This window comes from Globicephala melas, chromosome 14 (assembly GCF_963455315.2).
Source record: "Globicephala melas chromosome 14, mGloMel1.2, whole genome shotgun sequence".
Taxonomy (NCBI): Eukaryota; Metazoa; Chordata; class Mammalia; order Artiodactyla; family Delphinidae; genus Globicephala; species Globicephala melas.
This window is the reverse complement of record NC_083327.1, coordinates 52,883,957-53,092,929: the sequence shown is the minus strand read 5'-3', so window position 1 is coordinate 53,092,929 and position 208,973 is coordinate 52,883,957. Positions and strand designations below refer to the sequence as shown.

The following is a 208,973-nucleotide window of genomic DNA, read 5'->3' as shown; positions in this document are numbered from 1 at the left end:
GATTAAATAGTGGTACATTCGTACATTCACACAGAAGAATATTAACCTCACACACAAATGAAATATAGCAGCAATAACAACTTGGAAGAATCTTAGAAACAATGTTGAAGGGAAAAGAAAAAAGCACATCTCTAACAAGTAAATGTATATATTGAACAGTATAATGACATTTTACATATATTAATCCATTTAATTCTAACATCTCTTTGAGGAAGGTAGTATTGCTTTCATTTTACAGATGAGGAACCTGAGGCACAGAGAGTTTAAGTATTGATAACTTGCTGATAAGTGGAGGTTCCAGGATCTAGTTGACATTTACTTTATGCTTACACAGTACCACACACTTGCCTAGATTATTATTTTATAAAAAATGCTCCACATAAAATGTCCTTGATTTTTCTGCCTGATTTAATCTTTCTTCCAAAACCAACACAATGAGTTAGAACTGGGGAATCCAGTTTATCATATGCCTTTGCACTCTTTCAACCTTATCACAAAAGTGCAGGCTCACTGGATAGTTTGATCTTCCTTGAATGGTCTTCTGAGCTATTTTCCAGATTTCACATGTGGAAACAGAATGTGACTCACTTTCAATGCCCTAAATTAGCCCTGAGGCCCTGGAACTTCCCTTCAGTCTATGCTTTTCAGAATGCCAGTAACCAAGAGATCTGAAAATGAAGGAATTCGTTTCCCAGGAAGCATCCACACACACCCCACCACCACCACCCTACCCCCCAGAAATCTCTTCCTCAGTCTTTACTTAATACCCCTAAGACCCAAAGGACAGAACTTGAGCAGCTAGAGGAAGGATCATTTCTTCCTGCCTCACAGTCTTAAGAATAATGCTTGTAAATTTGTGACTAAGCACTATATAGCAGGAAGGGGAGGAGAGCCAGGAATCCAGAACCTTTGTTTTATTCCCAAGTTCTGCTTAGCTGTGCAATGTTGGGCAAATTCAAATTCTCTGGAGTTCATTTCCTTTAGTTATGCACTTTGCTCAGACTTGACAAACATTTATCGAACGACTCCTAGGTGCCTTGCACCCTGCCAAGCACTGGGGCTATAGGGATGCGTAAGACCTCGTTAGCTACAGAGGACCTCCCAGCCATTAAAGAGCTGTCTTTCCAGAGTGGAAAAGTATGGATCTTGGTGCCTGAGGTGGTTAAGCAGAGTGTGGGTAGCCTTGTGGTGGAGATGTTGTAGAGACTACACAATGGTCAGCATACTGTTGTGGTTAAGAGCTCAGCTTTGGGGTCAGTCATAACTATAGATATCCTGGCTTTAACCCTCATGAACTCTGTGACTTCAGGCAAGTTACCTAACCTGAAGAATCAGTTTACTCATCTCTAACACAGAGATAATAATTAAACTATATTCGATTTGAGGATCAAATATGATAAATGCATATAAAAAGGAGGGTGAAAGTCATGATAAATAAATGTTACCTGTCTTCCTCATTCTCCTCTTCATATTATTATTGTTAATACATCATTTATTGCTCAGCAAGGTGTTGTTGCAGGGTTTGGAGATTTAGAAGTCGTCCATCAATCTTGCTCAGCTCTAGCTAACTCACTGGAGGATGGTACTTTAGATGGATATTCAGATCTTGTCCCAAGGCCTTTCCTGAAGATGTTGACATGTGTTAATGGGATGATTACAGGCCAGTGAAAAGTGAAGTTGACCTTGGAGGAGGTTCTTCTAAATGTTCTGAAGTATGAGGGATGGTGTAATTAAGCATAGAATAAGCAAGAGGATGCATTTTAGATAAAGTGAGGGTGTGTTAATACATTCTATTGGGAGAGGTTTAAATAAAGAGTGAAAATCATGCTGAATAAACTTGACTTGATCTAAAAAATTATGGTCCAGAAATTTTATCAGAAGTGAATGATGAATATGACTACAAAGAAATTGTAATTAACTTCTCATGTATTAAAAATGCATGTATTTCAAAAATATAAACTGAGCAAAATATTTGCTATATTTTGTCATGTTTATGACAAAGGGCTAATTTTGTGAGTATACTAAAGAAATCTTACAAATCAGTAAGATGAGGAATAACTCAATTGAAAAATGGATAAAGGACTCAGACAAAATATTCAGGAAAAAAGACACAAATCTGGCCAATGCATGTGGGAAGATGTTCAACATCATTCATGATTAGAATATGAAACTTAAGATAACATTCAGCAAAGATTAAAAAGAGATCAGTATAACCAATATTAGTGAGAGTGTGAGGTAACTAACTGGCATACTCATACACAGTTGGTGTAAACTAGTATAACTTTTAGGGAGGAGTAATTAATATTATCTTTTAATATAAAAAGTGCATATACTCTGACTCACTGCTAAAAGTTATCTTACAAATATACAAATTCATAATGCACAAAGTTCTATACACAAGGATGTTCACTAAGAATTATTTGTAATAGCCAGAAAAAATCCATTAGTGAAGAACTGTTTAAACAATGACAGATCCATGCAATGAATAATGAGGTAAGTCTACCTATATCGATAAAAAATGATGTTCATAGTATATTGTTAAATCAGAAAGACAAACTAAAGAACAGTGTGCATAGTATGCTTCTGTTTATATGAAGAAGATATAAATAAGGATATATGCGTAGAAATGCCCTAGAAGGAAACACAAGGAACTTTTGTGGTTGTTACCTCTGGGGTTATAGGGGAGGAAGTGTTTGTCTTTTACTGAATTCCCTCTGTACTGTTTGATCCATCAGCCTGTAGAGATTGTGGTTAAACCATGGACTGCTGTGGGGATTAAAGGCTGAATTGATTGGCTGAATTCCCATGTTTTCAAAATATGTCAAGGTAAGGAGGATTTTTTAGCTGCAGAGACATGAGAAGACATGCCTTATCATCAAAGTTCGTTGAATGTGAGTGTTTCTTGTAGGTGTTTCTTGTTTAGCATATTCCTCAGTGTAACCTCAGAGTTATATTAAGCTAGATCAAGGTGACTTTTTGTAACCCTAGAAGTGGAGTGGTTGATGAAATGATGGGCTCTTGTTGATAGGGAAATAGGACACCAAGATTATCTAATCGTCTCTTTTCTTATGCCTTTTGATCGCCCTTCATTCTAACAGGCTGATATTGAAAACTTTCTCCACAGGCAGGCAGGTTCTCTGGGTGTGCAGGGGGCCATTGGGCATCCCAGCTGGCAAGCTTAATAAGGAAGATTGGTCACTGAATAGAACTGTTTGAGGCATTTTGGGCAGTTCATTAATCCTTGATGATTCTGAAACTGGTTGCACAATTCTGCATAAGGAATACATTGTTTTTCCTTCCTGTGGTTCATTGTGATTGTGGATGGGTGCCTGGTGAGGGGTATGGCTCCTATAGGACTGCCATGGCAGTAGAATGTCCAGTATGGCAACACAACACATACTGATGGCCAAGGCAGGAAATGTTTATTTGAGACAAGGCCTGGGCACTGGGAGAGGTTTTTCGTTATTTTTCATTAAAGATGAGGATCAGTAATGCTATAGAGATCTAAGTTTTCAGTGTAATCAGGGAACTGAACCCTCTGGTCTTTTTGTTAGTTGATGACCTAAGCAGTGAGACACACTGTTACTTTAGGTGGTACCACGTTTTGTAAGGATCCATAATGGCAGGGACAAATCAAAGTACTGAGAACTAAAGGTTCTCTGTGGCGAGGGAGTAACAGTCTGAGTTCATTGCTGATGACATAACGATTTGGCCGTGCCAAATCTTGATCTCAAGCTGTGCTGTTCAATATGGCAGCCACTGGCCACATGTGGCTAAACTTAAATACTTTAATATTAAATAAAATTAGTAAAATTAAGTGAATTAAATAAAAAATTCAGCTCCTCAGTCATCCAAGTCACATTTCAAGTGTTCAACACCAGTATGGTAAGCTAGTGGCGACCGTAAAGGACAACACACATTCATGGAACAGTTCTATCAGAGTAGAATGTTCTGTTGAGCAGCACTGATGTAGAAAATAAATAGGTCTCCAAAGATATTCTATCAAAAAACACCATTTGGATGCTTGCTTGACCATACCAGGGAGTCTCTGGTTTTTATTCTGAACCACTAGAGATCTGAAGTAGAAGGGTGGAGGCAGTAGGATTTTAGATTTCGGTGTGAATTGTAAAGTCTCACTTTTTCAGTTAAGATACCTTTTGTTGGCAGATCACTATGGATAATGGTCATAGGCAAGGAGGTAGGAAGATGCGACGCTCTGAGGTTAGGGCTTACCCTGAATGATGAGTGAGTGACCTGATTGGGCAGAAGGAAGTAGTCAAAGATACTTTTAATACTTGAACAAAGGGCCAGTACAGCTGTTTAGTTTCTGGAACTTCCTTTGGTTTCTGACCTCCGTACCTTTCTTTATCTGATTATATTGGTAAAAATAGGTTAGGCATCCTAAGAAGAACATGAATCTCAGCTTCCCTTTCTGGTTTAAGAGATTCTTAATGCCTTCCTCAAAAGGAAAGTACTTCTTTCATTAGTCCTGTTTCATATGCCTCTAAAACTTTAAAAGGATTTAAGGAAAGGGAAATCAAATGAAGGCCAATACTACTTCTCACACTAGTTCAGGGTGTCCCTGGTGGCTTGTAGCATATCTAAATCATTTTCAACAGAGTCTGGCGAGACATTTGGTTGCCCCCTCCCATCCACATCTTTTGAAGTAGACTCATGAACTGAGGAATTGGCAAGGAATGAACACTGTTTGAGGTCTTCATCTTTAGGGGCTAGGAGACAGGATGTCAAAGAAAATCAGAGGGTAAGGTAAGGTGTCTCTCATGGAAGTTAGAAAGTAGGTCAAGAGAGAGATGTTAAAAAGAAAGTCACTATTCAAAGAACAGCTAGGATTAAGAACAGAGAAACTGCTAGACAGAGCCAAGAGTTTTCTCTAGTAACTGTAACAGGAGCAGTTTTCATGAACTGATGAAAGAATAGGAGAGTGGCTACAGGGAACAAAGAGGGAATTTCCAAGGCAGCAATAAAAACATGAGCACTGGACCTTATTTATTTAGTCTTGGATACTTCATCATCCTCTCATTCAAGTAAAAGCTCTAGCATGCAATAAATACTTGTTGAATGAATCCTCAGGAAAGAAAGTCACACTGAATGCATAAATTCCTTTATTGAAAATATTGGGCTAGCACTGCATTACATATATTCAGTATCCATAAATGAAGGGCCACACATTTCTGATTGGACAATACTGTTTTAAATAGAGAACACAGCATCTGAATATGCTCTCACAAGTATAATATCATGGACTAAACTAGGTATGAGTGAACTATATGCAAAATGACCATTTCGTTAATAGCATATGGTTGCAAATGGCATAAATGGTAAACGTGATCATCATGAGACATTCCTGGTATCTCATACCAACACATAATTTGACAAGCAGATTAAGGTTAAACTGCCAGTAAGTTGTTAATCAAGAGTTCTCAATAGGAGAACTTGGGTGAAAGTGCACCCAGGCTATAGACTTAAGATTTTATAGCGTTCATTTAAACTTGCGTGGAATGTGGGTGGAGTAAAATAACTGTTGATCTGACAGGAGGCCACTTGGCAATTTGTTTGTTCTCTTTTATAAATAGTCTAAAATAAGAGAATAAGCTAAAGGAAATATTCTGCCAGCTTAAGGCCAACATTCTAAGAACTGTTTACTTCTTTAAAATGCAGGTATATAAACACTACTTTTTATTAATTTTTCCTTCTAAGATCACTGGGTATGTATCTTATGACAGACCACTTTCTCAGCTTTGGCTATCATTTGACATTTTTTTTCCATTAGCAGTCTTTGGCTTTCATAAACGTCTGACAGTCAATAATATTTGTTAAAATTTTAACAAGTCTTTATTATTAACTTTAATAAAAGAGTGTTTTATGATGTGAAAGTGAGTTGATATTAAAAAACAAGTTTTTACTTTTTATTCTAATTTTGGTATGAATGCATTTCTTTGCATTGATTTTTCTCAAAAAAAAGAGTCTAGAAATCAAGACAATTGGGATAATTTGCCCTTTTTTTCATTTGATATAAAATATACAGAAATTAAAACACTCAGTCTCATTTCAAACAGAGGCCTGTTCATTAATGTAAAAACTTGGGGAAAATTATGCAAAAAAATCCAATAAAAATACAATTTTTGTTATTAACACGTGATTTTATAAGAAGCAAAACATTTTCTTTTCAAAAGCAGGGTTTGTTCTAAATCTAGGATCATAAAGGTATACATTTCTGTAAATATCAACTTATGACTGAGAGAAATAGCTTATTTTTCTTTTACACAGTTGTGTTCAGAGTAAATAACTAAAAATGTACCTTTTTAATGACTAAATGGAAAGCTGGCCTACAACAGTCAAATCAATAAACATTGGTATTGAGTTTTAAAAAATTCAGAATTATGTGTATATATATATATATGTGTGTGTATACATATATATATTTGGACATTAAGCAGCACATACATATACATATCACCCTAAACAATCAGGGCAAAAAAAATTTAATATAAAACTATATAAATCAAATGGGTTTGTTGCCAAAACATAGCACAAAATGTATACATTTCTTTATTTCAAAATTTGACACATTAAAAGAAAAAACTGCCAACACATTTCAGACAATATACTAGAAATAATAAATAAAACAGTTTTTAAAAATCATATATTCCCTTTAAGTGCTGTGCACTCTGAGTTTTTCTAAATGAGACTAAACTTTTCCATGGCAAACAACAGTATGCTGTACATTTTGGTAATGAAAATTATATTGATAAATATACAAGGAATGTATATATTTCCACAGTATTTTCTTTTTCACAGTTAACAAAAATAAAAATTGCATTCAACTCACATCTATAAATATTCTGATTCCTCACTGTATGGATTTGAAGGAAGTGAGAGTATAAAGTCTTTCAACAATCTGGACTTCAGATTTCTTTCTTCATCGTCTGCCTTCCACATGTACCTTTCAGAATCTCTCTGCAATGTGATCACACGCTGAGATGAAGGCAGAAAGAAAGCACTATGATGGGATGAGGCAGTCTGGGCTGGGGCTTGCTCTTCCAGCCAGCTTTAGCAGGGCTGATTGAACCCAGTCTTTTTAATGTCGTATTTTAAGGCAGTCTGAATTTCACTCGAATGTCCATACCTCGAGATCCTGAACTATGAAGTCTTCCTTTTTGGAAAGAATATCATTATTAAAAGTGCTGCAGGAGTTGCTTCGTCCATGGTATAAATCAGCATCTAGCCATAAACCAAATCGTCCCCTGAAAAGGTTAATAAAATGGTGAAAACATTTCAATTTTATGTGCACACTTTCTGTCCTCCCTTGCCCCAACTTCTTTCTTTTATGCTGTACACAGACAAAACCCTAAACTGCTTATAAAACAAAAGGTACATTTCCTTTATTTCATTTAAATGACCCATCTTTCCTAAAAGACAGGTGGCAGTAGTCCCTCATTTAGACACATAAATAAGTCATTTTACCTTCAATTCTTAGTGTCATGTGTTAGACCACACTGTCCTAAATAATCGAAGCACATGGACTAGCTAAAATCACCTGACACCAAAGTTTCAGTTACCTGGGTCAAAACAGGCTCACTCAAGTCAGGTGGTAATTATATTAACAACAAAAACCTTACCCTCCACCACCAAGTTCCAAAGAACTTATGTCTCCATTGATAAAGTAAGAGTTTTCTCCACTCCACTTAAAGACCTTAGGACAGAAACACAAGACAGAGAACAGACATTTCAATCTGGAGAATTCACGAAGAGGGAGTAGCAGCATAGTACCTGTGTGTGTGCAAGGGCACTACCCATTGGCTGAGGAAGCTCCTGACGGCCAGACCTCTCCCACACCAGGATGAGATCTCCAAAGGGGTTATGATGTAGGAAAGACCTCTCAGACACATGTTGGCTCTGACTTGCAACCCCTCCCTGATATTAGACCATGCAAAAGAGCAGTTCCCAAGGCCTGGGGAGGGAATCTAAGCAGTTTCTGTGCTGCAGTCATGAAGTGCTGGCCAGGCTAGAGTGAGGCCAGATGAGGTTACCTCGAGTAACGGGATGGGACAGCTGCTGCTCCAACCACAGCCCCCCATCACCGACCCTCCTGACACCGTGACACCAGGAAGTTGGGTATTTCTTTCATCTAGGTACCTTGAAGTTAGGGCTAAACGTGTAGAGAAAAGTTTCGCCTGTGCCATAATAGTGATCACTGAACTTGAAAGGATGAGTTGCATATGCTCCAAAAATCTGTCAAAAGAAAACAGAAACCTTATCTACTTTCAACCATAAACCTCCCAAAAAAAAGACTTTCTGAAATATTTTAGCACAATCCTATTCTGAGATCTCATTATATCTCTTTCAGCAAAGATCATTACTAAATCAGAGTTCCTAAATAAAAAAGACCACCATCCAACAAATAAAATGTCCCCAATTCTCATTAGAACCCAAGTGGCTTAGAGAACTTATCTGTCAAAGGCCAACAATTGCTCCAGTTTTAAAACACTTCCGAAGTCCACTATAGAGACAAATTTCTTTTAGTGAATACAGAGGACATACTGGAAACATTAACAAGATGCATCTTGCACACAGAAATGAGTGGTTGAGAGAATGAAGGCATATCTCTGATGTGTTTTCTAAGTAAAATTGTGGCCAGAGGTTTCCCTGGAGAAAATAAATTTTTCTCTCCTTTGATTCGAAAAATGAGTTTTCAACATACTTATTAAAACTGCATCCTTAACGTGACTGATCCAGTATATCTTAGTTCAAAATGGCTTTTAAGAAAAAAGTAACAATTCCGTAATACTGTGGGCTTTAAAGGTGGGTTAGATGTATCTGAATCAATGATTTTTCTATTATTTCTTATTGGGGTTGGAAGGAGTAGTCTTTTCAGAACACGCATGTCCACTGCTTCAGCTTCCTATCCTCTGCTCAGATCCTGACCAGTGTGTGCAGGAGTGAGGACTGGCAAGAATATATATTCTGGAAATGTCCCTAGGTGATTCTGATATATTTTCTCCAAATCCCACTTGGGAAACAATGGTTTTTTTAAAAAATATTTATTTATTTGGTTGTGCTGGGTCTTAGTTGTGGCATGCGGGCTCCTTAGTTGCAGCTCGCTGGCTCCTTAGTTTTGGCATGTGAACTCTTAGTTGTGGCATGCATGTGGGATTTAGTTCCCTGACCAGGGATCGAACCCGGGCCCCTGGCATTGGGAGCGTGGAGTCTTAACCACTGCGCCACCAGGGAAGTCCCAAGAAACAATGCTTTAAATGGAGTCTACCTGAAAAATGTCTTATAAGTTTTCAAACTAATTTAAATTGGATTATCATCATCATGGAATCTCTTCTTTACCAAGTACACTCAGTTCCTAGCTCCTTGAAATACTAAAAATTAGGTAGAGTAGAAGTCTAGAATCTCTTTCTAACCCATGTTCTTCATACCAAAACCTGTCCCTAGAGCTGTTAACAACAAGGAAAAAACAGTAACAAATTTTCTTAGCAATCATGGAAATCTGTTTAAGCACTGGAGATATGATGATACTAAGAAATTACTGTTAATTTTTTAGGTATTATAGCATTATGGTTATGTAAGAAAATGTCCATTTTATTTTTTCTATTAATTAACTTAGGAAGAAATTGTAGAATAATGGTATTGTTGGGTCTATACCATCGAAAATTTTAACATGTTTGACAGTAATAGAACAAAGGAATCCAGGGGAATGAATGAAGATAGCCCAAAATGGTAAAAGGAAAGTTAATATGACAAAACCTATAAATGTATAATTGCTCTCCTTTCTTCTCTCAGCTTTCTTAGTAGATAAAAATTATACAAACAGCTATGTAACAGTTTATTGTTGAGTTTGTAATATATATCAACGTAATATAACAAAATTACCACAAAAAGTAGAAAGATGTCATAGAGCAATATAGGAGTAACATTTCTATATTTCACTGGAATTAAGTTAATATAGATCGGACTCTATTACCTGATGATTGTTCTATTATTTTCCACAATGCTTTGTGGTATAAATTACTCCACGGTCTCATTCAGTTAAATTTGGGCCCCTTTGCAGGGGTAGTTTCTGTGGCCAGTCTATGAAGTTCATCCTGACTCCAGGAAGGCTCTCCTTAGCTGTCTCTTTCCCCGGTTCTCTCTGGTAAACTAGATGGTCTACAGCTTAGTTTGCTGCCTTCATGGAACTACCAGCCTCCTCTTAGTTGTTTACCACCAAAATTTTCATTGTTCTCTAGAGTGTCCCTTGGCTTGACCTTCCCCATGTTCTTCTAAATAACATCAGTTCCTTTGGAGAGAGCTTCTGAGCTATATGTTTTATGGTCCGCCTCTTCCCCTGGAGCTGGGGGCTGGACAGTGGCCTGCTTTTCTCAAAGGTACAGTCCTGTTTTATGAGCAGGGTGCTGGGCAGGGGCAGCAGCCACTGGTCTTGGCTCCGCTCACCTGACATGGAACTTCTGCCCTATGTGCTGGAGCAAGGGCAATAGAGACCCCTGTATTCTCGGCCTGCCATGCAGAAGGTAGAGCAACTGTCCTCTGAGAAGGGGCTGGTCAGAGGAAGAGAGCCCTGAAATTTAGCCTCTGAAACAGAGATCTTGGGTAGGGGATAAGACATGCTGGGGACCTGCCCCTAGAGGAGGCATATCATAGTCTTTGCCTGGGAGCTGGCAGCTGAGGGATCCTCATCTTGTCCACACGTGCCCAGAAGGAAGCTTGTCTGAACAGGGGTTGGGGGAGGGAGCAGGCTGTGCCTTCAAATACCGCAGAATCTCACTATTATTACTGGGCTTCATTAGATTTTCTTAAATAAATGGTTCTTCACTTGCTGTATGCCCTTAGGGCAATTTCCAGAGACTTTAAATGATTGTTGTTTTTATAATTCCCACCAGTAATGATTGTTTCACTGGAGATTGATTCCGTAGAACTCCTCATGCCTGCCATTCTGCATGCGTAATGCTTTTATCTTAGAATTTTATATAATTCATTTCCAGATAAACTTACAGGTGTTGTTCTATCATGTTCCCAAGCACAGCAAGCCGCATCCTTGCCTTGGGGGTAGGTGGGGTGGGGAAAGCAGAGTTATGCCTTCAAATAACACAAATGCCTCCAGGGCACCAGATCCAGTAAGATTATACCTCTAGACAAACAGTGTAATCTTCAGGTATAGGCAGGCCTCCTTTACATATCTGCTGATAGGAAGCTGCGTAATACTGGGCATCATCAAAACCTGCTCTGTGAGGCCAACACATTCCCCAACAAGTTCTCTTTTGGTAAATTAATAGAACTAATCTATACCTACGGTGCAGGTACGGGCACGCGTGCGTGTGCGCGCGCGCGTGTGTGTGTGTGTGTGTGTGTGTGTGTGTGTGTGGTCTAAAACCATCTAGCCCTATCTCATCTAAAAAGTAGCACCTAACTTTGCAAACATTTCACTAAATCCCTAAGTAATTCCATTTTAAACCTTTGTTATTATTATTTAAATTTTTAACTTGACTCTCCCTACTGTTCAGCTTGGACTATGATTAAATAAAGTGTTCTCAATCAGTAAATAACAGTAGGAACAATGATAGTAACTAAACTATTCCTCACAACTCTTAATCTACTTACAGGAATGATCACCGTTGAGAAAGACAGTGCCCTTCTTTCTGCTAATTTTTCCCAAGACAAATTATGACAGCAAAAATCTGTTTCCCCTAAAATGATCCTAATTATATGGCTTCTCAGTAAGCTCCCCAATGCTTAATAGTGCCCCACATCTAACAGACAGTCATTATACATTTTCTGAATGGACGAATAAATAAATGGTTGTCAAGTAAACCCTGCTTCCAAATGCCAGGAAGAGAAAATAATGACACCTACAAGAAGTGTAAAGAAATTTCTTCTTGCTATAATATAGACCAAGTTGAAATGAATAAAGAGCAGACTTGAAAGATGCTTTCCTTTTGTGAAGCAGAAGTCGGCCTGGATGGTACATGAAAGAAACCTGGACAGATTCCACTCATACTCCAGGCTGACCGAGTGAAGAATTATTAGCTTAGGGGAGATGGGGGTAATATCTAGATTTCACCAGTGCCTCCAAGACCGACAGCAACGTGGGTGAAAGTGCACTAAGCAATGGTCCAGAGCATTTTCTCCTGTTTCGTAACAACTGGGCCCTTCAGGTACAACATACCATGGCCTTAACTGACTCTCCATCTCAGCAACTATGCGGGCAAGGTTGGTGGGCACTACTTCAGCTACCTGGAAGAAGTTCTGGTATGGCACTGGGACTGCTTTCTGCAGCTATGTCCAAATCTAGACTTGACTTTTCTTCCAGCTTCTCCAGTTTTAGGTTACAGAATATCATTATAGTATATATATATTACAGTATATATATTATATATAGAGTTTATATATATATATACTCCATGATGAGTACAGGAAAAAAATTCCTTAGAATGTGACTGTATTTGGAGATACGCTCCATTTTCTTTTTTAGAGATGCATTCTGAAGTATGTAGAGGTGAAATGACATAATAATTGGGATTTACTTCAAAATACTTCAGGGAAGAAAAGCCAACAAAGGAAAGAATGAAGTGTATGTGGCAAAGTCCTGCTAACTGTAGAATCTGAGTGATGAGAGGTCATTGTATTAGTCTCTCTACTGTTGTGTAGGTTTGAAAAGCTTCATTAAAAAAAATGTTCCTTGGGCTTCCCTGGTGGCGCAGTGGTTGAGAGTCCGCCTGCCGATGCAGGGGACACAGGTTCGTGCCCCGGTCTGGGAAGATCCCACATGCCGCGGAGCGGCTGGGCCTGTGGGCCATGGCCACTGAGGCTGCGCGTCCGGAGCCTGTGCTCCACAACAGGAGAGGCCACAACAGTGAGAGGCCCACGTACCACAAAAAAAAAAAAAAAATGTTCCTCTATAAGAGGAACAAGCCTCACCTGATTATCCATATCTTTGATGACCAATAGGACAGGACTGTCTAGTGATGCTGACTTCCGGTAGAGAGTTTTCAAGCTGGTCCCATGCTCTAATGTGCTGTATACGAGACTCCATGGATACCCCTGTACCCTTGCTGGAAGGCGTCGGGCCAGCTGTGAATCCAAAGATGAAGATGTAAATACACAGTCTGCCTACAAATCACTCATGAATTTGTAGCACAAAACCGATGCCTGTGGCTCAAACTCGATAATTACACTACTTCCATATCTCTCCCCTATACTGTAGCAAATATTTGCCACTATAAACCAAGAAGGGAAAATCATCCCTTGGCAGGGATGCTCCCCAGAGCACGCATTCCCTCTCAGGGATGATCCTGAAGGGTCACTATGCCACTATATATTTGAAGATACAGCACCTAGCTTGATAAAGAGGTATGAATTAGACACATGCTCTCTTGTTTACACTTCAACCTGACTTTCACCAAGCAGTTCATGTTTCTCGAATTGTTCTTTCTAAACCTTCAAAGGCTCAGAGCTGCTACTGACAGCTGTAAATTCCCACCAAAGTGAGAACAAGAAGACACGGGTGTTTTATGCTAGTAATCAGATGTAGTCTGTCCTCATTACACTTGTATCTTTCACTTACATTAATATTAAACTTGGCTGCCATAAATATCAATAATGCATATCTCTTCAAAAATACACACAAAGGAGGCTATATAAAATGTTCAAGTCCTCAAGAATGCTTGACATAGTTCTAGAATCAGCATGAACTCCATCCCTGTAACTGCTTGGTCAAGTCGCCTAGCTTTCCTGGGCCTTCGGAGATGGCATTTGTAAATTGAGGGACTTGAACTTGATGATTCTTTAAGGTGTCTGAAATTCAGGTTTCTAAGCTGACTGATGGGGGAAGCACAAGAGGTCCCTTACTAAAGTTCAAATACAAGCACGTAGTATTTCATAAAAACTCACATAAGAGATGTTCAGAAAATAGAAAGTAAACCAAAAAAAAGTACAGAAAAAGGAAAATTACTCCTAGTGGTAGGTGGTTTTCATAAAGCAAGTAAAGTGTACTTGCTATATGACTTTTACTGAGCTCAATAAATTGAAACCATCGGAACTCTGCGATAATCATTAGGATAAATTTGGATCCTTTTAAAATACATTAGGACTATAGTAGGACACTTTAAAAATTGTTTTGAAGACAAGAAATGGCTTTTTGTTCAGGTTCGGGGAATGGACGTAGGTGTCTGGCCAAGTCCTTGCACTCCCAAGAAGGTGGCAGGGATGCTGCCTTTCAGAAGCAGAGAAGGGCCCTGGTTAGGCTGCTGGTGTTTCTTCCTTTAAAGCTCGGCTCATGCTTCACCCCAAGTGAGAAGAGCAAATGCCAGGGGTGGGAAATGTGTTCTAAGGTTTGGAAGACACCCATCCTAAGTCCCCAGGAAGAACCCACCTGCTCGATGTGCATGTTCTCCAGAAGCGCACTGTGGGGCTGCAGGATCGGCAGGGCGGCCTCATCCTCATCTTCATAGTAGCTACATGTGCTCTTCCTGCGTTTTGCCTCCTCAACGGTGATGATCTGAAATGGAGAAGACATATAAACCAAGAAAAACGATATTTTTGCTTTTCTTTCACCTGCTATAAAGGACCTCAGGTACACAATTGCCTGTAACAGGTAGGGTTTTAGCAGCAGGACATAAGTTGAGCCAGCACTTTGGGGGAAATGGCTAATCACAATGTCAATTTCAGAGCAAATGGAGAATTAACACAGTACAGCTATAGCACTTAATATGTACAAATTAAAGTCACAAGTTTTCCAGTTTTACTATTGCTCAGTCATCAAGTAAGAATTATGTATAACTCCACAAGCGACTTATACCCTTGAAATGCCCTAAATTATTCTCCATTAGCCTGCATCTAAATTTGAATTGTTACGGGACTAACAGATATCATACTATGAGCAAGTCTTCTATAAATAGGGAAATGGGGACGATAAGGATAGTCCTTTAATCAAGAATCCTAATGTTTTCTCTCAAGGCTGATCATAGCAACCAACCCTGACAGAAATAGCAAATGATAACATCTAAGGAAAGCAACAATACAAAGAGACACAAAGCTTTAGTCTAAATTACAATTAGGTATGATTCTTTATGGAGAGTTGAGAAACCATCAAAATAATCTTTCCTTCAAGGCTGAGAACAGAAACATGATGTTGTACACAACATTTATTATTTCATCATAAATACACTTATAAACTACCAGGTTAAAAATCATTTTTCTTTTGCCTCTCCGAAAGTCTGGATAAATCACTAAATTACTTTGTAATTGAAGGATACAGACAGAAGGTAACTAATTCACCAAAATTCCTGAGTACAAATATTAATGACTTTTGCATCATAGAGAAAAAACATTTACATTACATTTAGTGAAGGTTGTCAGACAATGACTACTTAGTTGCCAAAATGCTGTCATCTGAGCTGGATTTACAGGTAAGGAAATTAGCCCTTAAATGTTACCATCTTCTCAAGGGGCATTTACTTAAAGAAAACACTGTTGAAGAATCACACATCCAGCATTTTAAATGTATTAAATAAAGCATATATTTTGGGGGAACTCTACATTTAACACAGGTACAAAGTGGGGCTGTGGAATGAAAAAATCAGTATGGAGTTTTGACTCCAAAGGGAAAGGGCAAACCACACCATCTCTCTCTCCAAAGTGAATAAAATACCTGCTCTGGCTGAAGTATTAGCACGATCCTTTCTAATTAGAAAGCATTTCAAAGCATCTTAGCGGCAGAGCTTGGAGGATTCACGGGCACATGATTAGCCCTCAGGACTCCAACATACCTTCACAAAAGGCTCTTGGTCCGGTCTGGCACAATAGAAAATCTGAATGTCCAGGGGCAATCTTCTCATCGTGAAGTAGTGTGAACTGCCTGCTTGCTCTCTAAAGAGGTGCAGGTTTTTTCTCTTATCTGCCTCCACACCACTGTTACTTACAGCCACACTGAGCTACAACTGTTTATGCAGTATCTCGTTTCCTGCATGATTGAGTTTCTGTTTCCCTTAGGAGACAGTTCAATATTTCTACAGGAACACACCCAAATTAGGATTTAGAGCAAACACACACTTCCTGTTAGGCATAGCTGTGAGGCTGTAAAAAGACACTTTCACCTTTGAAATGGTAGTTTCCTAACAGCACAACAAAACCGCATTGTTGTTTTTTTTCTTCTTCTCTGTCTTGTACTTTTCTTCCCAATTGTCCTCCAGCTGGCTGAGCTAGCTTTTCTAGCCCTGCCTTTTCAGATTTTTTTTTTTCTGCATTCTAAAGCGAAACCTTCATTTTAAAAGTTTATGTGTGTTCCCTGACATCAGTTTGAATCTCAAAGGAAATATGAAAAGGAGCCTTTACCAGAGGTAGGTTCATTACGCTTAGAACAATGGCGTTTCACTTCAATACCGTCATGTTTGTTAGGTATGAGAAACTTCAAAGAACTGAAAGAACATCCGGTTTATATGAGGCTGAGAAAAATGTTAGTTTAGATTCAGGTTTTCTAAAGAGCACCTTTTAACCTTTCAAAATATTAATCTTAATGACTAATAAGCATGATGAGTCCTCCTCTACTGCCCAGACCAGATATCAGCGGGTTGGAAAGAAACGTAGATTACCATTGGATCAATTTTCAGGGATCTTTCTGTGAGTTTTCCAGATCGAAAATGGCCTCTTGGTCTCCAGTACCCCTGGGAGATCGGGCGCCACTACATAGTTCATCCTGGGGGTCAGTTCTAATGAGGCTCTGGGAGATAACTGGTGACCAGTCTCAGGTCAGCCAGAACTTATTCTCAATGCAAGAGCCTGGACACAATCTAGGGCAGAATCACTTGGATTTTGTGCCAGTGAGACAGCATTCTTTTCAGTGCCTGACACTTCATGACAGCTAACATTTACTGAGTGCTTTCTATATGATGGCAAGTGCCAGGTGCTTTGCCAGGCATGTGGCACAAATAATTCCAGTATATCATTTATCAGCTTTTCAAATTAGCGAAAGCTTTAAGAAAGGGATAATAGAAATAGTACTTTCTGTCGCCAGAAGCACAATGAGAAGAAGGGTATTCCTCACATTTCTGGAAAATTGTCATTATATAAAAGATTAGGAGCCTTAAAAAAAAATCAATAGCCTTATACTAAGTAATATCACTTTCAGGAAATTAGGGGAACAGTCAGAGTTACAGATCATCTCATCCTTGTGAAAACCTTGAACCAACACGATTCCTAAAAGTGGGGAATTGTTAAATAAATTCTGATTGAGGTTTAAAATATTATATAACCATTAAAATGAGGCTTCAAAATCTTTAATATGATACAGTTCTCACAAGATGTCAGGTGAGAAAAGCCAGACACCAAACTATACATAGAACATTATCCCATTTTGCAAAAATACTCTCTCACCCTTACCACCTAGAAAACACCCTAAAATAGAAAAAAATGAGTCCAAAAAATGTACAAAAGTAATGTGTGGTTAGATACTATTTTCTAAATGTTCTGCATTGTGCTTTTCTGTAGTTTCCAAATTTCCTATAATAAAAGCAGGTGTTACTTTTATAAAATTAAGAAGTAAAGCTTATTTAAAGAGCTTGGGTATGGAGGATGGACTTAGTGGTTGGGTTGACTGGAGTTGCCCTAGAGTTTAAGTGAAGGATGCAGACAGCTGACTAGGGCAGTGGTCCCCACCCTACGTAAGATCAGAATCAACAAATTCTAACTAGAGATGACTGACTACATATGATGATGAAAGAGAAGAATCTGGGTTGATATCTAGGCTTCTAGCTTGGGGCACCACTAATTAAGATGGGAATACATGAGAAGAAGCAAGTTTTGGGGAAAGATGAAGAGACGTTTTGGACACGCTGAGGATCAGACACCTGTCAGGGGAGTGAAGGTTCCTCTTCCCCACCCACAGAGGAGAAGCAATGCCACCATGAAGCAATGCTATCACAGTGGCCTGGCCTTAAGGTAATGCTAGTAAGCAGAATTTGCTCCTGCATGGGAGGGAGCTTGGACAGCATTCTTCTCCTCATTGTACTTTTGACTTTCTCTTCCATGTGGCAAGAAATAGGGATAGGGGCTTCCCTGGTGGTGCAGTGGTTGAGAATCTGCCTGCTAATGCAGGGGACATGGGTTCGAGCCCTGGTTTGGGAGGATCCCACGTGCCACGGAGCAACTAGGCCCGTGAGCCACAACTACTGAGCCTGCGCATCTGGAGCCTGTGCTCCGCAACAAGAGAGCCCGCGATAGTGAGAGGCCCGTGCACTGCGATGAAGAGTGGCCCCCGCTTGCCACAACTAGAGAAAGCCCTCGCACAGAAACGAAGACCCAACACAGCAAAAATAAATAAATTAATTAATTAATAAACTCCTACCCCCAACATCTAAAAAAAAAAAGAAATAGGGATAACAGTCCAGTCACCTCTCTCTCCAGTTATCTTTTGTTTCCATGTCCCAAGTGTTAACAAGTACACTAGGAGCTCGCAACAAGCCAACCCATTTCTTCCTCCTTCTCCATCCCTTCTTCTTTTCTTCCTCTTCCACTACAGGTCTAGAGACACCTTCTAAAGGGATTTGCCCTCTCATTCTCCTCAGTGGCTCAGTCTGAGTGGCTCACTCAAGCCCACTCTACTCTAGATCTGGAAGCAGACCTTTCTCTCTCTGCATGCCCCTTTAGCTCCTTTTCCTCTGGTGCTGGTAGGTGTGGCCTCTTCTCCCACAGGAGTTGTCAAGAGCTGAGATTCAAGGTTGGGATTAGTGGAAAGATGCAGAATAGGCCTAAAAGCGGGCTGCTTCAGTTCAAGATATTCAGGCCTAGTCGGGAAAGGATTAAATCCCCAGTGAAATTTAAACCTTCTCTCTGGCCCTCCATATTGGGCAAGAGACCATAGCCTCACTAAGAAAATATACATTTCCTAGCTATGCTTCGTCTGTGCGCATATCTCATGGGGGTGGGGGCCTCTTGGGCACAGATGGTTAGGTGAGGAGGACGGGAATTGATATTCTCTGACGCCTTGGCCAGAATGCCAGTGTCACACCATCTCTGCCTCGTGGAGACCCAGTCATGCCTGTGGGGCATCTATGTGCTCTAGAACAGCAGCCTGGAAGAAAGGTGTGTGGAGGAGACAGAGGTGGGAGTCAGCAGCAGAAACCTTGAAAGCCGATGAGCTCGTCCAAGGAAGATGTAATAGATGAGAAGAAAAGAGAGCCAAGGACAAACTAGGGAACACCATGAGAAAAGGGACAAGCAAAGTATACTCAGAGAGACTGGCCAGAGACAGAAAAAGAGTTGATATGAAGAGCCAAGGGAGGGACAGCCTAATAGGCTTGAATATTTTTAATCAATGGTTTCAAACAAGAAGCTTATGAACTGTGGGAAGACAAACATGCAAACAAGTAAAGTGCTGAGCGATACACTACAGAGCTATGAGCAATGGGCTGTGGAAGGACAGGAGGAGTAACTCTGGCTGAAAGCATCACAGAAGTGACACATGAGCTGGACCTTGAAGGATGACGGGAGTCTGACATGGAAAGCTGTGTGTGTGCATGTACACATTCGGGCTGCGAGGGAGTGAATGAGAAAGGGACGAGTGAGGGCAAACACACATATGAAGGGACCTGGCATTCCAGAAGGAGTTAGACCCAAGGGGCAGGCCTCATCATCCTTCATCATCCCAGTCTGACAGAGTTCCAGCCTTGGAAGATCTGACTGCCCACTTGATGAATCTAAACCCAGGCTGGGAGTATTGCTGGAGAAAACCTGCCCTCACTGCAGCCTGGTGTCAGACCCCACCAGGGCTTTCAATACCAGACAGCCATCCTACTGCAGTTCTTCAGTTGGCTTTTTTCCTAGTCTCTATAGCTGCTACTTCAGACCTTCTCCGTATTCCTCTAAGTCTTCCCTCCTTCACTTCTAGGGGGTGCTCCCTCCTGCTGCAGAGAAATAATCAAATGAGCAATGGCAGAATTTACCGCCAGTGAGTCTACATTTTATATGCACACATCCTATTCTTTTCTGCCGCCCGACCACCTAAGACCGATTCTATCCCTACCCCCACATTCCCGGACAATTCTCGGGGATCCAGCCTCCCGCTTATTCCCTCTCCTATTCCCTTATCTTCTGTACCTTCTGTTCCACCGTTCCCGCTGACCTCATCCAAAACGTTACAGTGTCTCTCACGAGAGGGAAAACCTCCCCACCCTCACCTCTTCTTCCAGCCTTCCATCTCATTTTTATTCTCCAAAACCAAATTCGAGTGGTTTGCCCACCTTTACTAGCTCCACTTACTCACCCCCAATTCATTCATTGAACACTGGTAGCTACATTTTGAAGCTACCACTTTAATGAAACTGCTTTTTGTCAAAGTCACCAACTATTACCTCCTTGGTTTTAAATCCAAAAGACATAGCTTAGTTCTTACCTTCTGACTCCTCCGCAGCATTAGGCATTTTTGACCACTACTCCCCTCTTGAAACATTCTCTTCCCTTGGCTTCTAAGACATGACTTTTCTTGTTTTCCATGCCCTCCCCTGGCTGTTCCTTCTCAGTCACCTTTGTGGGCTCGACTATCTTTGGCCCCTTAGAGCTGGCATCCTGAAGGGTTCTGTTCTGAGTCCTGCTCCTTTGCCAATGGACACACTCTCCTAGGCTGACCTCACCTACACTCACAACTTCAACTTTGCTAATCACTTCCGAAAGTATATCTCCAGATCTTTTTCCTAAGTTTTATTCTCAGTTGTCTCTTGGACATTCCACAGACACCTCAAATTTAGATTAAAACCAGAACACAGAGCGTTTTCTGCCAAATCTAATCCTCTTGCTATGCTTCTTATCGCAGTGAAGGGCAGGTACCTCGATCCCTCCAGTTCCCATTCTAAAAACCAAGAGATCAATCTTGACATCTTCCATCTTCTGCACTGCAGCTCTTTCAGCAACTGTTCTCTCTCAACACTGATTCCTGCAAGAGACTCCTAATGGGTCTTCAAGCCTCAAGTGTTGTCCAACTCCATGAACATCTGCCAGCAAGAGCAAGCTCTCCAAAATGTGTATCTGTATTTACTTCTCCAGGCTCCAAACAGCTCCTACTGGTTGAAGCTGTTTGAGGACAGCTCAAACTGCTGCCTTCCTACTGCCCTTAGGAAAACAGCCAAACCAAACCTATGACGAACAGTTCATAGGTCCTTCGTGATCTGCCATTTCATTATCTCCAGCTTCATTTCTTGCCACTCCCTCAGCTTTGCACTCTTATGATCCAGCTACACTGAACTCTTATTAGTTCATCAAATGTCCCACACTCTCTGTTTCTCCCCTGGGTCATTCCTCTACATAGACCTTTCTCTCTGGCCAGAACATGTTCCGTGTTCCATGTCCCACTTTCACCCCAACTGCCTGTCCTCCCACTTCTGATCTCAGCTCAGATTACTCCTTCTGGGTCGCATTTCCTGATTCCCTAGCTCCATTCAGGTGCCTGGGTACATGCTCCCATAGCACGTGGCATTTCACCTACAACGGTAATTATCTCACTATATTGTAATGATTTATCTATACTCCTTGATCTCATCCACCGTGCCCCTAACATGAGAAGGGTGTGGTAAGTGCTCAAAAAAATTATGAACAGTTTTTTAGGTCAAATTAAGAAGCTTGACTTTCATCCTGTACGTAATGGGGACCCTGCAGCAGTTTCAAAAAAGAGAAGTGAAACTACTGGGTTGTAGGGGTGGAGATGAGGTCTTTCTGACACACATAACTAGCTTCAACACAGATGAATAAGGTTTTTTCCCCATGTGATTTCAAAGAGGCACAGGAAATCTGACTTCTTGCCAGCCAAGAGGTTACTGGAATTTTGACACAAGAACATTTTGTTTGTGGACTGGACTTTTTTTTTTTCTTTTTTTTTTTGCAGTACGCGGGCCTCTCACTGTTGTGGCCTCTCCCGTTGCGGAGCACAGGCTCCGGACGCGCAGGCTCAGCGGCCATGGCTCACGGGCCCAGCCGCTCCGCAGCATGTGGGATCTTCCCGGACCGGGGCACGAACCCGTGTCCCCTGCATCGGCAGGCAGACTCTCAACCACTGCGCCACCAGGGAAGCCCTGTGGACTGGACTTTAAGGGACAGTCTAGCCCTCTCTTGAGTCTCACCTCCCAGCTCTTGGTGGTCGGCTCACTGAAGAAGTTGTCAATCATATTCAGTTCTTCTTTTTCCACCACCACAAAGCCTTGCTCTTTGGCATCTTTCCCATAGACATCAGGAGACCACTGAACAAAGAACGTGTACAAGTGATCCACCCTGAAAAACATGTTCATCACAGGGGTTAACACCAAATCTACTTTCCTGGCAGGCACCAGTAGGAACTTGGGCATGTACAGCTATCTTTTTCCTGCTTGGCAAATCCATTTTGCTAATTGGGAAATCTCCCATGTTGAAGATAATCTCTGCTAATGCATTCCAACTTCAAAAATAAGTCAATAAATGGAAGCTAAACTCCACAGACACTGAAAAAATGTCTTTCAATCTGAGGCAAAGATCAAGAAATGGGACATAAACATAAAAAACACAATGAAATATTTACACCAAATGTATTTTCCTCATTGGGTCTTTGTTTATTGGACACCTGTATTCATGGGAAAAAAATTAATCTGAAGCTTTAGATGGGAACAAATATAAGCAATATTCCAATGGGTCTTATGTAGATTGAAGCATTATTATATCATAATTTTAATAAAATATCTTTAATAACTAGAAAATATCAGGGGTAGTATTAGCTGTTGTTTTAACGTTAGAAAGAGACAATTTTATTGATATCGGAATGCAGTTTGCTTCCAATATCTCTGTTCTCTTATACATATTTAACATCTGAAGCATCTCTCCAGACTTAATCAATAGAGAGGTGGCTAGTTCCTGAGCAGAGGGTGGGGCTTTTGGTCCCAGCACCTACAGTATCCCCCCACCCCCCGCCCATGTAGAACAGTCAAAAGCCCTCTGACCTTAGATTCTACACCTGCAACCATCACAGTGGGGGAGTGGAAGATAGATAGGATCAAATGATTCTTAAAGTCTTTTCTAATTACAAACTGGTAATTTCAATTTGAGCCTACTGTTTGGGACAATGCTAACTTATTGCTAAGCCTTTAAAAGTTATAATTGTAAAAATATTACAACACAATTGCTATAGATTGAATGTTTGTGTGCCCCTAAAATTTGCATGTTGAAATCTAATCCCCAGTGTGATGGTATTTGGATGTAGGACCTTTCAGAGGTGCTTAGGTTATGAGGCATGATTGGGATTAAAAGAGACCCCACCGAGCTGGCTAGCCCCCTGTGCCATGTGAGAACTCAGTGAAAAGACAGCCGTCTATGAACCAGTCAGCCCTCACAAGACACTGAATCTGCCAGCACCTTGACCCTGGACTTCCCAGCCTCTAGAACTGTCAAGAATAAACCTCTTCTCTATAAGCCACCCAGTCTATGGTATTCTGTTATAGCAACCTGAACAAACTAAGACCAATATTAATTAAAACAAAAAAGAAATGTCACTATAATTCTAATATTCCCATCGGTCACACTGTCTTTAGGCTTCTATAGTCCTATCTGTTCTTGAGCACATGTACACAGTTTTCTTTCCATTGTTATCAGGGCTAAGACATAATTGTTATATGTAACATAAAATAATGCATATTTGCCATGTTGCTAGTCCTTGTACTGACTTTTTAAATTTTTTATTTATTTATTTATTTATGGCTGAGTTGGGTCCTTGTTGCTGCGCGCAGGCTTTCTCTAGTTGCGCCCAGCATGGGCTACTCTTCGTTGTGGTGCGCGGGCATCTCACTGCAGTGGCTTTTGTTTCCGAGCATGGGCTCCAGGAGTACGGGCTTCAGTAGTTGTGGCACGCAGGCTCAGTAGTTGCGGCTCACGGGCTCTAGAGTGCAGGCTCAGTAGTTGTGGCGCACAAGCTTAGTTGCTCCACGGCATGTGGGATCTTCCCAGACCAGGGCTCAAACCCATGTCCCCTGCATTGGCAGGCAGATTCTTAACCACTGCACCACCAGGGAAGCCCCTTGTACTGACTTTTAATGCCTACATTTCATGAAAGTAATAAACCATAATTACCCAAATTCCTATGCCTTTGGGATATTTAGGTTTTTTCCATTTCTTTGATTATACAACGTTATGATGAACATCCTCATGAGCTATGCCTTTTGCCACCTTTTGAATTATTTCCTCAAGATTAGTTCCCAGAAAAGGGATTATTAGGCCAAAGGGCATGATTTTATAGCTTGTGATTCATCCTGCCAAACTGCTCTTGAAAGGCTGACTAGTATACTGTGACACGAGCATTGCAGTTTGCATCTAAGTCTCATAACAATCCTGCTTATCCTTCTTTTTCTAAATGAATTTAATATATATTTTAAGTTTTACCCGACTCACTTTGCATTTCTTTGAGTGGTAGTGGGTTGAACATTTTTTAAATGTTTTCTCCCTGGCTGCTTTCATGAATTGGCTCCTTGTGATTGTGGAGTCAATGTTTTTCTTTTCAATATGTGGGAGCCTTTATATAATGTAACATTAACCACTATCAAATGTACTTCTAAGCTGTTTTTTCCTTTTTATATTAATTATGCTTTTTCTTCCATAATATAGAATTAACAGTTTTCATATATTTTATACACACACACATCCTCTCAGTTCCGTTTCTCTTGAGATCCTTGACTAATACAATGGACTACTCTGAAAAACTATACAAGAAACTGATCAAAATGGTTATCTCTGGGGAATGGAATGAGGTAGGAGATATATTGCATTTATATACATATATATCTTTCCATAAATTATTTAAATTTTTGGACTAGGTAGTACATTTTATAATTGGAGAATTAAAATTATATTTCAAAAGGCAAATAATGAGAAATTTCCATCTCACTCATATCCCTGTCCATCACATTCTGGGTCCACCTTTTTCCGCTATAGTTGACCACTTTATTATTTCCTTGTGTGTTCTTGTAGTGTTATTTTTGTAGATAGAAATAAATACGAATATAGATTCTCTTTGTCTTTCATTTCTACAAAAGATAGTACTATCCTCTGTCTAGCTTTTTTCACTAAACAATATAGCCTGGATATCCTTCCACAACAGTATAGAGATGGCTTCCTCATTCTTTCTTTTATAGCTACACAGTACTTTACTGTGTGGATTTATCATAGTTTATGTAACCATCCTCTCCAGCTGGACACTTGGGTTGTTTCCAAGACTGTGCTTTTATAAACAATGCTATGATGAGTAACTTGGTATGTCATTTTTGCACGTGTACAGGTAGAGTTGTAGGACCTATTCCCAGAAGTGGGACTGTGTCATCAGAGGAGCAATTCACTTATGCTTTTTATATATAATACCATGTTGCCCTTTTTAGGGATGGAATCATTTTTTGCCCTCCTACCAGCAATATGTATACTCTTTTGAATCTCTGAACTATTATTAACATGTAGTATGACATTTCCTATTAAAAGTTAACTTAGAAAAAATCATGACTCCAGAAAGGTTTGAAAAATATATAATTCTAGTGCTTCCCTGGTGGCGCAGTGGTTAAGAATCCGCCTGCCCATGCAGAGGACACAGGTTTGAGCCCTGGTCCGGGAAGATCCCACGTGCTGCGAAGCAACTAAGCCCGCGCACTCCAACTACTGAAGCCCGTGCGCCTAGAGCCCACACTCTGCAACAAGAGAAGCCACTGCAACGAGAAGCACACACACCTCAACGAACAGTAGCCCCCGCTCGCCGCAACTAGAGAAAGCCCATGTGCAGCAACAAAGACCCAACACAGCCAAAAATAAATACATTAAAAAATATATATATATATAATTCTAACTCTTTTAGTTTGCTAACACCTAAAATTTAGTCCATCTTAACTGTATTTTAGAAAAAAGTTGAGAACCAAATATGCTTCACTCTAACTTTTGGAAAAGGACACATTTATTACATGCTTATCCACATCAAATAAAATGGCTTCCAAATATTTGTTGGCTAGCTTATTTGTGAGAAAGAGGAAAGCAGTCCCTGATACGTGGGAGCTAGCCTGCTCCTATCGGTCAGGCCCCAGTGTTGGGAGAAACTGGCCTGGCACTCACAGCTAGGCCCTGGTATTCTCCCGTTGAACATTAACAACTTCCCAAAACATCAATATCCGGCAAAGCCACTCTATCACCATGATGAATCAAGACAGAAATGAGACCACTGAGGCCTGACATCTAAACACAAACACTGTCCAACCACAAAAATGACCAAACATCTCTCTAATCTGGCTAATATAAATGACTGTGCTTCTTTACCAATTACGGCACTAGCCTCTCTAGTTTTTCCTCCTTCTACATAGGATTTATAATATACTCAATCACAGAATGACCTTTGCTTCCTGACAGCTTCCAGTCTAGAGCAAAGTCCCACTTCTTTAAGTTATCCCTCGAATCACCTAACGTAAACCTACATCCTACGACCCCTTTCAAGCACCCGTTTACTGAGATGGCCCTAGGTCCCATGCAGTGCATTCTCCCTCGTTGCAACAAGTCAACCCAACACATTCAATTTCAGGTGTGTCCCTGGTTGTCCCTGGCTGCAGCACATCGCTTCCTTCAATAATACTCCCTGTGTACCCACTATGTGCCAGTGACCCTGACATTGAGGAACTACCTTCTGGAACATTAGGGTTGGTGGAGATATAGGATATCATTTAATCCAGCTAACTCTCCTTAGATGTAAGAGAATGGGGGCTCTGACGTCTACTACCAGCATCACAGCCAGGACTAGATCGCCTGAGGTGGCAATCAGTGTTCTTTGAACCACACTACAAAGTCCTCCCCTTAACCCACATCGATTTCTGAATTGTTTCCCACTTAACTTCCTGGTTATGACACAAGACACATTTTTATCACTTTCTGAACCTACTTTCCATGAAGCACTGCTCATTTATCCTCTAACATTTTACTCTCAAAGGAGAAGTCACTGTACAAGCATAAACACTGAAAAAGCATCCCAAGAAATGCTGAAAGCTCATGCTGACATATACCCCTGTGTAAGACTGCAAGGGAATGAGGGATGAGGCACAGATTTGAAGATTTCATTTCTTCTTAGATATTATGAGAAAATATAAATTGTGAAAACTGCAGGTCAATAAAGATTTTAAGGTGAGATCCAATCTTAGCAATTGCCAGTCACTTCCCTTTTTGGTGACCAAGACATTGAGTTGCTTGGGGAAACCATTTGAGCAATCCTTTCTATTATGTAGATGCAAGGTGAGTAGGACTTATTATTCTGGAGGAAGTTATAATTGAACATTCCCTGCTTGAGGAAGATAACTCTTTCCTCCAACCCACTGGGTGGGTGGATGGGATGGAAGGTGGGTGAGAGGGGAAATCTGTATAAGAAGGAGGATTTCCTAAGAAGGAGGAATTGTGTGCCTAATACCTCTCTTTCAAAGTTCAAGATTATCAGAGCATCTCTGATGAATTAAGGTGGTCCTAATAGAGGTAAGACCTTAGGAAAGGATAATACCCCTTCTTCCACCCCATCCTTCTTGACGAGAAACTATTCAAGGGGGTGGGGAGAATGGCCTGGTCTAGACTCATGACCTGGGATCCACAAGATGCCATGGTTATCTTAGGAGTGGGTGAATGTGGGCATGGTGTGCTGCTGGGAAAACAGTGGGCATACTATGGAAGGAGATGGCTACATATGTCATACACATATGTGTGAGTTCCCAGGAGCTGTAACAAGTGAGGGGCTGGGGGAAGGTGAGTTTTGGCACAAAGTATTCTTGCCTGCCCTGTGCCTTTCTCTCTAGAAGAAATATGTCAACCCGGGGCAAGAATCTGGGATGACCAAGTAAAAGAGGTTTATTCCAAATCTCTTCTCTTGGGACTGCTGGATTTCCAGTGAGTGGTGAATCAAGCCTCTGGGATCGTCTGTTGCCAGAGTGAGTGGCCTATTTTGCAGCAAGGTCAAGAGCAGCCAGGGCCAGCACTGGGCTTGTTGAACTTACCACAAAAGGAAATATCTACAAAGGAGGAAAAAGGCATTCTCAAAATACCACAGAAAAGAGGGTAAAAGTCATAACAATTTTAATGTTAAACAGAGAAGCAACCTTCTGTTTTAAGCAATGCTGATGAAATATGTCAGCTACCTGAAAAGAAAAGACGTGATTCCCTGCCTTGAGGACCGCACACAGCACAACTCTAAGAGGCAAGTGTTACTATGCCCAGTTTAAAGATAAGGAAACTGAGGCTCAGAAGATTAATGTGCCCAAACACCCCATCTCTGGAAATGTTCCAGCTAGTCTAAGCTGACTGCCTCTTCTTTTGTGAATGCTAAACCCTAAGGGGGATGGTACATTTTTTGTACCTGTCCACAGACAGAGGTCTCATACTGTAGGTCAACTACTTCCTTGGCTTTGGGTTGTTGTTTTTTTTTGCGGTACGCGGGCATCTCACTGTTGGCCTCTCCCATTGCGGAGCACAGGCTCCGGACGCGCAGGCTCAGTGGCCATGGCTCACGGGCCCAGCCGCTCCGCGGCATGTGGGATCTTCCCGGACCGGGGCACAAACCCGTGTCCCCTGCATCAGCAGGCGGACTCCCAACCACTGCACCACCAGGGAAGCCCTTGGCTTTGGGTTTCATTAACGAAGCTTAAGTAAGTGTCAGATGCCCTGAGTGGCCCTTAGGTCACATGCGGCCCACTCCCCATTCCCGCTCCCCCACCTTGCACGCACAGGCGCACATCGCTGCCAGCACTGTGCTCCATGCTCGGGGAACATCGCGGGGTGGCCGCCTCACCTCAGCCACACTCCTGGGAATGGTTCTCCACTGGCTGCAACAGGCAGGGCAGCAGCCCTGGACAACCTCCCGCCTCTCTCAGGTGGTGGGCTTTATCTCTGCAGCCAACGAGGTTGCCCCAGCCTCGAGAAGCCTCAGGTGAGATGGCAAACCTCCAAAGTATGTTCTGCTATGGGGCAACCTGATGGGAAGTGCTCATGTCTCTTCTCTCAGACATCCAGGGCACTGGCATACGCCAGTTTCCCTCAACTACAGCCTCCCGCATAAAATCTCCTCCTTCTCTCATGTAGAGAGGGCCCTCACGCGATGCCTCTGAGGAAAAAGGCGTGAACAATTAAAATGGCCTGTTCCACAAGAGAAAATTAAAGTTCACTTGGAGCCAATCTTATTGCTTAATTCTTAGGTCCCTGGAGACCAAAGAGAAGAGGATGTGACTTCATCTTTTCTCCTTCTAGATTAGAGTGGCACTAAGTTTATTTAAGTTTATCTAACCTAATTCTTGGAATGGCTCTTTTTGGCTAACTTAACTGGATTTTCCTAGTGGTTAGTTACCAGAACTGAACCCTGCCCTCTGGAAACAGGCCTAAAGTTCTGAAAACTCCCCTCCTAGTGCCTCTGGGTTCACCTCGCCCACTCCTTCCTCCTGACTATACCAGTTCCACTCTCACCTTGACCCTCAGCCCTCCTCTTTCCCCAGCATTAGCCCCTCCTGGATTCACACACCCCCAGGCCAGTCTTTCCACCTTACCTGCACCGCCGCCCCCTGGAGGCGCACAGCTTTGATCCTTCTATTGCACTTGCCCTTCCAAACGCCTGCCCACAGAAACAAACATCATCTTTCTAACTGCTCTCTCGGGGTGATGCACGTTACTGAGTTTGCTTGTTGGCGCTTAATGGATCCATTACAAGTCAAGGGCACCTAACACTGGAGAAACCCTCCCTCGTGGGATTCTCTACTCCCCTCTAGCTCTCTTCCTTCACTGCTTCGCACAGCAGCTATTCCAGACCTCTACTTTCTCAAGCTCTCACCCCCGCTCTCCTACCCACCCACGCTGCCTAAACAGAGGACTCTCCGTTGCACCATTCTAGTAATGCACTCCCCTCTGCTCCCCTCTTAATGACCTTTCTCTTCAGAAGAAGGAACTACTCTCCCGTTTTAACCCTCCTCTCTGAACTTTCAACAGTCCTGCTCCTTAGTGGATTCCCTCCATTATTCCCACCCCACTTCTTCATCCCTTTATCTCCTTCATCTTTTTTTTTTTTTTTTTTTTTGCGGTAAGCGGGACTCTCCCTGTTGTGGCCTCTCCCATTGCGGAGCACAGGCTCTGGACGCGCAGGCCCAGCGGCCAAGGCTCACGGGCCCAGCCGCTCCGCAGCACGTGGGATCCTCCCAGACCAGGGCACGAACCCGTGTCCCCTGCATCGGCAGGCGGACTCTCAACCACTGCGCCACCAGGGAAGCCCTATCTCCTTCATCTTAATCCACAAATTTACTTGCACTTCCTTAAAAAATAAGCCTCAAGATTTTGTTTCTCCCTAAAACCTCCTTCCTACACCTCATCTTCCCTTCAGATTGTACTGTTAACATCTGGGTTATGCATTTTTTTCCAACTCCTTTTCATTCCTGATTTTATTAACCTTTTAGTATACGCCCTTTCTTAAACCTGCCTCAGACACTGTCTGGAAGGAGGCAGGGTTTTTAAATCTTATTTAAAAGATTATAATGCTTGATAATCTTATTATTTATTTTTATTATTATTATTTTAAGAAGAGTGATGACAAAGGTAATCCCAGTGGAGAATCATTTCACACTGGGGTCAGGGACAGCTTCCCAGGGGCCAAGGGCAAGCTGAGTTTTGTTTTTTGGGGTTTTTTTGGCTGCATTGGGTCTTTGTTGCTGCGCGGGGGCTTTCTCTAGTTGCGCTGAGTGGGGGCTACTCTTTGTTAAGGTGTTACAGGGCTCTAGGCACGTGGGCTTCAGTAGTTGTGGCATGTGGGCTCAGTAGTTGTGGCTCTTGGGCTCTAGAGCACAGGCTCAGTAGTTGTGGCGCATGGGGTTAGTTGTTCCGCGGCATGTGGGATCCTCCTGGCCCAAGGATTGAACCCGTGTCCCCTGCATTGGCAGGCAGATTGTTAACCACTGCACCACCAGGGAAGCCCCCAAGCTGAGTTTTGAAGGAGGAGAAAGAGCCAGTTACAGGAGGAAGAGAAGTGGCATTCTACTGGAGGGGATATGTGCAAAAAGACCTGGCATCTTAAGGGCAGGGTGATGCTGGAAGGAGGTCAAACTGGACATGGCAGAGGGAAAGAGGGGCAATACAATCATGTCACTGGTGGCTTCTGACAGAGGATTCTGTGATAGGGAAAAGCTGCTGAGATGCAGTGCCTGCCCAGAGTGATCCAGGCCCCGCCCTAGAGCGAGCAGGTTGAGAGAAATAAACAAAAATTCCTAACACAGTTCCAACAACACAGCCAGTGGGCATCTGAGCTGGGATGTCCATGTTGAACAGAAACTCATCAGGCAGGGGAAGAATTCCTGACAGGTAGAATGAAAGAGCAAGTTTTACTCTTTGCTAATGGAATGGCAGGAAAGGAAGAAAAAAAAAAAAAAACGCCAGAGGGGCCAGGTCACTGGGTCACAGAAAGTCCTGGGCATGAGATAAAATGCTTTGACCTTATCCTGAGGCCACTGTTTACCAAAGTGTAGCAGGGGCGGCTCCACTGACTTCAGAGGATACACAGAGGAACCCATTTTCATAGTTACGTATTTATTTAAAGAGTATTAGGAGGAAATGCAACTAGCATATTATATACTTCAGATTTCACAGCTATTACTGCTCAGGAAAAGCCTAAGTAAAAAAAAAAAAAGATTTGACCTAAATCCTTTGAAGACAACTATTAAGTAAACAGTAGTACAGATGGTTTGCAGATATGGGGACATTTGGAAAGGAAGTGAATGACCAAAGCTTGAGAAGCACCACTAGACAACACCCAGGGCTCCAGCAGGGAAGAAGCCTGGCCAGGTCTTTAGTTTAGAGAGATTGCTGTGGAGCCAAGGACGGAAGGTCAGGAAGAGATAGGACCGACTAGAAACAAAGGCTCTGTGGAGAAGGCGACAGCGGTGATCCAGCCATAAGATGATCAAGGCCAGAGCCCAGGCGAGGCAGTGGAGATGGGGAGAAGGCTGCCATCCACACTCCTGCAGGCACAAAAATAATCCCCACCCATCCAGAAACTGGTAATACCGAAACCCAGCACTCAAGCTTTGTTCAGGTTTTCTGTCTAACTACAAATGTGGACTTAATCAGATTTCTTCATAAGCCTCAAGGCTCCTTTAGAGATTCACCCCAAAGGAGACACCACATTCAAGCTACAAATCCCCATTCAGCAGATAAAGTTGTCATCTCTGAAGAAGGAATTCTTTGAAGGTAAGTGACAAAGGTCCTCAGAAGGCAGCAGGCTTACCTTAGAGGCAACAAAGCACTGCCAATTATAAGAAAGGAAGCAACAGCAGCAGTAACAACTAACTTTCATTTAGTGCATGGACAAGCTCATTTGTTTCTCACGATAACCTCAGGAGGCAGCTACCGTAATTATCGGTCCTATTTAAAGGTGGAAGAAACAGACGCTTACACCATTAACTAACTTGCCCAAGGCCACACAGTATGTTAGGGGCGGACCTGGTATTAACCTCAGGTCAGTTCGTGGTCCCAACCAACATGCTTCACCATTTCCTTTATGGTCAGTCCCTCTGTCCTGGTTTTACTATTTCATAAAAGCCCATCACTGACAAAGCTGTAGGGTTGAGGGATATAAAAACTGATGACAAATCTGAGTTGATGCTTGGAACAAAACATTATTCTAACTATTCACAGATTAGGGGTATGGGTTTTAGGTATGATTATAATCTATGCTATCAAACAAGACTACTAGTTATGGTGGGATTTTACTTACTGTTGCTTTTTTCCCTTTTTTTTTTAACATAATTGTGACGTAAAGTACAAAAAGCACACATTTCTAAGTTAAAGACCTGACCTCCCAAGTTGGTGCCACTTGTTATCAGCTGGAAGCTTAGAGAAAGGTCCTTAATCTCCCTGAGCTTCTAAAACGAAGATAAGAAAACCTAGCTCCTCATATAGGTATCTGGAGCATTAAATGTATAAGTTCATTCTACTTTCGAACAGATCTTTCAGAAAGTCCCTTCCATGTGATTCTCTAAAATCCTGCTACCACATAAACCAACAAACTTGACCAAAATGACCCAGAAGCAGTTAGGCACTCTTGTCTTATCAAAGGTCACCTGACCAGTAAGAAAAGAAATTGGGGCAATACACAGCAAGATATAACCCCTAAATCACTCACTTGATTTCAAAACTATAAGCAGGAACCACTAAATAACTTAATAACTATTTCATTAAAAATATACTTCAGAGTACATTATGGCACAGAGAATAGGAAATAAGATAAGGAAAGGGAAGAAGAGAGAAAATGTGACCTAGAGAGTACTGAACTATATACGTATGCAGTCCCACCATTCACTTGTATTGATTGTAAATTAAAGATATTTCAATGCACTTTGGCCTAAAACCTTCCCAGGCTCCTCCATTCTGAATACAGCCAGAGAAACCCAATAAGGCAAAGCACTCTTGACCACAGAGGTTGTTACTAGAAAACTATCACCTTTTAAAACCCACCCTCGGGCTTCTCTGGTGGCGCAGTGGTTGGGAGTCCGCCTGCCAATGCAGGGGACACGGGTTCGTGACCCGGTCCGGGAGGGTCCCACATGCCGCGGAGTGGCTGGGCCCGTGAGCCATGGCCGCTGAGCCTGCGCGTCCGGAGCCTGTGCTCCGCAACGGGAGAGGCCACAGCAGTGAGAGGCCTGCATGCCGCAAGAAAAAAAAAAAAACAACCCACCCTCAGTGGCCTGACCCAAGGTCCTTATATGAAAGGGGTCATTTTAGGGACTTCCCTGTCAGTCCAGTGGTTAAGACTCCATGCTTCCACTGCAGCGGGCATATGTTCGATCCCTGGTTGGGGAACTAAGATCCCGCATGCCACGTGGCGTGGTCCAAAAAAAAAAAAGAAAGGGGTTATTTTACTTGCTTGTAAGGCCCCTTCTGGAGCCAATATACTACAACTCCAGAGGAAATCAACGGTTAGTAATGCCCTGATGTAATGCCCATTCTTAAACGTTCTTTGTGTGTCTATGAAAAGAAAACATTATTTAAAAATCACCAACTAAATAAGCTTTGTTCTAGTTCACCAAAAATAATAGGAATCTTTTGAGAATCACTATCAAAAGTTATAGTTACAAAAAAGGATCACTCAAACATAAGTAAAAACTGGGACTTCCCTGGTGGCCCAGTTGTTAAGACTCTGCACTCTCAATGCAGAGGGCCTGGGTTCGATCCCTGGTCAGGGAACTAGATCCCGCATGCCTCAACTAAAGATCCTGCATGCAGCAACAAAGGTCCCGCGTGCTGCAACTAATACCTGGCGCAGCCAAATAAATAAATGTTTAAAAAGATAAGTAAAACCCAAAAGTTTATGTTAATATCAATGCTGGAGGCCTTCAGCTGGCAGCCTGTGGTGCTTTTTAGACTGCTCACCATTTTTTTTTTCTTAAATTAAACAGTGGCTAACACCGTAAAATCGGGGAGATTTGACACACATAATCCACAATTCCATTTCTTTTGAAACAGATGGGAAGATGTAGCAACACCAGGCTCACGTTCCCACATAACAGCATTAGGTTGGAGGTCGCGAGTTACCGAGCAGCTGATTCCCAGAGCAGTTAGTTAACACTGGCCCCTGAGCTTCCCTCCCTCCATCCTTCCATCTGGCCCCTGAAAATATTTAGGTTGCAATAATCACTGTTTCTGCATACTTACTCCCAAACGCTATGTGCAGCACCCATCGGCAGGGACTAATTATCCTGCAGTGGAAACAGGCGACAAGCTACTCTCCAGAGCCCTGGCGCTCACTCCTCCACCAGAAAGCACAGCCACGACAGTAGAGCACTCGCTTAAAAAGGGGGTTATTTCTTCATGTGCTTAGGTCTGACTGTAGAGTCACTGATTAACTCAAGGCATTTGCCAAAGCTGGTTAGTGAAGTTACTGAGGGGTGGCTGCCTAACAAGGTGCTTCTGGAAAATGATGATGAATTTCTAGAACTTTCAGTCAGTGAATCAAAGGTAAAATGACCAGGAAAAGAATGAGAGGAAGCAAGATCACTTCAAACCATTTTAAAGTATTAAAAAAAAAAAAAAGTGAGAATATTTATATAAGTAACTAATAATCCTATCACTTATATTTGTTCAGTAGTTTCCTCAAACTTAGAACTTGTGTTAAACACAAAGAGAGAAAGATAATTCCTTTAAGGAATTATTTTGGAGACCTTTTTGAATTTTGTCTTTATTAGTGACATTCTCACCTTAAAACATCATTATAAGACTACAGTAATGACATAAAAATCACCAGGTTTGTATTCTGAAACATACCTGGTTTGGCTAAGTATGGTCTAAGTTGTTCTAGAAAGTATAGTACTTTAAAGATTATTCAGCACTATGGTCTTCTTGTCACTGAGAGTTATTAAAGATTTCAATTTAGCTCTGATTCCATTAAAAGATAACTTTTTTTTTTTTTTTTTTTTTTTCCTGCGGTACGCGGGCCTCTCACTGTTGTGGCCTCTCCCGTTGCGGAGCCGGACGCGCAGGCTCAGCAGCCATGGCTCACGGGCACAGCCGCTCCGCAGCATGTGGGATCTTCCCGGACCGGGGCACGAACCCATGTCCCCTGCATCGGCAGGCGGACTCTCAACCACTGCGCCACCAGGGAAGCCCAAAAGATAACTTTTGATCAGAAAATCTAGCATTAACTACGGTTAAAGATTCCATGGTAGAAAACTAGGTCAGTCTGTGATTCCTTTAATTCACCCTTTTTTCTCTAAGGAAAATGTTAAGAGCATTTTGCTTAGTCTTCATGAGGGTCCTTAGGACTTGGCTATCTTCCCATTGTAAAGAGAGTTTAATAGGAGAATCAATTTTTTTAATGATTTTTTTAATGATTTTACTTCTTGTTAACAAAAGTAATACATGCTCACTAAATGCATGCAGATAGAATATTTAATGGCAGAGAAGGATACTCTTAAGTAAAAGCAGTTTACAAAAGAGTGTGTGTATATCTATACATACACAATTGTATATATATACACTATCATTACATTAATCCATGCATAGAAAAAGGCTGAAAGGCTACAAAAATAAAGATAAATTGTAGTTATCTTTGTGTAACAAAATTATAAACTTTTTGTTTTCTTTTTTATATTCTTCTAAATACTATATAAAGTATATGCATTATTTTAATTATAAGTGATAAGTTATTTAAGCATTTTTATCTATTAGACTATAGGCTAATTTATTCATGCACCCATCCAACTAACATTTTAGGAATATATTATATTCTAGACCTTATGCTGTTTCTAGGACACAGTGTCATAAGACTTGGTCCCTGCCCTCAGAAGGTTAAAGTCCAGGAGGAAAAAGCCACAAGTAGTCCACATTTGTAGAAGAATGTAGTAAGTGTTATGATAGAGGTGAAAGTACAGGGGAGCAGCATCTAAACCAGATGGGGGAAGTTCTTAGAGATGATATTTGAACTAATTTGTGCACTTAGGTGGGGTGGGTAGGGGGGTGGGCACCCAAGCAAGCAGCTAATAAGTCTGATTCATGTTTCTTAACACTGAAACACAGAAGGGTCACAATGGGAGCAAGAGATCCTAGAGATGTTAAATGGATAGAATAAGCTGGATGTGGTGACTGAGCAATGTGGGGAGATGACTGAGAAGCAAGATTATGCCCATGTTCTGGCTTTGGGGACTGAAAGGCTGGTGGTACCAGTTACTGTGATGGAGAAAACAGAAAGCAGGAGTTAGGGGGACAGTGGCAGGGACAAAGATGGAAATAAGGGGACTTCCCTGGTTAAGACCTCGCGCTTCCACTGCAGGGGGCGCCGGTTCGATCCCAGGTCGGGGAACTAAGATCCCGCGTGCCGCGGGTAAGACAGAAATCCTAAGGAAAAAGAACAAACCTTTTCTTAAAAAAAAATGGAAATGAGAAGCCCAGTTTAGAGCATGATCTGTTTTGAGTTTGTTTGATCCATGGATGATCCAAATATTGAAGTTTACTAGGTATATATGTGTTTGGGGCTCAGTAGAAAGTTCTAGACTAAAGATAGCTGAAAATGATTGGCACATAATAAAAAGAATTAGGTGCGGGCAATTGTATCTACAATGAGGAAGAGAAAGAGTCATTTAAAGGGTAACATTTAATGAAGAAACAAACTAGGAAGGGATGATAGAAGGAAAGAAGGTGTTAAAGAAATGAGGGATGGTCAATGGAGTCAAATGCTGCAAAACAAAGTCAAATAAGAACAAAGTAACACCCATTTGTTTACCACAAATGGGAGAATGCCTCGCAGATTCACAAATCCAAAGCAGCAGGATGCTCAGGGAAGGACCTGGGTACTTTGTATGTTTAAAGGCTTCTAGATGAGTTTATTACAAAGCTAAATTTGGCACCCGTTGATCTAAGCCATAAATTCTTTGTTAATGCCATATACTTTCATATCTGTGAAACAGAATACACTCCGCCACAGGCTTCAGTCCCCAACACGCCTCAGTCTAGAAACTGGGGATGACCACTCCTGTGAGGGGAAAAGGTGCCGGACTTCACTTCCTCTCCCCAGTGCATCAGTACCTGAGGGTTGTTCCCCTGTCAAGTGCAGGCTGGGAAAGGGCTGTAACTGTCAGTCTAGAGAGGGATCACTGCAGGGTGTATTGTTTGGGGAAACAAGGATTTACGCAGGTAGAGAAAAGAAGGGAACCACCCGAACTCGAGAATATAGTATTTTTAGAGGTGCCAAGCTAGAAAGGTCCTAGACTTACTGCGAAAAGCCCATAAAACGACTAATTCCAGTAAAACCCCAGATTCAGGCAGATCAAGAAAAAGCTAGAAAGGTAGGTCAGTCTGCAAAGAGCTTTTAAAAACAAACAAGGGGTTTAGACTTGAATCCTGAAGGCTTAAGATATTTTGGGGGCAATGTGACAAGATCAAAATATCTTTTTAGAAGATGTGGCCATAAGGTACAAAATAGATTTTAAGGGGGGGACTTCCCTAGTGGTCCAGTGGTTAAGAATCCACTTTCCAATGCAGGGGATGCGGATTCAATCCCTGGTCAGGGAACTAAGATCCCACAAGCCATGGAGCAACTAAGCCCACGCATCACAACTACTGAGCCCACGCACCACAACTAGAGAGAAGCCCGCACACCACAACGAAGATCCCATGTGCCGCAACTAAGATCTGATGCAGCCAAATAAATAAATATTTTTAAAAAAAATAGATTTTAAGGGAAGTAACTAGAGAAGTGGAAATTATAGTTTACGTATAAAGTGCTGTGTTCACAGTAATAGTCATATAAAATAAGGTACCTGGATCTTCAGAAGATGGAATATTATGTGGTTTTTTTGTTTGTTTGTCTGGTTTTGGTCAGATAACCACTGTAGCACATAAAAGTTCATTCTAATACTGAGCCAACGCTAGAACCAGCCTGAACTAAGTTAAGACATCGAGTATCAGAGAAAGGACATTTTAGTCAAGCTCTTTATTTCCATACAATGTACTGATTAGACTACTTCAGTTCAATTAATGAGCACCCATAGAGTATCACCCATAAAATACCAGTCACTTCCTCTCCCCATAACCGCTGAAATATATCTAGCCAGACGGAAGGCACTTGATCAAAGTCCGAGTTGAATAAATTTGAGGATACTGCAAATTTTCATTCCCTCACTAGCCAAGAAATGACTTAGACTGTATGAAGTACCCCTTTCCCACTCCCATTTCAGTGATTTGTTAGCCCAAAGAGTATAATCAATACAGTTTCGACTACTTGCTCTGGAAACTGGTTATGAGAATGGGATTTGAAATCAAAATGACTTGAGTATAAATCCTGGATTTGATGTTTGCCAGTTTGAACAAGATGTTGAAACTCAGTGTGTCCCAGTTTTTGTATTGGTAAAATGGGGAATAACGCCACATGGCTCACAGAACTATCATGAGTATTAAGTGAGATAACCCATGCAAAATAGCATCCAGAGTACCATGACCAGCTCAGAGTCGAGGAGGGTATCGAGTGCCCTGCCTGCCCTCTTGGCTCTCTGACTTAGAGCTGGGGAAATGGATAGTTCAGCTGGTGAGTTAGTTTCTTTGCTACTCCCCTTTGAGTTTCTAAGAGTGGCAATCCTACTTTAGAGGATGAAGATATCGTAAAAGCATCTTTGTGAAGGTAGGAGCTCAACCAGAATGATCTGATGCACTTTACAAAGTTGCAATTCAAGCACCAGAATTATATAAGGGTCCAAAGATGCTTAGACCCATAGTTTGAAAATGAATAAGATTTCAGATACACAGCACATCATGAAAAGCTCAGTACTCATGACTTGCAGAATTTATTCTAAATATTCCAAAACTAAGACAGAATAGTTTTTAAAGACAAAAGGAAAATACAAAGAAGAGCTGAAAGGTAGATCCTGACTAGGATCTGACATCAACCAGTCCCTCCTAACAATGTAAGATAGCTTTGACGGACAAAAGGTTACATAAAGGGTCTTTGTGTCTTTGGCTGCTACTTCTAGAAATGTGAAAAAGGGAAATAAATCTCAATTTGTATTTACTATAGTATAAAACCAACAAAGATTGGACTAAAATGGTCTCTAGATAGATAGATAGAGATATCCAAGTATCTCATAAAATTAAAATGTGATTAGCGAAAATTTTTTTAAAAAAATCAATTATATTCCATTATATCAGTACAAGGAAAAACAGTAAAGAGTAGAAAATAAAATTAAGAAATTCCTACAAAATCCTATTTAGAAAACAGTAACTATGAAACTCTAGATAGAGCTAAGGACTAGCAATGAAACATATTTAATATGAAATACTTATACTTACTTATCCATGGGATGAGCTTTCCGCTGAATATCTTTGGGGGAAATGCTGACCTAACGAAAAGGCACCCTTCCTAAAAATGGGGGCTTGAACACTTGGTTCTACTCTTTGAGGTAGGCAACCATGGAGAACCCTGGAGAGAGAATACACACACTTGCAGGAAGTACCTACTGCTCACGTATTGGATCTGAGAAATATGCATATGACATGGACAGCACGTTTTAAAAGGACAGACACCTGTGTGCTCACGGGTACATAACTTAAATTTTTAAGGATTAAAAAAAAAAATCCCAACCATTACAACGTGCTTGGGAACCTCAGTTATTCTTGACATTATGTAAGGAAATACCACGCTCTCTAAAACAGAAGCAACTGAACATATATGATGAGTTTACTCTCAATGTGGGCAGGCACAAAATGTTAATTATCCCACGTAGAACAAAGGGCTTGTTGATCTCAATTAGAAACAGATTAGAGAAACATGGTATTTTAGATAATTTTTAACAAATATACATTACAAAATAGAAATATCAAGGTATAAATTAATTTCTCATTAAAAGAGTCACACAGAATAAAAATCCTCAGGCCACTACTCACTTGACTCCGTAACAAATGTTATAGAACAAGTGTTCACTCAACTTTAAAATAAAACATTTAAAAAGCTACATTTTCTTCCTTTCTCTTCTACCAAATGGATAGAGAATCATACCACTTAGATTTCCCAGTATGTGGGGCAAAGGGCACTCATGCTGGTGCTGTATAAATTGCCACACACTTTCCTGTGCAACCTGTATTTAAACGCCTTACACGTACCCTTTGGTTTGGTAAGACAACCTGAAGAGTTTTACAAAGGTGTTTAATATAGCGTTGCTTATAATGGGAAAAAAACTGGAATAACCTTATATACAAAGCAGAAACATAATTAAATCAACCAGGAAACATAATGGGGGCTACTAATTATATTGTTCATATACATATAATAGTATAGTAGCACGTAATGTGGAAAATATGCATAACGTATTAAGTGGGGAAAAAACCAAATTGCAAAATAGATTCTACCTTCCTCTCCCCTCCTGCTTATCTGTATGTTCAAGTGTTGCTAAAACTATCTTAGCATAATTATTTTCAAGTTTAAACACATTTAAAAATACCCACGGGCTCTCTCTTTCCCCCTTCCCCTCTCTTATTAGTTTACTTATTACACAAATCACACTAACCAATTAATTCATCTTGGATTAAACATTTATACATGATTTGGTAAATTCTACATAATTCCCAGTTAACTCCATTTCCATCTTATTTATTTTAGAAGCTGGATATTATGAAATCAATTATTATGAAACACTTCAGAGATTGAGGCCATAAATAATTGAAAAAAGAAAACTTTTAATTTGAATAGGAATTATTGGTTCTTTCTAAGAAAGGAAATATCTCAGTGTTAAGAAAGGAAAAAAGACAATTGTATTTTTTATATAGAAGAGTATCCAAATGTTTAGAATACAATCTATATCATCTCTAGAAAGTGCGAGGAACTGTTTTCACAAGATCCTCAGGGTAGGTTCCCAGTCTTACTCATTTATAACTAGCCCAGTGCCTGCCCGGACGTACACACTCAGTAATTGTACAACTATGATCTAGTTACTTAACCCTCACCATGACCCGTTTTTCAAATTAGGAAATCATGTTTCAAATGGATAATGTATCTTACTCTAGGGCCCACAATTCCTAGGGATTCTCATTCATCTCAGTCCAATTTGGGGGCTCATTATTCCATTGGCCAGAGCAGGGCAACCCAAGGCGCCATACCTCTTCCAGGGCAGGACACGATTCTGTCTTCTTAGACATCAGATAGCTTCTGGCACAGGCTCGCACAGAGTAAAGGTGCAAAAAATAGATGCTTGTCAATAACAACCACCTTATTGCCTGTGGTACTTTATCAATTTAGGATTATCTTCCCGATAAAATATTCCTTTAGGAGCAATAGTGTTGGGGTTTTTTGTTGTTTTGTTTTCAAATTGAAGTATAACTTACAATATTATATTAGTTTCAGGTGTACAACATAGTGCTTTGGTGTTTTATACATTAGGAAAGGATCACCACAGGAAATCTAGTTACCATTTGTCACCATACAAAGTTATCTATTGTAGATTTCTGATTTGTGGTTACCATGGGATTCACGTATGTTGACCTATAAGTACACTTACTTGTTTTAAGCAGGTAATTATTTAAGTTCCAACACATTCTAAAAGATCTACATTTTTACCCCCCCATTCTGTGTTTTTGATGTCATATTTTACATCTTCATGTTTATCCCTTAACTGTTTATTGTAGTTATAGTTGACTTTACAATTTTTCATCTTTTAATCTTACCGGGACTTCCTTGGTGGCACAGTGGTTAAGAATCCGCCTGCCAATGCAGGGGACACAGGTTCGAACCCTGGTCCGGGAAGATCCCACATGCCGCGGAGCAACTAAGCCCGTGCGCCCCAATTACTGAAGCCTGCGTGCCTAGAGCCCGTGCTCTGCAACGAGAAGCCACTGCAATGAGAAGCCCGCGCACTGCAACGAAGAGTTGCCCCCGCTCATTGCAACTAGAGAAAGCCTGCGCACAGCAACAAAGATCCAATGCAGCCACAAATAAATGAATAAAATTTTTTAAAAAATCTTCGTACTGGCTTATTTCAGTGGTTGATCCACAGTCTTTACTATATATTTGTCTTTACTAGTGGGATTTTTCCTTTTCTATAAATTCTTCTTGTTGAAGCTTTTTCTTTTCCACTTAGAAAAGATCCTTTGACATTTGCTTTTAGAGTTGGTATAGTATTAATGAACTCCTTGCTTATCTGAGAAGTTCTTTATCTCTCCTATTCCGAATGACAATCTTGCCAAGTAGAGTACCCTCAGTTGTAGGTTTTTCTCTTTTAGCACTTAAAATTTATCATGCCACTCCCTTCTGGCTTGCAAAGTTTCTGCAGAGAAATCAGCTGATAGCCTTATGGGGATTACTTGTACATGACTCTTTTTCTCTTGCTGCCTTTAGAATTCTCTCTTTAAGTTTTGCCATTTTAATTACGATGTGTTGGTGTGGGGTCTCTTTGGGTTCATTTTGTTTGAGACTCTCTGTGCTTCCTGTATCTGGATATATGTTTCCTTCTTCAGGTTTGGGAAGTTTTCAGCCATAATTTTATCAAATACATTTTTGACCCTTTTCTCTCTCTTCTCCTTCTGGGACCCCTATAATGTGAATGTTAGTATGCCTGGTGTTGTCCCAAAGGTCCCTTAAACTGTTCTCGTTTTTTTCTTTTTGCTGTTCTGATTGCATGATTTCCACTATTCTATCTTCCAGATCACTCATGTGTTCTTCTGTACCACCTTGTCTGCTGTTAATTCCTTCTAGTATGTTTTTCATTTTAGTTATTGTAATTCTTCAGTTCTGACTGGTTTTTGTTTTCTAGTTCCTTGTTAAAATTCTCACTCTGTTCATCCATTCTTTTCCCTAGTTCAGTTAGCATTCTTATTACTAATGTTTTGAACTCTTTATCTGGTAAATTATTTATCTCTGTTTCATTAGTTGTTTTTTCAAGGGAGTTTTCTTGTTCTGCTGTTTGAAACAACTTTCTCTGTCTCTATGAAATTAGGTCAAACAGTTACCTATGCTGGTGTTGACGGGATGCCCTTGTGTGGAAGCATACCGACACAGTCTGCATGTGGCTTTGGTGGGAGAGCTAGATATGAAATGAGCACAGGTCATGTCTTTCCCCAGGGTGTGCTGGCAGCTCTTACCTTGGTGGGAGGTGGAGTTGGCGATGGAAGCAACAAACCCAGAGCCAGGTGTGAGCTGGGGCTTCTCCTGTGCTCAGTGGCTGACACTTCCTCACTGGGGGCAGGGGCAGGTCCCAAGGTGCTGAAGCAGAAGCACTGAGGTTCAGGTTTGAGCTGGTTCTGTTCCCTCTAAGTGTGTGCTCTCCCTGCTCCCAGCATCGGCACCTTTGCCCCAGAGGAGCAAGGGGCTGGAGCGGGCACCTGGAGTGGGCAGCCCCATTGTGCCAGTCAGCACTCCAGACCACACACAATCTGCTGGCTCCATGAGCACCAGGGAATGGCTCCTCTCTCTGCATTCAGAGGTAGTGCCAGGTCCAAGCTGGCTCCTTCCCCACAACTGTGCGCTCTCCTCGGCAAGAGCAGCCTTAGCCCTAGCGGGGAGCTGCATCAGAGAACAATAGGGGCCCAGACGTGCACTGAGGTGGTCATGGGAAACTGCCCATGGGAAACCAGTCAGCATCCTGGGCAGTTTCATCCTGAGCAGTTTCAGTCTGCTTCCTCCGCCTTGTTTCAGGAGAAAGCAAGTGTGTGCGCGCTCTTCAGGAGCAGAGTCTAAGTTCCCCGCAGCCCCCCTGCTATTCCCACTGGTCTTCAAACAAGCCAAGGGGTATCATCTTCCCTGTACTGGACCCCAGGGCAGGGGCACCCAATATGTGGTTCAAACCGCTCACTCCTCAGGGAGGATCTCCCAGCCCATGTAATCTCCTTCCTTTTCTGTGTCTCCTCCTAGAGGCACAGGTCCTGACCTGATCGTTTCTCTTCCCTTCCTGACTTTGTGTGGATCATTTTTACAGCCTTGGTTGTACAAGAGTCTTTCTCCCAGTTTCCAGTTTGTTTTCAGTGAGAATTGCTCTACTTGAAGATGTATTTTTGATGTGTTCATGGGGGAAGATGAGCTCAGTGTCTTCCTACTCCACCATCTTGATCTTTAAAATTACTACACTATTATTGACTATATTCCCTGTATTGTACATATATCCCAGGACTTATTTTATACTTGGAAGTTTGTACCTCTTAATCCCCTTCACTTATCTTGCCAATCCCCATGGCAACCATCCAGTTTGCTTTCTGTATCTGTGAGATGGTTTCTGTTTTGTTATGTTTGTTCATTTGAATTGTTTTTTAGATTCCATATAAGTGAAATCATACAGTATTTATCTTTCTCTGTCTTACTTATTACACTTAGCATAACACACTCTAGTTCCATCCATATTATTGCAAATGGCAAGATTTCATTCTTTTCTATTATGGCTGAGGGATATTCCATTGTGTTTCTTCCTTACCCATTCATCTATCGATGGACACTTAGATTGCTTCCATACCTTATTGTAAATAATGCTGCAGTGAACAATGGGATGCATACATCTTTTTGACTTAGTGTTGTTTTCTTCAGATATATACCGAGAAGTGGAATTGCTAGACTGTGTGGTAGTTCCTTCTTTAATTTTTGGCGGAACCTCCATACTGTTCTCCATAGTGGTTGTACCAATTTGCTTTCCCACCAACAGTGCATGAGACTTCCCTTTCTCCACATCCTCACCAACACTTGTTACTTCTTGTCTTTTTGATGACAGCCATTCTGACAGGTGTGAGGTAGTATCTAATCATGATTTAGAATTTATTTATTTATTTTTGGCTGTGTTGAGTCTTTGTTGCTACGCGCGGGCTTTCTCTAGTTGCGGTGAGCGGGCGTCTCATTGCGGTGGCTTCTCTTGTTGCAGAGCACGGGCTCTAGACGCTCGGGCTTCAGTAGTTGTGGCGCACAGGCTTAGTTGCTCCACAGCATGTGGGGTCTTCCCAGACCAGGGCTCAAACCCGTGTCCCCTGCATTGGCAGGCAGATTCTTAACCACTGCGCCACCGGAGAAGTCCTCTAATCATGATTTTGATTTGCATTTCCCTGATGATTAGCGATTTGAGCATCTTTTCATATGCCTGTTGGCCATTTGTATGTCTTCTTTGGGAAAATGTCTATTCAGATCCTTTGCCCACTTTTTTTTTTTTTTTTTTTTTTTTTGCGGTACGCGGGCCTCTCACTGTTGTGGCCTCTCCCGTTGCGGAGCACAGGCCCCAGACGCGCAGGCTCAGCGGCCATGGCTCACGGGCCCAGCCGCTCAGGCTCAGCGGCCATGGCTCACGGGCCCAGCCGCTCCGCGGCATGCAGGATCCTCCCGGACCGGGGCACGAACCCGTGTCCCCTGCACCGGCAGGCAGACTCTCAACCACTGCGCCACCAGGGAAGCCCCTCTGCCCACTTTTTAACTGAAATTTTTTTTGATACTGAGTTGTATGAGTTCTTTATGTTTGAGTCCTTCATGTGTTTTGGATATTAATCCCCTATCAGACATATAATTTGCAAATATCTTCTCCGTTTCAGTAGGTTGCTTTTTCATTTTGTTGATCATTTCCTTCACTGTGCAAAACCTTTTTAGTCTGATGTAGTCCTATTTGTTTATTTTTGCTTCTGTTGCCCTTGCCCAAGGAGACATATCCAAAACAATACTGCTGAGACCGATGTCAAAGAGCTTATTGCCTATGTTTTCTTCAACGAGTTTTATGGTTTCGGGGCTTACATTTATATCTTTAATCTATTTTATTTTTGTATGTGGTGTAAGAAAGTGGTCCAGTTTTCCCAGCGCCATTTATTGAAGAGACTGTCTTTGCCCCCATATTCTTGCCTCCTCTTTTGTAAATTAATTGACCATAAAAATGTGGGTTTATTTTGGTGCTCTCCATTCTGTTCCATTGATCTATGTATGTTTGGTGCCAGTATGCTTTGATTACTATAGCTTTGTATTATAGTTTGAAATCAGGGAGTATGATGCCTCCAGCTTTGCTCTTCTTTCTCAAGATTGCTTTGATTATTTGGGGGGTTTTGTGGTACCATACAAATTTTAGGATTATTTGTTCTATCTCTATGAAAAACACCATTGGAATTTTGATAGGTATTGCATTGAACCTGTGGTATGGACATTTTAACAATATTATTCCAATCCATGAGCATGGGATAGCTTTCCATTTATTTGTGTCTTCCTTGATTTCTTTCGTCAGTGTCTTATAGTTTTCAGCATTTAGGTCTTTTACCTCCTTGGTTAAATTTATTCCTAGGCATTTTATTCTCTTTGACACAATTGTAATTGGAATTATTCTCTTAATTTCTTTCTGATAATTCATTATTAGCATACAGAAACAACTGATTTTTGTATATTGATTTTTGTATTCTGAAACTTACTGAATCATTTATTAGTTCTAAGAGGTTTTTTTGTTGTTGTTGTTGGACTCTTTAGGGTTTTCTATATATGATATTGTGTTATCTACAAATAGTGACAGTTTTACTTCTTCCTTTCTGGATGACTTTTCTTTTTCTTGTCTGATTGCTGTAGTTAGGGCTTCCAATACTATGTTGAATAAAAGTGGCAAGAGTGGGTATCCCTGCCTTGTTCCTGATCTTAGAGGAAAAACTTTTCAGCTGAAGTGAGTCTTTTGTATGCAGCATATAGACAGGTCTTGTTTTATCTACTCAGCCACCCTGTGTCTCATGATTGAAACATTTACTGCATTTATATTTAAGTGATTATTGATAGGTGTGTACTTATTGCCATTTGGTTCATTGTTTTCTGGTTGTTTTTGTAGTTCTTCTGTCCCTTTCTTCTTCTCTTGGTCTCTGCCCTTGTGGTTCAGTAATTTTCTTTAATGTTATGTTTGGGTTCCTTTCACTCTATTTGCTTGTATCTATTGTAGGTTTTTGTTTATGGTTACCATGAGGTTCATACATATTGACATGTGTGTGTGTGTACATGTATATACATATATATACATATGCATACACACACATGTACATATACATGTGTGTATATATATATATAGTTTATTTTAAGCTGATAGTCATGTAAGTTCAAACATATCCCAAAAGCACTACATTTTTACCACTCCCCTCCATGTATTATGTTTTATGACATCCTATTTTACCTTTTATTTTGCGTATACCTTAACCATTTATTGTAGTTATAGTTGATTTTACTCCTTTTGTCTTTTAACCTTCACAGAAGCTTTTTAAGTGGTTAATCCACTGCCTTTACTATATATTTCCTTTTATCAGTAAGATTTTTTTCTTTCATATATATTTTTATTTCTAGTTATGGTCTTATCTTTTCCATTTAAAGAAGACCTTTTAACACTTCTTGTAAGACCTGTTAGTTCAGTAGTGATGAGCTCCTTTAGTTTTTGCTTGTTTGCTCTGTATCTCTCCTTCAATTCTGAATGATAAACTTGCCAGGTAGAGTATTCTTGATTTTAAGTATATTTCCTTTCTACACTTTAAATATATCCTGCCACACACCGTGGCCTGCAAAGTTTCTGTTGAAAAATCAGCTAGTATCTTATGGGGCTTCCCTTGTATGTGACTAGTTGTTTTTCTCTTGCTGTCTTCAAAATTCTCTTTAACTTCTGCCTTGTTAATTATGTCTTGGTATGTATCTCTTTGGGTTCATCTTGTTCGGGACTCTCTGTGATTCCTGGACTTGGATGTCTGTTTCTTTCCCCAGGTTAGGAAAGTTTTCAGCCATTATTTCTTCAGAAAAGTTTTCTGCCCCTTTCTCTCTTCTTTTTCTGGAACCCCTATTATGCAAATGTTAGTGCATTTGATATTGTCCCAGAGGTCCCTTAAACTACCTGCATTTAAAGTTTTTTCTTTTTGCTGTTCTTATTGGATAATTTCCACTATATTATGTCTTCCAGATCACTGATCCATTCTCTGTATCATCTAATCTGCTGTTGATTAGGAACAATAGAGAGGAATAGTGAAACATGTTTGTGAACTTATGTCAACAGGAAAACATTAAGGAGCTGCGGTGCATTGCATGAGCCAAAGAGACCTGCCCATGAGAGTACACTGTCACACAGAAGGTCTATGAGAGCATCTTATGACCTAGAAAGAAAGCCACTGCTAGGGCGACTTCACTCTGCTGCTGAAACTCCAATGATATGAAGACCCATTAAATAGAAAGGCAAGAAGAAATGCTCAGTTTGATGTAGCAAGGGAATCCAGAAGTTATCATCAGAGTGAGAAAAGCACTGCACGCCACTTCCTAGCTCCTTAAGGACTTTGTTGACCTTAAAGTCCTGAAGAATTTCATAAATTGGAAATAAAAATGAACTTTTATTTCTTGTGCACTTGGAGTTCTGGGTGGGAGCTAACTATAGAATTTCTTCATCTTTCCCTATCTTAAACTAAAATGTAGCTTTTCTTAAGGGTAGGTAGAGATGGAAATACATAAAGGAACAACAGAAAAAAAATTCCTAACATCTATACAAAAAATCATTAACATAGTGAGATAATGTCTCCCAGAAAAATCTTTGGTTAATTAATGATTAGCTTAAGAAAGAAAACTAAGAATGTCAGGTTATTTGTTAGCCAAAGACAAATAAATCATGGACACTATAAAACACAATGTAATAGAATTCAACAAGTGACCTACTTTAAAAAGCTCACAAAAACCACCTCTGTATGAGGTCAAAGAGAAGTACTGTTTCAGCATTACAGACTTATTCTGGGTTAAAGAATGACAGTAAAATAACTACATGTGTGAGACTGCAAAAAATTTACTCTAGAAGATTCCTTGGTATGCACAAGTCTCATTAAAGATAATAAAATTGAAAAATCCTAATGTCCTTATATTATAAACAGTACATTTCTCCAGAGAAAAAAACATATGATAGGTAGTTTTCCTGACGGATGAGGAATCCACATAACATAAATGTGGCTGAAAGTTTCAGTGCTTTGTTTTCCCCACCTTTAAAATCAGTTTGTCCATCTATGACATCTGATTCTAGAACACTGATTTTAATAGGATTTCAGAAATTTATTATTTAAAAATATTTCAACAGAAGAAATGTGAAAGACACATATTTTCTTTGTATCTCCTCAGTGTCCCTAGTTTAAAGTTTCGTGGAGATAGCATTGGGGCTGCAAGCACAGGACAGGAGTGTATTTTGTAAATAGGAAACAGATTATGTTTAACGTCTATGTAAACATGGGTCTGTGTCCAAGCCAGAAAAAATATTAACAAATTTGTTCATTAAAATCCTATTAATTATCTTCACATTAAACTATGATTTATTAATATCAGGCAACTCGATGAGAATTATCATTCTGGGTACTAATCAGCCAGAAGGTGTGCTCGTGCTTGAAATTTAATTTTGCTTTATTAAAAATTCATGCTTTGGAGTTCCCTTGTGGTCCAGTGGTTAAGACTCAGTGCTTTCACTGCTGTGGGCCCGGGTTCAATCCCTGGTTGGGGAACTAAGATCCCACAAGCCACACAGTGCAGCCAAATAAATAAATGAAATGACCTCTTCACTACTGAGATATCAGGAGGAAAGTTCATTAAAAAAAAAAAAAAATCATGCTTATGGAAGCTCAGTGAGTATTTGTTCTTGGTAGGTACGTTAGCCAAAAAGTATGCCTTGATGACTAGTTAGGAGAAGGAAAAATGTGTGAATTTAACAATTTTGGAAACTAATTGCAAGGCCTTTGTAAAGAAAGTATATTTTATTCTATTACATACAAAAGAAAAGCAATTTTTTCTAAAAATAATATTTCCTAAATATTTCTATTATAAAGATGTCTTCAGTGACCTACTGCTGAAGAATGTCTATGTCACTATCTCTGCTATCCTAGACTGTCACATCACCAATAAATTTTCTTCTTTGGCAATTTAAAAACACAAATCTCTTTAGAGGTATATAGCCCCTCGAGCGTACCCAGGTGATCTCATGTTACACTTCTCACGCTGCTGAGTCACAGATACTTTTCTCCATAAGGCGAAAGCAATCTTTAGTCCCCCCAGAATAACAGGCACTTTAAAATTACAATCATGCCTCTCTATTGCACTTGGGGTTTGGATCTGCTCCATCATATTCCTTTATTCCCAACAGAATAGCAATTGCAATTACTGGCACTTTAGAATATCTCAATCTTCCTTCATTTAAAATTCAACTGGGTAGAAAGTTTTGAAAGTGGTTCGGCACATAGTACCTAGGATGATCTCAAATTTGCTATATTGAAAACACCCGTTAGCAGAAAGCTACTGAAATAATATCCTTCTAGAAATTCTAAAATGTACAATTAAGAAAAACCTATTATTCAAGAATAAAATTATTTCAAGATTAAATTAAAAATCAAGATGCAATTAGAATCTACTTGACCAACAGATTTCCCATTCTAGCTCACACTCACCTCTCCCGAGGAACAGCAAACCAGTACTCTGGTTGCTTTCTTCGTTTGCCATACTGCTGGACCATGGCTGCAGTGTGAGTGGCAAAGGACTTTCTCATTGGTTTTCCCACTTTAATACACAGAAACATGGGTGGAGTCTTGCTTTTCTCTTCTTTTGAAGGAAGTATATCTGAATCACACATGAAAAAAATTTCCTCATTATTGACGATATTGGTGATAGTTGGCATAAACATCATACAACATCGTCATATTAGGACTAATTAAATTTTTCAGATCTTCTTTAGCACAAAAGGAAAAAGCTTTGGATGTTTCAGGTTTGTCTACACCACATGAGATGCTACAAACTAGGAATAAGGATAAAAACCAACACACAAAACAGCAAAGGGTGGAGAATTGTAACAACCCACAAGAATACATATTAATGAACGGTACTGAGGACCCAACCATACCATAACGCAATTCAGTTTAGAACTGAAATACCTTCAAAAACCTTTTAAAACTCCTTTAGATTTAGAAATTCAAAGTGAAAAAGGAAAGTTACCTGAAAGATGTAAAAAAGCGAACTACTTTTGAAATAGAATTCTATGTCATAGTTTAATGTTCAAAATAGATAGCATATATTGCTAATTTTTCCCAATTACAGTTGAGTCCTGAACAAAACAGGGTTTAGAGGCACTGACACCTGTGCAGTTAAAAATCTGTGTATAACTTTAGACTTGGCCCTCCATGGATTCAACCAACCATAGATGGCGTAGTACTGTATTTCGTATTTATTGAAAAAAATCTGTGTATAAGTGGACCTATGCAGTTCAAAACCTTCTAATGTAAAGATATATACCCTATTGAGAAAATGCTGTTCTCGAATAATTATACTACTTTTGCTATTGCATGTACAAGTTTTAGGAAGGCAGCTATACAGGCATACCTTGGAGATATTTGTGGGTTTGGTTCCATCACAATAAAGTGAATATCGCAATCTAGTAAGTAACACAAATTTTTTGGTTTCCCAGTGCATATAAAAGTTATGTTTATACTATACTGTAGTCTGTTAAGTGTGCAATAGCATTATGTCTAAAAAAGTACATCTTAAAGAATCCCTTATTGCTAAAAAATGCCAACCATCATCTGAGTCTTCAGTGAGCTATAGCAGTAATATCAAAGATACTGATCACAGATCACCATAATAATGAAATGAAGTCTGAAATCTTGCAAGAATTACCAAAATTACACAGAGACATGAAGTGGGCAAATACTGTTGGAAACAAGGTGCCCATAGACTTGCTTGACACAGGGTTGCCACAAGCTTCAATTTGTAAAAAAAAAAAAGAAAAAAAGAAAAAGAAATGCAATGTCTGTGAAGCACAATAAAACAAGATATGCCTATACAACAGAATATAAAGAAATTAAAAGTGGCTTACCTTCAATGGGTACCTGAATTCTCTTTAATAGCCATAACTGAATTTCAGATTTATTATCCATTTGTGCACCCTGGCAGCTGTTGTCCAGAGTAGGTTCCAAAGAGGAGTCTGGATCCACTTTATTCATATTTTCTTCTGTAGAAGAGCCTAGTTGCAATGGAAGGGGTGCTCTCTCTTTCACCCAGGTTTTATCGGCCTGTTCATTGCCCTCAATCGGGGGATCACCTGCCTGGGGAAGAGAACTACTAAGAGTGATGTCTATTCCCACTGGCTCAATACTTTTGCCATCACTTAATTCTGCCTTCTGCAAGTTATCAGGTAACTGTGACCCTTCTTTGTTCTTATTAAGGTAATATTCAATGAGTTTAACTTTATCTAGATCTTCATGTATGTTCAATGTGTTTTCCACCTGGCTTTCTGGGGAACCAGACTGCTTGTCCACCTCTGGCATTATATCTTGCTTCTCACAGGTTTCTAAATCTAGGGTCCCCTTCAATTCAGCATCACACTCTGTTTCTGAAAAGTTCAGGGCTGACTGCACCTGCATTTCCATAGTAGAACTGATTATTTGTGATTTAGTCTTCCTTAGCTCCGCTGGGTCAAGAGAAAGGCACTCCTTTGAGCTGTGTCTTTTGTCCATTCCACTATCATTTTGAGAAGAAAGTTCTTCCAAGTCAACGAAGTCGTCTTCTTCTCCTAAGAGAGAATTTTCTTTGGCTATAGATTCAAATGCAGCCTGAGTGTCAGAAAGTTCCTTGCTGACTTTAGCTACTGCGGCAGACCGTTTGATTGCCTCTGCAGAGAATTCCAGTTTCTTTAACTTGTCTGACACAGAGCTGTCTGAGGGTTTCTTTTCTGTGTGTTCTGTTGACTTCTCCAAAGGTCTTGTTGATTTGGAATCTGAAGTGATGGTTCTCTCTCCATTCTGCTGCCGTTTTTCTTTGTTGAGAGATTTGAACTTACTGAATGGGTTGATATCCTTTTCTGAAGCCAGGTCTTCCCATTCTCCAGGCCTGTACAGAGGACAAAGATCCTGAGGTAGGTCACTGTGGGGGGAAAAATGGTGGGTGCACATGGAATGTTAAAAACAAAAACCAAAACAAGATGGATGAAAGGCAAAAAACAAAACAAAACCCAGCCAAAAACCAAAACATAAATATACTACAACTTAAATTTATGTTTAAAGGACTTTAAAATAAGGAAATGAAATCCAGAAATTGACTTCAAAATGAAAAATAAAATCAACTATAAAAAGTGGCAAAATAAAGAACCATGAGAGTTGCTCGCATATCCTATTAGAAGCAAATGAATGGTATTTGAGGTCATTTATGAACATGGAGATGTCACCCACCAGATTTTTAATGATGAAATAATGTTTCTGATTTTCATGAAGGACAAAGGAGAGGGACTGTTTCAGTACTATGACTAAAATTCCTTAGATATTCAAGGCTTTTCCTTTTTTATAAAATAGTACATAAACCAACTACATTAATTCTGAATGGCTCATTGACTGAGTAGCTACTCATTTAACTGCTCTATAAAATGACTGACACTGAACCATAATTTTGGAAGATCTGATGCTTCCAATAAAAGACATCCTTATACTCCTGAAGGAGATGCAAGAGGATGATTTCCACTATTATTGTGTATATACAGCACCTGCTCCATTTTACAGTTTAAAATTTTATAGTTACCTGGGACACAGTCAATTGTTTCTCCTTAATAACAGATGCTTTACTACGCAGATTTGAGGTTTTATCAGTTACTCATTGCCATAAAGTAAAATTGATATTGTAATAAAATGAAAGAGTTAAGAAATTTATACTAATTATTATAAGTAAGAGCTCATTCAATTTACTTTTCTATAAAATTTTGAACTGGGACACAGTTAATTGTTCTTCCTTAATAACAGATGCTCTACTACCCAGATTTGATTTACACAGAAAACATTGATTAAACATGCTCTCCAAAGTTTAAAATAAATTGTCAAGAAACACTTTTTTAAATCTGTACTTCCGCTTACCCTAGTGTCGATAGTGGGTTAAAACACAGAGGTATAAAAACCCTATTTAAAAATAATATTTTTGGATTTCAGAAATAAATTTTCTAAAAAGGCTAGATCATATTCAGGTAATACTTTATTATTCTTGCTTTGAAATACTTATGACAATACTCAACAAAGTGCCAGGAAGTTCAAGTTACTGAACTTGAACTGTCTCCCCAAAGTTACCAAATAGATCACTTGCATGGAACACCCATGCTTTTTCCAATACAAAATAAAAGCCTATGTAATTGTCAGCCTCTGACAAATGCTTTAAAAAGCCTCTAATTCATAATTCATTACAATTCAATAATCATTCATCGAGCCCCTAAACATCACATGCTAAAAGACAATTGTAACAGTATCTCTGTTCTTCAGGAACCTGCACATACAAAAGTGTTCTGCTCAACGTGAGCATCTCAGATGTTAAAGATGCTTCAATTCTAGAGTCAAATAAGTTAGTGTAATGTAGTATAATTTCCATTTTCAGACCCAAAATTTAATTTGGCATATTTCAGGCCAAAGTAAGTCCTGTAACAAAGAAGCCCAGCTTTTCACATACTTAACTAGCAAATTAATAAGCAAAACCATCTTCCATGAACACCTAAGCCCCTTCCTCATCTCTTCCTTCTCTAGCTAGCTTGACCCCCACAAAGAATGCATTCGACTGCACTCTAATCAGCCTCCTATATTACCTTCTTGTCTATCCCTCCCTTCTTGTTCTACCTAATCCAAGCCGGGATTAATTCAGCCATCTCTTTTTCTGCATCACAACTGTCAAGCTCTGTCGGGGCAAAGTACATAGTGGTGTCAACTGGCTCTGCTGTTAATTAATGTTTTCTAGACTCAGCCAGAGACCTAATAATGACCAATAATCCTTTCGGTTGTTCTGTTCCTAGTCTCCATGGCAGCTGGAGTTACAAAATGTCTTACACAAAATATATAAAGCCTGAAGGTGAGGATGGAGAGATTTTACACACGCACATACACACACACACACACACACTCTCTCTCTTTTAAAAACTATTTGCACGTGGCAGCTAGATAATTTGCACTTCTTGTTTTACCATACAACTTTAAATAATGAAATTTAAACTACTTTAAACAATTGATGGAATTCTGAGGTCAATACCAAGTTCATTTCACACTGATTCCACTACCACATTCTATTTTGCTCATTGGTGCACATACTGTTCATTAGCCTAAGAAGTCTTTATACACCTGCATCCACGGTAGCAATCACTGTACAATTCTGAAATAATTTCAACACATTAGGAGCCAATTCTCAACTCCTCTCTCTCCCCCCATCTACAGCATTAGGCCCGGATCATGAAACACAATCTCACATTGAGAGAAATCTTTCTGTAAGAATGTACCTTCCCTATTATTAAAAGAATACTTAACATCCTAAGCTGAAGATGTGTAACAGTATTACTCCACTGAAGCCATCATTGGGCAAGAAATGCCCCTATCTGCCTGTGCATCCACTTCCAAACTTAACTGTATCTTTACCTACTCTTATCTTCTTTCCTCTTGTCACCTCATGTTCACACTTTCTTCCCAAAAGTGACTCTTTCACTCCCTCTCCTCCTTCTCATCTAAGATTCCAAGGTAGCTGGACACTCCTTCACATGGTTCTCATGGAATGCCGTGTGCACGTCTGTATCTACAGTGTTGTTCAATTACCACTTCTCTCCACCTGTCGCACCCAGTAAACTGCAGGACAGGGGCCGTGACCCACTTATCTTCATATCCTTGCCACACAAGAGACGTGCACTAAGATGCATCAGAAGCCTCATTCTGCGTGAATAAAAGATTCCCACAGAACAATGATTAGAGTTTCAGATATGAACTGAAGGTTCAAATAAACAGCCTATACTTATTAGGTACCAGGCTATTTTCTAAGAGTTTTGGTATATCAATGCTTTTAGATCTTGTAACAGCTCTGCAAGCAGAAGAATACTATTAATTCCATTTTACAGATGAGAAAACCGAGGCTCAAGATTCAGTCACTCGTGAAGGTCATGGAGCCATAAGTGGCAGAGCCAGGGAAACCCAGGCATCATCCTGCAGGACTGCCTGGTCTGCTACACTGCCTCCTAAACCTCTAGGCACTTCTGCCAGAACTTGGAAACTACCCAGTGACCATGCTCCAGTGGTTCCTTCAGTGGCTGGGCATGTAAGGGTCTAGTGGATCAGATGCTAAGGACTGTAGAAGTCCAGGGGAACCTGCTGGCATAAACCCCTAGGGACGCTGTGTCTGGGTTAGTTCCCTAGTTACCTTCCCTTCTTTTCCTGAGCCCAAGGGGCTAGCTTCCCTTTGTTCTGTTGGACCCACTGCTTTGCCTTTACCTTGCTATCACTGAGTTTCTAAAGTGTTTTACTGCTAGCACATACATAGTATACAGAAATAGGCACACTGACAAAATGACAGAAAGAGTCAGATTATCCCTACAAGTGAATCGATTCTCTGAGTTTTCTTAAACCCTTTCTTCATGGAGAGCTTCTTTAAATCAAAAACTTCAGTTTTAGAAGGCAAAAGTAATCAGGACTAAAGTAATATCCATCTACATTTAAGAGACAAAACAAACTACTATTACAGCCTTTGCACACCACTTAAGGTATTCTGGTTACAGGGGCAGTGCCTCTGCATGTCCACGCAAATCTCTCTCCACACAGGATTAAGGAAACACATGAGCTGGGAAGATACCTATCCTAGAATTTGAATGAGGAAGAATGTAACTCTGTTTACCAATTAAACCAAAGAGAAAATACTATTCTCTTATCGATAATCAGACAAATTCTTTCAGAGAAACTTCATTTATTCTTTCATAAATTAAGAACATGCATTGCTCTTCAGAAAAATAAGCCAAAGAAATACCATTATTACATGATTTTTTGATTTGAATGTTTCACTCTTCCTTATTGACCTTATCATTTCCATTTCCTCTCCTTTTTCTATTTTTTAAAATTTAGTGCACAAATATTCTACCTTCAAATTCACCTCTACACAATCTCTCACTCCTGCCAATGCCCTCACTTTTTAATTGCATTTAATTCTCCCAATACCCCTTTTTCTGGTAAACAAAGAAAGATCTCTTACGATGGCAAGGCATCTTTGATCTTCATGTGGGAGATGTCATTGTAGAGCGCGATGGAAACAACCTCTTCCATGGGGCAAATGAGGCCGTACTCCTCACACCCATTTTCAATGACCAGGGGATCGGACTTATGAGGGTCAAACATGATATTGTTAGGAGTAACGATCATGACACCTCCGACCACACCCTGAAGAAAAAGACAGTACAGAGTCGCTACAGGCAAGATGCAACCACCCTAGCAGCTTTAATGAACTTATGTTGCCATTCCATTGACCTTCTGAACCATGGTATCCTGCAGGGCAATTGCATCCCCTCTACAAGGGCTGGAAAAAACAGGCTGATGAAATACAACGTTGGGTGCGGTGTGCTGAGCAGAGAAACAGGCTTGCCTCGCTGTGGCAATCAGCTGAGCCTGGTTCTAGCATGGCTGCTGCAATAGTACAATTGTGGTAGGATCTTGGGTTTCACATGTATGTCTCAGATTCGCCAACGTCCTGTCTGTAAAATGAGAAGGGCTGTCCCAGGTACCTTCCAAATTGAGAACTGGGTACTCTACAATCCACTCAGCACATATTCACTACCTGTCCAGCAAGTGCCTGGTACTGTGCTAAGGGAGCGGCTGCACTTCTAATATTTTGCTCTAAGATGCTTAGAAAGCCCACATTCAGCAAAATCGGACACAAATAGGAGTATGAAATTTTTGCAGACAAAAGTGAATATATCCAAACTATGGAAAGCGAAAGCAAAGAACAGTAGCTTGGTGGGTACTTAAAGTCTGAAACTTGGTCAGTTTATATGGTAGACCCTGTTGGCCACAGGGATGTTATCAACCAGGGACAGCAGGATATAAATAACTCCCTTTAGGTAAGTTATTTTTTTTATTTATTTTTTTTTGCGGTACGCGGGTCTCTCACTGTTGTGGCCTCTCCCGTTGCGGAGCACAGGCTCCGGACGCGCAGGCTCAGCGGCCATGGCTCACGGGCCCAACAGCTCCGCGGCATGTGGGATCTTCCCAGACCGGGGCACGAACCCGTGTCCCCTGCATCGGCAGGTGGACTCTCAACCACTGCGCCACCAGGGAAGCCCTAGGTAAGTTATTTATTTTGATACTCTTAATGAGTTTAGCGATCACCTTGGCAAAAAGTTTTGCCTTTCAGCACTACTTAGTCTTGGTTGCAAAAGTTTCAAGTGCATATCAATAATGTATTTTCCTACCATTTGAACCTGGCATGAAGTCTCTACTATGAGCACAGGAATTCGCTTTATATCAATATTACCCCTTCTTCAGAGGCTCACAAAATGTCAGATTTGTTCTTTATACAAAACACCAACAACCAAAAAACTGAAACCAAGATGTAACAGACATTTTTCATACCAGAATTTCTAGCGGCAAACAGGTCGAGAACTTAACCATTTTCCAGGTTAGGTGTTTAGCTCTTCACATGAACTTTCTTTTAATTAGCATACCCTATGAGTTAAATTTTATTATTGTTCCTACTTTATAGATGAGGAAAAATGGAAGCTTAAGAAATTCAAATACTTTGCCCATCGTCTCAGAGCTAGTGGTGGTAGAGTTGGAATTTAAGTTCAGTGAGCCCGACTCCAGCATTTGCTCTTAAACACATTCTGTACTGTCTCTCTAACAATTTATGGGCTAAGAACTGAAATATAAGTAATAAACCCAAGGTCACAAAGAATTGCATTTCAACGTGATGACTGTTATTCCCTCAGTAAGTCAAATGTCAGGCATCCAAGAGGGGAAAACTAATGGACAGTTGTGAAATGTTAAAGCTGAAACTTCGGGTAAGATATTTTAAAATAGCCTGCCTTCAGTCTTTTGGAACTAGTTTAGTTTTCCATAGACTCCAAGAAAAGGAAACAAATGGCATAGCCATATACCTTTCCATCGGTGAAGTAGCGACAATTCATTTTTAAGAATTTTACCACGCCTGGCTCGTCCTCTTCAGAAGTGGATGATAAGACTCTCTCAATGGGTTTTAAGGCCTTTCTTGCTAAGTCAGCATCCTTTAGAAAGCAAAATTTTCCAAAATCAAATAGAAGCACTTTTTCAAAAGATTATTCATTTATTTGAATCAAGCCATCTACGTTCCCTGTAGGTAACCTGTTCCTATTTAACGTGAACATAAAAAAAGGCATATGTCTTTCAACCTTCAAAAGTATCACCCAAATCAAACTAAGATTTTTAAAAAGCACATATGTATGAACCCATAAAAATGCCTCATCAAGTGTCTTAAAAAATACCTTAAATGAAAGAATTTATATTGGACTCATGGTTCAAATTCTTTAGAAAAAGGAGTAAAGTAGTACAAATAAATTATTGGTCTCATTGAGAGTTTAACTTCATACTTCTACATAAATAAGACATGCATTTCTGCCTTTGAGACCTTAAATGTGAACAGGTTTCTTCTCTCAACTAATGACAAACTACTTAACCCCACCTCTTTGTCGAGGAAGGAGAGTTTCAGATGAACTCTTGTGAAAAATAACATGTAGAATTCTGCAATAACTCAAAACCATTGCTGAGAAATATGAACTTCAGTGCATGAATGAAATACATACAGGCAGTTTATCATATTCTGCATCTGATGATGAAGGAGAGACAGTAGCACCAGGACTGGATGATGATAACCTTAAGGTACTGGAAGCAAAGTTGGCATCTGGCACAAAAAGAACCTGAGAATGGGGAAGACAAGCTAGGTGAGTCCCAGGAATTGGGCAAACCACAAGGCAGTGTTTAGAGCAATTACTCTCTGTACAGTATCAGGCTGGGTGTGTGACTAAGACCTAGTTGGCTGTCACAGAACTCATGAGCTACTTGGGGCCTTCCAGACTAATCCATGAAACTATACTCAGCAATATGAATGTGTGCAGATGTGTGCAGTGCAAAGGGTACTGAACACACTGCAGGAGCTCACAGAGGGGAGAGGAAAGTGGGGAAGTATTCTGCAAAGGCCATATGAAGCAGGTGGGTCCAAGTGAAGCTTTGGACAATACATAGGATTTGGATAGGGAGGGAAGAGCCTTCCAGGGCAGGGTGCTAATAGTACAAGGGAATAGAGGAGAGAGTCACATGGCGTGCTTCTAAACGTAATTCCTGTGTCAGGAAGGAAGGGGACACATCTAGGCTTTCTAGGCAGGCCCTGAGTGCTAACGCAGTAAGGTCCTTATACGATAAACTGTACAAGATAGTATCAATGTACAAGATAGTATCAATAATCAATACTTTCTCTTCCATCACTGTTTAGGTTATCTAAAAAATAAAATAAAATAAAAACCCCTGAATTGTACTAAATAGCTTCCTTCTGTAAAGTATTCTGGCTCCCGAAATGTTATTGTGATTCTGTTATTCAACACTTTTTTCACGAGACATGGCTACATTCTGGCATTATATCAAAAACAGTCTTAAAGTGACCTCTAATGTTATAAAACATAATTCAGAGCAAATCATGTAACAGCTGTTTAACACTGTTATTCACTCTTTTCCATCCTTCCAGTCATCTCTCTATTTTAACTTTAGTTATTTTAAATCTCTCTTCAATCCAGAAAAAATGAGGCAACAACAAAAGACACATTAAGATAAAGGTGGGAAAATCACCATCAAGGAGAAATAAGATGAGGACTGATTATACTGAAACTGTGCTCCAAAATTACCAAACATTCATTGAGAAGTGGGCCATAAAACTGGCTCTAAGTTTCCAAATAACCAATGCAAAGAGATAGACATCATGAGTTAACAGAATTCAATGTTCATAAAATAAAAACAAACCAGTTTCTTAGAAGTACAAGTATTCTCCCATGAAGTCTCATTAAAAAAAAAAAGTGTCTCCCATGAAGTCTCATTAAAAAAAAAAGTGTCTCACAGTGAACTCTTTGTCCTTGATGACACATTGACAGTAAATACAATAAACAGTTTGGAGGACTGTTCTTTACAATTTCAAAATGGGTCAATGGAAAATGTCAGAAGTTTGGAGTTCCATAAAAGCAATTTACAGAAGGCTACAGCTCTTATGTATATCATATGTATCTAGGCTAGAGGGACGGACAGATGTCATTTCTTCCAAACAATTCTCCATTCATATTTTTTTTTGCACCTGAGCTCTTGACAGGCATTAGGCAACATAGAGTGAGATTCTATTGTCTGACACTCTAAATGTCAAATCAAAGGGATAATTCCTATGCATAAACAGTTCACTGCACTGTAGACAGAAGTAACAGTTGAACACAGGGAAGCTCAGTCAGAATACGTCTTACTTCAACATGGAAGTGAGTCTGGATCACTCTTCTCAATTCCTTATCTTTGCCAGAAAAAACATGAGTGGAGCTAGATGCTGGGACAACTAACAGCACATAACTGTTGAGTTATATGAGGGTTACACAGCACAGTAAAGGCTAGAAGGGACATCCGAGATAATGCAGCCCAACCCCTCATATTTCAGAGATAAGGAAACCAGGGTCAAAAAAGGAAGTGACTTAGCCAAGTCAAACAGTTACTAAAGGGTCAAAGGAAATGAAGCTTTGGGGCACCTATTTCTATATTTTTACCCTTAACTAGGCATATTAAAACAGTTCCTATACCTCCTATTAGCTGCTGGACCTTAATCCCGTTCACTTAGTAAACGAATAAGGAATCACCCTAAATTATTTTACTAAGTCCCAGTGACTACAGTCTTCAGCCTTGAATTAGTAAGCCTAGGTTCACTGCTATGGGTCAGTTACACATTATGCAGCAATACCCCAGATTATAAGAAACCCAATAAAAGTGCCTGAAATCTAATTTTCCCAGAGATAAAAATTTACTAATTTTTAAAAAGTTTTAACTCATATTTCCCCTCAATTACCTGGTATCAGCAATATAGTAATATCTCCTTTTGACAAGGACATAAATACCAAAAGCATGATAGTACAAACTGGCCAATTTATGGTCTGTTGGTTTCATTTGCTGCCCGTGAAAGAAACGCAAAGAATACCACCATTGCCTGAATGAAGTTATACTTAGAAGAAGCAGTATACATCCTGAATAAAAATGTCACTCTAATGTAGAGATGCAGGAACATGGTCTAGTAAGTCAATAATGGAACCGGAATGTGCTCATGGCAACCAAGTAGTTCTACAGATGGGACTGGAAACTTGGCCTCAACAAGGATCTGCCTATGACTGGGCCATTTACATTTATTGGCTAAGTGTAGTTTTCAAGTAGAAACATAAGAATATCTTATGCAGAAGGTATTTAAAAAATTGCTGGATTAACCGAGAATGGCAAAATTATATGACATGTCAATTTCATTTAGTTTAACAAAGTACTAAAAGCCTGGGAAAAAATGTGTGGCTTTTTTTTTTAAATTGAAATATCACTGATTTATAGTATTGCGTTAGTTTCAGGTGTACAGCAAAGTGATTCAGTTATATATATATTTTTCAGATTATATTCCACTATAGATTACTTCGAGATATTGAATATAGTTCCCTGTGCTATATGGTAAATCCTTGCCGCTTATCTATTTTATGTATAGTCGTTTGTATCTGTTAATCCCATACTCCTAATTTGTCTCTCTCTCTTTCCCTTTCTCCGTTGGTAACCATAAGTTTGTTTTCTACATCTGTTAGTCTATTTCTGTTTTGTATATAGACTCATTTGCATTATGTTTTAGATTTCATGTGTAGTGATATCATATAGTATTTGTCTTATTTCACCAAGTATAATATTCTCTAGGTCCATCCATGTTGCTGCAAATGGCGATATTTCATTCTTCTTTATGGCTGAGTAATATTCCACTGTGTGTATGGGCACTTGGGTTGTTGTTTCCATGTCTTGGCTATTGTAAATAGTGCTGCTATGAACACTGGTGCATGTATCTTTCTGAATTAGAGTTTTTGTTTTTTCTGGATATATACCCAGGGGAAGGACTGCTGGATTATACAGTAGCTCTGTTTTTTAAGGAACCTCCATACTGTTCTTCATAGTGGCTGCACCAATTTACATTCCCACCAAACAGTGTAGGAGGGTTCCCTTTTCTCCACACCCTCTCCAGCATTTATTATTGTAGACTTCTCAATGACAGCCATTCTGACCGGTGTGAGGTGATACCTCATTGCTGTTTTGATCTGCATTTCTCTAATAATTAGCAATGTTGAGCATCTTTTTGTGTGTCTGTAGGCTTTTCTTGATGGTCCTGCTGAATGTCTCCACCTTTGGCTGGATTCACTTCTTTTGTCATGGTATCAAATCAAGACCAAAATGACAAAAGTTTTGTCTAATTTAAAACAAAACAATGACCACAATGGACCCCAGGAGTGAACTAAACTGAAACTTGCAATTCTAAATTAAATATTCTAAGAATATCTGTATGAAATTCTACAGGGAAAAAAGTTACATTAATTTAACTTCTCTTGATGGAAACGTCTATAACACAAATGATAGTTTGCCAACTGTGTTAATCATTTGCAAAGCATTCATCTCTGAACAGTTCATAAGTACCAGGATGCTTTCAGAATTCTTGGATCTAAATGGAAGACTGAACCAATGCACATTATCATTGATGATAATCCTGTGACACTAAGAGTGAGTCATCAAAAATGGCAACAAAAATAAATGCAAAATCTCTAAAGCAAAATTCAACAAGAAGATCATTACCTGGCCTGGAACAATAGTATGTGTGAAAAGCTTATTCAGTTCCACTAGTTTATTGGGAGTGATGTTAAATTTCAGTGCTATGGAGTTTAGGGTGTCCTGGCTTCCAGCCTAGAATAATCAAACAAACAAGATTCAATACACAAAGCAAAAAGCAAACAAAACCTTCCTCTTGATAGTCAACATTAATCTATTTGTGATATGAGTGAATAAAAATGTAACACATACATCCAAATGTATTATGAAAAAAGAGAATACATTCTCAATTCTTAAAAGAAGTCTTAGATATTATTCATTTCTGGACTCCCTTATCTTCAAATTTCACTGTCCACTAACAGATTTCTAAACTTACTCTGGCACAACTTAGGTGTATGGAGTAGAGGGTGTATGAGGTATAATATAAAGCTAAGAAGAAAAGAAATATTACAGACAATACCACTCCTAGGGGTAACAGGACTACTTTTTCTCTTTGCATTTTTCTGTCTGTCTATTTGCCTGTTTCTTTACTGCACTTTAGGCTCCTGGACTGTGGCCTGTTAATGGCCTTTTTCCCCACAGTGCCTGACACATAGAAGGCACTTAAATATTTGATGAATGAAAAAAGTGAAAGGCAGGGAAATCTAAAATAACTTCGGATTAGCTACAAAAATTGTTCACTGACATTAAAAATGACAATTTCCCATGGTCAGCCAAATTAGTGTTATTCTCTAAATCTATAAAACTTGTGATATGTCTCAGGTGTACATGTTTCTTTCCTTCTCTAATAGAAGGGGAATAGGAATAAAAAGGGCAGTAAGAAGATGTGAAACTTCAGTGAAAAAGCTCCACCCAAAAAGAAGTCTGCTGCCTCTGGTAAGGTCAATATCCCAGGACAGACTCCCTGTCCAGGGTCACTGGATGGAACTTGTTAGCGGGAGGTCATTCTGGCGAGTGTCACTGAGAAGTTCCCAACTATAGCCCTGGGTCAACACTGGTGGCTGACCCTGTAAGCAGAACTGGCTCCACCAGGGGAGCCTCGAATTATAGGTGGAAATTTGAGGTGGCTGCAGGAGGTTGTGGACAGGGGCAAAGGTACACATGTAGAATTCAACTTACCACTCACTGCCCTTAAGTGTCAAAAACCTACCAACTAGGGCTTCCCTGGTGGCGCAGTGGTTGAGAGTCCGCCTGCCAATGCAGGGGACACGGGTTCATGCCCCGGCCCGGGAAGATCCCACATGCCGCGGAGCGGCTAGGCCCGTGAGCCATGGCCGCTGGGCCTGCGCGTCCGGAGCCTGTGCTCCGCAACGGGAGAGGCCACAACAGTGAGAGGCCCGCGTACCGCAAAAAAAACCAAAAACAACCCCACCAACTAGATGAACTGTCTCAGGCTAACCAAGTTCATAGTTACGGACTGCATTAAAATTACCTCAACGTATTTCTAGAACAAGACATAAATACGTATATTTTTAAAAAATTATTGAGAACTTAACCTATGCCCCTACCTTACCCTGAGCAAAATCACCTGTACTAAAGTGAAAAAACTTTTTTAAAATATATTTTTTTCAAATATTATACATTTACATAACATATTCAAATCTGGGGGGTTTCAGCGTTTAGCGTCAGTATAAGACACAGATTGATTATACAGACCAGAGCCAGACTGCTGGACCTGAATTCCAAATCTGCCACTTGCCAGCTGTGTGATCTTGGGTCACTTGTTTAACTTCTCTGTACCTCAGTTTCTTCATCCAAATTGAGATACATAATTGTAATTTCTAATTCAAGAGCATTTACTTCATGGCAAGTGATCAATAAATCGGCTTCATACTTTTACACAAACACTTGAAGATACTATGTATAGGGGTTTCAGGAAAGGAGAAACATTTTAACAATCTGCCGTTATTACACAAGGATAAGACATACATATGGAACCAAGTTACAGACCCTGGGAGGGATACTGGTATCAATACATGTTTGAAACTAAACAGAATGCTTGAACATCCACAGCTCTGGAGCAACGTAAGCAATCGGGTAAGGGGTTCCAGTCACGGTTCTCTAAACACGAAGTTATGGATCCCCTTTTATTTCCGACGACAAGTACACACAGTAACTTGCCAACTAAAACTAATCCCCATAACATAACTCAATCAGGTGGATAGATCTGAATTACTAACTTGATCACCTGTTTATATGAATTAATTTGGGGTTGATTTTTTTACTCTCACTGCATTATTTAGTACGTGCTATGTGAAGCATCTCCTAGCAAAGATACTTCTCATTTCCTTGGAGGGGCTCGTGAATCACACTGTAGGCTACACACGTGGCTTTAGAATTAATATTGTTATTCATGATAAATAATCCAACACTTCCTCAGTATCTTCTAGGAGGTAAGGAACTGTGCTAGGTGTTATGGGGATCAACAATATATTGCAAACAGCGGTAATGTGAGATATATAATCACCCCCAAATCCTTTCTGGAAAGGACCAAGCCTATAAACCATAGAAAGATGCCTAGGGATGTTCACAGAGCCCTGAGCATGAAATGCGGGTGCCAGAGCTCTTCAGTGTGATGCTACAGAAGCTTGGAGAGGATTCACCATTCCAGAAGAAACGGCAGGGAGGGACAGGCCTTGCTGCTTGCCTTATATAGAGCCTGGCACGGCACACAGATAATGAGTAGAAAAGAAATACACATGAGGAAAACACAGGGGCAATGGCAACAGCACTTAATTTCTTTCTAGAAGTCAGAGATCACTCTTCAGCAATGCTGGTTCAAAGTGAATTAAAACAGATCTATAACTGAGTGCCCACTTTACGCCAGGCCTAGGATAAGTAGACACAGCTCCTGGGCTCCAGGAGCTCATGGCGCAATGAGAGAGATGAGCACGTTAACGTGGAAGTGCAGTAACGGACACATACGCTGCATTATTCATGTGCTGATTCAACCATATGGAGGCCTATACCCTGCAAGCACCAGAAACAGAGTGCTGACCAAAGAGGAATCTAGTCTCTCTCTGTGGGTATATGAATTAAGGCACAATCTAGATATAACAATCACACGAGTGAATCAATAGTGTTAAACGGAGATAAACTATGTAAAGATTCCATGAGAGAGAAAAATGAAGGGATCTGGCCTAGACTTGCTGGATGGTCACGGAAAGGAAGATCGAACATGGTGAGTAATGGGAAGAAGATGTTAAGGCTAAGGTTCTGGTTTGTAGAAATGTACGGATGATGGAGCCACTGCTTCTTGAACAAAGACCAAGCACGGAGGTCTAAGTTAATGTCTGAGTAGACAGCTGAATCTTTGGTTTGGGAACTCAGAAAGCATGTCTGGGATGGAGACCTAAAATTGGTCGTCCTTGGCATAGCAAACGGTAATTCAAGTAACAGGTATACCCAGGGAAAAAATAAGGAAGGAAGAGAAATGACTAAGGGGAAGGATGTGTCAGGGAGAAACATTATGTAAATCTAGTGGTATTAACAAACTTTCATTCTACCTGTTTATACTTACAGTGTATTCCATAGTACCCTGGGGCTTCTGAACCACCATCTTCTTTTCTTTTTTATCATGTGTTTTGTTTTGATTGTCATCTGGAGAATAAAATGTTTATAAGTGAACGATTTCATTTTCAGAAATTGAGGATAGGGTAATCTACAGTATATTAAAACCCACTTTCGAATTGACTTTGAAAAAAAAAGATTAAAAGAAAAGTGGACTAAAGGTACAAATAGACCAAACTCATAAAAACATATTGTTCATCCATGTATACTTGAATAAATGATTAATGTTAACTGTGATCAAATAGTACAAATAACAATGAGGTTACGCTTTATAGTTATTCAGGTATTCGTTTAAATGATAATGTATAAAGACGAAGTTAAAGTAAAACTAGTACAGTCATGATATAAATGATGTACAATGATGTATAATGTAAATCAGTACAGCCCTTTCAGAAGGTGATTTGTCAATATGTAACAATAGCTATAAAAATGTTCATTCTTTGACTCAGTAATCTTTCCCTTATTTATCCTAAGGAAAAATTCAAAAGAAGAAAAATGCTATGCACAGCATATGGTACTGCAGTATTATTTATAATAATGAAAACTTGTAAAGACCTATATGTTCAACAACATATTAAGTTGGACCACAGAGTTTGCTATTTTTAAGGGTCAAACTGGTCAACCTGATAGTTTGGCAGCTACATATGATTCAACCTAATTGTTATGATTAAATGTATCAACCCAGACACTGAAAACCAGAGAGACATATAACAATGGATACAAATTAAGTGACAAAAAGTACCAAATTGAATTAACTATGAAAAGATGCTCTAACTTGTATGAGATCAGAAAAATGCAAATTAAGACGCAGCATCATTTTACATCTATTAACGTGGCAAAAATCAGAAAGCTGGATAATTCTAGTGTTGGCAAAGATGTGAACTGCTACTAGCGACGTAAACTGGTACAGCCATCCCAGCAAATTAAGCATACGTAGCCCATATGAGTCAGCAAACTAACCCACAGATATACATCCTCTCCCAGGAGATATCATGAAGTAACATGCTGGAGGGTATACAGAACAACAGTATCTGTGGCAGTGGCGAACAGGAGGGTCAGCAAAATATATCTAATTACTGCCTAGAATCCCAGAGCATAACAAGCCCAAGTATACACTGCAACATGTTTACATCGAGAGAAACAGAATGAGATGTACAGAATGGTATCATTATGTATATTTTAAAAAGCTGTCCACAAAACAACTACACACATTTTTCAAGGCCACATCCAGAAAATAGCCTATACACATTGGACACAATAGAATGGAGTGGAGCGGGGAGAGAAACGGGAGTGGGGAATGAGGATAAAAAGGAACTCGTGAATAAATAACGAAGGGCCCAGCTCTGACCAGTGATGACAAGCCATGCACTCTGAAGTGTGATTAACGCATCCCTCTCCATCTGAGGTCCTACAACTCCCCACACCCACATGCAAACCAACAATATCATTTCAACTACACAACAAATGTGGGTAAACTGGATGAGAGCTGGAAGGTAACACAGAAATATGAAAACAGTTCATTCACATGGGATTCACTGACTTTTAAGTATTTCTTTTACATTATTTTAAATTAAGAACCAAGAAAAAAAATAAAAGATGCTGCTATTAGTATCCTTTTCTAGTCATTTGTAGAACCAGAGACACCCTGAAAAATCCCTGTGCTGTAAAAAATGACCTCCCTTCTGTCAGGTGACCCCATCTAAATTAGTTCAGGAAGATGAGGCTGTACTGACTGTGGTTTTCAGATCTCCAAATTCTGCAGATCAGGAGATTCCACACAGCCTACTGAAAAACCCAATCACAGTATTTTACAACTCTTATCATCTACCTGGTGCTCATTCTTGTTAATATCTCAGCTCCACTCTGTCCCACACTCCTGCCCTTCTCTTTGTCACCACAAACAGCCGTCCCTTTAGTTCCTCGTGCTTTCAGCACAGTCTCTTCATGTCCTTCTGTAGGCGCTTCCTATTTCTAGAACCTAAGCTGCTGTTTCCCATCTGTGGCAGCTACAGCCCATGCCCTTCCATAGGCCGTGCATAGTCATCTCTGGTCCCAATGCGGGCACTGCTGTAAGCCACCATATCATGAGAGTTTCCGTACTGTTCAGCTGCCAAAGAAAGACAGGTGCTGGCTGAACCTTTCAGGATAAACTTAACTATGTGCACCTGAATTAGTACAAAACTTACTTTCCTTTGGCACGAGTGGGTAGGCCAGAAAAATGGCAATCACAGTAGTATTATTAAAAGAAACAAAAACCCGCCAGAGTCTAAGATTTTGAAATCCTTGAGGTAAAGACCGTAATGTACCCATCTTTGAGCATCCTGTGTTTTAATATGATATCCGTTATATAGGCTTGCATGAACTTTCCAATACAGATCAACGAGCCTGACAAGTTTGATGGTGGGCAACAGTCTCACTCATAGAGCATCACACCAGGAAAATCGTCGGAACCAATCAAAGCCACAACCCGAACACTAAGTTTTACAGCTGACTGAATACAGAAAGCAGAGGAGTAACTGGCACAGTCTAAGGACCCAAACGTCTTCATATCAGTAACGCCCAAGGAAAGGCTTCATATTACTTCCTAAATATTTTCTTGCAGTAAGTTTTCAAGATGGCCGGCGGCTTGTCTCAATAAGCGAAGTCCTGGATACCTTATCCAGATGGATTCTGCAGCACATGGTCCACAAGGCACTGGGGAGAGCGGGGAATAGACCCAAGCCTCCTTGGAAAGAGCTCCTTTGCTGTGCTTCAGGAGGGGACTCCACCTCCAGCACTTCAGGTGAGGACTCATGGCCATCCACAAGGATGGAATTCTCTCTCAATGACACCTGACACCTCTACTTGAAGCTTTAGGCCTCCTCAGGCCCTTTGCACCTATCCAAATTCGGAAACTCCCCCTGCTTACAAAAACCTGAAGCAAATGATGTAAAAGTATCTACTGCCAGAGGAGAAAACTGGCCAGGTGATCCTCAGAAGCTATTCAGAACAAAGCAACTATACCTCCTATTCGCCCCCCACTTCGAAAAGTTTCAGAGCCAGTTTTCCCACCCAGTAAGAATGTAACTGGGGCAAAATTGACCAAAACCCTAGAAGAATGAAACATAAGCCCTTTTGCCTAACCTGTCTCGTTTCTCATAAATCCTGGAGGGGCCCGAAACAGGGAACGGGGAGAACCTGTGTTGACCTCAGGTGGACCTGGTGCCCTGCCCACGGCCCTGCTTCTTCCTCCCTTCCCAGCCCACAGAAGGGCTGGGGTGTCCAGAAAACAAGGCTCTTGCCTCCTGCATCTGAGGAGATGCTAGATATGTTTACAGAAAGACTCTTCTCTCTCCATGTGTTGGGGCTAAAAGAAGGTGATGTTCAGGAGAATGTCCAGGGCCTGAAAAGGCATAAAGTCGGATGTAAAGGAATCCTTTCACTAGGTGATCTGTGAAGTCGTGGAGCTTACAACTGCCAAGAGAATATCTGAGGTTTGAGAACAGAACCTAAGGAAGGCTTAGATTTGGGAGGCAGGGGCCAAAAAGAAGTGTGGCTGATTGGCAGGTGGGGAGGATTGAAAAGATAGGAAAATGAATGTAATGTCACAAAGGCGTGGAAAAAAGTTAAAGGAAAGTTGTACTGATGCTGTCAAATGTTACCCTGAGGATGAGAGATGGAAACCTGGAAACAGGTGACTGGGAGGTCACAGAGGTCCTGAGATGAAAGTGGAGGGATCTCAAGACAGATGGTGTTAACCCTATCAGTAAAGTTATTTGCTAAAATGTAAGGAGGTGAAGACAGGACTGGGGCTTTAAGGGGTTGTGACATTTGGAAGAGTTATTGTGGCAAAGGTCAGGTTTTAATAAAGTGAATACTGAAAAAAGCAACAAGCAGCAGCAGTAAGGGTTCCCCCAGGGGTGGGTCTCAACATCAGGGTGACAGACCATGCAAGAAATCAGCCAATCCCCTGCTGTCACGGCCACCCATGGGGTTAGGACACGCAAGCAGGGCAGCAAGAGCTCGAGGAGTGGTAGGTGAGGGGCACCGAGACGGGGTTAGGAGAATGACATGACGTGTTAGCTTCCTATTGCTACTGTAAGACGTTACCACAAATCTCGTGGCTCCAAATAAAAAACAGACACAAACGTACTATCTTACAGTTCTGTACGTTCCAAGTCTGACATGGGTCTCACCGGGCAAAATTCACGGCGTCAGCAGGCAGTTCTTGCAGTTCTTTCCGGAGGCTATAGGGGAAGACCGGTTTCCTGGCCTGTTCACCTCAGAAGTAGCCCACGTTCCTCAACTCAAGGTCCCTCCCTCCATCTGCAAAGCCAGCAACACCAAGCCGTGTGCTCTCATGCTGCCGTTTCTCTAGCTCTCTTCTGCCACCCTCTTTCACTTTTCAGAATCCTCATGTTTATACCGGGCACCTGGATAATCCAGGATGCGCACCTCCTTCAGGTCAGCTGATTAGCAACCTTAATTCCATCTACAACCTTAATTCGCCTTTGCTGTGTAACCTGACAGGTTTTGGAAATTAGGACACGGATCCCTTTTGGGGAGGGTGGGAGGGCATGAGGGCATTATTCTGCCTACCACAGGTGGAGAACAGGTTTATGGGAAAAGATAAGAGGTTCAGATCCAAAGAGGGGATTTTTGAGGATTCAAGTAGTGATCTCAGGTGTGAATGTGAGTGTGCCGGGGAGAAGGGGGATAGGGAAAGGTGCGTGGAGGTGTTCAGGAATGCAGCTCTGGTTATATGTTTCAGTTCTGGAAAAATTCCAGCAAGAATGAGACAATATCAATGTCACTGAAACCAGAGCATCTGGCTCCTGGCACAGACCCCTGGGGACTGAGTGAAGTCAGGACAGTGGACATTATTATCCATTATTGTACATGAAAACAGAAACAAAGAGATACCTGTGAATTCCCTGGATCTTGATTCCATAAGCTCTACATAGATAGAGGAAGGATAGAAAAGTCAGTGTGTAGCTTTGTTTTTTCTATTATCAACTATCTGAACAAGCACAAACAGAATGTTGAAAATTATCAGGTTTTCAAATTATATCAGAACCAATTTTTCTCTGGCCTTACATCAACCGGGTGTGTGTGCCCCTTCTTCCCTTACTCCTCTTGAACAATCGGTTCTCTCCCTTCCTTCCAGCTCTATCATAAGACCATCTGAATAGGTACATGAAGCTGAAAGCACAGGACCCACTACACACTTGTCTGAAGAGGAAGGACAGTTTCCATGGCATCCAAAAGATGTGGATTCAGAGAGCAACAATTGTCTATGTCTCTCTAGATCTAAGAAAAGGGTACCCTGCTTTGTAAACAGGAAAATCTGTTTCCAATGACAGACATAGCCCTAAACTGGGAACAGATGTATTTGGTTATGGCAATCTGATGATATTAATCAAAGTCAGGTCATGTGCCATTTCCCTTATGTCACCCAACATTTTTCTGATTATTATTTGGTTTTGGGGTCAAAACAAGCTGGATTCACCGAACAACCCTCACAGCTGCGCAATGTTAAACAAGTCACTTGAAATCTTTGTGCCTCCGTTTCCTTATCTGTAAAATGGAGATCTCACAACGTTGTTCAAAAGATTAAATGAGATAATGGGCACAGTGTTTCTCTCAGAGCCTGGCACAAAGTACGTGTTTAACAAATGTAATTAATAATACTGCAGTCAACATAAGTAAACAGCAATTTGAACAGAGCAGGGTGTTAAAAGAATTATACCATAAGCAAAAGGTTTCATTCCAGAAATACAGGAGTGATATAGCATTAATGTGATAGATGATTATAAACTGCTTAAAGGAAAAAAAACATATCTGATCACTCTGATACATGTCAAAAATCATCTGATGAAATTAAACAGCCATTATTATATTTTTAAAAAGAATAAAATTTTTAAAAATCCAACTGTTAGAAAACTAAGAATAGGAGTGAATTTTCTTAACATGATGAAGAATGTTTAGTTACTCTTTGATATTAATGAGAAATATGCTTCTGAAAAAGCAATGAAACCCTAAAGTTTGTATATCAAAAGCAATTTCCCCATAAGAATGAAAACTAAATGACTTCATGACATCACTTCCAGGACTGCAGTGCCTGGTTAGTTACCTAAATACAGCCTGAACTAACACACTAGTGAGGCTGCCACCCCAGCCTTACAGAAGGTTCCAGGGTATGCAGTGGGAGGGATACCCACAGGCACTGCACAAGCTCCACCCATTCTTTTTACTCCTGTTGTTCTATGAAGACAAGTGCCTGAGAGCACTTCCAGCAAAGCTTTTAAGGCTTCTGGGCATAGTATCTCCCAGTCCACTAAATTACAACAAAGAGGCTAACCTAATGTGAGGCAAGGCTAAACCGCAAGTACTCATCAAGGTCATAAAAATAAACTCTGCAGCGGAGATGAAAGCAGAAACACTTCAAACATAAGGAGACAGCTTGGAAATCCTGAGGAGGAAGAGGGAACCCCTGCCCTTTATTGGAGGCCACCTTTTAGAGCCCTGAAAGGCAACATGTGTGCAGAATGGACTCCATGTGCCCACTTGTTCCCCAATGGTCTCTAGAATTAAGCACTATTCTAAACCCTCCTAAAGCAGGCCTGAGTAAACAGATGAATTCTTATAGCAGAAACCAAAAGCAAATATAAAAAGTAAAACACTAACCAAAATAGATACAGGAATTCCTACTATCATAGTTTATAGTCAACTTTGTTCTGGAATCTCTAGTCATAAAAAAGTTTTAAATACTGAAAAGAAAGAAATGAAAATTTGATTATTAGCAGATGAATTAATTATCTACCTCAAAAGCCAACATCATAAAAACATCCAGAAATCATAAAATTGTTCAGTAAGGTGACCAGATGTAGCAATCTTTTATACTTGTGATAAAAACTATTTGGAAAAGTTCCAGCATAATGGTATCAAACTAGAAAATATCTAAGAATAAATACAGCAAGACAATGGCAAAAGATATATAAAAAAAGTTTTAAAGGTTCTCTGAAGTATATAAATGGAAGCTTGAATACAGGGTGGTGCATATAATGTTCTTAAATAGGAAACATCATTCTTGTGAACATTTCACTTTCTCTTCAAATTAATTTTTAAATTATATGCGATTTAGGTCAAAAATTAAAAAACATTTTGGAGAAGGGAAACATGTCAAACTGTTAACCAGGCATAAATATATAAGACTAGAAACTAAATACATTAAGACTATCCAAAATTATTTTTGAAAGAGAAATACAGTTAAATACAGAAATACAGTTAAAATACAGTTGAATGAAAGAAGAAAATACCAATCACCCATTTTACCCCCATTCAGAGAGAAACAATGTTTGCATTCTGGTAAATATACTTCCAACAGCTCTCCTTCTTTTACACAAAGATGGAATTGTAGTCTATACACTATTGTCAACCTGCTTTTCTACTGTAACAATATTTTGTGAAAATTTCCCACGGCATTAACTGTTTTTCTTCATCATTAAAAAACGGTGGGAATTCCCTGGTGGTCCAGTGGTTAAGAATCTGCCTTTCAATGCAGGGGACGCGCTTTTGATCCCTCCTCGGGGAACTAAGATCCCACATGCCGTGTAGCAACTAAGCCTGCGCACTCCGGAGCCTGCATGCCACAACTAGAGAGCCCGCATGCTGCAACTAAGATTCGATGCAGCCAAATAAATAAATATTAATAAGTAAATAATTATGTTAAAAAAACACATTGAAAACAAAAAAAAGGCACATGGTATTCCATTTAAAGTTATTTATGTTATTTTAATTTTTCCACTATTTTAAACATGCAATGATAGTCACTGTGGTCAAATCCAGTACGCTCATGATCATTTCCTTAGGGTAAGCTTCTGCAAACAGAATTGTTGGGGAAAAGGGTGTGCAAAAGTAAAGCTCTTGATAAAAATGGCCAAACTGCCTTTCAAAAAGATCCGACCACATTCCTCCTATCAGTGTTTTTCCCTTGCACTCTCCCCAGTTCACTTCTAATTTGATTTTTCAAAATCACTAACCCTATTTAGTCTAATCTGTTGTCCTTCCCTTGGCCCCAACCACATTCGAGTGTTTCTCTAAAAGTGAGATTTCTCATAATACAAATGTGATATCACACGACGGACTGAGCAGGAAACAAGATTTGCAAGATGCAGACCACTATAGTCATAAGAGGACTAGACTTTCAGCTGGAACAAATACAGCAGGTTCTGTCAAACAGCTGCTTCACTTAGTGACTAGAATGGATTACAATATACTGTGTTAATGGGAGGGCTGGAGCTGTGAGGAAAAGGAAAGAGGTTCCCTTGAGCGAAACCCAGCCAGTTAGCAGGGCCTGGGGGGTGTGGGAATGGGGAGACGTTGGTCAGAGTACAAACATCCAGCGATAAGATGAATAGGTTCTGAGGATCTAATGAACAGCATGGTGATCACAGTTAAATACTGTATGCTATACTTAAAAGTTGTTAAGAGAGCACCTCTTAAATGTTCTTACCACATAAAAGAAATGGTAATTATGTGACCAGATGAAGGTGTTAGTGAATGCTAGGGTGCTAATCATTTTGCAATATATCTATGTATCAAATTAACACATTGTATACATTAACCTTACACAATTTTATGTCAATTATATCTCAGTAAAGCTGGAAAAAAGAATTATGATGCCTTTTTATATTCCTACTTACTGTCATGTTTACAATCATTATTATGTATTTTTAATTTTATGTTTTATTAGTTGCAATGCTGACCACCAATTCTTTTATAAAATGACTTTTTAAGGACTTCCCTGGTTAAGAATGAGCTTGCCAATGCAGGGGACATGGGTTCCATCCCTGGTCCGGGAGGATCCTACATGCCTTGGAGCAACTAAGCCCGTGCGCCACAACTACTGAAGTCCGCGCACTCTAGGGCCCACATGTCGCAACTACTGAGCCCACATGCTGCAACTACTGAAGCCCACACACCTAGAGCCTCAATCCACAAGAGAAGCCACTGCAATGAGAAGCCCTCGCACCGCAACGAAGAGTAGCCCCTGCTCACCACAACTAGAGAAAGGCCGCACGCAGCAAGAAGACCCAACACAGCCAAAAATAATAAATAAATAAATAAATAAATGACTTTTTCACTCTTGAGGACATTTTGACATGTGTCTCAGAAAAAAAATCACTCCCTCTCAGTAACTTTATTTTTAAAAAGGTATGATACAAAAGGTATGTTTCCTAAAACCTTAGTATGTCTGAGGATGTCCTGTTGTCTTTGAGTCTGAAAAACAACTTTTACTTCACAATTCTGAAGGAGATTTAATTCCCCTGGTGTTCACTGCTGTGGAGAAGTCTGTGCCTCTCTTCTCTGCTCCTTTGTAGGGAACATTTTGTTAAGTCTTTTGTGGTTTTTTTTCTTTTTGCCTGTTTGTTTTTTTGTTTGTTTTTACCATTTATCCATAACCTGTAAACATTTGCCACATTTAAGTGCAGAGTTTTCCCCTTAATTTTGCTTAAATATGATGAGCTGTTCTGATTTTAGAAGTCAGGTACGAGTTTCAGCTCATGAAAGCATTCTTCTTATCTTACACTATGTCTGATTACTGCTTCTATTCCCATTGTTCTGACCTCCTCACCAAGAACACCTTTGATTCCTAGGTCCTTCACTTACGCCTCCCACATCTGTCATCTTCTCTCAACGCCTGCATTCTTTCTGTGATGATCCTTTGCATTCTGGGGGCACTTGTCAGATTGGACCTGTTCACCACCTAGGCTTTCATGGTATGACTTCACTTTAAACATTAGTCTGACTTCCTTGATGGCCCCAAGAAGCACAAGCCTAATTATTTCCATCCTAATAATTTCGATTTATTTTATACCCAAGTCCCCGAAGTCTTTATACACTGCTTGATTAAAAAACTGAATAAGGTTCTTAATATCCTCTTTCCACATCAAAGTCCATTTTTTTGTTTGTTTGTTTTTGGTTTTGTTTTTTGCGGAACGCGGGCCTCTCACTGTTGCGGCCTCTCCCGTTGCGGAGCACAGGCTCTGGACGCGCAGGCTCAGCGGCCATGGCTCACGGGCCCAGCCGCTCCACGGCATGTGGGATCCTCCCGGACCGGGGCACGAACCTGCATCCCCTGCATCGGCAGGCGAACCCTCAACCACTGCGCCAGCAGGGAAGCCCCAAAGTCCATTTTAATCCTTTAATTTGAGCTCTAAAGCACTAGAATGATCATTACTTTTGAACAGAAGAGTCATGCTATTGTATGTTTGTGGTTTGACCTACTTTTATGTTTAGGAATTAATTTATCAGAATAGCACATCTTTGGCTTTCTGAACTTGCTAAGTGAAACAAAGATAAGCAACAGATAGGAAATCTTCACACATGTGGTTAAAAAATACCCTAAGGGCTTCCCTGGTGGCGCAGTGGTTGAGAGTCCGCCTGCCGGTGCAGGGGACACGGGTTCGTGCCCCGGTCCGGGAGGATCCCACATGCTGAGGAGCAGTTGGTACCGTGAGCCATGGCCGCTGGGCCTGCACGTCTGGAGCCTGTGCTCCGCAACGGCAGAGGCCACAACAGTGAGAGACCCACGTACCAAAAAAAAAAAAAAAATACCCTAAGAAAAAGTAATCTGTATGAGGAAAAGTGTCAGGGTTGCCATCATGAGAAGTAATTCAATAGTTGGTTACTTTCATCCTGTAGCAAACCCCAAAAATGTTTAACAAAGGAAAAGTGGAGAATTTCATTTATTTTACTCTTGTTAAGTTCCTTTTGAACTCAGGAGGGAAAACTATGATGTGAAATGATTTAGACGCTGCAGATTTATTATTGAAAAGCTAAATTCATTCCTTACACTGCAGAGGTTTTCTCTAAATAAATCTTTATTGCAATAACCACAAAACTGACCAAACTCTTACCTAAGTGCTTTCTGTTTGTTAAAATAACCTCCCAATTCTCTTACAATAACTACTTTACTACCCAGGATTCTTAGTATTAACCTTTTATATTAAAACACTACAAAAACATAGTGATATATTTAGTTCCAATTTAGGCTTGCCTCCTGTATTTATAAAATTTCTCTATCTCTTTCAGGTCTTACATCTATATATCTGTGTTTCAGTTAAAGAATTTCCCACTGAGACATTATCCACATTTGTAAAATTCCCATTCCTATATCCACTTCCACAGAAGCAAAGATGTGTACCATTCTAAGATTAAGGAATAATGTATTCCTTTAATGTAAGAGAATTTTGAGATATAATTCATGCAACTTAATATATTTTGATATTGTAATATGGACCAAACATCTTTTGAAACATATGTAAACATTCCTACTACTTGTGTCAAACTTAACTATAACTTAATAGCTAATTTTGAAAAATATATTAACATTGTTAAAATATAAAATTATAAAAATATATTGTTATCAAACAATTCCTTAAGGGTTTATATAAATAAATAGAATAAGTGAATAAGGAGCCCTATATATCAGTAAATACAAGTGCAAGCATAGAAGGGCTGAGTTCACTTATGTTAGAAGCTTTTGCATGGATGCTTACCGTGTGCCCCGTGCTACAATAGGTGCTAGACCTAGATTTATCTGATGCCATCTGCCTCGATGTAATTAGTCCACTTCCTTTCTCCTACTTCCCCTCTCAAAAACAAAACACTTTTGGAATTGGCACCATTTTGTTACAAGGCAATTCCAGTGACTCAGTCTTTCCATAACATCTTTTATCAGTATCTTAGCTGTAGTGTTCTCCGAAGTGGTAGGAGAGAGTAATGAATTACTACCCAAGGCTTACATGAGGCACAGATAAATCTAATTTAATAAGTAAAAAACATTATTTTGTCTAAATATGCTTCCTGAAATCAGGTAGGTAATGTTACAGATGTGGAAATAGATACCTACAGAAAGTAATCACTTTCTTTTATATTGATGATAGAACTTTGCTTTTGTCTAATGTTCTTTTTCTAAAGCCCTTGGGTTTGCTCTATTACATTATTCAGTTCTCTATAATTTTCTGATTAATATTAAAAATAAATTTAAACTGTGTAATGTGCAAGAACATAAAGAGAACAAAACTCCTTTGCAATTTCTGTACCCAGAGAAAACAATAATCAACATATTGTTGTAGATCCTTTCAGTCTGTTTTTCTATAAGTTATCATTTATCATCCATTAACTTTTTATTTATTTATTTATTTATTTTTGGCTGTGTTGGGTCTTTGTTGCTGTGCGCGGGCTTTCTCTAGCTGTGGCGAGCGGGGGTTACTCCTCTTTGCGGTGCATGGGGTTCTCATTGCAGTGGCTTCTCTTGTTGTGGAGCACGGGCTCTAGGTGTGCGGGCTTCAGTACTTGTGGCTCGCGGGCTCAGTAATTGTGTCTCGTGGGCTCTAGAGCGCAGACTCAGTAGTTGTGGTGCACGGGCTTAGTTGCTCCGAGGCATGTGGGATCTTCCTGGACCAGGGCTCGAACCCATGTCCCCGGCATTGGCAGGCGGATTCTTTACCACTGCACCACCAGGCAAGTCCCTCCATTAACTTTTTGTTTTGACTTTCTGTGCGTTCCCTGGATTACTTCTTTTACACATATTTACCTCACACCTTTAAGTAGCAATTTCCAGGCCTTTCACCTAAAATCCAGGTCCCTCTAGACAAATCCATTTGGTACCTCTAAAATACCTCCAAACACAAATTCATTATTTTCCTTCTTTCTTCTTGAGTTTTCCAGTTTGTCAGTTCTTGACGCTGTTCTTTTTCTCCCTCACACACTACATTGGTCACCAAATACTGCTGTTTCTATGAGCAAAATCTCTCCTTAGGGTGCTGTTTCTCTTCTGCCCCAGTCTCCAACCTGCCTTCAGGCTCACTTCCATCCATTGTCCTTAGATTTATCCTCTTAAAACAGACAGTTAATGGAGTTCCCCCAGCGGCTTCCCACTGATACAGGATAAAGTCCAAATCCTTAATGTGGCTGACAAGATCCTCCCATTTTAGCATCTCTCCTCCCCAGACTAGAGCCACCAAAAGAACTTGGACTAGAATTACTTTTGACTTGAGGTCTAATACTCCACCTAGTGGTATGGGACAACATTCTGGGATGGGAACCTAGGAAATATGCCACGTCAGCCCTATGAGATCAAGCAAACCTGCCAACACAGCTGTCTGTCAGCTAGAGTCAGATGCGAAAAGGGACAAGCAACCCTGGGACTCAATGGCCCACCTGGTAGTTTTCTATAAGCACTGGATCCTCCTAAGAAAATGCCTCAAACCTCCAAACCGTTGTTATCATTGCCATTCTTGAGAGAAAATGAAAAGCTACGATGGCATCTCTTTACTTAACTGTCACCAAATAAAATCACAGGATAATTCTGACTCAACTATTGTAATGTTGCCTACATCCTTCCAGAATTTTCATGAAACTCAAACGAATCACAGTATTCATTCATCTATGTACATGTCACCCACTCAATGCACATTTAAAGAGCACCTGTAATGCAGATACTACACAAAGCTAAAATACAGGGTCCAAGCCAAAGCAGCCTGTAAACAGGAGAGCAGATAAATAAATCCATGATGACATGCAGAAGGGAAGTCTAACCTGTCCAGGGACAGGGAGGGCTTCCTGGAAGAAAAGATGACTGAGGGGATTTGGTGAAGCCTAGTAAGAGTTAGTTAGGTAAAGAGCAGAGTGAAGGGTATTGTTTCACATTCAAAGTGTTACACATGCAACAGAGTGCAGCACGTTAAAAATCTATCCCAAAGCAGCATCTGCAGTTAGTGCAGCATCATGAAAAAAGAAATCTCAATGGATAGGACTCTATCAACCTCCTTCAGGGAAACCCTACAGAGCAAAATGTCTCCATTTAAAAATACTTCTTAAGGGCTTCCCTAGTGGCGCAGTGGTTGAGAGTCTGGCTGCCGATGTAGGGGACACGGGTTCGTGACCCGGTCCGGGAAGATCCCACATGCCGCAGAGCAGCTGGGCCCGTCAGCCATGGCCGCTGAGCCTGCGCGTCCAGAGCCTGTGCTCCGCAACGGGAGAGGCCACAGCAGAGAGAGGCCCGCGTACAGCAAAAAAAAAAAAAAAAAAAATACTTCTTAAGCAGCAGCATTTAAAGTAGCATGAGAAAAGATGGTATTTTAAACTGTACAACTGTAAAAACCACACATTTTCAAATGTCCAATGTGTACACTGTAAAAGATATGAAATGCAATTTTCCTTACTCCTCTTTCCCTTTTAGGGATAATTCTCAACACTTAAAATTTTAAGAGGAAGTTTATTAATCACACAGAAGTCTCTTTCTATAGGTTGACAGTTACAGCTTTTTATAAAATGCTGAATGGCTTCAGATTAAAAGCATCCATGAAGCTATGTAATATATGACATAATCACGGGAACCCACTGGAATACTACAAACCACAGGCTTTCCACCGCAGATACCTCATCTGCCTCTGTTGGAGCAATGTCAGCAAAACCTCATTTATAACCATCCCAATGGCAGCCCACCTTTATCTTTGATGAGCACTAGTAGAGAGTTATATTAACACAGAGGCGAGATCTGTCCCCCGATAACTTTGGCATCAACTGGGACCAAGTTTGGGACCCTGTGGACCAAGTGCCTGCCACCAGCCCAGGTTTCATATACTGGACTGCAGTTTGTTCTCAGAGACCTCAGTCTTCTGCCTCTGAGCCTAGCAATCTCAAGTACACTGTAACCCGTGTGCCACATCAAGTTTCATCTCCTGGTTCCTTTTCTTTGCACTCTTTTTATTTTTTTGGCTGCGCTGGGTCTTCGTTGCTGCGAGCGGGGGCTACTCTTCGTTGTGGTGCGCAACCTTCTCATTATGGTGGCTTCTCTTGTTGTGGAGCATGGGCTCTAGGTACACAGGCTTCAGTAGTTGTGGCCCATGGGCTCAGTAGTTGTGGCTTGTGGGCTCTAGAGCACAGGCTCAGTAGTTGTGGTGCATGGGCTTAGTTGCTCCGCGGCATGTGGGATCCTCCTGGACCAGGGTTTGAACCCACGTCCCCTGCACTGGCAGGCGGATTCTTAACCACTGCACCACCAGGGAAGTCCCTTTGCATTCTCTTTTGAACATACTCCAGGCCTGCATGTGATAGGAGCAGTAGGTATGAGATGGATGGTAAAGTAAAGCGGGATCATCACCTCCATCGTGCTAGACAAGCCACCTGTGCTAATGCAGCTGCAGATGCAATGACTATCCTCAGAAACTACATGATATTGTGGACTCATTTTAAGATTCCCCTCAGCTACAACTCTCAAGTCATCATCATCGTGGTCTTTTTTTTTTTTAACCAATGGATGCTAGGCCATTTCTCCTCCATTTCCTATTGCCTAGGAAACAGTGCAGGCATTTCTATCAAGATTTTTATGGACATGTCTATAAATATTAAGAAAAATATTCCTCATACAAGAAAAGTGACCATTCATTTAATAAATATTTATGAGCAGACACAATGTGCTAGACACTGTGTTAGATGTTGGGAACATAAAATTAAACAAGACACACCAACATTATTCAATTGTCATTCCCTTTAAACAAGATTATATATATATTTTATATATATATATATCTTTACAAAATATTTATATATATTTATATAAATATAAATTATTATATAATTGTCATTCCCTTTACACATTATATATTATATATATACACACACACACATAGTAGCTGCTCAATAAACTGTTACTATTATTATTATATATTATGACCAGTTACAAATTATTTTTTAAAAACTATTACAGATTTTTTAAATGAAAATACTGCAAAGTTGCCACCAATACTCACCAATACTATAATATCTCTTTAGTTCTGTACGCCTGATCTCCTTTAACTGATTACTTTTTCTCTTTTTTTTCTCATCAGTAATATATTCCTCTTCCACAGCAATGTTGCACATGTCTTGTTCTAAAATGACTGTACTAGCATCTTCTTTTCCAGAATGAGTCCTTGTAGCCATAGCTGAGGCTGTCTCTGCATTTTGTTTGGCTTGCTTTTTCTTTTTCAATCTAGGGATGAGAAAAAAAAAAAGGAAAAACATTGGAGAAATAATTTGCTAAGAGAAATCATATTAATTTCATGCTACTGGGCTTTGAGAAACTAATTAATTGATATTGAAAAGTCTTTATATTACTGTTAATTACACTTTCCTGTTATTATTTTTTCTTTTTTAATCACTTAAAAATTCTTATGTGGAGATCTGTGGCCTTTCCTCAATTTTATATCCTCCACACTTATGTCTCAAAAAAAATCACTGGGAAATGTTTTAGACCTGAGGAAATACTAGATTCTTCTATAGGCTATAAAATGTTGGGTATTTTTAATCAAGATATGCAGCTACCCTACTACAATGCCATGTTTAGTGTGTTACATTTTTTAAAAAGTGTTTCTGGTTTCAAGGGTACCTTTGGACTGATGGGCAAGCACATTTATAAAAACAAATCCTTTATAATTGGCTCACACACTGAGTAGAAAGGTTTGGCAAGGTATGAACTGGTTCAGGTCCGAGTAATTCCTTTCCTTTACACATGATAGTAGTAGTGAAGAAAGAGCTGCATTTCCTGAGATAGAAAATGCCACAATGACAACATATAGTTGTTATGATTACTAATATAATAGCTGACTGATACATTAGTTAACATATTTGATGTTTTCAATTCTTCATTCCTAAGTCAAAGACGTATAACAGAAGAAGTTTATAATAATTCACTGAAATCCAGTAACTCAAAATATTTTCCAGTTGATGTATCACTCTGGTTAACTGACGTGTCACTCTGTACTCACTAGTCCTTCGTAAGAATGTTTTTACTACCCCAGAATGTAAAGAATAAGGGCCTTGGCCTCTACTATGTGTGGCAGTCTGGTCATATATAAACATTTTTAAAATTAGGACCATTTTCCCCCTTCTATCTAGGCACAGTTGGCTTTCTCACACACATGTCTATTTCCTTTGCTCTCTTGAGCATCTATACAATTTGATGCTGGGCAATGGATGAAATGTTTTGGGAGAAAAAGGAGATAACTGTAGGATCAAACAGGGACTAAGGTTTGATTTTATGCTGATTTGCTCTGTAATGTTGGAAAAATTAACAGTCTAAAGAGGTCCCTCACTGAGGCTTAGCTATCTAATGGGGTCTTTTATTAGGATCAATTGAACAAATATGTATCAACAGTAAAATACAAACCAACAGAAACAGTAGAATATACCCAAATGCAATCATAGAACTATATAGAACATGAGAACTAAGCATGGTATAGTTCATGCTTAGTTCAAAAAGTTCATGTTATAGTTCAAAAACTCAGCTTTGGAGATAAAGGTACCATACCATGTTCTAACAAAACATTTCAACTAAGCTGTTATTCACTGAGCAGCCAAGTTCTTATATTTTCATTAGCTAATCAATGAGTATATGGCCTAGGAGAAAGGAGAGCTGGAAAAAAGTCATAAATGAATATATTGCCCATCTCTTAGCTTAGCTCTCTCTTTAGGTTTACTTGTTAAAAAAACAAATAAGAACACAAACTAAAAAAAATTGGAAATTCATAAAAAGGAATTATATCCAGAAAGCATGTTTTTATTTTCTATCGTCAGATTTTAAACTTTTTTTCCGGTAAAAGAGTAGGTGGCTCTTTGCAAAGGCGTGTCAGATAATGCTCCTAATAAAACAAGTTCTCTCTCGATCAAGATTTCTGTATGAGGCTGAAATTAATATGCAGTAACCTGGATATCACACAGAGATCAGCTCTTTGCTTCGGGAGGTCTATGCAAAGAACTGATCTCTGTATCCAGAAGGACATGCTGATCTTGTTCTGATATACTGGTTTAACAAAAACATGCTTGAGGTGAACATTATTGCCCACTTCCCAAAATGATTCCTTCCAGGGAGGAGAGAAAAGAGACTTCAAAAATTAGTTCTATGCAGACTGAGATATGTTGCTGCTTCTTAATCTCCTGAATTTTTCTACTGTAAGTTAATTTAAATGTCCTTATTTCACTGTTCCCACTATAATTAAATTCACTCAGATCTAGGGCACATGTTTTGATGAACAGCAGCACTGTCGGAGACATCTCATTAGAGGCTGATTTTCACACGCAGAAATAACAAAATGGGATACATTGTTTCACTCATCTTCCCCCCCTTTCCACACAGACCATTATTGTCAACCCATATAGCCAAACATAGTTGTTATTTCAGAAAGGAAAAAAAAAAAAGCTAGATAATAGCAATACCGAACTTGTTTAACAGAAGACAGAGTACAATTTAACACTTCAGTAATTTTACAATCAGCTACATCTTTTGTTTTGACTAGAGAACTCATGAGAATTTGTTTCTCTGGAGGTTATCAATATGAGGGGAACATTCTGATCTTGTAACTGGAAATCAGATGTGAGTTCTGGAAGCCCACTGTAAAATCCTTCCCCAAAGCATGGAAATACATTGTTAATACTTTTCTAAGGGGGGATAACTGCCAATCTGATAAATGTGGTATAGTTAATGCTCTTCAAACATTCCTTTTTAGGGCTTTTATCTTTTAAGCCTTCCTTTGTTTTTTGTTTTTTGTTTTTTGTTTTGCGGTACGCGGGCCTCTCACCGTCGTCGTCGTGTTCTTTGCGGAGCACAGGCTCCGTACGAGCAGGCTCAGCGGCCATGGCTCACGGGCCCAGCCGCTCCGTGGCATGTGGTATCCTCCCAGACCGGGGCACGAACCCGTGTCCCCTGCATCGGCAGGCGGACTCTCAACCACTGCGCCACCAGGGAAGCCCAAGCCTTCCCTTTTGTTCTTCGAATCAGTATCATTCTAAGACATTCTCACAAAAGGGTTTTATTACTAAATTAAGATAACTGGAAACAAAAAGTTACATAAGAAAATAAACTCCCTTTATTTCACCAAAGCTTTTTTAATGGCCCCAAATGTACACATTTATATGGTGGACTAAAAAAATTACCTGGGGCTTCCCTGGTGGCACAGTGGTTAAGAACCCACCTGCCAATGCAGGGGACATGGGTTCGAGCCCTGGTCCGGGAAGATCCCACATGCTGCGGAGCAACTAAGTCCGTGCACCACAACTACTGAGTCTGCGCTCTAGAGTCTGCGAGCCACAACTACTGAGCCCACGTGCCACAACTACTGAAGCCCGCACACCTAGAGGCCGTGCTCCACAACAAGAGAAGCCACCGCAGTGAGAAGCCTGCGCACCACAACGAAGAGTAGCCCCCGCTTGCCGCAACTAGAGAAAGCCCGCACAGAGCAACAAAGACCCAATGCAACCAAAATTAATTAATTAAAAAAAAAATTACCTGGCAAGTCATCTTAAACAGATGAGTGATTGAAAATGGTGAGACATATTTAACATTTGATTGCTGTGAATCCAAAAAAACCCCAAAAAACCAAAAAACTAAAAAACAATAAACCTTTTGTGATGCTCATTTCTTTTTAAAAAATAGATCACAATTTCATAAAACAAGTGTTTATTACACAATCTCCTCTCACTACTGTAACCAAGCCCTGTCAATTCTATTTCCTAAATCTCTCCCTCTCAAATACACCTCTTTTTCTTGGTCTCTGCTCCCATGGAATGATTTCAGGCTTTCATCATCTCTCTGACTGAACTATTTTTTTACAATATAATTTATTGTTCTTTGTTTTATTATGAAAATAATATGTGTTCATACTAGGAAATTTTGAAAATGCAGAAAAATAAAACTAACACTTAAATCAAATGAAATGCTAACACTAAGAGGCAATCACTGTTTGGGGGAGAAAATGTAAAGGGAGGGGCAATTACACTAGTCAGACCTTCCCCAAGAGCAGAAGAATGAGGCAGTGTGGCTCACCATCGTGATTCTGAGCTGCTTATACGTGCCTTTCCATAAAGGATATTAAAGGACTATATAAGATAAACAAGGACCTACTGTCTTGTACAGGGAACTATACTCAATATCTTGTAATAACCTATAATGGAAAAAATCTGGAAAAGAATATATAAGTATGTATGTACGTATAACTGAATCTGTTGTACACTTGAAACACAACATTGTAAATTAACAATACTCCAATTTAAAAAAAAGGAATACTAAAGGACTTATTTTGGAATCTCTTGGCTCTTTTTACATTAAAATTGTGTGCACTTGTAAGACATATGCACACCTCACTTTTTCCCCTACTCGTATCCTAATCCAGAGATAGCAGACTATAGAAATAAATAACGTGATACTGCTAAAGAAAGCATTCTTTAGTAGCTCAGTGAAAACTGTTTTCCTATGAAGCTTTTTCCTTTACTAAAGGAAATAAGTTTAGAGCACTGGCGGCCATCAAAGCCAAGGGGCTGGAGCAAGTTCCTTTCTTTGTCTCTGCAGAGGTCTTCCCTGTTGCTTGCTGACCGCCAGTGGAATGTAACAAAAAAAGGCACCAAATGCAGAGAGGAGGTTTTCATTAGCACTAGAGTGAAAGCTTCATGAGGGCAGGGATTTGTTTAGGTTCTGTTAATGCCATAGTCCCAGGGCCTGTGCATGGTACACATTAGCTATTCAATAAATACTTCTTGAAAAAATAAATAGATAAATGAGGTTACGTTCTGATTTGTTTGAGATCTCCTCTCCTACAAACATGCCATTTCACAGCTTTCTTTGATTAGCAACATGTTCTCAAAAATAAACTCTCATCTCCGTATCTAGATACTTAAAAAGAAAATATATTAGCCACATATAATTAAAAATATATTAAACTATAGACTTCTTTCATTAATATTAACTTAGTGGCTCTCTACGACTCTTAATTCCATAATTTGAGGTCCATGTGTTTCTATAAAAAGTGCCATAGACATAAACATCTAGCACAGCACTGTCTAATATGGTAGCCACTAACTAGTCACCTGTGGTTACTAAATGTAATAAAAATTAAATAAAAATTTTAAATTCAGTTCTTCAGTTACAAGAGTCATATTTTAAGAACTCAATAGACGCATGTGCTAGTGGGTACTGTATTGAACAACACAAGTATAGAACACTTGTGTCATCAGACAGTACTGGACAGTGCTGACCTAGAGCTGACTCAACAGAGAGCCCTATCAGCAAGAGACTAGAGGAAAGACTGAAGACAGAAATCGTTTCATATTTAAAGCTTACTGAGTATGTGCATAGAATACGTCTACAAGGGTATAACAAAAAATTTGTAAAGTGAGTTTCCAGCTAAAGAAAGGTAGTAGCTGTGGGGAAAGAGAGAGTAAGAAAAATTACTTTCTGCTTCTCTTTTATATATTTTGGATCTTAAACCATGTACAACATCTAGTCCCCCCCCCAAATTTTTTTAAGTATTTAGTCTTTGAAGTCTCCTTCCTACAATAATTTAACACATATATTGTCACATTTTTAAAATTGAGTTTTACTTTTTAAAAAAGATTATTACGAAAAGTTTGAAAGAGCTTTCTTCTAACAGCAACTACTATTGAGTTGACTAATGAACCAGGCACTGTGTTATGTACTTTATAAATATTATCCTATCCTCACAAAAGGCCAAGGAGGTAGGCAATCTTATCTTACAGATAAGAAATGGAAGGCTGAGAAAAATTAGGGCCACTTTGCAAGGTCACAGGGCTTGGTTAAGTTGTGGAACAGGAATTCACAATGGCCACAGGGCCTCCAGGATCTCTCCTAAAGGTGTTATGGCATATATATATTTTGACTTTAAAATAAAATCCACTGGACTTTGGAAATTCTCTGAACTATTTGAGCGAGAATGGTTTGGCAACCTGGTAGGCTTCAATGGAGAACATGCTCACAGGAAGGAAAGAGGTTCTGGGCTTGGCTGTCTGACAATCAGTTGTGACCTTCTTTGGAAATAAGATAAACTCTCCAGGACTTCTAAGGTAAACAAAAGCAAGAGGCTGACATGATTTTCAAGGTCCTGTCTGCTTCTAACAGTTGGCTGAGCTTAGGAAATGTGCTAAAGCTATTTTTGAGGTTAAAAAAAAAAAACCTTTTAAATCCAAACTAAATCTTCCTAAGAGTCTGCACTTTCCTGTGCTCCCTCACATCTGATTACATCTTCCACTGCAGAGCTTCCAGCCCTGGGAAAATCCAGAGGTTAAGAAAGAACACCCTTCATATACAAAGGATGTTTAAAAAAAAAAAAAAAGGCAAGAAGCTCTGCTCTACAATTTGAGCTAATATCTCCATGAAGAAAAGTAGAAAATGTCAAAACTGAGCAGCCATGGAGGCAATATAATCTTCTTTTTCTTTTATCGTTTTTTTTTTAAGTTTTTTCATCTTTTAATTTTCTTAAGCATACCCCTTGGTGTCTCATTTCATCCAGTTACAGGTAAAGAGGGGATGAGGGCTTCCCTGGTGGCGCAGTGGCTGAGAGTCCGCCTGCCGATGCAGGGGACACGGGTTCGTGCCCCGGTCCGGGAAGATCCCACATGCCGCTGAGCGGCTGGGCCCGTGAGCCATGGCCACTGAGCCTGCGCATCCGGAGCCTGTGCTCTGCCAACGGGAGAGGCCACAGCAGTGAGAGGCCCGTGTACCGCAAAAAAAAAAAAAAAAAAAAAAAAGAGGGGATGAGATTTGGTCTGTGGAACTCCAGAGAACATATTAACGAGCAAGAGGAAGTCACAAAAAAATAAACATTAGTTCAATATAACTTTCTAACAGAGCAATCCAATAGTGGGACTGGCTGTTTCACCAGAAAGGGAACTCCCCGTCACTGGAAGTATTCAAGCAGGTCAGGTCCAAGTTGTGACCTCCCAAACTGCATGTAATAGCCTTGCATATTTTTTATTGGAATATAATTGACATATTATATTAGCTTCAGGTGTACAACATAATGACTCAATATATGTATATATTATGAAATGACCACCATAATAAGTCTAGTTAACATCCATCACCACACATAGCCACAAATTTTTTTTTCTTGTGATAAGAACTTTTAAGATCTACTCTCTTAGTAACTTGCAAATATACAATACAGTATTATTAACTATAGTCACCATGCTGTACATTATATCCCCAGAACTTATTTTATAACTAGATATTTGTGTCTTTTGACCACCTTCACCCATTTCACCCACCCCCCAATACAGTCTTCTTTAATACAAATATTTCTCCTCAAAATTGCTTCTGTACGGAAATAAGAGTATTAACATAAAAGATGTAGATGTAATATTATTTCATTTAAAAAGTTATAGAACAGTATTATAGTATGACCCTATTTTTGTGAAATAAAACAAAAAATAAAAGAAAACTCTCCAAGACCAACAACTATTCCATTTAGCTATATATGTACATAGGTTTAGATATATAGGTATGGGAAAATGGTTGGTCAATGGGGAAAGAGAGAAGAGGGGTAACTTTTACTTTACACTTACGTAATTTGGTGTTGAATTTTTTTATACAGCAAGCATATATATTAATTTTGTAATTATAAGGCAAATACATTTTAAAAAACTAAGCATCTATAGCTATGACAACATTTTGCTAAATCTCATTCAGAGGTATATTCTTTTTTCTGAATCCAGCTATCACAGTAAATTGCTGCACTGCAACCCCAATCCCCTTCTTTATCAAGGCGGAGCTGGTCTGTGGCCCTCAGGGGACGTTCTCTTCGTTCTTGATCTTGGCTGTTCCACTGCAACCTTGTCGTTGTACTGTTCTGACCTTCAGAGTCTTGGCTGTTTTTTCCCGGTTGCCTAAACCAGACTCTTGCCATTTCCAGACTCAGGGGAATGGGTGTTGCCACCGAGTAAGTTCGGCCTGTGAGCCAGAAACATCTGTGTTTGAACCCTCATTCTTTATTAGGTATGCATCTTCAGGCAAGTTACTAAATCTCAACTCGGGTTCCTTATCTGTGAAAGGGAAACAACGGCCTCAGATGGGGTTTTCTGATGATTAAACTAAGTAGTACACGGACAGCTTACCTGTACTATTAAACTCAACCTGTGCCTGGCTCCCAGTAAGAGCTCAATAACCAGATGTTCCTACTTGGTTGTGCCACTGTTGTTGTCACTACTTGGGGATCTCTCAAGATCCAAGAAAACGAGGTAACATATAAAAAGAGTATAACACAACGAAGAAGATGTCTGAGAGATTCCAGACATTATTCTTCTCACTGTACATAAATATTAACTTTAGTTAACTGTGCTATGAATTTAGACACCAGCACAAAGCTATTTATTATTTCTAGGAGAACATCACTTCTGGTGTTCCATTTCATTTTGTGATTTCACAAATGGAAGGTCAGTTTTCCGTTTCCATTGCAAATTCCCAACTGGGATAAATGCCAAATAAAATCAAACTTCAAGCCGGGGGCGGGGGGGAATCATTGAAAAACAAAACGAAACAGAACACTCACCTAACGAAAATTCTCTCTTGGAATTATGATCAAATAAAACCAAAAAGTTCAGGAGTAATCCCTGGGAAGATATGTAGATGTACCTGATTCTAGTGCCACCCTTTGAAATGTGCATTCATTTTTTTCATTTAGTCTAATTTTGATCATGAAATCCCCCTCTCCCCCAGGAGAATTCATCAGTTCAAATGGAAAAACTCTGGTTCCATAGAACCAACACAGTTAGAAAATGAAATCCTTTGGCTTTGAGTTCACTAACCAGCAATACAGCCATCCAGATGAACACAGGTAACAGAATTTCCCTTGACCTCAAGAAACAACTGCGTTCCAATAAAGACTGCTAAACAGAATGCCAATCAGGGACACACCACAAAGTTTTCCCTTTTCTAGGATTTCTTTGTGCTATTATAACAGTGGTGGAATCAGCAGATCTGAGGGGACTCTGGTAATCAAAGTGCAGGTGCCAGGAGTGGACATAAACAAATTGTCACACTTTCAGAGAAGGCTTGGGGGGGGTGGCTTCATAAGGGACATTTCAGAGAAACTTACACGCTCCCCCCAGTACCAGGATGACAATGGTACGGCCACAAAATGGATGCCTACTGTGTAGAATGTTTGCCTTGTATTTACGAAACAAGACAGGCTTTTGTTGCATATATAGAGTGCCCGTGTGGGAGTCTGGTTCCCTTTTCCAAAAATCAGGATGCTGAGTCACAACCTGAAAAAGTTACATGGGAATCAATAGTGCGTACGGACAACAGCAATATATACCTCAGCCATAAACTGAGAAAGGGAACCAGAAAAGGGAACTTGCTCTGGGAGATAAGAGAATTGCATTCTGCTAAGAGTAATCGGCAAAGTCCTGTAAATATAATATAATATTTAAATATTAGGAATTTTACTGCTTATCAGTCAAGAATAAGCTGATAAACACAGCAATACAGAAATTAACCAAAATCTGCAAACAGAAATGTTAAGAAATGACTACGTATTTGGCAGTTTTTAAACTCCCTTTTGCTTTATAATGGTATTATGTATGTAGTTTATTTAACTTAATATCATCAAATCAACTAGCTGTATTAGCTTCCTATGGCTGCTGTCACAAATTACCACAAACTTGGTAGTTTAAAACAACACACACATATTCTCTTACAGTTCTGAAGGTCAGAAGTCCAAACTCAGTCACGGGGCCACACTACCTGCAGACACTCTTTCCTTGCCTTCTCCAGCTGCTAGAGTTGTATCCCTTGTGGCCCCTTCTCCCATCTTCAAAGCCAGCAGCACAGTTTCTCATTTCACTGTCACACATGCTTCTCTGCAGTCAAATCTCCCTCTGCCTCCTTCTTATATGAACACTGAGATTGCATTCAGAAGCCAAGCTGGATAATCCAGGATAATCTCCCCATCTCAAGAGCCTTAACTAATCTTATCTTCAAGGTCTTTTAGGCAGAGAAGGTAACACTCCCAGGTCTAAGGATTAGAAGCTGGATATCTTTGGGGGTCATTATTCAGTCTACCACACTGGCTAAATTAGCTTTTGTGTCACAAATAATTGTAAACTGAGCAGCATATCACTGTAGTGTCTTAGTTTCCCATGTCTAAATCATTTCTGCATCTATGCAATGTGTTGTCTACGTTACTGGAAAAAGTTCACTCCTGTCAGTGACCGGCAGTAAGCAAATATTTCTCAAGAAAAAACAAAAAGTTTACTCAGGACCATCTTGAAATCTAAAGGTGCAATGAAAATACCACAAACACGAGCTCTCATTTTATGTTGGGTGACTGCAAAACAGCCTCTTGGAGGTGGAGATATTGGAAGGAAAATTTTTAACAGTCAGGATTTTTAAGGAGTTCATCTCATTTTCATATCTGATTTCTTTAATCTTCACTGAAAACAGGTATTCATTCTTTATGACCAAAGCCAAGAAGTCCTCCAAATACTTTTTTTTCTTTTACTAGAGCCCCTTAGCATGCCCAGAAATCTTTTTTTTTTAAGTCAGTTAACTATTTTTTAAAATATCTTTTACTCAGAATGAATCATATGCTCAGACTCCCCAGTGGCATTTACAGAAAAGAGCATTGGGATATATACTTCAATGACATATACATCTCAGCATAACAGCAACATATTTCAGGGACACAATTCTTCTGGAGAAACAGAAAATTTTGATTTATTGAAGCCACTTAAGCAAAACAAGCAACTAATTAAAGAATACTACTCTGAAAATTTTCAAGCTGAAATACGAAGATGCCAGGGATCTTGTTCTCAGATTTTAACCTAAATCCCTGTTAACTGCTTAAACTACAGAAACATGGAGAAAAATAAGGCTGAAAAAAGACAATCCTGAAAAGAAATCAGTTTAGTATATAAATTAACATTTTCTTGAAGGCCTAGTGAGTGAAACACAACATTTATGATCAGCAGAAATGGCCTGCTTACAGAAAACAGTTACGAGTGGCATAATATTATAATATGCTCTAACTCAACTTCTCTCACCCTTCCAACTTTTAAAATATATTCTAATAATTTTTAACTGCTTTTTTTTTTTTTTGCGGTACACAGGCCTCTCACTGTTGTGGCCTCTCCCGTTGCGGAGCACAGGCTCCGGACGCACAGGCTCAGCGGCCATGGCTCACGGGCCCAGCCGCTCCGCGGCATGTGGGATCTTCCCGGACCGGGGCACGAACCCGTGTCCCCTGCATCGGCAGGTGGACTCTCAACCACTGTGCCACCAGGGAAGCCCTTAACTGCTTTTAAACAAGTTAGACACACACATATCCTTTTATGATAATGTTATTTCAATGTCATAAACTAGACACAGGATCATAACTCCTCCCATTATAGGTACTTTCAGAAAGAATAACCTTATATCAGGCATGACATTTTTTGAATTATTTTGGCAGATGCCCATAATTTAGTTGGCTTACATCCAGTATGTAGATGTATTTCTTCCAATTAATATATACTGGTCATGTCCTTGGGAAGTGACATTGCTCAAAAATAAAATTCAGGGAATGGGACACTAGTAATACCTACTTTGAAATCTTTCCCTACTGAAATTAGTGTTGAACTCTGGAGTAATTCATTTGTGTATAAGGGTGAAACAAACATAGATTTTGGAAGAAAAAGTCTGGCCTTGCTTTCATGTATCTGAGGGCCCATCTCTAGGGTGATGATCTTCCAACCACAGCAGTCTTGGTCAGGGTCTTCAAAAAACCTCATCCGTGGTTGTCTCTCAAGTATACTAGTTTGCTTGTAACCAACCAAAATAAACACCTGTGGTTTAATAAAAAATAATATTTGATCTTTTTCTTCCTTTGGTTTCTGGCACAGAGTTCCCAGAACATTTGGTGTCTCCTGAGTGATGAGAATGTCTCCGTATACTAATGAGATGACTCTGGTATGTGTGGGGAGGAGGGGTAGGGAGTGAGGGGGCCTAGATAGCTTCAAGATAGGGGTTGGTCACCAGAAACACCAAGGCTTGATTAGAAGCTTGGAACTTTCAGCCCCACCCCTAGACCTTGAGAGAGGGGACAGAGGGGAGGGGCTAGAGATTCACTTCAATCACCAATGGCCAATGATTCAATCAATCGTGCCTACCCCGTGAAACCTCCGTGAAAGCCCTTAAATGACAGAGTTCAGAGAACTTCCAGGGTTGGTGAACAAATCAATGTTCTAGGAGGGTGGCACACCCAGAGAGCACATGGAAGCTCTGTTCTCCCCACCCACATACTTTGCCCTATGCTTCTCTTCCATTGGGCTGTTCCTGAGTTATATCCTTTATAATAAACTCGTAAATGTAAATAAAGTGTTTTCCTGAGTCCTGTGAGTCATTCCAGTGAATGAGTAGGGGATCATGGGAACCAAATTCATAGCCAAGTTGGCTGTATGTATGGGTTGACTCGGGATGTGGAACTTACAAGGAGCATCTGGGGTGAGGGCAGTCTTGAGAAACTGAGCCCTTAAACCTGTGTAGTCTGACATTTACTCAGAGCTGTTAGTGAGAGAATTGAATTGAATGGTTGGACACCCAGCTGGTATTGGAGAATCCAAGAATACCAGATGCTAGACTTTGCCAAAGAACCAACCTTGAGCACAGCAGAGAAGATGGAGGTGAGACTGATAAAGACTTGTGTGAAAAACATGCAGGCTCCCCCTTCCTCTGATGAGAGTTGAATGATTGAACACCTGCTGGCAAGTCCTGCTTGGCCCACAAGCACTTTCTAAAAATCCAAATGACCTAATGGTGAGCATTTAAAATGGGGACATTTTACATTAAAATCCAGATTTCAGGCTGACCTTGAAGAATTAGAAGACACATAGCACTGGACTAGAGCCCCACATGGCAAAACAGGATGGAGCAGAGCAAGAGCAGCCACCCTCCTCTGAGAGGGCATGTGCCGTGCAGTCACCAGTCTCTTCCATCCGAGCAGCACCTCCACGCCCAAGGCTGACAGCTACCACGTAGCATCCACTCGTTTACATCACTGCTTTGGTTCCTAAGGTCACTGTTTGCATTTTTTGCTACGGACAACATAAAGTTTTATTCTTAGGTCAATTCAGATCATCAGGAACCTGCAGTCTTGGACTGTACTGTGTTGGCCTACTGCAGAATGTCTTTAAGTCACGTTTTGGCTTCATATCCTCTCTTTTCACTCATAGTAACTGCAGTAAATTGCTCTTATGGATGTTAAAGACACTACCACTAAATTTTTAGTGTTCCTTTTATCTAGGATGTGAATCCTATGTAATTTCAGAATTAAAGGCTAGGAAGGGCTTTGTCACCTGGGGAACTGGTGTGCTCCACTCATGATTAGGGAGAACTATGGAAAGGAGTCCCTTTATATCACTAACCATGAAGTAGTCATCCCTCGGTATACATGGGGGATTGGTTTAGGACCTGCAGCCAGATACCAAAATTCATGGATGTTCAAGTCCCATAGTCAGCCCTCCATATCGGCTAGTTCTGCATCCATGGCTTCAACCAACCCCGGATCCTATATTAAGCTTTTGATCCACAGTTGGGTGAATCCAGGGATGCAGAATCTGCAGATTCCGAAAGCTGACTGTATTTATTGGAAAAAAAAAAAAAATCTGCATATAAGTGGACTGAGGGACTGAGCAGTTAAAACCCATGTTGTTCTATGGTCAACTGTAATTCTGAGTCAACTATACAAGTAATAACAGGCCATTTAGTGTTCTATTTTTCATCTCAATTTATATGTTCCCTAGCCTGGACTTTCAGTTTTTAATTAGTATTTTACAATTTTTTTTATAAGGGTAACACAGAGAAAATATATGAATATGTGGATAATTGCAACCTCATTCCTTGTGCTACCTCCTAAGGGAAACTCTGGGGTTGATTCTCAGCTTTTTCCCCTTTCCCTAGTTCTGGGCTTATTGACACAAATGTGAGAAATAAATTAGCAGGAGGAGAGAAGTGGAGAAGAATATACAATGAGAGAGGAAATAGAAGAAAAGATATCGGGACTTCCCTGGTGGCGCAGTAGTTAGGAATCTGCCTGCCAACGCAGGGGACACGGGTTCGAGCCCTGGTCCAGGAGGACCCCACATGCCGCAGAGCAACTAGACCCGTGCGCCACAACTACTGAGCCTGTGCTCTAGAGCCCGCGAGCCACAACTGCTGAGCCTGCGTGCCACAACTACTGAAGCCCGTGCGCCTAGAGCCCGTGCTCCGCAGCAAGAGAAATCACCACAATGAGAGGCCCACGCGCTGCAACGAAGAGTGGCCCCCGCTCGCTGCAGCTAGAGAAAGCCCTCATGCAGCAACGAAGACCCAATGCAGCCAAAAATAAATAAATAAAAACAAATAGATTAATTAATTTTTTTTAAAAAAAGAAGAAAAATACCTAAAAATGAAGGTGGAAAGAAGGAGAAAGGTAAGGACTGACTGGATTTGAGGAGACCCTTTGTGTAGGCTTCAAGACAGAGAAAGTTTGGGGAGATAGCTGACAGCCATGTAAAAGTTCAGAGAGATGGGCAAAGAGGATTTTTTTAAAGTTCTATTACATATAATGCATTTATTCCCCTTTTGGATGTTTTCTGAGAGGTGAAGTAAGTATTTGAATTATTTTCAATTATTTTCACTGTCATACTTATTTCTTTGAATATGACTTAATGCTGGGACTGGACCACAACAAGTCTGCTTATATATATGGGTTACATAAATGTAGTTTTTATAAGGTGCCTCAAATCTCTATGGAATAAGATGGGGCATGAATGAATGAATGAACAGATAAGAAATAAACAAACTTCAGTGCTGCAATGATAAAGCAGGCTAATTATAAGTTATCTATGTCAAATTCCACAAATCGTTAAAATCCTTGAATCCCAGCATGTCACATAGACTAAAAGGGACTAATACCACAGTGAAGTTGCTTGATACCCTTACAATGACAGAAATCAAACTCTGCCCAAAACCAATGTACTAATTTAAAGAATATAAGGTGCTCTGAGGGGGACAACTACCCTGAAACCTAACAACTCCCTCACCACTCAAACACCTGCCCATTTCCCCAGATAAAGAGAAATGGACTTTTCCATCATTAACTCTTCTTCATACTTAATATGTCACTTGGCACACGGAAACAAAATTCATTATATGCCATTAACTGAGTAATCAAACCACCTTCTACAAGAGCAGTCTTTACCAAGAAACTTTCACTTTGATTTTATTACATTTTCTTTTTGATTTTTTAATAGTAGTTGATAAAAGGCAAGGTAATTTCATATAGATTTGCATTTGTTTATGTAGTTTTCATTGTTCTGATCTGAGAAATTCCTTTTAATTTCCGTACACATTATGGAACTCTTTTACACCTTTATAATATTGGAATATTGGAATAATAGTCATCCAAATTTCCTGTGGATTTCCATGTTCCTGTGTTAGGCCATAAAAAACTCAGCTGGACTTTATTCTGGCTGAGATTGAAAAAGCTTCTGAACAAAACCAAAATATAATGATAACAATATTTCATAAGATGAGGGAAAATAAATATGTTTTTAACTATCACTGAGATGCTCTGCAGGGAGTATACTAGTTGCAGTTCAAATGAAAGTCAAACAAAGGAAAGTTTCATTGCCGTTTATATGGATTAGCACAAAGAAGCCCCAATCAGTAAAAAGCAAGGCTCAATATTTAACCCATGTATTACACATTACAATTTCACAGCAACACGGGCAAAAACTAAAATTCAGCATTTATCAACTATTATATCCTTAGTAAATCTATTATACACACAAAAAATAAGGAGTTCTCCATCAATATATATTAACTCCTCTATATTCAGATATTGTTTAGAGGACTTGTGATGTTAAAGCACTAAATTGAGTTTTCAAAATTCTACATAAAGCTGTCACAATATTAAAGATTCTAAAATGGTAAAATAATAATAATTTAAAATAATTACCTAAGCTAATAAAAAATTTATCTTTTCCATCTTGTTTTCCAAGAAGCACAAATCATAAAATTTCAGGTAGGAAAGCTCCTTAAAAGTCATCTCACTGAATTATCTATCCAGTGATGGGATTAACAATTATATTTACAGACCCTTTCCAAACACTCCAGTGCCTAGAAATTCACCAAGACGCAACATATATCATTCTTCTTTTTAAAACTCAACTCCAGTGCCTAGTTCAGTATCTGATACACTATAGATAATTGTAGTAGACTTTTGTTGACCTCCCTACAATCTGTTCCTCCTTGTTTTGCCATCAAGGACCAATTTTCAATAAATATACCCTTCCCCCACTTTTAATACCGTATCTGGGTAGGGTTCCACCCCAGCTCTAGGGATGAAAAACACAGTTGGTCCTTGAACAATATTAAGTTTGAACTGCACAGGTCCACTTACATGGGGATTGTTTTCAAGAGGTAACACTACAGTACTACATGATCTGAGGTTGGTTGAATCTGTGGATGCAGAACCATGGACACATCAGAACTGCAGATATGGAGAGCCAACTATAAATTATATGTGGGTTTTTGACTATATGGAAGGTTAGCACCCATAACTCCTGTGTTGGTCAAGGGTCAACTGTATTTAACCCAGGCCAATCAAAGCACCGAGGCTCCTCCTGCACAGCTGCCCAGAACCAGCACATGATGGAAGCTGGTCCAATCAGAGTGAACCTCAGGTCTCACGTGAGCTACAGGTAACACACTCACTTTGCCTACTGTTGCACAGGGGAGATCCTGTGTTGTCAGTGTTTATCAAGTAAATCCTGGGAAGGAAGACAAAAGAATGGAAGAGCTTATATACAGAGAAACTGAGTCATGACAACATTATTTGGGGCCCAAATCAAGGTATTCTTTAAGTCAAATCTAAAATCTATCTCAGGACTTTTTAACTTATGGGTGCCAGTAAATCTCCCAACTCCTTTCCCCCTAAGCTGGTTTGATCTGTTTTCTGTTACTTGACACCACCCACCCCTCAAAAAGAGAGTTCAGACTATTGTGTAAATTTACATGTGAGTGACTCCAAAATGTGGACTGTCTGAGCTGGGGTTGGATAGCAGCTGGGAAGTTCGCCATTTTTGTCATGTGACAATAAAATGGATGCTGTATGCTAAAACTAGATCATGTGTCTATCAGGACTGCATTATTAGGGGACTTAAGAGAATTTTTAGGATTCTAGAGTAAACTGTCTACTTATTTAGCCTTCAGTAAGGTCTTCCAAAAAGAGACAAGTTTGGGCTGTAACTGATCTGCTGAAAGTAGAGCCAGATGAAAATACAATTTCACGAAGAGAAAACCTTTGTTTGCGGCTAAGGTGTGGTGACCTAGAGTCTTGCAGAGGTGGGAAAGCCAAATTATCTGCCCCAAACTAAAGTCAGTACAAGGAAAGTAGGGGGCTTCACTATTCTTTTTTTTTTTTTTAAGTCTTTATTGAATTTGTTACAATATTGCTTCTGTTTTATGTTTTGGTTTTTTTGGCCATGAGGCATGTGGGATCTTAGCTCCCTGACCAGGGATGGAACCCGCACCCCCTGCATTGGAAGGTAAGGTGTTAACCACTGGACCGCCAGGGAGGGACTTCACTATTCTGAGATGAGGATTTGTGAGAAGCTGATCTTCCTCAGGCCCCTTACCTCCAGTTATTCCCTCTGCCAGACACACGTGATGATGGCCCCATTGCACAAATGCAGCAGAAATACAGCCCAGGGCTCCTAAGAAGGAAATCAATAGTGCCTCCCCAGCTCAGGTCACTGGTTTTCACTGCCCTGAAGCACAGACCCAGAGGGTAGTGCTACTCTCAAGGCTAAGGAGATGGGCTGAGTACCAGCCCACAGCTGAGAAACCAAAATTCTCAAGCCAAATTCTATCTTCATCCAAAGACCGTGGCTCCGCCAAGGCTATGGTTCTGGTTTCCAGCCATGGTGTTTGGCCAATGAAAACAGAATGAAAGCCTGCTAAATTTTTTAATGGAATTGTATTGCCAGGAAAAAAAAACCCTGATTTGTCAAACAAAATGGATTTGTAACTGCTCAACTCCCAAACGAATCCCTCGATCCCCAAATCTATGCCATCAGAAGATGGCTACTAGAGAAGTCCGGCTCCCAGAAGGTTCCTCCTCCAAGCTGTCAAAACAGTGGATGAGAGTAAGCGGCTCTGAGCAGAACTGGGGCTGCCCAGGGAACTGATCCGCCACCAGAGCAGCAGAACCTGCCCCCTGGCCGAGTACAGCACACCGCTGGCCACTGTGCGCGCCTTCCCAGGTTGCCTTTCCCAAACCAGAGTTTTCTTATTTTTATTTTTGTTTTTTTCCAAATGGGAGTTTTCACTTAGGGAGACTCTAAGCTGGACAACTACATGAGCCCTTTCCCACCCAGGAAGGTGTGGGGCTGGAGCTGAGGCAGTCTGCTTGTCACCACATAATGAGGGTCCGGAGCCACCCCTGGCAGCTCCCTGTGGGGTCCACGAATGGAGAGGAAACAGCTGAGAGATATAGTGTATGAACCCACTTAGTGCCCTGTCTACTCTTGGAGATTTTTTTTCCGACTTGCATGAAAAGGAACACTAAACAATGATGACTTACAAGTAAATCAACGGCATCTATAAAGTTCTGCGTGAGACTGAATGCCATATTCCACCTCTGAAGTTTCTATCCATTGGTTTGACTTCCCGCTTGCACCAGAGAACTGAGATTTCTGCTCCTTGTGGCAGGCCTTTCAACATGTGAGACAGAGAGCACACCCACGCCTCACACCAAGTTTTTTTTCTTCTTCTGACTAAACACCTCCAGTCTTTTCCATTTCTCTTCACACAAGATACGCGTATGCTCCTACTATGCTCATTGCTCTCAAACGAACACAGTTCAGTGCCTGCAGAATCTCATCTGGGCCTGGGCAGGCAGGCATGGAATCTTCTATCCTCTCGTCAGGGTGATACTAGCTGCTTAGGGCTGTCACAGCACACTGTCCAGTGTGGAACAGCCTCTTAGAAAATACTGGTGACTGGATGGATGGTAAAGGAGGAAGGGAAAAAGAAAGGAAGGAGAGAAAGAAGAAAGAAAAATAAGAAAGACATAAAATGAGGAGAGACAAAAAAGACAGGAAAAGAGAAGGAAGGAAGGGGGAGGGAGAAACTTAACAGACCAAGACATCCCCAAGTAGCAACTTTTAAAAGCATGTGTTTTACAGCAGTGGTAACATCCTATGAAAAACACTGCTTGTAGCCGCATAGCACAGGGAGATCAGCTCGGTGCTTTGTGACACCTAGAGGGGTGGGAGGGAGGTGCAAGAGGGAAGAGATATGGGGACATATGTATATGTATAACTGATTCACTTTGTTACAAAGCAGAAACTAACACACCATTGTAAAGCAATTATACTCCAATAAAGATGTTAAAAAATAAATAAATAAAATTAAAAAAAACACTGCTTGTGGGAGTGCAAACTGGGACAAAATTTTTGGAGGGCAATTTGGAGTAATTATTGAAATTTTAACTGTACATAGGCTTTGATGACTGCTAGGAGTTTATTCTACAGAAATATTTGCACAAAAACACAAAAGATATGTATAAAATGCCATTCAATGCAACAATGTAACAGCAAAAACATGGAGCCATCATGGAAAGATGTCTATATTACATATAGCATTAAGTTTTCAAAAAGGAAGCTACAGCAAGTAAGAGAAAACATGATTATATATGCATGAATATTTCTGAAAGGATAGGCGTGATTCTATCACCCAGGTTACCTTTGAGGAACAGAAATTGCAGACGAGAGGGGGAAAGAAGAAGGTCAGAGGACTTTAAAAGTCATGTGTGCCACACTCTTTTATACTGTTTGAATTTCTTATTGTTACCACTTACTGCTGTTTCAAATCATGAAAAAATGGTGAACAGGGAACTCTGCTCAGTACTCTGTAATGACCTACACGGGAACAGAATCTAAAAAAAGAGTGGATATATGTATATGTATAACTGATTCACTTTTCTGTACAGCAGAAACTAACACAACATTGTAAATCAACTATACTCCAATAAAAATTAATTTAAACAAAAAAAATTAAAAAAAGGGTGAGCCTCTGCAATTAGTAAAAACCGTATTTTCTCAATTACTCTTCTGTTCCTCTAGTCCCTATTTCTCGTTCTAACAAGAATAATGCTTCAGTGTGCAGTGCCCTTGACCAGTTAGGATACCAAGCTTGGTGGCACAGGTGAATTACACACTCATCCCAGCGACACTGCAGTCACAGAGCAGCTGGCGTCAGGAAATGCTCCACGCGGGGTGCTGCAGTGATGGAGCCAGCAGAGGCTGGGGGCTGTGAGGCCCCAGGAGACGATTTCTAATTCTGGTCTCATCTGACCCTTCAGCTGCAATCAACACTACTGACCAGACGTTTTCTGGCCTTCTTGACACCACCGCCTCTTGGTGTGGAGGGGTCTCTCCATCTCAAACCCCCTTGTGCTTGTGTTCAGGAGGAAGGCCGCCGGCGACAAGGAGGTGGTGCCCAGGTGAACACTGATGAGATCAGAGAGACTGGCAGAGGCTGGGACACACAGGCCTTCTACCAGAATAAGGAGTTTAGAGTTTATTTCAAGGGCTATGAAAAGCCACTGGAAGATTCAGTGCAGAGAATGAGATGATCTGATTTGTGTTTTAAAAGTTTTTCTCGGGGGCTTTCCTGGTGGCGCAGTGGTTGAGAGTCCGCCTGCCAATGCAGGGGACACGGGTTCGTGCCCCGGTCCGGGAGGATCCCACATGCCGCGGAGCGGCTGGGCCCGTGAGCCATGGCCGCTGAGCCTGAGCGTCCGGAGCCTGTGTTCAGCAACAGGAGAGGCCACAACAGTGACAGGCTCGCGTACCGCAAAAAAAAAAAAAAAAAGTTTTTCTCTGGCTCCTACATGAAGAATGGGTTGTAAAGGGCAAGGATGGAAGTGAGGAGTTCAGTTAAAGGCTATGGCAGCTATCCAGAAGAGAGGTGATGGGAATTAGGAGATGAAGTGGACGGATTTAGGTTATGTTCTGGAGGTAAAGTCCACAGGGCTTGCTAATGGATTAGGTGTGGAAAGTGAGGGAAAGAAGGTTGAAACTGACTCCTAGATTTTTGGCTTAAGCTAATGGGAAGCCGTGCTTACTGTGATGGGGAAGATGAGGGACGGAGCAGGTTTGGGACTTGTCTTCCCACACTGTCTTCTCAGAAGACTCACTGCCCATGCTTCCATTTTTATTCCCAAACCCCTGACTCTCAACTTTATACCTGCAGTTCAGGATTATGCTCCGAGCTTCCTCCCTGTGGATCCAATCACCTACTCCACTTTTCTATGCACTCTTCACAGCACACCAAACTCAAGATGACCAAAACTGAGCCTGAAAGTTGCCTCCCCAAATCCTGGTTTCCCTGAGGTGAAACTTACCATTATGTACTTACTGGAGTACATACCACTATTCATTAAGCTATTTACATAGAAACCTGGACCCTGGATTCTGCTCCATTTCGATCTCCACACTCCACCGTTGCTACTTCCTACTGATTTTACCTTCCTTCTACCTTTATGCAAGCTCTCCCTCTACCGAGAATGCATCCCATCACCCTTTAGCTACCTCATCCCTATCACCCCTCAGAGATCAGGTCAAACATTACTTCCTCAAGAAGGCCTTCCCTGATCCTCAGACTTGGTTAGGTCTCCCAGCTATAGACTCTCTGCTGCCATCTATCAATACTTTCTCTTTGCAGCACTTAGCAATAGTGTAATTGAGTAATTATTTCAATTAGCTGTTTAATAGCTGGCTCCCCCATTAGAATGTAAATTTCATGAGATAAGGGACAGTGTCTGTTTTAGTTATCACTGAAGGCTCAGTGCTTTGCACAGTATCCAGGCTATACAACAGAACCAAAATATACATTTGTGGAATGAGTGAATGAATGAATGAAAATTCCCTAACTAGCCACTAGCTGACCCTGGTTAAATAACAACCTCTCAAGGCTCAGTAACTCGTCTCTACCAAGAAGTTAGCTTAAGTGGCTTTTAAGGTATTTTTTAGCCCTAAATGTCTATAAAAATAAAAAACTAAGTAAATAAATATAAACCATATGGAGATTCATTATTCAGAAAATAAAAAATCTTCATTATGTTTTTTTGAAATGTCTTAAAATTTTCTTACAGCTGCAGAGGACTATTTTATGTCCACATGTATTTAATAAGTATTATTTATATCAATATTTTTAAGTCACATTAGTTGTATCTAGTGATTTCAGATAAGTGTTTCATGACAGCTCGCTTTCCATGGTTAAAGCCAAACAGGTTCGTTTATTAAAAACAAAAATAAGCCACCCACAAGTTCCTTTGAATACTCTCCCACTGTGTATCAAAGTACACCTTATTTTTAAAGATTCTTTATCGTTTCTCGATAATCCGCCTACCAAATATTTTTGCACGCATTATGATTTTTAAAAAACAATGAAAACTTCACAGCTTAACATGACAGTTTTTTTTTTTTTAAGGGCCATTATTATTTCTCAGAGGAAACAATTTTGTAGAACCAACAAAAAGGAAGGAAGAAACAGGGAAAGAGGCCCTGCTTATGCTAGTGACCGCTCTATAATTTCTCTACAGGAAGAAGTGGGGGGCAGAAATGAGTTTTAGAAAGCTTAAGGAAGACTTGGGGACTTGTGTTAAAGCTGCATCTTTTATTAGGACTACACGTTTCTCTGGGGTGGCATGGAGGAGTACTGACGGCAGTGGCATGAGGGAGGATGCTAAAGCCCCCAGAGCATCCTGCCTCCACCCAGACTGACACCAAAGGCCTGCCCCACTTACTTCTTCTAAGCGTTTTAGTTGTCTGCCTAGACAACTAAATAGTTTATGTGTCTGTGCGTGATCTTCACTATGAGCACATTTGTCTTTCCTGGTTTCTGCTTCTTCCTTAATTTATCATTTTCTCCACAATGAGGTCAAACTATGAGAATCACTTAAAATTTATGACCTCGAATTAATAAGTCACTAAATTTCTAGGACCAACAGTTTTACTCCATGGTCACATAGATTGGAGCAAAATTTTATCTTGAAAAAATTAGTTTCATTAAACACAATGTCTAGAAGTTGGAAAATAATTTAGATAAGATGCAAGAAAGAAAGTTATTCAGTGGCTCCAGAGAGAAACTGAAACTAGTAACAGAATTTTGGTGGGCAGAACATGTGGCAGGGGAGAGAGCAGGCTCAGAGACCATGCCACACTGGGGACACAGGATGATGACATCACACTGGTGTGAGATCTGGACCAACCTGGCTGTGGAAAACAACAGAAGCTTCTGAGATCCTAGCTGTCCTTCATGAGTCCTGCCAAAGAACTTCCCACTCATAGCAGCACTTCCCTAGGAGGTAAACTTGGTGCTGTGTTTCATTATACCTGGTTGTGAATTCTGAGTAGCCCATCAGCCAAAGCTGATTTTAAAAACTCAATTTCTAAGTCGGAAAGACAATGACAAATACCATATGATATCACTTATATGTGGAATCTAAAATATGATACAAATAAACATATCTATGAAACAGGAACAGACTCACAGACATAGAGAACAGACTTGTGGTTGCCAAGGGGGAGGGGGTGGGAGAGGGAAAGATTGGGAGTTTGAGATTAGCAGATGCAAACCAGTATATACAGGATGGATAAACAACAAGATCCTACTGTATAGCACAGGATATATTCAATAGCTTGTGATAAACCATAATGGAGAAGGATATGAAAAGAATATATATATACATGTATAACTGAGTCACTTTGCTGTACAGCAGAAACTAACAGTACATTGTAAATGAACTATGCTTCAATAAAATTTTTAAAATTAATATTAAAAAAATTAGAAACTCAACTTCTGAGCATCTTTGGTACCCTAGACCTTCATGGGCCATAAATGAAGCCTCTTTACTGGCCAATGACAAATGGGACTTGTTAAAACTAATTGTTTGTGGGCTTATGGACTCATTCTTCCTCTCCAGAATTCAAACTTCAATCCTTCATTAGCATTAACAATGAATTCGTGTGTGATTTCTTACCTAGCAAGTAATAAAGTAATTCAGTGCTTGTTTTATTGATTGCTATAACAGTTAAAAGAGAAAGAGTAAAGTACTGGGGGCTCCCTGTAAGGGAAGGGGGTTTGAAAGCAACCAAAATTTGACCAGGTTGTGTTAGTTAGGACAAAGTGGCAGAGAACCTCCTCACAATTATCAAAACCATCAGTCAAGAGGAACTTGTCCAGACACATGGTCAAGGGATTGATCCACAATGGAAAAAAACTGAAATGATTCTCTAGTGACTTGGAAGTTCTGGGTAGGAATCTTGTGGATTTGGATCTTCAACGATGTTTTCCTCTTACCTTTCAGTTGAAGATTGTGACTGTAAATCAAAAGGAAGATATCTAAGTATACAGTAGGTAGTGCAAGACAACTCACCCAAATGATCTAAGAAAATCTCTCTCAGTGTCCCAGTCACACGCAATCTCATATGCACTTTCATGTGACCATGCATCTACCCAGTCTTCCCTCCTTCATTCTCTCTTTATGGTATCTGAAGACAGCCCAATGTCACCTCTTTGACGATGATGCCCAAGCTCCTTTGGACAGTCACTTCTTTTGCCCCACACTCATAGCACTTGGCAGTCACACCGGTTCCAGTATTTATCCCATTGTTACTACCTTATAAGCATCCTGTTATTACACCAGACCGTGCATTCTTACAAATGTTTCCTGAGGGAAAGGACAGATGGGTACGACTTCAAGGCCACAGTCTAAAAGGGAAATGGCTCAAGAGGCATACGTTCTTTCAAAACAATTCTGCCAACTCCATCACAGATGAACCTGTTGGAGAGGCAAAGCAGAAAGCATCTCCAGAAACAAATGTTTCCTGATGAGCCCATGTTTTCAATGGGCATGAATACGGGATGGCAGAAAGGCACGTAATGAAACTCAAACAAAAGCAACACACAAATGACACAAACCTCTAAGAACAACAATGGACAGCTGAAGATCTGAATGAATAGACGTTTGTAAACAATGCGAAGGAAAAAGTAACAAGGAAATTCTATGGATGTTGAGAGGATGAGAAGCAATAGGCCCACTGCCTATGGCACCCAGGATGAAGGTAACTTACAAGAGAGATAAAGTGGATCTAGTCCAATCCTATTTTGCAGCTCTATCAAACAGACTAGGTGAAAAACTAAAAAGCACAGAGCATCCATGGCTAAGAAGAAAATGAAATCCAGGATGAAGTCTCTAGCCCTATAAGAAGCAACTCCTTGAGTGGTAGAACCATTACCAGTAAGAATCACGGAAAAAGATTAAAAGAAAAAAAATCCTGGTTAAAAAGAAAAACAACACAGATTAAATCCTGGTTAAAAAGAAAAACAACACAGATTCTAGAAATGACACACTAAAAGCAGCTTGATACCAACTCCCAAAAAACAAACTGACAGATGTCAGACAAATCATTTGTGATTGCTTAAAGATGAATTATTGGCTGCTTGGAGCCACCACTGGTATGCTAAAATGAGTGAATACAAACTAAAATAATTATCTTTTTAATACGGCTGCTAGATTTGGCATATTGATGGACAAGTCACAGGAGGCGGTATATCAAGATTTCACTAAGGCTCTTGAATATGTCTGTTGCTACCTTCTTAAAAGTAAGATGGAAATAGCCGAGCTAGAGAATTTGGTTAAGCAAACTTAGAGAAAATTGATTTACAGCAAGTAGAAAGACTTAAAGATAATTATTTAACTACTAATGGTAGTAGTTCAATAATGAATATGCCAGACTGCATAAAAGCTCTCCAATCCAGCATTTTTATCAACTATTTGGATAAGGACGTAGAAGGCATGCTGTTCAGGCTGTGTAATTTGGCCCAAGCTGGAAAGGACAGCAAATAGGTTTGATGTTGAAAATCAGGCTTCAAACTTCCTGGTAACTGAATAATGAATGGAAAACAAGATAAAATTAAAATTACAATTCACAAGGAAAAACACTCTTTTCCCTCAGTGTGAGTATGATTGTCAACAAACTAAGGAAATATGATGCTGTATTAACAAAAGTAAGGATAACAAGTAATATTCCTACAAATACATTATTCAAGACCATACCAAGATGGTGAAGAATCTGAAAACTAATTTATGTGAAGAGATTTAGAAACTTAGGATAGTCAGCCTGGAAAGGAAAAGGTTCAGAGAGAATATGATGTTATCTTCAAATACATGCGATGAGAATATACGAAAGAAGGATTTTATTTATTTTGTGTGGATCCTAAGTAACTGGGAATGAGAGGAATAAGTTGAAAGGAAATAAATTTTAACTAAAAATTAAAAAACAACTGTCTACTAACAAGAGCTTTTCAAGCAAGAAACAAGTAGCCTTGGGAGTCCCTGGGACATTCCTCTGGCTGGAAAAACTCAGATCCAGGCTGGAAAAGGCCTATTTGTCAGATGCAGCGGAGTTTCCGGCCATGGCTTGGTAGCCCAGATGACCTTTGTCTTTCAACTAAAAGATTTTATGTTTCTGAACTTAGACGTGGTGCCTGTAGTAAGATGAGGAGTGGAAGAAAAGGAGATATCAAGTTTATATAAACTTGACACTTATTTAAGGAAATGCTGTCTTTTTCTGATCTCTCAAGCACTTCTTTCAAGCCTCCAGGACATTACCTAGTTACTATATTACCTGGTGCTTCTACATGCCAGACCTACTCTCAAGAGAGGGGCTGAAGTTTCTCATACGATGCGCCTATAAAAGAAACTGTGTACTAAAAGAAAGTCATGGAGACACATGAGATTTCTGAATGCAGGAAAAGAAATTTCCCAGCTGTTATCCAAGTCATACAGACTCTCCACTGCACATTATTACTTACTAGCAGGAAGATTTGCTAGTGCCTTGCTTTCTGTACACAGAAGAGGATACTTCAACAGGCCCAACCAGCCCTTCTCATCAAACTTACTGTCCATCAAGTTCCTATACAGATGTTACTGCCCACAGCATAAAGATTAGCATTTTTCATTTAAAACAGACATGAACAATTGATGCTCACCTACAACAGAATAATTGTATTAATATTTTAAAATTCAGTCACTTTTAGTTTATTTTTAAATTCATATTGGTAAAAAAAAAAAAAAAGTTAATACCACCAAGGTACTCTAATTCCAAGCTGGTACATCTGTTTCTTAAATTAATACCCAAAGGTTCTATAAACTTAAACACTTAGGAATTCTCCAACTACCTTTGGATATATACCCCAAAGAGGGCACATTCTAATAAATTATTTAAGTAACTGTTAAAAAACCTTTTATGGGAAAATTTCTATAAAGTTTTCAATGAAGATATTACAACTGAACATTTCTATTATGGAACAGATTTATTCTATTTTTATATTATACTTGGAGGGTGCTATGGGGGTAGCGGTTCATGAAGGCTTTGGAGTAGGACACAAGAAGGAAGAATTCCCGGCTCCATTACTTGTTAGCTGTATAACTTGGGAAGTCACTAAACCACTCTGAGCCTGTTTCCTCATCCGTCAAAATGAGGAAAATACCATCATCTAGCCCAGGGGTTGTCCTGAGATTTAAACGAGGTCAAATCTGTAAAGCTCCTGGCACACAGTGAGCAATCAGCAAAGGAGAGGGTGGTATCATCAATATAGACAATAAAGTCGTTATAGACCCTGGATGGACAGAGTACAGGCGACCTGGTGTGGCTTATCTCCTGCTTTATTGCTCTGCTAATATTCTCATGACTCTACACAAGGGTCAGTCATTAAGTTAGCCTCTGTGAGGGACCGCCCTGTCTGAATGATCATATCCATTACCTGACAGACATGCTCAAATAGCTTCTCTTCCTCCTCCATCTTCAAAAACGTACTCTTCCTTGACCTCCACATCTCCCTCTTGCCATGGCCCTAATTTTTGGCTTCGCTTCCCAGACAAGTTCCGAGAAGAACTGCCTAGAAGTTCTGCTTCCACTCCCTTATTCCCCATTTACATTAAACTGGCTTCTCCCATCATGGTACTGAAACTGCTTTTATTCAAATCATCAATGACTTCCAAGTGGCCAAACTTAATGGATACTTTTCAGTCCACATCTCAATTTACCACTCTCTGCTTTCAAAACTTCTGATCATTCTCTCCTTCTTCAAATGCTTGCTCTGTTCTCCTGACTACTGTGATTCCACTTCTGCTGGATTTCATTCTACTAGATCACTATATGTTGGGTTTACCCAATTCTGTTCCCCATTCCTTCTGTTCTCTTTTCACTTTACACTCTCCCTACATGATCTCATCCATTCCTATGGCTGGGGCCAACAACTCTTCAATATCTATCTCAGCCCAGACCATTCTGTTTTCACTCCAGATTCACATATCCAATTAATTGTACATACAATGGTTCCACTGGGATGTCTCATAGACATCTCAAACTTAACACATCCAAACTTAAAGTCTTGAGATTCCCTCTCAAAATTGTTACTTTTCTAGTTTTCCCATTTCATGTCATGGAATCTCCATCCATGCTTAATCCTTATTCCCAAACATCACCAACAAGGCCCTGAACGACCTGCCCCAGATTACTCTCCACCCTTCTTGAACTATCCTCACTAAATGTACTCTCTTCCAGCCACACTGACCTTCTTGCAGATCCAAGAACCTGCCAAGCTTTTTCCCACCTTAAAGATGTGAAGTCTAAGTGTTTCCCCCTACTTAGAATAGTCGCTCCCTTCCTTTTTCCCCAGTCCTTCTCCTAAATACGTAGATCATGTGGGAAATTCATGCTCACACCCAAGATCTGCTTAAATGTCATTTTTCTCCAGAGTTCTTTCTTGAACATCACTCTTGTCTAATGTGGATACTTCCCTTGCAATTCTTTCATAACATCCTGTTATTTTCCCTCAGAGCAAACACTGCAATTTCTATTGACATATGCATTTATGTGTTTCTTTAATGTCCTTGTGAAAAGTAATCTCCATAAGAGCAAGACCCACATTTGTTGTGTTTGGCACTCTGTCCTCTGGGCTTAACAGGTGCAGGCACATAAGGTCTGTCTGAGACATAAGCAATGCGTAAGGTTCTCCTCCTAACACAATATACTTCAAATTCAATGATAAACATCAAATGACTCTAATAAAGTCTTACCTTTGATTAGATCAGAGAACTAGGGGATGTCTTAAGTATCTACTTGTATCAGATAATAATATAAAAACCAAATTCAAAATTAGAGAAAGATTTTCCTATGCATTAAAAATAAACAGGAGGGCTTCCCTGGTGGCGCAGTGGTTGAGAGTCCGCCTGCCGATGCAGGGGACACGGGTTCGTGCCCCAGTCCGGGAGGATCCCACGTGCCGCGGAGCGGCTGGGCCCGTGAGCCATGGCCGCTGAGCCTGCGCGTCCGGAGCCTGTACTCCGCAACGGGAGAGGCCACAACAGTGAGAGGCCCGCGTACCGCAAAAATAAATAAATAAATAAATAAACAGGAAAGGGCTTCGCTGGTGGCGCAGTGGTTGAGAGTCCGCCTGCCGATGCGGGGGATGCGGGTTCATGCCCTGGTCCGGGAGGATCCCACATGCCGCGGAGTGGCTGGGCCTGTGAGCCATGGCTGCTGGACCTGCGCGTCCGGAGCCTGTGCTCCGCACCAGGAAAGGCCACAGCAGTGAGAAGCCCGCGTACCAAAAAAAAATAAAATAAAATAAAATAAACAGGAAGGTAAAGATTATATAGATTAGGTTTATAACTCAATCAATTTTATAATTTTAAGTTTTCAATGACCTGTTAAGACAGTGCAAATTTCACTTAAAGATAAATACATGTGTTTATAACATTTCTTTTATTTAAAAAATCCATATACTCTTATAAAAGAAAAATTATGTTTTCATATATATAATGTGGACATATTACTCATTTTTACATTTAAAATACATCTACTCTTATAAAAGAAAAAATATCCTGAAATCCTGATTACATAAGCTCAGAGTTGCAGTTAAAAAAAAATCAAATTTCTCTCAGTATCTAGTGAAAGCAGTTGATTTAGCAAAGTAAAAGGAATTATCCCCCACTTAAAAAAAATGATGGAGCCATTGAAATGGAGATGGCTCAGTCCCCAATGACCTCACCAGCATCTGCTTCAATTACCTTCTGAAAATGAAATAACCAAATTACCATTCAGCTTTCTGCTGTGCTAACAAAATTAATCTGAAATATCGAAATTCATCTGCTTTAAATTATGTATTACACAACTTCTAAACCCAAATCTCTTCAAGCTCTAAACTGTGAAGAACAAGCACCAAGGCTGTCATAATCAACAGGAACATTTTCACATACACAGGAAAAGTTAATGGAAAGATTGATGACCTAGCTCAAATCATCCATGACAGTAATGTGATGCAAATCATGCCACCTAAAAAGCAGGATCAGTCAATTTTGAATCTATTCTGCTTCGTACAACAGATGTGTTCTTGAACATGTATGTGCAAACTGTATTTTAAATGCCACAGAGTGATTTAGAAATATAATTAGGTTTCATGGTTGCTTTTTTTCTAAGTATAGAAAAGAATATCTTAAGCACGGATAACTGGCCTCTAACCATTTCCTAAGTTCACAGGATCATATTTTGGCCATCTAGTTTGTCAAGTATTCCATAAGTACATTAATAAATACCATTTTAAAATTGTGATGTACTCCATAGCCTCGTTTTCTGGTTCTTCTATATGTACATCATACCCTCTGTTCACACCTAAAGAAATCTTGTCTCAAAGCCACCAAGCTACATTTCTCATTTCAGTACATGATATATCCACTTCAAAGTCACCTTTGATTCTTCTCCAAGTGAAATCAGTTGCACGGTTCTAGTAATGGAACCATTAAGAAAGGCCCTCGGGCTTCCCTGGTGGCGCAGTGGTTGAGAATCTGCCTGCTAATGCGGGGGACACGGGTTCGAGCCCTGGTCTAGGAGGATCCCACATGCCGCGGAGCGGCTGGGCCCGTGAGCCACAACTGCTGAGCCTGTGCGTCTGGAGCTACACAACAAGAGAGGCCGAGACAGTGAGGGGCCCGTGTACCGCGATGAAGAGTGGCCCCCACTTGCCACAACTAGAGAAAGCCCTCGCACAGAAACGAAGACCCAACACAGCCAAAATAAATAAATTAATTAATAAAAACTCCTACCCCCAACATCTTCTTTAAAAAAAAAAAAAAAAAGCCCTCCTTGCTCTCCAGCACCTTCTGCCTCAGCAGATGCTAGATCACGTCTTGCTTTGGGAAGAGATCCAGGCCCCCCAATCCAACTAACATTTTCCCTTCTCATCCATAGGACACTCAGATTCATGCTCTGTGGTGCTGACTCATCTGTCTGTTTTATTTGGTGCCGAATCACATTTGCAAACCATAGGCCACCCTACATCTTGCCCAGTCTCTTTAAACCTGGCCCACTATCCTTTTCAATACTGTTTTCATTTACGTGTGAGAAGCAAAAAGCTAAAACAAGTAGGCAAGCCTGCGGCATGTTCACTGGCATAATATACCACAAAATGAGTACAGAAAAAAAAATGGGACACTAACCATTTTGGTTATGCAAACTTTATTTAAAATAGTAAATGAAGGAAGAGGGAAGTAAAAATGCATGAACACATGCCCTGTGACACAAGCACCAGGTAATCGTCTTTACAACAGAAGTGACCAAGCTGGAAGATTTTCACCTGTTAGGGCCTCCAACTCTGACTTAGAGAAGAAATAATAGGGGAATCCTTGATATACCTCCAAACTATAGAGGAAGGTCAGGAGATTGCTGACTTTTTCACTGGTATGTAGGGACTTACAAAGTTTCCTTGAAAGAGCAGAGATTCCTTAACTTGTTCCAAAGTTCCTAATAATTCCTCTACACGGAAAATCAGAAAATATCAGTTTAGTACTTAAACACATTTAATTATTGTATCATTTAGATCAGTGAGTCCTATTTATGGGTAACTGATAAGGTTCTATGAAATTCAATTCAACATAGTTTATTGAAAAATATGACATAATAATTAAGATTGTGGTCTGTGAGGTCAGGCATACCAGGGTTGAGTCCTAGATCTGCTACTTCATAATTATGTGACCTTGGGCAAATTACATCTATGATACAGCTTAGCATCTTTGTCTGTAATTAGGATGATAACAGGGTAATTATGAGATTAGACAAGTACACAAATCAATCTCTGTTACATAGTACATGTTGGTTATCATTCAGAGTGAATGACTGTTAGGCGCAGGGCATGAAGCTAGACCCTATGAGGAATATAAAAACGAAAAAGAACTGACAATAAATAACACAAGCAAATAAGGCAGAGAAGATGAGAGTGCTACTGGGTGTATCCAAAGATAGACTATGCTAAGGGCCTCAAGAAAAGGGATAAGGAAGCCTAGTAATGCCTTGGCTCAAGTGGCAAGGGAGGGTACATCTAGTTATGTGTGTGGGTGGTGGTGAAGGATTAAATGAAACAGGCAAGGCCTCAAGGAGACAATGTCATAATTAAAGATGGGTGTGCCAGAGTGATGGGTTTGACATCACTGTAAATAAAAAGAGGATCGAGAAGGGCAGCTCTTTGTATGATGAAAGCAAAGTTCTGAGGGGGGCAAAGAGTAAGACATGTATAGAAAATCGAAGTAGGAGATAAAGACAGAAAGGTAGGAATGAGCCGTATTGAGCAGAACCTCAAATTCAAGGGAAGAACTGGGAATGCAGAAGTGACATATCTGAAATGCACCTCAGGAAGACTAATGTGGGAGGATGTGAGGGAGGAAATGCAATCAGCATTTGACTTATGAGTTAGAGGGGGTGAAGACTGTAGGAATTTTCAGATATGAATTTGTGTGTGTGCGCAGGGGGAAGACAGGAAAATTTCTACTAAAATCACCAACATGCTGGACTACAAGCATGAGCGATGAACTTTCAGAGCTGTGAGCACAAAGCACTTTCTGGTTCAGAACTCAATTTTCTCTTGCTGAAAAGTTGTTGTACCAGCAACAATGAACGGTTTCAAATGCATGTGACAAGAGTATCTTGAGCCAGTCGTGTCAAATTTAAATCCAAACTCAGGAGTGAGTTCAGCTGAAGTCTTTCTTGACTGTCAGCAACAACATTTAAGAAAGAGGAAAAAAAAAAAAAAAAAAAAGGAGGGAGGTGGCTTAAACCATGTACTTTTCACATGCTTTGGTCTTTCTGTGTCTTGGAGTCATGTCTTCGGCCTTTCACTGAAGGCCATGACTAGAGCATGGACAAGTTTCAAGGGATAAACTCTCTGAAATGTACACCAAATTTATGCCTATATATTTATTCTTGCTTTTTCTCAATTTCTCATTTATTCCTATATTCCTTACTTAGGCAGCATGCTTTTATATTAAAATTCATTAGTGCTTATTTTTCAATAGTGCTTATTACAAAGACTTTATACATTTTAATTCAGTCAATCCTCTCAACAATCTTAAAAGGTAGGTACTATTATTATTCTCATTTAAGAGAAAAGAAAACTATACAGCTCCACAGATAGTAAGTAGTCCTACAGAGAAGAAACCTCCAGGAGGTCCCAAAGCGGAAGTTGCCCAAGCTTAGTTCCATCTGGTGGTTTTGTTGAATTACAGTTTCCTTGGGTCTCGCTCTAGGATCTGGGACAGTCCAGACCAGCAAGGGAATTTCAGGTTAAACAGAGACATGCTTGTCATTTATCCTTAAAATTAGTTAGACCCATTACACTGCACAGTGGGAAAGTATATTTATATAACAAGTATCTTATGTACAGCTTTCTTTGAGCAATTGGTTGATGTGTGTTAGATCAAGGAAATTTGTTCTTCAGTGAGGAAAAATAACCTCACTGCCAGTATACTAAGCACCAAAGAATCCTCTAAATCAATGAGTCATTGTTCAATATGGCCCAAAATAAAAATAAATTTTTAATTGTGATTCAATATAAACATCCTTATAAATATTTAAAAGAAAATTTTCATGAAATATTATTTATTCTGACTACATACAACAGATGCTGATATTTTCTATTCAGTCTAAGTCTAGCTCAGTCCAGATTGATCTATTCTATTCCATTCCATTAAAACAATGCTGTTTCCTATCCACTAAATTGATTTCATGACGCCCCAATGGGTTGGTAACCTACAGCTTGAAAAGCAGTATTCTCCATGGAATTAAATCAAGTAACTCTGCCTGTTCTTTAAAAATGAAGCCAAAAGCATGAGTCTAACTGTTAATGGCTAAATGTTTATATGCATTTTTTTAAGCTGTAAAAAAAAAAGTTAATGATTTCCTGAAAGCATTAGCAGGTCAAACTTGGCCATGGCTGTTTTTCCCAGTAATGAATGACAAGCAATATGTAAATATTCCCTTAAGAGCCACTTGATCTGAATTCAAATCAAGAAAATAGGAAACATAAGCCTTAAAAGACATTACAGCTCAGGCAAGTGTTTACTTGGTAATCAGTAATATTTTCAAATAAGGCACACACAGCTTTTTCACAGGAAATGGTTTTAAAATATTCTCAATTTTTTTAAGATTAATAAAATTCCTGAATACTGAAAAATTTATAGTGACAAAAATTAAGACTCACAAACCATTTATATCCTACATTAAAGAAGCTGTTTTAAATATTCTCAATCTGTCAGTTGGTCAAAAAATACTTAACAGGCTTCCCTGGTGGCACAGTGGTTGAGAGTCCGCCTGCCGATGCAGGGGACACGGATTCGTGCCCAGGTCTGGAAAGATCCCACATGCCGCGGAGCAGCTGGGCCCGTGAGCCATGGCCGCTGAACCTGCGCGTCTGGAGCCTGTGCTCCGCAGTGGGAGAGGCCACAGCAGTGAAAGTCCCGCGTACCGCAAAAAAACAAAAAAAAACAAAAAAAACTTAACACTTGTTATATGTCAACCGGTACTTAACAAGGCACAAGGAAAGAGCACTGAACTATTGCTGAGTCCCTTCCCTCCAGATGGCCCATCTGGGGGGAGAATGACTGTAAACACATAAACAGCAAATAGGAGCTCAGAAGGTCACACACGAGACTGTCCTTGGATAGGGCTACGGATCACTACAGGCATGTGTCCCTAACAGCGCCAACAGCCCTCTAGGATGGTTCTTAGAAGCTGAAATCAGATATGGTTTCCAATAAAGTTAACTAGAACATTTACTTCCAAATCCATATACAACTTCCCCTACTTATGATGCTATGAATATGTTCTAATCCCCCTCTCAGACAAAGTAAAAATTAATGTTTAATGCTGTTTAAACTGATACAACATGGAATGAAGAAAAATAATCAGAGATACAGACAAAGCAGACTGGGATTCAGGGGCCAGACCCTCCATTTAAAGGCTAAGTGACTGGAGGCAAGTTATTTAACCTTCCAAACTACAGATTCATCATCTGCAATTCTATCTGCTCATAGGATCATGGTGAGGTTGAAGTGAGGGAATGCACATGAAAGCACTTTATAAAGCACCACAAGTGTTATTATTATTAACTTTAGAATCAGTAGGCATAGTAAAACTGAGAAGATATTCACCAAATATTAAGAAGGTATAGAGTTTACATGTACCAAGCACTTAAAACGGGTCTATTTGCTTTTCATATACCAACTCAATTAAACTCTGCAATATGACAATGTCTGAATCCAACAACTGGTAATAATAGGGTTTTTCCTCAAATCTGGGACATACTAAGTTTCTTCTCTAATGGTCCTTGGCTAGCAGGAAAAAACAATTAGAGACTGTTTATTAAAGGAAGGGCAAGAGTTCACACCACACCACTCCACCCACGTGGTATATGCATTCTTAGCCCAGCTGTACTACAAAGAGACGGCTCTTCCCCTAAGGTTCAAAGACTGCCTCCATGGGGCTGGAGCTGGGAGCACTCCCTGTTGTCCTCAGCAGTGCTGCAGATCAACCGGCCAGGCACATCCAGGTGACGCCTTCTGCTGGATCTTAGACTCTGGACTTGACCAAGAGGGCAAGCTGAGATTTTCTGTCCAAATGTTATCTCTGCATTCATTTCTATTATGGGCAACTACTCTTTTTAGACAAGATGCAATCCTAGGGTGTAAAGTGGATCACTGTAATGCAAACCACTGACTTACACAGGTGGGGGTATACAGACTGCATGTTTCCTATTGCCTTGGTTGGTTAACAGTCTGACATTAACCATGTTACGGATGGATAAAGTACATAAGACATGGATTATGGGATGTCTTCAAGTTATAAACAAGTTGTTTTAGAAAAGGTCACTTATAACTTAGATCTTTGGAATCCAGGATGCATTTCTGCACATTAATTTACAGTGGTATAAATCAATGTTAAGCTGCCAGGACTGCCCACAGAAATCTACTCAACCCACAATGTGAGCAGCACGAGGTCTGGTAACCTGTGTTCTATGGGCGCCATTCTGCCACTGAGCTGCCACATGGCCCTGGGCAGCATCCAGCATAAGCTCTGGATGGAGAAGGACAGAGTTGGGCACAAATGCTGCCTCACCCACCTGCTGTGTAATCTCAGTGAAGTTATTCAAACCCCTTGAGTCTAAATTTCCACAGCAGTCAAATCATACTTGGGGATGAAACATATATATAAAGAGCACAAAGGGACCTACACAAAAATCACTACAAGGGTACTAAATTCTGCAAAAGCCAAATAATGTCAAAATGAGTGTGGAAGAAGGGAGCCCTTGAAAAAAAAAATACCTGCATTCTAACTACAAGGGAAGAAAGACGGAGCAGGGGCCATAATGAATAACGATCACTCCAGAGGATAGTACAGAAAGTACAATTTGCTTTAATAATTCAGTTTTTCATTTGGTTTCAAGACTTGTCAAGTATCAAGGAATTAATACACACATATATAATATACTAATTTTGTATATACAAATTATTTGCAAAAGCATGGAAAAGTGTCTCATGAATCATTTGATCTGTAATAAACAACTGGTACAGAACACTGAAGATGGTGAAAACCAGGTGGGGCAGAGTCAGGAGATCCTGAAAACTCCAGAATAGATTTATCTAGTAGCGATGCTGACTCACATGTCCATGTAGATCTACACAGGCGTATTTCAAGATAAATTATAAGAAAGAAAGTATTGGGTGATCCTCGAATCACTCATTTCAATGCAAAATTATTAAAATGGGGCCTTTTAAACTTAACTTTGCTTTGATGTTAACTTCAGAGAGAGAGAGAGAGAGAACCATCAACAAAGGGGGTAGGTAAAGAATTATTTACTACATACAATCATACAATGTTTATGAAACCACAGGGTGAAACAGTGCACCAAGAAAACAGAGACTATTTAAATACTCAGAAGGGTAAAGGGATGGGGGGGTTAAAAGCAATTTTTAGGATTTCTGATACATACTGTGGTAGCAGGCAGAAATCAGGGCAAATCTTCCTTTTGCTCTCCTCTGCACACTAGCAGAGGTTTGCGTAAGGTGGTATGGCTGCACCCTTGGCCTGACTCTTTATATTCCTCCCTAGAGATCTTGCTTGGAGGGCCCGTATACACACACTCCAGAGCAAACTGCCCTAGGTTGTCAGAAACCAGCTTTCAGGCAGGTCCAGTTGGTGATTCCACTTTATGGAATTCCACAGTTTAGTCAGAGGTAGTTGAAAAGATTTATAACTTTGGCTGCCTCTTTTCTAATAATAACGTTTTTGGAGTGTTTGTTTGCTTTTTGCTTTTAATAGCTTGACCATTTGGGGCTGCAACTGCATTACAGTAGCTAAACTGCACGTTTATCTTTTCTCTCTCTCTCTCATTTCCTAGTAACTAGTCACGGTGATCTACTATTTTAATGGTACCACTGACTATTGGCCTTGTCCTGCTATCCCTATGCTCCTAGGATCACTCTCCATTTTTGGATATGTTTTTCTTTTTCACTGCTAGAATACTTTTCACAAGAGGTCAAGGCAAGCATGACAATTAAATTTTGTATTTCTGAGTTGAAAAAAGTATGCTGTTCTTCCAGAAGTTTCATCTTGCATTCTCAGTTTAAGGGGTTCCCCTCACTCTACATCTTAGGAGCAAGACATGGTTAGCCATGAGCAGGTTGTTCGTGAACTACAGTCACCTTTACTGTTAGAATCAGTTTGGAAGCAAACTGAGAAGGCACTACAGCCTTTGAAATCACTATATAGAGGCATCCCTAGGCAAAAAAAAGAGAGAGAATCTTGACCTAAATTCACATCTTATATAAAAATTAACTCAAGATGGATCACCAACTTAAGTATGAAACATAATACTATAAAATATTTAGAAAAAATGAAAGAAAATCTTCAGGACCTAGGGCTAGGCAAAGAGTCGTTAGACTTGATACCAAAAGCACAATGCATAAAATGAAAAACTAATAAATTGAATCATTAAAATTAAAATTTAAAACTTTTGCTTTGCAAAAGACTGTTTTAGCAAGTTGAAAAGAAAAGCTACACACTGAAAGAAAATACTGGCAAACCACATACCAAAGGACTAGTATCTAGAATGTATAAAGAACTCGCAACACTGAACAGTAAGAAAACAATCCAGTTAGAACACAGACAAAACACATGAAAAGACATTGTGCTGAAGAAGATGGACAGATGGCTAATAAGCACATGAAAAGATGTTGAACCTCATTAGTCATTAAAGCAATGCAAATTAAAACTACAATGAGATATCACCATACACCTCTCAGTATGGTTAAAATAAAAAAGAGTGACAATACCAAATGCTGATGAGGATGCCAAGAAACTGGATCATTTATACATTGCAGATGGGAAGGAGTAGAAAATGGTACAGCCACTCTGGAAAAGAGTCCAGCAGTTTCTTATAAAATTAAACATGTACTTATCATTCGACTCAGCCATTCCATTGAGCCTTTATCCCAGATAAATTAAAACTGACACTCACAAAAAAATCTTTACACAAATGATCCTAGCTTTATTTGTAACAGTCCCAAACTAGAAACAACCCAAATGTCCTTCAATGGGTGAAGGGTTAAAAAACTGTGATACATCCATAACATGGAATACTACTCAGCAATAAAAAGGAACAAACTGTTGATACATACAACATCTTGGGCAGATCTCAAGTGCTATGATCTGAATGTTTGTGTACCCCCAAAATTCATATGCTGAAACCTAATGCCCAATGTGACGGTATTAGGAGATGGATGTCTTTGGGAGGTGATTAGGTTATGAGGGGCAGAACTCTCATGAATGGAATTAGTGCACTTATAAAAGAGGCCTGAGAAAGCTCCTTGCCGCTTTCACCACGTGAAGTTACAGTGAGAAGGTGGCCTTTGATGAACCAGGAAGGGGGCTCTCACCAGACATAAAGCCTGACCATGATGGCTCCCTGGCCTTGGACTTCCAGCCCCTAGAACTGCAAGAAATAATTTCTGTTGTTTGTAAGCCACTCAGTCTGTGGTATTTTGTTACAGCAGTCCGAATAGACTAAGATATCAAGGGAATTGAACGAAGTGAAAAAAAATCTCAGAACATTAGATACTCTATGATTCCATTCATGTAATATTTTTGAAATGACAAATTATAGAGATGGAAAACAGATTAGTGGTTGTCAGGAGTGATGGGCAGAAGGAAGAAGGTGAATATGGCTACAAAAGGGTAGCACATGGGATATTTTTGATGGAATTGTTCTGTATCTTGATTGTGATGGTGGCCACACAAATCTACACGTAATAAAACTGAACAGAACTAAATACACACACACACACACACACACACACCCATACATAAATGAGTGCTTCAGTGCTTGTAAACCCTGGTGAAATCTGAATAAGGTTAATGGACTGTATCAATGTCAATTTCCTTGTGATATTTATTATACAATAGTTATGTAAGGTGGGAAACTAGATGAAAGGTATAAGATATCTCTGTATTATTTCTTACAACTACATGTGAATCTACAATTATCTCAGAATAAACATTTAGTTCTTGTTTATTCTAAGTGTCCTATCTTTCAATGGTTCACCCATTAGATGCCTGATTTCTTCCTTCCCCAAACAATCTTGCACTCTCTGGGGTCCTAATAGGAAAAAATAATTCACTAAAATTAATAGTATAACTCTTGTTTTCCAAAAATTCTTATTCATGGTTTACTATTACTAAGTGAAACATGTCCTTTGGATACAACCCTATATTTGAATACTGACTCTTAACACTACATGAAACGGACAAAATACTTACTTTCTGAGTTATCTCATTAATAAAACAGGGAGAAAACCTATTTCACAAGTTTATTGTGAAGATAAATGAAATAATAAGTAAAGTACTTGGCACACAGTAGTTCCTTAACAATCTAAAACCTAGCTTAATTTCTGAATAAAAACATCAAAGAAAAACTTTGTTTTTCAGTTTCCAAGACTTACATTTGGGAAACAGGAAGTGCATCTTTAACAAGAATATTGGGGCTGGGGATGTGGTGAGGTTGAATTAGTTCTTAAGAAGTATTTCAATTTAGGAGACCATAATGATCATTTTAAGCCTATGTTCTCACACTGAGTTTGAAAACATTCCAGTCATCAAAATGATTTATAAATGTTTTAATGTACCATTCATGTTATTATGATTAGTGAGTGGCTGCCATACAGATGTTTAAATCTGTAAATAGTAACCAATAATATAGTAGATTACTCCTATTCAGATACTAACACATGTACATATGTTGGACGAGTTCACGCTTTAAAAATGACAGGTACTACAATGATACAATTTCATCCATTCCATTTACCTACAAAAATACTTTTTAGTAATAGACACCCCACAAAGTAATAAGCTTTAAATATGTCAAAGATTTTTAGTTATAACTCAACTAATTAAGCTACAGAGCAGCAGGAACTAAGTACTTAGGATTTAAAATTCAATGTAGGTTGTTAAACACAGGATTCTGAGCAATCTGCAGTGCAATGCATATAGAATGTTAGATTCCCTGAGCAGTACTGGCCTGAGAGAACTGTCAAGGACAGAAAGAGAAGAACCAATCAAATGTTACTTCTCTAGTGTAAATAAGAAAAAGGGGATGAAACAAAGTGCATTTAACTTCTACTGGTTACCTGCCCAGTTTATGAACAGTCACAAATCACAAAATGCCAAGTAATACTTTAAGAACAAAGTCCCCTCAAACATTTTTTAAGTTCTGATATAAATTTGCAAACTGAATGCTTACCGAGCAAAATAACTTTGTTTCCGTTCCTTCTTCTCTTCCTTGGTATCCATAATATGCAATCAAAAGTGCAAAGTATTTGAAAAATTCCTTTTTAATCAATGAGTCATCACCCTGTAAAAAAATAACAAAGTGACTGTAAATTAAGAAGTTTATAACGGCAATATGAAGAATGAAGCAGGGTGGAGCTACATGGCCCCAACAAATGGAAGCTAAACTTTAACCGGTAAGCATAGTCACATGAGTCATATATGAAATACAAATGCCCCCGTGGGAAGGGGAGGGGGGCAGGAAACTACAGTTAGAATGGAAGAGTTAAACTATAAAATAAAAAGTGGCTGGAAAAATAAACTGAAGTATTTTCCTCATAATTAACAATTATTTCAAAACGTGCTAAAACAAAAACCACTGACTTTAGAAGGCTTTAGGCTAGCTATGCAGAAGCTAATTTTTTTAAATTTCTGAATTTATAATCACTCTTTTGAAGCCATTAATGACAAATATATCTCATACATAATGAGGAAAAATGGATCACTTAGGTGTCTTACAAGAATGTTCTTTCTTTAAAAACAAATCAGTGCTCTATTTTACTTCGGAAACATGCCAGCGAGTACGTCCCACTTAAGCAAATGTGGAAATGAAAGTTCAAAGCCTCAGGAAGCTATTCTTCAGAATGGCTTTATATGCTTGTCTCTGCCACTCCTTCCTTCCCACCCCTGCAACCCTCACCTAAGTTTCCCGGAAGCAACCCAATTTAAACCTGTAATAAGAGGTTGTCTCCAGATCAATCTTCCTTAAATATCACTTTCATCATGCCATGCCCCTGCTCAAAATTTCCCAATATCTACTTACTGCCTGGTTCACTAATCTAAACTGTCTGCACAGCATTAACCTTTCCTAAAATCTGTCTTTTCACCCTGAATGAGTCTCAAAGTAAAAGCAAAGAATTTTCATTAATCAAAATTATTTCTCCATCTCAACTCCGTAAACAATTTAATTCACAATATATATTACAGGGAAGGTACCGTGATAAGTATCAGAGACCAAAGATAAATAAAACATGATATTTGGCCTAATGAAATTTATTGTCTTGCAAGGGAGACACTTAGGATTTCAGGTCAATGGGATACAAATCACTATGAAGAAGGCACAGGGCCTAGAGGAAGAACACTTAGCCTTACGCAGGGCCCACCCCACCGCAATCCCCACATACACCAAGATCTCAAGGATGAGTATGGGTTCCTGGTTAAACGGTACAGGAAGCAAGTCCAGCTTGAACAAAAGCAAGGAGACACAATATTTCTCTGTTGCTCCAGGATCAAATGTGAAGCAGGGCAACAGTGGGAGATGAGGATGAAGACATAGGCAAGATTAGGGTCATGAAGACCTTTCATGTCATGCTGAAGAGTTTGAACTTGATCCTAGCTATGCATTATGTGCTGCCACCCCCTTCCCTGCACCTATGTCAGCACCTATGTCACTAAGTGATCATGCTGGCCCAAGGGCACCACTCCCGGCAGACATCACCAAAGGGGAGGAGGGAGTGTAACACATACAGATCACAGAGGATGGACTTGAGAGGATCGAGAACGGGGAAAACGGACGCACTAGAAGGGTATTACAGTAAAACTAGTAGAGAGAGGAGGGCCCACACTTCGGCCAGCAGTAATTGACACAGAAGGAGAGGGCACAAGTTCAAAAAATATTTAGGAGGCAAATGAGTTCAGATTTGGTGACTCATTCCATGTAGACAACATGGGACAGAAAGGAATGATAACTGCTTTCCAAGTTTCTGCTTCAGGGACTGGGTAGACTGTGAAACCAAAGATATGATACAATCTACAGGAAGTGGCATGCATTTGGGGCGGGGGGCAGAAACAGATGAAAGATCAGTTTTGGACACGCTGCCTTTGAGTGCTCATGGGATAGTCAACTGGAAACATTCACCATGCTTGATTTCATGTAAAGCACAGGAGTGCAGTGAGGGCTAGAGAAAAAGATTTAGAAATTATCAACATATGGCTGTAGTTAAGGAAAAAAAAAAAAAAACAGTACGATAACACCCTGCAGGTATGACAACTATGCACAGGGTCCTGTATGGAAACAATGGATGACACAGTTTCAACTCTTACTGCTTGATCTCCATGGCTTTGACATGGTGGTGCCCTCAAGGGATTTACCAACCAGTAGGGAAATTAAGATGAGTGTCGGGTCAATGGGATACAATTGGTTAAACTAACTCCACAATAAAATGTGGAGTTAGTAACCTGGAGCTGTCCGAAAAATAACACTAAGAAACCAGAAGACACAAAGTTCAATTCTGATTGAGGTGACAAAGTAAACCTTCTAGGGTGGTGAGGATTTCAATAAGTAAAGAGGAAAAAGAGACAGCATTCCAGAAAGCGGGAATACCTGAGCCTAAGTATGCGCATGAAAAGGGCAAGATGGGCAGAGTAGCTACCGGGCAGAGAAAGAAAACCAACCACGATGCCTACCTTCTGTTAAGTCACTATTTCAACGTATTATCCCCATGTTCTCTCTTTTAATCCTTACATCCACAATATGAGTTAGGTATCCTTACTTCCATTAAACTGAGGCTGAGAGATACTAATTTCCCTAGTTCAACATGACCAGCCTTGGTGGAGCAGAGATTTAAATCCAGTTTGGTGTACATTTCAATGTCTTTCAATAACCTTTGGAGCCAGAAAGCATTTGGAGATGAGTTAGAAAGAGTGGTCTGGAATCAGCAGCCTCCAACGCCTCGGCGTAGACTCTACAGGTTAGGACAAATGTACCTGGCCACGAGTAGGATGGGGGTCACTGAGACCTCCAACAGGACTGCCTCAGTGGAGCAGTGGGGATGGAAGCCACGCCTCAATGAATGAGGGAAGTACTCATTCAAGAACTGTGGTAACAAAGATAAACAGTGGCCGAGTGTCCAACTCTCCTAACCTCCATTTCACATGTGGCCTGAACCCACTGGGCTCCTCCCCAACTCTATACCTTAATCCTTACTCTTTTCCCAAGCTTGAGGTAACCTTGCTACACTCCTTCTGACCAGATCCAGCACAAGGGCCCAATTCTGCTCCCCCGACCACTCGTGTGACCTTCTCTCTTGGCCGTGTAAGCGTACTTCACGTGTCACTTATCACTTACTGTGAGGCACTTAATCGTACGCTGTGTGACAACGCCACTTCACTTACCCTCCTCAGCCCCAAACAAACCAAAGTTCCTCCAAGTCAAAAACCATCATGTTTCATACTTTCCTTATACTTCCCTAAATACCTAACACAGAACTAGGCAGAAAAGCCACATAAAAGCTAAGCAAGGAATTAATCCAGTCCTGGGGATAAGATCAATTATATGGCAAACTGATATCAATCCAAGGATTCCTCCCAAATTAACAATTATTTGGAAATGGAGAATGTAGGTTCAAGCCAGCCTCTCTGGAACTCCAGATAGAATTAGAACCCTGGCTTTCTGCCCTGCCCTGGGCCAGGTGGTTTATTTTAAAGTTCCTCTCCTGCATGCCACCATATGTGATGATCTCTGTTTATTAGATCTCCCCTCATGAATAAAAATGAAGCCATAACAATCTAATTGGAAAATTTTTATATTGCAAGCTGAGCCAGAAACTAATATGTGGTCCCAGTGGAAAAATATTGACAAAAATAAGTACAAGAGGAAAAGATTAAATGATCCGAGAACTGACATCTGGTGCTGCTGTGTCTGTTTAGAACTGGCAGAGCTCTTTTTCCATTTTCTATTTGATAAATAAAAAAATATCCAAATCTTTGGCTTCTTTTAAATTTCTGGGAATTTATACATTTCTTAAACAAGACAGATGCAGTTCTTTCAGGTCTAGGCACACCAACAGATTAACCAGAAAGAGATCAGCAAAGGATGCTATAAAAATGATTTGCACAGCACACCACCCAGCAGCCTTCATGCTTCAGTGAAGAACCAGAGCTCCTTTAAATCAGTCTCTAATGGGAACTACATTTTCCATTATAAGTGGTTATAATGAGCTTCTTAAAAGCCCTTTTTTCATTTAATGCTGACTTTCTCCTCACATCAATAAACGCTAGACTCGTCCAAACACTGAATTACAAGAGTCTCCTGCATTTACAGTGTGTTACATTTTTACATTTACGGTGTATTACATTTACGGTGTATTACATAATTACAAGAGTCTCCTGCATTTATGGTGTATGAGGGAACACAAGATGTATCTTCTATTTAAATATTATTTTGTAATCTTAAATCAGAATGGTCAATTTAAACCTACATTCAGTTCATTATTCAAAAAAACAAAAAGAAACCGGCACATACAAAATCCTTACCTCATAAGAGCTGTGTTGAAGACAAAGTATTTTCTGTGTCACCAGCAAATGTTTGATGCTCCCCATGACACCACTTAGAAGGGATTTAAGGACAGAGCTACCAGACTCCCTAACTACATCAAACCAGTGTGGACCCACAGCCCAGTGAGGCTTTTTGGCTTCACATCTACACTGCAGCTCCTTGTTCATTCAGGTATAACCAGCGAGGACTAGAAAAACACCAGAGCACCCATGATGTCCATCAACTGTTTTCCCAACAACAGGTTTCCTATTATACAAATGAAATAATGACAACAGCATGCTTTAAGGCTTGGTCACACTAAATTTGGCCACATAAGGAACAGACCAAAATGTACCACTCTATGCAGACATTTCCTCCTAGAAAATACTTAGACTTATACTGAAATATGACAGGTGTTCAGTCTTTCTCAAAGCCATACTGTCATCTAAACACGTAAAGGGTATTCAAATATCAGTGTTAACCAAGGTCAGAAATTTGAATACTCTTTTTAACAAGAAACCTGGGAAGAAAGACACAGAAATAGAACAAAAGTCTGCCACAAACATGTAGGGGGAGCATCTAGGAGATTAACGCCCCCAGATAAACAAATGTGTGTCACAGAAGCAAAGCAACAGAAAACAGAACTTAATGGCAACAAAGAACTAAAAAGTTATGCCTGAATCAAGGTGATGATCAAGGACAGGCCAGCGGTCCATCACCTGAATGGGACAAAGGCAATGGATGGCAAAATGACTGGAGACCTGATCAACTCTTACTCCATTATTCTTTGCCTAGGGAAATGAAATTAGACCTGAGAAGAATTAAACAAATGTGGGTTTCAGTGCTCTTTTACCTAAGATGAGTACAGAGGTTTCATCAAATCTCCTAGATACTCTAAATGAAGAATCAACTCTGGGCTAGACAGATCACTTTATAAGTTCTCTCTAGGAAGAGAACGTGCAAATGAGATTTCTAAAACATCACTGGCAGGGTCAGGAGTTGTTGAATATGTGGAAAATGCCAAAAGCCTGACAAGAGGCAAATACTTTTTAATTTTCAACAAAATAGAGAAGGTAGTGTGCAAATTACACAGTGGAGAACATCACATAGATCCGTAGCAAAATTTTAGACGTGATCATTAAAGGCAGCTTAGCAAGGGCTCAGAAGAGGAGGCAGTGAACCCTGAGATCCAGAATGTTAACAGAAAACCAACCATTCAGCGGAACAACAACAACAAACAAGCAGATCCCTTTTTGAAGCATCTACCATGGACCAAGGACTCTGCTGGAGATACAAAGATGAAGACAGCACTCATAGGCCAGGAAGCTCAGGTGGAAGAGGCAACGGACACCCATCAGCTGGTAAGACGAGTGGTCCGATATTGGTGGGTACAAGGAACCACACAGCACAGAGTGGAAGCAACTACTCTGCCAGGAAGGGAAGGAGGGTCAGGGAAGCTCCACAGATGATGCCAGAGCTGGACAATGAGGGAGGAACAGGAGTTTGATCCTGAATGCAGAAGAGGTTGGTCTCACTAGGCAGAATGAGGATGGTACGAGCCATCGGGAGGGAATACACGGTACACAGGGAGGCCTGCGTGGTCTGGTGTGGCTCTCGTATAGGGCTGGTAGAGGGGAGGAAGTTCAGAGAATGGTGGCCTAGCCAAATTATACTGACCTAATTTCCCTCTTGGACATAGTTACTGTTCCAGTGCATCAAGGAAATTAGGTAACCACTGTGTAACTGTACTTAAAAGGCATTGGGTAAGTTTCTCTTGATCTGCTTATGAATAAGACTGAGAAATGTGGCCAAGACATGGATGGATGCTTCTATGATTAGACTCATTACAGAAAGCACTGAACCACTGTACCAAGAGGTATGTGCTGACCAACTGACTGGCCTCAACCCGGAGCTGGGAGCTGACCTCCAACTTCAACCTGGAGGGAAGATGTTAACAGCTTAATGCAGTGCTCGTCCTTAAGGCTTGTCCTCACCAGTAAATTCATCACTGACATGAATGAAAACAGGGGCCTCGGGGCATCCTTGGTGGCGCAGTGGTTGAGAATCTGCCTGCCAATGCAGGGGACACGGGTTCGAGCCCTGGTCTGGGAGGATCCCACATGCCGCGGAGCAACTGGGCCCGTGAGCCACAACTACTGAGCCCGCGCGTCTGGAGCCTGTACTCCGCAACGGGAGTGGCCGCAACACTGAGAGGCCTGCACACCGCGATGAAGAGTGGTCCCTGCTCGCCGCAACTGGAGAAAGCCCTCACACAGAAACAAGACCCAACACAGCCAAAAATAAATAAATAAATTAAAAAAACAAAAACAGGGGCCTCATTAGACTTTTGGAGGGATAAATAACATCCTGGATAACAGCATTTCAATTCAGACAGACAACAGCTGTCTGTAGATTAATTTGGGGTTCTACATCTGGGAGAAGTGCTAAGGAATGAGAGAAAGGGAGAACCCAACATTAGCACAAGTGACTATGACCTGCAGTTTGAGGTGACAGTAAGATCCACACACCCAGTGGTGTGATGCCACTGCTTCCCAACCCCTCCCGCCCCACCTTGGCAAAAACAACAAAACAAAACAAAACAAAACAAAACCACTAATGCAATCAACCCAGAATAAAAAAGACTATGGTGGTCTGTCCCACCCTTTTTGAGGATTCGAATATATCAAGATTACTGCACTTAGCTCTGGGTCTCCCACTACCGTACAGGAGAAATATAAGGAAACTGGAACAAACAGAATGATTAACTAACACAAAATTAAACTTTAAGAATAGTAGTCAAAGGAGCTGGTCAGGGTTAGCATGGAAAGAGTTGGGAGGAAAGGACAGCTATTTCCAAATACCTCAAGGATCTTATCTGGCAGAGGATTTAGCCTTGTACCAATAGAACTTCAAGGGTGTGCCTAGGACTAGGCACCGGATATTAAGGGAGAGGCGTCTTGGCTCAACGTAAGGGCTTGATGCAAAGAGCTGTCTCCAGAGACAGCAGCTTCCTAATCGCCAAAGATGACTGAGCACAAGCTGGACAACCATTCTGTGAGGTCGCTGTAGACTGGAAGTTCTCAACCTTATCAAAAAATCAACACCCCTCACCTAAATAAATACAGTTGCCCCTTGAGCAACAAGGGTTTGGACCTCGTAGGTCCACCTATACTCCTATTTTTTCAGTAACTATCGTACAGTCCTACAGGATCCTCGGATATAGAGGAACTGCATATACAGGGGGCCCACTGTGAGTTATACACATTTTTTTACCTACATGGAGGATTGGTGCTCCAACCCCCCACATTTTTCAATGGTCAACTGTATATAAGTATTTTATAACATGTCCTTTATAATGCTGAGATGAAGATGATAGATAATATAACCCATTTAACACACTGAATTTTATGAAGTCGATGTAATGCCCCAAAGGAAAGTAATTGATAACAGGTAGTTCAGTATGTAAATTCTCAGGTTTCAAAAATCAATATAATGCCAAAAGAAAAGTAGCTTACAACAGGTAAGTTATAAGTTAATAATTTATAATAATAAAGTAAATTCTCAGGCACAATTTCATTAGAAGACACAACAAAACACTGAGATGCTTATACTAACTTATTTAGGACAAGTTTAGCTATAGGTGAAATAAGATCAGAAATAATTTCACTACATGTGAGAAGTACAGAAACATGAAAGAGAAGAGGTGAGAGGTTGGGAGGGGGTGGGTAATGGGTAGGTGGGAGGGCACAGAACATTAGAATAAAAACTAGTGCTATAAATAATAACCAGCATTTCTATACATAGTAATTTAGAACCAATCTCTTTCTCTTTTCTTCAGAATGTCCCAATAAATATTCATGTAGGTCCTACAGATGACATGAAATTTGAAATATAAGGACAATTATTTGTTGTCTAGGACCGTCCTGCTCATTGCAGGGCACTTGGCACCTCTGCTTCCCCCAACTAAATGCTAGTGCCCCTCCCCAGGAACCATGCCAACCAAACTGCACCCTAGTGGGGAATACTACACTCACTGAAAACCACTGTTACAGAGGAAAGTCAAGTTCCATGGATAAATTAACATTTTTAATTAAAATTTTTTAATTTCAAAAATTCCTTCAAAGCTGAGATCTTACAAACTCCACACAGCTGAGTCATTCTCTGTTTTCAAGATTCTCTGTGCTTTACCTGAATAACCTCTCGGACTCTTATTATTAAGGCAGCACAGCACCCTTAAAGCAGGACAAGCCCAGTTGGAATCCAGACTCTACCATCTCCAAGGTATGCAGCCTTGGGCAAGTTACTCAATTTCTCCAGACCCCAGTTTCCTTATCTGTAAAAGGCCTGGTATAGAGATGAAAAGTGTTCAAGAGGTATCTATCGAGTCTAGCACCCCACGGAACAGAGAATTCTCTCCATTGAGATTTCAACAAGCCCAAACGTTCCTGTGTTCATGAAAGTTACACCTGGAGAGCCAGATTCAAATTTGCCCCTAAACAGAAACATTAGATCATGAACTAACTCAAGCCAGGCAGCCCGGGTGAATGAACGTAGAGATGACAGCAAGCAGCAACAGTTAAAACTGTTTACTGAACATTAACCACATGCACCAGATTTTTTTGTTCAATGCTATTACACACACTGTTTAATCTTTATGACTATATGAGAGTTCATATTCTCAATCCTTTTTAGATAAAGAATCTGAAATTTAGAAAGGTTGAAACATTTATTCAAAGTCAAACAGCCATAAAAGTTAGAGCCAGAATGATCAGCTTTATCTAATGCCAAAGTCAGAGCCACTCATTATGGCCTCTAATGAGAGGCAATATTACTACACAGAATTTTCACGTCAATTGCCTGGTTCTTTCCAGATTTACCCACCATTAAAAGAACAAGAGGGTGAACACCAGTTTTCTGGTCAATTGTCTTTTAGGACATCGATCCTGAACTGTATTCAGGTTAGTCACTGCTATTCATTAATAAATGCACTGCACTGAACATGTTCAAGCATTTAATAAACATTTATTGCACTGAATTAGACTTTTAAAGAGCTAACTGGAAAGCACATTCCCTTAATTCACTAAATTAAGTGAATTACCTCTTAAGTTTTAAGGACAGAAGTAATAATATAACTTTGAATATGCCAGAAATATTTCCCTTAGCTGTTGGCAAATTTTTTTTGTTTCTGTTGTTTTGAAAAGTAATCTTCTGCCAATCCAATTATTTCCCCGCTGAAAACGAAATTAGTAAATACAAAGAATCAGAATTTAAAAATGGAATTTTGATCTTTTTAAAAAATGTTCTTTATTGATTTTAAGGTACAAAAGCCCCCCCTTTTTTTTAGGGGCTAAAACTGAAGGTCCTTTTTAGAACTAAAAATTATGATTCTATTAACTTCTACCAGAGGTTTTTAATATACTGCATGCATTCTCTCATTAATACTTATAAGGATATAAGAATTCAGTCTTGTACAGTTTTCTACCTGTACACAAAGAAAGTCATATAAAAAGTTATTGGACACAATGAAAACAGAACAGAGTCTGCTCTGCTGATCTCACATCTCAACCATAAGAGGAAACTTCCTCTTTCTCACCATCAATCACTATTTATTGGTTGTCTGCTCTATGCATATGATTGTCCCTACCCTCACAAGAGTTGAAAAAAATCTGATGCCTGCATCGCCACAGAGGTAGTTTCTAGGGACACCCCCTACTATTGCTCCAGTACTGTAAGATCACTTCAGATCATCTCTAAGGTGAGTCTAAAGGTGGTAGGCTCCAAACAGCATCAATAAACAAACAGGTGACATGGGAAGAAAAGTTTCTCTTCAGTTACTTCTGGAATTCATTTTAATATTATTCAATAGACCCACTGCTAAAATCCTAGGATCTCTGGCCTATTTGACTTTTTTTGCAGATATCTTCTAGCCCTGGCCCAAAAGGAATTTAAAAAAAAAGAAAAAAGTTCCACAGTCTTCTGGAGTCTCTACCAGTATAGAACTCAAGCCTATTCCCCAAGGCCTTCCAGAGAGTAGGCACCAATGTGAATCACTACACCAGCTGCCTTTGCTCACAGCAAATGGCATCACTGCTGCAGGGGTTCTGGTCTTGCATCATGCCCCAACTCCTTCAATTTTAGGACAGAAATAAGTGTGGTCAGTGGTTACTACTAATTATTATTATTTGATGGGAGGTATCTATTTGATGGATCTGAATTAGGGTTAATTCATGCAAACAAAACCAATAAAATTTGATGGATGAAAGATGTAATAAATGGAATACCTTTCCATAGAACATACAGTATATGGGCTGCAAACACTAGTTTCCAAGAATTACAGTGTCTTTTGAGACTGTGAAGAGACAGGAAGTTCACTTTACCAGGTAAGCTGCCATTTCACTGAGGAAAAGTCACATGCTTCTTTGTTCTCATGTGGATGGTACCGGCAATTGAATGCTATTTTCAAAATGCACTGGCATACACCCAATATGTGTAAAAATGCAAAATAAAAAATAATTGAATTATCACCCTTTTTAATACGCTTTCAGCATATTTATTTACATGGAATGTACAGGTGGCATTAAACAATTTACACTTACTCAAAATAGTGCCTTGTCACATACTGACAAGCAATCTCTTCAATCAGTAAGCTTACTAAGAACCTGTTTTATGCCTATCACTGCACAATTTATCTAAAACCTATGCATATAAAGAGGACTCAATACACTCTGAGAAAACTTCGATTTTTGACAAGGAAATAAAATCTACAAAAATTAAACAATCAGAAAAAAAGGATATGATAGAAAGTAATGCCAAATAAAATTTGTTATGCAAAGAGAAATACCAATGGAAAGAAAAGGGCCAGGTCACATAGGCCAGTGTTCTTAGGGAAGGTGTTTGAAGTGGGACAACACCAAAAACAACCATTCTGGTTATAGTTCAACAGTGCTACCCAATGAACAGTCATATCTGTAAACCAGAAAGAGTTTTCTCATTAATGAAAATGTTCTCTATCAGAGCATGCTCAAGAGGACTGGAATTCTACCCTACCCTCAGATGTGTAAGGCACAAATGGAGAGGCGCGTGTAGTGCTTTGGTCGGTACGGCACAAGGTGTGGGAAATGTGCAAACGTGGGTTCAGGAAGAAGCATAGTGAAAAGTCCTACGGGGCAGGGAATCTGCTCAACACAAAATTAAACCAGCATCAGGAAGTAGTGTGACCTCTTCTTTGAAAAAAATTATGCGTATGATATTCAATTCTAATTTTCCAAGAGACTGGGTTAAGAAATCAACTCTGTGGTTTAAATATGTTTTCTTTTAAAGGTTTATTAAGTTGTTTGATATAAAAGTTCTTGCAGAATTCAAAAGAAAATGGGCTCTTTGGCCATTTGGCCAGACTGGATTGTTGTACTCAATTAAGCACTCCCGCCTTGTAAGAGAATTACACGTGCAAACCGTCTGCTATGCCACTTTGCGGTGCTTTGCACTAGTACACAGAGTATTCTTCTCTACTCTGTTGGCCATGTGGCTTGTTTTAACCAACAGACTGAGGACTAACAGTGTACCCACTTCAACTTAAGGCTCTAAGAGGCCTGGCAAGTTTCTGTTCTCCACCAGAAAAGTATGCCTCAGGTAGTGGCTTTTCCTTCTTCAGCACGGGTCCCAGAATGAAGATGTGTGGAACAGACCTGAACTCCTACCTCAGCTTTGGAGTCCAGCCCAGCCCTGCTGGACCCAGCCAACAGTAGCCAAACCACAGTTAACCTGCAGATTCATGAATGTGAAATAAATATTTGTGGTTCTAAGCCACGAAGATTTGGAGGCTGTTATGCAGTATTATTACAACAAAAAACCCAACACACCTTTAGAAATATCCTAATCCACAAATTACTTTGTGGATTTTTACCAGGAAGATCAAAGCCACATAGTACATGTTACCATCTATAGGCATAATTCTACCGAGGCCTGGAATACCAAAGCCCAGAGACAGAAGCAGCCAATTAACAAAAACAGCCAAGAAAGCATCCCTTCCTTCCAGCTGTCATTTACCTCACAACCAATGTGCATGGCTGTGGAAGTTTAGCTACAAGGAGGCATCACTTGACACTAAGCGTGACTTCTGTACATCTTGGTACATTCACCTACAGACTTTGATATTATTTATTGTTATGGTTGAACTGTGTCACACCACCACCCCCCCCAAAAAAATGCTGAAGTTGTATCCACTGTAAGCCAGGATGTGACCTTATTTGGAAACAGGGTCACTGCAGATGTAATCAGTTAAGAGGAGGTCATACTGGAGTATGGTGGGCCTCTAATCCAATATGACTGGTGTCCTTATAAGAAGATGGCCATGTGAAGATCAAGACACACAGGAAGAACTCCACGTGAAGACAGAAGCACAGATTAGAGTTAGGCAGCTACAAGCCAAGGAGTGCCAAGGACAGCCAGCAAATCACAAGAAGCCAAAAGCAAGAAAGGATTATTTTACAGGTTTCAGAGACATGGTGGCCCTGTCGACACCTTGATTTTAGACTCCACCCTCCAGAATTATAGACAATGAATTCCTGTTGTTTTAGGCTACCCAGTTTTTGGTAATTGTCAGAGCAGCTCTAGGAAACACTCACTTATCTTAAATCTTATATACTATCACTGTTCCAAAAGGATACTACCTCAAAAATATTGTTACTTCCCCCTTATGTCTATTCTGCCACTTTCTCATATAATTTAAAGGAAATGTGGGCATATGATTGAGAGCATCGGTAAATATTAGTTTGAATATTAGAGCAGAAAGCTCACATAGTTAACATCTGTACCCAGGAGACAATTCAAGCACAGTTTATTGAGTAGATGGACTAAGAACTGACCTGATTATCAGGGAAAATTCTTAACATAAAATGAGTTTTGAAATCTTCTGAGAATGTAGCATCACCATTGTGGCATGCCACTCTTACCACACTTTAGCAATTTTAATCTAACAAACTCATACTGCTACATTTCTCACACACACTTATGCTGTCTTGTACCATTTTCTAATTAATGGCTCCTCATGCCCATATTCCTTTCAATCAGACTGTAAGCTCTCAAAAGGAGTGTCTCATGTTCTACATGCATAAGCAAGTATGTAATGTGCACACATTACAACTTCTAGTTCAGGTTAAACATAGGATTTATGTTTAATAAGTTGACTTTTTAGTTGTTATGGCTAAATACATAACAGAAACTGACTTTGGTTATAGAACAATAAGGTCTTACCTTTTATTTATATTAGTGGTCTCCATTTTCTAAAGTTATATTCCATGCCAATAAAAGCATCCAAGCATAAAATCCTAGTATGTATATTTTTCACATAAAAAATGTCTTCTGCACTAATACATGCATTATAAAACATATAACAAAATAGAAGTCATGAAAAGATGATACAGACATTCTAACAATTTCTTCCCATACCCTCAAGGGGCACATGAACCCCACTGGAGAACCACTGGTCCAAGCTATGACAGCAGATACATGAAAATATCTCCTAGGATTTGGTCCTTTCTAGGACACACAAGACCTATGAGAATCTAAAATATTTACGAACTTTAAACACATTCTCTGGCAAACTCCTGAAACTCTCTTGATCAAACAAGCAATACTTTACAGTTGATGATAGTTATCCTTGCAACTAGGATTAGTCTGTATATTACTAGACCCTAATTGTAAATGCATTTAGTAACTGTGATGTTCTTTGCAATTGAGTCCTTTAGTTTTTAGACTTTAGGAATAAAAATCTATTATCAAAATTTCAGGCAAATATCTGTAAGACTGAGAGAACCAAATGATACAACATTCTGATCTTGAAAATAAAAGAATGAGAAAGATGGGCAAAGAGGAAGATGGAACAGAAAACTCATAAACCATCTCCTAAGAATGTTATCAACACAACAACATGCAGTCTTCTTGTGTTCCATGTGCATGCATGTGGACAACCATGTGCTAGAAACCTGAAGGGCATAGAGTAATACAAAACACAACCCCTACCAGCTAACTGTAAGAAAAACTAAGTCATAAAGCAAGCCTATATTTAATTTGCAGTACAAGATGCTACCAGAAAACTACTAGAGCTAATCAATGAATTTAGTAAAGGAGCAGGATACAAAATTAATGCACAGAAATCTCTTGCATTCCTATAAACTAATGATGAAAAATCTGAAAGAGAAATTAAGGAAACACTCCCATTTACCATTGCAACAAAAAGAATAAAATACCTACGAATAAACCTACCTAAGGAGACAAAAGACCTGTATGAAGAAAACTATAAGACATTGATGAAAGAAATTAAAGATGATACAAACAGATGGAGACATATACCATGTTCTTGGATTGGAAGAATCAATATTGTGAAAATGACTATACTACCCAAAGCAAACTACAGATTCAATGCAACCCCTATCAAACTACCAAAGGCATTTTTCACAGAACTACAACAAAAAATTTCACAATTTGTATGGAAACACAAAAGCCCCCGAATAGCCAAAGCAATCCTGAGAAAGAAAACTGGAGCTGGAGGAATCAGGCTCCCTGACTTCAGACTATACTACAAAGCTACATTAATCAAGACAGTATGGTACTGGCACAAAAACAGAAATATAGATCAATGGAATAGGATAGAAAGTCCAGAGATAAACCCACACACATAATGGTCACCTTATCTTTGATAAAGGAGGCAAGAATATACAATGGAGAAAAGACAGCCTCTTCAATAAGTGGCGCTGAGAAAACTGGACAGCTACATACAAAAGAATGAAATAAGAACACTTCCTAACACCATACACAAAAATAGACTCAAAATGGATTAAAGACCTAAATTTAAGGCAATACCCTATAAAACTCTATAGGCAGAACACTCTATGACATAAATCACAGGAAGATCCTTTTTGACCCACCTCCTAGAGAAATGGAAATAAAAATAAACAAATGAGACCTAATGAAACTTAAAAGCTTTTGCACAGCAAAGGAAACTATAAACAAGATGAAAAGACAACCCTCAGAATGGGAGAAAATATTTGCAAACGAAGTAACTGACAAAGGATTAATCTCCAAAATATACAAGCAGCTCATGCAGCTCAATATCAAAAAAACAAACAACCCAATCTAAAAATGGGCAGAAGACCTAAATAGACATTTCTCCAAAGAAGATATACAGATTGCCAACAAACACAGGAAAGGATGCTCAACAACACTAATCATTAGAGAAATGCAAATCAAAACCACAATGAGGTATCACCTCACACTGGTCAGAATGGCCATCATCAAAAAAACTACTAACAATAAATGCTAGAGAGGGTGTGGAGAAAAGGGAACCCTCTTGCACTGTTGGTGGGAATGTAAATTGATACAGCCACTATGGAGAACAGTATGGAGGTTCCTTAAAAAAACTAAAAATAGAACGACTTCAGCAATCCCACTACCAGGCATATACCCTGAGAAAACCATAATTCAAAAAGAGTCATGTGGCACAATGTTCATTGTAGCTCTATTTACAATAACCAGGACATGGAAGCGACCTAAGTGTCCACTGACAGATGAATGGATAAAGAAGATGTGGCACATATATACAATGGAATATTACTCAGCCATAAAAAGAGACAAGATTGAGTATTTGTAGTGAGGTGGATGGACTTAGAGACTGTCATACAGAGTGAAGTTAAGTCAGAAAGCGAAAAACAAATACCGTATGCTAACACATATATATGGAATCTAAACAAAAAAAAAATGGTTCTGAATAACCTAGGGGCAGGACAGGAATAAAGATGCAGACGTAGAGAATGGACTTGAGGACACGGGGAGGGGGAAGTGTAAGCTGGGACGAAGTGAGAGAGTGGCATGGACATAGATACACTACCAAATGTAAAATAGATAGCTAGTGGGAATCAGCTACATAGCACAGGGAGATCAGCTCGGTGCTTTGTGTCCACCTAGAGAGGTGGGATAGGGAGGGTAGGAGGGAGACGCAAGAGGGAGGAGATATGGGGATATATGTATATGTATAGCTGATTCACTTTGTTATAAAGCAGAAACTGACACACCATGGTAAAGCAATTATACTCCAATAAAGATGTAAAAAAAAAAATTTCAGTACAAATAGTTAAGTGCCAAAATAAACTGAAATTAGTAGAGCAGATGTCTTGGAAAGCGTTGATGGAATTAAGTATCAACCTGGTGCAGAATATTGGCTTCAAAAGGAAGAAATGTGTAAGGAAATTCAGATAGAGCGGGCAGCCAAAAGCCTGAAAGCAGGAATTACCCCATGTGCGTGAGGGGTACTGAGGACCCTTCTGACCCTACTAAAGTGCTGAGTTTATGCAGGTGATGAGTGGGAGATACAGTTGAGTGCCTGCAATGTGGACAGGATACAGTACCATTATCACCTAAGCAGCACTCTCTGGCTTAAATTTCCAAGAGAAAGCCACCACCATGAAAATCTCATAAATCCTTTCACCTACTCTACTTATTCTTGAGGAACTAGTCTTGGGGCTGATCTATACATAAAACAAGCAAGCAAGCTAAATGCAAGAAAATACCAAGCAGATGGCGTGTGGGTGAAGATGTGGAGGAAGTGAAATATTAGAAGCTTTGAAAAGAGGAAGAGAGAGTAAAATATGTCAAAATGAATATGCATCTGATGAAGAAAAGTCAAGAATATAAGAATCCTATGATATATTAATTTTAATTATTTCTAACAATTATCATTGTAATATATATGGATAACAAATAAAATGTGAAAATAGAAATTGCCTATGATCCCAGCAATGGAGACAAAAGTCTCAATATTTTATCACTTTCCTGTCTTTTCTTCCATGAAGCTGCATTTTAAAATCAAATTAGGGTTTTTTGTACATACAGTTTAGTATACTATCAAAAAAGACTTCATTATTGGATTTGTCTCCAATTTTTACAATATCAACCTTGCTAATAGCCAATACTTATATAGTTGCTTACTCTGTGACAGAATTCCAAGTGCTTTACATATATTAACTTATCTAATTCTCAATACAATGTGAGAGGTGGATACTATTATTATCTTCATTTCACAGATGAGAAAACCAAGGAGAAATTAACTTGCCTAAGTTCACCTAGCTGACAAACGGTGGAAAAGGACTTCAAGCCAGGCAACAGGCTCCAGCATCCCTGCTCTTAACCCATCTACCATACCACCTGCCTTCCAGAGACAATGTGCTCCCCACTGAAATTAAGCCTCATCTCTGATTTTTTTAGAATGTGCTCAGAACAGAATCACGGGTGCCAAGGGATTCTATGAGTTGAACTGCTCTCCATCAAAGGCATAATACCCCCATATAACCTCTTACCATCTGTGAAAAGGGAAAATGACCCAACTTCAACTTGCCAGCATTGTTATGGACTTTTATAATCTAATTATAGTCTGCATTTCTTTGATGCAATGAAGTTGAATATTTTTTCATGTTTTGGCCGTTTGTAGTCCTGTTTTGTGAATTTTCTATTCCTGCCGTATAGATTGTTTGTGTCCCCCATCCCCACCCCAAATTCATACTTTGAAAACCTAATGCTCTAGGTGATGGTATGAGGTAGGACCTTCAGGAGGTGATTAGATCATGAGGGATCTACCCTCATGGGATTAGCACCCTCATGGGATTAGTACCCTCATAAAGGAGGCCCAGAGAGATCCCTAGCCCCTCCTACTAGATGAGGACACAATAAGAAGTCCATGGTCTACACCCTGAAAGAGGGTTCTCACTAGAACCTGACCGTGCTGGCACCCTGATCTTGGACTTCCAGCCTCCAGAAATGTGAGCAGTAAATTTCTGCTGCTTATAAGCCACCCAGTCTATGGAATTTTGTTCTAGCAGCCCAAATGGACTAAAACGATTCCTTCCTAGAATGCTTTTTAAAGAGTTAAACTGTGTTAAATTGAAATTATTTTAGAAGATCAGAGGGTTGCTAACTAGCTGTTTCAGTGGGAGCCTAGAGCCCGGCAAGTAATATACCTAGGGGGAATCACCAGGACCTAGGGCTGAGGGCTCAGCTGTAAATACCTGGGACTGTAAGGATTGAGCAAGCCCTCCCAACAGATTAATATCCTAAAATTGTGCTTTACAGCATACAGCAGGGGCTGTACCTACTGGATGGCTGGAATAGCCATTACTGCTACTCAAGACACACTCAATTCCTCACATCAACATGTCTGGGGAAACAAATGAGTAAATCTGATGTTTGCTTAGTGAGGTCAGAATTACAGAAGGAAAATGAAAGATTTCAAGGGATCTCACACCTATGGAGCAGTCTTACAGATTTTGCCTATTCTACATGGCTAGTTTGGTTAGTGATCAGAATCGTCCACTAGTCAGAGGATTCCACAGGAACAGTGCTGAACAAATGCTATTAAATTCTTACTGGCTAAATCCTCTGTTAATCAGTCAACAGCAGTTTACCTCATGTCAGGCACTTTGCAATAAAATCAAGCACAGGGCTTCCCTGGTGGCGCAGTGGTTGAGAGTCCGCCTGCCGATGCTGGGGACAAGGGTTTGTACCCCGGTCCGGGAAGATCCCACATGCCACGGAGCAGCTGGGCCCGTGAGCCATGGCCGCTAAGCCTGCGCGTCCGGAGCCTGTGCTCCGCAACGGGAGAGGCCACAACAGTGAGAGGCCCGCGTACCGCAAAAAAAAAAAAAATCAAGCACAGAGGACGCCCTCCGATTACTTGGCTTGGAAAGAAAAATACTATATTCACATACTTAGGAGTCACTTCGTAGAATGGGCCACTATCTCCAGATGGTTCATGTCATCCATCAGGGTTGGCGGTTAATACTTTCGATTTTTAAGAGTAACACCACACTTGGAGGGTTTCACTCCTTTATGTACGAACTACAAAAGCAAACCCAGAGGCAGAGGCAAAAAACAAAAAACACTCTCTTAGGTGAGGGCCATAATAAATATGAACTTTTTTTTTTTAATGAGTGTTAACACAATGTTTAGAGAGAATTAGTAATAGTAAGGCAGGGATGCTAAAGAAAATGATACAGACATATTCTATGGAGGATGGCGGGGAGCGGAGTAGAGGAGGGATGAATAGTTAAATAAAAGCTTCAACCTTGGGCTTTTTTTTTTTTTGACCAATCATAGCATGTTATCCAAAATCATAATTAATTTTTACTAGAAAGGCAATTTTGCTATTTATGAGAAATGCCTGTTGCCAGTATGGAAGCCTACTTGGGATACTACATTACATGTGGAAGGCTCCATGAGTTTCTAGACTCTCAACCAAGAATGGCCCCTAGAGATGACACCAGAACTGAGTGTGGCTTGCTAATGAAAGTAGGAGGACCAAGTGTTCCATGCAGAGGAAACAGTGCGGAGAAGAAAAAATCATATGCAGCGCATGTGCAGGAAGTGACAAACAGTTTTGTGTTACCAACATAGAGATTCTGAACTTGGGGTCCATAAACAAGGACATGTAGGCAAAATGGTGTGTTTCGTGTGTGATGAGACCATGAACTTTCATCAGATTTTTTTAAAGAGTCCATGATTGGGGATGGGGAGGTAAGTTAAGAACAACGGTGAGCCACATGCATGACAGGGAGGGGCAGGGGACAAGAGATGAATTCCTCAGGGCCCAGGAGAGCAGGCTAAGTAAGATTCATGGTGGACTCCTTCCTGCGCAGGATGGGAATCCTTTATAAGGTTGAAAAGGGAAGTTTAGAAGGAAGACTGGGTGAAATGTAGGGGAAAGTAAAGTGCAGGCAACAGTCCAAAGCATCTGAGGAACCAAACAAGAACAGTGGGAATGGAGAGAAGGCAATTAGAGAAATGATGATGAGATCAAAGGGGCAGGCTGAATGTTCATATTTGCTTGTATGTGCACAAAATGTTACTGGAGGATTCTCAATTAACTGATAACTCTGGCTGCCAGTGGACAGGGGAAGCAGGTAACTAGGAAAAAGGATGAGAGGGAATCCTTTCAATGTTTACCCATATGTACCTTTTGAATCACATGAAGGTATTGCCTACTACAAAAATAAAACTTTTTAAAAAAAGACTTGGAGGTTACCGGAATGATATGCCTCTATGTAAAAATTTGCCCACATCTCTCTCCAAATCCCCTCCTCAATGTTTCCAGTTGCACTTTTGAATTCAGATTATTTTTACCTCAAAAGCTCCTGGACTGCACCAATGACTATCCCTTGAGAAGGGCCAGTCTCTCTGTGGACCAGGGTGATAAATGTATGAAAATGAAGTTGACACCACACAGATGCAAATAACTATTTACGTGGTTAAATTCAACCAACTTAACAGGTAGTTGTCAAAATACCAGAATGAAGAAAGTCTGATCAATTAACTCAGGGAGCTCAATCTTTTAAATTTTATGGTGAATAAAAGAGACTCAAGGAAGAATCTCTATGATTTATTAAAACAAAGATGAATCAAATAAATTACTGATGTGAAAGAGGTCAGATGTGAGGTACAGTGTGGTGAGTGTTAAGCTAATTTAGGCTAGCCCTTTGGCTAAAAATGACTTTTTTTTTTTTTTAATTAAATAGAGTGAATCTCCTGGTCAATCCAGAACTGACTTAAACTGAATGGTTTTACCAATTTTAAATTAGTCAATAGTTGACATAAATTTAATAGTTAAAAAAAATAAGTGGATCTTAGTTTTGCAAAACTATGTAACATTGTTTTCCATTTGGCTATACAAGTGTAAATATACTAAACTTGCAATACTTGTTCAAAGCACATTTAATGGAACCTATTAAACTTGTTAATCAAAACATACCGTATCCATAGATCAATTCTGCACATGTTTCCATTTATTGGTATTATGTTTTATATTTTTCCTTGTTCTACAAAAGATGTGAGTCAGCTTAATAAATTCAATAAAATGGGAAAATATACTTAGGTTAAAAAAATCAGAAGAAAAAAAAAAAACAAGGTAGAACAGAAATTCCAAACCAAAGGGAAAGTCAGAACATCAATAATACGCCATAGGTTTTTACAGGGTTATTAAAATTAAGTTGTAAATCTGACTCTGTGTTTCCTAGTTGCCAAATCAGAAAGGGAAATATAATCGACTATCTAATTCTATTTTTGCATGATGAAAAATGGACACTCCATAATTGTTCAGGGGAAGTAAAGCTTTTCTTTGGCATTTAGAGTTGAATGGAAATTCTTGCAAGAGTCTTCAAGCAGGAGCTGTAGAAGGAACTATTATCTTAATAACCACATCTCTTAATAACAGTAGGTTTCTTGTGACTGTATTAATAGAATGCTTCAGTGTGAGCACAATTTGGGGGGAGGGGTGCAAAGGATGCAAAACAAGGTAACCAAAGTATACAGTTTCTGAAGATCTGGCTAGACTCCTGGTGTAACACCTAGAATTGGAGGGGCATGGGTGGACATCATGGCCTTTGTTCAGCCAACTCTCTATAAACATTTCTTTCAATTAAGCTTCTGGTCAAATTTATGAGCAGACAATTCATTGTCTCTGGCATTCATTACCGTTTTTAAAGGGAGATTAGTATACAACAATTATTCTTCATCCACTAGTTCCCTATATTTGAAATTCAAGGTTATACCAATTTTCTTTTCTATACTTTTTCTGCAACCATAACAATTTTGGTTCTAACATATGTGAATTGAGTGGATCTTACTGGATGTAAACAACAACAACAAAAATCATGGGCTGGGATAAAAAACGGTGGGATAAAATAGGGACAGTAAGGGACATTTAGCGAGGAAGGGATAGGGCGTTTGGTAAAACCTCCGGAAAGATATAGAAAAGTAAGATAGAGTAAATCTAGGTCTTAGGATTTCATTCCAGTGGTGCATGTGGAGTCAGGGTACTGGGGGGCTCACTTGTCAGGACCCAGGTAGTGAGTCATTCAGTTGCAGGGGCGCTACCCATTTGGATGCAGGACACACACAGAAAAATGCCTCTTCCATTCTGACATTAGGAACTGATTTCAAGGTCAAGAGTGCCACACAGTCAAGCGCTCAACTTCTCTTTGTCAAATGAACAAATAAGTGTCTATTATCTGCAACAAAGTAAAGAGAGTTTACTGTAACCACAGGGGAGGGCTCTTTTGAGAAGTTTAAAGTGAGCAAGGAAGAACAATATAAATTAACTGCTCAATATCCTTGACTACAAATAGAAGATGTGTAAAATGTAATTATCTTTATTTCATGGGAGAATTTTTTCTCTGTTTGAATAAATCATAACTTTTTTTTCATAAGCTCCCTCCCACTGCTGGTTCCCCCAATCTGACTACCTTTTACATAAAAGTGTTATTTCCTCACCATCTAGGAAGAGCCCAAGTAGGCTGGAGAAGCAATAATAATAAACTAGGGCTTACCATAGTTTTGTGAAAATAAGTCATTTGGGTAATACGTAGTAAGGACGGTGAAGAGGTATTAAAATGACAAAAGAGAAAGAAAGAAAATAAGTGACTGGACCACTCCCAGATAATTCTGTTAAACAAAGTGATTGAAAAAAGGTTAATACTGACTCAGAAAACTTACGTAACAGGAAAATAAAAACAAAACAGGAAATATTGTATCACAGTGCAAAAATAAAGCAAATGAAATGTGATGCAGTTATCCTTGATTATTTCAAGATAACGTAAGATTTAAAAGCAGAGAGGCACCAAACCTTCCAAACCTGCAATGTCACAACCACCCTGGGTGTCAAACTTGAAAACTGATATGTTTATATACTGAGGAAAACCATGCAGTTGAAAATGTGTATCTATACCGTGTATTTTGAATCATTTAGGAATCACAGACACTTCTAAATGCTTTATTTCCACTTTTACCTGTAATAAATACATTATAATTAGGTCAACCACAACAACTCAACTCTAAAATGAGTTAATATGTCACTTATTAACCAAATCATTGTTACCTCTGGAGTAACCTAGAATTTCCTTTAAACATGAATTGTACTTTTTAATTGTGTTTTAGAGTTTAATTAAAATAAGTTTGATTACGAATTAGAAAAAAATTGCAAGCTTAGAAATGAAATTAACTTATATTAAGAGTTGGGGAGAATTACCTTATTTAGTAACACATTAAAGAAGGATAACATATGGCCCTAAAAATGTCAAGATTCAACTTAAATGCTGGGATAACCGAATTTGACTATTTATACAAAGAAGTAATTTTTAAAATCCAGTTAAACTTCAACGGCCACAGGAAAACACATTTTAATCCTAAATTGTCTTTAGATGAAGCTTGAAACACAGTTCATTCAACAAATAACTAATGAGCGCCCACTATTCATCAGACTAGGGGATTACAGGACTGAACAAGACGAAGACACTGTCCTCCTGGAGCTTACACTGGTTCATTTTCCAAAGCTCTAAACCTTAATACGTTAATAAAATTGGCGCTTACAATGATCCACTTTCCAAGGCTCTAAACCTACTGCTTAATACGAAATTTAAAAATGATAGCCTGTGAAGAGATAATCTTGCCAAAGGCTCTGATGTATGAACTTTACACTTGGGAGAGAAGAAAGAATTTATAACCAGTTTCTCAGAAATACAGACCTTATTAACATCCAGTTGGAAGCTAGGCTGCGCCCAAGGCTGCCTCTGCTGGCCGACTCCGTCCATCCTTCCAGCAGATTCTCAACTCCCTACACCTGTATCAAACTTGCCACGCTCTTCACGAAAGCCGAAGGCTCCCAGGTAGGCAGCACAAGAATTCCTCAGCCTCATCTATCTCTTGAATATTTGACTCCTAGAGGAGCCTTCTCTAACTGGCCCTAAAATGTTGACTGTAAGGGTTGGAGACATCAATTTTATATATCAGCCTGCCAACTCTGAAATACACAAAAATCCACAGCGACTTCTCCATGCCGCTGAAATAACGCTGTGCGTGGCTACATATTGAGAGAGAACAGGAAGAACGCATCTGTTCATCAAGCCGAAAAAATACGGTGACATATTTCCACCTGAGCTGCTGAAAATTCAACGGTATTTCTCCCTTCACCCCCCAATAATCCACACAGCAACACATCCTCCCCGTCCCTGCCCGAAGCGCGCACCCCACGGGGCCCAGGGTGTGGGCTGGGAAGGGTCAAGCTCTCCTTCGCCACAGCTGGGCCTCCCGAGCTCAAGAAGAGGTTGTCAGGTTAACAGGGGGCTGCGCTCAGCGCCATTAGGACACCTCCGAGCGCTGCACCGAGCTCCAGAGGGAGGCAAGTTTGGCGGGTCCTAGCCCCGGCCCCCCGCCCCTACCCAGCAGCAGCATCAGCAGCGGGCGGCTGCGACGGCTAGTCCCCGCCTCACCTACTTACCTACAGGGCGGGGGCGCCGGCTCTTCGGGTCCGGGAAAAAGGGAGCCGGTGCACGCATTTCTGAGAGCGGTGGCCTCTGCCGCTCGGCGCCTGGGAGCGCATCCTCCAGGGTGGGTGGGAGGAGGGGTCGGGGGAGGACCTTGCGGTGACGCGGTGCTGGGGCAGGAGGGAGGAGCGCCCAAGCGCGCGCCCCGGGGGACCGGCGTCCGGTGCTACTGGACGCGGTCGCCGCGGGGACTCCTCAGGCCTTTCCCCAGGCGCGGTGCCTAGCCAACCCTGCAGATGCACCCGCGGTCAGGACATCGGCCACGACAGGCTGCCGGGCCTGGCCTGAGGCGGGGAGCAGCGGGTGGCGCGACGCGGTGCAGACGCCCACCTCTAGCTCCGCCCGGCCCGCGCCACGCTCTGCGCCCCTCCGCTGCGGCGGGGGCCGGGGAGCTCGGCGGCTCAGCTCGGCCGTTCGGGCTGCTGCTGCGGCATCCTCCCTGCTCCGGTGACCTCCTAGCTGGCGGTCTGGGAGCCGCGCCACCCCCTGGCGGCTGCAGCCTCCGCAGACCCGGCGCAGCCCCAGCCCGAGCCCGGCGGCTCCGCCCCGGAGAGGTGCGCGCTAGGCCTCCGCAGGCCTCAGCCCTTTGTGACGCCTCCCGGGAGTGAGCTCGTTGCGACTCCGGCGGTCGGACGCCCGGCGGCTATGTCTGGGAGGGTCTTCTTACCTCTCCCCGGGCTGCATCTCCTACAGCTGGCTCGCTGTGGCCACCACTGTTCGTGGGAATACGCCTCTGAGAGCAGAGCTGGAGTTAAAGAGTGTCTCCCTGAGCTTTAAAGCCTTGAGTTTCCTTCCAGTTCGGGGACCACTGGTCACAATAAATTCATCCTTCTGTCCTTAATGGCGTTGTGTTTCTCAAAGGGGCCCACCATCTCTTCCCCCCTCCCGCTCCCATCCTAGGCACAGCATCCCGGATGCTGCCATTACAGCAATAGGGACGTAGCAATTGAGCCCTCCAGGACGACTCTTGGCAAAGACCCGAGAGAGCCTGGGTTGGGAAGATTTGCATCAGCTGCGGGGCAGTGCCTGTGAGCTTCCCATCCCCATCTGGGAGCTGTTCCTTCTACGGTCCCATGACCAGCACTGCAAGATGACTAGGAGGATTTGGCCGTGCGGTTTACCCGTCCGCACAGAAAAAAACTTCATGGTGGAGCCTGCAGCTGGTGCGATAACATTGGTGTGTCAGAGGCCGGACACACAGGCACACTAGATAGCGGCCTCCTCTGGCTTGTTGATGCTGCTTAAGCTGTAACAGCCTCTCGTGGAAGACTGAGCGAAGCATTTAACAGTGATGGCTTTGGGATTTCAGTTGCAAGTGGTCATGCTATATTATCTTGCAAAATATGGAATAATCGCCCATGATATACTGAGCATGTATAAAATTGGACCTCAGGTTTGCATCTTTTTGGTTTGAATGTGAAGAACTGAGTATTTTACTCTTTTCTCTTTAGGCATTCATTATGTTATTTGCAAATTATTTCCAAGGGAAAATTAGGCTTCTAAGGTATAAAGAGCTGATTTCATTGAATCAGAAGAACATGGTTTGGGATCATCAGAGAAAGTGAGTTGCTCTCACACTTCTTTAACGATTTTGAAATCTAAGATGAATTTTTTAAAAACAGGCAAAGAAGAGACATGTTCCATAGCAGTACAAACTGTGATAAAATTGCTTAGACTTTCTGAGATGAGTTCTTTTAAGTAAAGTGGACATCCAGTGGGGAGCAGGGTAGGAGCTGCATTGTATACGGATCAGGAAACACAGGGCACATGACTTGGTTACTTCCAGAGACTCTGATTTGATATAGAGCCCCAGTTTATTTTCAAAAGTACCCATTATTATTCATCATATCTAGCCCCATATTCAGAACGAATTGACTATAGGAATCTATATGTATATTTGTGATGAATAAGTGACAAAACAAAGTCACTTAACGAGAATCTGGCAGTTGCTGAGTCTCACATTTGTAAAGAGTCTGCTTTAGTCTGTGGTTTCTGCATGAAATGTCCATTGAGTTGCAATTCTTTTTTTTTTTTTTTTGAGGTACGCGGGCCTGTCACTGTTGTGGCCTCTCCCGTTGCGGAGCCCAGGCTCCGGACGTGCAGGCTCAGCGGCCATGGCTGACGGGCCCAGCCGCTCCGCAGCATGTGGGATCCTCCCGGACCGGGGCACGAACCCGTGTCCCCTGCATTGGCAGGAGGACTCTCAACCACTGCGCCACCAGGGAAGCCCGAGTTGCAATTCTTGATTGTTTACATCCTTTCACCACCAAGAGTTCCCTTTTGTTTTTCTCTCTATGGACCCCAGATTTTGTCAAGAAAAAAATTAAGCAGTGATCTTTTTTTTATTAGGCAAAGATATAACTATGTGTTCTAAAAGTAGTAACCATCAATTATAAATGGTTTGTCAGCCTTTGAAAAACATTGCTTATAATTTAAGGATCCTCTTTACTGTCTTCATGAACTGCTCTAGGACTGCAGGCTGTATCATATGCTTATTATAACATTTTATTACAATGAAAGTCACGGTAGACTAAAGATTTCTGCTCTACAGTTTAAAGAGGAAGAAAATTCCCCCTTAATGATTGTTCATTTATTCTTTTTCATTAACTCAGCATTTATTGATTTGCCTAAGCCTTGTCTTTATAGAGAAATCCAAAGAAATAAAACCATTTCCTCATCCTCTAGATCTGTGCTGTCCAATACAGTACCCACTAGCCACATGTGGCCATTTAAATTGAAACTAAATTAAATTTAAAATGTAGTTTTTCATTTCACTAGCCACATTTCAAGTGCTAAAGAGCCACACGTGGCTAGAGACTACTCATTGGCCAGCATGGAATAGAGCATTTCCGTTATTGCCAGAAATTCTTCTGGATAGCACTGCTCTAACTACAAGGTGAAATTTTAATTGGGAGAATAAGATATAGTATATAAAGTTATTGGGGAAATCTTAGTACACTACAGATCAAACCTCATTAGAATGTGTACTTCTTAAGAACAGGGTAATCTCTAAGAGTTCGGGCTCTGGCTTCAGACTGTGGCTCCATCACCTGCTGACCTTGGGTAAATTACTTAACCTCTGTATCTGTAAAAGGGGGATGATAATAGTACCAAATTTCAGGGTGGATATAGGGATTAAATGAGATAATCTGTGAATGACGCTTAGGCTAAAGTCTAGAACGTGACCTTCAAGAAAAGTTAGGTATTTTTATAGCAATATACATTATTATAATAAAGGTTTTCTTTTTAAAAAATTGTATCCTTGGCACCCCTCACTGTACTTAGCTAATAGAAAATGCTTGGTAAATGCTGAGTTGATGAAAAATTGTAATGCTACACTGATTTTATGGATATGAGGGCCTCTATTAAAAATGAAAACTGATCTTTCTATCTCTGTTGAAGGGTAGAGGCCATTTTAGTGGAATTTAGGCAGAATTGTCATCTCACTTTTTCTGGGGTAAAGAAAGCTGTATGATGAGACTTTGGGGGTAGACAGAAGCAGAAAGGCCTTCAGCTCTTAAAGGAAGAAAAGAGGGTCACTTGCCCTCCTTTTTTTTGCTCCTCAGGGCAGGAATTGGATAGTGGGAGACAACTGGATCCCTGAGTTCAGGCATCAGGTGTTCACCCAAGGGACTTCCTGGAGGAGGTGGGTATGAATTCCACATCTTTGGGAACATCACCAAACAACAGCAACCATTATTGCAAATGTGTTCTGTATTTTTCTTACATATCTATCCAAGAATAGTTTTGTAATGAAGTATGTATGTCTGCTTCTGACCACAGCACTGGTAACCGCTCATGAAACTGGAGTTCCAGAAACACTGGCAAATACTGCTGCAACACCTTGTCAAAATGAAAGCTTCCTGGTAAGTAATGAGCTCACAACTACAGAAAGAATTGAAACTTCTTTGGGAGTTTTCTCGGTAAAGATGTTGAAGAGGAGATTTTTGTACTGGTTGGTGAGTTTAATCTACCAGCACCAAGAAAGTTCATTCTCTAGTGGTTAAACCCATCCTGCTTTTCCTAGCACAAAGAGAAACACACCTCCTTGCACACACCTGATGTAGGCTAGTTGAGGCACAGGGGTTCCGTGGGAGGGAAACACTGATGACATCTTGGAGGTCTGTGGGGGAGCCATCTTGCACCTAAAGAGGCAGAATAGAGTTCACTATTTAATAGTGTTGAAGGCAGTAGCTCATTTTCACAACTGGGGTCATTGGTCCAGAACATCTTAGATACCATCTTGAGTTTTGAGAAGAATGTAAATAGGTCCTTTTGTGGATAGGCCTAGGTTCAGTGCTTCTCTCGGCTTGTTATGAAGAAGAGGTAGAAATCTTGTTTAAAGAGGAGGTAGAAATCTCGTCTAAAGAGGAGGTAGAAATCTCCTTGTCATTTGAAAAGAGAAAGAGCCTGCCAGAGTGTATTGAGAAAGAAATACTGACATATATAGGAACGGATTGCTGTCTGGGCGCCTGTTAGTAGGTAGAACGTATGGCTGCTTATTTAGAATAAGCCCCCCCCCAGATTTGTCCCTTTCTTTTATTCACAGTTAATTAAAAAGTATCTACCCTTGGACAGTTTCTGCTGCCTTATTTCTGCTAAAGATAGTCTATTTAATAGCTTGAGAATTCTTTTTTTTTTAATAATTTCTGAAAAACTTATTTAAATAATCTAGTGCTAAGATATAATTTAAAATGTTGAAATGAATCCCTAAACTCAAAGTGATGTTAAGTGGTGATTGTTTACTGGACTTATTTGAGTGAAAGAAAATTACAGTGCAATAAGCTGAAAAGGGAGTTTTTCGAAGGAAATAGAGATTCACAGAAAGTTGCAAAAAATGTACAGGGAAGTCCCAGGTTTTCCCCCAGTTATCTCCCAAAGATAACATCTTACACAACTACAGTAAATATCAAAACCAGAAAATGACATTGGTATGATCTTTAGAGCTCATTGAGATTTCACTAGTTTTACACATGTTCTTGCCTGTGTGTGTGTGATTTCTATGCAATTTTATCATCGGTATAGATTCTTCTACCACCACCACGATAAGCTACAGCGGCGGTCTCCAAACTTTTTGGCACCAGGGACCGGTTTTACAGAAGACAATTTTTCCACGGACCGGGTGGGAGTGGGGGAAGAGATGGTTCAGTGGTAATGTGAGCGATGGGGGACCATGGGGAGCAGCCGATGAAGCTCCACTGTCTGCAGCTCACCTCCTGCTGTGCGGCCCGTTTCCTAACGGGGGGGTTGGGGACCCCCGAGCTACAGGACTGCTGTATCACTCCTACAAAGGTACCACACCTACCCTTTTACAGTCACCTCCATCCTCCTCCCCACCCCATCTAATTCCTGTCAATCACTAATATGTTCTCATCTCTATCATTTCAAAAATTCTAGATAAATGGAATGATCCAGTGTATAACCTTTTGGATTGGCTTTTTTTTTTTTTAATTCAGCATAATTCCCTTGGGATCTATCCAAGTTGTTATATGTATCAATAGTTTGTTCTTTTTTTTGAGAAATATTCCATGGTATGTGTGTCCCACAGTTTAACCATTCACCCACTGAAGGATGTTTCCGTTGTTTCCAGTTTAGGCTATTATGAATAAAGCTACTATAAACATTCATGTGCAGATTTTATGTGAACATAAATTTTCATTTTTCTGGTATAAATGCCTAAGGGTACAATTGATGGGTGCATAATTAGTTTTATAAGAAACTGCCGAAGTATTTTCCAGAGTGGCTGTACGATTTTACATCCCTATCAGCAAAGTACGTGCGATAAATAACATGCTTTCAATGTATTAAATGAACTTATTAAATTGAAGTATAGTCAAACGTTTCTTTTACTATCCACTACTCCACTGACTGTAATTGCTTGTTTACTTGAACCCCGCCAGACTAAACTTCAAGATCAGGCATCCTGTGCCTAACATAGTGACTTGCATATAATAGACAGTCAATAAATATTTGTTCAGCAAATGAACAAATTAATGAACAGAAGAAGAATAGCTGAGTCAGGTTGAAATCAAGTTGAAAAATTACATTGCCCATAAATTATAACGAGAACTGAATTTGAATTGGATGCCATGATTTTTCTTCCAATATATAACATTTTCAAGTCAGAAATTGGCAGTCCATAAGATAAGTCATTTGTGGGTCAATTAATAAAAACTAAATGCCTATTATGTGGCACCAAGGTTATTTGTTGTAGTACTTTGTTAAGAGCAAAAAATTGAAAATAATCTAAATGACCAATGATATAAAACTACTTTAATAAAATATCTATACAATGGAATACCATGCAGTTATCAAAAATAATGAAAAAACTCTTTATGTAAAGAATGGACATGCTTCAAAAGAAATTAATTTAAAAAAAGGTCACAGAAGAGTATGTAGAGTATGCCCCTGGTCATGTAAAATTTTAAACAAGGAAATTAAAAGAGAAAAGATACATGCATAAAGATGTTAATTCTCCATAAATCAGTTTACAAAGTAGAGGGTGTGCCTGCACCATCTTATGCTAGAAAGTAATTGCTCAAAAATTTATAGGGACATGTCAAAAGAATACAGGAGCCAGCTTACAGACACTCCTTCTGGCCATATTTGGAACAATTTAAGTATTAATAATGACAGCAGTAGATTATAACACATTGACTAAAACCACAAAAATAAAAAAAGAATGAGTCCAAAGTGATATTTTAAAATTAAATAAAGAATAAAAAGAGGGAGTACAGAAAGGAAAGTTCTTTACAGGTGAATAATAAAATTACACCGTTTTGCGGTCAACAGAGTAGTAATTGATTCAGGCAAGCATCATCGGTGGATGCTAAAACCACTGGGTGAAATTTTGCGGGGGAACAGAAAATTCATACATTTTCAAAGTATTACTTCCATGGTGATATTTGCTTTTTGTTGTTGTTGTTGTTGTTATTTGTTAATCACAAGTGTAAAGCGTAACTTTACAATGGAGAAATATGGCAGACACCTTCACCAAATGATCAGACTTACTGTGTTTGTTTCCTATTGGTGCTGTAAAAAATTCACCACAAACTTAGTGGCTTACAACAGCACAAATTTATTATCTTACGGTTCTGTAGTCCAGAATTCTGACATGGGTCAGAATCTAGGTGTTGGCAGAGCTGCTTTCTTTCTGGAGGTGCTGAGGGAGAACATTTTCCTTGCCTTTTTCAGTTTCTAGAGGCCCCTTGCATTCCTTAGCTCATGGTCCCCTTCCTCCATCTTCAAAGCCAGTTAAACGCTGGTAGAGTCTTCCTGGGATCACATCACTGGGACTCCAACCCTCCAGTCTCCCTCCTTGACTGAAAAGGACCCCTGTGATGATTTCCGGCCCACCCAGATAATCCAGGCTAATCTCTCTCTCAAAATCCTTAATTTAAACACATCTGCAAAATTCCTACTGCCACGTGAAGTAATATTCATATATTCTGGAGATTAGGACAGGTACATCTCTGTGGGAGCCATTATTCTGCCTACCACATTTACCATTAGAGATAACACAATACATCAGCATTATTTGAATTATGATATAATGCACTGAGAAGGACATATCACTTAAGGTAGTTTTCCTGACAAGAGAAATACTTGTCTAAATTGAGGGACTTTCTGAAGCAAATGTCTTCCACTATTCAATGCTATAAAAAAAAAAAATTGGGGAATTGTTTCAGATTAAAGGAAGGAGACTACAGAAACTTGGCAATTACATGCAGTGTATAATCCTTGAATGGATCCTGGATAAAAATGAAAAAGTATAAAAGGTGTTAGGACAATTGAAAAATTTGACTATGAACTGTATCATAAATAATATTGTATTAAATTTAAATTTCCTAAGTGTGATAATTGTATTGCTTGTTCTTAGGAAATATATGGTATAGTTTTTCGAAGTAAAGTATCATGGTGTCTGCAACTAACCTCAAATGGCTCAGAAAAAAGATCAAGAGAAAGCAAATATGGCAAAATATTGACAACTGGTGAATCTAGATTAGTACTATAAAATAGAAATATAATGCAAGCCATATATATCTATATATCAATAATTTTAAATATTCTAGTAGCTAGGTTAAAAACAAAGAAGAAAGTGAAATTAATTTTAATATTTTAACTCATATTCAATTAGCATTTAAAATGTGCTCAATGTAAAAATTATTAATGAGATATTTTACTTTTTTTTTTTTTTTTTCTTCTTCTTCTTCCTTCCTCCCTCCATACTAAGGCTTAAAAATCCAGTATGCGGGCTTCCCTGGTAGCGCAGTGGTTGAGAGTCCGCCTGCCGATGCAGGGGACGCAGGTTCGTGCCCTGGTCCGGGAAGATCCCACATGCCGCGGAGCGGCTGGGCCCGTGAGCCATAGCCACTGAGCCTGCGCGTCTGGAGCCTGTGCTCCGCAACTGGAGAGGCCACAGCAGTCAGAGGCCTGCGTACCAAAAAAAAAAAAAAAAAATCCAGTATGCATGCAACACTTATAGAACACCTAAACTCTTACTAACCACATTTCAGTGCACAAAAGTCACACGGTGGATGCTGGTACTACTAAATTAGCACAGGTCTAGATGAAGGGTATATGTGTGTTCAATGTTCTATACTTGTAGTTTTCTGTAGGTTTGGAATGTTTCAAGATAAAAAGTTGGGGAAAAAAGAAATAGAGATTTCTAGGAAATAAAAAATAAAATAAATAAAATTTAAAATAGCATAGACAATTTCTAGGAGGATACAGAAGAAACTGTTAACACTGGTCAACTCTGGGAAGAAGAAATGGAGAGTGATGAAAGAGGAATGATGGTTCTCGCTGTACCCTTTCGTACCTTTTGTACAAGACTGTGACTAAACCTATTAAAACAAATTTAAATTATTCTAAAAGTAATATCTGCTTTATCTTTTAATTCAAAACCAGATGCTCTTTCATGCTAAGCTCTGAAAACCCCCAGTTGAGAGGTAAAACTCCACCTACTGCACTCGATTTCCTAAAAATTCCTTGATATAGGAAAGGGGTGTGGGTCCCATCTAAAATATAGTAGTTGTTTAGAAATTTCTTCTGGTGATGTTTCCATCTTTACTTATTAGTCTTAATAAGTCATTTTAATCTTCCTGTTTGCATATTATTAAATAATTTTAGATAAGTTTTATCAGTAATCTAAACTCCATTTCTGAGTTGCTGAAAACAAGAAAAAATATTCTAGCTCAGGCTCACCTAAATTCTAGGTGATGGACGAAGGCTGTAATTCACAATGGCGCCGGAGGTTGTGCGCAAGTTCATTACAAATTTATATCTGTTTTACTTAAGCCTCCTTCCATTTTGCACCGGAGCGGGGTCTCTAGGGTTACATTTGTCCAACTGTAACGGCTGACGCTTTCAAAACTGAGTTTCATCCTATTGTCTTCTGCTCGTATTTCATGAGGGCTTCCGAACTGAGGCTGGGCTGGAAGGTTTCTTGACTCCTTTGGTAATTGCATCATTTCCTGGCCGTTTCTCATACATAATGCGGAGAAAGGAAGCACTTGCCCAGATAATAACAGCTTGAAAAGCAGGAGGATAATGGAAACAGCGCGTTTTAACGCTGTTTACGCGTTTAAAACGCGTTTTACTCCGATCCGGGTGCAGATGCCCTGGTTCTTCACTAAGCGAATTACCCACAGCCCTCCCAGTTTCGTTAATCTGACTCTCAAATAAGTAAATTAAGTAGTCGCGTCCTAAAGGCCACGAGGCCCTTCATCACCCACACTTACAGAGCATCTGCTCTGTGCCAAGCTCTACACCGGGAAACACTCTCCGCCCGTGGCAATCTTACCGTTAGATTTAGTAAAATGTTTAGTGGGATTTAACATCTGCGTGAGAGGGAAAGACAAAGACATACACAGAGAGAGAAAGAGGTTAGATTTAGGAGCAGCTAGATGATTGAGAAAATGATAAAGCAAATTGCAAGGTTCTGGACAGTACTTTAACATTGTCTAGATACAGATATTTACATGTTACATAATTAGGATGAAATCCCAGGACGTCTTTTCCAGCATGGCAGTCGGAAGAGGATTCGATTTGGAGGATCCAGCCTTTCCCCTTCGGAGCCGCCGCGGAGATCGCCTGAGAGCGCAGAGCATTTGCCGGGTTTAGTCAAGTGAAGAAATTCAACAGTTCCTCCCGTATCCTCCTAGAAATTGTATATGCTATTTTAATTTTATTTATTTTATTTTTTATTTCCTATAAATATCTATTTCTTTTTTCCCCAACTTTTTATCTTGAAACATTGCAAACCTACAGAAACGCAAAACAGGAACGAAGTGGGCAGGGCTTAGAGGCAACAATCTCGTTTTTTATTGGCCAGGTTTACGTAGCGATTTCTAAAGAAACAAATGCACTGAGAGAAGAAACTTAGCAAGTTCCCTGGTGGTCTAGTGGTTAGGATTCGGCGCTCTCACCGCCGCGGCCCGGGTTCGATTCCCGGTCAGGGAAGCAACTTTTCTTGCCTGCAAATGAGTTACGATGGTTGTTACCGAATTTTTTCTATTATACAAATTCAATTAGCTTTGAATATTATTGAACCTAAGATTTTAAATTCAATTACGTTTCAATATTATTGAACATAAGATTTAAAAAATTCAATTAGCTTTGAATATTATTGAACCTAAGATTTAAAATACGCCATACCTTTTTACAGATATTTGCAATCAAATAAGCAACAAAATGATCCCTGATTCTAAAGTACTCTAAATACAACTACGTCACTTATAAATTTGCGTTTTCCAGCTTTGCAAATAGTTTGGATGTGTATACAAGCATTAATTTATTGAGCCTTTGTTAATCTGGAGCTTCGTTTGACTAATAAGAGGAGGAAAATCATTTTAGGAGGGATTATACCTATTTTGCATCACGCTGAGAGTCAAGTTTCATATATTCAGATTTTGTGCTTTGTAGATTGCGTATGTTGGAGCTGTTCTTACCCGGTTCTTCTTTATGAATCTAAGATCTTTTCTGAGATATGTTGTTGGTTAATTATCAAGTAGCTGCTTTATATTTTCTGTTACTAACACACTGTAGTAATTATTTTACCTGTTGTATTTTAACTTTTCTCAAAGACCTTCACGCAAATATGGCAAATTTCTTGCATCCAGTCTGTCGATTCCCTGTAGGTTAATCATATAGGTCTTTCAAAAATAGTTAAGTATCATTTGGAATTCTTACATTCAGGGCAAAGAAGGACTCTGGGAATTCCCCAAAAGAGAATATGGAAATGTTGGAGTCAAAAAGAAGATAAAATGGTGCTATATAGACATTACATTTTTTTTTAATCCTGAAATTTCAAAATCATTCTAACCTTTGCTAACTTTTAAGCTACTGGGGTTTTTTTTTTGACCATTTCATTTTAAGCCTGAAATTTCACAATAGCACAGAAATAAACCAAGAGCTTAATTACAGCTCCTGTGGCTTTGTCTTACTTTCCTTTTAGCTGTGCTGAGCCTGGTTTGGAAGAGGAAAAGGAAGAGTATTTATTAATGGTCCGGGGGTAGAAAAAAGCAGAAGTGTTTAAGGAGTCTTTCATTGAGGAATTAAGACAGAAATATATTTCTTATTATTATCGCCATTAACAAAAACAAAGGCACCTTTCCTCGACTCTTTGCTATGTGGTAAGTACTTCAAATAATTGAAATATGTAATGAGGGAAGGGAGAAAGAAGTGGATATGAGAATGAAAATAGAACTGGAAAACTGGTTCCCAAAATAGCCTAGAGGCTAGCAGGATCTGGAAAGCTTGAGAAAGTGGGAATGGGCATTTAATCTTAGGGGATCCACGATGACCAAGGCCTGGGCATCCAGTGTGGCTGTACCAGGCTGGCTATAGAAGGGCACCTGTGCTAGGGAACAGTGCAGGTCCGGGTAAGACAGGTTAGTGCAGCCAGATTATGGAGGACCTTAAGACAATCTATGGAGTTACAAAGGGAATGCAAGAAGCCTTGGTATTTGATAGGATAGAAAAGCTTAAGAATAATAGGGAAGAATCAGTAATGACAATATGAGTTGTGTTCTATGTGGTTAGTAAAGTTGGAGTGGCATGGAAAGTGGTAGGGAGGTTGAGGTGGGGAAACAGACTTGGGACAGAAGGTAAGTTCAGTTGGATCCCAGCTGTGGCAGCACAGGTAAATGGTGGTTGGAAATACTGGATGGAACTTAGGAAGGTAGGGATTTTGGAGCTATTAGCTTAGAAGTTTGAGAAGATATGAGCTCTCTCAAAAAGAGAATCTAGAAAAAGGACAGAAGACCAAGTAATAAACCAAGGTGAGAATATATTATAGGAGAATGGGAAGAAGTAGAATAACTATAAAGAAAACAGCAAAGGAGCAGTAAGAGAGTTTATAAACAGATCAGAGAAATTCAAGAAGGAAGTAGCAGTGAAGAGAATAAGATATTGTAAAAAAGTCAAGGAGAAGATGAAGGAGAGTAAGTAAAGACAGGTGGTGAGACACGGCTGTTGGGTTCAGAATAGACCAGTGGAAGCCAGACCACAGTAAGCAACTCTGTCTAGGAGACCATAGCTTTAAACATGACTCCACGTGGTGAGAGTCTGGACTAGTGTGAGAAAGAGACAGCAAATCTATCAATAACTAGATATTGCAGAAGAGCAAATATGGAGAAGAAAAAGAGGTCTTAGGAAAGCAAAGAAAACACTCTAGTTCAGGAGCCAGAGACTGTGAAATAATCCTGTCCGCCAATATCAGCTGAGTTCCTTGGGAAAGTGACTCAGCTTCTCTGAGCCTCTGGAGCTTTTTCTGTACAATGGAGATGCTACTAGCTCCCATGCATGCTTCACAGAGTTATTGTCACTCATTCATTCATTCATTCACTGATTTAGCAAACACTTCTTAATTCTCACTCCATGCCAGTCACTGTTGTAGGCACAGGTAAGAAAGGGCAGTAAGACTTTATCACAGTTGAGTAGGAATCAAAGGGGAAAATGATTAAGGTTTTGATTATGGCCTATTAATTTGGAAAGGGTGTTGATTCAGAACGAGGCACAGCAGGAAGTCAAGTTGCATTTAGGTTTGGACTAAAGAGAGGGCATCCAAGTGAAGCTGTCCTATACATGGGTTGACATTTTTGACTAATGATGATAGATTCTGAGGAGATTCATCTTTGAATTGAGAATTGAACCCTCAAGAATGGAAATGCATGCCAAGAGATTGAGTACAGCAAAATGAAGAGTGGAGGTTTGCAAGCCTGACTGGCTAGAAGAGGACAAAGGAGGAAAGTCTGAAGGAGCAGAGTGAGGATAAGTCAAGGTCAAAGAAGTCAAAGAAGAAAGAGTCTGGAGATTGCAGGGTAGTCATTAATAGCAGTAGCATATTTCTCTTGTTTGATTTATTTTTTAATGGAGTTTTATTTTGTTATGGTTAGAATCATTTTGTGTTTTATCTATTCTACTGTTTTTTATGTATATATACCACTATTTATTTATTTATTTATTTTTAATGTAAATTTTTTTTTTTTTTTTTTTGCCACACTGCACAGCTTGGGGGATATTAGTTCCCTGACCAGGGATTGAACCCCGGCCACCACAGTGAAAGCCCTGAGTCCTAACCACTGGACAGCCAGGGAATTCCCTCTACTCTTATTTTTAGTCCGTTTTTCTACATGACATTGTCATTTAGACACAGAAATATATCACATAACCTACACATAGTATGAAATTACTGCTTCGTAGAGCCAGAATATTGTGCTCCATTTCTGTGCTTTCAAAGAGTGGGGAAATGCTGAAGGACTGTCTGCAGAAATACTCCACATATGAAGAGGCTCCTTAAGGGTAAAGGAATAGAAATTATTTAACCTGCAGAAAATATAGCAGGGGTTATTTGCTGTATACCAAAAATATATTTCTGGACCTGTCAAATTACTTTATTTAAATAAATAATCATCATTCACCCAGGGTTGGGCTACTACAGTGGACCTTGATTGGGCTGACAAATTCTAGAATTATAAAGGATGTCTGAGAGTAACTAAGGTAGGAGGGAAAGGAAGGACTTTCAACAGCATCTAGTACAGTGCTTGACATATGGTTGGTGCTAAATCAATGAATTAAATAATCAATTAAACCAAGAAGTAGATTGCTAGGACTTCACTTGAAAGCTAACCCCTCATAATACTATTTTTTATGAATCACACCGCTATATTTCTGCTGAGAGCAGAAAGCAGAAAAAGAATTAAACTGAGTCATCCTGAATAATGTCTACCTCTTATTGTCTTCTTTTAGATGAATTTCTAAATTATTTCTATGAATTTCTATAATATATATAATATAATATATAGTACTTTTAATAATTTGTGTATTGTTTTATGTAAGTTATGGTTTTGAATGCTGAATCCACAATATTAGAATCAATTCTTACAATTATCCTTGCTTTGTAGTTTAGGAAACTTAGAAAGTTTATAACTTATTTATAAGTTATACAAGTATGTCATACAAATATGTTGGGGAACCAGGATTCCCGCCTGGATTTGCCCAGCCTAAATCCTGTATTCTTTAAGACTCCCCAGCTACAACAAATTTTCTGGTGGCACTATGGAGTGTTCTTTAGAGCAGTCTTTACAAATAGGGTGATTCATGGGGAGTGTTCCACAGAAGGAAAAAGGAATTGTATGATATCTCAGGTTCTATTTCAAATGAATAATTGAACTCTATGCATTACAATTTTGGTGAGAGTCAATCCTAGCAGCTGCTTATTGGAGGTTACCAAATTCCCCAGAAAGTTGGGGAAAACTTTCAATTAAGAAATAAGTTTAGGGCTTCCCTGGTGGCGCAGTGGTTGGGAGTCTGCCTGCCAATGCAGGGGACACGGGTTCGTGCCCCCGGGAAGATCCCACATGCCGCGGAGCGGCTAGGCCTGTGAGCCATGGCCGCTGAGCCTGCGCGTCCGGAGCCTGTGCTCTGCAACCGGAGAGGCCACAACAGTGAGAGGCCCGCGTACCGCAAAAAAGAAAGAAGTTTAGGGGCTTACCTGGTGGTGCAGTGGTTAAGAATCCGCCTGCCAACATAGGGGACACGGGTTCAAGCCCTGGTCCAGGAAGATCCCACATGCTGTGGAGCAACTAAGCCCGTGCGCCATAGCTACTGAGCCTGTGTTCTGGAGCCCGCGAGCCACAACTACTTAAGTCTGCGTGCCTGGAGACCGTGCTCTGCAACAAGAGAAGCCACTGCAATGAGAAGCCCACACACCGCGACGAAGAGTAGCCCCCGCTCACGGCAACCAGAGAAAGCCCGCATGCAGCAACAAAGACCCAACGCAGCCAAAAATAAATAAATTAAAAGAAAAAAAAAGTACTCTTAAAAAAAAAAAGAAATAAGTTTAACAGCAAACACAACATACTTGCATTTATTGGATAAGCATGTTGATTTGTGAAAGTGTTTCTTTCTTCAGCATAATTTTTATTTAATTAAAACTAATCTTTGCCACATCTCCATGTTGATCACTATTATCTTATTGACTTAAATAAAAATGGTTCTTTTTTTTCCATTTTCCTCATTTAATGAGTAGGCTATAGAAAAAAATGTTTTTACATTAGTTACATAAAAGAAAAGAAATTTAAATTTAAACCATGGACACACTTGATCAATTACTTTTTTCTGCTTATTACATCCTCTGAATTTTTATAATATACGTAACATAATGTATGGTACTTTTAATAATTTCCTATTGTTTTGTGTAAGCTATGGTTTTGTAAATTCCTTGAAGTTTGAGTTCATAAAATGTACTTCTGTCTTACAAAGTGATAATCGTATAATTGGTGCTCAAAATTGTTGTTGTTTTTTGGTCTTGATTATTAGTATGATCCCTGAAAGCAATAATGATAGTAAGCCAGGAGCTTCATGAGGACAGGGTCTACATCATATTCATCTTTGTATCCTCTAGACAATGACAGTACTTGGCACATAGTAGCAAATCAAATGACTCGAGTGGATAAATGAAAGAATGAGGCAAAAAATTGAAACTGGCACTTTTCAGAAGAAACATGGTCACCAATAAACCTTTGAAAAGAGGACTGACTTCTTGTGTAACCAAGAAATGCACATTAAAACAAGAGAGTCTGATTATACCCATAAATTAGCAAAAATGGAAAAATCTAACAATATCAAGTGCTGGTAAGGATATAGACTGAAATTTGTATACGCTAAAGGTGGGAGTGTAAATTGGTGGATAAAATAACTTTGGAAAATAATTTGTATTATCTAGTAAAGTTGGAGGTTCTCATGCCCAGCAATTCAATTCCCTGGGAGAAATCCTGCACGTAAACTCCAGAAGACATATACAAGAATGTTCACAGTAGTACCATCATAATAGACCCAAACTGGAAGCAACCTAAATGTCCATCAAGAGTAGAAGAGCTGGGCTTCCCTGGTGGCAAAGTGGTTGAGAGTCCGCCTGCCGATGCAGGGGAAACGGGTTCATGCCCCCGTCCGGGAAGATCCCACATGCCGCAGAGCGGCTAGGCCCGTGAGCCATGGCCGCTGAGCCTGCGCGTCCGGAGCCTGTGCTCCACAACGGGAGAGGCCACAACAGTGAGAGGCCCGTGTACCGCAAAAAAAGAGTAGAAGAGCTAAATTATATTGTGGTATAGTCGTAAAATGAAATACTACAGAGTGGTGAAAACAAATGGATCAAAGCTCCTCTTATCAACATGATGAATCCCAGAAAAATACTACTTAATTTAAAAAGCAAATCAAATACAGAATGATCTCATTTCATATGCAGTTTTAAAATGCTAAATGAAAACTATTACTTATTGATATGTACATGGATGGTAAACTATAAATAAAGCAACACAGTGGGTGTGCCTGGTTAATAGAGATATGGAGAAAGGATTCAATGAAAAGCACACAGAGCTCTTTCAAAGTACTGGTAGTGCTAAGCTGGGTGGTGAGCACACAGGTGTTGTCTCCTTTGATTATTTATAACACATATATCATTTTTCTCTACCAATTCAATATTTCATTAAAATAAAAAACAAAAAGGAATGAATGATAATGTTTGAATAAAGTCTTTGGGGCAAGCAATATTTAGATGAGCAAAAATTCCACTCCTCTCTATTGCTGTCGGTTTTTTTTTTTAAAACATCTTTATTGGAGTATAATTGCTTTACAATAGTGTGTTAGTTTCTGCTTTATATCAAAGTGAATCAGCCATATGCATACATATGTCCCTATATCTCCTCCCTCTTGCGTCTCCCTCCCACCCTCCCTATCCCACCCCTCTAGGTGGTCACAAAGCACCGAGCTGATCTCCCTGTGCTATGCGGCTGCTTCCCACTAGTATCTATTTTACGTTTGGTAGTGTATATATGTCCATGCCACTCTCTCACTTCGTCCCAGCTTACCCTTCCCCCTCCCGGTGCCCTCAAGTCCATTCTCTACGTCTGTGTCTTTATTCCGCTCCTGCCCCTAGGTTCTTCAGAACCATTTTTTTTTTTTTTAGATTCCATATATATGTGTTAGCATACGGTATTTGTTTTTCGGGCCTCTCACTGTTGTGGCCTCTCCCGTTGCGGAGCACAGGCTCCGGACGCGCAGGCTCACCGGCCATGGCTCACGGGCCCAGCCGCTCCACGGCACGTGGGATCTTCCCGGACCGGGGCACGAACCCACGTCCCCTGCATCGGCAGGCGGACTCTCAACCACTGCGCCACCAGGGAAGCCCTGTTTTTCTCTTTCTGACTTACTGCACTCTGTATGACAGACTCTAGGTCCACCCACCTTACTACAATAACTCAAATTCGTTTATTTTTATGGCTGAGTAATATGCCATTGCATATATGTGCCACATCTTCTTTATCCATTCATCTGTCAATGGACATTTAGGGTGTTTCCATGTCCTGGCTATTGTAAATAGAGCCGCAATGAACATTGTGGTACATGACTCTTTTTGAATTTTGGTTTTCTCAGGGTATATGCCCAGTAGTGGGATTGCTGGGTCATATGGTAGTTCTATTTGTAGTTTTTTAAAGAACCTCCATACTGTTCTCCATAGTGGCATATCAATTTACATTCCCACCAACAGTGCAAGAGGGTTCCCTTTTCTCCACACCCTGTCCAGCATTTATTGTTTGTAGATTTTGTGATGATGGCCATTCTGACCAGTGTGAGGTGATACCTCATTGTAGTTTTGATTTGCATTTCTCTAATGATTAGTGATGTTGAGCATCCTTTCATGTGTTTGTTGGCACTCTGTATATCTTCTTTGGAGAAATGTCTATTTCGGTCTTCTGCCCATTTTTGGATTGGGTTGTTTGTGGTTTTTTTTTATATAGAGCTGCATGAGCTGCTTGTATATTTTGGAGATTAATCCTTTGTCAGTTGCTTCTTTTGCAAATATTTGCTCCCATTCTGAGGGTTGTCTTTTTGTCTTGTTTATGGTTTCCTTTGCTGTGCAAAAAGCTTTTAAGCTTAAGTCCCATTTGTTTATTTTTGTTTTTATTTCCATTTCTCTAGGAGGTGGGTCAAAAAGGATCTTGTTGTGATTGATGTCATAGAGTGTTCTGCCTATGTTTTCCTCTAAGAGTTTTACAGTGTCTTGCTTTACATTTAGGTCTTTAATCCATTTGGAGTTTATTTTTGTGTATGGTGTTAGGGAGTGTTCTAATTTCACTCTTTTACAGGTACCTGTCCAGTTTTCCCAGCACCACTTATTGAAGAGGCTGTCTTTTCTCCATTGTATATTCTTGCCTCCTTTATCAATATTGCTGTAGTTTTTAATGGCGTTTTTTTCTGAAGTAGGAAAGTTCCAGGCAGGTTTAAAACGATAAATGTGAAAATAAACCACAAGGTGGCGTCCTAGTCTCATGTGTCTCATTCAGACACGTTTAATCCAAGTAACTCTTACTTACCTTGGAAATGTTGGATATAGTCAAAATCTAGAGCTTACTGTATTCATAAGGAGCAACAGAGGATTTTTTTTCTTTTAGCTTCTTTCTTCTCGTTTCATATACTTGATTTTACTTGCATATGTACTGTGCTATCAGATTAAATTTGGGGGGAAGCAATTCAGATAAACTCAATACAAGTATGCAGGTCTAGCGTATGACATTTATTCATTCATTCCTCATTCAGTCAGTCATGCATTCATGTATTCAGTCACTTAACTAACATCCACACATATTTTTTGAACTTCTCTTCTGTACCAGACACAGGGCAAAGAGGCCCTGGAAACAATGATGAACAGAAACATACTATCATTTGCTTTCAGTGTAGCGGTGGAGACAAGATTAATCATATAATCACAAATTTAAATTGCAACTGACAAATTCTGTGAAAGAGAAGTATGTGGTTTACAAGATTCCACAATATGGTTTTGAACCAGTTGGCGATGTTAGAGGAGTGATCCATCTCTCAAGATGTGAAAAATCAGATGAGTTACCTAGGTAAGAAGGAGAGAAAAGAACATTGTGAGTAAAAGGAACATGTGCAAGGCCTTGTGGCAGGAGACAGCAAGGAGAAAAAGGGCTGGAAAAAAGGGGGATGGCTGGGTAGCAATTCAGAGGTAGCAGAGATAGGTGAGGAGAGGTCTAAGAAGTGGGCAGGGGACAGATCTTGCATGGTCTTGTGGCTTGAGGTTAAGGATTTTGTCTTCATTCTAAGAGTATTAGGGAAGCACAGAAAGGAGGGTGGGAGCAGCTCAAAGTCCCTGCCCAGTCACTGGTGAGTCAATAGCTTCATCAGGGTTTATGACAGATTCTGCCTTACGTGCTAGACGGTGGCACGACTCTGTCCGCCTGTGTGTGATTAGCTTTTTTGATAGTGAAGGACATCATTTAGAAAGAGTAATATAATTTCAATCTCGGCTGCATTTACTAGATTTAAGATTTTTCTTTTAAAGAAACATGACTTCATTGTATTTATTTTGGATCAAATGAAAAACCATAGCTTTTTGAAGACAGAAAACATAAAGTGTGCTCTCTTAACAAATAAATAGATCTATTTAGCTCATCCACAACAAAATAAAAACCTTTGGCACCTAAAATATAAAAGGTATGAAAGAAAGTGTTTCGTTTATGGTCATACTGTCTCAGAAAGAACCATGTATTGGCAATTAGGAGACTTGGGTTAGGAGACGACTGTGGGGAAAGATCATCGAACTTCACTGAGCTTCCGCTTTTTTCACCTGCTAAATGAAGCACTTGGTCTAGGTTATGTTCTTCCAACTCTGAAATTCTGTGAATCTCTAAATATATTCAAAAAGAAATATGTACATGCTATTAATTTAAAGAGAATGGGTATTGGGGGACTACCTGGGCATGTATTTGAGTAAAGTTGTGTGAATGGGACTGAATGAGACTTATTTAGGATCTTAAGACTTTTTTTTTTTTTTTAACTTTTTGGCCACACCACGTGGCACATGGGATCTTAGTTCCCCCATCAGGGGTCGAAACTGCACCCCCTACAGTGGAAGCATGGAGTCTTAACCACTGGACTGCCAGGGAAGTCCCTTAAGACATTTTAAACGAACTAAATTTGAATAAGCTACACTACCATTTGTTGATAGTATACCATGTGCAAGTCTTATGAACATTATCTCATTTAATCCTCCAAAAATCCTTGTGAGATAGATGTTGCTTTTTAAATCCTATTTTACTGATGAGAAAAACAAAGCTTACACAGATACAGAAATTTGTCCAGAGTCACACAGTTAATACATCTCAAGATGTATCCAGATCTGTCTGATTTCAGAACTTGTCCTTTTAGTCATTATACTATTTATTATACCCACTGAAGAGTTGAGATTTTAAAAATGACTTAAAAATATTGAGTAGAATAGAGAGACATTGACTAGAATTATAAATATGGATTTCAAGTTATTTATAAGTGATTTGAATAAGTACCAAAATTTTTAATAAGCTGCCACATCTTAAACAAAGCTGCTTAATAGACGTGATTTAACTAAGTTAAACATGCAGTGTCCTAGATAGGGCTGTGAAACGGCACTACCATTTAGCAAAACACCTCCTTGCTAATATGTCTTTACTGTATCAATAGGAGATATGCCTACAGAATTAAACTTCTAATCTGTACATTTAAAAAGAACAATTAAATAACTTTTACTATTCTCTCAGTTGTCATATCCTGAAAATAAACAGTGGTGAACTTTGTTTCTCCTTCTGTCTCAAGCTCCTGATACCCAAAGCAAGTAAGTTGCCTGCTGGACCTCGGTGTCTTGAGAAGCGACTAAAGGCACTTACATTGAGTTATTGCTCCTGTGTTGTTTTGTCTGTGGCTCCTGCTGTTGGGCACGCTTGGGGTTTGACAGTCACATCAAAGGGGTAGACTGTGTTGTGAGAGTAGTCAGCATGGGCCAGATAATTCATGGGTTTATTGCTGAGACCTGTTCCCATGATAGTCATGTCAGGTGGTACTTGGTGTTTAAGTCTGTTCTCTTGGTGTAAAACATATGCCTTAAGCCTGCTGAATGACTCAGCAGTTGTTGACTCATGGATATTTTTGGGGGGGCTTTCTGAATTTTGAAAGGGGACATAATGGCCCATCAAGCCTCCTTATTGTAGCAGTAAAGGATGTTTGTCACCATAGGCAATGCTTGCCCACTGAGCTTGACTGTACCCTCATCTGATGTCACCAGGCTGTCTGTGAGTTTTGATGTTACAGCACTCAACCATTTGTACTATGCTATGCTTATCTTTCTGCTGTCAGAAATATGTCAAAATAACAAAATAAATTTAACAGTGGCTGCTTGTGAGACAAAAAAGTGACTGGCTTAGTTCCTGTTTAGGAAGTGGCTGGTGACTGTGACTGAGAAGTGTGTTATGATGACAATAAAATATGGCCTGTGTGCCTCTGTGTTTTGCCCTCCTGACTGTGAACACGTCTCCATCATCTTGCCAGGCCCCAAGGGAAGCCTATTTAAAGCAGCTGTGCTGGGACAGACTGGCTAGGATATGGGAAGAGGCCAGCCATTGCTGGCCCAGGAGAAAATTTACACAAACAGAGCTACACGAAGCTCTGGTCGTGTTGTTTTGGTGGGAAAAAAACAAAACAAAAAAACAAACAAAAAACACAGTCTTTGGGTTCTCTGCAATTAAGGGAAAAGGCTAAAAAAAAAAAAGCAATGGAAGAACTAGGAAGCAGGCAGAGTTTTATAGTTTTATAGTATGATAAATAATATTCAGTTCAATAGCTTATAATCAGGAAAGAAGGGGTTAACTCAAGATGCTCAAGACGTTGTTTCAGGAGTTTATGAGCAATATAAAATTTATCACCCTACTTATACAAGTGAAACATTATGAATAATAGCCATTCTTTGCAAAGTAGTTTTTCTTCCACAGGAGAAAATTCGACTGTTTTCACAGCAATGAAAACATAAAACTATTACAACGCAAGCTTAATGCACGAAACTTTAGAGTTAACTTGCCACTTTCTACCCCTTAAAAAATAAACTTATAAGGCATTCTATTACATGCATATTCCATTTCATATGCATAAATCTCTTCATTCCCACAGACTAACAGAATGACAGCAGAGGTCAAGGAAACAGAATATTCAGTTCTCAGGAGACTAAGAATTTAGAGGCATATAAAAATGTCTCTGGATATAAGATTTTTGCAAAATTATACACATATAAACTGTTAACTGCTATAGAAAGCATGCTTAACTGCAGGCCAAAGAGTTTAGGTTAGTTAAAAACCCCTTCCTGATAACAAGACTTGTTAAAGTGAATGGATTATTGAGCAGGTCTTCATAGGCCAAATGAAGAATGTTGTTTTATGACATGATGGACCTGGAATGTATAAACATTCAGAATAATCCAGCATTTTTCCCTCAAAAAAACTCTTATCTTTTATATCTAATGGAAGACAGGATTTTTTTTTCAAACTCAATTTACTCAGCTATCTAGTCTTAATATGTCACTATTTTGCCTCACTTTTGTCAACCACTTTGACTGAGATTATAGAATATTTCTGGTAGATTTAACAGAGGATAACTTCACTGATTAAGTAATTTAAAACTTTATTAACTCTCAACTGCTTGACAGGTGAAAGTTAAAACTAGGGAACTGCCAAAATAATTTCCTTTTACGTTGCATTACAGAAGAAAGTGGAGTTTTTTTTATCCTTTAATATATTAAAAGGGAGAGATGGTGGAGATTTTTATGCTAATTTACTCGTATTTAGCTCAAAGTGATCTCAGGCAGGTTGAGATTCTTGGTTAGTCTGAATGAGTGAGTCCAAAAGTACTGCCAGAAGCCACAGCCTAGAGGTCAAAGGTATGGGCTTAAGAATCAGACAGGCCTGGGCTGAGTCACAGCTCAAACTGCTAGGTATAACCTTGGACAATCAACCTCTTATTCTCTAATTCCTAATATGTAAAGGTAATAAGACTATCTACTCTATACGATAGTTAACCAGGCTTAAGTGAGGTAACAGATTGCAAGCACTTAGCATGGAGCTTAGCACAGAGAACGAAACAACATTAACAGTTAGTATTACATCTTATATCCGTTTTAAGACCTGTGACTTAAACAGTGTGTGTTGGTTCTGTCAGTTCTAAAAGAGGACCTGATTCCCTAACCAACCAACCCCATTCATGTCTGTTCTTCTAAAGTTAGAAGTGAGGGAGAAAGTGCCAACTGGGACCTAAGGAACCATTTCTCATCTGCCTCTGGCCCCTCAAACAAGTTTGTCTATGGAAGCCAAGGGACTTTTCTTCTTTTAAAGATGTCTCATCCAAGTTCAAAGACTTATCCTTCCTTCCAAAGAATATGAGCTATAGTCACAGTTTATGATGTCATATTTGCTGTAATGCTTTGTTATAGTTGCTGAAATGCTCACAGCCTCAGTTGCTTAGATCTTAAAAGAATTACAAGGGGAAGTCAAACTCCATTCTTCAGTAAAATGCAGAACTAGGAATAGTCCCATTGGGCAATAAAAACATGAAAAGCTTAAAAAATATATATCTATCTTTAGATCATTAAGCCATTACAAAGTCAACCCAGATTCTTTGATTTGACTAAGACCCTATGCTGGTATTTTTAAAGTAAGCTAAATCACCCACATTTAGTCTATGTATATTTCTAGCCATGAATTTTAAAAATCACATTCGAATATAATATTATAGTAGTGCCTCAAATCCAAGATACAATTTTGAAAAAAAGTTTTACACTTTGGAAATTGGGATGTGTAAAGTTATTTCGTGGTGGTACTTTTCTTTAAAATCTGACCTTAAACTAATAGTGTATCTTGTAATTGATGGAGTTTTAGACTTATGAAATTCTAAAATTATCTTGCTTTGTGAAGATGTTACCTGAGGTGATTACTCTTACTTTGTGTTAACTTAATTACTAGCAAAGGCACAAGTTGAATATATAATAAGGAAGATAATTTAAAAGGCTTCATTAAGACTGATGATACATGTGGATCATACAACCATCACTCTAGTTAATATTTGAACTATTTTATGTTTGAACATTACTTTAAAAGTCCCTCAGGGACTTCCCTGGTGGTGCAGTGGTTAAGAATCCGCCTGCCAATGCAGGGGACATGGGTTCGAGTCCTGGTCCAGGAAGATCCCACATGCCGCGGAACAACTAAGCCCGTGCGCCACAACTACTAAGCCTGCACTCTAGAGCCCGTGAGCCACAACTACTGAGCCCACGTGCCACAACTACTGAAGCCCGCACGCCTACAGCCCATGCTCCGCACCAAGAGAAGCCACTACGATGAGAAGCCCGAGCACTGCATCGAAGAGTAACCCCCACTCACCACAACTAGAGAAAGCCTGCGTGCAGCAATGAAGACCCAACAGCCAAAATTAAAAATAAATAAATTTATATAAAAAAATAAGTCCCTCAGATTTCTCCAAATATGATAGGAAATATCATATTTGTAATTGCCAAAGATCCCAAGGAGAGAAAAAGCTTCCCTGGCTAGTTCCTAGGAACCCGTTTCCTCATTTTCAGGGCACCTGCTTCTTTTGAGGGTCCCTATGAATAGCTAAGGTGGTAGTCATACCCATCAGTCAGGCTGTGGGATCCCGTAACATTAGAAAGCTGATGTAGACAGCACAATGCTAGGCACACGGTAGTTATTCAATAAATACTTTCTGGCTCAATGATGTGAAATATAAAACTGAGTCCTAATTAGACATACATATAGCTTTCATCATTTGGGGAAAACCAAATTTCTAAAAAAGTCCTCCTTTTCCTTTTTTATCCCCCCCACCAAAAATCCTTTGAGTTAATTTTGGGACTAAATTTTACACAAACAAAACCCACCAAAAATCAAACCCTAAAAGTTCTTTTCCCATGAACTATAAACAAAATTTTTCTTTTTTCTGTTTTGGTAGTGAACATGAAAATTACCACAACTAAAGGTGAAACACCACTTTCACAAAACATTGGGTCAGAGATGGAAAACTCAACGGTAAATTTAATAGAGTGAAATATGATGTTAAAAACTGAAGATATGAAACACTGATCAAGAACCAATGAACTTTAAACAACTGAAATTACTGACAATGATTATCTTTAGGAACACTGACAACCCTTAGCAATTATGTAGCATGTTGGCTGGCAAATATTTTAATCAAATGATTTGAAAAATAATAACCCATATGTAACTGGGAAGAAAAAAATGTAAGAAAAATAAAGGAAGAGGATAAAAACAAGAAGGAAGAAGGGGATTTATCTTAAAATATTTAATCAAAAAAAAAATCCCAATCACTAAAATAGTTTACATTCCAAAAAAAAATTATTTGAATGCTGACATTACAACAGGCACAGAATCAACTATTAGATCCTAAATCAAAATTATTTCTATGCCTGCTATCCACAAATCACGATTAAAAAGCAAACTCCAAATACTACTAAATCCATTTTCTTATTTGTTACTTAATCCTATCAGCACTGACAATATAATAGTCACAGAGCTTACAGACAAGGGGAACAAAGGTGATCTGTTTTTGCTCATTTTTTCACCTACTTACAGAAAAAAATTAGATAAACTATATGCTTGATTTTTCAAAACTAAAATAAGAGGCTCCCACTCTTTCCTTTAACTTTGAGCATAATTGATAAGCATAATAGAAACATTTTTTTAAAAATTCTTCTCATATGTTTGGCCCAACAGCTTCAGAAACTCTGAAATAGTCTATTTTAGGCTTCACTGAAGAAGGAGGGATACCTGCCTAATTTCTACAGCATCAAAAGAAATCTTGAGGTAGGTACAGAGAATTTATCATCAGGAGGCATATATATGCACACACATACACACACCTATCATGCATGCATGTGATGTTTTAAAAATACTCTATAAATATTTCTGAGTTCCAAAATGTATGACACATTCTACCTTATTACCCTTTGTTCGGTGTACTGTTATTTGACCTTCTGGTTTTTGCACTTTTCCAAGAAGAATGGTTAAGAATAAAAGGCAGAGGAAACTGATCACTTCCTGCCTCCAAATGATGTCATACCTATGCTTAATTGGTTTACAAGCTCAAATACATGCTAATTTCAAGGCTGTGAATTATATCAAATGACTTTGAAAGAGCAAAAGAAAAGCCATGGCTTAATTTGTTAGTGAAACAAGGCCTTGCTTGAAATTCACGTCACCTTTCCATTCTGCAAAGCAACTCATCCACATAAAAATGGTCAAAAAAGGACTTCATTTAATTAGTGATATGTAGACTTTTGCATAGAAAAAGGTTACAAAGTAATACAAAAAAGACTAGGTACAGTAATTTTAAAACAAATATTTAAAAGTATAATTTTGCATAATGTTTAACATTCTCATAATGTTTATTGCTTTCTCCACACAGCAGAGAAATGAAGTGCATAATAATACATGCTGTGTCTTTGTCTTTCAAACATAAATTCTCACGTGCTCAATTTCAAAGTATTAAGAGATTATTTTGTCATTAAACAAAATAAAAACAACAAAACCAAAACACCATTATGTAGCACTAATCTAGGCATGGACAAAAATAATTTATGTACATCCCATTACATACATTCATCTTGATTTGGGATCAAATACAATCACAAGCTTGACAAAGGACATTTAAAAATCGTGGCTTTTCTCTTCCCGTTGTTCTCTCCCTGCCTCATCACTTCCAGAAATGCAACTTCTCCCCAAAAGGTGACAAGAATAGATTTTACATGTTATCAGGATGAAATGAAGAGGATAAATATGTAAAAATAGTCCAAATGAAACTGAATAAATTAAACTTTTACAAACTGGAGAGTTTTCAAGTTGGCATGAGTCAGATAGCCTCTGGTGGGCACACAGTAGGCAACTGCTTCTAGGTGCACTCTATAAATGCATGTTTTATATAAAGAAGCACCATATTTTGAGCCATAAAAAAAAAAAAGTGCCTGGGGGTTTGCAGGCGGGGCAGAAATGCTTGTTAATCTGAGCGCTGACGTAATAATTGCTTATACTAATACATTGTTAAATGTCACAACTTGGCAAGTTTGTACAAAAAAAGCAAACTAGGATAAAACTAGGTTTCTCAACTTGAAAATTACTTTCAGCAATCCTTTTGGCCAATAAAAACCTGTTGATTTCAACAGAGTGCTCTTTTCTGGTATTTGTACTAAAACGTCTGCAGTCTAATGCAAGACTTCTGTCCCTTCTCCTTTCTTAACCTAACCTCTACGCTCTTCTTTACTTGTGCAACGTTGTATGTTCAAAAGAAAACTTTATTAGCTCAGGCACTTATGAAACATGAATATTTTTTTTTCCATTTAGTTTCAAGAAAATTCAGTCAGGGCACTTTTCTTCCCCAATTCAGACATCGTGATGCACTGCTGGATGGTTCAGTCCGTATATTTTCCAGGAGACTTCTAAATGAAAACAAGTGTGACATTTTCAAAAGTTGCTGATGTCAGTTACCAAACTGCCTTAAACCGAAACAGAGAAAAAAGATAATACCACATTTCCACTTCTGAGGTTTGTGTCTCAAATAGCTTTATTGTTCCTTTGTGGATCCGCAGACATCTGTATGGCTACTTTCAGGGTGCAGAGGTTTTAAGCTGACTCTGAAATGAAGGACATTCAGTTACTACTGCAAGAAGTTCAGTGAAAACTTAAAAAGCTCCCACTTCTGTCCCCCAGGGTCGGTAAGGTTTACTGTTTGTTCCACTGCTTGTCTGCTGAGGGCTGGACGTGGCTGATACCGACAAGGGAGGGCTGATGGCTGTGGCAGCTGCCACTGCTGCAGCTGCGTTTGGGGGGAGCATGGGGAACGCCCCAGCGAAGGACAGAGGGAAGCTGTGCGCAGCTGCCGTGGCTGCTGCAGCGGCTGCGTGGACAGTGGCCGAGAGGGACAAGAGAGAAGTGGAGAGAGGTGGCACACAGGGGGCGACACTGCCTGTTGATGGCATCCGAAGGGCAGAGTCTGCGTGGGCAAACGTGGCCGTGAGGAGGGTGGAGCCGTGGGCAGGAGGCACTTCTGAAGTGGTGGAGAGGCGGCAAGGCGTGGGCTCCGAGGCATGGAGTCCGCTGGGTTGGAGCAGGGCTGCCGGAAGGTGGTGGAAGGCCGCCGCCCAGTGGTGAGGATGCAGGGGGTGATGGTGGTGGGCCAGAGAGGAGGTCATTGCCGCCGCCTCTCGCTGTGAGGCACACGTGCTGAGATGAGAGACCAAGCGCACCCGCAGTGGATCGGAGGAGTCCAGGCCTTCCACAGAGCTCAGGTACCTTGCCACTTCGGTTAAGCACTCTCGGAATCCAATGCTCATGAAGTCCATGGCAAGGGCATGGGCGTCAAAGTAGCCTGAAAGGAGGTTTGAGCAAAGTGGGGGCCAGGAGAGACAGTGAGAGAAAGAAGGATACAATTATGAAGAGTAGCCACCACCTACATTCCACCCTGTCCTTCAGAGATTTAAGAAGAACGACGATCCTTTCTGAGAACGTTGCCAGCTATTTATGGTTGTAATTTTTGCAGAAGTTAAGAAAGTGCACTTTGCAATTCACATGTGTGACAATTCTGGCAATGCTATGTACTGCAGTTGTTCCTGCAACCAAATAGCACAGTGGGGAAAAGAATTAAGAACATCTGTGTTTCAAACACTTCCAGAAAAAAAAAAATGGTGTCTCTTCTTTTGTATTGTGGGATAGTGAAATTTTCTAGTAAACTTTTCCACGGTACAACAGAGTACCAGTCTCTCTGTCTCTGTCACATGAATTGGAGATTAAAGGGTTTATCTGAAACATCCTCACTCTCTTGGCATTTATAACTGAGATGTGAAATGCATATGAGCAGTTTGAGGACTTTTTAGAAATGTGCCAGAACTGCTCAATAAATTCATAAATGCTTCTTGACTCAGTGTTTTTTATCAACAAAATAAAAACACCATTACTTTGTATGGAAAAAAGTTAAAGCAGCAAAATGATTTTTAAAAATTTGGTTACTAATTTGAAGATCTTATTTTTCTATCAGGTAATATAACATTACCTGATATATATATAATATATATATATTATAATATAATATATATAATATATATTATTATATTATATATTATAATATATAATAATATATATAATATATATATTATTTATATAATAAACATAACTCCTAGTTTTCCTGAAGTCCAAATATATATTTCTTTCATTGGTTAGCTTACTTTTTTCTGGCATCCGTCCAAGAAAAAAATGTATATTAATTGTGTCAGTGTGTATGCACATACCCTTACACCTAAGGTTACTACCATTAAAATGGCTAGAGCTGGTCACATTTATGAGAATCCCTTTTTACCCAAAGATAATACATTAGAATAGAAAATAGTAACATCTGATTAGTATCAGTGCTAATTTAGGGTACTGATAATAATCAGACATTTGGGGAAATGTCACCACTTTGAATAAGTGACCTCTAATATGTATAAACGTATCCTTTTTAGACTTTTTTTCTCATTTGCAACTTTTTTTTTAAACAATTTTCAAATTAAAATTTAGTCTACTCACTTCGGGGATGTGTATACATAAATGAGAAATATCACATTCAAACAAGGTTATTTTCATCTAAGGCATTTATTTACTACATTCCCTTTTTTATGTTTTTGTAGATCAAAGTATTACCTGTTTTGTTTATCATCTATTAACAATTAGATTAGCACTTTGGAAAATAGTAGTCACAATATTCAAAGTCCAAGAGCTAGAACTTCAACAGAAATTTGGAAGTCCCAAAAAGAAATTTGAGGAAAACATATACACCATTAAGACCGTAACAACAACAGCACAAAGCTGACATAAGAGAACATCATGAAATGTGGAAGATAGCAACAAAAAGAGTCATCATCCCAGGACTTCAGCATGGTTAGCAATAAAGCCCCTGGCATTAGGAGGGAAAGTTCTTCCTGAAGAAGACGCCTCCAAAGAAGGCATCACATAAGAGTCCTCAGGGTTCTCTGCAAGGCTTTGCAGACTTCTGACTTCATGAGAGAAGGGAGATAATCATCAGAGTAGACAAGAGTCCAGAAACCCAGAGGGATCTAGAAATTTAGGTTACTCTACTAAATCCTCTCTAGAAACTCCTGCAATACCAAGACAGATTAAAGAATGGACCAACAGAATTGTACCCCAGGAGCTTCCAAGTATCTTCATGCGTCGGCATGAAGTAATTGAAATTTGTGATTTGCCAGCTGTATGGGGTTGTATATGGGTGAGTTCTCTGTTGCATCTTAAGGAATATAAATTATGTAATTCCTATACTGTTGCTGAATGCAGAGGGAAATGACGATGAGCAACTGTTTCCTGCGACCGCATCTTGGGCCAATAATCATAGCACAGGGGTCCACACCACTTCCATCACTGCTCTCTGGGCTTTAAGTGAATAAGCTCACAACAACCTTGTGAAGTGAACACTATCACTGTCCTCATTTTACAAATGAAGAAACTGGGGTTCAGAAAAGGTCAGTCCTTTATCTAGGGTCACAGACCAAAAAAAAGAAAAACAAGCCAGGATTTGAAACCAGGCAACCCAAATGCAGTGTCTGTCCTTCACCAGTACATTCTGAGGCCCCCATAGCAGCTGTGAGTCTTTAACAACGCGAGCCCACACTGCCAGCCCCACTTCTTCAAGGCCCACACGTTCTCCTGTGAGGTGACCTCTCTAAAGAGCTGGCAGTCAGGCGACTCGTATGGAGCTCGCTCGGAAATGTCTGTTCGCAAACTATTTTGGGATGAATTTTAGGACTGTTCAGGTAGCCAAGAATAGCAACCACGATGGAACTTAGTGTTTACAATAAGGCATAAGAACAATATTACTCTTTAGAAGTATAGCTCATGCCAAATATTTGAAACGCTGATAAAAATTCTTAGCCTTGTGGCTAACAATGCCAAGGGAAGTAAAGCAATCAAACAACTTTCCCTGCACGATCGCTAACCCGATCAGTCCCCTAACATCCTGAGGGAGCAGGTGTAGAGACAGAATCCTGGGGCGGCGGGGGGCCTTGAGGGCTCAGAGTGCTAGTACAGGCCTCCTTGTGCAGCCCAGCACCTCTGTCTCGGCTTAAAGGTGGGTCAGTGGCCAAGCTGGGCTGGATCACAGGCTTCTAGAATTTCATCCAGTTCTCTTCCCTATTACGTAAGAATATTTGCAGCCTATGCTGAGGGTTACATCTTAAAGAGTAGAAATCACAATTCCATACCCATTCAGGATGGTTATTCAGGCAGGACGGACGGTTCCTTGAGAAGGTACAACAGAGGGTAAGTCACATTGTGTGTGAGGGCGTCCCTTTACAATGATCACCGCCCCCCCACCCGACACAGGTAAAAGATGGTGAAGGTCAGGGCTGATGCTCCACAGGTCCTCAGCTGGAGTTAGACACTGAAATACTTCTGTACCAATTGATAAACAGCTATTTCCCTCCAATGCCCTGCCCCTGTCCTGATCTAGGGCAAACTCTGATACTACATAATAAAATGCTGAGCAGAGACAAGCGTTCAGGGTGTAGCTGCAGCACTTAGCCCCTGTGGTACCCTCTCCTTACCCCGTTATCAAATATATGGAACAGCCCTTGGCTAAGATGAATACCAAAGGCCTGTTTGAAGGGTGAAAAAGATATAAAAAGGCAAAATCAAGTCTGAGTGATGTGTGAGAAGTGGGATAATGAAATCTGAATGAATACTACATCGTTTAGGATCTCAAGTCCATTCATAGCATGAACTGAGGGTCAGGAACTGGACTATTCTTCCCTAAATCACTATCCAGTACAGAAGACATCTCTCCACAGCACTGGGCCCAGGGCACCTGCCCCTGTTTGCTCTTCACAGGAATGACTGCTCCATCAGTGGTTTCCAGGACAGAGATTCACTACCTGCACTTCAAATGCTCTGTGTGGTCTAAATCCAAGATCAACCAAACTCTGAGAACAACAATGAAAATTCACTTCCTTTGGAAGAGCTGCATTATAGTGAGTCCTATCCCTGATTTAACAGGGGACTGGGGAGAGGGAAAGAAGAGAAGATTGTGTCTAACCTCCTGTTTATGTTTGGATGTTTGTGTGTTTGTTTTGTCTTTCTGTACAAATTCCAGCATGCACTTCTGAAAGTCCCAAACAAACCTCTGACCAGGCTGCTGTGAATGAAGCTTTACTCCCACAGTATTATAAAAGCAAACACAAGCCCAGGGTCAAGTGCTTCTTTTGTTCCAGAAGTTCTTTCCCACGAGTTCAATCCTGCCATTAGCATTGATTTCCACGGCTTTAATCTGGGACCTCCTATCGCAGCTCGTTAAAGAACTGTTCAACTATGACTTCCTTACAATCTTAGGGAGAAAAAATGAAAAGAGAAAGGTAGAAGGGGCGGCGGAGGGGAGGGATGAAGTCACCTACTTACCTTTACCCCCAGTTGCCTGGAGCATCTTTAAATGATCGACTGTCATTTGCAGTATTTCAGCTTTTTCTAACTTTGCAGATCCCTGAGTAAACAAATAATAAAATCTTATAAGTCCTATGGAAATGAATTTGGAACAGCTTACCCTGAATTTTTCATTTTCCCTCTCACTAGAAAATTCTAAGTTTAACTTTTTCACAGAAAAATATGAATTCTTCCTGAACTTTACATAAAAACACTAATTGCATCACACCTAATGACAGATATTTGCCATTTTAACTTTTAAAGACTAAAAGGCATAATAATTTTTAAACACAAAAATAATTACACTAAGATAACTCTACTCAAACTACTACAACTGCAAAAATCTCAAACTGCATCAAACTGGTTAATAATATACTTTATTTTATCACGGGATATACAATAGTCTTATATAATGCTTAAGTCTAGATCAGTTGAATCCAACTCTGGAGGAAAAGCAGATAGGATCTCATAAAATTATTGTTAAAAAGCATATCTTTCAAAAATAGATAATTCTATTATGCCTTTAAGGTAATTCATACTACACCACTGTAAGTATAGAACCAAAAGTGCGAAGGGAAGACTTTCAAGGTTTTTTTTTCCCAATAATTACCAGCAGGTGTCACTGTAAATTCCAAGATCATAAACAAGGAAGCATAATCTAACTTGAATCTAATAAGCATCAAAAATGCTTAAGGATATTTGAATCCTTTAAAACAGTTCTTAATAAAATTTTCATTGTATTTTTATGCCCCTCCCCCATTTTAAAACAAGGCAACCTCTGGAAACCAACTGAAATACAAATGTGCCACTTCAAACTGTCTCAGAGGGCTGTGGGTGGCTTCTAATTTCTTGGAAGAGCTAAATAATTAAATCAGTATGTTTTCTTGAAAAGGAAACTGCAGTTTATTTCAGGTTCCTATGCTTTACTTGTTTTGTGAAAATTGTCAGCACCCAGTACATGGTGAGAGTGCCAGAGTGACTTAAACTGCTTGAAAGAACACTCTTCTAATTATATTGTGACAGGGCCAGCTCTCTAGGGTTGGTCGCCAAGCTCAGCAAATGGGAAAGCCTGTGTTTATGGTAACTAACTGCCAAACTACTGAGGTTTGCTTTTAAGGTTTAAGTCGACATTTAAGAAAAAAAATCTAACGAACTCCAACCCCCCAACCCCCCGCCAAAAAAATCACCGAACTGTTTCTCATAATTGTAGACATTTCAGCACTGAAAGTAAAAACGTCACTGATTACTGACATTTTCATTTTCAACGTATTGTCATGGGAAAAGATAATAATCAAAACTACAATTTGCCCATTACATTTAGCTCATTAAAGACAGTTTCAGCATATAGAGTGGTGCCTTTTTTCTCTTAAAAATGTATAGTCAACAGCATTTGACAACTTGTACTTCTATCAATGTTCAGTTTTTCCATGAATATGTACAATAGTTTCAGTGAAAGTGACTAATAACAAAACTGCAGTTTCTGGATAATTTCCAAGGGCTTTGTAGGGCTTGCTTTATAATGTTTGTGGTTCATGAAGTAAACAACAAAATGCAATAAACAAACAACAGCTGTCTTATACCCTATTTGAATTTAATTGAAAGTTACTTTCAACAAAGGTATGATGCCATACTCTTTGAAAGATGCTCTTTGAAGTCTATCAGCCATGGCGGCAGAAGGAAAAACACAACTCTTCAAAAATGAAAAGGAAGATTTAAACATTTGGCTTTCTACTTTACTAAGTGTGCAAATCTTTTTTCCTTCTTTTTTTTTTTTTGGTAAAGGAATACTTTAATTCTGAAAAGGGGAATTTATGGCTAGTTTGATTTTTTACCAACTTCCACAAAGATGCCTCGAAACAAACATCATTCTATTAAGCCAGGGATTAAAAATGAAACCAAGTGGTTTGGTAAATAAATTTTGTTAGTATTATTATTTAGGAAATAGAGCTAGAGGTGTTACTTCCTCGGCTTTGATTATTTTTTAAAATAAAAAGCTTACTTTTTAAAGAATAGTTTGAGACAAAAATGAAATTTCACATGGATATCTTTTCTGAAGAAGAATACTACATACAGCTCAGTTTTAAACAAAACCACTACTGGTATTCACAGAAAGAACAGAGAGAGCGTGAACATGTTACCCTTAAGGGAAAATAAGCTAGAGAATGGAAATGTTTTTCAACTTCATGATGGATTATGTTTTTAATAGTTTTGCCACAACAAAGCATTTTATTGAAATAGCTGCTCTGTGCCAGATCACGGCACATACACCATTATTTTAATGAGCTTTAAGAAGAACCCACGTTGCCAGATGAGAGAATCAGCTTTTTTGAGCTCACTGGTGGGGTGGTCAGGATGGGGGGGCAGCTTACTTGTTTTTCAAAAGCGGTTGGCACCAGTCGTCTCAGCTCAGATAAACTGTTATTTATCCGATCTCGACGCCTTTTCTCTATTATCTATCCCCAAAAAGCAAAACAACAACAAAAGTTCATGAATACACAAATGATAAAATTACTCGTAATGGAAAAATACAACTGCTACACATTAGGCTGGATTACATGAAATAAAAAGACAAAAAAAAAATCACATACCCCTCTCCTTTTCTTTCTTGCCATAATCTGAGATGTCGTTGTTGGAGAATTCGATCTAATCACAGAGCTAGTACTTTGTCTATGAAATAAGAAGAGTTTGTCAGGTGCTGCATTAACATAACAATTGTTTTCTTCTGGGTCCTTGATGGCATGCATTAAATATTCAGAGTGATAGCACAGTTCAGATCAGCATTATTTTATTCTTAATTCTTGCTCTTTACAGACTTTGCTTTCAGCCCTTATATCTCTTTTCAGATAGGAATCATGCCTTTTTTTCTTTTAATTTTAATGACTAATCCAGATGTCAAATCCACTGGCAAAAACGTCCCTAAACTTTTACTGAGCCTCCCAATGAAATAATTATGGGCAGTCAGGGTGAGAAGTTAGATATTAGTATTTCCTAGTTCCACTCATAAATGTTTCTTAAAAGTCAATTAATCTCTAATAGCATCCCTCCTCCTCCCTCTGGTAAGACCCACTGAACAAAGCAAAGCTATTTTAAAATAATTACTATCAAACAGATATACAGCCATCACATGTCAAACTGTTGTCCCTAGATGCAATCTTTAAAATAAACAGAAGTTACCTTACTATTTCAAAACTCCAAGTAGTCATACAAGAAAAAAATGACAACTTCAATGTTTTCTATATTAATCTTCCAAAAGAATGACCCAAAATTAAATATGCCACTAACAGAAAAATTAAAATTAGATCAACTACTAGGTAAATGTTTTACTTTGAAAATAAAACTCTAGGTGAGTATCTCTCAGCCTTCAATCTAAGCTTAAACCTCTCAGAGTTGTAATCCATCTTGAGTTTGCTAATGAAAAAATATTTTATATCAAAAGTTCAGTCAAATCACTATATTGTCACATAGTTTTTATGATCCTTTCTAGTTTGTATCTGTTTCTCTTCATAATTCATAGATACTCTGCTTCCTCATGTTCTCAAATTCTCCAGGTTCCTGTTATTTGTTCTCTTTCATTATAGAAATATTGCACACACCAGGTTCTTATTACCTCACCTTCTCACTTCTGGATCTTATTTCTGAATTAACTGTTCCCCTCATTCCCATCCCCTTCTCAACTGGTTTCACCTTTCAAATGACATCTTTTGTTTTTCGGATCTCATTTTTTAAGATGACACAACACTTTATTAGAAGATACTTTGCAAACAACGTTTCAAGCGAATATCTTTGCTTTTAATGATTCCAGTCTAAGGTTTGTACATATTAGAATAATAATATTGAAAGAAAAGCAGTTTTCCAAACGTAGAATTTTACTCTTTGAGTGACAGCTGCAGATAAATAATTAAGGTGCTTCTGGGGATGCCAATTAGAAGCAATTATCATTTGACCCGCCTTGGCACTAAAACGCCTCCATAACCTCTCTCTGTCACTGGAAAGTGGAGGTCTGGCTTCCGTGATCACGATCTCGATCTTCTCCAGACTCAGGAACAAGCAAAGAGATGATGCCTGAAACGATCCTTCATCTGTCACTCACACTCCCGTCAGCCAAGTCACATACGATCAACTTGGAAATCTCAGCCTACTTAGCCTTGACATCGCTAATTGCTTTCATGGCTCCAAAAAGCAAGTCATCTTTTAGTCTCTTTAAAAATAAAAAAAAAATCCTTTTTTTCTTTCTTCGCCTGGCCCATTTTGAAAGTGCTCCCAAATGCAGTTTCGGTGGCGGGGGCGTCGCCCGTCTCCCGGGCGTGCCACTTCGCACGCCCAACGCTGACAGCCGGGGACCCTCCTTCTCCAACCTCTGCACACTTTCAGCCGCCCCACCCCTAGGGTGCAAACCCACATGCCTCGCCCCACCCGAACACGCGCTCCGTGAGCGCCCACCCCTGAAAGTTTTTCGGGCAAAACTTTCCCCGCTCGGTTAGAACGCGGCGGAGAGGAACCTCGGGATTTCCAAGTAGCCGCTCGTACACAAAGCTCCCCGATGCCTCGGGCTCCGGACAGCTCCCGCCGAGCCCGCGCTCACCCCGAGTAATTGTTCTCGCTCCCCACGTCGATGGTCTCGTCCATGTCGCTCTCAGAGGTCGTCTCCTCGCAAGGGCGCTTCATCACGGCGAACACCGCGCGGGGTGCAGCCGGGACGGAGCCTCGGACACCAAGCCGGACGCAGCGCCCTCCCCGCCTGCCTCCTCCCTCCCGCCCTCCCTGGGCCCGGGCAGGCGCGGCTCGGCCGGCGGCGCGGTCGGCTCCTCGCGGCTCTTTCCCACGCTGCAGCCCAGCTCGGCCGCAAGAGCCGGCGCCGGCCACGCCTCCCCGCGCGGGCGGGGCGCCCTCGCCCGCCTCCAGCGCGCAGGCCCCCGCAGCTCCGCCGGGCACCGCCTCCTCGGGAGTCAGCGTGGCCCGGGATTGGCCGGAGCGGAGGGGCGGGGCCTCTGTCGCCAAAGCCCGCCGCGGAGCTCCGGCTGAGGCGTGGGAACGCGGCCGCGCATCTGGGGCCCGGGAGCAGAGCGCGGGTGGAGAGAGGCGGCGGCGAGCGGGAGCGCGAAGTCGCTAACTCTAGATAGGGAAGCGCGCGGACGTGGGCACAGGAGCGGGCGCGGGCGCGGCGGGGGCGGGGGCGGGCTGGCGAGGGGCGGGCTCTGGACCTCGGGTTTTGGCGCTCCTCCGCACACAGCAGTCTGCCGGTGAAGTTTCAGCCCTGTGTTTAAAGAATAACCCCAAGCGCGTGGCTGAGTGTGAGCGAGCGTGTGTGACGTCAGGAGGCGCCGTGGCTTAACCGAACCGCCCCACTCGGCTGTCCCTTGTCTGGACCAAAACTGCTGATTGACCCTGGCGGTCACATTTGCCCTCTGGGGTTTTCGAAAACCCTAAATCAAAGTTGCTTTTCTCTTTGGCAACTCCCAAGGCTACTTCCGCGGCCTCTGGGCTGTGAACAGATAAGGACGCAAGTTTCCCCGACCAGGTACTTGACAGCTGGCGGTCGGAGGGTCTGAGAGACCGGCCACCAAACGATTTTCTAATTGCACCTAATCAGTTCTTTCCATTTGGCCACTGAGGCTGTGGATAATAGATCCCGTTGAGTATACCGTGGGCTGGAGTTGTGTCTTCTCTGGTGGCAGGAAGGACTAGAGCAATGATGCGGGTATTTCAGGACAAAATTTTAGTAGTTTTTCAAGTTCGAGTTTTTCGGGCTTGGATTATCCAGATAATTGCAATTCACACTCCCTGGTTTGGGTAATCTCAGCGGTAGAGTTAAGTACAATCCCGGACGTGAAAAAAAATCGCGCTTGGAAATTAATTTGTTTTCTAAAAGACGAATGCGTGTCCAGTCTTTAGTGCATTGGACAGCGTGGGTTGTATAAAACTCTAGATATGCTTGTAAAACATGTTTTCAAGCTGCTCTTTCCATCCATGCTCTGAGGTAGTTGTTTGAACCCGCTACGCAGTTGTGTCTATGCGAGGGCAGCGGGAGGCGGTGGGCCCGCCGGGGCGCCGCGGTACCGGGAGGCGGGCGCCGGGTTGGTCGGGGTTGAGCTCGAGACTCCACTCGTTGCGCCGGGACAGCTCGGTGCTTAGGGCAGAAAAGCCTCTGAGACAGAGGCGTCAATCAGTCGCCACAGCCCTACGCCACGACGGAGTCTTATTTTTCTGGGGATCTGCTTAGGGCGTCCCCCTCTGACACTCCATTCTCTCCTCACACAAGACCGGCGCGGGGCGGGGAGGAGAAGAGGAAGGGATGAGACTTGAAAAGACCGGGCCCGGGCCGGGGCAGGGCAGGGGGAGAGCGGGAAGGACCTGCAGTCCGCGGGTTAAGCCCTCGTTAAACCACAAAACCCCTTCCCCACACGCCCTCGTCTCTTTTGTGCGGTCCCCACCGCGGCGCCTGCAATAACCGTGTGAACAGAAACCCGAAACGTTCCATCCTGACTTCTGAAACTTAACACCGGGCAAAACACACAGTCGTCGGGAGCCGGGCGGGGCCTGGTGGGGATGCACCCGGTCAGCTCGAGGCCGCGGGGGGCGGTGACCCCCCAGCTCGGCTGTGGGCCTCCCCTCCGCGCGGGTCTCCGGGCCTTTGCTTCGCTGCAGCGCCGGCTGCCTGAGCGCGCTGCGGGGAGCCGAGCGGGCTCGCCTCCCTTCGGCTCTGACCTCCCCCGACGTCACTCGGCTCTCGGTCCTCACAGCCCGGCTAGGGAAGAGCCAGATCTGCGCGGGTCGACCGTCCCACCTCCCCGGCGGATGCGCCCGCGGCCAGTCCGCGCAGGCCACGCGGGGACACGCCGCCTCCAGCCTCGGGCGAACTCAGCCTTCACGACTTTTAGCGAAGGGTGCGCATTTTTCTGAAAGCGAATGTCTACAGATGCAATTAACCTTGGCCACGCAATCAAATTAGCGGGCGCTTCAAAACGCCGGGGACAAAACCTGAGATCATTACTGAAAAAAAATTTAAGAGTTCTTTCTCGCTATCCTACTGTATTTAATTATAATAATTGCGAAGAATTGCGAAGAGGGAAATGACTTGCTTGAAAAAAAGTTGCAGCTGGTTAAAGTTTTTCCATACTTGTCTCTGAAGACTTAACCACTGTACCATGCTATAAAGAAAAATGTGGCAGGGACGTTCGAAATGCACACGCGGATTTACTGTCGCTCAAAAATACTTCTTAAGCAAAGAGGGTCATATTTTAAAAACGTTTAGAACAGTGCCTGGTACGTTGGAAGCGCTCTATACGTCTGTTAAATAAACAAGAATGCGTAAGGCAAAAGACCTCGGCGTTTTGAACACGACCAAAGTGATAACATGCTAACTTATCTGCAAGATACTTGATCGCAATTAGGCAGCACGAGATGTTTCAATTAGGTCTTTTATTCCCCTCTAATATCCCATTTGCCTATGCCCTGGTCAGGCGCCTTGTCTAACACTGAAAGTGCTTCTCGGGTCAGAGGGAGAAACGGAGGAAACTCTTTAAAACGCCCCATCATCATTAAAAACGGTGGTGGATTCTCTGGAGTGCGAGAGCGAGGTGTAGGGGTGGCGTCTGCAGAGAGAAAGAAAAGAGAATGAGAAAACCGCGGGATTTCAAGCTTCATCGCCCCTCAGCGACATCCTTTTCAGTGAAAGTTGGTTGAAGGCTTAGGAAGAACTCGGGCAGAAGAAAAGATGTCCGCGCGCAGAGCAAACCACAGTTCGTTCCTTTTCAAAGATTTGTACAATGAGATAATTAGACCGAAAGATACGAAGAACTTCCCTACAAACGAAATGCCATTAGGAAAGAAAGCCCAGAAAGACAGATCTAAACGAAATGGAGGAGGAAAGACTCAGCTGTCTTCCCGAAATTGGTCCTTTCCTCCTTGTTTTGTCCTTCTGTGATTTAACTCACTTACTGACGTGAGTGAGATGTCTTAATATAAAGTTACAGTTTTTGCACCTGTATTTTATACATCTGGCCATTTTGACCCTGTTATAGCTTGTCCCACAAAATTTGAGTTGTGTTGCATAAATTAATGAAGTGATTACTTTGCTGCATTTTAAAATGCTCCTTGCAGCATTTTTGGAAGGAAAGCAGGATTTTTTTTTTTTTTTAATTCTAGGTCTGCTTTTTTCCTCATTAGAGCACTCTGATTTTTCAAGATCAGTGGTCACACTTTGTTACTTGTTACTTCTCTGAATCCTTTGAGGTACTGCTTACAGTTACTGTAAAAAGTGTCAGCCACTCCAGTGTTTGGGTTCGTTAGAAAGTCACTAAGACATGACACCACTTTAAAAAAATGTTTTAACTGAGCTTCACAGTGAAATACAGGCAGCTCTGTTATTTAAAGACCTTTATGTTAGTCTGAAAAGGCTAAGTGCACATAGTTCATATTGAGAAGTCCAATATTTTGCCCTTTCTGAAATATAATTATTTACACAGCTTTCTCTTGCAAATGGAAGACAAGCAGGTCGCCCCAAGATGTGCTAGTCTATTTGCAATTGCTGGGGCAGGTGACATGCACGTGCGTGCGTCTGTGGGCAGCCTTGCTGGGCTGGCTTCCCTGACTACAAGACTATTGTGAGCTGGCAACACTTTAAAGTGTGTGAGAATGCTGCACCCTGAGAGTGGAGGCCAAAGGCAAGATCCTTGTAAATTTCAATACCTTTCTCAACATCAGTCTGGCAGCAGGCAGGCCAACCTAGGGTCACCGTTGGACACACATTTGCAAGCTAGTAAAGCAAAACAAAGCAGAAAGCAAGGGGAAATTTAGGCCCACCAACCTTGAAGTCATCCATAAAAGGGAACTGCTTTACCAGTTAACAATTATCCTTGCCTGGTTACCCACAAAAAGTGCATCGTTTTTTCTTGGCTTGCCCCAATAGGTGCTACTTATTTTTTACATCAGAAGCTTCAAGGTAGGAAGTCTAAGACCCAAAGGCCCCTTTCTTGGAGATTAGAATGTTTAAATTGATCTCTGTTATTAAGGGGCAATTTATTTAAAAGCTTTTATTTCATGAGTGATGTTATTAGTACCTAGCACATGCCCAAGGAGGAAGGCTGGTTTTATTGCAGGACACAGGAGAAGAGGGTTGTATAATTAAGTAACCAGTTTTCCATACCCCTGTAAGCAACAGTCAAAAGATAACTAAACTCACTATATTAACTTCCTCTTTGTGAGTGTTAAACTGATGTTGGCAGGCTTTTCTATTAAGGAAATTCTTTAAAATTTTCATTTTCTTGAAGTTGGTTTGATTGAGAGATTTTTTTTCCCCTCTCAGGAATACAATAAGAAATATTCGCTCCTCTCATGGAAATCATCTTTTAACTAACTTCATCCCCATCCTCTAGAATAGAATAGTGCCTGACACATAATGGATATACAATAAATGGTTTGTGAATGAATTTCTTGTCAAAATTAATGAACTCCTTGCTTCTTTCCATATATACAGAATTTAGATACATCAGAATAATAAAATGGAAATAAACAACCGTGAAGTAAAAAAAATCATGAAAAAAATTGAAAAGAATATACTTAAACATGAGCAGGAAACCATTTGCTGTGAATGGGCCCTTAGGTCACTCCTGAGCTTCCTGGCAGCCAAGTCAGAAGAAACAGAGTGAGTTTTCTAATTCTTGTAATCGGAAAAGAGGAAGCACATTATTTGTCAAAAAAGAAAAAGTTTATCCAGCTGCTGAATTCTAAACGAGCTACATGATTGCCTTTTTCACAGATTTAAAATTTTTATTTTGTTTAAAACAATTATTTTCTTTGTCTAAAATTCTTCCCCAAGTATCTACATTAATTATTGCATGAACATTCGTATTATGTATAAATGAAGACAATAGTTTATCTCCTAATAGCTGAATAAGTCGTTTTCTATGCTCTCGCGATTAATAAACTGACATTAATAGGACCAGTGCCTCACATAGTTACAAAAATGTGGATTCTCCATAGGAAAATTTCTTTCAGTTTTAGAAAAAGTTAAATCAAAGATTCATGGATCTGGTTGGTTGGTATTACTTGATGAAAGTGAAAGAGACTCTACAGGTTTCTGAAATATCAAGTGCTATGGAAAAGTTTAAGACTAAAAGAATTTCCCAGTAGAATGCAAATGACCATGTATATATTTTTTCACACTTTTATTAGGATACTTTTATTAGATGGGTGCACATTTATGCCCTTATCTGCTTATTTTTAAATTGATAGAGACTTTATGGGGAAAAAACCCTCATAGACTGGAAATAAGAAGTTGCTAATTTTAGATTTATTGTAGAAAAATTGAAGGCTATTTTTGGACCTTCATGCTTTGTAAACCTATTGAAGTAGTATGTTACAAGAAACAGAAAAATAGCAAGTTTGGCATCTGTTGTTTGAAGGGACAGCACAGAAGTTGTTTTTTTTTCTTTCTGGCTTTAGACTTCAAAATAATTTAATAATGTCATAATGTATTGGGAACATATGACTAAAATTTTTTAGAGATAGATTTTGGGTCTTAAGTAATAGCTCATTCCATTTCTAGGAATTGAATAAAGAAAACAGTTCTGTGACGAACTGCAGTATTCATCAGGGCAGTGCAGTCTGTTTGGAAACAAAATGTCATGGTGCTTAGTAGAGAGCAGCCATGCTCGGCTGCAGCATGGAGAAGCTGTGTACTCTGCCTTGAATATGTAAGAAAGGTACATGGAAAGTACGTTTCCATAGCACTTTTAATCTGAGACTCCTAGGGCATTATTGAATCATGAATCTAAACTCACAGCACTGCAGCACTTGCCAAGGCTGGCTATCACGATTCTGCTAGAAAAACAGTCTCAACAGAGGCATTAACAGAGTCTGAAAATAGAAGACCAAGTTATGGATATAAAACAAAAAACCAATAAAACGGTGTATGTGGGTATATATGTATCTGTCTCCCTATATACAAATGGATAGATAAAAGTATCTGTATATAGACAGATATAAAAGGCACAAAATAATTAAAGGTTTTTTAAATTGAAATGACTGGATCGTTAGTTTATAAAAGGCTATCGTAATATCTGGCACTGACCAGTAACTCACATCACAGAGGAAAATGCTGCATTTTGTAATTAAACCACCATTTGTAACATGAAATTCACAAATTGTAAATTTTTGTGTGTATTTTCTCCACTTTTAAAAATTACATTGACTGTATTCCAGTTTATATTATTTTAGATACTGAAATATGTTATCTTTATTCTATCATCTACATTTAAAATTAGTTTCCTTATGCAATTTAAAAAATGTAGATCCTTAGAAAAGGAGACTAATAGTTGAACCTCTTGGGGCAATGTTATGTTAAAGGGTTGGGAGAGTGATTCTCTCTGGTGTTCAGGTGAACAACTGAAAAATCATGTTCTCTGTACATGAACGCATGAAATATTGTTAAATTAACTAACTATATACTTGCGTGCATAGCTTCTAGTTGAAATAACAAAGGTTTGAGCAAAATTTAAGATGAAAACATACTAACCATAAGTTTATTTTTGTGTGTGTGTGGGAATTGGGAAAAGGATATCCATACTTTAATTTTAACAACGAAACTCTTTGTTCTTATTCAAAAATGTAGTTTGGGAACTAATACATTAGGAACATCAGAGTGGGGACTAAATAAACAGAACTGAGGGAGGAAATGATCTGAAAATAAAGCCAAAGAGATTATAGACAGAAATCACTGACAGAACTATTAGTGTGTGTACTTGAAATTAATAAGGCTAACTCATTAATCATGGCTTGATTTTTTCAGTCTGTGCCTCTCAATTTGTCTGTTCTCATTTCCAGGCCACTAAGTATTGAACACCTACTTTGAGTACTGCTCTCTCTCAGTTAAGCAGTGTGAGTGATACCTGGTGAGTAAGCCTCAATTCCTGCTCTCAGGAAATAGCAGGGGAAATAACACGGCAGTCTAAACGCAAACAACTGTTACCGAGATGGGATGTAGTCAAGGCCAAAGTAAAACTGCATGCTATGGGCACAAAGAGAAAGAAGATTCATTTTTAAAGGGAGATCGAATCAGAGGCAGCGCCAAAATTTTTGTATAAGATTAAAGGTGGCAACCCTGTTGGAAGGGTGGGAGTGGCCCAAAGTCTTCAATTTCTGTTTATACGACAATCACACTATTCTTATTTAGATATTATGTTTATTGTCTTTGTATTGCTCTTAAGCATTATGAGAAGGGGAGTTTTCTAACCCTCTTACCTCTCCTTTGGTGCAGTCATAGGATTAAGGGAAAAAGTGAGCAGAGCCCTGAAGGATGTCCAGAATAACCACACTCACAAATACACTCTCCTGGAGAAGGACCAGCATTTGCAAAGACACCTGAAGAGTGCAGGCAGTTCTTAGGGGAAGATGGATGATCCTCTGCTGGAGTGAAGGATATGGAGGAAAGGTGGGTGGAAGGGAAAGAGTTGTCTTGGGAAATGAATTAAGCTGTAGCCAAGTCATGGTGGAGCTTGCATGCCAACCTGCATGTCTTGAAGTCATTTGAGAGTCACTGGAGGTGTTTAAGAGAAGTGACATGTTTAGAGCTATAATTCATTAGATTGATCCAGTCAAGTTTCTTCCTTGTTTTAGTTGTCACTAATATGAATGGAAAACATTATAATAGAAGAAAAATTCCAGGACAATTTGTCTTTATAAATGGAATTCTTCATCTTTGTTGCTCAGTGCAAGTCATTTAGCCACCAGAAGAGCATTGTCAGGTAAGACTGTTAACTGAGTCCTGGGGAAACTCGCTGCTTTTAATTGGGTTCCTTGGGTTTTCTTTAATATGACCCAATTTAGATGAAAGAACATGTTCACTACCTGTTTTGTGGAGTATTCACAGAATTATGCTAGGACTTGCACATCAGTATTTATAGATTTGTTTTATAATATGTCATGTCATAATTAAAATCAGCACAGTTATACTCTCAAGGATTCAGAGAACTTTCTAAAGTGAGGTTTTCATCTTCATTGACTTCAAAGTAACACATGGGACATGAACATTGCTAGCCATCTCAGATTTATCCAGATTGAAAACTTTCAGTGGAAGACTGAGTCCTGATTCCTTCTTGCTACTTTCTTGCTGAAAGAGAGAAATAGGTTACAGTTACTTTTCTACAGGGTGCCATAAATAAACATTCAAGGATGTTACAATTCAGGTGTTATTTAACAATTTTTAGACTAGTAAAATTACATCTTTCCCTGAAAGACCTTGTTGAAATGAAAGTAACTTGCATTTAAATATTGGATATGCAATCAGTAAACGGCAATAATGTTTAATAACGAAATGCAAGACAGCCTTAAAATTGTGATTTTCTTTTAGTCACTGCATTGCAGTTGAGAATAAAACAAGGCTCCTATTAGTGAACTAAGGTTAGCAAGGTAGGGCTCTCGATGAAGTTGAATCAGAGCGGAGAGCTTGCAGTGCAGAGACTTCCCTTCAGATAATACTTCACATTCAGCTTCAATCCACTGAACAAACATCTAGTGTGCTCATTAAGAAATTCAAAAGCAATATAACAAGTGATTTTTGCCCTTGGAGAGTTTACTATCCAGAGAATACATTAATGATTTGAGTAACTGCCATTTATCAAGTGTTTGCTATGTGTCAGACACTAAGCTATCAAAGCGCTATGTGGATTAGTTTATTTAATCCTCACCAGAACCCCTTGAGGTAGGACAATCATTGTATGTATGCGTGCATGTATGTGAATTTAGATTTATTTATTTTTTTCTTCCAGTTTTATAGAGATATAATTGACATACAGCACTGTATAAGTTTAAAGTATACAGCATAATGATTCAACTTATATGCATCATGAAATTTTTGCCACAATAAGTTTAGTGAACATCCATTATCTCATATAGATACAAAATTAAAGAAACAGGAAACAAACTTTTTCCTTGTGATGAAAACTGTTAGGAACTACTCTCAACAACTTTCATGTATAATCTACAGTACTGTTAATTATATCTCTCATGTTGTACATTACATCCCTAGTTCTTATTTATCTTATAACTGGATGTTTCATTATCTTTATCGTACTGATGAGGAGTCAGACCCAGGGATGTTAAATGACTGCAGAAGGTTTTATGGGTCTTAAGGGATAGCTAGAGTCAGGTTTGACCCAGGGAATCTAATTCTGACCTAGTGCTCTTACCCAGTACTGGACTTTGCCTCTGAGAAGAATTTATGTGACACAGACACAGACTGTGCAAATCGGTAGAAGTGACACACTTTAAGAAAAATTTGTTTCCCAATGACCATTTCTAAGTGTGTTGTTTGGAATGCCAAAACATCTTCTCATAGAAATTGTGATACCTGGTGGTTAGTTTTTTGTCTACCCTCAAAAAGCCTAACTACTCCATAACAGAGCCAGGAAAGTTTGTGGTTAAGAACATAAGCTTTAGCATCAGACACTAGGGGGGCATTCCTAGCTCTGCCACTAGTTTCATGGCCTTGAACACACTTCTTTTTCTAAACCCAGGACCTCATTCATGGGGTTAATGATACCTAATGAAAGGGTAAGGATCAAATAAAATAGTGTCAAGTGCTCTTAGAAATGTGCTTCACACAGGGAAAGAGACAGATATTATAGCTGATTAATCATGGGTCCTGAGAACAGAGGACAAACTTCCTTGTTATTTTATTTCTTTATGAAAATTAAAGCCATCTTTTATTGCGTTTATATTATAGTAGCAATACATGTTCATTGAAGAACAATTAGTAGATCATGTTAGTAATAATAACATTTAAATTGCCATTTAACCTGACAATCACAGATAATCACTATTAGTACTTTGATCATTATTCTTTCAGTTTTTGTATTTTTTCCTTTCCACAAAACATGGGATCATTTTGCCTAATAATATTTAATAACCTGATTTTAAACCTAAATATATATAAAATGAACATTTCCCTCATTTCGTTAAATAGTCTATAACATTTTTTTTCCTGATAGTGTAGTATTCTTTGGTATGGATGTGCCATAAATTCACTTAATGATTCCTTATCGTTGGACATTGAAATGTTTATAATCTTTTTTCTATTATGAACAATGCTGAAATAAACAACCTTGTAGGTTAAAAATGTATATGTGTCTTAAATTATTTTTAATCTAAATTATTAGAAATAGAATCAGGTGACCACTTTTGGTATTTCCTGCCAAATTATCTTTCATAACAGTTCGACCAATTTATATCCCTTCCAGCAATGTGTGAGAAAACTCATTTCTTGTATCATCGCTAGTTGATACATTGATAGTTGCCAACCTGATGGGTGAAATAGTATCTATCATTTTAATTTTAGTTTTTTTGATTATTAATGATATAAGATGTTTTTCATAGTCTTTTTGGTTATTTGTAGTTTTTCATGACTGTTGGTACACTTTATTATTCTCTTGAGGTAGTTGTCCTTTTATTATTGAGTTAAAAGTGCTAATTATAAATAAAGGCACAATGTTGGTCTCATTTATTACAAATATACATATATAATTATTTCAGCTTCTCATTTTCTTTTAAATCTTATTTATGTACCTTTTGATGTATATGTACAGAGGTTTTTACTTTTTCATGTTTATCAGTATTTGATGTTTTTTCCCAGTTAAAAAAATTTTATTCAATCTAGAATTTATTTTGGTATATTTTATTATATAGGGATGAATTTTAATTCATTCAACAAACCTTAACTGCATGCCTACAATGTACCAGGTATGACTTTGCTTGGGGAATAATTGCTGTGTAAGGCAGGCAGAATTCCTGCCCTCAGGAGGCATTCCTCTTCAAGTGGCTCATTAGTTGATGCTCATACATTACTTTCCTCTCACTGACTTAAATTCCTCCTTTATTCCATACCAAATACATGTGTATAATCAGGTCGGTTTATAGACTTTCTACTTGATACCATTTATTTTTTTCTTTGTTTCTGTGCCAGGATCTCACTGTTTTAATGATCATAATTTTAAAATAATGCATTTTAATAAGTAGCAAGGCAAGGACTAATTTCATTCCTCTTGTTTTGTTCTTTAATTTTTTTCTTGACTTGTCCCTTCTTTTTTTTTTTTTTTTACTGTTTCTTTTATTGTGGCATAACATGTATAACACGAAATCTTCCATTTGAACAATTTTTAAGTGTACAATTCAGTGGCATTAATTATATACACAGTATTGTGCAACCATCGCCACTCTTTTTCTAAAACTTTTTATCACCTCGAACAGAAACTTTGTGCCCATTAAGCAATAACTTCCTATAAACCTCCTCCCCCAGCCCCTGGTAACCTCTAATCTACTTTCTCTCTCAGTAAATTTGCCTATTCTAGATATTTTATATAAGTGGAATCATACAACATTTGTCCTTTTATGCCTGGCTTATTTCACTTAGTATATATATATATATATATATATATATATATATATTTTTTTTTTTTTCTTATGTGGTACACGGGCCTCTCACTGTTGCGGCCTCGCCCGTTGCGGAGCGCAGGCTCCGGACGCGCAGGCCCAGCGGCCATGGCTCACGGGCCCAGCCGCTCCGCGGCATGTGGGATCTTCCCAGACCAGGGCACGAACCCGTGTCCCCTGCATCGGCAGGCGGACTCTCAACCACTGCGCCACCAGGGAAGCCCCACTTAGTATATTTTTAAGATTCATCCATATTGTAGCATGTATCAGAACCTAATTCCTTTTTATGGCTGAATAATATTCCATTGTAGGTTAATACCACACTTTGTATATCCATTCACCTGTTAGTCGTGTCCTTTGTATTTATACTTCTGGAAGAACTTTAGAATAATTATGTCAAATACCTCTCCCAAATCCTCTAATGTCTTCTTAACATCCTCTCATATCCCTTTCTATGTACCTTTTATTCTATTAATCCTATCTCTCCAGGTTACTAGTACTGAATGCCTTCATACTGGCCCAAGCCTAGCACTGTACCTTGATCCTTGAACTTCCCTCAAGCTGCCCCATGCTTCAAAATTAACTATTTCCATCTTCAGTCTCCTAATAAAAATGGACAGCTCCTCGGTGCAATTGATCTCACAGAAGTATTGGGAAAACCATCTGAATTATCCCTAAATTGTGAAAGTTAGATTCCCCTTGGTGGAATGTGTATTTTAGGAAAGGGGTATTTTATCCTTTAAATGAATTTAAATGATTTGCTATTTTTTAAAAATTCCAATAGCATAACAAAGTATCTTTTAAAATTTCAGTCTACAGGAGGGTAACTTACTTCTGAGCTGAGAGCTTCTTGAGTCTGCCTGCCCATGCACAGTATCTTAAGGCATTCCTGTTTTGTCAGATACTTTCTGTGTTTTCACTGATGAACTCAATAATTTTCTTTCCTTTTGGAATTCCTACCATAGTCATGACTTTATTGACCCCAGTGATGGTAGAAGTGTTGGAGGTGGTTTATGTGTCTGATTGGCAGTGGGTAGGTATAAATCAGGTACTATTTTAAAATAGAGGCTTCCTGTAAGTAATCAAATACTAAACTGTATATTCTGGTCCATAATTCAGGGATGGAAAGAGAAGTGAGGGCTTGCATGGTATGAGACGGCTTCACGGGTATTTCAAGAATAATTTATTTGAAAAATATATGTTTCTTCGGTTCTTTGCAAAGGTAAGGACAAGCTCCTAAAAGAAAGAAACTATTAGATTGATGGTGTTTATTAGTCCACTGCTGTACGTGTAATGGAAAGAGCAATGGCTTTGGAATCATGCAAAATTGGCTTAAGTTCCTGGCTCTGTCACATGGTAGCCTATGTTATCTCAGCCAGATTAATGTTTCCTCTAAGCCTTAGTTTCCTCAACTATAAAATATACCTCACTGAGATGTTTTAAAGTTCAAACAAGATAAATAATGTGAAACCTCCTAGCAATATGTAGTCCATTGTATACCCTCAGTGAAGATCAATATCCTTTACCTTCCTTCCCTAAATAACAACAAAAGTAGTCTGTATGGGGGAAAGCATTTGTAGTACTGAATCTCAATCCTTCTTGGTTAATAGCTGAATAAAGATAATGTCTTAATTTTTCAGAATACCTCACCTTTCCTATGTGTAGCTTTCATTTCATGCTTCACTAAATTATGGTGCTTGCAAAGTACCTTGAACTTTTCCAGTACAGAGCACACTGTAAGCAGGATGGAATTAACATTACCCCTGGTCTATAAATTATCATACCTACATTCTTAGTGATTGACAGGATACATGTTTATACAGTTGATGTCACCTAGGGACATATTCTTGCCTGAGTCCTACAGCAGTGTTTTGCCACCTGTAACTGTGCTGAATAAAAATGGTCCTATCTATCATTTCTGTAGCTTTTCCTCATAGAAGCAGTCTTGATAAGGATAAGAAATCCAGGACATCATAGCATCAACAATCTTTTCCTCTTCAAAGGCGTCTTTCAGACCAGGCGCTAGCAGTCCCTTACAAACATTAATTATATAAATCATCCACACTATTGCTTTGTGGGAGGTGAAGTGTTTAGTAAAAATGATCGTCTGAACACAGGTTGGCTGTGTGGGTGCAGGACAGAAATTTGGAGAGTGGAAAGTGAGTGCTCAGCATGCATTCATTGCTGATACGAAGTCAGCTGCATGCTTGGCTCATCCTGGGTACGCTTCTGCTAGCTTTTTGACTAATATATAAAATTCAGACTATTCTTTGTTAGAGAGAAATTTGTGAGTGCTGTGAGCTACCTGAACACTAATGATATTAATTCTTAAGGTTAATTCTTGTACTGCATACCCAGTGGCACCCTGAGGTCTGGGGTTGAGAGGCTCCGTGTCATAGGATGAAGAAACCACCCCAGATTGAGCTCAGATTGAGTCCAGGTGGCTCGGTCTGACTCCTGTAGGGAAGTAAATGGTAAATAAGAAATTTGGAAGCCCCTCATCAGAGTGTATCTTCGCGCTAGAGAATGATTTAGTGGAGGATTGAGCTTTAAAGTTAATACAAACAGTGTATAGGATTTATATGAGTTATGCATATATATTAGTGTCTACACTTTTTGTTCTGTTTTATTTTGGTCATTGCTCCTAATCTGGGCCCTCGTATCACTCATGATACACAATGGTAGTCATGAATATATTTTTTTGGCGGGGGTGGGGGCCTATTTCTAAAAGCCTAAGAGAAATCATATATGTTATTTATTTAAACTTTAATAATGCATCTTAGGCTACCAGCAATTATATTACCTATTTATTTATATCATAATGATACTTAATAGACTAATAAAAATATCAACCTAGCACAGCACCTGGTATATGTAAGTACTCAGTTAATATTTGCTAGATGAATCAGAATTACATAAACCATTTTCCATAGTTGAAATTCTTGCTAATTTGACTCTTTGATTTTTTCTGATAAACTCATTATTTCTGCATTTGTTAAAAACATAATTTAGAACAGAAGGATTATTTTTTCTAATGAAAATCTTATACTTTCCCATAGTTATACTTGCCCAAAAACATAAGCGCTGCTGTGACCGTTTGCACGAACTACCTGTAGTGAACATCAGTTATCTTCTGGTATCCTATACACCTTTTCCCTCCTTCCTTGCAGTACTCAGATTTTCCTCGAAGAGCCACCCCTCCTCTTGTGTAGCAGCTGTTAGTTGTGTGGGATTGAACTGCCTTCAGTTCAGGAGTGGGACCTGCATTGGTGTAGACCAATCAGTTGATTGCACTGAAAATTCAATCTCAAGCAGGTTGGGAGATGTGAGTAAGAGCACATGAAACCCACCTTCCTGGGAGACTTGTTTTGGAATCATGAGGGGAGCCTGAAGATGACATTATGAAGGAGGGCAAAACCAGGAAAATTGTAGGAAAACAGAGCCATGTTCTTGATTGAGCTACACCTGAGGCCAGTCCTAACTCTGAACTTTACTGTTATGTGAGTCTCTTTTGGTTTTTAAACTAGTTTGTAAGAGGTTGTCTGTTCTTTGTAAGGGGAAACAAGAAACAAAAAACAACCACCTTAAATGATATACAGCCTTATCTTAATTATATTATTTTACAAGTAAACGTTAAAAAATACTAGGTTCTCCACAAAATATGTTAACTTTTTGCTTTTGGAGAGAGGCACAATTAATTCCAAAAGCACAATAATTTTCCTCTGCCTAGAAGACAAAGATACATTTATGTATTTTAGATTAAAAAACCACTAGAAAAACAGGTTGAAGTTTATGAGAAACTCATAAATATTTTCCTTTGTTTTCTTCCACCAGTACCCAAGCTGTTATGGGGTTTTGCATGGCACAATTCGTCTACTGTTACACGCACCTGAAATTTATCATTGCACCTTTTAGGCATTGTTCATTTAGAAAAAAACCCCTATTATGAAGGAGGTTGGAAAAAAAAAAAAGTCATGTCAACAATAAGTCCATTTAGGTAACCTTTGCAGAGTTGGTGTTTTTTAATGTCAACAAGTCTTTTGCTTTATATTCTGCCTTGGTTTCCATCATTGTTCATTTCAAAAACCTCCCCAAGTCAGATTTTTCATGAAGAATCATTTAAAACAAAATATATCTGGAATTCTACTTCTCATGACCTAGTCGTATCACAAGAGGGATCAAAGAGGTTTTGTTCTGTTTCTATAATCAGCTATTTCTTTGAGAGGGCAGATTCATAAGAGTTTGAATTATGCTTAGAAATGCATACAAGGCAAGCAGCTACAAGGCATTTTAATTACCTCCCTCCACTCCAATGGAAAGAAAAAACAGGCATAAACAGATGTCTAAGTTAAATTCAGTTTGATTCTTTTAACATAGCAAATAATTGGAGTCTCTCCTTTCTTCCTAGGCTTTTTCTTTTTTCCTGTCTTTAGTCTGTTTTCTCCCCAGCTCTTCCCTTTTATTTCCTAAGCATTCACCTTTTGCTAATGTTAAGAGAATTTCTACTTGACAAATTCTTTTCCTTGATAGACGCTATAGGACATAATATTAATACTCACAAAGGGAACAGATGGCTGCCTTTGGAATCCACCAATTATAGTAGTACCTTGCTTAATCTGAATTGACTAATTAAAATCCTCAATTAACTGGAATTGATAATTCAGTGTACACGACCCCTACGGTGACCTCACGATATAGTGAGCTTGCTAGTGAGTATTTAGAATTATTTTCCTGCCCTTTGTTGTGAGGACATGTACCTTACCATGAAAAGGCAAGGTAATTGACTCATTTAAGGGATTTATTAAAACTCTAAGAAGATCAAACCCTAGTATCCTAGGTTTGCTATGAAATCAGAATACATATAACCTAAGTTTCCATATTTTCAACATGTACATGTGTAACTTTAGATTAATCACTGCTACTTTGAGATTTTCCATTTTTCCATTCAATTTGATGAACATTTATTAACCTTTCAAAATATTCAATATACTATGCTAACTGTCAAGGCAATAAGAAAAAAAATGTTTCCAGTTACCATTGTTGTCTAAAAAAATCACTCCAAAACTGATGGCTTAAAATAACAGCAGTCACTTTATTATGATCATAGATTCTGTGTGCAGGAATTCAGGAAGGGCTTAGATGGGTGGTTACAGCGTTGGGTGCCTTATATGGTTGCAGTCAGGTAGTGGTTGGATTTAGAAGAGGACGGAGCTAGAGGAGCTGAGGACTCTATTTTCCTTCAAGCAGCTTCAGGGCCTGTCATTGTGGTCTCTCTGAGTGGGATAATTTGGGCTTCCTTACAGCATGGAGGCATCGAGGCAGTTGGATTGCTTACATGACAGCTCAGAGCAAGAGGTTAAGGTAACAAGGTAGACACTGTAACACCTTTTATGACCTGGCCTTGAAAGTCATGCAGTGCCATTGCTGCCACATTTCATTGATTACAGGTGTGTCAATAGTCCCTTCAAATTCAAGGGGAAGGGAATTAGACTTCGTATCTCTTTGAAAGAGTGGTAAGTTTCTAGAAAAGCCTGTAGGACTCGAATGTGGTCATTTTTGGAAAATATAATTTGTCATGATGAATGAGACTCAATATCTTTTCCAAAGAAGCTCATACTCTAGTGGATAGAACCACAATTCTAAAACTGTGCATTGAGGTATTCCAGGTCTCTGGAAAATTCATAGGGTAGCTGCAGGATACTTTACATTTTTGAGGGAAACAATGTGACATCTGTAAGATATCATGTGAATTACTACTATTAAGTAGCTTGGATTTAATAAGTGGAACTGTTAGGCATTTCTTTTGCCCTAGTTATGCCATGAAAAAATTACAAAGATACTAAAAGATTATAGAGGCAGAGGAAGTTTAGGAACCTCTGGGATGAAAAACAAGACATAGACATTCCAACTACAGTCTTAGCAGGCCCATAACTGACATTTGTAGGGTCTGGGGCATGATAGAAATGAAACTACTAGCTTGTTCCTTTCTTTTCCCATTACAGCATAGGATCTCCCCCTTTATATCCAAGCTCTGTACCTTCTCCCCTACTGCAATAACAGCTTCTTTTTGGCCCTAGGAGTGAGCATACCAATGGCAAATCAGCTCTCTGGAGGAAGGACCAGGGTAAGAGGCCCGTGCAGAAGCAGATTCAGTGTGGATTTAAGCAAGTAATTCTGGAGTCCCATGTATGTGATTTAGGAAAGGAGACCAGGGCTCTGGATGAGCATGCCCCACCGGGCCCACAGACCTCCAGCCCATTTGGAGGGGCGTGGCTGGAGGGCCTTCTAAAATTCAGGATCCTGGGCAAGGCTGGGACCAAAGGAAGTACTGAGACTCAGCACAGAACCCAGCATATAACTGGTCCTCAATATATATGTGATGTATAAATGAATCCAGGGAAGATTCTGATAAGTATGATGTCAGAGGCAAATATTGGCTGCTGTGAAAACTGTAAACAAGAACCATTAATTTTGGCTAGGTATCTTGGAAAGCCTTCTGTGTGTGTTACCTTCAAGGATGAGTGATCGAAGAAGTAGGGCGTGGTGGCACAGTGGTTGGGAATCTGCTTGCCAATGCAGGGAACACGGGTTCAGTCCCTGGTCCAGGAAGATTCCACATGCCGCGGAGCAACTAAGCCCGTGTCACAACTACTGAGCCTGCGCGCTGCCACTACTGAAGCCCGCGCGCCGCAACTACTGAAGCCCAGGAGCCTAGAGCCCGTGCTCTGCAACAAGAGAAGCCTCCGCAATGAGAAGCCCACGCACCCCAACGAAAAGTAGTCCCCGCTCACCGCAACTAGAGAAAGCCCGTGTGCAGCAACAAAGACCCAATGCAGCCAAAAATAAGTAAAAAAGAAAAGAAAAAAGAAGGAGGGGGAAGTGGTATGGGAAATCAGGAAAAGGCAGGGATTAACCAAGCTGCTAGAGGCAAGCATCAAAAGAAAACTATGTTCCCTGTCAGGGTGAATCTGGATTCGATGGCTTCCTGAAGCATATAATAATTTGAGGGGCCTTTTTCAAAAAAAGAATACAGAATTAGGTACAAAAAACACACACAAATTACAATATATGAAAGTTCATAAAGTCACAAGTACAAAAAAAATCTGAAAAGAGCAATTTTTAAATTACCTGTATGCCACACCTCTATACTACTTCTTTAAAAATACTGTTTTGGCTGTATACTCTTTGCTTCTTTACTAAATATCAATTTTATGTTCTGTAGAGAGACAAGAAAGATATTTTAGTCTTGATTGAATTTTTTTTTTTTTTTTTTTTTGCGGTACGCGGGCCTCTCACTGTTGTGGCCTTTCCCGTTGCGGAGCACAGGCTCCGGACGCGCAGGCCCAGCGGCCATGGCTCACGGGCCCAGCCGCTCCGCGGCATGTGGGATCTTCCTGGACCGGGGCACGAACCCGTGTCCCCTGCATCGGCAGGTGGACTCTCAACCACTGCGCCACCAGGGAAGCCCCTGAATATTTTTAAAAATTATTAGTTTAAAAATTTTAGCACCATCGTTGTTAGTAATGTCATAAATTTTTACAACTGTTTTCAAATTGGGAAAACCTTTTATCATATTGTTGAACTGTGATAGACCTGCTTTCTATTTTTAATATAGTTAAAGGTTTGTTCCCTTCAAATCAAGAAATTCTGATAAATTCTGTCTCACACAATTAGCATAAACTGTGAGAAATATGGACCTTTTATCATTGTATGCACTGCTTTTTAAAATATATTCCTGACAAGAGAAAACATCTGTTTTGATAAGATCTTGATGAGAACCAAATCCTCTGTTAAAATTTTACACACTTGGTATTTGAAAGAATTTTCTATGGATTAGCTTCTGGTTCCATACATTTCAACATCATCTCTCCACCATCACATGCCGTCAGAGCTGAGCTATGAAGGAATCACTGTCTGGCCCTCACCTTTGTGTCAGGAGGCCAGGAGAGTTGACACAGTGGGCTGTAAGGAGATTCTTAGAATCTATACTCTATACTTGCATGGGGATAGCTGGTGACGACTTTCATGGGAGTATCTGTGAACCATATACATAGATGACAATGTACTGAAACTATATGTATCCCCAGCTGAATCAACCACCCCTTAATCATGTCCTCCAAAGTCACATGGCCACCCAATGTCACCTAGTAGGAGGAAATGCTGGAGTGGAAAGAGACAGTGGCCTGAACCAATTGCTGTTAAAAATAGTTTACTTTGCACATTTTACAAAATCAGGTGCGCATGTGAACACAATGCTATGGCCCTCTCAGGACCTTAGAAAGGGCCCATGCAAATTAGGCACTTGAAGTTTAAACTTCATTCACTTAAATCCACTTCTGCTCACCATTCTCTCTATATTCGCTAAAGAAGAGAAGTAGCCCAAACTGAGAAAGCGTGTTTTGTGACAGAACAGACACTGGCCTAGAATATGGACAGGAGCTTTGTCCCAGCTCTCTCAGCTCTGTTCCTTTGGGCCACCCTTTAGGATTTACTCTTGTTATCTGTTAAGTTTTGGCCCTTCCTCATCTGCAAAAGGAAGTGAGAAATTGGAATTCCAGTTATGGGACCCTTTGTGGCCCCACCTGGAAGGTAAATCATATTAAATTATGCCAATTATGTATATTTTAATCCACATTTCCATCAGTTTCCATCATGTTTCCATCAGTTAATACTGCCATTTCCATAACTCACACTAATGTCATCATTTATACAGTGATCAAGAATTTAAAAATAGTTTAACTCGACCATAGAGAGGCAGGTGTAGCACAAAGCACTCAGGAGAAGGGAGAACAAACAACGTATCATTCTGGATACCATCACTAAAAGTACATTGGAACATTTTTTTTCCAGTTTTAAAACTGTTTGTCTTTCAAGAAAATTTGCAAAAGTCACACAAGCTCCTTATAAAAACAATTCAAATGCAGAAATTTATATAGCAAAGAATAGAGATCTCATCCCCAAATTTCACTCCTGAGGAGAATTACTGCGAACAGTTTAGACAAGTGTAGCCTTCCAGAAGTGGTCTATACCCACACAGTGGTAGGATGACATTTTGGAATATTAACTGAGGGTTTTTTTCCCCCTGTATTTCCTGGTGGTCCTGGCCTTTCACCCATTCCATAAACTAGCACATTCTGCATTCACTGCCTCAGGGAAAAGATGACCCAACTGAATGCGTTTAAAAAAGGAAGTCGACAACTTTTGGGTTGCAACATTTTGAGCCCTTGTGGGAATAGAAAAAGACTTAGGGAATAAAAAGAGATTTGGAAGAACATATGGTAAATCAGAAGAAGCCTTAGAGCTTTCGAGACTAGATAAAAAAGCTATCAATTCTTGGGAGAAGAGAGAGATTTAGAGAGGAAGAAAGGACCTCTAGCTGCTTATGCAGCTTCATTCTGAAAATTAGAAAAAGGCCACATTTTGGTGAATGAATTACAGTAAAGTGCCTTGTTGAGCAGATCCTTCCTAAGGGCGGTGGCTTAGGTGGCTGACAACACTTTCATAGAAAGACAAAAGCCCTTCTTTCTTCCAGCGGCCTTGGCGTCATGCCAAGGGTCTTGACTTTCTAGATTTCATCCCTATTCATACTTAAGCAAGTACCTTTGTGCAGTGTTTAAACCATACAACCGTATGCGGCATCCTTTTTTATGGGTTCCTGGGAAAGAAGGTCCTCTGCCCTGACTCCCCAACTCAAGTGAACTTGGTAGTGGAGAGATAGGATGCAAGCAGGTTTAGTGAATCTGAAGGTAGAGAGGTTGTGCCTGCTGTCCTGGTAGACCCTCAGGCAGGGGTGGTGTCAAGGCCCCACGAAATGCCACTGTGGTGTGTCTAGACCCATTGGACTTTAGACAGTCTCTCAGAATTTCCTACAGTGTAGCATGAATGGAATGACTCTAGGGAAGGGCACGGAAGTAGCCGGGAGAGCCAAACTCAGGAAGGGGAGGATGTAGAAATGACTGGAGTGATCCTAAGATGGGTGACCGGACAGGGTGAGAATGGATCCTAGGATCCTTGATAGAGGACAAAATCAAGGACAAGATGTCTCTTCACCCATATGTTGACCCTAAATAAGCCTTCCTGGAACACAACTGCAATATCAGGAATTAATTTCTATTACCACATAAAAATAAGGTTAAAACAGAAAATAAGTTCATCGTTTTAAAAAAGTTTCCTTTCGGGCTTCCCTGGTGGCGCAGTGATTGAGAGTCCACACGGGTTGGTGCCCCGGTCCGGGAAGATCCCACATGCCGTGGAGTGGCTGGGCCCATGAGCCATGGCCGCTGAGCCTGCTGGTACGGAGCCTGTGCTCCGCAACGGGAGAAGCCACAA

The 208,973-nt window shown here is 39.9% G+C and overlaps 2 protein-coding genes, 3 long non-coding RNA genes and 1 other non-coding gene across 9 annotated transcripts; 3 read left to right on the top strand and 3 right to left on the bottom strand.

Annotated features, from left to right (window-relative positions):
• Window positions 1-5,105: 5,105 nt before the first annotated feature.
• NCOA7 (nuclear receptor coactivator 7) lies at window positions 5,106-150,346 on the bottom strand. Of its 3 annotated transcripts, none has more exons than XM_060283816.2 (16): window positions 150,029-150,346; window positions 124,664-124,774; window positions 83,433-83,653; window positions 67,580-67,659; window positions 64,087-64,194; window positions 60,015-60,128; window positions 59,334-59,459; window positions 57,437-57,621; window positions 52,293-53,305; window positions 50,875-51,043; window positions 22,128-22,275; window positions 14,396-14,521; window positions 12,943-13,095; window positions 8,158-8,253; window positions 7,641-7,714; window positions 5,106-7,265 (listed from the first exon to the last, which is right to left on the bottom strand). In XM_060283816.2, exons 2-16 carry the CDS (start codon window positions 124,711-124,713, stop codon window positions 7,130-7,132), a joined length of 2,799 nt encoding a protein of 932 aa, XP_060139799.1. In that variant the 5' UTR covers window positions 124,714-124,774; window positions 150,029-150,346; the 3' UTR covers window positions 5,106-7,129. The 3 variants fall into 3 exon arrangements, with proteins under 3 accessions (XP_060139799.1, XP_030709392.1, XP_030709394.1); XM_030853532.2 differs by lacking the exon at window positions 150,029-150,346 and adding an exon at window positions 149,316-149,826; XM_030853534.3 differs by lacking the exons at window positions 22,128-22,275; window positions 50,875-51,043; window positions 52,293-53,305; ... (6 more) ...; window positions 124,664-124,774; window positions 150,029-150,346 and adding an exon at window positions 15,792-16,257.
• On the top strand, window positions 149,471-156,019 carry LOC115851475 (uncharacterized). The gene is made up of 3 exons (XR_009558830.2): window positions 149,471-153,007; window positions 153,145-153,227; window positions 154,387-156,019. It is a non-coding gene; the product is annotated as an uncharacterized lncRNA (long non-coding RNA).
• On the bottom strand, window positions 153,166-159,630 carry LOC132593388 (uncharacterized). Of its 2 annotated transcripts, XR_011376698.1 has the most exons (4): window positions 159,345-159,630; window positions 158,569-159,203; window positions 157,545-157,794; window positions 155,521-157,112 (listed from the first exon to the last, which is right to left on the bottom strand). It is a non-coding gene; the product is annotated as an uncharacterized lncRNA (long non-coding RNA). The 2 variants fall into 2 exon arrangements; XR_009558832.1 differs by lacking the exons at window positions 155,521-157,112; window positions 157,545-157,794 and adding an exon at window positions 153,166-153,506.
• A 123-nt stretch (window positions 159,631-159,753) lies between these two features.
• TRNAE-CUC (transfer RNA glutamic acid (anticodon CUC)) lies at window positions 159,754-159,825 on the top strand. The gene has a single exon. It is a non-coding gene; the product is annotated as a tRNA-Glu (tRNA).
• Window positions 159,826-175,021: 15,196 nt separating this feature from the next.
• On the bottom strand, window positions 175,022-186,949 carry HEY2 (hes related family bHLH transcription factor with YRPW motif 2). The gene is made up of 5 exons (XM_030853538.2): window positions 186,802-186,949; window positions 184,808-184,886; window positions 184,589-184,672; window positions 182,199-182,280; window positions 175,022-178,131 (listed from the first exon to the last, which is right to left on the bottom strand). Exons 1-5 carry the CDS (start codon window positions 186,882-186,884, stop codon window positions 177,446-177,448), a joined length of 1,014 nt encoding a protein of 337 aa, XP_030709398.1. The 5' UTR covers window positions 186,885-186,949; the 3' UTR covers window positions 175,022-177,445.
• A 4,766-nt stretch (window positions 186,950-191,715) lies between these two features.
• Window positions 191,716-195,532, top strand: LOC132593389 (uncharacterized). Its single transcript, XR_009558834.1, has 3 exons — window positions 191,716-191,862; window positions 194,043-194,110; window positions 194,476-195,532. It is a non-coding gene; the product is annotated as an uncharacterized lncRNA (long non-coding RNA).
• Window positions 195,533-208,973: the final 13,441 nt, after the last annotated feature.

Bases quoted from the DNA above. Each gene is read 5' to 3' on its own strand.
- HEY2 (XM_030853538.2), bottom strand. From the start codon at position 186,884: ATGAAGCGCCCTTGCGAGGAGACGACCTCTGAGAGCGACATGGACGAG. The intron at 184,673-184,807 runs GTATGTGATTTT...TTTTGGGGATAG, and splicing joins CAAGAAAGAAAAGGAGAGGG to ATAATAGAGAAAAGGCGTCG. The intron at 182,281-184,588 runs GTAAGCTGCCCC...TTGTTTACTCAG, and splicing joins CAACCGCTTTTGAAAAACAA to GGATCTGCAAAGTTAGAAAA.
- NCOA7 (XM_060283816.2), bottom strand. From the start codon at position 124,713: ATGGATACCAAGGAAGAGAAGAAGGAACGGAAACAAAGTTATTTTGCT. The intron at 64,195-67,579 runs GTAAGTATAAAC...TGATTATTCTAG, and splicing joins AGGGTACTATGGAATACACT to GCTGGAAGCCAGGACACCCT. The intron at 59,460-60,014 runs GTATGTATTTCA...TGCTTTCTAAAG, and splicing joins CAGAATATGATAAACTGCCT to GATGCTGACTTAGCAAGAAA.